Below are 246,352 nucleotides of genomic sequence, written 5' to 3'. Positions count from 1 at the left end.
GCCCAGAGGAAATGAAGGTGAACAGAGGCCAGGGGCCTCCATGATCATCCACATCAGGATTTGAAGAGATCGAGTTAAATATTTTAACTGGCTCGATCAGCATAAGCATTTGTCATCCTAGACGTTAAAGTGATTTTTTAAAATCACATATTAAGATCATAATTAATCATCTTATAATGGGACAGGCCTTAGTGAAGCCTCAACCATTGTAAAGAAATGATGTCCTGTTAAATGTCCCCACATGTCACATACACAATGTCCCATTCTTGTTCTGTTCCACTATTTTCACAGTCAAGGCAGAGCGGGAGACCTAACTAGTTCAATAACATTTATTGTAACTCATAATTTTCTGATTAAAAAAAGTTCCGTTAATGTTAAAAACGACAACTTTTCACCTAAAGTTGTTTGACTAGAAAGTATAACATTAATTCAGTTAAAAAATAATGAGGCCTCTAGCCGAGGGACATTATTATTACTTTAACATCTCATCTAATTTAAACATGTAGAGTATCGCTTTAAGGATGTGGATCACCACAAGCTTTTGGTGAGGCTGAGAAGAGTGTCCAGAGTGCCTTCTCCAAAATGGGTTTGTAGCTCATATGGATGGTCTGAGTCATTTCCGTGTTGGAGATTCCAATAACAAGTTAGTTTTTGTGGCTCACGGTTCCCAATTAGTTTGGTTTAGGTGCATGGTTTTCAAGTTGATTTTATCTATTCAAATCTTTCCTCGACACAGAGCATTTAATTAAATGTTGGGAAGTCTTCTTTGGGACCTGCTGTGCCATGCCGAGCCATGGAATTCATAAAAATCCACACTTTTCCTCGATATTCGGGATGATGCAGAGGGTTGCGTTTTCACATGAAGATGTTGCCGTGACGTTTATCCTCCACCTCGCTGTGCTGTGTCATCTCCACTTAACATTTGTATTAGATATGTTTTCTGAGAACTGCTTCTGCAAAGGGTGCACGTTAAAGGTAAAGGATACAGGATAAATGCAATGGTAAAGGATAAATGTTACCACCACAGGTGTGGCCCCTGCTCCACTTCTTCCCATCCCTTCCCCAACACACAGAAGGACCTCAATACACAGCTATTGAATAAATGAACAGAAGCATGTTCAGGGCAGCATTAGTTCTCACATAAAGAATTGGAAACAATACAACCACCAACAACATGGAAAAGTAAAATAAATTATGGTCTATCTACAAAATAGATTATGCTATAATATACAACCATTAAAAGTCCTGATTTCAACTACTAACTATCCTTTTCCAATTACTTTACATCAGATATAGTAAGTGAAGAAGAGATCTATATACATAGTATGGCTGCAATTTTATAACACAATTTAAAATTAAAAGTTAGATCAAAATTAAGTTAGTCTTGGCAATAATGTTGTGGGCGATTTTATTTTTTACTTTATGCTTTTCCATGTACTATAAATAAATGGTATATATATTTGTAAAGACCACTCAGCTCGAGCATCAGCTCCTCTCATAGTCTCTCTGATTCTCCTCCAGGAAAAATTAATCCCGAGCACTCCCCACCACCTCCTCTCACAAGCCTTTTTTATTATTTTTTAATTAATTTATTTCTTTAAATTTTATTATTTTTCCTTTTTCTCCCCAAAGCCCCCCGGTACATAGTTGTGTATTCTTCGTTGTGGGTCCTTCTAGTTGTGGCATGTGGGACGCTGCCTCAGCGTGGTCTGACGAGCAGTGCCATGTCCGCGCCCAGGATTCGAACCGACGAAACACTGGGCCGCCTGCAGCGGAGCGCGCGAACTTAACCGCTCGGCCACGGGGCCCGCCCCCTTTTTTATTCTTTAACAGCTTTATTGACATGCAATTCACATACCATGCAGTTCATCCATTTAAAGCGTACAATTCAGCGATTTTTAGAAAATTCACAGATTGGCGCAACCATCGTCATAATCCATTTTAGAACATTCTCACCACCTCAAACAGCAACCCTGTACTTGGTAGATATTGCCTCCTAATCCCCTCATTTCCTGCACTCCCAGCCGAAAGCAACCGCTAAGGTGTTTTCTTTCTCTATAGGTTTGCCCATTGTAGACAGTTCATATAAATGTGATGACGATACAATATGTGGTCTCCGCAGTCTTTTCAAACATTATTGTTGTCAGCACCTGCGAGGTGGAGTGGCAACTGTCCTGCTCAAAGGGCGTTATTATTGGAACTTCCTGAGGGCCTGGACGGGGCAAATTATTTTTTTTTTAAAAGAATTTTTTTAGAGTACTTTAGGTTCACAGCAAAATTAAGAGAAAGGTACAGAGATTTCCCATATGTCCCCTATGGATTGGTGATTTTCATCTCTGTGACCAGTGCTCCCTGTTCAGTGGCGTCCAATGAACGTCTGTTAAATGAATGGCCCCCCATTTGTCATGAGACAAGGAGTTTTGTGACTTGCCCAAGATCATCACAGCAACAGGTGAACGGACCACTCAAGTTTCCTTTCTGATATTTACATGCTTGGACCAGGCATAACTTCCGTGATTTTGTTTCCTCCTTGTAAAATGGTGCTCTTACCTACCTGACACAGTCGTGGAAAGGTTAACTATTCCTGTACCCTACGATGTCATCCCCTGACAGACCATCCTACAATGCATGTAGGCCATCACCCCACAATGAAAAATACAGACAATAGTATAACATTAAGAACGTGATCGCTGGAGTCAGGCAACCTCCCAGCTCTGCCAATAAACCAACTGACCTCTGCACCCAGTTTCCCCAAGGTTGAAAATCAGGATAATACTCATTGCATTTTTAGGATTCAATGAGTGTCTTTCCAGCAGCTAGGAGAGTTTAGCGGATGGAAAACCATTGTTTATAATTTTGACTGGTTTTATTCCCACTTTACTTGGGAATTATAATACTGATAAATTAGAAACAAAGTATCGTTATCTCCTTTTAACTGATGAGGCAGCTAAGGTTCACAGAGGTGAAGTACATTGCCTAAGGCTACAAAGTCAGCGTTTGAACTCAAGGCCCACACTCTTCTCTTAGGCCACCTCCAGCCCAGACAATCCCATCCTAGTATCTAAGGCCAGGGTGGTATCAGCATCCTAGGCCTAGGAATGCTGCACCGTCTCAAGGCCGCGCCTGAGCCCCACCCTCCTCTGATTTTTATCGCTAGCCAAACTTAAGCAGGGATGAGAGAGCTAGAGAGCCTGCGCTTGACGTTCAGGCGACTCGGATGAGCAGCACCGCGTCCCGCAGGCCCCCGCCCTCCCACGTCACGGCCACTAGGTGCAGTGCCCCCTAGGGGCCCCTGCTCGGGCTGAGGAGGAAGAGCCACTGGCCCGTTATTAGCCAAGCCCGGTTCTCCTGCCCGGCGCCCGCCCCGCCGCGCCCGCGAGGAGGTGGACGCCGCCGCGTCTCTGTGCCCCGCAGCCGCATCTTCTTGTCGCCCGAGGACCTGCCGCCCCTCGCTCCGGCCGCCTCGCCGCGTCCCCGCCGCCTCGCCATGAGCGCGCGCCTGCCGCTCCTCGTGCGCGGGCTCCGCCGCCCGCCGCAGCCCCCGGGCCCGCCGCGCCGCCTCCGGGTGCCCTGTCGCGCCAGCAGCGGCGGCGGCGGCGGCTGTGGCGGCGGGGAGGGCCTGCTCGGGCAGCAGCGGCTGCGGGACACCCAGGCCGGGAGCAGCCGCGGCCAGGGCAGCCAGGCGCCCCCGGCGCGGGACTCGATCGTCAGGTGAGCGGCCGGCGCTCTCCGCCGCCCAGATGCCCAGCGGCGGCGCCAGGGGACCCTGGAGGAGGGGCGGCCGGAGTGATCAGATCTCCGTGGGAGGTTCGCAAGGCGCAGGGCCGCGAGTGCTTGGTGCCAACATGTTTGGGGCGCCGGCGGCTTGCGGGGAGAGCGCGCCCCCGGGCCGACTCTGGGCGGGGGATCGGGCGGGCGCGGGCATCCCCGGACGCCGCGCAGCCCAGATCGCGCGCTCCGCTCCACGTGCGCCAGCCGCCGGCTCTGATGCAACGGCGCCGGGCGCGCAGGGCAGGAAAGGGGCGGTGCGACCGAGGGCGGGAGCCGGGAGGAGGGGCGCCCGCCCGCCCGCGCGCGCAGTGGGGCCCGGGCTGGGGCGGGACGCGGCGGGCCTCCCGGGCCCCCTCCGGGGGCCGCCGGCGCAGGGGCTCCGCGTCCGCCTCGCTGGCTCGGGCGGCTGGCGGCGGGGCGGTTTGCCCTGTCCCGAAACGCCGCCGCCTCTGGCGAGGGAGGAGCGCGCCTTGTGAGTTACCTGATCTTTTCTGGACAAGTAGAGGCGGAGCCGGTACCCGGCAAGGAGCAGAACGCGACCTGGGAAGTCGGGGCTGGCTGCTTCCCAGCATCACTGCACTGGGGGCGCGGAATCGCGGGCCTAGCTGTATTTCCGACGTCCTCTCCGGACGCAGAGGCCAACGGTGGGAGCCCGGGGCCTGCCTTCCTCGGCACCCCCACCGGAGACGCCACATGCAGGCCCCCCTCCAGTCATCAGCCCTCATAGCCCCTCAGTGGGAGAGAGGCCTGGTCAGGGCCCTCCTGGAGGAGTGTGTTACCTGGGGACCCGGGTGGTGTAAAGCGAAGCGCTCAGGATGTACCTGGAGGTGGCGGGACGGCCTCCCCCTCGCCCCCGGCTCCCCTACCCCCCGCAGCTGGGATTCCTCCTTCCAGGATGCCATGTCACCGGAGGCTGTTCCACCTCCATCCACTCACGTCCTCCCCTTCTTGCCTTCTGTCCTTCATTCTGAAAGTGGTTGCCTTTCCCCCCTCTGTTTCCAAGCCTCTTTATGATGTGGCCGATGACTCTAAAGGAGCCTTTTGTTTAGTTTACCTTGGCTTCTCTCTGAGTGTTGTAGTGACTTTAGGCTTCTCCGGGTCATTCGATTTCAACGAGTGTACAGCTGAGCTCTTCTTAATGGGCGAGGGTCTGAAGACAGTGTAGGACACAGAGACCACCCCTCCATCTCCCTCTTATTTTCTGGATGGCTCTTGCCTCCACTTGAAACTTTCTTGTTCGTTGATTGTCTGTCTCCCTGCCTGGAGTGAAAGCTCTGCGGGGTCAGGGGCCTCGTCTGTCCTGTTCACGGCTAGACCCTTCCTGCTGGGAACGGGGCCTGGTACAGCGCAGGCATTTGTGGCAGGGTGGCTGAAGGAATGACGCAAGATTCGAGGTCATTTGGGGATTTTATTCATGCATATTCTTTCATTTAAAGCCAGGACGACGGAGATGAGTAGAATGGACAGTAGGGGATGTGGGTTAGGATCCTGCTGGGCTGGGCTGGCCAGTCTCAATTCTCCCACTGCGGGGGGCGGGGCAGGAGTCGGGGAGGCTGGAGGGGGGTGGCTAGTGATGGGCTGTCCTACAGAGTTGTGCAAAGGATGAGATGAGAGGTGGTCTACAAAATGCATAGTCCAGGGACTGTCACATGCTAAGCCCTCTACGAATCTTGGCTATTATTATTGTATATTTTTACAGCTCTCTAAGCCAGAGGTTGGCAAAGGACTAGATAGTAAATACTTTAGGTTTTGCAGACCAAGAGGTAAAATAGAAGATATTATGTAGGTACTTTTATAAGAGAAAAAACAAATTTTCACAGTTTTTTGATTGATGAAACTCCAAATTTTGTTTATGGACACTGACATTTGAATTTTATATAATATTCACATGCCACAATATATTATTATTATTTCAGTGGTTTTTTAACCAGTTAAAATATAAAACCCATTGTTAGGAGGTGAGCCAACGTTTGTCAGCTCCTCGTCTAAACTAGAAGAAGGAAGCGTTGGGCAGTGAATTATTGCTTCATGGGATGTGTGGTGAAGAGACAGGCGCCCGTGACTCCACCACTTATTAGCTGTGAGAGCTCAGACAAGCTCTTTGACCTCGGTCCTTCCTCTGCAAAGTGGAAACCAGGACATCACCTGCTCTAGAAGGTTGTTGTGACTATTTCTGTGCTGTTAGGAAGCACATTAAAAATTTTTTTTTCTGACACTTTTTTAATTGAATTGTAATTGACATACCATACTATATTAGCTTCAGGTGTACAACATAGTGACTTGATATTTTTGTACATTATGAAATGATCACCATGGTAAGTCCAGCCGCCATCTGTCACCACACCAGGTGATTGCAGCGTTGTTGACTATATTCCCCGTGCTGGACTGAAGCGCATTCTTAGGATCTACAACACTGGTATTTATCTTTCAGTTGGGTGTATTTTTTAATCACAGTTGGCCAGGTGGCTGTCACAGCGTATTTGCCATTGCCTGTACCTCTGGGAGCTTGGTCAGAACCATATACATCGTTGTCCCTGTTTGACGTATATGCCTCATCTAACAAAACCATCCTCCGAGGAATTCCCCCAGGACTTGGAGGAAAGGGGGCACGTGGGCCTAGCTAGATGTCACCTAGAACCAATAAGTCTTAGTTCTCAATTCACTTCATGGACGTGTATCAGAAAGGTTAAAGAATAAGGTCCCTCAAAAGCATAGTGACCTGTTGTTTCGACTAGATAACCATAATGTCCAATGTTTTTGTCAACAAGTCATGGCAGTTTTAGGAAGTAATATGCTTTCTGGTTGTTGTCTGACAAGTCTCCATTGGCGTTTGGTAGAATCAAGAAAGCTCCATTGTCAAAATGTGTCAAAATGGGTGTCAGCAACTTGATGAAAACCCCAGGGACAAATAGGATGTTGTCTTTTAAGGAATGCTGCATTGGGCCCGGCCCGGTGGCCTAGTGGTTAAGCAGTGCACTCTGCTTCACGGGCCCGGATTTTCATAGGTACATAAAGTGGACTTAGCCCAGGGGCATACACCACTGTTGGGAAGTGGGCAAGTTTGTCTTTCGGCACCCAAAAACCTCAGCATGCTGGGCCCGTCTCCTCCACCTGCCCTGACTTCAGCCCCGCCGCTGCAGGCTGGGCTGCTCTCTGCTCTCCTCACATCATGGAAACCAGGCATGGGGAAGGCTTCGGTCTAAACGGAATTTCAGAGGAGGGTGTGACAGTCCGACTCTCACATGACCACGTAGATTCTTAGCGTACGAAGTCACTGGAACTCTCACTCGGAGTAAATTTCTCTGGAACACCCACAGCCAAGAGACGGAAAAGGGGCATAGGGTCTCGACCCTGACCGGCTGCACAGGAACTCTGAAACTGTGCAGTCGGTGACGCTGGATTCCTGAGGGCGGGTGCTTGAAGTTTAGAAACGACTTAGTCACTGTTGTTCTTAATTTCTGTCCTTTGTCTCTCAATGTGCTTTTCTCATGCTTTGGGCTCAAACCAGTTTTTGACTCTGTTCAATTATCAAATATTCATGAAACGCCTACAAATTGCCAGGCGCTGTGCAAAGCTGGTAAAAACATTTCTACCTCAAGGGGTCGAATGCGACAGGTGCTATATGTTAGAATCTTCTTCCCAAAAGGAACTTTTCACCTCCTATAAAAGGGTTTTCAAATATACCATAAACCAAACATCCCAAATTTTATTAATTTACAGTAATATAAGTTGATTGTGCAATATTTTGCAGTCATTAACCTTTTTTTTAAAGATTGGCACCTGTGCTAACATTTGTTGCCAATCTTCTTTTTTTTTATTTTTTTCCTTTTTCTCTCCAAAGCCCTCCAGTACATAGTTGTATATTCTAGTTGTAGGTCCTTCTGCTTGTGTTATGTGGGAGGCCACCTCAGTGTGTCCTGATGAGCGGTGCCATGTCCGTGCCCAGGATCTGAACCGGCGAAACCCTGGGCTGCTGAAGCAGAGCACGCAGACTCAACCACTCGGCCATGGGACTGGCCCCTTGTTAACCTTTTTAATGCAGCATAATTCCACATTATCTTGGTGTTCCATGCTCTAAACTACTTATAAGGAAAGAAAAATGTGAGAAGCTAAACGTGAGCATGCTCATGTCTTCATAGATTTTTTTAAAACAAAAAAACATCGAAAAGGCGTGCATCAGGAAGCTCCAGGTGTTATCCATAGGACAAGGTTTAAGTTAAAATAAAGACATGTAGGGCCAGCCTCCGTGGCCTAGTGGTTAAGTTCGGTGTACTCTGCTTTGGCAGCCCAGGCCTGGTTCTTGAGCATGGACCTACCCCGCTCTGTTAGTGGCCATGCTGTGCTGGTGGCCCACATACTAAAAAATAGAGGAAGACTGGCCTGGATGTTGCCTTAGGGCGAATCTTCCTCAGCCAAATGAAAAAAAAGAAGAAATGATATACCGCCAACACCCTTGATGGCCTTGAGGATGATATTGTGTAAAAGAAAAAAGAAAGTGACACTAAGGACCTTGAGTCGAAAAAGTCACTCAAAAAGTCAGATCCTGAATGTAAAGAAGTTTTGGGAATACTTCAGTCATTTGTTTGATATGTTTTCCTTTTTATGTCTTTATATGAATGGTTTATGGCAAATAAAAAAAATCTATGTCTAAATAAGTCTAAAAAATTCTCTTAATACTTACAGGATACAGTCATGCGCCGCATAACCACGTTTCAGTCAACGACGGACCACATATACAATGGTGGTCCCCTAAGATTAGTAGCTTGCAGCCTAGGTGTACCGTAGGCTCTACCATCCTGGTTTGTGTGAGTGCACTCTGTGATGTTTACACAACGACAGAATCCTCAAAATGCATCCCCGTCATTAAGCGACGCATGTCTGTAAACACTGTGTTAACATAGTTCTGTGGTTTAACTGGGGGCATTTTTTGTTTTTTCTTAGTGGTTCATAAAACAAGGGTGTATCTTTCATTCTCTATCTTAAATTGGATGTAGCACAGGAAAGAAGATTAGCACTCCCAGACCCAACCTGTGCATATGTAAGACGCAGGCCAGTCTGCTTTAATAAAGATACCCCAAGTAACTGTGCACTTCCTGTCAAGAGGGAAGCCGTCCAGGGAAGGTGGGATGGCCCTCTGATGTCTCCTCACTGCTCTGGCCCTGGGTAAAAGGCAGCTACTCGAATTTCCTGGCCGGCAAGAGGAAAGGGGCCAAGTTGCTGGTGCACCAGTCTCGTACCCGCATGTTCCTGGCCTCTTTCTGGTCGGCCGTCACAACCTGTTGGCCAGAAGTTAGTCACATGACCCCATCAAAGTGCAGACAAGACTGGGAAATGTGCTCTCTAGCTAGGCGGCCATGTGCAGCCAAAACTCAGAATTCTATTATTAAAGAAGAGAAAATGGCGTGGAAGTATTATTCATAGGAAGTACCTAATAATTTAAACCATCGTTATCAGCTTTATTATCACTACTGTTACAATATATGGAACATATATGCCTTTGATTGCCAGTGCAGTGGTTTATTAAGCTGCTCCATGGTGCTTATTTTGTTTTTTTCTGGTGAGGAAGATTGGCCCTGAGCTAACATCCATTGGCAATCTTCCTCTTTTTCCTGAGGAAAAGTGGCCCTAAGCTAACGTCTGTGCCAATCTTCCTCTATTTTGTATGTGGGATGCTGCCACAGCATAGCTTGATGAGCAGTACATGAGTCCACACCCAGGATCCAAACCTGTGAACCCTGGGCTGCCAAAGCAGAGTGCACAAACTTAACCACTATGCCATGGGGCTGACCCCATTAAACTGGTCCATGGTGGTTTTCACCTGGACTGTTTCTCGGAATACTGAGGCTGTCTTTGGAAGAGACTGTTTTGGAAGTCTTCACTGTATTTGGAGACAAGCACCTCTTTTGCCTTTGAAAAAGTTGAAGTGTAGCCTATTATCAATAAATAGGCTCAACATTTGGGAACATACTTAAATTGGTAGTTTTAATAACATTATCAGCAGCTGCCTCCCAGACTCTTTGGCGTGATCACAGCTAGCTGCAAGGGAGGCTGAGAAACCTGGTCATTGTTCCGGCAGCCTTGTGCGCAGCTCATGTGCATTATTTCACAGACTGCCAGAGGGATAGCAGTGAGCCTCAGTGGAGGCAGTGTAGGAGATGCCTCAGTGTGACAGTAGCAGTAAGTATTAATAACAAAGCTGATGGAGGCCAGACCAGTGGCGTAGTGCTTAAGTTCTCACGCTCTGCTTTAGCAACCCGGGGTTCGCAGATTTGGATCTCGGGTGTGGACCTCGGGTGGAGGACCTCCTCCAGCAAAAAGAGGAAGATTGGCAATGAATGTTAGCTCAGGGCCAATCTTCCTCACACACACACACACGATAATAATAAAGCTGGGGCTGGCCCAGTGGCACAGCAGTTAAGTGCGCACGTTCTGCTTCTGAGTGGCCTGGGGTTCGCCGGTTTGGATCCCGGGTGCGGACGTGGCACTGCTTGGCACGCCATGCTGTGGTAGGCGTCCCATGTATAAAGTAGAGGAAGATGGGCACAGATGTTAGCTCAGGGCCAGTCTTCCTCAGCAAAAAGAGGAGGATTGGCAGTAGTTAGCTCAGGGCTAATCTTCCTCAAAAAAAAAATAATAATAATAAAGTTGCTGATGGTGGCTTAAGTTATTATTAAATTGTTATCTTTGCTAATACAGTTCTGAGTTTTAGCTACACATGGCAGCCCAGCTAGAGACACACATTTCTTCCAACTGGATCTTGACAAGGCAAGTTTCTCCCCAGAGGGCAGATCTCTGATGAGAAACATTTATGCTACTTTTTAGATTCATTGAGCCTTGTGACTCCTTTCTTGCTGGCTTTGCTTGTCACTATCAGAATACTGAGTAACCCAGAGGATGAAACATTCCCCACAGAACAAGTTGTGTTGGAACTAGCCACCTTTGTTGCATTAGCTTGGCAGCAGGTTTGCGCTTCTATACAAGTGTTCCCTTCATATTACTGAGGGGCAGGCAAGATTACGAATGTTTCCGGGAAAATTATTGCTGTAGGAAGGAGTGTTTTTTGTGTTCAAGGGTAGCTTGGAGGCCAGGGGAAAAAAACCCTGCAATTCTAAGAACAAAGGTAAAGAGCCACTGTGGTACCCATCTTGCAGATGAGGAAACCGGGGTTCATGAGAGACTCAGCAGATTGCCCAAGCTAGTCAGTGGAAGGCCCGCGGGCTGGTCCAGCGCGGTGTTTTCACTCTATTGGTGCTTCAGAGCTGCCTGGACCCCAGGTTGAAATTGCACATTCCACCCAGACCTATTGAATTAGCCTTTCTGGGGTGAGGCACAGAAACCTTTCTTTTTACCACGCTCCCCAGATGACCCTCATGCACATTGCCAAGAACCACTTGGGACCCACACTCCAGTGCCTTCTCAGACTAGACAGAAATAAGGACCCAACGTGGCCCAAATTTGCGGTCCCAGAAGGCAGAGGAGCAGGAGCAGCGCCTGGCCTCAGCCACATGTTCTTGGACGGAGGACTGTAGAGCTCATTTAGAAGGTGCTTTGTAAGCTTTCACGTACAGTCTCATTTAGTCAACACAACAGCATGATTATTTCACTGGGAATCCAGTTGCTTTATTCCCAAGCGTTTAGAAACAAAACAAACTGAAACCTTGTAGGTCGTGCACAGTTGCGTGGCCACCTATTCCGTTTATTCTAGCCCAGCTGGCAGCAGGAAGCCTCATCCTGGGTGAGAGTTTCGAAGCCTTTTAGTGTTTTCTGAGCAGCCTCCCCTCGTCCACCTACAGGAGAACAGTGCCCCCCACTTAATGTTCAGCTTCCTCTCTCAAAACTTGGGGCAGCCCCCGGGTGCCTTTTTGCCCTTGGCGATTTGCTGCTGATGCTATGTGGCTGGACCTTGGCCTTGCCTTTTGTGAAAGCTGTTGTGTGCGTGCAAGACCCTGTCAGAGACAGAAAGCCAAACTTAAAGACGCTCTTAACCCTGAGGCTCGGGACCGGCCTCGGCTGAGCCTTTTGTCTGTTATTGTGAGAGGAAGAAACGAGGCCAACTTCCTATGCAAGGGAGGAACATTTCGTAGTGATGGCGGGGAAGGATTTCTCTGAAACTGCTCCTCCCAGAAGACTGCAGAAAGACAGCCTGACTTGTGCCATGTTGTCTAGGTCTGCCCCGCCCTGCGCTGGCACCCGTTTCCTCTTCCCAGTGGTGCTAGGAGGAGGCAGCCCCTGCTGGGACATTTAGGAGGTCCAGATGCAGACTCTGGGCGCTCAGAGGAGTGAAAGGAGAGGCTCACTCCTAGGAGGCCTTGGGAGGGTATCAAATTCTGATGCCGCCCCAGTGTTCTTGCAACAATTCCTTCCCTTCCCACCTCTCCCTTCCCATTCCTTCTTTAAACTCTGGGACCTGGAATTTGTCCTGACCCACCACTTCTTACCCAACAGCAGACCCCCTCCCCAGTCCCCTATTATTGCGACCCTCCCCGCCCCCCCCCCCCCAATGTGTATGGGAGGAATATAGAGCAGGAGGGGATTATTTTAAAAAGAACCCCATGGGCCGGCCCAGTGGCACAGTAGTTAAGTTTGCGTGTTCTGCTTCTCGGCAGCCCAGGGTTCACCAGTTCGGATCCCGGGTGCAGACATGGCACCGCTTGGCAAAAGCCATGTTGTGGCAGGCATCCCACGTATAAAGTAGAGGAAGATGGGCATGGATGTTAGCTCAGGGCCAGTCTTCCTCAGCAAAAAGAGGAGGATTGGCAGCAGATGTTAGCTCAGGGCTAATCTTCCTAAAAAAAAAAGAACCCCAAAGTTTTTATTACAGTAAGCTTGGAAAATACAAGAGAAAAATGCGGCCCTGGAAAATTTCTGTTAACATCTAATTTGTCCACCTCTGCTTATTTTTAAAATTAGATTGTCCATTTCACGCGGCTTGAGTATTTCATGGTTGTTTCCTGCTCCCCTCCCCCCACACTTTCCACGCTTGGAGCGCATCCTTATGTTGTCTATTTTCACTTATAGTAACAGACTTTTGAGGGAAATGTGTTGTCTCCACCCTTTCTGGTCATTAACAAAGACGTGACTGTATGTTGTTTTTCTTTCTCAACATAGAGAAGTCATTCAGAATTCAAAAGAAGTTCTGAGTTTATTGCAAGAAAAAAACCCTGCCTTTAAGCCAGTTCTTGCTATTATTCAGGTAAGCCGAGAGCGTGGTTCAGTCCTGCTATTTTAGAATGCCCTTCCATTTAGAAGATAATTGTTTAGAAGACCAGCTGCATTTCTTGTCACAGAAGTCCCCTCTGGGCTTAATGGAGGGCAGAGATGGCGTGGCTGGAAGTGCTGTTGTTTCCCCGTCCTTTGCTCATGTTGCCTCCACAGGGTTACAGGTTAGGTACTGCCCTGCTGGAGCCTGTCTTCTTTTGTGAGTGTTTCTGCTTTTGGTGTGGGCAGCTTTAAGAGGTCAGGAGGTAAGACACCCGTGTAAATTACATTACACAGGGTGTGTTGTGGTCCCTGGCTGCTTATAAATGCTTCTGTGGAAGACAGAAGCTTGCTGAGACGTGGTATTTGGTAATCTTACTACTAAATCTTTTAAAGCCTGCCATGAGTTTAAAGGGCCAAAAGTCATTACATGTCAGGAGGACTTTGCATTCCATGTGCATCTGTTGGCGCCGCCCCTTCGTTCCTCACCGCTCGTGGCACTGTTTGCCGTCCTCATTGGCGCCCCCGTGTGATAACAGGTGCAGAGAAATGATGAGGCGAGCCAAGCCCGTAACCTAACACAGCTCCCCAGTCGGACTGCTGCTGTCGTTTTTGGCGTGCACTCCATGTGTCAAGATCGCAGCCTCTAGATCCATCAGTGCTGTGGTTTTCAAGACTGTAGAGCTAGGCTCAAGTCCCTGGCGTCCTTTGGGGTCTTTTCCACATCCCCTACAAAGATAGGGGAAAGAGAAGGGTAGAAAAAGGAGTGGATCTGAGCCTGGGTCTCTGGGGTCTGCTTCCTCAGTCGCTTTCCACCTAAGGGCACAAAACCTAAACCCTGGTCTTCGGTGTCCTCATTTAAAAGGGATGCTGGCCCTGTGGCTGTATATGCCTGACCAGGGCTGTTATAAAAAAAAAACTGACATAATTTGGAGCCAGCCTAGTGGTGCAGTGGTTGAGTTCACACGTTCCGCTCCAGCAGCCTCGGGTTTGCTGGTTCAGATCCCAAGTGCGGACCTATGCACCGCTTATCAAGCCATGCTGTGGCAGGCGTCCCCCATATAAGGGAGAGGAAGATGGGCACAGATGTTAGCTCAGGGCCAGTCTTCCTCAGCAAAAAAGAGGAGGATTGGCAGATGTTAGCTCAGGGCCAATCTTCCTCAAAAAAAAAGTGGACATAATCTGAAAGCCTGAGAAACTGATAGGTTAATAAATACCAGCCGTTAGTCCCCTTTTGTGAGCAATAAGATCCTTTTTCTGCATTTTCCCTGTCATCTTTCTGATTAGATAATTTATAATCACAAAGTTAGTCTCTGTATTATATTTTGTGCCTTTTCAAGATTTTTATGCTGTTACATTCTTCTTACTCTCCTCTCCTAAGGCAGGTGATGATAACTTGATGCAAGAAATAAACCAGAATTTGGCCGAAGAGGTGAGGATGGTTGATTCTCAAACATTCGTGATAATTTGTTGACGATGCCTTCTCTTCCAGTGATCCAGTACCTCGTGTTCTCTTTTCAGGCTGGTCTGAACATCACTCACATTTGCCTTCCTCCAGACAGCGGTGAAGATGAGGTAACCACAGCACTGCCCCTGAATCCTTACTTGGCTTTCCTCTTTAGACCTAATATGCCTGGTAGCATCTCTTACTTGTGGTCGGAACAGATCAGCCTTTTCTTGTGACTGAACTTTGAGAGGAAAGAGTTCACTTTTCCCTCTAGTGGAAATGCTCCTTGATCTGTTCGTCCCCTACTGTGTGTTTCTCTTGAAGACATGTGCTGTGATGTAGTGACTTTGATTGTGTTTCTTCAGCTGTAGGAGCAGCATCGTCTAGTGGACGTTGTCCGGCTGGCAGTGTCGGGAGGACTAGTTCTGGTTTGCTCTGTCCTGACAGGTTATTTGACCTTGGTCATTCTTTGGTTTCTCTGGGTCACAGTTGCCCTATCGATAAAATAAAGGAAGAGGACAAGATCATTTTCAGGGTCTTTTCCAGGCTAACGTTCTGTGAATCCTTGAGTAATGTTTTGGGGCAGCTGATAAGAAGCAACCCTGGGATTCTTTTGCTGCTGTTGCATGTGATTCGGTTGTTTTTGCCAGCAGGGAGTAACAGGCTTCACCAGCAGCATCTCAAGCCTGGAAGAAGCAGCCACCCCCATAGGTGGTGAGGACACTGGACCACGGGCCATGCCAGGGTCTAGTCCTCCTGTGGCTGTAAAGATTGAGTGTAGAAAAACCTCAAATAACAGAATCTGGAATAACACAGAAGTTTATTCTTTTTGTACTTGAATAAAGTGTAGAAGTAGACAGCCCCTGGCTGGTGTGGTGGCATCACAGAGTCATTAGAAACTCGCTCTTTCCATCTGGCTGCTCCACCATCTTTGTTGTGCTGCCTCATATCCAAGATGGCGGACTCAACTCTACGTATCACATCTACGTTCTAGCCGGAGTCAGTTAAAAAATAAATCCAGACTTAGTCAGGAGAGAGAATGCAAAAGGATTATTGCAAGGTGGGAAGAGGGAATATTGAAATAGCGAATGCTCTCTCACCATGAGATCTGCAGGCCCCTGAGGGTTAGGCAGAAGGGTTTTTCTTTTATAAGGAAGCATAGAGAAGGCTCGAAAGAATCAGTGTGAGAAAGTGGGATGAAAGGTTGGCTTGATGGGCTAGTAGACAGAGAATGTTTTGCCCTGAGGCCGGCCTGTCCTCAGAAGGGGTTATCTGCTAACCAAGGGAGGGTAGACCAAAGTTTAGCAACCTGGGGGAAGGAGCAGCGCTTACCCAAAGTTTGATTGACAAGCCTTTTCTGACTGATCAGTCGGGGCAAGTAGTTCAGCTAATCACTTATGAGACAAAGAATGTATTTGAAGGAGTGTGTCTGGCCTTGCCCTAGGTAGACCCTGGAGCATCAGTGAGTCTTGTCTAAGTCCAATGAGGAAGGTGGTTCTTTGCTCCACCTTCGTACACAGAGGGTGGGGGTCATTTCTTAACCTTCCCTGTTTTCCAGGATCATGGGGCTCAGTTCAACAAGTTCTTGTCACCAGCAAGAAAAAGGAAGGACAGAGACCAAAGACAGGCCCCCAATCTCTTCAGGGATGGTTCCTGAAAGTCACAAATATTACAAATATTGACACCTGTCATCCCAGAGTTAACAAAATGTGGAGAAATGTGTTGTCCGTTTGCAGGACACCCATTGTCAGCGGTAGAATTTGCGTTTCTTTAGGTTGTTTTGCCACTCGTATTGATAGCCCTTGACTTTTTTTCCCCTCAATTTATATTTTAACAAGGAGTCATTTATTCCCTATTTTTCTTTGAAATTCTGATAAATGTGAATTTGTATGGTAGCATTATTATTAGGTTGGAAAAGCGTAAGGATCTTGATTTATCAGTTGAGATTTTGTGGTTGTGACTGCATCTACCAAATCCTGGTTACAGGTGACAGCACTTCCCCTGCTTCATTCCATTTAGGTGTCACCCCCTCTGACCACCCCCCCCACCCCCCCCCCGCCATCACTGTTAGTTTTCTACTCTGCTTAACTTGCTTTATTTTTCTTTACATCATTTACCACTTCTAGGGCTTAGTCTGTTGTTATGATTATTATTTTTGGTCTTGTCTTCCCCACTAGAATATATGCTCCCTGAGGGCAGGCATTTTGTTTACAACTGTGCTTCCTCTACTTAGAACTGGTACAAAGTAGGGGCTCCAAGCCTTCAACGTTTGTTGAATGAATGAAAGAATGATGAATAAATGAAATAAAAATTTTCTTTCTGGGTTTTGTTTATCAGATAGCTTTTTCGTCTCTTACCAGGTAGAAACACCATAGTGATTTTTGCTAGACAGTGAAACAAAAATGGTAAACCAGCGCTTCCTCACAGTGAGATCCATATCCGGGGGCTAATCGCCCTCTTACTTAGAAATAAATACTATTGATAAGTGATATGAATCAGTATGTTATCTCCTGGCATAAAATAGAGATAGACAGAGGGCAGAGCATTGCTCATTTAAAGACATACCGAGCCATTCATTAGCTCTTACATTAGCTTCCCAAACTGTACTTTGGTCTTTTTCATAAATAGTGAATTATTTTAGTGTTTCCAACAAAAAGGAGATATCTGTGCTGAGAGTTTGTCTTTCATGAGCCTTTGGAAATGCTTTCTCCATGCCATTCAGGTCCAGAGAACATGAGGGCCTGAGTGACGACTTCACGGATGTCATGATTTGTGAGCTTTTGTTGGACACATTGTGTTTGACACACAGGCTTGTCTGGGCTGGCTTGCAATGCTCGAGATTCATGCTTCGTGGCCTCCCCAGAAGTTGGCAGTGTGTTTGGCTTCACTATGACTGTTGACAAGGAATTGTCTTTTGCTATCTAAACTTGATTAGCTGTTGAGCTTGGGTTTGGTTTTGTTCTGTTCTGGCAGAGAGTAGAGCGATAAGAAAGACCGAAAGTCACTAAAAACTTCAGCCAAGCTTTTTCTGAGCTTTTATAAACATGGTACAAAGAGAAAATAGACCTCTTCATTGTTTTATACCAAGTCTTTAACGGGGAGTGGAAAAGAAACTAGAGCACATGCATTTTTATGAATCTGTTTTTATATAAAACTCCTTTTCTTGGGGCTAATGTTCGCAAAACTGACTTTCGTTTTTTCTCTCTTTAGATTATAGATGAAATCTTGAAGATTAATGAAGACACCAGAGTACATGGCCTTGCCCTTCAGATCTCCGAGAGCTCGTTTAGCAACAAAGTCCTCAATGCCTTGAAACCAGAAAAAGATGTGGATGGGTAAGAAAGTATAAAAGAAAATCAACTCTTAGTGGTAAACGAGTTTTTCTACTGTGATATTTTTTTATTCCACTGTTTCAACTGTATCAGTAATTAAGATGAGAAAGAAATCATTGAAAATACTCCAGAGTTTGAGGGTTTGTTAAATTCTGTACAAAAAAGTTGCATATTTGGGAAACTACACTAGCCTTTTTTGTAGTGCTTGTGTGCCCTTTGGAAGTAATCTCCTTCCACCATCATATTCATTTGATAAGTGTCTGTCTGACGTACAGAGTCCTTGGCCAGCTCTCCTCTTCTAATCGCTTTTCCTTGATAATTCTATCAGACCAGAGAAAAAGCCCAGAGACCCGATTCCCCAGCAGTACCATATTCTGCCTTAGTCCCAGGCCCGTTAAGAAAGACAAAACAAGCACTTTTATTCATAACACAAGGTTTTATTTGCAATTTGAGGGAAAAACTATAAATATCAGGTGTTCTCATATTGGTCTTGGACTCACATCATGGTGTGAAATAAACTTTATGGGACAAGGAATGCCCATCCATCCGGGAAATCGGGACATTGCCTACGGATTAAAAGCCTCGTCTTCCTACGTGAAAATAGGAAGTCTTTCGTACTGTGGCCCAAAAGAACATAGCATATTTAGCATTATAAGGTTGTAAGCAAATTTATAAAGTTCGTCTTGCAGGGCTGGATGGAGAGGCCACAGCCTCAGCGAGACACCCAGGCTTCTTCCTTATTCTAGCCTTCTGTCGTAACTCAGACTTAGGGGAGACCCCAACACAGGTTGAAAAGTCGTCATGAAAATCTGATTGTGTAGTAGACTAACTCTAAAGGGAGAAGAAGCCCTGATCAATTAGAAAACATCTACAACCTGAAGGTATCAAGGCATAGTTTCAAACCTTTCATAAAAGGGAGAATTATAAAAACTTTTTTAAGTGTCTCCATTTTGTTATTCACCTGTATTGAGATCATCAGTTTAAGCTAGATAGTTATGGACTGTTTTATCCTAGATTTGAACAAGGAAGGGCACAGAAGCCATTGGAAAGTACATACCACTCATTTTTTCACTTGATTTCCCGAGGAGATAAGTCCTCACCTCGAGAGGGGATCAGACCTGTGAATCCAAGTCCTGCTGGGTCACCCCAGATTTCTAGGGTTGATTCTGGATTTTGATATTAATTGAGAGATCAATTTCCTCAAGGGGAAAGTGGGCTCTGCTGCTGGACCGTGGCATCGCACACTTCCAGGGGCACCATTCCATGTGGTCCATTGGACGGAGCTCCCTGGAGGTGTACAGTGCAGCCCCACACGGCCTCAAGCTGTGGTCCTGCTGGACAGGCAGAACCAGGACGCCAGGGTCGTCCCGACTCACAGGGACCACGTTGAATTTTCCCGAGGGGCTGCTCTAAGAAGCTAATGGCCTTTATTCCTGCCCACTCTTTAATTTATATTTAATTTTCTAATATGTCCTATATATCAAACGTTGACTTGGATGTTATTTGCAGTTAATCCATGGGAATTACAGATGAGTGAGTTTTGATTTACCAGTTCCCTTATTTTCGGATGCAGAGTGACAGATATAAACCTGGGGAAGCTGGTACGCGGGGATGCCCATGAATGCTTTGTTTCACCTGTGGCCAGAGCTGTAATTGAACTTCTTGAAAAGTCAGGTATGATGTCCTTCAGAAATGCTGCTATTTTCTATTTATTGGTATTTATGTGATTTTTTTAATAAGGGTTTATTTCTGGAAGATTCTAATTGAAACATGGAAATAATACTCAGTGTGGGCTTTCTTTATTTTCTCACCTTTTGGGAGATATGAATGACTATGGCAAATTTTTCTAATAAGATTAACTGTATTACAATTTTGAAGAGAAATTGATAAAGATGAAACTGTTTTAAAGATTAAACTGTTTTAAACAAATTCTCAGTTTTTCTCATGAAACAGTCAAAATAACTGCATTGAAAAATGTTTCAAGTTTCAACTTCTCAAATCTGTCAATATTTAGACCCAGATAAGGCTTATATTTAAGGCTTAAATGAGGAAGATATTAGATATAGTTTAAGGTGTAGAAACATAGATTGGGATTTATCAATGAGCGCTGTCTCTTTCAGAAATCAATATTTAATTTCCACCAGTCTCCCCTTGACCTTGCACTTTTATGTCAGTGACATAGAAATGAATAATTTCTTTTTCTTGGTTATCAAATTTAAAGAGTAAATTGTTACTGAATGTTTCATATGTTTAAAGACTTTCTAGCTGAGTATATAAAAACGCAACTAACTAAATTTTTCTCTATTCCAGCTTGAGTAAAAACGGGGCAGATGCCCCTATCTCACACCTGAACTTGCAACAATCAAAGAAAATTCCAAAATATATACCAGAGTACTGTTAGAAGATTAACTTCCAAGATATACCTTTAGGTCATTAGCCATTAAGCTCAAATATCTGAGATGATCCATATGGACTGTTTTTCCATCATGTGGATTATCAGGATGATGATTCTTAGTCATTCTACCATAAAATTCTCAAAGAAAGAGTAAATCATGGCTAGTGAAATACAGCAATGCATTTTAGGAAGAAATTCAGCAGTAAGAATCAACACTAAAAGGGTCTGACTAGAGGATTTGGGTTAATTACAGAATGACTCCTAGCTCATACAGTCCTACATCGCTTAACAATCGGGATACTTCCTGAGAAATGCATTGTTAGACGATTTCATTGTTGGGTAAACATCAGAGAGTGTACTTACACAAACCTAGATGGTGCAGCCCACTACACACCTAGGCTGTGTGCTGCTAATCTTATGGGACCACTGTGGTATATGTGGTCCATCCTTGACCGAAACATCGTTACACGGCTCATGACTGTAGTCATATAGGTTGGTGCTCACAGGGCCGAGTTCTAAATGATTATTTTTCCTGAAGTTAAAGCTGTATGGGAGGAAGGGTCTGAAGTTTTGATCATAATACTGAATTTCCATTTGGTGGTTAGGTGTCAACTTAGATGGGAAGAAGATCTTGGTAATAGGAGCCCATGGGTCTTTGGAAGCCGCCCTACAATGCCTGTTCCAGAGGAAAGGGTCCATGACGATGAGCTCCCAGTGGAAGACACCTCAGCTTCAAAGCAAGGTAAGCATCTTTCGTGTTGGAAACATAAAACCTTAAGTGCTTGTATGAGAGAAGAAAGACAAGAAATGTGTAGACCAGGCATTTAATCTAAGAAGTTAGAGAAAGAACAGCAGAAAATCTCAAAGGATGAAAACAATAAAGAGCAGAGATTAAAGAAATAGAAAACAAGTATGTATGAGAGATTCTCAACAAAGCCGAAGTTGGTTCTTGGGAAAGTCTAGCAAAATAGACATTCCACTAGCCAAAATAATCAAGACAAGAAGTGAGAACACCAGCAATGTTGGGAATGAGCAAGGGGACGTACCCACAGAAACAGGAATTATTTTTTAAAAAGGGGAATATGAACTGTTTGCTGGTAATTTGAAAATTTGTGTGAAATGAAGACTTTTCTAGAAAATGTAACTTACCACATGGACTTAAGTAAAATTGAATAGCCTTATATACATTAAAGACATTGACTCATTCTACGCACCAAACAAGCAAACAAAAAGGCAGTAGCTGGTTTTATAAAGTGAGTTCTGCCAGTCGAAGAACAGATCATAATCTTTTCTCCAGAGACTAGGAAAAGACAGAACACTTCCTAAATCATTTTCTGAGTGCCCAAACCAGACAAGGACAGGATGCTAAAGGACAATTACGGGCCATTTCCACCTAGGAACATAGATGAGCAAAATATTAAGAAATATTAGCTTTTTCTGAGTGCCCAAACCAGACAAGGACAGGATGCTAAAGGACAATTACGGGCCAATTTCGCCTATGAACATAGATGAGCAAAATATTAGAAAATATTAGCAAAATATTAGAAAACCAGATCCAACACCAGGGTGGGGTTTTCATAGGATTGCAAGGGTGGTTTAACATCAAAAAATTCTATTAAAGGGGCCAGCTCCGTGGCCGAGTGGTTAAGTTCGCGCGCTCCGCTGTGGCAGCCCAGGGTTTCCTGGGCGTGGACATGGCACCGCTCGTCAGGCCACGTTGAGGCGGCATCCCACATCCCACAACTAGAAGGACCTGCAACTAGGATATACAACTGTGTACGGGGCAGGGTTGGGGAGATAAAGCAGAAAAAAAAAAAGGTTGGCAATAGTTGTTAGCCCAGGTGCCAATCCTTAAAAAAAAAAAAGGAAGAAGATTGGCAACAGTTGTTAGCCCAGGTGCCAATCTTTAAAAAAAAAAATCTATTAAAATCTATTAGTGTAATTCACACATTATCAGATTAGAAACTATACTCTCACCAAAGTAGATTCACAAGAGTCCTTTGATAAAATCTAGTACCCATTATGATTTTTTCTAAAAAATCTTTTAGATTAGGAATTTAAAGGAATTCCTTAACCTGATAAAACGTCTATAAAATGTTACAGCAAGTATCTCATTTAGTAGTGAAATATTAGAAACAATTTCTTTTAAAATTAGGAAACACCAGGGTGCCTGTTATCAGTACTCTTAATCAGCACTGTATGGGAATTCCTAGACAATGCAGTAATATAAAGAAAGAAGGGAGGAAGATATATAATGGTTGGAGAGGAAGACACAAACTGTCATCAGTCCTAGGTGACATGATTTTCTACATAAAAAACCCCAAAGAATCTATTAAAAAATCTAAGAAGTAATAAGAGTTCAGCTGGGTTCTTGGATATAAGAGCAACATACAAAACCCAATTGCATTTCTAAACACCATACCCACAGTTTGAAAATTAATTTTTTAAAAAATACGATTTCTAATAGCAATAAAAATATAGGTACCTAGGAATGTATTTAACAACAGTTATTTCTGACCTTTTGAAAGAAATTATATAATGTTGATGAAAGTCATTAAGAAGACCCAAATAAAAGCAGAGAAACCATGGTCATGGATAAGAAGACTCAATATCTTAAAGATATTAATTTTCCCCAAATTAATCTATAAGTTTGAATCAAAATCCTGACATACTCTTGTTTTGTAGAATTTGACAACCTAATTCGAAAATTTATTTGGAGGCACGGGGACAAAAACAAGACAATTTTGAAGAAAGCTAGAGCTGTAAAGATTAGCATGGAAGAATTTTGTAAAACAGCATTCACTGAAAAAAAGCAAGTTGCAGAAGGATGTATTTCATATAACTCAGTTTATATTAGGTCTAAAAGCAATAATGTGGGCTGTATACATAAAAAGTAAAAGTATAAAGAAACAAATGGGAACTAGGAACCATATCAGGAAAACCATTTACAGGGACAAAGCAGATGTGGATGTAGAGAGAAAGGAAATTCACTTATGCTGGTCGTGCCTTTTTTCTTAAACTGGGCGAAGGTGGGGTGTCTAGATGTGTTATGTTATTCTTTTACATTTTCACATTTGAAATAGGTAATAAGTTTGTAAGTTAAAAAAATGAGTGCATTTCACAGATTTTGAGCAAATTAAAGTTAAACAGAAAGCACAATAAATTACTGCAGAACAAAATCTAAAAATACACTTTCCTCGTGTTGCAGCGTGAGAATGGAAATGAGCAAGTTGTGGCTCTGCCCAGGGAGGGCAGGTATCCACTGAGGCTGGCGATGCCTGAGTGCAGGCGCGTCTAACACGTGCAATTCTTTCTTGTTGTAAGACAGCTCTCAACCGTGGTCTTGCAATTCAACTCAAGCCTGTGTCCTTTTTTAGTGGCCACCACATGGTGGCAGCCTATTCAAGAAAATTCAAGGACAGTGTTTTGTGATTTAGAGCCCAGAACTTTTGATTTGGAAACTTAGTGGAAGAGGAAAATAAACCTTGCCTTGAACTGAACAGCTGCAGTGAAAAAGAGAAAAAACCTTCATTGGCGATTGAATGTTTTCACAGCTGTCACAGATACTTTTGCTAGTTGTGTCTGTATTTTTGAAAAACAAAGGCATGTTTCAAAGTACTTTTTTATTATGCACATAAATCACCTGGGCTCTTCTTTGGGATAAATCTCATCCTAACTTTGAGAACAGTTAAGTGGCTTTACTCTCCAGAGACCTAGAAATTGGGTAACATTCCTGTTTTCCTACAGCCAAGAGGGTTGTCTTTCATGGTTGATGGTGCACACACCGTTTGCTAAGTTCTGGCTACTTGTAACGGTACCACTGTGAATCTGAGAGGCTTTCAACTTACACTCTTTTTATGGCTTCCTCTTTTTAGCCAAAAATACGGAAAGAAAGGTTCAGGGCTTCCCATACTTGTCCTGAAGTTATTTGGTCTCTGGTATTTGGTCCTCTCTACCTGGCCTACTTACATACGACAGACTCCCATCCCACCACAAGATAAAGGCTCTTTTTCCAGTTTTCATGCCAGCCTCCAGCACTTCACTAGCCACTCTCCTCCCCGGGAATGTGCCTCATGCTCTTCCCTGACATTTGACTTTCACTATTCACTTTTCACCATTGCTGCGTTTTGTTCCAGAGGGTCAGGGGAGACCACAGGGCTGGCAGTTCATTGGTACAGAGAGCACCTAAGCAAGAGTTAACATCCTGGGGCACCCGACTGGGACAGGCTGTGTCCCGCCTTGCCGCCCCCTTGAGAAAGTCTCTGTGAAAAACACTGAAAGTATAAATTTAACAACAGATTGGGGTTTTTGTCTCATTTCACCGTCAGTGAATAAAACGTGCCTTCTAGGGTTATAGTCCATTTAGCTTCTCATTATCAGCCACGATAAATGTTAGAGAAAGAAAAGGGCAAGTAAAGGATTATGGGTGTCAGGTCGAAGGAAATCATCTTTGAAAAGCATTTCTTACGTGCTTTTTTGTACCTGACATGGAACAAGACTGCTGTTGGCTGTCCAGTTGGAGATCTCCGAAGCCAAGGGCGTGAGGGGTCTGGGGATCGGGGTGACTGTGTAACTCCAGAGTCCTGTTTACCACCTCCTAGACTATACATAGCCTTTCAAGTCTGGGATGACCCGAAAACGGTCACTGCCTGCTGCAACCAGTAGGAACTGCCTTCGAAGGTTTGGAGTCAGACACAACATTTGTGTTCTTGTCAAGCATTAGAACATTGGCTTTGGTGACAAACAGCATTAGCTGTTGCTTCACTTTTCTGAGTTCGTCTGCTCGTGCATAGAGTGGGGGTCATAACACTCCCTACCTCATGTAAGTTGGCTCAGCACAGGACTTGGCACCTCTAAACATCCACGTTAATATCTTGGCTGCTGTAAATGGTGAGTCAGGAAAGACTGGCAAGTTTCACCATGCAGTTGTGTAATGATCCATAATGTGGAAGGGCAAGTGGATCAATGAAATCGTAAGGAGATAAACTGATAAAATAGCCTGATATACATATTTCCAATGTATGGCCCGGGGAAGGAGGGAGTCACTCTATCTGTGAGGTCTCCCACTGATATGTGGAGGCCGAGGGAACCAAACCAAAGCAAAACTAAGAGAGAATGTCCCAGCGAGAGTGGGTGCCCAGCTTCACTCAGCAGAAAGGTTATCAGCTTTAAGGAATGGAAGGGAGAGCCCTGTGCTCGCCACCTGTGGGCCTCTTCCTTGCTGGGACTCCTGTGCCACTCAGAAGCTCTCCACTGCTAATCTTGTCTGCTGGGGATTCCTGGTTTGCTAGTTATTCCTTCCAGGCCCTATAATTTTGAGGAATAGTTCCATCGAGTTAGCTAAATAGAGATGGATCCTTTCTCTCTCCGCCTGCCTGAATCTAAAGATATTCTTTGCATACCGATTATGCGTAAAATCTCTGCAGAGCCTCAGCGTGAAGAATCCGAGATTTGCCTTTTTAGAGTTTGACGGAAAACGGAGTAGACTTCTGTATTTGGCAGCTTCATAGCTTATGCCGTCTGAGTGTATCACTGAAAATGAAGAATAAGTTCCTGCTTTGTGTCAGAGCATCCCTTCTGGGCTTTGAGATGCGGTGTGCATTTCCATGTCAGGGAGGGGAAGAATGTCTGGGCGTTTGTCTAAATTAGCCTCGTGTGGTGGAGCATCAGATGTCAGGAAGCCAGAACACTGGGTGTGATGTTTTCGGGTAGGGCTTAGGAATCGCCCTTTTTCCTCCCCCCAAATGTAGGCCCCACACTCAGCTTCCTCGGCCCCTGGAGTGGAAGGGACCCCTATCTGGGGACCCAGATAGAGCCATCCGCCCAGTGAGAACTGGCTTGGATTTGGAGATATCCTCTTCCTCACCCTAATGAGTTCACCCTGATGCCAAAAGCAATCTGAGGTGAGAGAATGCTCTGCGTTTAGTGTTTATGAGGCAGAGTGGTACCCCTCTCGAGGGGAGAGAGGGTGACAGGCACCCAGGGCTCTGCATGCACACCCCTGCCTCGCTCCCCTAGCTGGGGAACCACTTCTGACTGTGCAGTTACACACAGCTGGAAGATGATGGTCAAACAGCCCCCAGCTGTGACGAATCGGGTCCATCCCAGCTGCGTGTGTAAGAAATAACCTAGAAATAAGAGAACTGTTTTATTTCGTTTTTCTCAGAGGATCTCATTTCTCCTCCTTCTGAGCAAAGAGACCCTCAAATCCAGCACTAACGAAATAAGGAAAAAATATGGGTCTTTCACATTTGAAGGATCAAAGGGTGTAGGTTTTTGAGCAAAGCTAAATGATCACAAAGTCATTTCCAGTTTAAATTTAGTGCATAGCATGGCTTATAAAGGGCTTTTAGAAGTGAACTGGAAAATTCTAAATATATTTGTATTATACATATGAAATCTTGAAAAAAGAATAATCTCTTTTCCAAAGATTGAGAAAGAAAAACCTCTAGATTTTAAACTGGGCTAGATGAGTGAGTTACATGATAATTTTTTAAAATTAATTTTTAATGCATTATCTTTTAAATCCTATAGGAAATAAAAAGTGGAGTTACAAACCAGAAACACAATGATACTGGCTTTTCTGGAGAGCTTTATTTCTTCATACATCTTGCAGTTACTGTCCAGCATCCTTTCATTTCAACCCAAAGGATTCTCTTTTGTGTTTCTCGTAGGGCAGGTCTGGTGATAACGAACTCCCTTGGCTTTTGTTAATATGCAAATACATTAATTTCTCGCTCATCTTTGCAGTACAGTTTTGCTGGATATAGAATTCTCAGTTGACAGGTTGTTTTCTTCTGGCATTTTAAATATGTCATCCCACTGTCTTCTGGCTTCCATGGTTTTTGATAAGCATGATAATTCTTTTTAATAGGAGAGGCTACACTTAAAACAGTAACATATTGTAACGGCAATAATAGCTAACATTAATTGAGTTGATGGTTTCTGTGAACCAGACACTCTCCTGTCCTCATGTTACCTCGTCGATGCTGCACGGTCATCCTATGAGGCAGGGCTGTCCTCTCATGTTACAGATGAGGAAACCAAGGCTCAGAGAAGTCGAGACTTTCCAAATATCTATAATTTAAAAATGATGGGTGGCAGTACAGCCTGTGTTTTTAGCCACTGTCCCATGTGATCTGTTATTCCAGATAATCACATAAAGTCTAATCTCTGATCTTTAAAACTCCAAAATTTTGGGTTTTAAAACAGCTTGGATGTGGAACATCAGAGGGACCAAGACCCAAGACACTGGACTTGTGTTGAGTTCACTGTTGTTTTATTCCAACAGTTAATAGTCCCACAGACATCCTTTTAAGAGAAGGAAGCTGAAATAGACTGGCTGTTGTTCCCTCCCTGAGGCCTGGGCTCACGACCCCTCTTCAGAAGGGATAGTGTCCATCCTATTGAGAGGGCTGGACGAGGGCTCCCTGCTCAGATATGTGGACACGCAGGACAGCCTCACGAAGAGGAGTCCCTCTCCTGTCGCACCTGTTGTGGGTGGATGGAAGGATAGCCCCCAACCCCGGGCACTGCAGGTCTCATGCTGAGCAAATACCAGGGTTACTCTGTAATGTGTGACTAAGTGACCTGAGCTTTCTTTGACAGGTCTTTCAGTATTCATGAACTGCAGGTGCCTTTGGCTATCAGCTCCCATTCTTTTCTCTCTTGCTTCTGCCTGATCCTTGCATTATGTATTCACACCAGAGAAGGAGACAAATAGAACTCTTTTAAAAGCCTCCAAATCAAGCCATTTATCTTTAGCAGTGTTGAGAGAAGGATTTGTGAGAGAATCTGTTGAAACTCATGGGCACGCGATCAAGAGGGGGCCATGTAAAGTGACAATCTTAGTCATCTTAGATGGGTCAAAGTGTATATTGCACAGAAGCAGAAAGGCCCCAGGCTCTCCTGCAGAGCACAGGCCAGTAATGTCACCTCCAGCCCACCGACGTGTCATGCCACCATCAGCAGAGCCTGTCTCCATCTTCCACCCCTTCTTCTCCAGGGTAAACGCTTTTTAAGGACGTAGAATTAGAATACTTTAATCAGAAGGTCTTGAACATAATCTCTAACAGTAAAGCACCTTACATTTGTGTAGAAGTTTAGTTTTCAAAGCTTTTTCCTATATTATCTCATAAAGTTACACTCTGAAAACGAGTTGTTATCCAGGGTGCCCTGTCCCTGGTCATTGACCAGAAGGAGCGGAGTCTGGGCCCAGCCCCGTGGCTGAGTGGTTAAGTTTGCACGTTCCACTTCGGCAGCCCAGGGTTTCGCCGGTTCGAATCCTGAGCGTGGACGTGGCACCGCTCATCAGGCCATGCTGGGGTGGCATCCCGCATGCCACAACTAGAAGGACCCACAACTAGAGATGCACAACTATGTACTGGGGAGCTTTGGGGAGAAAAAGGAAAAATAAAATCTTTAAAAAAAGGAGCGGAGTCTGGGTTTGAATCCACGTCTTATGACTCCACCTGCAGCCCTCTTGCCACTGCACCTCCATTCCTTACTCTCCTCACTTTTCAGACGAGGCAACTGAGACCTGGAGACTTACTCAAAAGATGTGGAATGCAGAAATCTGTTGATGTGCAATCCAAGGTTCAGAATTGGAAAGCACAAACGTGTCAGGAAATGCAAAGCTACATTTCCCACAGCCACATCAATCTGAGTTAACTTGAACCCGCGGCAGGCACTTACATATGTGAACCGTGCGGGCCGTCGTGCCTCTGTGACACACGGCGTGGGTGGTGTCACTCTGGGAACAGCCGCTTGGGCATTTCCTCATTTTTGTGCCACGTGGTTCTGAGTCTTTGTCATAGAAAATTCCCTCTCACCACACACACACACGCACCCACAGACTTTCTCTCTCTGCCTTTTAATTTTTTTCCTAGGGTGTGAAGAAGGGAATTATTTTTCATGAATCATTCCAAGTATGTCCATTATTATCTTTGGACTTGCATTTTCCTGATTTTATCATCTGTCACTCATTACTTACATGAGTATCAAGCTCGCTTGAAGAGGGATTAGCTGTCTTTTCTATCATTCTGGACACACCTGAATGTCTTTGGTATTCTCTTGTCATATGCTGAACAAATACGTTGAATGATGAAGGAGGTGAACTCAGGAACATTTTGAAAAAGGAAGGTCATTTATTATCCTCTGGGGGAAAAATGTGGTATATAGTGCTGTAATTATAATTCCTAATTGTCCATTTGGCTTGTAGTCATTCTGATTTATGAAATAACCATAAGAAAGCTCTTTTGATTTTAAAAGCCAGTGATCTGTTCTACGGATCACAGATGAGAGTGGAGACAAGAAATATACTCAATTCCTGAAAGGAAAAGAATGCTCCCGGGATGCAGTCACCTGGTGCGTGTGAAGCAGGGCGAGGACCTTTTGCTGAAATTGTCATTCTCTTATCTTGCCAAAATATTGCAACATCTGAATGGAAATGATTTGACACTCTTATTTTAGAGTATTACACAGTTATTTTAACGTTTCTATTTGAGAGTGTGCTTAATATTTCAAGAAAATGTGGATATCGATCCATAGATACAAGCCAATAATCCTCTGGTAGATGTTAAATTAATTCAAAGAAAAGGACATTCTAAGTTAAAATAACAAGTTATGAATAAACAGGGCCTCTGCTCATGAAAAACTCTGCATGAATGAAATCTCCAGATGCTGGGAATACAGTCGACTCAAATGGCAAGGATTTAACAGGCGTGGTTGCGAATGCCCATTCTATGGTAAAGTCACTGATGACTTCCTAATTGCCGAAAATGGATCTTTTTTTGCTTTTAGCTTGCTTGGCCACTGCGCGTCATTCAGACCTGTGGACCACACCCTTTCTCCTTAGCCTGCATGAAGACACCTTCCGGTTCCTCTTTTCCTGCCTCCTGGCCATACCAGAGTCTTGTCATTTCTCCCCTTTTCTTACCATTTAAGATGCAGCCACCCCAGGGATGCACTTTCACCCCTTTTTCTGTCCATTCTGTCTGTGTCCCTCGGGGAATCTTGTCCATACTTCTGGTTTTAACTACATTTATCTGCTGATGCATGCCAGGCCACAACCTCATCTTCCCAGACCGTCCTCTGTTCCAAGCCCGTGGAGTGCATCCAGCTTCCTACCAGCCGCCTCCTCTTGTGTGTTTCAGTATCATGCTCTCACCTCTTCCAACTCGTTCTCAGTCCAGCTTCCAGAGTAATCTTCCTGCTCTGGAAGGTGTGATGGTGTGGCAACCATCTGATGCTGTGGGCAACCAGACAAGGTAGCCCCATCTGACAGCTACTTGCCTGTCATCAAGAAAACGTCAGCAAATTAATTTAGCATTTATGGGAAAAAAAGTGACATTTCACAGAAAAGGAAAATACCTAATTCTTTTTATGACTTTGCCGTGAGACAGTCAAGGAGCCTCCATGCTATGTAAGATTTCACAGATGCCCCCCTGTCATCCGTGAAGAATCTTCTGTGGAACATGGTAATGGCATCTGTGAGGCCACTTAACCTGCTCGCAAACCACCGTGTGTCCCAGTTCATGGAAAGTGAAAGAAAAAGTCCGAGGCTACCTCTGTCCCTCGGGACCCCTCCCTGTGCGTGTTGTGTGTGACAGCTGCTCTGGCGACACACAGGGACTGATAAGAATGCGGATGTCGATCCAGATGCTAGATACTAGTAAAGTGTACTTTCCGAACCATGTGGGCAAAATAAGTAGAAATCAAATGTTTAATCCATTCTTTTCATGTCACAGTGGTTTGCCCCATTCCCCCCCCCCATCTTGAAGATCCCAGCTCTAAAATCTTGTGGGCAGGGATTTTTATTTTCTGGCTCTCACCAACCTCAGTGTCTGCCTCAAGTGGCACTTTAGAGATGGCAGGTGAATGAGTACATCCACTAAGGATCCTGGATCTCTTTAGTTCTCTCTACTGTCATTTTAGAAGTGCGTCTTTGCTGGAGAAACTGCCTCTTGCTTATTGTTAAAGTAAATCTCTTCGTGTTGAACTTTGTTTTCTGAACTGTGCTGAAAACTTTTGAAAGATAGAGAAACAGGTCACAGGTAATATAAACCACAATTCTTCAAAAAATATTTTTCAACCTCTTTTTTTTACCCATCCCAGCTTTCAGTATATATACAAATCTCATACCTGAGACTCTCATATGTACCCTTTCGAGAAATATTCATAGCAGAAGATAAATTCTGTCTTCTAGCCAAGAGTTTGGGGCTGTACTTTTGATAGTTGAAATTTAAAAATTTTAAATTTAGCATTCAGTTTGCTAAATACAAAATTATGATGTTCCTTATAACTTTGCAAATCACATTTTCCCTCCCTCTCCCCTCTTCATATTCTGACTCTTGCCTCCCCTTAAAAATCAGTGAGTTAGAGAAAAATATTTTTCATGTTCTCCAAACTGTATGGTACTCCCACATGCTCCACGTTAACTGTCTGCGTCTCTGTGTCTTACTATCGTTTTAACATTTGGTCTTCTGCCTGGGGAGTGGGCGGTTCTCTTGAAGCTGCTTCTACTCAAGTCTCAGCAGAGAAAGCGATATTTTGTTATGAGGTAAAGTTTCAAGCCAGGCTTTGGCCAGGGTCTTTCCCATTTGGGAGGAGGCACGGAGAAACAGCCAGTGAGACGATAATTCTCCTTGAATTTTAGCTCATTAAAATCTTCCCTGGTCCTCAGTGGATTATTTATTGATTTAAGCATCCAGCACTTTCGCTTTCCAGAAAGCATTAGCATCTCCGATGTGATCATTGCAAAGGGAGGAGATTTTTGTCTTTTCTCTGGGATCAGCCATCCCCCCATTGCTTATTAGCACAGTCCACTTTAGAGCTGTATTTAGGTACGGAGTTGAGGGGTCAGAATAAGATTTCTGAGATTTATAGGTAATGAAAAGAACAGGTTGCATCAAAGACACCACGTGGAGGAAACTAAATGTTCTTACGGGACTTCTGTGAACTGTGATCCTTGGTTTTTTTCCAAAATGAACATTTCAGTGTTGTTCATGCTGACTTCTTTTTTAAAGATGTTTTCACATGTTCTGGTTTTGATGCGATTGTGCGTGAAAATAAAGCAAAATTTGGTTTCTTATTTCCCGATCATTTGCCATGGTCTCAAACACTTGTGTTTCTCGGTGACAGTTAATGTGGTTGAGTATCTGCAGTGGTGTAGGTCAATGAAGAAATACGTTTTCTTAGATGTTTAAAATCCTCTTTCTCTAAGAACCCTTTTTCCCCCCTAAATATAATGTCACCCAGAAGTCTAGCTGTTTTCAGATCTATGCATAGAGAACATGTGTGGCAATAACATGCTAGATTGCTGGTAGTATTGGCTGTCAACTTCTGAATTCAGGTTCATGCTGTTGCCCTGTAGCATGTGTTCAGGCAAACATTTCAGTGGGGATTTCTCTTCTTTTTAGTGGGATTAATACAGTCAATGCACTGTTTCAAGGCAACAGCATTTCACTGTGACCTTGGTCGCGTTCTTCCTGTGCCTGGATAAAGTGCGGTACTGAAAAGCAGCGAGCACGGTTTGGCTCCTTCATGGGTTCTCGGTGAATCTTAATTCACTTTTCCCTGTTTGTGTGCTCAAATCCATCAAATCTCTGGGATGTTGACTTTGAAAAGCCGGCCCTGGTGGTCTAGTGGTTAAGATCTGGCGTGCAGCCCTGCCACAGCACCTGTTCCTTTCCCGGTCAGGGACCCACACCACCCGGCTGTCGGTTGTCCTACTGTGGCAGCTGCGTGTTGCTGTGATACTGAAAGCTATGCCACCGGGATTTCAAATACCAGCAGGGTCACCCATGGTGGGCAGGTTTCAGCGGAGCTTCCAGACTAAGACAGATTAGGATGCAGGGCCTGGCCACCCTCTTCCAAAAAATTGGCCATGAAAACCCTGCAAACAGCAGCAGAGCAGTGTCTGCTACAGCGCTGGAAGGGGAGAGGATGGCGCAGAAAGACCAGGCAGGGGTCTGCTCTGCTGGCCACAGGGTCACTAGGAGTGGACTCTACGGCACTAACGACAACTTTTAAAAGTTGCTTTTGCCCACCCTTTGAAAAGCCGTGCATTTAAATTGGTACCGTGTTCCTCCTCTCTCAGGGGAACTTGGAGCTGCCCTTGATCTTGGCTGGTCTATTCATAAACCAGGTAGCTCTGGCATGGGCTTGCTTCCTCTCCCTGCCATCTCTTGTCCCAAGCTTCCTAAGGGACTTTAGCTGATGCCACCTCCTGCCCAAACAGTGTTACGGACTCTCAGGCAGAAGCCGACCTGGTTCTCCCCTGAGAGCTTCAGCCGGCAGCCTGTCTGAGCTGGGAGTGGACGAGGACGCGTGAGGCACGTCCGTGTACGGGGCGGGGGGGGGGGGGGGGGGGGGCGGTGGTCGAGTGGTGGTAATGGCAGTGGGGCTACTTTTGTGTTTTGTCTTCTGCTCTGATTCTAGAGAGTCTGCAGGCAGTTGCAGGTCATTGAAGTCGGCAGAAAAAGCCTGGGGGGTGGGGACCATAGGTGTTGGAGATGGGAGGGTGGGCAGCTTCCCTCTCTTTCTACCTCATAGAGTATTTCCAAGACTGAGTCTGCTAGGGGAAACAGGACATACCATAAGTACCACAGAGGTACTTAGACCAGCTGAGCCTCAGTTTCCTGGTCTGTTAAATGGGTATAGTAACACCGACCTCACATATTTGGGATATTCAGCGAGAGGGTGTTGACAGCACTGGGCTGACGCATGTGGTTGTAGCCATTCTCCCCCCGGGGTCTGAGATTCCTTCCTCACGTCTCTCCCTCCACATGGAGATCCAGTTCGAGATCATCGGTTGTTTAGTTGGTACCGGGACAGAGGTCACAGCCAAGCTCTTACCCTACCCCAGATGTAACCTGCCTACCAGAATGTTCCTCCAGTGCTCTTTTATCAAAATACAACCAGGACGGACATGATGAATGTGTTTTGTAGTCGTGGTTGCATTCTTTCCTTTTTCTCCGAAAAAAAACTAGCAGTTTGACGAGACTAACCAGGGCCTAGGGAAAATGAGATTTTTTTCTCAAGCTCTTGAAAATTCTTTCATGAATCGAGTAAAATTCCATATGGGTCTCATTTGGATGGTGCAATTGTACAGGCTGCCAGGCCCCCTACCCTGGTCAGAACTTCAAGGGGCTTCGCTCTGACAACCCGTTTTCCTCCTGAGCTGCTGTGTGAATCAGGATGCCCCCCCCCCCCCCATCTGCGCCCCTCTCAGGCCCTCCTTCCATCAGGATGGTTTTCTTTGTCCCATCTTTTTTCTTGATATCGCAGTTGGTGGTGAAAACGTGAATGATGGTACTCCACATCGTGTACATGCGGAAGTAGTACTTTGAAGAAATCTTAAGGTCTCCTTTTCTTTACAGGATATGGTAATCACCTTCTATTTGTCCTAAAATGTGCTACGTTAGTAAATTAGTAAGCGATTCTGGCCACGTCATCGGTGTGGAACTAAACTCTGTTAGTTAGATGCAGTTGTCATCTATCACCTTGAAGTCATTTGACGTCGATCGTTAGGCAGATCTTTATGCTACGGGTTAAAACGTGTGTGCTGTTTTCCTTTTTCTTTCTAGCTTCAGGAGGCTGACATCGTGGTCTTAGGCTCGCCCAAGCCAGAGGAGATTCCCCTTTCTTGGATCCAACCAGGAACGACTGTTCTCAACTGTTCCCATGACTTCCTATCAGGTAAATGTTTTAAAATAGGTGCCAGGCCACTGATAAAAGTAGGCAAGATTGTTATGAGAAATGTCAGCCTTATTCAGAAGAGAGTATGTTCCTGAAATGTTAGTCATTGTCAACATACATACACAAGATAAGAAACTTAGAAGGTTGGTTGCCTACTTTTGGGATCACCTGATATTGGAACCATATTGTCAGGCAAAGAGAAGCCAAGATGCCATTTGCAGTGGCTGCCTTCTCCTCCTCCCATATTGAAATGTTCCCCTGCTGGCCTCCAGCATCCAGCAGTGGAGCAGGCTGTGACCTAAAGTATGTAATTTGTACGTGTGTAAGGTGAACTAGAAATAGTGGTCGTCGCCATCTCTTAGAAAGCAGCAAAATCCTTTCTCTCAAAGAAATCTTAGCTGAATCTCAACAGGTGAAAGCAGAGGAAAGAGGGAATGGAGACCAGGCCTCGTGTCTCCCTGGTTCTCCTGCAGTGACCCCTCAGGCACTTCCTGGAGGCCCAGAGTCACCTCAGAGCAGTGTGAGAGTCACCATTAGAAACAGAAGTGGGCTTAGGCTTGGTGTTGATATTTGATGGTATTTCTCCAAAGGATCAAGGAAATGACCCGGACCCCACCAGGCCCACCTTTAGGACACCTGGAGCTGTGCCAGCACCAGGACACCCAACCAAGGGGGCAGTAGGAGCCGGCCCAGACGGGAGACCTTTTCTCATTCACAGAAAGACGTTCTGAGGCTAAGAAAGCTTTGGACCACACTCAGCCGACCTCCTCAAGTCCCTGAGTAACGTGTGTGCAAGAGACAGTGCCAGAGGGAGGCGAGGAAACTCTCCTTCCTTGTTGCTTTGGCCTCCAAATTTCAGCATGGAGAGGCCTGTACTCCAGGCCAGCGTTTTTCCCCCCAAAGCTGGTCAGAACTCGGGCCAGTGTGAGTGGGGGCCTCGGCCCTCTTTCCCCTCTGCCAGTACCACACTGGAATTCTAGATCCTGAAACCTTCTAGGCAGCCCCACAAAAGAGTGAAATAGAGAATAGGATCCAGGAGAAAATAAATATAACTTCTGACCCAGACACCTTGAGATAACTCTTTTACATTTTTCCATAAAAAGGCAATAAACAGTTTTATTGGAATATAATGGAAGGAGAAGAAAAAAATATGATACTAAAAGTATTACTGAAATTCAGATAGCTGTTTCTTCAAAAAGGAGAATATTGGACCCTGCTCTCTGGGAATGTAGCTCCTCCCCGAAATGACGAATCAGAGTGAAAACCGCTCGGGGCTGAAGTGGGTGGGGTGGATTGGAGAGTGCAAGGCAAGATGCTCAGGAATTTCCCAGAATGCTCGTGTACTCAGCTCTTGGATGGAGAGCACAGGGATGAATGAAGCAATCAGAAGTGCAATGTAACATGAATGTGGGATTGATGGCTCTTTTTAGCAAATAGAAGGCACGCGCTAAATAACTTCTTGAACGTGTATGTATGTAGTTTCTGAGTGTAAATTTTTTTTTCCTGAAAAAACCAATGCTTCACCCATCAACAGTGGACACGGTAGATTTCTCCTCTACTCAGAATCCTAGTTGGATTAGGAGAGTCGGTTACGACATTAGTTTTTTTTTAGTTCATGCTTCTTTACTATAATATTTACTGGCTTTTTTTTTATTAGAGTTTATATATTTAGGACAATTTTGGCACAGTCCTGTCTGGAGATAGGAGAGTCAACTTCACTGTTCTTTTGGAATCCCCATGATTATGTAAAAGTGATGTGTTTTTTATTAATAAATCTGTGCCTTACTTTTAATGTTTCTTTTTAGGACATTTACTAAAGGCATTCTTAAAATCCTTAGATTTCAATATAACGATTCTCTTGGGTGAAAAAAGATGAAGGCATTATGTTTTGAGTTAACGATTCTGTATGTAGACTGATGGCAGTTAGTTTATTTTAAATTGATCTGGTCCAGCAGTGGTGGTTCTCTTCAATTTCTAGAATTTCTTTGAGTACCTCGTGCCCAGCATAGCACCTGATGCATAGTAAGCGCTCAGTAAACACCGTGTTGAATGAGTGAATAAACGAGCTCTCAGAATTGGAGTCAGATTCGTTGCATTGCAAGTTGGTTGTAGATTTAGACATTTCCTTCAACTCGTCTCCCACTTGAAAACAGGGCGGGCAGAGCAAAGACAAAAATGGAAAATGCTATGCTGCTAAAATGGATAAACATTTTCCAGTTGGTACTGTTTAGAAGAGCATTAGATTTCTCAATCATCAAAGTTTTAATTTTAGCAGCTTTGATTAGTATGAAAATTTAATCTATGAGTAAATTGAAGAAAGACTTTTTTGCCCTCTTTTATACATAATCTTGCCACTTTAAACACATGAATAGACTTTTTCAAACATTATTCAAAGGAAGGGTGCTTTTATTTAAGCTTAAGAGCAAAAGAATTTTTAATATACTTTGATTGGGCGAAGGCAGCGTTGTATAATGAGATTTTCATACTCATCTTAATGGTACAGGGTTCCACCCCCCTTGTAAAAATAGGTGGGATATGGTGATTTACGATGAGGTAATTCTGTAGAGGCATTTTATTGAATATATAATCCCAGGAGAGATTTTCCCCATGGCTGGTATCCCAGAAGCCGAGCTTGGAAAACAATTACAATTAACCTGCTGGATCTGTTCACTACTCTATGGCTTGACTCTAATGTTTAGATTGAAAGCTGGGTCATATCAGTGTTCAGGTTTCTAGCTATAAAAATTACTAAATTTTTTTTATTAAAAAAATTATTTTGAGGGGCTGGCCCTGTGGCCGAGTGGTTAAGTTCGTGTGCTCCGCTGCAGGCGGCCCAGTGTTTCGTTGGTTCGGATCCTGGGCGCGGACATAGCACTGCTCATCAAACCACGCTGAGGCGGCATCCCACATGCCACAACTAGAAGGACCCACAACGAAGAATATACAACTATGTACCAGGGGGCTTTGGGGAGAAAAAAAAAAAGGAAAAAAATAAAATCTTTAAAAAAAAAAAAATTATTTTGAATGAAAGAAGTGGGCTGCAATTGTGTCATGCTCTGTCTGCTAAAGAGCGGAATTCACTCCAGCAAGGCCAGTTTATAGCCCTCCACCAGGGCTTATTTCACATGTACCAAACTGCACGAAGGAGACGCTGGTCTGTCGTCTTGGGCCCAGAGAGCAGCATCAACACAGCAACTTCGTGGATCAGAGTGGTTTACAGCGTCATTTTAAGTGAACATAATTCTATTCAGTGCAGAGCGAGAGCAGAACCTGGACTGCATCCCAGGGCTCATGCTGATGAGCTGGCAGATCCTGAGGGACCAAGAGCCTCCCCTTTCAGGGCCCTGTAGTGAAAAGAACATGCAATTTGGAGTCAGGATTGATCTGACTCAAAAAGAAGAGGGTTTTGTTTTGTTTTTTAACTCTTAATTGCATTGTACTAATAGGCTGTGTGACTTTGAGCAAATAACTTAAGCTCTCTGATCCTCAGTTTCCTTGTGGGTAAGATGGAAGCAAGCCTGTTGGAAGGACTAAATGAGATACCACCTCAGGTGCAGCACCTCTTTCATAGTAGCTGCCAATGTCGGTTCACTCCCTCCACACGCTCGCTCCACTTCATTGTTGCCACACCGCCAGCACACGAAATAATTTTCAGACATCATGTTAGTGGAACATAAGTCAGTGTTTGAAAAATCAAGCCCAAGGAAGGAAGAGGTTCCAGGATGTTCTAAGAATGTAAGCTAGGCAGCTTTAGAGAAATTAGCTGCGCATGTAACTTAATCATTATCCTAATATACTTAGAATAAAAGAAGGATATTTGCTTATGACTTTTGAACTTTAATTATTCTAAAATTCATTGTTTCTATTACCTGTTTTCCTTAAATTTTTTTCCAGGAAATTCTGGATGTTTTGGACCCATCCCTGAGATATATTATTGCTAGTGTTTCATTTCAAATTTTAATTAGTTTTCAGTACAATGTATTTAACATTTTTAAAAGGCTCAAGCCATTTAGAATATGCAACACTATTAATTCCTTCTTGATTTGGTTTCCGTCATTTCAAAAAAGCTACTCATATAAGTTGAGACTAATATTTTAATTATATTCCTTTCTTTGAAGATTCTTGTATTGTATTCCTTTAAAAAAATAGTAATACATTGTCATTTGATAGTGGAATTCAGATATTTTAAGCTCCGAGTGACACTCTTGAGAGCATTGTCACAACAATTCTACTAAAATTTCATTTATTGCGTTTTACTGTTTATCCTAAAAGGTTAATAGATTTAGCTTAAAAACTTAAAAATCACCAGTGTCTTTTGAAATTTTTGTCTGTACTAATTTGTAATTTTTAGCTCTTCCTGTGTTCAAAACTTCATGTAAATTTTTTTGGAGTGGCTCGTTCTCCTAGAGGAGGAGAAGATATTTAGAAGTCGGCCTATGGGTTCAGACAGTGCTTTTGTGATGAGAGGGGTGCCCTGGGCCAGACTGCGGAAAGGCTGAAACGTTTCCAACGGAGCAGAGATGGCAGGAAGACAGAAGAATGTGCCCTGGTCCCTCCCGTTTCATTTGTTCTGGCAGAATTCCCAGGGTCATCTCAAAACAGCTCCCATCAGCGAGAGGGCTGCTCTGATTTGCAGAGAAAGCATTCTAACACTTTAGCCTTAGATTTTCCTGTTGTAGAAAGTTCTGTTGTGATAGAGAAACTATGAAGGAAAGGCTATCTTTTAAAATGATTCATTGATTCGTTCCTGAAGCAACCGTGAGTTACTGGGGAGTGATAGTGGGAAGTGAAAAGACCCATTTGGTTTGGGATGGGCCCCCTGCTGGACTCGCAGGCCAGTGTAAACAGCCCTTCTGGTGGAGGCCTACATCTACACAGGTAGGGCAGTGAGGTAATGATTTCCTTTCTCGATTCTCTTTAGCCATGAAATTTATTAAGAACATATTCCTGAGTCACTGAGTTACCATCTTAATTGCTTCACATCCCCTGGATTCAGAACGTTTAATTTGGTTTTAAGATACATTGATTCCTAGTAAAAATCTAATAACAATGTTCGTGATAGAAAATTTGTGAAGTATAGAATAGTACACAGAAGAAAATAACAGTAACTTCTGATCCAGTCATCTTAGGATAAGCGTTGTACGTTTTTTGATTAAAAAGGCATTTCAGGGGCCGACCTGGTGGTGCAGCCGTTAAGTGTGCACCTTCCGCTTTGGGGGCCCGGGGTTCACCGGTTCAGATCCCTGGTGCGGACCTGGCACCGCTCATCAAGCCACGCTGTGGCAGGCATCCCACATATAAAAGTAGAGGAAGATGGGCATGGATGTTAGCTCAGGGCTAGTCTTCCTCAGCAAAAAAAAAAAAAAAAGAGGAGGATTGGCAGCAGTTAGCTCAGGGCTAATCTTCCTCAAAAAAAAAAAAAAAGCATTTCATTTAATTTTATTGGATGGAATAGAATGGAAAGAGAAGAAAATAATACACTAAAAGCATTACTGAAATTCAGATAACTGTTTCTTCAAAAAGAGAAAGATTGGTTCCTACAGGATTCTTCTAAAGTTTAAAATATATGTGTATGTTCACTTTACGTTGTGTTTAAAAATCTTTGTTGATTTTAGGCACATTCTATTTTCTGCAAGGCGGTGGCTGAGCTTATGGGAGGAATTAATCACTATGTAATTCTGTGGGTGAAATTTTCTTCATTCATCTGGTTATTTGTGGTTATATTCTAGGAACATGCATTTATAAATTGATACTAGCTCCTAAAATGTACGTTTTTCTTATTTCTCCATCATTTAAAGATAGAGATAAGAAAGAGAGAAGCGTATGTATTCTCCGTAGTGGTTGGACGGGATCTTGAGATCAGATCTCTGGTAGTTCAAACAAAACAAAACAAACCTCTCTCCTCCCCTGGACTCTTGGCTTTTGCCTAAATATGATTTATAAAACTGTAGTGTTGCTGATCTTTAAACAGTACCCGGGGGATATGATTTTTCCAACACCCTTAATACATTTGACAACAGAACATCACAAAACACGTACTCTGAAGTGTTTTGTGCTCTTTCTTGCAAAGGACTGTCAAAAAAATGGATAATTTAAAAGTAGAGTGGTCCCCAAAAAAAGAAGATAATTTCTTAGTTCAAAAAAGTTGCCGTTAGAAATGTTTCTTTTCTCTGCGGGAGGATGTAGACGTCTTATGTGTGTGTTTGCTGTTCATAAACTTCATAAGTGCAACTAAAGGAGGGGAAAGTAGTTCTTATAAATGCCTATTTGGAAATCCAGGTAATCCCTAAAATTAATATCCTAAAATGTAATTTCTCAGTTTTGATGGAAAATTGGTCACATTACTTTTCTAGCAGGGATTTCTTGAATTAGCAAAGAAAGCCTGACCTTTCACGTGACACTTTGGCTGGGCTCGTCCTACGGAAGTTTCAGTCCCCCTTCTTCTTTTTTTTTTGAAGATTGGCCGTGAGCTAACATCTGCTGCCAATCTTTTCTTCCTCTCCTCTTCTCCCCAAAGCCCCGCAGGACACAGTTGTATATTCTAGTTGTCGGTCCTTCTGGTTGTGCTGTGTGGGACACCGCCTCAGCATGGCTTGATAAGCAGTGCCAGGTCCACACCCAGGATCTGAACCCCTGAAACCCTGGGCTTTGGAACTAGAGTGCACGGACTTAACCGCTCTGCCACTGGGCTGGCCCCTAGTCCTCCTTATACTTTATATTCATAAGTGAAATTGCTTTTATTTCATATGTATTGTTTAAACATACACACTACATGCCAAGCACTTTACAGACCCTATCACATTCAATTCTCACGAAATTTTATGAGCTTGATTAACATTAACTAACCGGCCCAAAGTCACAATTGCTAGTAAGAGGGAGAGGCGACATTTTAATCCAGTCTAACTCTGAAGTCTGTGGGCCAGTGAGGAGCCCCAAGGTGGGTCAGGGACTGGTGGCCTACCTATCGCTGTGCCGTGACATCCTAACATCCTTGGCTGAAAATGAGAACAAGATTCAACGTGCTGGCTTTTTACAACACGCAATTAGTTATAAATGATAATATGCTGCAAATGTTTCTTTCCTCACTTTTTAACAGGGAAACTTGGATGTGGTTCTCCCGTGGTACATTTTAGCGGCCTCATCGCGGACAACGATGTGTCTCTTCTCGCGGCAGCTCTGCGGATTCAGGTATGTTTGACGCAGCTGTTTGAGAATTTTTGAGTTTAGAGCTTTGATTGACAGTTGCTAACGGTTTGCGAGTGTTTTCTGTTTAGCAGACACGGTGTTAAACACCTTACCCACATAATGTCATTTAATTCTCACAACATCCCTATGAAATGTTACTCCCATTTGATAGATGAGGAAATGGAGACAGAAAAATTAAGTTACTTGCCTTTTATCACATGAGGCATGAGGGAGGGACCCAAAGCAGGGTTCCTTATTAGTTGTCTGTTGCTATGTAATAAATTACCCCCTACATTTAGCAACTTAAAACAAGAAGCATTTATTACCTCACAGTTTCTTGGGGTCAGAGATTCGGGAGCAGTTTAGCTGGATGGTCCTGCTTTAGAGTCTCTCATGCAGTTGAAATCAAGAGATAAGTCGGGGCTGCAGTCGCCTGAAAGCTTGACAGTGTCCAGAGGATCCGTTTCCAAGATGGCGCACTCACATGGCTGTTGGCCTGTGGTGTTTAAGTCCTCATTGGCTGTTGGCAGGATGCCTTAGTTCCTCCTCATCTGGACGTCTCCATAGGACTGCTCACCTACCCCAGAATGAGTGATCCAAAGGAGAGAGCAAGGAGGAAGCCGCAGTAGGTTTTATGACCTAATCTTCAAAGTCACAGGCTGGCACTTCCTTTCTTCCTCTTTGCTATAAATGAGCCACCAAGGCTCACCTTCTGAGGACAGGAGTCTTAAAGAATTTGTGGACATCTTTTCGAGCCACCACCATCTGTGTGACCCAGAGCCCAAGATCTGCAGCTCTCGTGTCCTGGTGATGCTGGAGCCTGCCGTGGTCATGGCTGCTGGCAGTGGCACTGAGCAGCAGTAGAGAAAGCTGGGCCTCAGTTCCTGCCGCAGTAGAATTAAACAGAAGCAAGTTGTAGTTCATTTCTTTCCTACACTCGTAGTAGTACACAGTTACAACTTATTACTTCAAAGTGGGATATAATATGTTTCTGTAAGGATTATGTGCTACATCTCAATGAAAGCCAAATTTTATTTCTGTGTGTGTGTGTTTCACTATTTAATGATTCGATTTGCTTGTTCTATTATATCAACTGTAGGAGGGTTGTACTCGAAATGGGGTTGCAAATTTTGGAAGCTGGATCTGGAAGCTGATCGTTCATGCATTCTCATATTTTCCTCATTTTTTTCCTAATGAAGATGGAGAACCCACTCAGTATAATTTTACCATATACTTCATGTCTAGTGAGCTCTTAAACTATTTTAATGTGCAATAGCTCACATTTTCCTTTCTAAGAAAAACCTACGATTTAATTATGTGAAAAAAATTATTCTTGATACTCACTTGGGTTATAGTGCAACTTTATCATCTTTTTCATGACATAACATCCCTGAACGGTATTTTCATGGTTTGGACACATCACTGTCAGCTTGTACGTTTGTAACATGCTTTCCTTTTTCTGTCCCTGCTGAAGAACGTGGTCAGTAGTGGCAGGAGATGGCTCCGGGAGCAGCAGTACTCCAGGTGGAGACTTCACTGCTTGAAGCTTCAGCCTCTCTCCCCCGTGCCAAGGTATCTGGGTGATTCGTCTACACTGATGTCAGCTTGCCAAAGGGCCTTAGATATTGAGGTTATCCATTGGGTGGGGGTACAACTCATGGTATTACGGCTTTGTGGGTAGATAATTTTCTCTAATCAAATTACTGTACAATTTTTTCTCTGAAGCCCTCCAAAATTAAGTCATAATGGGCATTTTTTTACCATATTCTATAAATTCTACGACGCGTACTTTTTCATTTCTCAGATCAGGAGGCACATGACCATTGATGGTCTATCTTGTGTTCAATGCCAATGTTTTCTCTTCTTAGTGGTCCATAAAATAATGATGTCTTTGATTTGACAAAATGTAGTAATGTAATATTTGGAAGACCTTTTCAGTGTTGGAAATGCCCAACACACATGTCAGCTTGGTCCTAAGGGCCAGGTCGGTTTCTCCTCTGGGGGTAAATGACCAGCCAAACCAGACTCCGTTCCATGTGGGAAGTGAGCTCAGCTTTCATAAGAACGTGGTGCTGTCTTCTGTCTGACAGGATGCTCTGTGAGAGTCCAGATGGGTATTTTCTTCAGTGGTATTTAATGAAGTGTAAGCTACATATTCTCTCTGTGTAAATCTGGAAATACAGACTGCAGGCCATAGTCTCAGCATGTGACTTAGAATAATTAGTTAGATATGATATCTGAGCCAGAGAAATGTATTTTCCAGCCTCATAATGAATCCTCGCTGACTGCCTCCGCTCCGGTGAGTCAGGCCCAGCCCCTTCATCCAGGGTGTGCATCCTGCCAGCCCATCTCTGCATGGGCCAGTCCACCAGCATTGGAATACACAGCGTGTCGGTAGATAAAACCTCCAGTAATTGACTCATTTTTCAGTTGATAACCAGTTGCTTTTTAGAATTGACCTCTGTTTCCTTGGGCAGTCAGCTGAACACTGTGGTGTGATTATAAGGCCCCAGGCTGGTGAAACCCTCCAGGCTATGTTTTTGCCCCAGAAATAGACTAAACATCATAGTCATCTTCTGTGTTCATTAATACATGGATTCCGAGGCCTGTTGTTCTTTGTAATATCACCCCTGTAGTTTTACAATCTGTTTCATCAAATATCTTATTTTTGCAGTTCCTTATGTTGTTATAGGACCTTAATTTTTAAAAGCAAATGAGTAAACTCTCCTTACAGAAAGCTAAAAAAAATTGAGATGGACCCCCCCCCAAATCGTATACCAAAATCTTTGTATAAATCAAAATAAATTCTGCTTGGGGAAAAAGTGCTTTAATTGCTTCACCAAATTTGAATTCTAGAGCCCCTGGGGAAAGAGAGACAGGCTGAGGAGTTTATAAATCAGCCAAAAAATCAAGATGATGTCACTAGCACTCTTTAGCTAGGGAAGAGAAAACCGTGGAGGTTTTCCAAGAGTGGGCTGTTCAGTTTAGGAGACTGTGGCAGGAGAGGAAGAGAAAAAAGATAGAGCCAGGGAAGCAAAAGTGGAGTAGGAGTGTGGACGGTGGTGAGTGGCGGGCTGGAGGGAGGACTGGGAGGGGAAGACGCAGGCGAGCCTGGGGAGGGGACTGCTGCTGCTGCCGCCGCACAGAGCTCAGCCCACGTCTGGCCCCAGGCGTGCTCTCCCCTCTCCGAGCTGCTCTAGCGCCCTTCAGAAAAGTCAGGACTGGAGTCAGGTTTACTGTGATCTCTTGCCCCAAGGTCAGACCGCTGTGGAGAATAGTATGGGGGCTGAGAGTAAGTTGTCAGCTGCAGCAACAGGAAAAAACCAGAGCAGAGGCTGCCTGCCAGTGGAGAGGGCGATTGGCCTCCACTGGGGGATGCTGCTGTGCCCCCACATAAGGGCTCCAGGATGGTCGGGGCACACGGTCGGGGCACTGCGCTCTTCTCAGATGTCAGCCCTTAAGACAAAGTCTCTGATGCCTGGTCTCCTAAGGTCTGGCTTGGGCCTGCCAGGTCGCACTCTCAAACAGATGTTCAGACAGACAGATGGATGAAGAGAAATGGCTGAGCTCAGGAGCCCCGAAAGGCTGTCTCTGAGAATCTCAGCACATGCTGACGTTCGCAGCACTCCTGTAAGATGAGCAGTGGGGTTCTCATCTTGCCAGTGAAAGAGAACAGTTAAATCATTTGCCCAGTAACACTCTGGAGTTCCTAAAATTTCCTGCATCTGAGGTTGAGCTTCGGCCACTAGGTCCATTTACCGACAGTTATGCAATTAATTAAACATTTTGAAATATGATTTCAGACTTGAAATAGGAAGGAGAGAGGGAAAGTATGGACACAGATAAAACACAATAGCATTTCCACATTTTTGAATAGGCAAGGGACACATGATCCTAGCCCAGTAAGAGCATTATGCAATAACCCATGTATTTGTGGTTTTCGAGTGCACTGATGACCCACAGAAAGCATCGTACTCCACAATGGATTTATACTTACAGGAGGCCGAAGGACACATTGTAATAGACAATTCTCATCTCCTTGGGTGTAGGTGTCATCTTTGTACCTGGGCAGCATTCTAGGATCTTTATGAGTTTTTAGGAGTTGCTTCTCTAAAGAAATGTACCATTCTCATGCACATTAATTGTTAGCAGTTGTGCTTAATACTGCTTGGACAAAGGACCACAAAGCCATTGCGTTGATTTAATTGTTGGCGTGGTGTCTGGCTGTTTTTCGCTCAATCAGCGACCACCTAAGCTGAGAAGACTCTTGCCCCTTCTGTGTTTTCCCCCCAGTGATATTGAGATTTCAAGAGCGCAGACTCCAAAAGCCGTGGATGTCCTCGCCAAGGAGATAGGATTGCTTCCAGATGAAATTGAGATCTATGGCAAAAGCAAAGCCAAAGTACGTTTGTCCTTGCTGGAGAGGTTAAAGGACCAAGCAGATGGAAAATACGTCTTAGTGGCTGGGTAAGACCACTTTCAAATCTATTTTACTAAAAAGGGCCTGTTTACAAAACTCTCTTCTATCTTTATATCTGTCGTCACACCCATCAAATCCATCCTATTCTCAAATGTGGCGTTATTTTGTCCATTTCACTTGGCATCCCTTTGTTGGACATGAGGTAAGTTTTTATTTTCGGCGCAAAACAAATTAACCTCCTCCACAAAAGATAAAGCAAAGGGAGTTCCTAATCCAGCCCTTTATTTTCTCTTTCTCTTAAGATGTCTTGATCACCCTTGTTCCACTTTGGATTTTTCATTTAGCTTTTCATGATAAAAATCAAAATAAGAATTTAAAGTGAAATATTTTGAACAGAGTAGAGATTTTCTGTGTGTGTTCTCAGAAAAAAACATTTTAATGGAAAATGTACAAATCATTGTGTGAAACTCATGTTTTTCTATTAATATCCTTAATATTTCTCATTTTTGTATTTACAAAAACTCATTGTTTCTCTTTTCTTGCATTTCAGACTTAATGTTGGCCCATTTTCATTTGCATTGGTCATTTTACAAAAGGCAAATGTGCAGTTTTTGTGAAAAGGAGGGTTTGCTTTAATTTCTCTCTTTTTAAAAAGAAATACATTCACTAGCTGAAGGATGATAGAAAGCAAGGGATTTCAAATATTCATTCAATGTGACCTGAGGGAGCATCATGAGACCATATAAATTCCTCTGTTGTCTTGAAATTTCATTGCATAGACATGCAAATGATATGTAAGCCAAGGCTTGAGGTACAAAAACTTATTTGTTAACAGGCAGAGACATTTCTAATAACTGGACTTGACTCATCGTTAACTTCCTTTTTACATATCTAATGATTATTATAAGTACTTTATTTCTTTTTCTAGTTAGAAAATTATGCATGCTCATTGTACAAATATTCCAAAAATACAGAAGTATGAATGAGAAAGTAAACCTTCCTGAATCCTACCACCCAGACTGTTAACATTTGAGACCATCAAATGAGACCATCCCATACATGCTGTTCTGTCTGTGACTTGATTAGTCAACAAAGTGCTGTGTACCCAGCTCTATGGGAGTTCATATGGAGCTGTGTTGTCCTTTTTCATGACTACGTAATATTCCACCGCTCGCATCCAACATTCTTAAAGTGCTAGGGAAGGGAGTCCTGGGGGGGGGGGATAAAAATGCCTGAGATGAAGGTGGATTCCATTTTACACATCTTCCTAGCCCTGAGAGGCACTGCCTTGGCTCAGTTGCTGATAAGATAGTACTGCATGTTTCTAATTCTTCAACTATATGGAGGCAGAAAAACGGCTTGAAAATATCATAGGGATGCCTCGTAATTCATTGGACCAATTCTCTGTTGATGGACGCTTAAATTGTTTCCCCTTTTCGGCCATTATAAACAGTGCTGAAATTAACGACTTGGGCATGTGTCTTGTTACATTTGTCCATTGTCTCCCTAGGAAAAATGCCTAGAGGTGAATTCAACTTTTTAAAACTACAAATAGGGGCCAGCCCGCTGGCATAGTGGTTAAATTTGCGCACTCCACTTCGGCAGCCTGGGGTTTGCAGGTTCAGATTCTGGGTGCAGACCTACACACCACTCATCAAGCCATGCTGTGGCGGTGTCCCACATGCAAAATAGAGGAAGATTGGCACAGATGTTAGCTCAGGGCCAATCTTCCTCAAGCAGTAAGAGGAAGAGTGGCAACAGATGTTGGGTCAGGGCCAATCTTCCTCACCGAAAAACAAACAAACAAAGCTACAGATAAAGCAAGATAGCATCCATAGTCTCACCTCTTTAATGGTTTAATAATTCCTTCATGTCTCCTCTCCCTCTCTCTTCTCCCTTCCCACCCACTCCCCGTCCTCCTCCTCTTTCTCCACCTCCTCCTGTTACTGTTTTGAGGAGAGGTGGACAGCCACAGTCTTTCAGAGTCGCTCGGCAGCCGTAGTTTTAAGGAATTCCTCCCTTGCCGTAGCATCTCAGTTCCCTGTGGCTTAAACCTTCTCCTTCAGGCTTCCCGCTCCCTTCCAGTTGAACTCCTGACCCTAATGGGGTCCTTTCCAATTTAGGACCCCAACCCTAATGTCCCCATAACAGAGCTGCAGCAAAGCTCCTTCCCGAGGGGAGATGTTGGTCCCACCTGTAGGCCCCCTCTGGGCCAGATCCGTGAAGGGAGCCAGCTGCCTCCTCGGGGGACTCCTGGGGCCCAGCACACATCTAGTCAGTGTCTCTTTCCTGGGAGTATACTTCATGCAAGTTCGTTTGCAGTGAATAAACAAACTCTTGGACGTTAAGAACGTCTAAAGCAAGTTCAGCATCTTGTCTGCGGATTTGTCCCCTTCTTCCAGGCTGATGTGCATTGGTGGGTGTGCTGGTGTCCTCACCCCGTTTCGGGTAAGAAGACTTAAGAAAAACTCAAGAGGGTGTGTTCTCAGTTTGCAAAGGGAGACTCATGCCAGAGTTTTTCATATGGAGCGGCTGTGATTTACTGAGGTTTGGACTTGTCAGTATTAGAAATAAAAACACAAATCCGGACATGCCCCTGGCCTTAGCTGGGATCTCAGAATTGATACTTCTAAACAAAAGCTCTGAGGGTATCATTAGCAGATTTCAACCTTGATGTCACATCGTCAAGGCCTGGCCTCCAGCCACGGGCTGGAGAGTGACCACCAGCCTGGCTACCTAGGATTACGGCCCCGTGTTGGTCCTCACCCAGTAGAATGTTCCTCCACATTGTCTCTCTGCTAGCATGGATGTGTGTAACTGAGCTCAAGAAGCTGGGCTGCCATGTTGTAGATGAAATTAAACCTGAATTCTCAAGTACAAATTTAACCCCTGGAGATCAACAGTTCTTTTTCTGACGTTGTGGTATCAGTTCCCTTACTTAACAAAGACCGATGAAGGAACAGAAGTTAAATTGCATTCTGTTCAACTGTATTGAAAAACAAAGCTGTGAGGGTAGGATTCTGAGATACGCATGCATCTCCAGCAGAACTTGATGGTTCCTGGAAAAGATATACCACACTCTCTTCCATGAGGGAGGAATAAACTCTCCCCACCAGCACAGCAAATCATATTTTTGTAAGTGTGTAAATTACCTTCATTTTCTAATCTTTTAATAGCTGGATGCTTGAGATCAGCCTAGAACACAGACCATCATTTTGCTTATAATCTAAAATGAATGGGGCCAGCCCCGTGGCCGAGTGGTTAAGTTCGTGCAATCTGCTTCAGCGGCCCAGGGTTTCGCTGGTTCAGATCCTGGGCGTGGACATGGCACCGCTCATCAGGCCATGTTGAGGCGGCGTCCCACATGCCACAACTAGGAGGACCCACAACTAGAATATACAATTATGTACCGGGGGGATTTGGCGAGAAAGAGGAGAAAAAATAATTAAAATGAAAAATTCACTTGAAATAAAAATCACCTCCATAGTTTTACTTTTGGTCAGGTCAATTATGGAAAAATGACATCAGCAAGCTGTTAGACACACTGTTGCAACTTCTACAGAAATATAAATGACCACTCTGTGAAATGGAAAATCACTCCTTTTTCTGAAAGCTTTTTTATTCTGAAAATATTGGCCTATTGTATAAAAACTTAACATAAAGGAAAGTAAAAAGGAGACTAAACCTCTTTAGTGAAAAGTATTAAAATTTTTTATATTTTCTTCAGGATTTTATCTGTGCATTAAGATCATTCCATAAATACCATTTTGTGTCCTGCCTTTTTTCTGAATACTATAACATAAATCTTTTCTCATGCTTTAGAGTTCAGATACCCAAGTAATTTTTCCGTAAACCTAAATAACAATCTATTTGTTCTTGTACATTTGAATTTATGTATAAATGTGATTTAAATATATCGAGAATGGGATTAAAATATAAAACGGGCTTTTTAAGAAAATCTTTTACTATTAATAACCCAAATGCAGAACAGATTAATTCGTTTTAAAAAGCTGTTCTTCAAACTTTAGAATTTCTTACTCCATCAGCATCATCTGTGTTTCATCAGCTACACATCGCTTGGTATTTACACCTACACATCACTGTATTTGCTTTGCCTGACAAAACGAGAAGCATTGGGAATTATTCAGGGAAATATGCCAAAAGAATCTTAGGGGCTCTTGGGTTCTACATATTTTCCCAGTTACACTAATGAAAAGGAATTTGTTTGAGAACTTGACTCAGACTGCAGCTGTGGGGCGTTGAATATGTGTGCAGGATCCGTCTCCATCGGCCCTTTACCGATTTCTGTGCAGAAGTTTCTAGAACTTCTCTGAATTGCTTGGACAGAGCCGTTAAAAAAAAAACTCAAACTGGTCTGTGAGTCGACTGAATTTCACATTAAAGAAAAATGAAAATCATTCATGGCGCTTCATTTTTTTCTATAGAATGCCAAATACCTGATTTGAGTTTTTTCTTTTTTTAAATGTTTCAACTCATTTTGGTCGATGTAGAAACCTTTACTAACTTTTCTAAGGTTCTGCTTTTCTGCCTTGGGTAACTATTTAACTGTCTGTGAGTTTTTCTTTTATTTGCACTTCTTGCAGAATTTAGAAGAAACCACTACTGACAGGGCCTTTGAACTATTGACCTCAGTCAAGTGTGATGGGAAACAACCAAATGGAACATAGAGTTTATCGCTAGATAATACAAGGCTTGTTAAAAACCCTCAAATCGTGAAGGTGCCTGGGATGAGTGATATACATTCATACAGTGTTTGAGCGTATAGTTTTGGAATTCATGGTTAGACTCCAGGCTGATGGCAATAATATATGCGTTTAACAAGATTCTAGATTTTGAGAGCGGTTCTGAGTTTTACGACTTCTCTCTGCCTAAGCGATCTCTTTGACTTTTGAGTACACGGTCAAGTTCTTTCAGATCGTGTCCAAATTGTCACAGAGGACTTCAATACATTTTTACTGTAGTTGACAATAAATATTTGTCTTAGCAACAGTCTCATTCTTTTGTTTTTTTGAGGAAGATTAGCCCTGAGCTAACATCTGCTGCCAATCCTCCTCTTTTTGCTGAGGAAGACTGGCCTTGAGCTAACATCCATGCCCATCTTCCTCCACTTTATATGTGCGACGCCTCCCACAGCATGGCTTGCCACGCAGTGCCATGTCCACACCCAGGATCCGAACTGGCAAACCCCAGGCCGCTGAAGCAGAACGTGCGCACTTAACCGCTGTGCCACCGGGCCAGCCCCATGTCATTTGTTTGTCAACTGTTTCTTACTCATCTGTACCCTAGACAAGTGACAGAAATCAAGGAGAGTGGGCATAGTCCTTCACCTCAGTAAGCTAGTGGCCTGGTAGGTGAGCCAGACATGTCAGGAAGCTTAGCATAATGCCCTCGCAAAAATTACACCATAAACACACGATAATGCTGTGGGATATCAGAGGGGGCACATAAATCTGCTGGGTCAAGTTGAGGGAGGGGTGAATAGCAATTACAATTCCATCTCCAGAAACTATAAGCTCTCACGGAATTAGGTTAACATGGCTCTTGGTCTTTTCTAAGTCAACTTGATAATTTGGAAAACGAGATCAAGATACTGGCACAACAATTAAACCGAATTTTGATACCAAATGTAGGAATGACGTGCAACAGATTTTCTCAGAGCTCTCCTTTTATTGCTCCGAATAAATACTTCCTCCTTTCTGAGTTTCCTGAATCGTTTAGTTGGCAGAAGGCTAAGCAGCCCTGTGTTTCTAATTAAGAATTGGACGTTAGCTGAAGTTGTGCGGAGGTCATCTCTGGGCGTGCCGGCTCTGGGCTGTCTCCAGCAGCTGATTTAGCATCTCCTTGGGAATGATCCTTTAATCCTTCATGTGACACGCTGAAGTCAACCACCTCGTCCTTTGCAGACAGTCAGTGCTCACTATGGTATTTCCACTACCCTGTGGTTGACACTGCATTTTCTTCACAGGCTGTGGTGACATTGGGATGCCTGTGGCTTTTTCACTGCTTTTCTTCATGTTGTACCTAAGGAACTAGAAAGTTGGCTCAACCCATAAACACCTTCCTCTAACTCTGAGTGTTCATGTTGACCCAGTGTCGTGTGGCTGGAGGAGTCTGAGGTTGACCTCACCGAGCTGTGTTCGGGTTGGCTCACCAGCTCCCCCTGCACAGAGGTCACCAGCATTTTCGTTGCTAAATCGAGTGACGGCTTCTCAGACCTCACCCGGCTTCAGACCCCACGCATTTGACTCTGGACCACCCTTGGTGTCCTGCCGAGGCTCCCCTGACAAGCCCCTGCCTCCTCCTGAGGGTTTTTCCAACTTTCTGCTGCTTTTCCCTAGTTTCCTTCGGTCTCTCTGCTTCTGACTACTCCTCAGGAGGAAATGTTCCTAGCAATTCTGTCTTTGTCTTTTTTCACGCTCTCATTGAGTAATCTCACTCATTCCCATGCTTTAAATTGCTAATTATAGTTAATGTTTTCCATCCATAGAAATAACCTAGTGATGTCGGGGGACTTTCCTGGGTTTGATTCCCAGCTCTTCTGCTTACTAATTGTGTGACCTTGGGCAAGTGACCTAAACTCCCTCTGCCTCAGTTTCCTCATCTATCAAGTGGGGATAAAAATAATTAACCTGATAAATATAAAGCACAGAGCCTAGCACGTTAATTACTCCAAACTCAGCCTCAGTTTTATCCAGTTAATATTTATGCATTTGTCAGATCTCAGCTTAGATGTTACTTCCTCCAGGAAGCCTTCCCTGGTGTTCCAAATCTAATTAGAGTCTCCTTCCAGGTGCTCTCATAATACAGTCTAATTGTCCTATCCATCCGTCTTAGTATTTATCACGTTCATTGTAATTGCTAGTTTGTCTGGGCACATCCTCTGGCAGCCATAAGCTCTGTGAGGACAGCAGTGGAATCCAACGTGGTCATCATTGTGTCCCCATAGTCAGTAGCCTGGCCCATAGTAGTACTTAATACATATTTGGATTGCTGTGGTGGCCTGAGATGGTTGGGGATGATGAAGTAAGGGCATTACTTCTTTGTGGTCACATAATTAGGTTTTGTGGGTCAGAAAACTCTATCACCGGTTTTGTTGTGGTTGAATATCCTAGGCAACCTGATTTGCACCATCTGACTCATGGAGGACCAAATTGCAAGCCCAAATGACAGTTTTTAAAACTTGTTACAATGGTTAGAGTAGCTCAGGACCTATTTTATGAGGCCTTACTTGGGAGTGGAGTACACACCTGTCCTATAACTTGATTCTGTGATGTTGTCCTGAACCTGTGATGCTGGGTTTTGTAGGGGGTTGTAGTCAACAGTGAGCTCCTCAGAGCCTTAGTGTAGTGTCCTCAGAATCTCTGGACTTAGTCTTTCCAAATATTTGAGAGGCTGTAGTATGGGAAGGGGTGGGGCTTTGTGTGTCTGATTCCAAGAGATAGGAGGCTACAGGAATGCAGACATTTCCTCTTTAGGAAAAAGAACTTTCTAACTGTAAAAGCTCACTGGAAGGGGCAGACCCCCTGGCCGAGTGGTTAAATTCACGCGCTCCGCTGCAGCAGCCCAGGGTTTCGCTGGTTTGGATTCTGAGCACCGGCATGGTACTGCTCATCAGGCCACAGTGAGGCGGCGTCCCACATGGCACAACTAGAGGGACCCACAACTAAAATATACAATCATGTACTGGGGGGCTTTGGGGAGAAAAAGCAGAAGAAAAAACAGATTGGCAAATGTTAGCTCAGGTGCCAATCTTTAAAGAAAAAACCTGGCTGGAAATGAATGGTCCATCCGGGAGGTCATGAACTCCATCGCTGCTTGTGTTCAAACATGGCGGCTACAACCCTGGGCACTGATATCTACTGATATCTAGAAGGAGGTGGATGAGTGGGGACGTTAGGATCCCTTCTAATCCTGAGTGCCTGTCCAAGCCTCGCTCACTCATGGACCGTTGAGTTAGGCCCTGTGCCCACGTTATGCCCCCGTAAATGACCCTGGAAGAACAAACACCAAATTACCCATCAGCAAGCAATGACATCAGCTTAATTATTTAAACCATTTTGATGGATGATTCTATGCCGTTTCTTGACGTTGATAATGTTATTAGTACCCCTGCCGAATAACTTCTTTTGGTCTCTTGGCAAAGATGTGTGTATCCAGACTTTAAGCATGGCCTCTGTGATATGGGTAGACCATCATGGTCCAAGAAATTTGGATTATTAAGTGTATTTTGGATTGGTATATTCTCTTACCAATATCCTCTGATTTAGTTGATTTTGCATAAGTTGATTTTAGTTGATTTTTCATAGGTTGATTTTTTTGTAGCTTCTCTAGAAAATATTATTAAATTCACCATTTTTTCCCCCCAAATCAGGATCACACCCACCCCTCTTGGAGAAGGGAAAAGTACAGTGACGATCGGGCTTGTCCAGGCACTGACTGCTCACCTGAACGTCAACTCATTTGCCTGTCTGAGGCAGCCTTCTCAAGGACCGACTTTTGGAGTTAAAGGTACTTTATTTAGTCACTAGTGTATTTCTCAGAGCAAAATTTTAGGGGAAGAAAAGTTTAAAAAGAACGTCATTAACAGACATGGAGTTGAAACTTATCAGGAACTGGTGCATTTCATCCCTACACGCGCCCCCTCCTGCACAATCAGTATGTGGAGGTCACCCCAACTTGCTCCTCCCGCAGAGGGAGCTGTAGGGGGGTGTGAGTGGAGCCCTTGGTGCCCCCAAACAATGGCGGGGCTCCTGCTCAGGACTCTGACTTCACACAGAAGCTTCCTGTTTCATCGGTACCTTCTGTGCCAGTGATGCTGAAAGTGCCATTTGTAGTGATGTTTGATCATCCTAGCCTCACTGCCTGCATGGAGAAAGGCTCCCCACGCAGGCAGTGAGAGGCCCTTTGGTTGGGCTCTGAGCCTCGTCTCATCAGAGTTGCTGGGTGGGGCCTGAGGGGCACTGGAAACTGACCGGCTGTGGACAGAGAGAGGGGATGGAATTCCTCTTGGGCCGTGGCTCGGCTCACATCTGGCCCCTTCCCATCCACCCCTCTTTCTTCATTGATTTATCATGAATCATTCTTCAACTCACTTTACAATCGCATTTATTGCTGCAATTACTTTTTGTTCTTGGCACTTTGTGGGTTTTAGCAGGATTGTGTTTATATTACTGTTACAAGTATTAATAACTCCTAACTCATTAAGTATTGATAACTCGTAGAATGTCATACGTTATGTAGTGGAGCAAACACTAGACTTGGAGCGAGAAGGCCGAGGTTTTATTCGTGGCTGTATCTCTAACCGCTGTGTGACCTTTAGCCACTCATGATTTCTCTGAACCGCGTCTGCAAAAGTGTAGAAATCTTATAGCACTAAGCTCACAGGTTGTTGTGAAGACCAAATGAGATGGCATGTAAAAAACAGGATATGCACGCGGAAGGTCTCACTGTTGTTTTAGGGAAGAGAAGTCTTTTTAATGTAATAGCATTACTATTTCGAGGGATGAACAGCCTGATAAATCTTACATACTATTATCTAAACTAGATTGAAGTATATTGTGGGTTAGTCTGAGTTTATCGGGTGGATTTTTTTTTAACAAAGTTTTTGATACTTACATACATGTGCGAATTAGCTGAAGCATAGCCACATAGATCTAATAATAATTAAAAAAATAATCTCATATCCTGATGGATATTTTGCTGTAATGACATTTGCTGTATTACCATTACTCCTTTTTTTTTTTTTGAGGAAGATTAGCCCTGAGCTAACATCTGCTGCCAATTCTCCTCTTTTTGCTGAGGAAGACTGGCCCTGAGCTAACATCCATGCCCATCTTCCTCTACTGTATATGTGGGACACCTACCACAGCATGGCTTGCCAAACGGTGCCATGTCCGCACCCGGGATCTGAACCGGTGAACCCCGGGCCGCCGAAGCGGAATGTGCGAACTTAACCGCTGCACCACCGGGCTGGCCCCTACTTTTACTCTTTTTTTGAACAAAAAGACCACCGTCCTTAATTCGCACGCTTGGACGTAGCGTGAACTTTTTCCTCTTCTGTTGTGCTTTGATTGACAGTTAATGTTTCTCATTGCCCGTTATTATTTTATCTTGGGGTACAAGCCTCCCTGTTGAGTTTGGGGAGCTGTGTCCCTGGGGCTCTGTCTGTCCTGTGTAGCTGTACCTGGTGACTCATCAACTGATGCCTGATCTGTTTAGGAGGCGCTGCGGGCGGCGGATATGCCCAGGTCATCCCCATGGAGGAGGTAAGACTGCAAAGAGACGTGTGTCGTGTGCCACCGTTTTTCCCTCCTGACACCTTTTTTCTGTGCTCCCATCAGCACAGGCCCACAGTCCTATATCCTTCACCCCCTAAAGTCCTAAAGACTCAGAAAACCAAAAATGTTTTCATGGCTCATTTGGTGGCAAAACCTGACATACAGCGTTGTGAGCTATTTAAGGCTTTTGTTGATGCCACTTGGTGTGACTTTTCATGTTTTGCTGCAGAAATATTATTTTTGATTAATGGATACTGAGCTAGACCCTGCTTGGGGTGTTTTATAAATAAATTGTATGTCCATCACAGTGCCTTTCTTAAATTCCAAAATATTCTGAATCCCGAAGTTTGTCTGGCCTCAGCGTTTCTGGAGAACAGGATGTGGGCCCTGAGCTCCGTCGTTCATCCCGAGCTCGGGAACACTTGGACTCTTCACTTCTGTAAACTGAGACTCCAAAATCAAATAAAGCCAAAGAAAAACGGGGAAAAGGGTCATGGTGTCGATTCCTATTTCGCCAAGATCTCCTTCCACACCCTCAGAGCCACTCCCTCATCTCCTGTGTCTGACCAGTGACCAGGTCCCATCACTTCTGTCCTCTGCGTTGGCCTCCGAGTTCGGGTCCTGAGAAAGCCTCCGAAAACCTAAGTCTGAGCGGGTTACTTTCCTGTTTAGTGTGTTTCAGTAGTTACTCCATGACTCTCCATCCGGCACAGCATGGCAGGTCCCGGGGCGCTGCTGCCACCTTCTCCCCCGCCTCACTGTCTCAGGTTCCCATGTGCGCCCCTCCTTCTCTCCACCCCGTCAACTCCTTGCAGATTCCTGCCCTGTTGTCTCTGGATTCCAAGCTTCTTCCTAAGCCTGGGATGTTCTCCCCTTCCTTTTCTGCTCTCCTTGCCCAGCTTGGACTTCCCTAGGTTCTGTTCCACCCCACAGATTGTGTGTTTGCTCCATCGGGTGTGGTCGGCCGTGGGGAGTCAGAGGCTGTAGGCCCCAGCACTTAGCAGAGTGCCCAGCACGTGGCAGCTCCTCGCTAGGAAATATTTGTTGTCTTTGCTGAAGGAAGAGGAGAAGTGTTTCCCCATGGAGGCCTAGGTGTCAGGGACACTACAGGGAAAATTTGGATAAAGAATAGTCCGAGGCATTGCTGAGAAAAATAGCCCTGAGCCTCACGTCTGATGGAGACTGAGTGACATTGATGAGCCCGGAGGATCCAGAGCCAGGAGGCCAGGTTGGGGATGGAGTACAAGGGACATGCCCAGAACGGCTCAGGATTTAGCTGAGGAATACAACTACACTTCACTTAACAGTGGGGACACACTCTGAGAAATGCATTGTTAGGCGATTTCGTTGTTGTGTGAACATCACAGGGTGTACTTACACAAACCTAGATGGTGTCGCCCACCACACACCTAGGCTCTGTGGTACTCGTCTTATGGGACCACATTGTATATGCTGTCTGTCGTTGACCGAAGCGTCCTTGTGCAGCACATGACGGCACTGAAAGGGCATTGGCCTCCTGCTGTCATGTGGCATTAGCTGCATAGCTCAGAGTTGGGCCGAATTTAAGGAACAACCTTGTGATGAGTAGGCCAAACTCAGTCAGGCAGTTTGTTCCTTTAATTCGGGGATCTCTGGTACCTTCTTCATGCCTCGCTCCCCAGCTCTGAGCACAGTGCCTGACGCTCAGTAGATGTTTGATGACTGAGCACCATGAACAGACAATACATACTGGAAGATACTTAATTAAGAAATAATCGCGGAAAATGGTTGAATAAATTCCAGATGAAGAATCGAAAGAGAAAATAGTAAGCCTTGAAGGGCAAGAAGGAGCCAGACTCGTGAAGAATGAGGGAAGGCATCGCAGGTGGTGCGAACAGCCTGAAGCAGGAAAGGGCTTGGCCTGTTCAGGGAACCAGAGGACACCAGCGTGGCTGGAGCCCGTGGGCCAGCGAGCAGTGAGGGGGTGAAGGACAGCGATGGGCCAGCTCTTTCAGGCTGCTGCAGTTCATACCCAAGACGCTAGACTTTATTGGGAGAATCATGCATGGTTAGCCATTGAAGGAATCTTGACAGGTAACATGGCGCAAATTGAGCTTTATAAAGATCACTCTGGCTTTTGTGCAGAGAATAGATTGATGGGGGCTCAGAGTGGACACTAGGTGTCCGGTGAGGAGACTATGCAAGTAGCCCAGGGGGGAGAGGATGGTGACATGGCCCAGGATGGTGGCAGTAACGATGGAAAAAGGGATGTCAATGATTTTAGACATGTTTGCAGAATTAGATGTGGGGGTGAGCAAAGGGGAGAATTCAAGGCTGATATCCAGGATACTAAATTGAGCAACTCTGTAGAATTATTTATTAAAATGGAGGACTGGGGAAATAATGGGGGTGAGGTTTGAGCTGTGGTGGCAAAGGGGGACAGTGGTCAGAAGAAGAGAGTCCCGTCTGGGACCTGTGGACGTCCAAGTGAACATCAGATAGACAGTTGGAAAGGAAAGCTTATATCCCAATTGTAAAATAGGCAAGGGATTCAAAAGAAACATCAGAAAAGAAATATTAACTAACCAATGAATGTTTATCTTCACTAATAAGCAAATTAATCTACTTTAAAACCACTATCAGTTATCATTTTGCTTGTCAAATTGACAGAATTGGATTTTTTAAAATAGTAATAATACCAAGTTTTGCCAGAGATTGAAATCCACTCAGGCACTGCTGGGAAGTGTATGTTCGTAAAACTTTTCTGGAAGGGAGTTAGAAATATGTATCAAGTACCTTAAAAATATTCATGTCCTTTGGCCCAAATAAGTTCATGTTTAGGTTATCTTAAGGAAAAATCGAATGTGTATGCAAAAATTTAATATTAAAACCATTTATCATCACATAATTTGTAGCATTAAAAAATTAGAGGGGCTGGCCCCGTTCCCGAGTGGTTAAGTTCTCGTGCTCCGCTGCAGGCGGCCCAGTGTTTCGTTGGTTCGAATCCTGGGTGCGGACATGGCACTGCTCATCAAACCACGCTGAGGCGGCATCCCACAGGCCACAACTAGAAGGACTCACAACGGAAGAATATACAACTATGTACCGGGGGGCTTTGGGGAGAAAAAGGAAAAAATAAAATCTTAAAAAAAAAAAATTAGAAAAATCTTAAATGTTTAATAATAGGATATCAAGTAAACTATTTTTTGAAGACTATTTAGTGATGTAAAAATGCTAGTAATATTAACACTAGGTGTAAAAGCTAAGGTCAAAGGTATTATGGTATTATGGTCTCACTATTTAAAATTACAAGTATATGTTATAAAATATATATTCGTATGTAATTTTTCATCTTTTCTAGTGATCATGTATTTTATAAGTTATAAAATAAAATTTTAACAAGAAAATATAAATGTTTAACCTTCCAAGAAATTAAAGAAATGCATCTTAAAACAGAACACCACTTTTTCAACTATTCGATTAACTTCTATTTTAGTCCAGAGTTTACTTTGTTTCTGAAGTAACTGATCTCCTGTTTTGCAGATGGCACTTCAACCCATTCAGAAAGCAATTTGGTGATATTATCAAGCGCCTTAATCCAGTAACCACACTGCTGGAAATATATTGCTTTTTAGCAACTAATTTTTTAAAAAAGCTATTTGCATCTATTCTTTATAATTATAACCTTTTTTGCAAAAATGAAAATGTGAAAGCAGTCCAGGCGTGGGAGACTGAAAAATTTTGGTCTATCTACTCAATTATACAGTTCCGATAAACTGTAATATCCATAAGCAAGATTATTACATAAGAATGAGTTCTTTAAAAAAGAAAGTACCAAATTATAAGTATGGCTGATTCTACAAATAATAATGTGCGCACATAAGACTAGAAGGAAAATAGCAGAATTAATAGAGTTATGAGGGTGATATATTTTTTGTATTTCTCAGACTTTCTGTCATATATTATTCTATTACTGTTTATGTTATTCCCTGCCTCATTCCAAAGTATATTTGACACAATATTATTTTCTAAATCATATAAGAATACATAAAAGTCAATGAAATAAGAAAACCAATATTAAGTCCATCAGATTATTTTACCCTTAACTTGAGAATGGAAGAATTTCTGATGACAGATTTGCTCGAGTGCTCTGCTGTCAAGTGGGAGACCTTGACATTGATGTGCTAATTTAGGCTGTTTTATGGACTCAGCTTATTATAAGGATATATAGTTAGCATATTTTATTTATTCAGAAAGTCCTTGAATACTGCCATGGTTGTTTGAAACAAGTAGAAACATATTTTCATGTCCTTTCTAGTTCAACCTTCACTTGACTGGGGACATCCATGCCATCACCGCTGCCAATAACTTGCTAGCCGCTGCTATCGACACAAGGATTTTGCATGAAAACACTCAAACAGATAAGGTGAGAAAGGCTCCTTGTTGGCCATTTTGGCCATCTTATCCTGGGATTCCTGGATTCTTAAGGAGTTCATGGAGAAACTTCTGGAGTCTGTAAACTCTCTGAAATTTTATTCAAAATGTTGTGAATTTTGTACATGTCCGTATTTCTTGGGGAGAGGATCCATACTTCGGTCAGATTCTCAAATGAGTGTATGACCACCGCCAGGCTATTAGGTGAATTACGTTAGCTGTACTTTTCAAGCCAAATATTCTTTGAGATGAGTCTTTAGGTTTGAAGGTGGTGGTAGACCAGTGCCCTTGGTTCTGCCCATAGGTCCAATATCTGTCTGTACTAAGGGGATTGGAGAGGTGTCTGTTTAGACTGTGGTGTTAACCTGCAGCTCTCCGAGATGGGTTGTTAAAGAGGTCAGACCCCCTTGTTGGGCTTCAGGTGCAAACAGTCTGAGATGTAAATCGCACACCTGAAGGGGACAGTACCGGGTGCTAATTCCTCATAGACATAGGACATGGATAAAAGTGAGACTTTCTGGCACGTTTTACAGGGGTCCTGACTACCTCCAATTAAAGTAACTGAAGTAAGTAATTAAAGTAACTCCCTCCTGAGTTTTTGAAGCCAAATACAGATTAATATTAATTTGAAAGTTATAAGGCTGTAGCTCAAGAAATATATATGTATGCACACTCTTTGCAATGTGCATTATGTCAGATTTGGTCAGATTTATTAAAACGACAGAACTTAAGTCTGCGTTGTTCATATAAGCCAAGAATTTTAATAGGGTCTGTTAGCTAAACAGTTTCGTCATAAATGTAATGAACTTTGTCATATCCTATGAATTGTCCGAGTTCATGGTTGGCCCTTAAACTTGTGTGGGGTTTTATTTTTGTTTTGTGTTTTTAGGCCCTGTATAATCGACTGGTTCCTTCAGTGAATGGTGTCCGAGAATTTTCAAAAATTCAACTTGCTCGGCTGAAGGTAAGTTTCCAGTCAGTGTTTCTTTAAAAAGAACATGTCCCAGAAACAAATCAGAAAAATCGTCAGAGCTGGAGATTTTGAACTTGATTTGATTTGGGTTTTCAGACACTCTTTTGGGTCTTAAGCTCTAAAGAAACGGAACAAGATAGCCAAGAAAGCGCAGAACTAGAAGCCTGACACCAGATCCTGCACCAAAGAGCTCTGGAACACATCAGTTCACCTTTTTAGGTGTCTGTTCTCCATCCATAAAATGAGAGGGCTCCTTTGCTCATCTAGAGGCCCTAACACACAGCTAACAAATGAGAATTTCAAAGAGTGCTCTTTCGTGAAATTTCTTATCTAGGAAATAAGATATAGCCTATGAAAATTCGTCTACTCAGCTTTTGCTGCAGCAAGATACTAAGATACCCGTGGAAGTGATCTTCATTCTTGTGCATATTATTTCTTAGTGCCAGTTGCTGCTTGTCCTACTAGTCACATTGATTTCCCCTGGCTCTTTTCCAGAGACTAAAACACAACTGTACTGGTATAATGTACAGCCACTGGTTGGTAATGATTGGTTTTAAAAATTCACCCCCTTGCTTCTTAGAAGTTGAGTTTCTTGAAAATAATGCACAGTAGACTATCTTCAGCAACAACATGTATAGTTTCTGTTTCCCAGATTCTTTTCTTATACTTCTTTACTAAAAGCCACTTTTTTAGAATGTTTCCTTTATAGAAATAGATGCATTACAAGTTTTAATGTTTTTTTCCTCAGTGAATTACAAATAACTTATTTTGAAAACACAGACATAAACTTTCCTTGAATGACTGGTATTTGTATTTGAAAAGAAGAACTAACGAGCTGGAGCATCCTTTATATGGACAGCAATGTCCCTTCTGAGCACAGCGCATGGCGACCACGGAGAGCGGCTCCCAGGGCCTCAGGCCGACACAGACAACAGCAAACAGTGTTTTTTGTGTACTGTCAACCACACTACATCTTCAGATCTGTCATTTTAAGGGTATATTACAAATATCATGTCTTCCACTTAGGAGATATTTGGACTCGCATTTATGAGTTGGCCTAACCAACAACTTACTCAAAGTTCAGTTTGTAAGAAGGCTTTACTAGTCATGGACAAAATAAGAGAAGAGAAATCATTTTAGTTCCATTTTGCTTTCTCTTCCTCCCAAAACCGATCGCGTTTTTTCTTCTGCATCCTTAGAGACTGGGAATAAATAAGACAGATCCCAACACGCTGACAGAAGAGGAAATGAGGAAGTTCGCCCGGCTTGACATCGACCCCTCCACTGTCACGTGGCAGAGAGGTAGGTGCTGACGGCCAGCTCGGGAGCGTGATGATTTCCAGCTGAAGCTCTCGAATCAATTTCACAAAGGCACGATTTTACCTCTTCCCATTCTCTTCCCAGCTTGTGTTTCATAATCCCTCCATTTATTTCAGTCACTATCATTTTACCTCCTCTTCTCTCATCCTGGCCTCCTTTTGGGGAGAAAAGGCTGCACCCTTCTCAAACCGACTGCTCTCTCTGGGCTCGGTCGCATCCACTCCCACTCATTTAGATTGGCAAGGAAAATTACTTCTCTCCTCTGTCTCTTTCTTCTCTGGCCTCTTGTCTTTGTTTTAAAAAGAAGAAATTTAAATGTCTGTCTCTCCCCTTGTTTGTCCCACTGCCCTCTCTACCCACCCTCCTAATTTCTTCCTTTATTTCTTTACCGTTAACTTTAAGCAGCTCTTACATTTCTATTTTCTGTGCTGAATTTTTTCTCCGAGTCTAGGACATGCTTCCAGCCGCTACTAGAATATCCTCTAACGCTTCGAATGCAGCATGGAGGGACTCCCACTATCTCCATCCTCACCTCCCTGCGCCCCTCTTATCAGTGTCTCCCCTCCTTCTCCCACACTGCTCTCGCCAAGGGCGGGACAGTGGGAAAAGCACTAAACGTGGAATCAGGAGCCTTGTTGTGTGTCTCTGCCCTGCCACTGACTTACTGCGTGACCCCGAGTGAGTCACATACATGTTTTGGGCCTTGGTCTCTTGGAGAAGGAAATGGAGATGATAACGAATCTTACGGGGATGTGGTAATAGCCCTTGAACTTGATAAAACCTAAGGTGCTACAGAGGGTTAGTGATGCGTATCCCTGATTCTCTCTATATTGTTCTCAGACTTACCCACCACGTTCCCCATTTCTGCCTACTTCCAGAACATTCTGATCAGATGCCTGATTTATTGCAATTGCCTTTGAATAGGTTTCCATTTCCATCCCCCAGTTCAGTAGACTCAGATTGTAGGGATGTTGTCCTCTCACTTTCTGGTTCAGAAGCTTCCACGCTGTGTGGGAAAACCCTCCCATACCGTGTGGGAAAATCGCCATGACATGGCCTGCCTGCAGGACCCCCGTCTTGCTGCATATCCCTGTGCTCTCTGTCTCCTTTCCGGTCAGACAGGCCCACCTTTGTCCTTCTCCCCGCCCTTGTTCAGCCGTCCCCACCCCGTCTCCCTGGCTTGGCCCTCCCAGACACAGCTCAGGTCCAACCTTTCCTGAAGCCTCCTTCCTGGGCATCCATTCAGCCAGTTCATTAAGAATTCAGTGAGGTGGAGAGACCAAGGCTGGAGGCCCAATCCTGCCTCTACCATTGTGAACTGTGCAGCTTTGGCTGAACAACTTACTCGGTTTCCCTCCTCTTTAAGATGGACTAATGACAGCAGCCTCCCCCTTGGGTGGCCCTCCTAAAACACGAGAGTCCTTTCCAGACGCTAAAGCAGCCCCTAAATGATCGTAGACGCCATTGTGGTAAAGTTGTGTGATGTGGTTTTTCTGTGTGTGTCTGTCTCCCAAACTCCTAAAGGAAAGGAAAATCTCTTTGGAATCTTCTAAAGATTTTTTTTTTTAATTATGAAAGCAATAACACTGTAAAGGCTTTGGAAATGTCTAAAAGAATACTATATTTACTATACTAATAAAACTACTATTCATAGTTTTTGTGTGCATCTGTGTTTTGTGTGTAATTACAATTATAATTATATCCTCCTAGTTTCACTTACATCATAATATGCGTGTTCCACTTTGTTAGCTCTTTGTTGTGATAGTAATTTTAAATGGCTCTAGAATGTTCCTTTGTGGATGAACTACAACTAACTTAAGCACGCCTCTGTTACTGAACAAACTAACGTCATTTTTTATTTTTTTATTTTTTGGGGTGAGGAAGATTGGCCCTGAGCTAACATCCATTGCCAATCTGAGCTAACCCATCTTGTACCAGTCTTCCTCTTCTGTGAGGGACATCACCACAGCATGGCTTTACGAGCAGTGTGTACTTCCGTGCCCAGGATCCAAACCTGCAAACCCTGTGTCACCAGAGTGAAGCGTGCAAACTTAACCGCTACACCACTGGGCCAGCCCCCATGTTTTGGTTTTTTTTTTAATAACTGGAGGATTTATTATAACATGATTATTTCCAAAATGCATAGTCAACTTTTCCAAGGCATTTGTGAGTTTGTATTAACTCTTTTAAACTTTTTTGGAGGTTTACTTATGAAAGAAAAATCATGCCGGTGGAAATTAGTGTATCTAAACCTGGTGTGTGAATATGCTAAAAGAGAAATTTTGACCCACATGGGGCTTCTTCCACGTCTGCATTGTGGCTCCAGCCAAGGCAGCCATCAGAAATGGGCCATGGCTCTTGCAGTGGGTCTTGGAAGAGAGACTATGTGATCCCTTACACCTGGGGGTAAAGTGCAGAAGGAAGGGACTGAAGCGTACTGTGGTTGTGCATCAATTTTAATGGAAGTGACAATTTAAAAATTATTCCAGATAAACACTAGAATCATATTATTGTTTAGGGCATGAAAGTGAAGAAAATATTATTGCTCCAGACAAGCCACCTGGGTCAGAGGAGTTTGGAATGATGTTTCATAAGCAGTTTGGCTCTTATTCCCATGAATTAATATAAGAAATAAGACTCCATCAAATGAATTGAGGTCATTTCATAGTAGAGGTTTTTTTTTAAGGCAATATAAGCTAGAAATATATAAGCCTATGATGAGATCAGATACTTAGATGATTTGATAACTAAAGAGGGACACTGAGGGACCTTGTGGGGCTGGGAACTCTTCTCAGACCATAAGGATGTCCCATATTTATTCGTTTCAGCCTGTGTGAGAAATCTGATGGTTGTTCCATTCTATGCCTCATCTCAGAAGCTTAAAGGCTTTGGTGACAGAGTGGAACTGGGAGCCTGGAGACTGTTCCAGAAATACTTAACATAAGCAGAAGCAACAGCAGACAGCCATCCTTTTTGTTGTTCCCAGAGGAGCGTGAGCTCCTCCCTCCCTGAGCATCAGAACCCCCGGGGCTCACAGGCCATTAGACTGAGGGCCCCAAGCCTCAGTCACCCGCAGTGAACTGACATCAGGTTCTCGGTTCCGAAAATGGCAGCCTCGCAGGGAATCAGTGCAGTTCTTCTGCTGAAGCCAGCATAGTGGGCCTGCCGCCACTGGAGCACCTTGTGCTGCCCAGACCCTGAGCCGGTGATGGTGTTGGAATAAGCCGTTAGGCACCCTCTGCATGGTCCTCAAGACGTAGTCCACACTGCAGTACTCAAGGGACCGTCTAGAGCAAAGAATGAAAAATCAGACATCTCCCCCCAAACACTTGCTGTGCTCTCCGTACCTGCCCTTGGCCAGTGAGCACCTTACATCAGAGACTCCTGTCTTGTTCTCTTTGGATCCCTGTACAGCTAGCATGGGCCCTGGCACAAGGTGGGCCCTCAATAAGCGTTCCCGGAATGAATAAATATGTTTCTCGTTCCATTTTGGTTCTGGCACTGAGAGGCTGCGAATGATGTATCACTCACGAAGGGTAACTTCCTGGGATCTTTGTTCCGTGTGTGTCCGAATTCAGTCGGCATGGTTCTTCTCTTCCGTATCGCTGACATTGGCTCGTCTCTCTCTCCGTGCATCAGAAGCGCGTGTGTGAGAGACGCCTGCTCCGCCGGGGCTGGGGTGAATGCACAGCTGTGCTCTTGATGCTGCTGTTGGAGTTGATTTTGCCAACTTTTTTTTTTTGCCTTGTTTGTGTTCTCTTTGCTAAATAGAAAACAGCTGAATTTCCAGTAAGACGATCCCATCGATCTTGTACCAACATTGTGTATCCTACACATGAGAATAGGAAATATTTTTACTTTATATGACTCTGCACCGTAGGTCTTGGGACTAAGTACTAGCTAGTGATAACGCTGAGAAGATTCCTTTCTCTGTATGTACTGTCCTTGTATCTTAAGATCATAAAGAAGGTTTGTATGTGTTTGATGAGTGTTGCTTGAGTGTCTGCGTGAGTATTAGCGTGTCTGAGTGTGTGTGTGAGAGAGGACATATCGTCTGTAGAGGAAATGACCAGCAGCCGCTGAGTCAGGGAACAACAGAGGTGGCCAGCGAGGCAGGTCTGTGGGTGCTTTGTGTGTGAAAGAAAAGGTTAACATTTTTCATCCTGCAGATGCTTTTAGTCCCCAAATACATGATGTAGTCCTCAAATACATAATTTGTCAGTGCCCTGTTAAATGTTTAGTAAATTGGATCTAAGTCGTCAGTGTGGGCAGCTTGTTATTTGAAGCCGTATAAATTATTAATGAACTCTCTGTCCTTCTGGCTTTGTTTCCTGGAGTTGTAAATTTAGTTTTCACTAAGCCAAATCTAGTTTTCACAAACAAAATGCAAATCAGGGCAATTCAAACAAACCAACAAAAAAGTAAAGATAATTGATGCCTGCTCGAATCATGATTGCCTTCTTCGCCCCTCCCCATACTGCTTGATTTATTTTGTTTTTTATTGTGGTAGGATATACATAACATCATTTTAACCATTTGTAAGTGTGTAATCCGCGGCATTAAATACATTCACAGGACTTAACGGCACTTATACCATCCTCACTGTCTATACCCAAAACCTTTTCCTCATCCCCAGCAAAAACTTTGCACTCATGAAACAGTAACTCGCTGTCTTCTCTCAGCCCCTAGTAACCACTGTTCTACTTGTCTCTATGAATTTTCCTATTCTAGGAACCTCAGACAAGTGGGATCATATAGTATTTGTCCTTCTGTATCTGGCTTATTTTACTATGCATCATATTTTCTTTTTTTGTATTTTTTTTCTTAAGATTGGCACCTGAGCTAAGATCTGTTGTCAATCTCTTTTCCTTCTTCTCCCCAAAGCCTCCCAGTACATACTTGTATATTCTAGGTGTAGGTCCCTCTGGTTCTTCTGTGTGGGGCACCTCCCCAGCATGGCCTGATGAGCGGCGCCATGTCCACACCCAGGATCTGAACCTGGTGAAACCCTGGGCCGTCAAAGTGGAGCACACAAACTTACCCACTCAGCCACGGGGCTGGCCCCTATGCATGATATTTTCAACATCCATTCATGTTGTAGCATTTCTCAAAAATTCACTCTCTTTTTTGGCTGTATAATATTACATTGTACAGATATACCACATTTTGTTGAGCCATTCATCTGTTGATGGACAATTGGTTGTGTCCCCTTGTGGCTCTTGTGAATAATGCTTCTTCAAACATGGTGTGCAAGTATCTGTTTGAGTCCCTGCTTTGACTTCTATCCAATGTATACCTAGGAGTGGAATTCCTGGATCATCTGATCGTTCAATGTTTAACCTTTTGAGAAACTCACTTGGCTTCTTCTCTTTTGTTGTGAGGAATTGGCCCTGAGCTAACATCTGTGTCAATCCTTTTCTATTTTATATGGGGTGCTGCCACAGCATGGCTTGATGAGCTGTGCTAGGTCCATTCCCGGGATCCGAACCTGCAAACCCCGGGCCACTGAAGTGGAATGCACGAACTTCACCACCACACCACTGGGCCGGCTCCAGTTGGCTTCTTCCTGTGACTCAGGTTTCAGTGTAAAAACTCACCACTTCGGAAGTGCTTTTCCTTACTGCCTAGTCAAAAATGGCACTCCACCCCCACCCTGACATGCTCTATCATATCACCTCCCTTTTTTTTTTTTCAGGCTTTTATCAATGGCTGATATTTTCTCGTTTTTTTGATCCCTCCTTGTGTCCACCCTCTGGACTGTCAGCTCCAGGCAAGCCAGACCTTGTCTCGGGCTCTCCACTGCTTCCCTGGCACAGACACACACTGGGCCACTAGTGTGTGTTCATTGATTGAATAATCTCTTCTCTTCTCTTTCAGTATTGGATACAAATGACCGATTTCTACGAAAAATAACCATCGGGCAGGCAAACACAGAGAAGGGCTATTCCCGGCAGGTAGGTGGCATTCTCTTCGCAGGAGTGGCTCTGTCCTAACTCTCCTGGATTTACACCGGCCCAGAAGCTGGCTCTCTGCTTCTCTCTTCTCATTCCTTCACCTGCAGTGGCCAGTGGGTCTCCCACCATTTCAGGGTGTTTCCAGTCCTTCGGCAGGACTGGGAGAGGGTCAGGAGGCAGAAAGGCTCCCGTATTATATTACGATCCTTTTCCTGTGTCATTTGAGTCGTGTTCCTGGGAAGAACCACTCAGCATGTCTCTTGAATATAAATTCTTACATATTTTATTGCACACCCACCATTTAGTACTATATCCTCATAACAGCTGAAAAATGAAAATCTCAGACACATTACTCAAATTCCTTAAACCAAAGAACAAACACCTAGTTATTTGGCTTAATAGCCTGAGGAGCTTTTAAGGATAATGTCTTATTACTGAAATGCAGAAAATGTGGAAGATAAATTATGCTGTTTGCCTTCATTTCAATAGGTCTCCCGTGTGGGGCAGTGGCGCTTCGGCAATATAAATTCGATGATTTTTCTGCCAGGTACAGCAAGCCTCTAAATCATTTTTTTTATAATAAACTTTAGGTTTTCAGACAGTTTTAGATTATGGGCTTTACATTGTGAAGTTTTTATTAGTGAAGAAAGAATCACTTTTACTCTGATATTCAGTCCTCGTACCAAATAGACTTTTGGACCTTTTGAAATATTTTTAATTAAAAAGTGAGTATGAGGATTGAATTGAGAGGACAGGCTAAGCCCGTGCGCCCTTCCTCCTCCTCCAAATCCTGGAACTTGTGCATATAAATGGATTTCAAACAATTAATCCATATCTGTGCTAGAAAACCAGACTCATCACCATGTAATTTTGGGAAGGTTCCGAAAGATAGGAGGATGGAGTTGGATCACTGGAGAAAAGCACAGCCCAGAATGTAGTGGGAATGTTTTAGGGGTTCTGTAAATTCAGAGTGATAGATATCTTACTCAGAAACAGGAGAGGGTTGGCACACCCTCAGGGGGAGTGACTGGGGACAGCTCTCAAGAAGCAGATGGACGGGCTTCCTGTGACACGGGTGCTGAGCTGGCAGCTTGGGGCCTCAGTGTGGTCCTGAGGCCAGTGCCTAGCATATGCCGCCCAGCCCTGGGGACGCCCCTCACATCACAGACACAGATTTCCTTGTGTACTCTGTTTCCTGTCTGGTAGTGAGAAGCGTCTGGTACAAAGAGAAGCAGAATATTGTGATGCTTTATTAAGGAAAGGGCAGCCTTTTCTCACTTGCACAGAGAGCGCCCTCAGGACCCCGGTGGCCCTGTGAGTGGCTACAGGACTGGAGGCCAGGCAGCGGCATGTCCTGTGTGCTATCCTACCTCATCTCTGGAGAGAGGCCCGGGTCATCGGAAATCGGGTCCACAGACAGGTATAAAGGATATAAAGTAGAGGAAGATGGGCACGGATGTTAGCTCAGGGCCAGCCTTCCTCAGCAAAACGTGGAGGGTTGGCAGCAGATGTTAGCTGAGGGCTAATCTTCCTCAAAAAAAAAAAAAAAAACAAAAAACTGCCATCAGTATTCTCGGAGGATTAAGAGAGCCATCATACAAGGAGTGGGAACTGGCTGTTGCAAAAAAGAAATCGCTTAAAATTTTGGAAATAAAGCAATGATGTCAAAATAAAAATCCAGCTAGTGGACTGAATAAGAAAGTAGGCCGAAGTGATTTAGAGAGGGAAGTCCAGGCCCAGAGTTCTCCAGCACACACCACCAAAAGGAAAGCCGTAGAAAGTACAAAAAGTGAGGAGATACAGGGCACGCGTCAAGAAGTTCCCATATGCTTATAATAGTTACAGATGGAAGTGACAGAGGATGAGGGAAGAATGTTTTCAAGGAAATAATAAAAAGAGAATTTGTTTATTTGACGGAAAAGATGAATTCTCATATTAGAGACTCTTAATAAGTGGTGAGCAGGATGAATGAAGAAAGACATAGACCCAGACACATCATGTTGAAAGTTTGGAAAACTAAGGGAAAAAAGAAAAAAATTCCAAAAAGCTGCCAGAGAGAGAACAGTCCTGATTAGTGACAAAGGAGGAAGATGCAGGTTGGCGTCGGGTTTCTCACTGATGGCACCAAATGCGAGGTGACACAGGGACAATTGGTTTGGAGTTCTGAAGGAAAAGGATTGTCAACACGGAATCCTTAAGCAGAAAGCGTAAAATGGCAGCGGCAACAATAAAACATGCTGAATAGAAAAAAATAAGCAGGAATAAGTCAAACTCGGTAGTAGTTGCTGTAGATATGAACTGGCACTGACATAAAATACAGAAACTGTAAAGATCAGATAGTAAAAATTTAAATCTTCAGTATGAAAAATTGACACATACAAAAATGTGAAAAGACTAGTAACAGACTGAGAGGGGATATTTGCTATCTATATAAAAAAGGCTTAAGGTGCCAAACACAAAAGGAACTTCCACAAATTAATACTCAGATATTGCTCTCAGTACGCCTTCACTGGTCACCTTTAAAACTGCATCTGTCCCCAAACTCCTTTTTTCCCTGCTGTCCTTGCTCCCCTCGTTGATTCTCTGCCTCCCACACTAAAATGTGTTTTATGGGGGCAGAGGTTTTTGTTTTGTTCACTGCTGGATTTTCAGTCCTGAGAACTTTGTTACATGCTAAGTAGTAGGTGTTCAAGAAATATTTGCTAAATAAATAAAGAGAATAAGTAAAAGACAATTTAAAAAAGCAAAAATAGAATGCCAACAAGTAATCATAAAAGTGCAAATTAAAACCACAGTGAAGTCTTATTTACCTGTGAGCTTATCAGAACATGAATAAATTAATGTTAAATGTTAGGGTCCAAGGAAATAGAGAGTTTTTACAGTGTTAGTGGGCATATAAGTTAGTAAATCCTTTTGGATGACAGATTGTTAGAATTAAAATTTGAAATGAGGGGCCGGCCCGGTGGCGCAGCGGTTAAGTTCGCACGTTCTGCTTTGGCAGCCTGGGGTTTACTGGTTCGGATCCCGGGTGCAGACATAGCGCCGCTTGGCACACCATGGTGTGGTCGGTGTCTCTCATATAAAGTGGAGGAAGATGGGCATGGATGTTAGCTCAGGGCTAATCTTCCTAAAAAAAAATAAAAAAATTAAAATGACCCAACAGTTCCAACCTCAGGACTAAAGATGTTAAAAAAAGAAGGAAGAGGAGGAATATTTGCTTATATGGGAAAAAAAAATGTCTATGTATGTGGCAGTTGAAAATAATAAAGTTTATATAGAAGGAGTGATGACAAATAGCGCTCTTATACCGATAGTGAAATGGAAAGGTAAAAAAAACTCCTATGCATTAAAAAAAATTGAAGTAAAATACATATAGTATAAATCAGTTTATGTTAAGGAAAATGCCAGCATATGTATTCGTATATGTATATAAACACATACAATGGAAGCTAGAAAGATGCACGCCAGCTTCTGACATTAGTTACCGCTGGAAAGAGGACTGGGAAAGAAAGAGAGTGGTCAGGAAGGCCTTTCACATTTCCTCTGCGTGTTTTTGTGCTGTAACTAGGCACCAGAGAGACGGAAGACTAATGATGGCTGAGGTTTGAACACCCACTCCATGCTGTGTATTGGCAGGCCCATTACATACATTAGCACATTTACTTTGTAAATCCGGTTTACAGATGAGAAAAGTGGGCATGTTATGAAGTAGCTTGCCCAAGGTTATATCTTGTATTGCTTTATGCATACATACTTTTAAATAAAAAAGGATTATGTTATACGTGAGAGCTTTCACAGCTTTTTGAAACCAGAAGACTCTATTAAGGACATCTTTTTATGTCAATAAAGGTAGATCCGTATCATCATTGCTTAATGCTATGTAATATCTCATTTTGTAGAGGTACCGTAATCTATTGAACCAGTTCCGTTAATGGAAATTCGGGATGTTTGCAGTGTTGAGTGATCATATAAGCTATAGGAAACATACACACAGATTTGTGTGTGTTCTTGCCTGATATCCTTAGGACAAGGCCCCAGATCTGCAATTGCAGAGTCAAAGAGGTTACAGATTTCAAATGTGGATGTTTATTTCCATATTACCTTGCAGAAAAGCCACGTCGATTCACGTCCTTGCCAACATTGCATATTGTCCTGTGTTAAGTTTGTGATAAATAACAACACTAATCTCATTTACACCTGTAGATGACTTGAAATATTTTATTTTCAAAACAAAAATGAGCAGCCCTCTAGTAGGTACATCACTGAGTCAATAAAATGAGTAAGAATGATATTTAAATTGACCCAGTTGGTATCATTTTTTATGTTCAGATGCACAATTTTGAAATCGTAACAATTACAAATGAAGAACTTGTCTGTGTATTATAAATTCCACTTATTAGTTACACAGTTTAAGAATGTTTCTAGTCTCATGTTTTGTATAGAAAGTCTCAATATTTTTAGTCATTTTTTTATATGCATTGTTTATAATGGGATGATGATCCAGAGAATCCTAAATGTCATACAATGAAAAAATCACTTATGTTTGGAAAGGGTTATGTTAAGAATATAATAATTGAATTGAGTTGTATTTGACTTTCAGGTAATATTTTTTCACCAAATCAATGACTAATGAAATCTCAACCAGGAAGTAGCCAGAAAGCTCCTTATTTCCTTCATTTCCTTTCTTGTCAGTGACGGAAATGGACAATAAAATGTCTCATAAGGTGATCCCACCAGGGCACAGCCACTTTCTCTCTGTGTAAGCTTGAACTTGTCTGGCGCACACACCCCTTGGGGAGAAGAGAATTCAGCCAGAGCATAATGAAGTGGTTTTGTCCAGTGGCTGAATTACAAGGAGGGGGAGGCACACGTTTCTTGCGTCTCTTTGAGTTCCTCTTGGACTGTGTACAGCTTGGAGTCAGAGCCAGCAGAGGGACTAGGAAGACCAGGAACGTTCCACAGAAAGTAGCTGCTCTCCAGCATTCATTGCTGGGCACTTCAAGATCGGATGTGGCCAAGCCCTCAGGGATAGCTGAAAATTGATTCCGTGTCACCTTTTGGTGGATTACATAAGTCAGCGTGTCCTCCCTACTGTGTTGAGCTCTAACTCTTGGGAAACCGGCCTCAGACTGTCTTCTTTCACTGTCTGCTCCCCATCTCTTTGCTGGACAGACGTATGCACCCCCCTGACACACTGATGAGTAACAGTGGAGGTGGTCAGTAGGCCATTCATTTATCCAGTCGATACGTATTGAGTGCCTACTGGGTTTTACACTCAGTCCTCTAAGTTGGGGATTCAAGAGTGAACCCTCCCCAAAATGGTCCCTGGCTTCATGCCATTTAGTGGTGGAGACATGTGTGACACAGATAATCACATTAATCATTAACTGCAAGACTGAGATACCAAAGCAGACCACATAGTGCCATGAGTGGGTGTAATGGAGGCCTAGTCAGGCCAAGTCCTGCTCGGCAGAGCAAATCAAAGAAGAGTGTGGCCACCTAGGGAGGCCACCATCAAGAGCCCCAAGCCCAGGACCGCGCATGCTCTAGACACTCAGAAAACCTGTCCATTCAAGAATGGCCCACCGAGGATAGACCCTTGGGCCTGTGAGAACATAAATGCTGCAATACAGCTCCTTGTGGAAATGGCCATCCAGATGGTGACATCATTGACCAATCCCTGTGCTTTTGCCATTGCAGGCGCAGTTTGATATCGCGGTGGCCAGTGAGATTATGGCGGTGCTGGCCCTGACCGACAGCCTCACGGACATGAAGGAGCGGCTGGGAAGAATGGTGGTGGCCAGTGACAAAAGTGGGCAGCCCGTGACAGCAGAAGATTTGGTGAGCATGTTCATCTCAGAAGCTCCAGAGAGCTCGCTGTCCCTGTTCTTGTGTAATCAGGAGAATGGAAGTTTTCTTCCTCTTATCACTGTGTATCATGGGAATTCAGAGAATTTCTGCACGCACATTTTTCCCTCACAAGCCTGTTGGTCTTGTAGCTTCAGAATGTTGTCACGGACATTTGTAATGTGTTTGCACCTGGCTGCAACCCTAGCACATGAAATTTATTTCATAAGCTTTTCCTGGTTCTTGCCAGTCCTGATTTCTGCTCTACCTGGGGCGGGGTGCCATCTGTGACTGCTTTAAATTGAGGGCCAATCGCCTTTCCAAGAAATAAATATTAAAGTGGCTCCACCTTCATGAAAGAGAAGATAAAGTGAAAATTGGCACAGTTAGGGCACCGGCCCGCTCCCTGGGCACCCTGGCTGGTTTAATGTTGTGACTTAGGTTGAGGTTTCACGTTACAAGAGCAGATCTCCACCATGATCAGTCTTACTCACCTAGCTCCCTTTTTTTTCTTTTCTTTCTTTCTTTTTTTTTTTTGAGGAAAGTTAGCCCTGAGCTAACATCTGCCGCCAATCCTCCTCTTCTTTGCTGAGGAAGACTGGCCCTGAGCTAACATCCGTGCCCATCTTCCTCTACTTTATATGTGGGACGCCTGCCACAGCATGGCTTGCCAAGCAGTGCCATGTCTGCACCTGGGATCCGAACCGGTGAACCCCAGGCCACCAAAGCAGAACATATGAACTTAACCACTGCACTACCGGGCCAGCCCCTCCTAGCTCCCTTTTGAGTGGAATGATGCTTTCTGTAAAGCTTTTGTGATATCCTGGCACACTACCACCTTTTTCCGTTTTTATTCTAATTTGGCACACTAATTTTTTTCCTCCTTTTTAATAACCACCTTTACTGTCAACCCCACGATGGTGTAGCTATTTCATGTACTTGTACATGCTTATAAGTGCTTAGATAGGACATAGACCTCTTCGACTGCCATTACTCTATTTTAAGCTTGCTTTCCCACACACGGAGTCACATACATAATGGAATCTAAAATGCACGCTGACAATTGAAAAGCAGCTGTGAGAGGAGAAAGGCAGATTAATATTTTATTATTTCCAAGGGCTTAGGACGTAATTTGAATCCTTGGCCAACATGTCTTGATTACTTTTTGGCTACTTTTGAAGACAGAATTCTACCTGACTCATCTCATAGGTCTTGTCAAGTAAATTGAATAGATATGTCTCTATCAGCAGCCCTACGGAATGCTTAGTATAAAGCTTGGAGAGAAAACCCCAATTCAGCTTGCTATGAAAGTATTGCTTTTTAGAAATTATTGACATCTCAACATTTCTATCTAAACTAACATATTACAGCTTCTGTTTAAGTATATTTCTCTGTAGCCGTAGATTTGTGTCAGAAGAAGTTTGAAACTTAATCCTCAAATATTATTTCCCTAAATTTGTTTGTGTATGTGATAAAAATCTCAAGTCTGGAAGAAACCCAAAGTTTACTCTTTTTAGTTATCTTTTATGTTTCTTGTTTGCAAAAAAATACCTAATTTCTTCAGATGCGTTTTATCCAGCTGGAGCTGTCACTGGTTGGTTGGTCCTCTGTAGAAAATTGAGGGAGGAGCTTAGGATCTTCTGTCCTTTCATTTTACTGCTTTATAGCTTGTTTTTGATTTAGTCAAAAGAATTTATGTGTTGTGTAAGAATTGAAATGGATGGTCCCTGAAAATTTCGTATAAGGTGATTGATTCTGATATCCCCCAGAAGAATGTGTCCAAGCTCTCCCCACTGTGGACTTGGGCTATGGAACAGGTGGCATAGTGAACGTTACAGTCACCGAGCTTCTCACATCGGTGGAGATCTCTTTGCCTGGGTTTGATAACAGTCAATGTGTAAGGAGCAACAAAAGACGAAATGTGTCACGGAAAAATAAGCCAGTGGTAGGCAACCTGCCTGAGACACTCCAACAGAAATGTCCACCTTCCCTCCTCCTTTAGTTTCTTGTGCTGGATTTATTTGACTGGGAAATGTAAGCAAGGATGGTGTGCAGAAAAGTAGGCCAACCACTGCTTTCTCTTCCACCTGCTCTGTGTTAGGAAAAAAGAACTCATTTCTTTGAGCTCTTCCTGGCCAGCACCTTTCACAATAAAACATGTTAATATATTTATAATAGATAGATTACATTTCTTGCAATGTATATTTTGTGCAATAAAGTAGAAAATAAATTGGAGTTTCTTGTAAATCTTACATGATTAAATATTATAAAAATAGAAATTGATCACATAAGAGGCACAGTTAATATCGTTGGTAATAGAATTCGAGGGAGAAAGTAATAAACGAATGTGCTTTGGAGAGATGACGATGCTCTACACTGTGCCATCTGATCTGTTAAGATCTGTTGCATGCCACTTTTATTTTTTCACTTTATTGCTCACTTTATAGCCTTCCAATAACTGACCAGTTTGTTGAAAGACACTTGCCCAGTGTCTTTAGAAAAATTGGAAAGGATTTTGGTAAAAACTTAACTTGGTGGCCTTCTCTGGCACACTTTTTCCAGTGGTCCTTAGACTTCATCCCTGTTGCCTCTTCCTTCTTTCTTCTTTTCCTTGAATGAGGAAAGGGGACTTAGAGGGAACCCAACCCAGAGAGTCATAGGGCTGGAAGGAGGCAGCCACATTTTATGTACAAGTAGCATCGACTTTATTCTAGGCAGATAGCATGAGAGACAGAAAATGAGAAGCCCGTCCAATGCAGCCATTTTTGGAGCACCTTCTCTCTGTGAGAGGTGGGACAGCAGAATGGATGCTTTAAACATTTCCCTTCATTCCTGCTCTGTAAATACTCTTGTTTTCATTCTTTGTCTAATTTCTTCATGCAATAATATAATCTCTGGTAATAAAAAAATCGTGCATAATTGCCAAAAAACACTTTTAGGTGGACTGAAATATCTGCTGTATGGCAAGTCTCTTAAACACCATCAAGGAAGGTTTTGAAAAAAATGCAATGACTGCTACTTCCCCAAGAAGAAATTGTCTAATTCCTTCCTTCTCACGTCTAAGAATGGTTGACATCCATTCAAGTGGGGAGAGATGGATGGAGGCAACAGCGCTGTGTCACCTGTAGCCCAGAGGTGACAGCAGCCTGTGGGAATGTCCACCTAGGAGGCAGGCTGGCGAGAAACAGCCAAGGGATTCACCCTTGCATGGATCGTCTTTTGTCAATAATCTAAATCAGTGTTTTGTTTTGTTTTCCTCTCCTTTAGGGGGTGACAGGTGCTTTGACGGTTTTGATGAAAGATGCAATAAAACCAAATCTGATGCAGACCCTGGAAGTAAGTGGTTTTCTTTTCATAGAAATTGTTGACAGAGTTTGCCTTAATTGGGTTGCTTGTGTGTCTCCACGCAATGTGAGCGTTTCCAGTCAATGTGAGTCTGCAAGGAACATCAGAGTAACTCTGTGGACATCCAAAAGAAGATAAAGAGTATACTTATTGATTCTTTGCTATGATTCCTATCTCAGCTCATGAAATACTAATTGACCAGAGTAGAAACTTAGGAAGTCAGTGTCTAATATCTCAGTAAGTTGTGTAGCTACGGTTGTGTGATGTTTTCTATTTTGCCCTTTTTTTGACTTAACCTCTCACAATCCTTAGGTTTTGGGTTTTTTGGTTTGTTTTTCCCAAGCAAAACACCTAGTAAGTGCTGAGAAATCTTTTCCAGGAAAGTGTGCTGTGCTCCACTTTTACAAGGATTTTGTTTTTATATATGACGTGCCCTGCTCTTATCTTCATTGAACTTAAATATTCTCATCAAAATATCTTTATTTTAATTCAGTTTCCTAGTCACTTGTCTTGCTCCTTTGATGTGGTCATTGTCCAGTTCCTTCCTCCTAGCTAATGAGACCTCGAGATTTGGGGAGCATCGACAAACAAGGAGGCAGCATCTGGGTCAGGTTGCCAGGGAGACAAGTGGGAGGGTTGGGAGTGGGAAGGTTGGAGAGACAGCGAGGTCCTGCTAAGTGTTTTAACAGCCAGCTGTCTTTGGGGGGGAACTCCCTGGTTTGTAGCATTTGTGAGTTTCCGTGGTGTAAATATTCCCACTGTGGCCAGTTTCTTGCTCCCTTCCAGATGTCACCGAACAGTGGAGTTGGGAGGAAATGCACACCCTCAGTGGTACAGATGGGCTATTTGTCCTCAAACTGTATGAGAAATAGGAAGGTGGAAGTGACCAGAGGGCAAGTACATTGGGGGAAGACACAGCAGAAAGACAAGCAGAATATCCATCCATTTATCCGTTCATTCAGCTGATACAAAGTTTAGTTTGAGTGTATGCCCCTCCACTTACTAACTCTGACCTTGGGCAAGTTTTTTAATATGTCTCAGCCTCCATTTTCTCCCATGTAAAATGGTGAGAGTAACAACGACAAACCTAACAGGTTATTGTGAAGATTTAATGTTTGGTGAACACATAACACGGGCTGGCCTTGTAGTAGCTGCTTAGGACACAGCCAGGAAAAAGACAGCCCCTGTCCTCTTGGAGCTTGCATTTTAGTGGGGAAGACAGGCAATGGAGAAATAAACCAATGCATAGCGTGTCAGCTGGTGGCAAGGACTGAAGAAGAAAAAGAAGAGGGCACGAGGGCACAGAGAGTGATGTGGGTGTCTGATGAGGTGATATGTGAACACAGATGTGAATAAACCAGGAGAGAGAGCCATAGATGTGTCTTAAGGAAGAGCTTTCCAGGCAGAGGGGAACATTTGCGCAAAGGCCCCTGGGTAGGAATGTGCTTCTCACATGGAAGGCCTCTGGCAGAAGTGAGAGTCCAGATGCAAGACAACATGACAGGAATGGTGGAACCAGTCAGAGCTAGAAGGTCCAAAGAGAGTCGGGTGGGAAGACGTCCCCTGAGCTGGCCTTGCCCTCCTGCAGCTTGAGTTCCTTCCTCTCTCTAGATCGTCCCATCAGCCTGTAAACATGCTCTGATATAAGCTACCTTAAAACAAAAAAGTTCCAGGTGGCGTAGTGGTTGAATTTGCATGCTCTGCCCTGGCAGCCTGGGATTCACAGGTTCAGATCCTGGGCGTGGACCTACACACCGCTTATCAAGCCATGCTGTGGCAGGGTCCCACATACAAAATAGAGGAAGATTGGCACAGATGTTAGCTCAGGGCCAATCTTCCTCACCCCCCTAAAGAAAAACCAGTTCCAAAAACCTATGACCCCGTGTCCCCATCCACCTAGTGCTCTATCTCTCTGCTCCTCTTCACAGTTGGACCATATTGTTTGCAACCTCACTCTCTCCTCAGTAGCTTCAGCCTGACCTCAGGTTCCATCTCTGCTAACTGCTCTTGTCAAGGTCACCTGTCTCTGTGTGTGACCAAATCTTCGTTTCTCTGTCCTTGTCTCCGTGACCTCTCAGCGGTGTCTGACACAGCTGATGCTCCTTCTGGAGCACTGGCTTCCTCTGCCCTTGGTGACACCTCACGCTCCTGCGCCTTCTCGGTGGCCTCTCCTTCATCTTCTTTGCTGGCTTCTTCCTCAGCCCCTAAATGTTGAAGGCCTGAGCCCTCGCTCATTCAGCCACACGTTCCCCCATTATCAGCCAGGTGATGGCCCCAAACTCCAGTTCTGAATCTCCTGACCTCAGAATTTCAGACCTGTGGGTGTAGTTACCAAGAGCCACTTGGGTGGGTAAAAGGCATTTCAAATTTATGCATAAAAAAAGGGTCTTTGATTCCATCTCCACTTCCTTCCAACTCATTCTTTCCCCAAACCTGGTCAGTGATTCAAGCCAAAAACCCAAGAATCATCTGAGTTCCCCTTCCTGTTTCATCCCTGCAGAGACTTCCTCCATGGTGTGTCTCGGATCTGTCCACTTCTCTCCTTGGCTCCTCCTCACTCAGCCACCAGTGTGTCCACTGCAGCAGCCTCGCAACTGGTCTCTCTGTTCCACCCTTTCTTCCATGATCCTTTCTCTGCTCAGCAGCCAGAGAGCTCTAAAACCCAAATCAGGTCCTGTTGCCTTCCTGCTTAGAGTCTTGGGCAGTTTATCCTGGTCCCCACTCTGGCCTGGAAATCCCACAGGATCTGGCCCCCCACTTCCGCCTCTCATCCCTCCTTCTCGTCTCTGGCCCTGCCCAGGCCTGCTCCACGCAGACACTGCCTGGGGGGCTCCTCATCCTCAAGTATCTGGCTCCTTCCCATCCCTCAGGTCTCATGTCCTTTAAATATCAGCTCCTGAGAGAGGCCTTCGGGAGCAACTCAGTCCAATGCAGCCCCAGTCACTGTCCTGTCACTGTGTTGTCATTCTCTGCCTGGTGCAGAATATTATGAGTGTTCCTGTTTCCTTGCTTACTGTTTTTCTCCTCCCACCAGGATGAGAGGAGGACTTTTTCCATCTTGCCCGCCACTGTATCCCCAGCTCCTAGAAAGTACCTCCGCATATTAGGTATTCTGTAAACATTTGTGGAATAATTAAATAGATACTTATTTTTACTACATTGCTCCTAAAAATATATATTTGTTAAATAAATAACTGAATGAGTGAGAAAAATATATATAAAGAGGTCATACTACTTCCTCATACCATTTACTCCTCAAAAAATGAGCACATTATTCTTATTGGGGGTATTGTTTTAAACAATTATCTTTCCTAAATTAGAAATTACTTCCACCTTTAAGATCTTTCCCACTCTAAAAGCCTAGCTTCCATTTAGCGAATGAGTTAGTGGGTTGGACTGCCCCTAAGCAGTCCTTATTGTACTCACGTTTGTGTCTATATTTCTATTTAAGACACAGGCCATTTCGACATTACTCTAACCGACAATGGGCGTTGTTGGAAAAATGAACACAGCATTCAGCTAAAATATCTGCGTGTTTTAACTCTGCCACCTGAGTCCCAAATAGTTGTTCCACATTAATCTGGCTGATCAGTGGCACTAGGAATCTAAATCAGCAAATATGATCTAAAATCGTTGGTTAATGTACAGATGGTGCTTACGTGCTTGTGTGTGAGCACAGGTGATGGTTAATCCCATAGTAGCTTTAGAAAGGATGCATCGCTGCAGGTTTCCAGGAGGTCAGTAGTTCCCAACACTGGCTGCACCTTAGAATCTACTGGAAGGATTTAAAGATCCTAATGCCATGCTTCACCCGAGACCAAGTGAACCAGAATGTGAGGGGGTAAGGCCTGGGTACCCCAGTGATTCTCGTTGAGAACTTCCCTGTGGAAGACGCCATCAAGAAGAGAAAGAAATAGACAGGTCTTAACATTTTACCCTGGGTTAGCCGTATGTGGCTTTGAGGGGACACCCAGTTGCGAGACAACGCTGTCCAATATGGTAGCCACTGGTCACCCGTGGTTGTTTCAATCTCAATTAGTTTAAATTAAATAAAATCTAAAATTCAGTTCTGCAGTCAGACTCGCTGTATTTCTATTGTATATTTATTTATGAAAAAGATCTTTTCTTTACTAGCTACATTTTAAGCGCTCAGTAGCCAGTAACAGTGGCTGTTATATTGGATGGTACAGATAGAGAATATTTCTGGCATTGCAGAAAGTTCTTTGGACAAAGCTCTTTTAGAGCTCTGGCAAGCAGACACGTCTTTGAAGTGTTAATCTTATGAAATGTTTGAAAAGTCCATTATGGAGAATATCCATAACTTTGTGAGAAACCAAAGCTATGGATTTGTGAGTCCTTGCATTACTTTCCTAAATGTTCTGCATATAAAATAAAATACTGAACTCTTGATAGATATTTTTATGTCTTTGGATCAGTCATAGAGTTTTTCAGACAAAGTATTTCGCTCAGTGTACGGTATCATATAGCTACAAACACCAGTTGAGTGTGTGTGCGCGTGTGTCTCTCTGTGTTTGAGTGTCTAACAATGATCTGTAAATTTTTCCATTCAGACTCCACACTGGGTGCAAAACCAAGGTTCTAATACTGCGTTAGTGATTATCCCCCTGTGTGGCCTTTCATTTTAAATTAAAATTAAAATGCCGTTGATCTAGCCCTTAGAGAGCTTCTCTCAGGAACAGCGATGTGTCCAGGCTGATCCAGCCACACCCTGTCACCTGCCCCCGCTGGAGACCAGCGCCCAGTGCATCTCAGACACTTGGCCACAGTGAGGGTTGCAGTGTGTAGAGATGTGAAGCCGGCTGCCACCCAGGGACGGAGCCTGTGACCTTGTCCTCACTACTCTCTTCCCAATTCCGGTAGCTTACTACAGGCAGCCACGTCCTAGGATTGGCAAGGTTAGGAGGTGATGAAGACTTTATTTTTTTTAAACGATATTTTCTTTAGAGCACTTAAAAGGTTTATCTGGATACGAGTGAGAAATTATAGATGGGTGGACAGAGATCTAGACACTAAACATACATGCATACATATCCATAAACACGTAGATTTGAGTTTCAGAGTACCAACTTTATTTCCACGTACATTTGTGTGACCTCTTCAGGACCCTGTCATTGTCCCTCCTGAGGACCTGGGGAGGAGAAGTAAACAGAGGACTCACAGAGTGGCTTTGATAAACTCTGTCTTTTTCATTCTCGGAGATGATTTTTCTTTCCCTTCCCTTCCTGCTTTTGTGCAGCTTTCTCATCTTTGAAACATGTTCAGCTAACAGCCCATCGTGGTTCCTGGGAATTTTCCATGGCTCCCGGCCCCCACCCCCTGCCTCACTTGGTGTCATGTCACTGAAAGGGCAGCCTGTATTTTCACAGGTGGAGCCAACGTTCCCATACGCAGACCCCAGTGGCCCTGGCTGGGCTCTGAATAAAGCCTCAACATTTTAGTGCATGTGGATAAATTCTTTTACATAGAGCTACAGTCTGTTTTCATTGATAAAGGAAAGGAAAAGTATAGAAATGGCACTAAAAATAAATATATATACACAGATTTTGTTTAAAGACGTTAAATCTAAAGTTTTTGATAATTCCTTATATTGGTTTCTTTTGCCTTTTTAGTAAGACTTAATCTAACATTTTACTATGAGTGATGTTTTTCTTTGCTTTTGTTGTCTTAATAGTTATCAGATTTTTAGCACATAAGACAATTAAACAATGAGAAAGACTTAAAAGATTTTTTTTTGTTTGTTTTTGTTTTTGTTAAGGAAGATTCACCCAGAGCTAAAATGCATGCCGGTCTTCCTCTATTTTTCAGTATGTGGGCCACTAGCACAGCATGGCTGCTAACAGAGCAGTGTAGGTCCACACCCCAGAACCCAACCCGGGCTACCAAAGTGGAACACACTGAACTAACCACTAGGCCACCAGGGCTAGCCCTGAAACAGAATTTTTAAAAATCAGAATAACAAGTTTATTATTGTAAATATAAAAACGGCCTGTAATAAACTTATATGTAGTTGCCCTGCCTTGACTTTCACAGTTTGTTAATTGTATTGATTTTTTTTGCTTACTTTAGGTTTTTCTTGAGGTTATTAACTTCTTGATGGAAAAGAAAACATTGAAATAAGTCTCTTAGACTATCAGTTTCTAATTCCATTCTTTTTAAAAATAGAATACAGAATAATCTGAAATAAGGTCAATAGTTAATTTCATAGTCGCTGAGGCAGCTAACACAGTAGCTTATCGAAATTACAGTAGGAAATAACTGATTCTTAGAGCTTTTTCTCCCTGGTTCAACATTAAGTGTAGAGGAACACTGTTCTAGAATACACAGGGATTTTGGTCCTTTGAGAGAGTTATGGTGTTTAACTTTCTTTGAGAGAATTTGTGCATTAAATATGCTACGTTAATAAAAGCGGAATGGTTTAGATGAGTGTTTTGCTTCCCAACAGGGTGTCCCACCTCGCTCGCCCCACCTGATCTTGGTTTACATTCTTTCATTTGTCTTTTAGGGTTTTAATCTTTTTTCAACTTCCACAGGGGACACCTGTATTTGTGCACGCGGGCCCCTTTGCTAACATCGCGCATGGCAACTCTTCAGTGTTGGCTGATAAAATTGCCCTGAAACTGGTTGGTGAAGAAGGATTTGTAGGTAAGTCATTTCCTTTAAATTAAGTCATTGTGGAATAGGCAAGATATCGAAAAGATGATGACTGGAATAGAGTGATATCCATACTGGGTTGAAATATATTCTTTTAGGCCCACCTTCCCTAGAAGGTCTCAATATTGGCAAAGCCCTAAGGTCTGGTCCACAGGCGTGAAATGATGTTGCAGTTGACCCATAGATTCTGATGTCAGGTACTTAGGAGTTTGAATATAAGCTCTGACACTTGCTGGCTGAATGACCTTGGACACATTTTAATGACCTCTCAGCCTCAATTTCTCATCTGCAAAATGGTGATTACAATATTTTATGAAACCTTATAGGGTTATTGTGAAAACTAAATGAGATTGTTTATTCATTCAGCAAATATTTATTGAGAATGTACCATATACAAGGCATGTTACTCAGAGGTGGGGATACGTGGTGAGCAAAACAGACTTAGCCGCCAGCTTCACGGAGCATACTGTCTCATGGTGTATATAATTTAATAGGAGAAAGTGCCCATTAAATGTTAGCCATTAGGAGCAGTAATTGTACTACAATAACTTGAAGTCCGTGTGCTCTTCCTCGAATTGGAGTGTGCTTTTGTGGCTGGATGGAAGGGAGATTCCCGACCATTAAACTTGGAAATTTTAATTGGCAGACTTGAGACTTTCTGCTGTTGTCAAGCTCTCCTTTGTGGTGTGGACTTCTCTTTGGCTTTTGTTGGATATTCCAGCCAGAAAGAGGGGACAACTCTGCCACAGAGTTTGTTCAGTCATTGCCAGCGCCAGTCTCACCCTTGGTATTAAGGCTGTGAGAAAACAAAAGACAAACAAACAAGGATTCTTGGAGTAACACCTTAATTTGACATCTGAGGGACTACAGTGGCAGATTTTCACATGCCAACAGATAATTTCTGTTTACCACGTTAGTATCTATAATCATGAAATCTAGCAGTTGCTTCTTTCACATTAATCATCAGCCTTGTATCAAACTCAGAAGATTCTGCTGGACAAAAGAACTTGGCTCTGAGCTTGAACTTAGCCATCATAGTTTTCATTCAGGGTTATTGAGACGGTTTTAAGAATTCCTTCTAGACACGCAGTCAGGGTCAAACGAGGATTTATGTACTTTGTTCCTCAAAGGTCTGGATTGTACAGCTCTTGTGTACTTTGCTGCTTCGATACCAACTCCACTATGAGAGTGGCTAGACGGGCCATCTAAACAGATTTGCTCGATTGATCACAGCATAATTATAGAGCTAATGGAAAAGGAGGCAGGCACTGAAAAGTTGGGTGCTTGTGTGAAATGGTTCTAATGCATCAATTCCACAAATCAAAGAGCTTCCAGAAGAAAGCACTCTGTTTTATGCTGACAGAGCGCTCTGCCTCTATTCCAATCCTTACTTTGTCAACATGTATTTATAGAATATGGGGTATTGTAGCAAAGCATCTTTAAAGGTATATGCTGATGATGTTTGCAAAACATACCAGCTCTCCATGTGACCTTGGACAAGCTATTAGCCTCTCTTGGCATGTCCCTTGTAGACATTCTCATGTGAGAAATGAGAGTTTGGACCAGACGAGGAATTCAATATAGATGGGTAGCCGTGGACTGTTAGAAATTGTGGGATCAGAATCCTAACTGGTAGTCTGACCTGAGGCAAGTTACTTAACTTCTCTGGGGCTCAATTTCTTCTTCTGATAAAAGGAGAACACCCATGTTGCAGTATTTTAAAGAGTAGTATCGAATGGGAGATTACTTTGTGAGTCATAGAGAACTGTGCAAATGTCAGCGATTATGCTAATGATCTCTGTAGTCTAAGAGGCTGGAAGTGGAGGAGAATTCAGCGAAATCTGTCCGTTGCCAAATGGATTACAGGGCTAGCTCTAGAGTCAAGACTATCTGGCTCAACTCTTTTCAAGTTGTGGAACTTTAGGCAAGTTAGCCCTTCTGTGCCTCAGTTTGCGTATCTGTAAAATAGGGCTCATAATAGATCTGGCTTCATAGGTTCGAAATGAGGATCAAATGAGACCATGCATGTTAAGTCCTGGCAGAGTGCCTGACCCATCGTAAGACTGGATAATTCTTGGCCACCACTCATTATTATTCTCCCTATTACTGATACATGGCTAATGAAAGTCAAATTTCCTTTTTTTATTGGTTTATTATTTTTTTTGGATAATAATTTTAACTGTGGTAAAATATATATAACATAAAATTTATCATCTTAATCATTTTTAAATGTACCACTCAGTTGTCAGATACTTTCACCATGTTGTGCATCCGTCACCCATCCATCTCCAGGACTCTTTTCATCCTGCAAAACTGAAATTGTACCCATTAGACAACAATTTCCCGTTTCCTAGCCCCCCAGCCCCTGACAGCCACCCTTCTCCTTTCTGTCTCTGAGTTTGACTATTCTAGATACCTCATATCAGTATACGCTCTGTTGTGACTGGCTTATTTCACTTAGCATAATGTCCTCAAGGTCCACCCATGTTGTAGCATGTGTTCAAATTTCCTTACTTTTTAAGGCTGAGTAATATTCCAGTGGATGTGTGCCACATCTTGTTTATCCATTCATCTGTCCATGGACACATGGGTTGCTTCCACCTTTTGGCTGTTGTGAATAATGCTGCTATGAACATGGTGTGCAAACAACTCTGTTATGTTACTTTTGAGGTGTCGTGATCCCATTACATATAACTGTGTGACAGCAGTGACTTACATAAATTTATATAGACTGCAAGACTCGAGACCTGTAGTGTTGAACTCTCACGAAGGTAGTAAATGCTGCAGCTCCAGAGGAATGTTGGAAGCAAAGCCAGTGTGTTGAACAGCAGAAACAGGGTTTGATCAAGAAACAGTATTTTTTTTTTTGAGGAAGATTAGCCCTCAGCTGACATCTGCCACCAATCCTCTTTTTGCTGAGGAAGACTGGCCCTGAGCTAACAGCTGTGTGCATCTTCCTCTACTTTATATGTGGGATGCTGCCACAGCATGGCTTGATAAGCAGTGAGTAGGTCTGCACCTGAGATCTGAACTGGCGAAACCCAAGCCACCGAAGCGGAGTGTGTCAACTTAACCATTATGCCACCGTGTGGACCCTGGAAACAGTACTTTGTCCCCCATTGCTTGGTCACACCTGCTCTTCGGGCTTGTTCATTCCCTGCACTTGGATGAAATTTAGGTAGATTCCTCGCTCTCGATTAAGGTATCAGGTGCCTCTAAAGTATTTTTTTAAAAATTCATCTGGTCACTTTCAGTCATAAAAAGAGTCTCATTTTAGTAAAAAAAAAAAGTGTGTCCAGTCTTATATAAAAATCAAAATCTCCAGATTTCATTCAGAGTCGAGCTTCTCCTCCCCCCGTTTGGGCTGGCCTCTAGCCGACTGTGGGAGGGAAGGTGGCTGCTTCCCTGTCTCCCGACTTCCTGCATTTAGGCTTCCTCTGGCCTCCCTGGGTTGAAGCTTTTGCGTTCAATGGTCTACACCCGCCTCTTCCAGCTGAGGTCCCACACGCGTGGCAGAAGCCCTCTGGGGGCAGCATTCCTTTTAGAAAATCCTGCTGTGGGTTCCACGTCTGGTCTCCGGGTATCCTAGACTTTTGACCTCTGACCTGCTGTTGGTGGGGGTGCAATTCCATCTCTCACACTGCCCTCTGGTCCACTGCCATGGGTGATTTCTTTTCAGCCTATAGACTTGTTTCATACCCCAACCCCCCACACTGCCCCCACACTTAATAATGGTTAAGTTGACACACTCCGCTTCGGTGGCTTGGGTTTCGCCAGTTCAGATCTCAGGTGCAGACCTACTCACTGCTTATCAAGCCATGCTGTGGCAGCATCCCACATATAAAGTAGAGGAAGATGCACACAGCTGTTAGCTCAGGGCCAGTCTTCCTCAGCAAAAAGAGGATTGGTGGCAGATGTCAGCTGAGGGCTAATCTTCCTCAAAAAAAAAAAATACTGTTTCTTGATCAAACCCTGTTTCTGCTGTTCAACACACTGGCTTTGCTTCCAACATTCCTCTGGAGCTGCAGCATTTACTACCTTCGTGAGAGTTCAACACTACAGGTCTCGAGTCTTACAGTCTATATAAGGCAGGCAGGCACAGGTAGTGAGCATTTCCTGTCACTCTTCTAAAGCCTTGCTCACTAGCTTGAGAAAAGGGGAGCAGCTCCTCATCCTTCCTGATGGGAGGTGGGGAGTTGGGTTCAGCACAATGATGACTTTCTTTGAGGAAATCCTTTCCTGGCTTCTAACCTTGCCAACCCTTTTGACACCTCGAGGTTGAGCTAAGCGATGCAAAATCCATGTTGAAACAATTTTTCTGCAAATGCTGCTTGGTCTAGCATCATCCTTTTTTGCACGTGAGCAGCTGACACCATGTTGGGGCCTCAAACAAAAGTGAAACCAAAACAGCCCCATTGTAACATCCTTCTACAGAAGTTAAATGCAGTAGGTGTAGGTTTATCTGATTCCTGAGGAGGAATTTATGTCCTTAGAAAAGCATTGTTTATCGGACATGGTCTCTGTTAAGATATAAAAAAGCTCAAACCCAAAAGAAAAAGATTAATAATTTGGGTAACATTTAAAAATCAGTTGTGAGCCAGTCCTGATGGCCTAGTGGTTAAATTTCGGCATGCTCCACTTCGGTGGCCCAGGTTCGGTTCCCAGGCACGGAAGCACACCACTTGTCTGTCGGTAGCCATGCTACAGATTGATAAAAAATATATATATGACTAATCCAATAATAAAATGGGCAAAGGACTTGAAAAGGTAATTCACCGAAAAAGAGCAATCTGACAGAATTTCTGGGTCAAACTGAAAATAAGCCAATGTTCTAACAATTTTGGTTCTAGCTATGCCTTAGAAAAAAAGTAACTAAAAATGTATTTAAGTCCTTGGAAATAATTTACTTTGGTACACATTTATTGCTTCTGCTATATGTCAAGTAATATATGGTAGGATCTGGGAATCAAAGATGACTAAGACAGGTTTCTTACCCTCCAGTAATTTATAATATGGTGTGGGAGACAAGCCCAGAAACAGAACATCAGTAATGAGTACAATGCACTTACGAGATTAAGTATCATATTAATTAACAAGGAACCTTAAGACATGAGGGACATTTCTTAGAATTTTCTCCATACTATTGATTTTGCTGAGGTACATTCAGTCTAATTTTTTGTTCTATCCCAACACACACAAGGAAGGAATTATTTTGGCTGCTCTGCAATAATTATTCCAGGATACTGGAATCAATATTCCATTTAGACTTAAAACACAGTGAAGTTTATTTAATTAATTGCATCAACTTGTCAGGCTAGAGCAAAACTCTTCATGAGGATTTGGGAAAAAATGCTGTGGTCACGTGATTTCAATTTCTCTGTCTCTTAGTCAACGGTCCTCATGAGAGTCCACTTAACTTCCATTTGGTGCTGTAAAGGCCCACATTTCTTTGACATCAAACCCTAATCACGTGTTATTTTTTCAAAAGCAAAAAGAAGGGAAAGAAAGAAAAGGAAAACAACAGTGAGTTCTTAGGTTTTTAAAAATTATCTCATATTTCAACCATTTGTGGGGATTTCAAATTTACACATGAACCTTGGGGTTTTTTTAATTTTTATTTAATTTTTTTTTTTTTTGAGGGACTAGCCCTGAGCTATCTGCCGCCAATCCTCCTCTTTTTTGCTGAGGAAGACTGGCCCTGAGCTAACATCCGTGCCCATCTTCCTCTACTTTATGTGTGGGACGCCTGCTACAGCATGGCTTGACAGGCAGTGGGTAGGTCCGCACCTGGGATCCGGCCTCGAATCCCCGGCTGCCGAAGCAGAACATGCATATTTAACCACTGTGCCGCCAGGCCCGCCCCCCTGAAGCTTGGTTTTTTTAATTTGCTTTCGGCTCTCTTAATTTGCTTTTGATTCCAGTTTCGAATGAACACCTTTCCTTTACTCCAGAATGCAGCGTGCGCTCGGTCGTCTTTATAGCCAGGCGTTCTCAGCTGACCGTCACCAGCCACCCCTCCATCGTTAAATACAAACTTATGTATGTGAATATATGTACTTTTTCTTTTTTCAACCAGAGAAGGGCTCCACAATTCTCATTAGATTCTCAAAGGGAACCATGACTCAAAAACGATACAGAGCCATGGTCTGCGTCTCACAGCCTAAGGGCTGTTGTGAGCTGATTAACCTTACCTTCCAGGGATCTCTGAAGCTTTGGTGAATTTGATGTTCCATCCGCATTTGACACGTACACCCTCGTCCTAAGCACTCGTCTAGAAGTTACCTAACTGATTGCGAGTCTTCTCCTTGCTGGCTGTACAAAATCATGCAGCCCCAGGCTGGCTTCTCTGCGTGCTGCCTGGGTACGTGAGCACAAACAGACCGTGCGGCAGAAGAGAAAGATTAGACAAGGCCCCATGAAACCGTGCACTGAGCGTGCCTGGAACATTTCAGGATTAGGATTTCGGGATCAGAATAGCCATAGCCTTTCCGAGACTAACTGAGTAGGATGGGGAAACGGCCTTGTTAATATTTTCGTTATAAATGCTTCATTCTCTGAGCAGTTGGTGAGCTCCAGACCTGTGCTAAAGCCATCACATACATTCTCACTTGATCCTGAAACGGTTCTGCGGGCTGGGTGTGATTGTCCCCATCTTACGGATGATGCAACTGAAGTTTAGCGAGATTATGGTACATGTCCGCCATCGCTCAGCCAGCAAGGGGCGGACGAGGCGCCCCCAGGGCTCCTCGCTCCAACACCTGCGCAGGTGGTCAGTCGGCTCTTCTGCCTACAGTGATTCCCATCCACTCCCATTAATAAATAATTAGTTTCATATGACCTGTCTATAACAGAGGGTCATATTTAAAAATAGTACCACTATAATTATACTGTGCCGATTTTTAGGAATGTCTGCCAACAGTAGTGGAATGCTTTTGGTTCCTTTTTTTTCTGTTTCTTTTCTCTTTACTGCTTTAAAAGATCTTTCTCCCTAATATATTGCTAATTAAAGGTTTTCTTACTGAGTCTTCTCCCTACGACTCCCCTCACCTGTCCTTTGGCAAACAGCTTAAATCTCGCCACATAGTAGGGCTCCAGGAGACTCTGCTGGCAGCCACACCCACTTACTGGCTTGTTCTCTGTTTCCGTGTTTATTGCCGTGAAATTTTAAATATTCCTTTGTTTTGGTGGAAGAGAAGCAGACTAAACCAAACGTTCCTATAATTTCATCCACCCTTAAAAACATGCTGACGTCAGGTGACCTTCCAGCTTTCTAAACTTTCATTCTCCCATACCTCGCTCTGTTGACATTATTGAGAAACACTGATGTCAGCCTACGCTCCGGTTGTGTTATGATCCTTCCAGTTTTTTCCTGTAGTGATCGTACTCATAATGAAATCAAGGCTGGGAAGTGCTGGATTATTGGAGACCGTGGCTGAGTCTTATGTGCTAACCTTCCAGAAACTGCTAATCACCAGCAGTGTTTTTGAACCCCTATATTCAGGAAAGCCTAGTAAGAGAAGGATGTTTTTTATTATTCCAGGAGTTCTGACCTTTTGTGGAGCTTGGGGCCTGAGCTCTTTTCTCCCCTGACTCTCTGGACTGGCCTTTATTCTACCTTGCCTGTCTCTTCTCATGCTTCTGTTTAAAGGCGCTCTCTCTTCTTTCATCTCTAGTCTTCTGCCCTTAAAAAACAGTAAGTGAAATATTCTGAGTAGACATCATTCAGGAAAGTACGCAGATTAATGTAATAAACGCCTGGGTTCCCACCACTCAGCTGTGTCAAAATGGTAACGTATTGCTGCGTGTGCTTTAGTTGTCTGTTTGTTTTGATTCTGGACCCTGGTAACCATGTTTCTGCTTTCTGTCTCTGTGAATTTGGCTACTCTTGACACCTCATGAAAGTGGAATCATACGGTGTTTGTCTTTTTGTGACTGGCTTTTTCATTTAGTGTAATGTCCTCAAGGTTCATCCATGTTGTAACGTGTGTCAGAATTTCCTTACTTTTTAAGGCTGAGTAATATTCCGTTGTATGGATAGACCACATTTTATCTATTCATTCATCCATCTGTGGACACTTAGGTTGTTTCCACCTTTTGACTATTGTGAATAATGGCTGCTATGAACATGGGTGTACAACGTGTGGGTGTTGTGAGCAATGGCCGCTGTGGACATGGGTGTGCAATGTGTGGGTGTTGTGAGCAATGGCCACTGTGGACGTGGGTGTACAATGTGTGGGTGTTGTGAGCAATGGCCGCTATGGACGTGGGTGTACAGTGTGTGGGTGTTGTGAGCAATGGCCGCTGTGGACGTGGGTGTACAATGTGTGGGTGTTGTGAGCAATGGCCGCTGTGGACGTGGGTGTACAATGTGTGGGTGTTGTGAGCAATGGCCGCTGTGGACATGGGTGTACAATGTGTGGGTGTTGTGAGCAATGGCCGCTGTGGACGTGGGTGTACAATGTGTGGGTGTTGTGAGCAATGGCCGCTATGGACGTGGGTGTACAATATGTGGGTGTTGTGAGCAATGGCCGCTGTGGACATGGGTGTACAATGTGTGGGTGTTGTGATATGGCTGCTGTGGACATGGGTGTACGCTGTGTGGGTATTGTGAGTAATGACTGCCATGGGTATGGGTGTCTCTTCAAGGCAGTTCTTTCTGTTCTTTTCAGAAGTGGAATTGCTGGATCATATGGTAATTATATTTTTAATTTTTTGAGGAACCACTATACTGTTTTCCATTTAGGTTTTTTTACTGAAATATTTGAGAGTTCCGCGTGAATCCCACCCTGATCCCATTTCCTTTTCTGCTTCTCCAGAGGAAGCTGCTATCCTGGTTTGGGGGGGTTATCATTTCCTGACATGCTTTTATGCTTTTATCACATACATATTTATCTACAAAGGATTTACAACAGAGATTCTCCAACCTTCCCTATTCAGGACACACCTAGTGTCTCAGCAATTTTTTTCATGGCAGCCCAGGCCAAAAGAAATACCTAAGACTTCCATTTATTAGGTACTTAGGTCCAGAGAACTTAGTGGGTATTTGTGTTCTAATAACTTAGTAGCTGTCTGAAAAAAGAATACACATGAACGGAAAGAAACAATAATATTATTGCATTCTTAAATAGCCAACATAACTTATTAATGAGATGTGTGTCCTTCTTGGGCACTCAACAACTTTTCAATCCTTGGACTCAGTCAACAATTCAAACCTCATTTCCTGATCCACCTTGGTTTTCACACAGTTCTTGCATTTTCCTGCAGCAACTGCCAAAAATTTAGCTTTGCAAATATGTGATGTCACTGAAAGGAATGCACAGCGATAATGTTGAAACAGTGAACTACTTCAAACCAGTGGAACTTGCAGTGTCCAACGGATGTCGCGTATTGCCGAGTTTCCCTCCAAAATGTAAAATATCCCATGGCTCCTCTGAGCTCACCGCAGTGCCCTGGGGCTCCTGAGCCCATCAATTTGGGAACCACAGATATGTTTTTATAGTATTTTTATATGTTTTAAATCTTTTTTTCCTAAGATTGGCCCAGAGCTAACATCTGTTGCCAATCTTCCTCTTTTGTTTCCCCCTTCTCTTTTCTCTGCAAAGCCCCAGTACATAGGTGTATAGCCTAGTTATAAGTCCTTCCAGTTCCTCTATGTGGGACGCCACCACAGCATGGCTTGATGAGCGGTGCTAGGTCCGTGCCCAGGATCCGCAGCAGCGAACCCCAGGCCACCGAAGCAGAGCACGCAAACTTAACCACTATGCCACCCAGCCAGCCCTTGCTTTAAAATTTTGTATGTTAATAAATGTTACCGTCTGCATTGTGCTATAACAGGGATCAGCAGACTCCTTCCGTAAAAGGCTAGGTAGTAAATATTTTAGGCTTTGTGAGTTGTAGCATCTTGGTGCCAGTACTCCACTGCAAAGCAGCCATAAATAAAACATAAATGAGTGAGAGAGGCTGTGTTCCAGTAGATTTTATTCATAGACTGACATTCGAATTTCATATAATTTTCATGTGTGATGAAATATTATTCCTCTTCTGATTTTTTTTCAAACATTAAAAAATGCAAAATCAGTTTAAAAAGTCAAAACAAATTACAGGCCACACAGAACCAGGAAGGATGCAGGCCATAGTTTGCCAATTCTGCTCTATAACTTGCTATTTTTGTTCAATGTTACATTTCTGCATTTATCCAAGTGGCTGTGATCAAAGCAGCCTCATTTTACTTGCAGTGTGGTCTTCTGGGGCATGAATACAGCACATGTATTTGTGCATTCTTCATGGAGGGGCATTTAGATTCCGTTCAGTGTACTGTTACAAATAATGCTACTAGGAACATTCTTGTTTATGTCTCTAAGAATGTGTGTGAAAGGTTTTCTGGGGTCTATACCTAGGAGTGAGACTTGGGGTGTTACAGGTATGCTCAGCATCAACTAATAGATGAAGCCAAATTGTTCCTCCAAGTCATACCCATTTATATTACCACCAGTCATTTATGAGATTTCTGATTTCTCCACGTTCTTCCCAGTGTTTGTATTGTTTGTTTGTTTGTTTGGTGAGGAAGATTGGCCCTGAGCTAACATCTGTGCCAATCTTCCTCTGTTTTGTATGTGGGACGCCGCCACAGCATGGCTTGATGAGCAGTGTCTAGGTCTGCACCCAGGAGCTGAACCCACGAACCCTGGGCCGCTGAAGCAGAGCGCACGAACCCAACCCCTCCACCACTGGGCCATCCTCTGTGTTGTTAAGTTTTTAAGTCTTGCCAATCTGGTGGTAGTAAAATGCTATTTCATTATAGTTGTGAATATAAGCATATTTATGGACATTTCAGAGCATTTGTGAATTGCCTATTTTCTTTTGGGTTATCTTTTTTGTATTAATTTATAACATCCTTTTTATATTCTGAATATGAATCCTTTGCCATTATGTGTTGCAAATATTTTCTCCCATGTGTGGCTTATCTTTTAAATGTATTCATTGTACCTTTTCTTTTTCGTCCTTTTTCTTCCTGGTTTCTTGCTTTTGGAGTCATAAAGATAATCGACATTGGCTTATAAAATGTTGCCTCTTACACGTGCCTTTACTCGTCTCAGAATTTATGTCAGTTTATGGTATCCCTTTTCCTTAAGTCATACAATTTGTCAAACTTTTCTTGCTCAGTGATTCTTTCACAGGTAGCTTTCAGCCCCAGCCCTAAAAAACAGGGCCAAGAAGGCTCAATAGCTGTAAATTGATGGGGATTTCTGCTCCCCTCATCCTGTGCCCCAAGGTATTCAAGGCCAGTGCAGCTGTTGGCTGTTGGGACCTGCCTCTGGAGCTCCTTTTAGATCCACTCACCCAGGAAATGCCAGGGCCGCCTTCTACTCTGCCCGCCCAAGGAGGAGGAGCCTGGGGGATGCTTCTCCAGCCTGCTTGTCAGCCGTGGAGACTAGGGCTTTCTTCTAGAAGGGGTTCCTGGTATCTTCTCTTCGTGACTCTTCAGTGTTGATGCTGAACGTCACCTGGCAGTGGTACCTGGTCTTTCTGGAAAAGAGAAAATCTCCGTTCTTACGCCTGTGTTGATCCTATGTGGTCCAGCTCTGGACATTTATCATAAAAGGTCCCTTTAGAGCTTTGAAAAGAAAGGGTTTAATTTTATGGTCAAATTCTACATTGTCTATTTACTTTTCTATTTTTAGAAGATGCTTTGAATAAAATTCCTCTACCTTTACGTGGAACACTTTCAGTTTATCTATTTGATTTTTTTTTGCTAAAATGCTCATTAAATATGAATTAATCCAGAAGCACTTTGAGATAAGGAAGAAAGAACCTTCACTAGTCAAGATAACAGAAATTGAAGGCCTTTATGATCTGGCTCAGCGGGAATAGGGGTACACCATGAGTGCAGTCCTCCAGAATTTATTTTCAGAAGAAAAATACACAACAAATGAATATGAAGTGATTATAAACTTTTTCCCTTTTATTATAGTAAAGCAACTGCAGACTTTGTAATCAGAAGCCTCGTCTCTGTTTGTTTTTCTCTGTGGTGTATTTGGGGTAGGAAATCGTTAGATGTCATGGTCCCTCGTTGACCCCATTTCTCTGCCTCCCCACTAGAAGGCCCACCATCCTGAATTTTGTGCATTGATGGTGTTCAGGTTTTTTAGTTATTGCTACTAACTTACACATATTCTTTTGTATATATCAAATATTTCATTAAAAATTTTAAAAACTTAGGGACAGGATTTCTTAATTAAAGGCACCAGAGTTTACAACCTGGTCTTTCAGAGGTTCAGTGGAATGAACTTAGGGTAATATTAAGTTAGACTAATATTTTTTGGTTCATCTGGCTATCAGTATAGAGTGTTGGTCATTTTCTGCTGTAATGCACTGAAAATCAAGGTCTTCAGAGCAGCCAAGTGTATTGAGTAGCAGGCTCCAGCCGCCTGTGCTTGAGTTGCCCTCTGCCCTGTGCTGGCTGTGACCTTGGGTAGGTCGCTTAACCTCCCCAGATCTTGGGTTCCCCTTCCTCCCTCAAGGCTTGTTCTGGGGACGAAGTGCAGTACTGGTGCAAAAAGCACAGATTCTGCCACAAACAGTGGATGCCGGCTGCTATTACTCCCTTAAGATGCTAAGGATCTTTCCTTTCGAGATAAGCCTTCACAAATACTAATTCATTCTTTCCCGTGAAGAATACCTGCGTGAGTCCATTTGTTAAAGTGAAACTCAGAGCAATTAGAGTTTGGACGATGGAAAACACTGCTGCTTGTATCCTTTCTCATCCAAAGGCATTTAGGACCATTGTCCTAGAGGGGATCGGAGGGGATCCGATTACTTCAAAACCCTTCTTTGGGTTAGGGGAAGCCTTCTATAAGCCTTGTTTAAAATGCTTCGTAGTTACCAGGGGAAAAAGCAAGATGCGCTGGAGCCCAGCAGATTCACAGGCGCATGATATTATTCCAATATATTGCCCTCTCTCCCCTAAGCCTCGCTCTCCTCTGGAATGCAAAAAAGTAGGAGAAACTTAAACGTGGAAATTTTTGAGAAACAATGCAGAGAATCTTTGCAGTGGCATGAAACATTGAAATTAAGAACATATGTTCTTAAATTCAACTGGCGTATTGAACATCTCAAATATACTCTTGGTGCCAAAAAGGATGCGAATCAAAACGTGGGGGATTCAGCTCCTTATGTGGGAAAGAGCATCACTGCCGAGGGGAGGGAGACGGGAGACAAACCTTTTTATGATTTGAAAAAATGGAGGAGCCAAGGCATTGAGCGTATGTTACTTTCCACCGACCTTGCAGAGTCTATGGGTCCATATAATGTGACGTCTGATTATACTCTAAATTTATTTACTTTAATGAAAGTGCTAGTAAATGATGCAAAACTTAATTGGGCAGCTTTTAGAAATGTGTTTGCTTTGGTTAAATTTAGAACCTGGCTTCTTAAGTCAGAGTATCTTCTAAGGGCTCAAATCGAGGACTTTTGTTAAAAACAGCAATTAAGGTAAATTAACTTGCCGTTATCATGTAACCCTTAAATTCCAACCAATTGTCACAAGAATCCCAAGACCTAAAGCTGACCTGTGTATGCTGTGTTCTGATACAGTTACCATGCCAAATGCATTATGTGGATAAACTAACAGAAACAAAGCTTTTAATTTAAAAGTCTTATTTTCTCACTACTGAAATAACAGGAAAAGAGTTTAGAATTTACAAAAACAACGTGGTATTGTATTGTGTCTTCTCTAACCTGCTCTTTTCATTTAATATCACGTTTCTAAGACTCATCCAAGTCGTTGCATCTGATACCTATGAATACACCACCATCTATTGATCCGTTCTCTCGTCAACAGATATTTAGGTTGTTTCCAGTCGTTGTGCTATTATAAAGGATAAATGCTGCGATGAGTGAGCATCTTGCTCTTATCTCCTGGTGCACTTGTGCAAGAATTTTATCTACAAGAAATTTAAATATGTTGATAACATCCTACATATGCGTAATATAAAACAATCTCAAAAATAACTTTCCTTTGTTAAAGTAATACGCTAATCATTCTAGAAGAATCAGAAAATCTCCATAAGTAAAGAAGAGAGTTCAAATCATCTCTAATATCTCCATTCAAAGATAATTCAAATTTTGTTCTAATACTTCCATACTGCTGTGTGGGTTTCATCTTTTTCTTTTCTTTTTTTTTTTCTTTTTTTTTTTGCTGAGGAAGATTGTCCTGAGCTAACATCCATTGCTAATCCTCCTCTTTTTTTTGCTTGAGCAAGGTTAGCCCTGAGCTAACATCTGTACCAATCCTCCTATTTTTTTTTGTATGTGAGACACCTCCACAGTGTGGCTGGTGAGTGGAATAGATCTGTGCCCAGGATCTGAACCTGAAAACCCAGGCCACTGAAGTGGAGCATGCAGAACTTTAACCACGGGGCCATGGGGCCGGGCCCTATGCTGCTGTGTGGGTTTCTTTTTAAAGGACTGTTATCATCCTATTGAAATGAGTTACTCCGTTTGATCCTTTAGCCCTTTTGTGTGTAGAACAGTGTACTGAACCTCGGTTATCTGAAGAATCGGTCTTCAAAACTGTGTCTCCCCGTCTGCCCTCCGCATCCCCACCATCACCCCCACCCTGTCCTTGCAGTGCTGTTCACCGTGGCTGATTTAGGGCTTAGCTGTCTTCCACCTGTGTCCCTGTCCAGAGTGCTTCATACAGACCTCTCCTCCTTCCACTTTTTTGTTTGAGGATCTGTTGTCTCTGATGCTCCGACAGTCAGTTCTGACTCTTCCATCTGACAGGACTTCTTTGTCCCTCTCCTTGAAGCCCCCTCCTAAACGTCTGCCTCCCTGGCTTGCCTCTGGCTGCTCCTCCCCGTGCAGCCTCTCTTATTGGAGCATCATCTCCCCGGGCTCTGAACCTTGGGGTGCACAGGCTCATCCTTGGTCCCTTCTCTAGCCTGTCCACACGCTCGCCCCGTAACATGAGCACCCATCTGTGCACTTCTGGACCTCTGACCAGGACTTTCCCAGGCTCGTGGGTCCAGATGCCTCCTCAGACTTAAAATCCCTAAACCGTATTTTGATTCCCTTTCCTAAGGTCCCAAGCCTGCCTCCCCATCTCAGTTAATGACAATTTCACTCTTCTCGATGCTTTTGCCAAAAGCCTTGAAATCATCCTTGCCTCCTTTTTCTCCTCCACACCCCACACCCAGTCCATCAGAATGGGGTGACCCAACCACGCCTGTCACATGGCTGCCCCACCTGGCCCAGGTCACCACCCTCTCTCACCAGGGCATTGTAACAGCCGTCTGCCCCCAGCACCACCCCGACCACAGCGTCTGTTTCCACAACGCCACCAGCGTGGTCCTTTGGAAGCCTGAGTCAGATCCCACCCCACCTCTGCTCATACCCTCCAGTGTTTTGTATCTCTCAGAATAAGCCCAGTCCTAGTCTTTCCCCCACCTAACCCTCGAATCTCATCTCCTCCTGCCCTGCCTTTCCCTCCTCCTGCCTAGCACCTGGTTTGGATACACCAGGCCTCCTTCCACCCCAGGGCCTTTGCACATGCTGTTTTCACTCTCAAAGCTCTCTCATAACTACATGGGTTTGTTCCTTGGCTTCATTCAAGTCTCTGTTGGATTGTTGAGAGGCCTTCTGTGTGCATTCTGGCAAAGAGCACCCACCTTCTCCCCAGCACCCCTACTTTTCATCTCATAAGTATAAAAATTATAAACATGGCTTCCAGGGACAGTCGGGTTCAAATCCTGGCTCTTTTGCTTATCAGCTCTGTGACTTGGAGCGAGTTATACAGCCCAGTGTGGTCTCAAACTTAACATGCCCACTCCCTCTTTTTATAACAAACACCTGACTGGCCTGAAGTAAAACTCGGGTATTGTAAGTTTCTTCACATTATTTCAAAACACAACATAATGTGTTAGTTGTGATATAAAAGTATTTTGTGATACAATATGTATTTCAATATGTATTAATTAGAAGTGTTTCGACTTCAGTAGAAGACATTCTGAGTGGCCAAGTGCTTGCACACATGCAGGAACAAGGACACGGGACGGCCACAGATGCGGAAGGATGAGGTGTGTGGGTGGCGGCTCGGACGTCCCAAGCGGTTATTGGCATCATTGAAGTGATTTTCTGAAAAAGTGAGCAGCTCGTGGCAAAGTTCCAAAGGAAACAGCATCAGCGTTCCCCCAACGTTCACCCTTGCTGGCATTCCTTAAAAATTCCGTACATCGTGATAGCTTGAAGAACTAGTGTGCGTTTTTACGTAAAACAGAATAGAGGGCGGGGTCTAGATTCTTAGAATCATAAACAGGCTTTTCAGCTACGAGCGCGTCTGCAGGGAAATTCGTGTGTGGCAAAGGCAAGTCCCTGTGGGGCTTCCTGCACGTTGCGAGGCGGCCAGTTTCCCGGCCCCCCCCGCCCCCCCCGCCCCCCCCCGCCCCCGCCAAACGCCGGCAGTTCCTCCCTGTCGCTGAGATGACCGGCTATAACCCTGGGGCGGTACCCCCTCCACTGGGAGCTGACAGCCCTTCTGCGCCCCAGTTCTGTCGTCTGTAAAGCGAGGGAAAATAACATGATCGAAGACATACAGCAACTTTACGGAAATGATGCATGTGAAGCACCTGGGGCACTTCCTGGCATGGATGAGTCTTTGCTAGTGGTAACCGGGTTTACCTTCCTTGCGGACTTGCTGGGTGCTGGACACCCTGCTGGGCGCTTTGTATGTGTTATAACACCCCTGGGACGTAGTTACTGGAACGACCCCCATTTTACAGCTGAGGAAACCGAGCCTCATTGTGAGTCAGCAGCTGCCCAACGGCCAGCAGCTGGTGCAGGGGAGAGCAGAGCCTGAAGCCCAGAGCCTGTGCTTCCCACGCTGCCTCATGGCTTCCTCAGTGCTCACTTTCATCCCTTATCATCACGTAGCCCTGGGAATATATCTGTTCAGACCTCTCCCTATTTTTAAATTGGGTTATTTGGTTTTTTTTGTTGAGTTGTATGAGTTCTTTATATATATTTTGGATATTAGCCCCTTATTGGATATATGATTTGCAAATCCCCTCTCCCAGTTGGTGGGTTGTCTTTTCATTTTGTTGATGGTTTCCTCTGCTGTGCAGAAGCTCTTTAGTTTGATGTAGTCCCACTTGTTTATTTTTTCCCTTGTTTCCCTTGCCTGAGGAGACATGGTATTCAGAAAGATGCTGCTAAGACAGATGTCAAACAGCGTACTTGCCTATGTTTTCTTCTAGGAGTTTAATGGTTTCAGGTCTTACCTTCAAGTCTTTAGTCCATTTTGAGTTAATTTTTATGTATGACGGAAGATAATGATCTACTTTCAGTTTTTTGCATGTGACTGTCCAGTTTGCCCAACATGATTTACTGAAGAGACTTTCTTTTCTCATTTTATGTTCTTGGCTCCTTTGTCAAAAATTAGCTGTCTGTAGATGTGTGAGGAGTTTTTTAAAAATATCAACTGTGCAACGAGTTTTAATTTTACACTGTATGACTGCTCTCTTACCCCGTCTTAGCTGAGAACTTTCAGCCTGAAAAGATTCAAATTACTCTTACCTAATATATTAACTGTAGTTTGGAAAATTTAAATTATTTGAGGTTGTTTTTAAGCTTTTAGCAGTGTTTGGTATAATTAGAGTATTGTGCTGTTCTTATACAAAGAAAATATAATAGAATTTTGAGCAGGGAATATTAAGAAACTGGCCATTGCTAAAGGAGTAATGGATCCTTTTGTGGACTTCTTTGCATCTTTTTTGGGACAGGGAAAAACACATTGATTATTGGTGCCTTCTAAAAGTGTCAACCTCTTACCAGCTTCAGCCATAAATATCGTTTTCAGCATTAATGCTTTGATAAGTAACATCAATCCAAAAGGCTATCTAAGGTTTAAAAGAACTCTGTAAATTACAAAGTGCTTGTGTGTCCAATTCCAAATAAAGGAGAGTGAGGAAGTAACTTCAGAGCCAGCCCTGATGGCCTAGTGGTTAAACTTCTGTGCCCTCCACTTCAGAGGCCTGGATTTGGTTCCTGGGCACGGAACCACAGCACTTGTCTGTCAGTAGCCATGCTGTGCCAGCATCCCACATAGAAGAACTAGAAGGATGTACAACTAGGACATACAACTATGTGCTGGGGCTTTGGGGAGAAAAAAAAAAGAGGAAGATTGACAACAGATGTTAGCTCAGGGCCAATCTTTCCCAGCAAAAAAAAAAAAAAAAGGTAACTTTAGGGATGAAAGAGGTATCTCAATGGAAAAATAAAGAACGACCTCATGCAATAGACAAATGTAAATAGAATTGTAAAACAGACGCTGACAGTGAGCCTCATATTAAATAGTGCAGACTGAAAGGCACAGCTAATGTATTCAGGAACGTGACAAGAATGCTTATGATCACCACCCTTCTCATCGTTATTCTAGATGTCCCAGCCAATGTAATAAAACATGAACAATAACAGAGTACAACTATTGGAAAGGAAGAGACAAATCTGTTATTTATATACAGTATGACTATATAACTAGATAATCAGTCCAAGAAATGTATTTTAGATAATGAAAGTTTTGGTTGACTAGTCAGATGCAATGTAAATATGTGAAAGTCAATAGTTTTCCTTTATGTCAGCAATAAAAAGTTAGATACTGTAATGGGGAAAATATCCTATTTGTATGTGTCCCCAAAACTATAAAATTGCTAGGAATAAATGTAACAAGAAATGAGCACATAGAAGAAAAAGCTATAAAATTTTATTGAAAGACACAGAGCAAGAATCAATAATGAGACATACAGCGTGTTCTTGGATGGGAATAATCTGTAATAAACAATCACCCTTCCTCTGTCCAGCTAATGTATAAATTACCATAAAATTACTATGCTATACCGTGCCATAATAGACTTTACTATTCAATATTACACTATTTTGTATAGTTACCATAAAAGCTGTGGGCGAAGATGAACTTCATCATTAAATTAATAACATGTGTCTAGAGTCTAGAAGAATAAAATTCATGAGGATAGACCAGAAAAATTTAAAAGAATAAGATGGATGATCTACCTGACTCTAGACATGAAAACAAGGTAATCCTGCCACAATTATAAAGAGGGCTAGACAAAGAGAACTCGTTTCAAAAGAACACCTAGTGTGTACCTAAATAGACTTACTCCATTATATGTAGAAATTAATAATTTGATAAAATGATGTTTCAAATCACTGGCAAATGGATGGATTAATGATTAAATGATGTGAGGACATTTGGCCATTAATTTTAAAGTATAAACTTTAGAATCCTGTATCACAATATATTCAGGAGAAAGATAGATTAAATTTTTAACGTGAAAATTAAAACTTAAAGCTTCAAGAAAAAAGCAAAAAAGTTTAGTATTATTGGCATAAGAGCAAGGCTATTACAAAGAATAGATTATATGGAATGTGGAAAGATGTTCATGATATATATAAAGTAAAAGAAATCAAGTTGCAAAACAATATTTATCATATATTTCTCATTTTAAAACATTATGAAATAAATATCTGTCCATGCAGTGAAAGGGTATCAGAGAAGTGCATCAGATGATTACTTTTATTTATCTGTGGGAAATGAAGTCATGGTGACCTTCACTTTATACTTTATGCCTTTTTGGTATTCTTGAAATTTTTACAATTAGTATGTGGTACTTTTGTAATTTTTTTTAAAGGAAAAACTAACTTGAAAAGATGTAAGTAATTTGACATGCAGTGAGGGAGAAATGCGCACGATCGGATGAGGTCATTTTGGAGGTCATGTTACCAGGCCTCCAATTGAAGACAGTGTTTTTTTCCAAGCTCCCTTCCCCACCAGCGAAGTCATTCCACCTTCCTGAAGGACAATAGGTGAGAGGCCAAAGTCTTACCTCTTGGGGCTCCCTCCCTGGGAAGGGACGCCATCAGTAGTCAAAGATGGAGGCGCTGTGCAACCAGCGACCACTTCTGGGTATTTCCACAAGACGAGATCTCAGGGAAACCTCACTGCGTGAAAAAGCAGGTTGTGGAATTACAAATACAGTCTAACACATTTTTCAAACAGAAACAATACTGTATTTTGGTTATGCCTTTGTCCATATGTACAAGTGTGAAAACATGACCTGGACACGCTCCAAGTTCCTCCGAGTTGCTGGCTGTGGGACCGAGAGAGGGAGCTGAACTGGGTGGGGCCTGTGCGTGGGCGACTTCCATGCTCTCTGTGCCGTTTGACTTCTTTGTAAAAGGAAAATAAACAATTGCGGCCAAATGTTAATGTTTGTGAGTTATGCATGGGGGAAAAAAGAAGGAAATATGATCTATCATTTAGGAGAGCAGCTGAGGCTAGAGTCGTAGCTTGGCAGTTGTCATTAGTATGTGGTCCAGTCTTTACTTTTTTAGAGCTAAATCTGGATGTTAATAGTCGTGTTTAGTGGGTCAGAGGCTGTAAGTTGGTTACTTTCTAGAAGGAGTGATGGTTTGCATAGAGCTGCCCACACTCTTCCATTTTGCGGGGATGAGTGGTAGAGATGTGGACCACAGCTGACCGGGGGAGTCAGGCCGACTGAGCCCAGGGCAAGACTTGCTGCAAACTGAGCTGGGAGAAACGGACAAGGCTGTGTATTTCTCTGTGGCTTCCCGTGTAGCCTGCTGTCCACGGGCAATGAGATCGCTTATTCATTCACTAAACACTCCGTATTCTGTACCGAGATGTTCAGTCATGTTCTACTAAATGAGGGCTTTTCTTTTTAATTTTTCATGGGTTCAGGTGTCCATGCACACACACATTCTGAATGTCACACACCAGCCATCTGAGGCCCTTCTTTTGATTTTTGCCCCCCGTCTTGTTTAGTCCTTTTGTTTGTTTTATAAAGTTGCGTGAATGTTTTGTTTGACCGTGGATCATTTGGACTTTTTAGGCTCAGGCAATAGTTTAATGATGGAAGTTCTAAAAATATTTAAAACAACTATAAAAATAGTTTTTTGCCTCCAAAAAGCATTTCTTTGCTTAGCGCATACACGTACAAAGGAGATAGACTTTAGAGTGAAAACAGCTCTTGAGGTCGATGAACAGGAAGCCCTCTGGAGTCCTACATGTGTATCCTTGGCTACTGCAGACCGACATGCGTATTGGCTTCTGCTGTCTCAGTTTATTCTGTGTCTGGAGCTTGGGAGCAGGCCCTCTCTCAGTTCCTTTCAGTGATGTAGCTTTGGGGCATCTATCAAAGAGTTAGGGCCACATCTCAGCCTCCGAAAGTTCAGCTCTTTCTTTCATCAGCAAAACTTTGAGCAAATCTCACATCTTTTCTAAATTAGGAATGCACCCTGACTTCAGTTGCAGAGTTGCTATTGTGCAGAGAAAGAAAACCCTGCATGATGTTCAAATAATGTGCAAACTGAAATGATAGAAATGAAAAATGCTATAATGTTTCTAAGCAGGCTCTATTTTCATGAACGAATCCGTTAGGATTAGGGTCACCCATGAATAGTAGCAACAGTGAAAACGAGTGGCCCAAAGCAAAGAGAAGTTTATTTCTCTGTCACATAAAAGAAATCCAGGATAGGCAGTCTGGGCTGGTAGGGCAACTCCTTGATCATCATAGGTTCTGTGCTACCTAGTAGTCCAGGATGGTTGCACAAGTCCCAGCCATCACACCTCTATCCCAGGCAGCAGGAAGAAAAAAAGGCATACCCCCTTTTCAGGAGCCATTCTGGAAGTTGCATACAACACCTCTCTTTACATCTCACTAACAACCTTGGTCCCACAACCGCACCCAGCTACGGGAGAAATGAAGACGTTTTCTGATTCTACACGCTCTCCTTCAAATAGAAAGGTGAGTTGCTAATCCGCTGTCATCGTGACGTAGTTCAAAAAGTGTTCCCAGGGACAGACTTGAGCTAATGCCAAGTCATCCACGTCGTCATCCCCGTTTCCTTTTTGACAGCATCTGCCAGGTGGCCAGGCAGGGTTTAGGGGAGCAAACCTTTGAGTTCTCTGCACAAACGTGCCCGGGATGGTCTTCTAAGTCAGCCCAAGTGACTGGCCCACTTTCGTTCCTAAGTAGATCAAAGATCGTTTCCGAAGAAGAGCTTAACACGTGTCCAAAAGTAGGGCTCCTTCTTAGAGCAGAATGTTATGCAATAAAATATGATTTTGAAAAATGTTACCGTTTGGGAGGAATGCTCCCCGTTGGGTTAATTGAGAAGATCAGGGTGTTAAAGTGTGTGTAGAGCGTGACACCCATGCCGTTGACGATAAAAACACGTAGGTAGAGGTCGCTGTGGGGACAGTCCCCGCCTGTCCTTCAGGAACCCATCTCAGAAACTTGCAAGCCAGATGGGCCTAATGAAACCTTGTTTGAATGCATATCCTTTGCCAGTGTAATAAACATAATAATAAGATTTTATATAGATTTAGCATTTTCCTGTAAAATACAAGTAACCATATTTTTATCAGCTGCTTTACCCAGGTCAGACCCGCTTCTTGATATAAGGCCAACCTGGGGACATGCCGTGAGGAGGCAAGGAGAGAGAGGTGGTAAATTGAGGGTTTGCCCTTTTTTTATACAAAACAAGAATTATTCTAAACTTTAGTTTCAGCTCCTCCCGGGCTCAGGGATGGGGGTAGAAGCCGGGAGTCGGGGACTGAGAATTATTCCTGACCTTTTGTTACCTTTTCCCTATAAAAAATGTCTACCTGGGCATCTCAGGGGCCTTGTTCTTCTGTCAACAGTAGAGAGAGAGCCAGAAACAGATTACTGTGAAAATGGTTCAAAATGCCTGTTTGTTTTCTTCTGCACATCAGATTTATATATTTCTAAAAATACGTTCATTTTATAAACAGGAAAAAGGTTATTTTGAAAATATACCAAAGGAAAAAAGTATGCTCACTCCTCCTTTTCAGGTTGTTATCTTTAGTTTGAGTTTTTTTATGGATTTAAATATGAATTATTGGCCTTTTCGGTATCATGTCCTCATTTGTTCTGTTAAATCGAATCATTTCGAGATGCAGTCCCACTGGCCAGCCCGTGGGCCTTGCATCACGCCAGTGCCCACGTCAGACATACTGAAGGAGACATGGAAGGCAGAACACTGTGGATTGTTCTTGCCTCCACGCCCAAGAATAGAGCCACAGGAGGAAGTTGCATCTGTGACCCTAACGATGAATATAATGGCTGATAACACAGAGATCGTGGTAGTTATTTCCCGGGAGCTAGCAGTGCTGTTTGTACCAGCGCTGAGCGGAATGGAGCCAGGCCTGAATAATCATTAAATTGATCTCCTTCTGAGAAACCAGGAGGGCTAGACATGACCCGTAAAAGCAGCAGGTCCGTCTCTTTCCTCCTAGATAAGAAATCTACAAAGGCAGAGTCTGGGCCAGTGGCTCTTGGATGTTTTGACTGGAACCCAGAGCGTGAAGTACATTTTGTGTCACAAATGCCTGTGCACACCTGTGTGCGTGTGTGCAAAAGCTGAGTCAAACGTCTTAGGAAGCAATTCTACTTTCTCTCATTGTGGGCGATGTGTCCTAATATTTCCTATCCTGTTTCCTTTTCTTTTTTAAATTCCAGTCTCAACCCAGTAAATTGATTTTTGTGACATGCTAGCAGGTCTCTGCCTTCAGTTCAAAGATCCCTGCTCTGCCTGCTTGTATTTAGTGAATATTGGGAAGATTAGTAGAATCAAGTTTAAAATGGTTTCCTTCTAATTTCTTTTTCTATAAAAAAGTTGCCATAGTAGGAATGTTAGTGTATTTAATTGTTTTCAAACTCAGCTAATCACAGTTTCACTTGCTGGGTTTCTTGCACTTGCAGAAAAAAACTATCACAGGTTTCTTGATGTTGTTTTTTCCTGGGAACCTTTAAGATAAAATATTTGGGGCCCAGTCCTGTGATCTAGTGGCTAAGTTCAGCACGCTCCTCTTCAGCAGCCTGGGTTGGGGTCCCGGGCACGGACCTACACCACTTGTTGGTGGCCATGCTCTGGCAGCAACCCATGCACAAAACGGAGGAAGATGGGCACAGATGTTAGCTCAGGGTGAATCTTCCTCAGCAAAAAAAATAAAAATAAAAAATAAATAAGATATATTTTACCTTTTGATGTTTATAATTTTTTCCTCCTTGGGTTTGTTTTCATAAACTGCTCAATGGAAAATGTTCTGTTTCATCTTTCCATCATTTTAGGTTAAGGCATGTTCATAGCAAATCATTTCAGAATTTATTTACGTTTTCACTGTCCAGTTCTCAAGAGCTGCAGGAGAACAGTTCTGCCCTCATGCAGTCGTCCAAAATTCCAGGCCTCCAGCCAGAAGTTGGGGATACCACTGTTGGCTAAAAACGGAAGGGTTAAACCCTGGTCGTAGCAATGACATTGTACAAATGCTCATGATCCCTACAAGAAGATGGGAGCTGTTTGCGTAATGGATTTGTGAATTTAATTCATTTGGATTTTTATAAGGGAGGTAAAAAAATAACATGTATCATTTAATTTTCATCTAAACATTGTTTTTCCAAAATTAAATTTCGCTTGGGTCAAAATCATTTTACAAAACAAGATGATTAACGGTGGTTCCAAATAATGAGAACCAGTGTCTGTAACTAATTAATTCTCTAGAGGAAGGAAATTCTGGGTCTTGATACCAGACCGCATCTAAGTGGCATTTCTGGATTTTCAAAGATTTTATTACTACCAAAAACATGTGGTTCAGGTGGACCTATGTCCTTTTTACACTTTATCTTCTCTTTCCCTTTCCCCAAATAAATCCCCAATAACTTTCTCATGCGTTCTGTACTACTACCAAATTTCCCCTAATGTGTGTATACAATGCCTTCACCACAAAAGGTAAGAGGGTCATAGATTAAATAGACAAATCCAAAACAGCAGAAAGGATTTCATTTTTTGTAAAATTTCATAGAGTTAAGATGAGTTGGATCCTCAAAATTAATATGTTCTGAATCAAGATTCATTTATTTTTCAGCTGTTGTAAGAATGCTGCGCTTCCCTTGTAATTAATTTAATGATTCATCCTGGTTTACTTAATTCTCCTTCTAGTCACTGGAAAAAATAATTAAAATTCCCCAAGGCCTGCTCACCTTGAGCTCAAGTGCAGAATTCGTATGCTTCTGTGACTGAACTCAGCTTTCCTGAGTTCATCTGCAGACAGCTGCAGCTGAATAGACGTGTTTACATAAGGCAGAAAAGGGCAGTTTGAAGAGTCTAGTTTCCATTTCCCTTAGTATTGTTCAGGAATTATAGCTCACTGTGCTTCAGAACGAAGTCTCGTCCAGCATATACCTTGGTTCTTCCTGTGCAAAGGTTATATTTTTATTTCTGATTTGTCATGAGAAAGTAAAGTGCTGACAGTGAAAGCCACAGTTTTATTTCTCCCTCTGTTTACCAGAAATTCTCTTAAGAATTAAGTTAGCAAAATCTGCCCTGGGCAGACATATTTTTTATCTCAACCCCTTTTGAGCCAAGCTGATTGTAAGGACTCGTTCTTCTGTGAGACCTCTAATGGGCCATAAATTCAAGTTCATGTCCAAAGTAATGGGAAACTCAATATGTTGTGTATTTGATATGTATGTTTGTTGCATGTATCATGGAGAGGAAAATTATTACCATTATAAAGCTATGAAACCTGAAAGTTCTAATCCTCTGAGTATCCATGGAATAAAGGACTCCTTCGTGACATCGAAAGGTGGAAATTCAATTTGCAGTTCTGGTGACAACATTCAGGCGTATCAAGTAGCCAGAAACTCAAGGGAATATTCTCTTGGTGCCTCAGTTGAACTCTGTCTCAGGGTCCAAGAAGGGTTTTCCCCAAGGTAAAAACAAAATGAGAATTTCAGATCTAAGGTCTCTGCCGCCTTTTTTCCCAGAGTGTGCTCGTGGTGATAATTATAGGACGCGCGGTTTGGGAAAGAAAACCCAAGCTGGAGAGTTGGAGTGGCTCGTTTCCCAACCAGTGATGGGCGGGCGGATGCCTGGCTGGAGGAGGCTGGGAAGTCAACTCTTGGGATCTTGGGACCAGTGAAAGGTGATGAAATACCTTCTGGCCCCCAGGAGATCATTTGGTTGTCAAGAGGCAGATTGCAGAGCGAGTGTTCTCTGCCTGTGGCCTCTTCCTCTGGCGTTGGGTACCAAGCCCAGATGTACTGATCCTCGGAGCCTCCTCTCCGGGATGTCTTTCTTTGTTCACCAGAATACGCCCTGCCACTGCGAGGGCTCAGCACTGTTGACACGTAGTCTAAGATCTAGGCGAGGACGTGATTTGTTATCCCTAAATGAGTTGCTCTAAGAGTGAAAGTAAGTTTCTGAATTGAGTAAACAAAAAAAGAAAGAAAGGCACATCGTAACAGAGAAAAGTCCAGATTATGTGCTTTCTGTTATCACAGCAGGGCCATATTGCAATTAGAAAATGAGTCTGGACACACTTACCTATCAGAGTTCAGGAAAAGAATTTAGAGCTCCATGTTATGTAACAAAATATTCTAGAAGCACTAGGTGTTAAGATTTTCATCGTGGTGAGCACAGCTGACCAGCGGTTGAGCTAGAGAAATGCTGTGTGATGGGTTGTTTATTGACAAGGCCGTGTCGGGTAGGGACTCTGGCATAGACTGCCATCACAGGGGCTATGGTGTCAACCCAAGCTCTATCGCCTTGTAGCTGTGTGACCTTGGGAAAAATTACTTAAACTTTCTAATCTTTAGCTCCATAAGCTGTAAGCAGAAGACTGAGATACCTCCCAGGTGATGAAGAGGGAAATGAGCTTGAGGAGGCTAGTACAGTACCTGGCACATAGACAGTGTTAGGAAATGTGAGTTCTCTGCCTTTCCCTGTACTAATCAGAATAGCTTTGTCACTAATTACAATAGCTTTTCCCCATCATAGCTGTTTGTTCTTGGCAGTAAGACTGACCTTGCTCTCCCCTGTGCTGTCTCATATTGATTTTCTCTGTCCATCCCTCCCTCCTTCCTCATGAAATTAGTGCCCCAGTCACCCAGTGAGACACTGCTTTTCATCACCAGGAGCTGCCATGTCGTAGGGAAGGCACCACGAATGCAGCACATCAGCTGTGCTGGGCAGAATTTTTACTGGGATTATTCCTATTTCAGATCCTATGGGGTAAAAGGTTATCATTCACATCATAATCTTGCACAATTTTTTATTCTAGCATCTGATGCATTTATAACATTCTTAGGAAGAGTATCTAGAAAGTGCAAAGCTACAGCAGAGAGTCTCAACCTCTGTTGGCATTTTGGGTAGATAATTCTGGTTTTAGTGGGTTTTTTTGTGGGGTGGTGACTGTCCAGTGCAATAGAGGTTGTTTAGCAGCATCCCTGGCCTCAGCCTGCTTGGTGCCAGTTATGTCAACCAACAGTGACTCGACATTGCCAGATGCCCGCTGGGGAGCAGATCACTGCCAGCTGAGAACCACTGATTACAGTTATGGTTTGTGATCCCATAGAAATGGGTTCCGTAAATGTAGTACAGCATGAGACCGTTGAGAAGTAGACGTGAAACAAAACCGAATTCAAACTCACCTGCCTACTGGCAAATAAATAAACATGTTAAAATATCAAAGGGAATTCAAGCAAAAAAAAAAAAAAAAAACTGAAAAAGGCAAGCTCAGAAAGATATGCCTTTTCATCAGGTAATTAATTAATCTCTCATCTTTGTCGTGTTAAAAATGTACTGTTTCCTCTCTAACTGAAATCATGAGTACGTAGGTAATTGCTTAAATGCCAGGGAAAATAACAGAAGTTCGGTAATTGTTGAATGAGAAGAAGTGAAAGTTTTTCTTAAATTTTGGGATGCATGTGTTTAATTGAAACTGCTTTTGAGGGGCCAGCCCCGTGGCCGAGTGGTTAAGTTTGCGCGCTCTGCTTCGCGGGCCCAGGGTCTCACCAATTCAGATCCTGGACGTGGACATGGCATGGCTCATCAGGCCATGCTGAGGCGGCGTCCCACGTAGCACAACCAGAAGGACCCACAACTAGAATATACAACTATGTACTGGGGGGGGGGGGAGAAGAAGAAGAAGAAGAAAAGATGTTAGCTCTAAAAAAAGAAAATGCTTTTGAATAAGATGCCAAGTGGCAGAAAATGTGTCATACAGAAAGGAGAGCTCTGGGCTGGGCATCAGAGGGACCCGGGACACTGCAGTGGGCTCTTATCTCAAGAAGGTAACTTCCCCAGCACATAGGAACCCCGGGGCGGTTAGTTCCCTCACAGCTGTAGAATTTTATGAACCCATAATTTATAGGGCCCGCCTGTGTAGTGATGACGTTAATGCTTTTTTGTAAGTTAGCAGCTGGGTGATTACTTATCCAAGTCCTAACTGACATCGAAACTTTCTTCTGCAAGTTATATGATAGAACAATTTGAGATATAAAAATCATCTCTCTGCCTCATTGAGGAATTTCATAGATGTCATGTGTGCCTGCCAGTACTGTTTTGTCATTGTCATTGTGGATGCTGTTCAGTTTGTGCAGCATGACTCAGGGTGCCCTAGCCGATCAGCATGGAAAGCCAGCTGCCTGGCTGTCCAGTATTGGTTTTTATTCTCCACCTGAAGCCAGAGCTCTGCTTCCTGTGCAGGTTCCTAACAGGATTTGTCCAAATGGTCAGTCCCTTCCCAACCCGGACACTTCCTTTCTGAACAGATTGTGGGTTTTGAGGTTTGAATCAAGCCATGTGAAAAATTGCTATCGAATAGCCCCGGTGCCTCCACAATAAACATCAGCCAGCGTTTCCTGTTTTCATTCATGTTCTAAGTTGAATAACTGTGTCCCCACCCCCACCCCTGCAAAGAGATTGCCAAGACAAATAATTGTCGTGGCATGTGCAAGCATTTTCTTGCAAGCCTTTTTAAATATGCAGCTTTCAGAAGTCTGCATTACCTGCTTTTCAGGAATGTTAAATCAGAGTAAGAGCACTTGCTTCAAGAACACGTCTCTATTAAAGTCGCCATTAAGTAGTTCTTTAGTTCTTATCTCTTTTAAAATTTATTAAGAGCAGCAAATATGAGAAGGGAATAAATTGCTTACTTCAGATCACTAGGAAAACTTAACTTACAGGCTTTCTATGTTGACAGTTCCCAGGGAGTGCCTGAGAAATGGAACTTGCCAGTAAGGGTGGCTTGTCCCCTTCTCATATCAAAGCCTCTGAGGTACTAAGACACAGATACACAGCCCTCGAAGGGTCCATTTCCAAGATAATGCTCGTTGATGACACATCACGTGGTCCTTACTTTTGTATTACTAATGTACCTCAGCATACCTTTTCCATGCTCTCTGTTTTCCCTAGCAGCTGATATTTGAAAACAAATAACATAAAAGTGATTCCATGCAGTATTTCAGAACAGTTTTCAAAGTGTGAGAATTTGGCACTTTCTTCTGTTTTCCTCACATCATTTGCCTCCATATTTCCTTTGCCTTTGGAAGCCACAGCTTGTGGACCTTTATAACTGCATCCTGTTTTCTTCCTAACTGAAGTTTTCTGTTACTACTATTTTTTTTCCAATTTATCTCTCAAAATATGAAATGAAGCTTAGCTAGCCTATGTAGACACTTGAGATGGCCGTATCTTTATCAGATATGATATTTATACCTTGTATTAAAAGTGTTTTGGTGTTGTTAGGAAAAAGGTCTGATAGGGAGGAATAAGAACATATTTTTAATTCTGTTTAATTCTATTTTTTGTGTCTATCTACCTATCTCCATTGAATGGTAGACTTGACTTTATATCGTCATTGGCTCCAATTCTGACAGTTTCTTCATATCTTTGTCAGTTCATTCATTTATTCGCGCCAGGTACTGTGTTAGGTACTGGAGATGCAAAGATGAGTGAGATAGGGTCCCTGAGCTCCACGTGCAAGATGACACCTGAGTGTAAATTAGGATGCTAGGTGCAGAGGTAGATGTGGGCCCCACGAGGGAGCACCCGGGATGGGCGAGGGGCAGTAGCTCTCTCTGCCTGAGGGGATCAGGGCAAGCTTCCAGGAAATGCGACCTCTGAACTGAGGCTTGGACAACGAGTTAAAGAAGGGAGAGGGCAGAGCAGAATGTTCCAGGTGGGAGAAGAGGGGTGGAGACGACAAGTAACATAGTGTGTGTGAGCTCTGCAGAAAGCTGGATATTCCCGAAGCGTGAAATTTGAGGCAGAGCGTGAGGAAGATGAAGGCTGAGGTGTGTGCTTGAGGTTACATTAGGGTGGCCTCAGGTTTGATGTTAAGGAACTTGGATTTTTTCCTTTAAGCAAAGTGAGCTGATGAAGGAAGGCGAACGCGGTAACTAGGTTGTGATTTGTTTGTTCAGTGCCTACTCCATGCGTTGCAGGGTTGATCTCTAACAGACATGGTCTCTGTCCTCACGGAGCCTACAGTCTACCAGGGGAGCTTCAAGTGGAAACGTGCTTCCGGTTGGAAAGACCTTAGAGATCACGTAATCAAACCCCGTTATGTAAAATGTACGCAATGCTCTACTTCTGGCCATCGGGCAACATTGAACAGTTTTTCAAATAGCACAGCTTTGTAAAAAAACGTATGAAACTTTGGTTCCTTGAGTCTCTCCTCCTCAGAACTGATCAGACCAGAGAACGGGTCTTGGTAGTTGAAATAATGACTTCTCCAGTCATCACAGATCATTTCTCTTCTTGACAAATTGGCTTCTACTCTTTCTCTGTCCTTTATCTGTGAATCCCTTTGTTCCTTTTCCCCTCTCCTCCCCCAACTCTCTGAAACTCTGGAGGAAACCTCTTTGTCCCTCAGGGCCTGACTCTATCATCACCTTCCCCAAACCTCCTGGGCAAAATCCATCCCTGGTGGCTTGCTGAGCTCCAATTCTCTGGAGTCCAGTAGCAGACGGTCTCTCTCACTACGTCCCTGGAGTGCTTAAGGTTAGGGACCCTAAGACTGGGCTTCTGCCACTGGGAAAAATGCCAAGACATAGTAGGAATTCAACAAATGCTGAAGAATTGAATATGATTTCTACCAAGTGGGAGAATTGTTCTTTTGGCAGTAATGATGCCAACCATTTTTGTGAGCTCCCACTAGGCACCAAAAACCCAGTAACTCAGTATTTTATGTGTGTTCTCTAACTTCATCCTCCCGGCAAGTCAAATGAGGATGTTGAGACTGAAATAGATCAAGTAACTCACCAGGGTTCAATTGATAATTATCACTGTTCAATTGTCAGCTCATATGCACAGCTGGGGGGGATTCTGGATCCTGTCTGTCTGCTTATCTCTCTGTGATACTAACCAGCAGGGCGGTCAACTGTAGTCCAGTACTCATGGCCTTGCTCCCCATCTTTTCCCCCACCGGGAGGCCACTCTATAAGGACTTTGGACAAAGTCATCTGAATATTCCTTTTCTGGGGTCCACCATCAGGCTAAAGTGAGCGTTGGTTTTACAGGAGTACCACTGAGGTAGACATTGTTATTGTCAATGGTTTTCTCCAGTTTTGACTACGGCTAATAAAATCACTAGACTTGCCCCAAATACTATATAAAAAGGAGTGTCTTTTACGTCTTTAAATTACTCTGCTAAATCGCTTGTTCAAAGAAAACATAATGAAGGAAAAAATGACTTTGTAGCTATCTCCATTCCAAATTGAATATTTTTAAAGGAATATTTTTCAATTTGTCAAAAGCATATCAACAGTCATAAAAATTTTTTATATCCTCTGGCACCATACTCTCACCCGTGGGAATTTATTCCGAAATATAATTTGAAAAAGGTTCGAGCTCATATGCACAGATATTTTGCAGCATTGTTTATGTTGGAAACAACCCAAACATCTAATAACAAGGGGAACAATTTTGTAAATCTTGGTACATCAACTCAACAAAATTATAAGCTGCCACATATAATCATAAATTTTGAATGTTTGTAGTACAGCAAGAAAACTCTGTGATAATTTTAAAGTAAAGGGGCAGACTATGAAATTCTACCTATTCTGTGAAAGTTATATAGGCATATGAAGGACTTAAAGGAAACTGTAAAGAATTAGAACAACTGTTGATGTATTTAGAGTTTGAAATTATGTGTGACATTTAATCATTTATTTCCTTAATTCTTTGTTTTTGAGGAAGATTAGCCCTGAGCTAACATCTGCTGCCAATCCTCCTCTTTTTGCTGAGGAAGACTGGCCCTGAGCTAACATCCGTGCCCATCTTCCTCTACTTTATATGTGGGACGCCTGCCACAGCACGGCTTTTGCCAAGCATTGCCATGTCTGCACCCAGGATCCGAACCGGTGAACCACAGGCCGCCAAAGCAGAACATGTGCACTTAACCACTGCGCCACCCGGCCGGCCCCCTGTTTCCTTACTTCTTGTTAAAATGTGTGTATTCAGTGAATGCTGGAGACAAATATCTTCCTTCGTTCACATTTTAAGTGTTTTTTATTTTATCTTAGTAGGTTTTTTTACTGCCAATTCCTATCTCTGGCTTAAATTATGGCCTTAGTAGTACTGTCAATAGATAGTTCATATTTCATAAATATTTACTTTCTATTACATTAATAGTATTCCTTTCTAGAGCAATGTGCTTTTTTTAATGGGCATTCATCTCACCTGGGGATCTTGTTAAAATGCTGATTCTCATTCAGTAGGTCTGGGGTACCTAGATTCTGCATTTCTAATAAGCCCCCAGGGGCTGCTGGTACTGCTGGTCCTAGAGCTCTTGTTTATGTGTGAAGATGCTGTTGCTGACCCAGTGTCACTACTATTATCTTGGAAGACAATGTTAGATGTTCTTTCTGCTGTGTCCATGTTTGCCACAGTAACATTTCCAGCACTATAGGGGTGGGGGAGGGGATGGCTAAAGATGCTCGTCTTCTGTGGTTATGGAATAAAGATGCTATCTTATGCCAAACTTGATGATCCACCTCCTTAAACCACTGAACTACCTGGAATTTTGTCAATCAACAGAAACGACCAGGTGGCCCTAAAATAACTAGTCCTCTATGCATGTTATAAAGACTGAGAAAGGATCTTCCATGGTAATCATGCTTTCAATGTCCTTTGATACAATTTGGCAACTGATTAAAAAATTGAAAATCCCATCTGTGTTGAGAAAAGCTTTGTTTTGAGTTATTTACCAGCGGGAAAATCTTGGCCTTGGCAATGAGTCGTTACACACGGTCGTGTGAAGCAGAGTGGAGAGCTATCTTTTTACGGAATGTGAGCAAGTAGAACATTTTCGAAAATCGCCTTACCTTTGCATATGAACAAGATGTAACCCAGAAGTAGAGGGGAATTTCAGCTGTCCTTGCAACATGAGTCAGACCCATGATTGCCGAAACCTACTCTCGTTTTCAAAAGGTAATAGCAAGTGTCCGATCTGATTCTCCACAGTAACCGAAGCTGGCTTTGGCGCCGATATTGGAATGGAGAAGTTCTTCAACATCAAGTGCCGGGCCTCCGGCTTGGTGCCCAACGTTGTCGTGCTGGTGGCAACGGTGCGAGCTCTGAAGATGCACGGAGGCGGGCCGAGCGTAAGTCCCACCCTTCCTAATAAAACAGATTTTAAAATTAAGATAAAGCAGAATTCAGCATTTGAAACGTTCAGACCTGCTTGATCACTCCAGTTTCCTAAAGCAGCTCCTTTCTAACAAATCATCATTATGGGGCCCCTACAGTTTAGCAAGTTGAAGCAAATAGCAGCACCCCCCAAGTTATTTCTAAGCAGTGTTTTGGAAAGGAGCATCATGGAACCGCTTTTTAGTCCTAAGATTTATATCTGAAACTCGTGTCAACCTTTGATAACCCCGCATTAATGAGAGGAGTGAGGCTCTGGTTCCTGAGCAGAGAGCGTAAGGGTTAGAGTGATGGCTTTTGTGGGTGAGGTTTTTCACTGTTTGTACAGAGAGTTTTTTGGTTCACTGATGCTGCATTGCATCAGATTTCATCTAAAACTATTTTCTTTCTGTTTCTGTTTATTATGGTTTCACTTCATAACTCTGGGATAGCACTGGATTGCTTAGTTCTAAGACAGCTTTGCTTGGAAAACACAAATTTTAATGTTTTTAAAGACTTTTGATATTAACCTATCTTATATAGAGAATTTACACACATCTGAAAAGAAATTCCTTCCACAGAAGGTTTAGTCTTTTTCTCTTTCATTTTTAGGTATTTCCAGAGGGAGAAGAAAAAAATGTTATACTGGTTAATCATTTTGGAAATAAAATAATTCGAAGTTTCTTTGTCACTTATATTATTAAGGTATTAGACAAACTGGCACATCTGATTTCTTCGTTGGTATACTTTGTACACGAAAGTCATATCATCAATGACTAACTACATAGCAAAAATAAATAACAGATTTGCCATCATGAAACACCATATTGTGCATCATTTAATCATCTAAGCAATTCTTTGTCCTGGAGAAGCAGACATTATTTTGTACCATTTTACAGATGAGGAAGCTGAGGTTGGATGGGTTTAAGGAATGTGGGCAGTGTCACCAGGCCAGCAGAGAGCCAAACTGGGACTTGGCTCCAAACCCCCTTCTCTATCCACTGTGAAGACCTGAATGTTAATGATGGGTAAACATTTTCTGAATCCCAATCCATTCATAATACCAGACACTTAAGCACCTCATTTTAGCCTAAAGCTTCATCGTTATTTCAAATGGAAAGTTGACACAACACATGTTATAAGACAGTGAATCCTAAAGAATTTTGATTTTGCCCAAAACACCACTTGTTGCTACAATCACTCTTTGACGTCAGACTTTGAATCTGTATACCAGCTTCGAGTTTCAGAAAACTATTTCTGCCGATATAAGATGCATTTGAAATTCTCCCTCTCTGTTTTGCACCCTGAAAATTGTAAAATCAAAGAGCTTCAACACTGGAAAGGGCTTCGAAATTGTCTAGTCTGGTTCCGTCTTTATACAGATGAAATGGCTGAGGTGCAGAATGATTCAGACGCTTGGTTAGTGTCACAGGTCCATTTAGGGGACTAATCAGATGTGAAATCAAGGTCTCTTGACTTCTAGTCCAGATTTTTTCCAGGCGCTGGTCTCTGTCCTGTAAAAATCCTCGACGCGATTTATAATCCTATTTCCGTTCATCTTAATGTATGTGCTGTTTCACAGTGATTGCGTTTTTTCCTCCTTAATTCTTTGTGCCTCTTCCACTTCCACTTAAAGTCATGGTTCCACGCCAGCGATGATGGTGACAGGGCTCAAGCTTTGCAGGCACAGATATGGAAGAGGAATCAGGAAGCTAGACGAAGCTTAGCATCCTTCTGCATCCTGTTGTTTTGTGAATGTATGTGTGTCTCCAACTCAACTCTGAACCCCTTGAGATTAAGGACTGTGTCTTATTAATTGTGTATCCCTAGTGCCTGGCAGAGTCGGTATCAAGGAAATGTTTTCAGTGATTGAATAATAAATGAACTTTCTCTTCTTAATCCTATATGTCATGTTACCCATTGCAGTGTCATTCCTTCATACTTGAAACAACTCTGTGGTAATGTTTTTGATCCATTATAATTTCTATTTCCTTTTGATATCATTACACAAATAACCATGGCTGCCTTTTATGTTTATTCAGCTTGTTTCTTTCCATAGTGTGTGCAGTGGAAAGTCCTGGGACCCTTGAACTTGCCCATTTTAGCCCCAATCATTTTAAATTCGTATTCTGTCTTCCAAAGTACCGACTATTCCTGGTGCAATATAAGAACTAATACTGTTATAATATGAAATATATATAATAATCTCATAATTTTGGATCCAAATATTCCTTTTCAATTAGTTTTTTAAACCCAATGTATTACGGAGGATTCTCCAGAAGCAATAGGATGTGTGTGTGTGTGTATATATATATTTTTTTTTTTTTTGAGGAAGATTAGCCCTGAGCTAACGTCTGCTGCCAACCCTCCTCTTTTTGCTGAGGAAGACTGGCCCTGAGCTAACATTTGTGCCCATCTTCCTCTACTTTATACGTGGGACACCTACCACAGCATGGCGTGCCAAGCAGTGCCGTGTCTGCACCCGGGATCCAGACTGGTGAACCCTGGGCCACCAAAATGGAACATGCACACTTAACCGCTGTGCCACTGGGCCAGCCCCAAGGATGTATATTTATATAAAAAGAGATGTATTATAAGGAATTGGCTCATCTAATCGTGGAGGCTGGCAAGTCCGAAATCTACAGAGTGGCCAGCAGGCTGGAGACTCTGGAAAGCCTAAGTTCCAGTTCAGTCCCAGTCTGAATTTTCTCTTGCAGTCTTTTTGTTCTATTTAGGCCTTCAACTGATTGCATGCGGCCCACACACATCCTGGGGGGCAATTTGCTTTACTCAGAGTCCACTGACTTAAATGTTATTCTCATTTGAAAATACCCTCACAGAAACACTCAAAATAATATTTGACCAAATATCTGGGCACCCCATGGCCCAAGTTGACACAAATTTAACCATTACACCCATTATTGCTGATTTTTGTGTGTGGTGCAGAGACCAGATCTAATTTCATTTTTTCTATATAGTCATGTGCTGCATAATGACATATCGGTCAAGGACAGACCACATAGACAAAGATGGTCCCATAGGATTAGTACCATACAGCCTAGGTTTGTGTAAGTTCACTATGTGATGTTCACACGATGATGAAGTCGCCTAACGACGCATTTCTCAGAAGGTGTCTCTGTCGTTAAGTGACCCATGACTGTGTTAATATCCAATAGGCCTGGCACTGTTTACTTACACAGTCCCTCCTCCTTCCTTGTCTTCAAGGCTACTTTGTGATAAATCAATTCTCCTCATGCTTGTAGGTCTTTTTCTGGGATCTCCCTTGCTCTAGTCTATCTAAATAGAATTGTGTCTATGCCACGCTGGCACCCTGTAGGGCAAGCTCATCAGGTCCTTCACGTGTGCCTGGCCTGTTACTGGCTTTTTTCATTTCCCTGTGTATCTTAGGATTGGCTCAGGAAGTTTCACAAAGAATCTTAGGATTTTGATCGAATGGCATTAAATCCATAGATAAAGTTGGGGAGGTTAGACAGCTTTCCATCTAAGAGCATGGGATATTTCTTCCTTGATTTAGATCTTTTAAAATGTATATACAACGCATATACGATGGTGGTCCCATAAGATTAGTACCATACAGCCTGGGTGTGTAGTAGGCTATACCATGTAGGTTTGTGTAAGTCCACTCTATGATGTTTGCACAACGACAAAAATCACCTAACAACGCCTTTATCAGACCGTATCCCTGTCGTTAAGTGACACGGGCTGTATATTGCTTTTATATCCCATGACCTCTCTAAATTCTCTTATTAATTGTTCTAATTTAGCTAGAGATACCTTAGGGAGTTCTTTGTGGCGATCATCCCTAAAAATAATGACAGCTGTTTCTTCTTTTCCCATCTTTATCCTTTTTCTTCTTGTTACTGACCAGTCTTCGTAGTTGCAATGCTGTATTAAATAGTAGTGACAGGTGCCATCCTTTTCTCATTCCCTATCACAAAGGGAATGCTTTTAAGAGGTCATCACTAAGTATGATGTTTTCTATAGATTTTTAGTATACGTTTTTTATCGGGTTAGGGAAATTGCCTTCTGGTCTTAGTTCGCCAAGTCTTTATACTAAATAGATATTGAATAATTGTCTTCATCTATTAGATGATATGGTTTTTCTCTTTAACCTACTATTGTTACAAATTATATTACTTATCTTTCAAGTATTAAATGAACCTTAGGTTCCTAGAATAAATCCAACTTGAGGATATATTATCTTTTTTGATGAATAATTACATTTTGCATATTGCTTTCCTAATGTTTTAAGTAGGATCTTTGTATCTATATTTATCAGTTAGCCACATAAATTGGGAAGGATTCCTTCTTTTTTATATACTCTATAAGGATTTTGTAACATTAGAATAATCGGTTTATTCAAAAATGGGAAGAATACACCTTTAACACTGTCTGGGTCTGTTGCTTAGGGATGATGGATAAATTAATTTTTTTAATGAATATAGAACTGTTTAGGTTTTCTGTTTCTTCTTAAATGAGTTTTAATAAAAGGTATACCCCTATGCATTTCTCTGTGTTTTTAAATGTATTGGTAGAAAGTAGATGATAGTATCCTATTAATTCTGTCTACAGCACATTCAGTTATAGCATTTTTTCATTCTTTTTTTTAAAAATCTTACCAGAGTGTTGTCGATTTTGTTAGTCTTTTTAGGAACCAATTTTCAGTTTTATTGATCCTCTCTACTTTTTGGCATTTGTATACAATCCATTCTTCCTGCTTTTGCTTAATTTTTGATTCTGTGGAACTTTGCATGTGTGCAAGCTCAGCAATGCTTTACGTTCTTTTTTTAATCTAGCATTTTAGTTGTTCCAATTTTGTCTACGCCACTGCTGGAAAACCCTTCTGAAAATACTTCATTATGTTCCCACAAGTTATCGAAAAACAATTTGTCACAGAGGCAACTTCTTTCCAAAGGCTTTCTGATATTCTCAAGGTCTCTCCTACTGAGAGGAGAGTAAGTCACCACGTGCTCAGAGAATCCAAATGCCCCGTCGTGTTTCCCACCAAAACCAGCAGCGGGCTCCACACAATAACAGCGTGGGATTGTGGAAAGGTACTAGATTGGGGTTTCAGAACCCCATGATGTTCAGGTCCCCGTCTGCCTCTCATTTGCTGTGTAACCTTGGGCAAGACTCCTGCCTTCTCCCAGCTTTTTCAATTTCCCCATCTTTAAACTGCCAACCCCACAGGTTATTGTGAGTAACTAGGCCAAATAAAAGCAAAAGTAACAGCAATCAGGCACTCTGTTGAAGCTGCAGCCCCCAGCCTCCTGCCACCCACCAGCATGGAGTACCTCATCGGCATCCAGGGCCCCGACTATGTCCTTGTTGCCTCCATCCCGGTGGCCGCTTGCAATATTGTCCAGATGAAGGACGATCATGACAAGATGTTTAAGATGAGTGAAAAAATCTTACTCCTATGTGTTGGAGAGGCTGGAGACACTGCACAGTTTGCAGAATATATTCAGAAAAATGTGCAACTTTACAAGATGCGAAATGGTTATGAATTGTCTCCCACAGCAGCAGCTAATTTCACACGCCGAAACCTGGCTGACTGTCTCCGGAGTCGGACTCCATATCATGTCAACCTCCTCCTGGCTGGCTACAATGAGCATGAGGCTCCAGCTCTCTACTACATGGACTACCTGGCCGCCTTGGCCAAGGCCCCTTTCGCAGCCCACGGCTATGGTGCCTTTCTGACTCTCAGTATCCTGGACCGATACTACACACCAACTCTCTCACGTGAGAGGGCAGTGGAGCTTCTTAGGAAATGTCTAGAGGAGCTCCAGAAACACTTCATCCTGAATCTGCCAGCCTTCAGTGTTCGAATCATTGACAAAAATGGCATTCACAAGCTGGACAACATTTCTTTTCCTAAACATGGCTCCTAACGTCATGCCCTCCTTCACACTTGCCAGGGAACTTTTTTGGATGGGCTCCTTTATTTTTTTCTACTCTTTGGACCTGCACTCTTGACAGGTGGTTAATTCAGAATAAAGCTGCATATGGACAAATTGAAAAAAAAAAAAAAAGTAATGGCAATCACTTCACAGTGGTTTAGAATTTATTTAGAATGATGATGCACTTTGTGTAAATTGGGTATTTAATCATTTACAGATTACACTTTATGCTGAGATAATGGGCAACAGTATGAAAGGTCATAATATTGGGTCAAATTAGAGTCACCTGAGGAGTTTTTAAATCTTACTGGTCCTGGGTCCCCCTCCCAGAAGCCCCAGTGTAATTGGTCTGGGTGGGGCCCAGGCCCCAGTGTTTGGTGAAATCTTCCCACAAGACTTTATGTTCGGCCGGGGCTGCCAGTTCCGTTTAGAGGAAACAAAGTGTGCTTTTAAATGTACCTTCCCCCAAAGCGACCATGATTTGTTTGTCCTTCAGATCTGTATCAATTAGAGTAAGCATTTTAATCCGATTATTCTTAATTTTGTCTCTTGTCTCAGGTAACTGCTGGCATCCCTCTGAAGAGAGAATATACAGAGGAGGTAAGAGTGGCTGTTTAAAAGGCTAATGTGAAGAATCATTCCGTTCCGGTTAACCACTGGCTTGCAGTTGATTCTCAATCAGTGAATGCGTCCTAGACCCGTGGCCTCTTAGTGCTTTTCCAAAAACCCAAGAGGGAACGGGTCGGGGGAAGAGATGAGATCCGTTCCGTGAACTCTTCGATCTTGAGAAATGGTGGATGCAGGCTTTCTGTGCGGTCCCCACGCCCTGGGCAGCCATCAGAGCGGGAGCTCAAAGTGTCCAGCACAGAAACAAACATGAGGCTTATTCCCACGTGTTCTTTTGATATGGAAAAAGCTGACCTTGGAGGATACACAATTGGCTTTATGACTTGCTGAGGCTACCCGACTGCTTTCTGTAAACAGACTTCGATTTACTGGCAGCAGTACCTCTTGCCTCCTACAGGTGGCACCAGGGACTGGAGCAGAGCGTAGCTGGACAGCGCTGCTCGCCCTCCCTGGGCCTCGTGCCTTCCTGTCCATCAGCCTTCAGAGCGTGGGCACCTCGCTTATGTGCTGGCCGACAGTCAGCAGCAGAAATAGCTGCCTGGCTCAAAACCCAAATATGCCAAGGGACCCAGAATAATCTTAGAAATGATTTCGAAAATGAGCCTCCTCCCTCTGCAGCCATCTTTCTTGGAGGAGAAAGTGATTTATAGTCTTCTTTCATAGCTCCTAGGACAGTAAAGTGAGCAAAGACGGAAGCAATACCCGCCCGAGTGGGCCTGCCAGTTTCCTTTGGCCGGTTTGGTGGGAGGAGATCCATGGGGTCTGGTTTTCTTGCAGAACATCCCGCTGGTGGCAGACGGCTGCTGTAACCTTCAGAAGCAGATTCAGATCACTCAGCTCTTTGGGGTTCCAGTTGTTGTGGCCCTCAATGTCTTTAAGTAAGTTAAGCCCCCTGCTTTAAATGCGGCCATTTCACTGGGCCACCCTGTGAACTGTATTTGTGTCTCGTGGCTGTTTGGTCTTTCTCTGCTTCATCTCAAAGTATACAGAAATACTCAGCTCTTTCTGTTTGTTTGGTTGGTTTGATTTAGATTGGTTTCATTGTAGCTAAAGTGTTCTCAAATGTTATTAGGGAGATGAAATCTATATAGTCAGTTACCATTTCTTTGGCTTTTTTTTTTTTTAATCCCACCCAGCATTTCTGTCTGAAAGACTGGATGATCAAAGAGAAACCTTATGGAATTTTCTCGATAAAACCCTTAACAACTTGAAATATTTGCGTCCTGTGAGAGGATTTTTTTCCCATGCTTTTCTTTAAGTCTGATTTATTTAAACACAATGTAACCACTTTTGATGTTTAGAATATATTCAGTGTTAAGGAGCAAAGTTCTGGAGAAGCAGCTAGTCTTTCTTGAAAAACATCACTAAATGAATACAGATGCAAAACCACAAACGCTTTCATCACTAGGACCGACACCCGTGCTGAGATAGACTTGGTGTGTGAGCTCGCGAAGCGGGCTGGTGCCTTTGATGCGGTCCCCTGCTATCACTGGTCGGTTGGCGGAAAAGGGTCGGTGGACCTGGCTCGGGCTGTGAGAGAAGCCGCAAGTGAAGGAAGTCGTTTCCAGTTCCTTTATGATGTTCAGGTAAGATCCAACAACAAGGATAATGGTGGCTAATATGTCTTGCACCTTAACTGTGCGCCAGGCCAGTGCTGAGAGCTTTGCATAGACTGTTCCATTTTGTCATCACAGCAACCATGCAGATAAGAAACCTACAGGTAGGGCCGGCCCAGTGGGGCAGCGGTTAAGTTTGCATGTTCCGCTTGAGTGGCCCAGGGTTCGTCGGTTCGGATCCCGGGTGCAGACATGGCACCAGTTGGCAAGCCATGCTGTGGTAGGCATCCCACACATAAAGTAGAGGAAGATGGGCACGGATGTTAGCTCAGGGCCAGTCTTCCTCAGCAAAAAGAGGAGGATTGGCAGCAGATGTTATCTCAGGGTTAATCTTCCTCAAAAAAAGAAAGAAAACTAAAGGTGAAAGAGGTTATAAGTCATCTGACAGGGTCGCCCTGCCAAGGGCAGACCCCCCCAAATCCTTGTCCAAAAGCCTGTGCTCTTGAAGGCTATATGCTCTACTTCCAGATAGCAGGCCTCAGGGAGAGAGGTTTTGGAAAACAGAATTCAACAGCTAACATGCAGGATTTGCACAAGAACAAGACTTTTGAGCAATTTCGTAAGGCTTGTGAAATCATGGGCAGTATTTTCCTTGTCCATTTCTGCTATAGCTCTTTTTGTTGTTGTTGTTGTTGTTGAGGAAGATCAGCCCTGAGCTAACATCTGCTGCCAATCCTCCTCTTTTTGCTGAGGAAGACTGGCCCTGAGCTAACATCCGTGCCCATCTTCCTCTACTTTATATGTGAGACGCCTACCACAGCATGGCTTGCCAAGAGGTGCCATGTCCACACCCGGGATCCAAACTGGCGAACCCCGGGCCGCTGAAGCAGAATGTGGGAACTTAACCACTGTGCCACTGGGCCAGCCGCTGCTATAGCTCTTTTCTCTCATTGTGCTTTAATTTTTAATTGTGATACAATACACATAACAGAAAATGTACCGTCTTAACCATTTTAAGTGCGCGGTTCAGTGGTGCTAACCGCATTCACGCTGTTGTGCAATCTCCGTAGCGCTTTTCACCGTGCAAAATTAAAACTCTGTACCCATTAAACAACGGCTCCCCATTCTCCTCTTCTCAGCCCCTGGCCACCCCATTCTACTTTCTGTCTCTGTCAGTCTACTTGAAATATCTCATATACGTGAAACCATACCCTATGTGTCTTTTTGTGACCGGCTGATTCACTGTCTCAGTCTTTTCAGGCTGCCGTAACAATACCATAGGCCAGGTGGCTTATAAACGACAGAAATTTATTTCTCACAGTTTTGGTGGCTGGGAAGTCCAAGATCAAGGCACCGGCAGATTCGGTGTCGGGTGAGGAACCACTTCCTGGTTCGTAGACGGCTGTCTTCTCACTGTGTCCTCACAAGGTGGAAGAGGAAGGGGTCTCTGTAGGGTCTTTTATACGAACACTAATCGCATTCCTGAGGGCTCTGCCCTCATGACCTTCTCCCCGCCCCCAGAGGCCCCACCTCCTAGTACCGTCCCTTGGGGATCAGGCTCGACATAGGAATTTGGGGGGACACAAACGTTCAGTCTGTAGCTTTCACTTAGCATGATGTCCTCAAGATTCATCCGTGTTATTGCATATGTCAGAACTCCCTTCCTTTTTAAGGCTGAATCATAGTGCATTGTATGTATAGACCACATTTTGTTTATCCATTCACCTGTGGATGTCCACTTGGGTTACTTCCACCTTTTAGCTATTGTAAATAATGCTGCTGTGAACACGTGTGTAAAAATACCTCTTTGAGACCCTGCTTTCAGTTATTTGGGGTATATACCCAGAGATGGAGTTGCTGGGTTGTCTAGTATATTTTTACGCGTATCTGGATAATGAGTCTTCAGTCAGAAAATCTGAACTTCCCAGGACCTCACTCTTCCTCGCCGTTTATCCTGGCAGCCGCCTGACCGTCTCTGTTCTGAATTTTGTGGTCCAGCTCTAGCTGTCGGATCGTCCTCATAGGGAGCATGCTCAGCCTTCAAGCCGATAGCTGGTCTCCCATTCCTCCTCCCTCGCAGATTCTCTTGGTCTGTGTCTCAGATGTCACAGACAGCAACATCCCTCCTCTTTTCTGTCCCGATGCAAAACCCGGCCGCATCAGTGAAGAGAGGGGCTTAGCAGCAGCATCTCTAAGTCGACAGTTGCTTCCGCAGGAGCGTGATGATGCTAACTTATTGCTAGGACTCCCGCTTAAGGAGGGCTTTTTGCGCCAGCCACATGGGCACTTTGCACACGTTAACTTCTTCCTAACATGCTTGCAGGAACTGGTGATACCCACCCATTTTTACAGATAAGAAAAGTAAAGCACAAAGAGATTAAGTAAGCTGCCCACACAGTGTCCCGTAGCCAGAAAGAGTCAGAGCTGGGAGAGTATCTAGAATGATGGAGGTCACCGTCCTGCTCTGTTCTTCAGAATTCAGTACTGTGTTCAAAAGCAGGGGTGGGGGTGGGGATACCCCTTAAAGGGGCAGTAACTGCTGACCTGCTTGAAGAGGAAGGACGACAGTGGAATGAATGCGTGCCAAATGGTTGTGGAAGGAAGGACTTCAGGAATGAATTGGGATGGTTTGCCCAGAACAGGCTGGTCTTATTGAAAGGCCATTTTATGAATGAGAGACTAGAATGTTCTGGGTTACAGAGGTGGTGGAGATCCATGGGAGAGGCGACTTGGTTTCAACGTAAAGAAAAACGTTCTAATCAGAGCTGTGAGTTCTCTGATCCTGGAGATGTTAAGCATAGGATCGATGTCACCTGCAGTGGGCACATCAGGGCAAGTGAAGCCAACTCCAATGGCAGTTGGCCCAGGCGATCCTGGATTCCTGGCTGGGCCTGGTTGCCCGGGAGAGCCTTGCCGGGGTGTCTACAGCACCTAGCATGGCCCATGGCCGATTTACACAAGCCACTGTCAGGAGACTCCCTCTCTCCCGCCTGCTCTGAGTGCCTCTGACCACCGCCATCTGATCGCGGACCTCCCACTCTGAGTGGCAAAGGCAGTCTTTTTAATGAATGATTCACAAAGTGCGGCTGTCTTCAAGGAAACCATCCCAGGTGAAGAGAAGGTCAGTAAACAGCAGAAACGTTTCTGAGTTACGCTGTCTCAGACACGCACTAACCCTAAGATGAACCCCTTTCCTTTCCACCGATATTTTAAATTTTTTTTTTTTTTTCAGAATTCCCATTCTTCATGCAGATAATGCTGTTAAAACGTTTGCTCTCTTGTGAAAGGGGAAAATGTTATAATAATGTGGTCTAACATCCTACATCTGATAGCTGGCCTCAAGGCCAGGATTCTTGCCTCCTTTGCCAACATTCTCCTCTCCCTTTTTTCAAAACACAGAAATTAGGTTGGAGCTGCGTAATTGTTTATTAGATAATCAGCGTGTCAGCCTTTTGCTGCGTGACGGTTTATGCAAAGAGCTCTTGTTGCTTCTTGCTCGCTAGTGCTGCCTCCATAATGGCTGTGTTCCTCACGCTGGCAAGACGATGTTAGATAATATAGGACCGTTTACAGTGTTGTTAACGGTATAGAAATCTGAATTCACTGGTGTAGTCATAACCAAGCTCAAACGTTTTTTCCCTGATTTCTTGCATGTTCAGTGTAGGTGAACCTTTACAAAGTAAGTAATGGTTTTCTTGAAACCCTTTTTATTCCCTTTCTTTTTTTTCCCCCACAACCAAGCCTTTGGTGCTTTGCAGCTGGATGGATGTGGGGTTGCCCTCTAGGAAAAAAGGAGTGATAAAATGGTTTTGGATAAATCGCCCGGCCGCTTTTGCTCCTCACTGCAAACTGGGCTTCTCTGTGCCTTTTGCTGACTCCTCAGCTCTGTTCCACCAAGAATGTGTTTACTCCAGGATCGATGGCGTCTTATTCCCTGCCCCACCCCCGCCCCAGTCTTGTGTTGCAGAAGAAAGACACCTGAGCTCATCTGGGGGAATTTGAATAGGAGCACAGGGCCTGATTGCTTTTGTGTGGGGAGTTGAAATTGTCTCCAAACCACAAAAGGGAAGAGGGACAGCTAGAGAAGATGCTGTGAGGCGACACAGCTCAGAGGGTGCGAGGCTTCATGAAGATGAGCTCGTAGTTAAAGTGAGAAGCAAGCTGCTGTCTTGGCAGCCTGTGCTGAACTTTATAGAAGATTGAGGTAAGCGGCCCCTGTTCTCTAGAGAACAGTTCTGCACCTGTCTTACCAGAACAGCTTCTAATTGAAGAGTAGGCAGCTTTTGATGATGGTACTGGAGGCAGCTCTGATTAACTCAGAATAATAATTCGAAAATTATGGAATAAAATACAGTGGCCTAATTGCTCAAAGGTGGTTTATCATGTGAGAATTAATGTATTTAAACTTGAAATAGTGCATCAATTCCCCTCAGCCCTTTAGGATGATCACAGTCCCTTTAAGAAGTTGTTAAAAGTGCCCCACAAAATCATCTTCTCTTTGACTTTTTCTTTTCTAAATTTTTTCCTTTTTTTTTTTCTTTTTTTTTTTTGCTGAGGAAGATTTGCCCTGAGCTAATATCTATTGCCAGTCTTCCAATTTTTGCTTGAGGAAGATTTGCCCTGAACTATCATCTGTGCTAGTCTTGCTCTGCTTTGTATGTGGGAGGCCACCACAGCATGGCTGATGAGTGGTGTAGGTCCGCACTGGGGATCCAAACCCACAAACCTAGGCCGCCGAAGTGGAGGGTGCTGAACTTAACCACTAGGCCACTGGGCTTGCCTGTCTAATTTTACTTTTGACAATTATATCTTTACGGTTAACTAGTATATCTCCATATTTGCAAGCATGCAGGAAAATGTACAGCTGAAAGAAAAACTAGACTGTTTACACTTGATTAGCTAATAAATCCCTCGCCCATGCATTCTTTCAGGCCTACCTCGCCCTGTCCCATGGGTATGCATGATAGATGCAGAAACAGAAGCTCAGAGAAGGTGAGGGTCCTGCCCCCGAACAAATGGACACTCGATGGAAGAAGTAATATATTGTAGTGAAATGGGTAAAGCTTTGGGGTCATGTGGGATTGAGTTCAAATCTCGACCAGGCCTCCTACTACGGATATAAATTTGGGCAAGTTAGCTAATTTCTCAAAGTCTCAGCTTCTTTATCTATAGAATAGTGTCTGATATTAACACCAACTCCACTTGGTTGCTGTGAGGATCCAGTGAAATGTGTCGGAGTAAAATGCTGGAACATAGGAAGCTGGCGATCAACGTCGGCTCTTCCTCCTGTCACGTTCACTCCAGGAGGAGAAAGGGCTTCCTGAGTCGACCTTCGAGAATTGTGTTGGAGCTCACAGTCGCTGTGTCAGGCTCTGGGGTTGGTTTCCTGTTCAAGTAGATTAAAACCAGGAATGAGAAGCCAAGGCTCCCAGTGCACCAAGAAAGAAGGGCACCAGCAGATTAAACCAAGACGTCTAGCATTCCTTCTCAGTTAGAAGTAGGAGCCATTTGTGATATAAGAAAAAGTTTGTCATGGGGCCGGCCCAGTGGCACAGTGATTAAGTGTGCATGTTCTGCTTCGGTGGCCTGGGGTTTGCTGGTTCGGATCCCAGGTGCGGACATGGCACCGCTTGGCAGGCCATGCTGTGGCAGGCCTCCCACATGTAAAGTAGAGGAAGATGGGCACAGATGTTAGCTCAGGGCCAGTGTTCCTCAGCAAAAAGAGGAACATTGGCAGCAGATGTTAGCTCAAGGCTAATCTTCCTCAAAAAAAAAAACAAAAAGAAAAGAAAAAATCTGTCGCTTTTGTGAAGGATGTGTGGCACTGAGAGTCACCTTGCAAATCGGAGTCTGAATATTGTTTGTTAAATTAGGAGTTAAGGTTGAAAATCATCTGCGTGTCTGTCTGTATCCTTCCTCTCACCCTGCAGTCATTTCGAGGTGTAATTTTGATAGCAAGACAGGAGAGTGTTTGTTTTTATTAAGAGTCTTTCCTGTTCTTTGTGGGGAGCCCTTCTCTTGATCACAGCGGGGCTGGATGGAGAGAGATCAAAACAGAGCAGGAAGACTCAGCCCGGCCACAGCCGGCATGGCCGATTTCTGCACGGCGCACTTTCCCTGCCCAGATGGTTAGCACTGCTGGTCTGTTTAAGTCAGGGCTGGTCTAGGGGCTTTTGTTTTGTGTTTTGGCTGGTCATCGAGAAATTGTGTTATATTTCCCTCGGATTCAAACGTGAACATATGCCGGTTGGTGGTGGGGTTTTTGAGTTATCCCTTAACTGGACTCTGAGCATCTGCAACCACAGCCTCAAATTTTAAATAAATCAATAAAGATGCAAAGATGCATACATATAAATACTTGTATATATAAAAATAGTGTTTTTTAAATTGTGGTAAAAAAAAATCTACGTAATATGAAATCTCCCATTTTAGCCATTTTTAAGTGTACGGTTCCATGGCGTTAAGTACATTCACACTGTGTATATAGTTTTCACTGTAGAATTTAAAAACTTACAATGATATTTATGCACATCTCTGTATGTCTTTTATATTCCACAGTGATTGTGAAAAAGTGCTCCAAGGAGAAGGGGCATCCTTTCTTATCCTTGTGTCTTATCCTTGTTGCCCTTGTGTCTGTACTGCTGTCTCCTACTCAGGGCCTTTGGCCTCTTCCAGCTCTTTCCTTCCTGTCTTCAGACTTGCCCTTGGTCTGCCTGTTCCCGCTGACCCTTTCTTCAGCTCACTCGTTTCCCCTTTCCATGCAGTGGAATCTTTGGAGTGTTCCATAGAAAGATGCTCTTTGCATTTTCCAGTCAGTTAAGCATCCATTCAGAAATTCGTTTCTCTTCCCTACGCTCTTTCCTCTTCTGCTTTCTTATTTATGATTGAGCTCTGGTCCTCCAACCTGAACTGCCTCCAGCCCTTCATCAGCCTCTTCACCCCTGGCCTTCTTTCCGTGATTCAGCTCCAGATTCCCACATTGCCTCCCTTGACCATGCCACATCCTTCTACAGACACACCTCAGGTCTCTATGGAAACTAGATTCTTCTCCAACACTGGCTTCTGGGTTTTCTGTCAAGTCTCCTTTGGCCTGCAGAATAACACTTACCTCCTCAGCCTATGGGCTCCCTCACTCATCGGTGTTTCTAAGGTCTCATCAGATCTGAACCTGTTGTTAGAAGCAGCCCAACTTTCTCAACACATCCTTCTCAGCCCTGTGTGACGCTGTCACAGCATGTCCCAGCTTTGTTAGCTTGATGCTAGAAATAGCTCCTGATGAGAAAGATGCCGTGGTCTATATCTGTGTCACTTGTGCATCTCACAAGGATTCCTATCATTTCATTTAAATGCTTTCTTCAAGCATGAAAAATGAAATGTCACTATGATGGAAGTTTCTAAACAGGCGTTATTTTATCTAGAATATGGACCAATCGAGAAAGACTGAAGGATGTAAAATGAACTGTCTGAGTCCTACCACGTGTTGTCCACTCACCTTCTACCACCACTCCATCCATCCCCTCGCCTTTCTGGCCTGAATTCTGGTGACATGAGACCATTGTGTAGGGACGGTATCCATTTTCTCAACCTAAAAAGCAAGCACTTAAGGAACATTATTTAAATATTATCACAGATGCTCTCATTAAAGGTACGGCATATAATAGACCCTTGAAAAGGTAAAACTATAACCTTAGGATTTGGGAGAAAAAAAACACTCAAAACAGCACAGCTTCCAGTCACCCCAGGATCTGAGAGGTTGGGGATTTGTTTTAGTAATAATTTTTATGAGAAAATGATTTCTTTATCCTTTCTTGTAGGTAGTTGACTTCTCTCTTGAGTGAGACTTTTAGTCTTAGCCCTGGATTTTTTTGGAAGCTCATCTTGAGTAGATCGGTGAGGGGGCTGTGACTCATGTTGTACAATCAAGAAAAAGAGCCAGGGGCCAGCCCAGTGGTGCAGGGGTCAAGTTCACACGTTCTGCTTCTTGGTGGCCCAGTGCTCACCAGTTCGGATCCCAGGTGTTGACATGGCACCGCTTGGCAAAAGCCATGCTGTGGTAGGTGTCCCACATATAAAGTGGAGGAAGATGGGCACAGATGTTAGCTCAGGGCCAGTCTTCCTCAGCAAAAAGAGGAGGATTGGCAGATGTTAGCTCAGGGCTAATCTTCCTCAAAAAAAAAAAAAAGAGAAAAAGAGCCACTTATAAAAGAAGTGGGAGGAGGGAAACTCCTTGCATGTGAAAATAGAGCCCAGACTGTGCCTGTGTTCATTCATATTGGACTTTTATAAGTAAGGTTTGTGGAAAGAGGAACAGATATGTTATAAAAATACATGTTATTGGGCTAATTGTTACCTATCAACTAATAGCTATTATCAGGTAGTAGGCCCAGTGGAGTGCTCAGGACACCGTCAGCCCTTTCCCCTCAGCTGGGTGAGAAGAGACCATTACAGTCACCTGCTCCTGGATGTCTCTTTCCTTTGACATCGCTGGGGTGTTCTGTTTGGGAGTGTAAATGAGGTCACCCTTGTGAATTCCTTATCGCCATCACTTCACATGGACAAAGGCACGTTTTCTGGCAGTGAACGTTGTTTCCTTTCCCAGGGCCCAGCTATCTCCACCGCACGTCCCGGTCGCCTTGGGAGGGTGAGAGTCCTCTGAGTCTCCTGGTTAAGCTGTGCTCGGGGCCAGCGAGCCCACGGGGAGAGCCGCTCGGTGAGCCGGCTCAGGGAAGCCGGCACGGACACCTTTGGTGGCTCAGATGTGCTGGTTTCAGCCAAGAACATGCTTTGTGTCAGAGATGCAAGGGTCTGTGTTCTCAGTGACGACACAGAGCCGCTCCCGTGACCCCAGGGTGTGCTGTAATGACTGCTTGCACCTTTCGTGTGCTCGGTATAAACGAACATCGACAGTTTCATGTTATGTTTTTATCTGAAGTGCAGGAAAGGCTATTTACCAAATTGCACTCGATCTCCTAAAATTCATGCTTCATTTAAAATACAAAGTACAAATTGTGATCATTCCTGGGTGGCCAGAGACTGCTATTCAACTTAAAGTTTCTGAATTGATCCTTCTCTTTAAATGTTTTATGGGCATTGGAATACATTTCGCCGATATCCCAACATAGGAACGTTTGACTTGTGTGAATTCCACTCTCTGGCATTGGTGAAACGGAGGACAGTGTAGTTTTCACTCAGGTGGCCGCTGAAGAAACAGCAGCGAGTTCAACACTTCAGCAGCCGTGGGCTCAAGAGACAGCAGAGTGTTGACGGTAGAGCACCGTGTAGTGTGTTCACGCGGCTTCCAAGAGACCCTCACGGGGCTGACCTAGAACCTGCCCTCCATGTGAGATGAGATCCCACTGTGTTCTCGTCTTCATACTTCCTTAGCTTCTTCAGTTGGAACAGCTTCATTTTTAACTTCTGTTCTATTTCCCTTTATTTGTGTCCATTTTCTTCTCAAAAAGTAATTTGAAAATTTAAGTAGCCGCTTTTCTGGAATTTGTAGATCAATTTTATTCCACTAAAAAGCAAATCTTGGAGCAGGCCCCGTGGCATAGTGGTTGACTTCAGCACGCTCTGCTCAGGCCCAGGTTCTCGGGTTCAGGTTGCAGGTGCAGACCTGCTCCACTCATCAACCATGCTGTGGAGGCATATCACATACAAAGTGGAGGAAGATTGGCACAGATGTTAGCTCAGGGCTAATCTTCCTCAGCAAGGGGGAAAAAAAAAGCAAGCAAGACATAAGTAATTTATTTTAATAATTCCAGTGAGCTTTTCAGACCTTTTCAAAAAAGATATGCCATCTAACTTTGAGTAACTCAGCTTCTGTGAGCCTGGATTGGCACATCTACAAAATGAATATAATGAAGCATGAAGGCCACCACATCCTCCAGCTTACCTTTCTGATGTCACCCAGCAAGAGTTTATGGTGTGAGCTCCATGTAAGACTGTACAAAAGTGTAACAATTGGTCATGGTTATTTTCTAGACCTGTGCGGCCCAGTAGGGTAGCCAATGGTCACAGGTGGCTATGTAAATTTAAATTAACTAAAATTAAGAATTCATTTCCTCTGTTGTACTGGTCGCGTTTCAAATACTAACAGCCAAGTGAGGCTAGCGGCTACTGGACTAGAAAGCACAGATAGAGAACATTTCCGTCATCACAGAAAGTTTCTGTTGGACTGCTCTGTTCTAGAATATTTCCGTCTCCTAAGTGTGCATTTAAGAGATCTGGGAGGGAATTGATGTAGAATATGTTCAGTAGTCATTCAAAAATGATCAAAGGTCCTATTGTAGACTCCAGGCTTTGAAAAGGAGCTTTATGAATATGTTAGGTGGTTGTGACCGATACAAAAAGAAGAGCCACTATTCCCAGAATAAGCCTTGCCTTCGCCGCCATTCACACCTCGACTTGTCCCTGTCTCTTTCTGTGGAATAATCTTTCCCTTCATTGCTTGTTAAAATCTTTTGCGTCCTTCAAGCACCTTCAAGGTCCTTTTTACATCTTGCCAGCTTTTGCTGGCTTCTTTGCCTCCCCCTGATCTCTAATCTCCTGACGTTAATAGCAACATCTACGCGGAGCCTTTATCACACAGACTGTTCTGTCGCACTTGGCTCTTGTGTCATTGTCCCCACTCCATCAGGAGTTCTTGGTACACAAAGCCCCTCAAGTTCTTTGCACGCCATGACAACTTGAAAGCACTTGCCGTAGATAGTTATTTATTCATTCAGCAGATGTGTTGGGAATGCCTACTGTGTGCAAGCCACTCTCCTAGACGGAGGGGCTATGAGGATGAAAGATGTGGTGAAGAAATGAATGAGTAAATATTTACAGAGCCTGGGGAAAGCCGGGGATGATTAATGTTTAAACACTCATCATTTATTTTACCATTTTATTTGTTTTATAAAAACTATCGTCTACCACAGAGCAGTGCAAGTGAATAATATCAAGTTCAGGTCAAGATCACTGGGCTAAGACCGGCTTTTCTTTTTGCTTTAAAGATTATACTTCTCTCTGAAATCAAGCAGAGAAACGGCAGGATGTTCCTTGCCTGCTGACACAGCATAAATAGATCATCTGCCGTGGCAGCTACCTTATCAGGGCAGTTGTAGTTTATATTAAACCCAAGAGATATGTTTACTGAGATATTCTTTTTCTTTATTTGCTTGTACGTTTGAGTGAGAAAAAAAAGTTGTACTAGGAGTCTCGAGAGAACTCTGGTCTTGGGATTTTTTGCTATGTGAGCTGAATCACTTTATTTATTCAGCCTGGGCTCCAGGACCGTCACACCCAAGGTGTCGATGGTGCATTCTCTTAGACACATCGGACGGTATCATGCACGTCGGAGCCGTTGGGGAACGCCTTCATCTTCTCCAGGCATGGCGAGGCTGGGCCTGGGGCATCAGAGTGCAGAATTCTGGGGAAGCACGCAGCTCAGGCACTGAGGATGAGGAGGAGAAGCAAGGCGTCCCAGCTGGGACTCACTCACACTGCTGGCCCCTTCCTGCTTTCCTCCCCTGCCGTCAGTTTGGGTCATCTGCCATGCGAGTAGTTGTAGTTTTCCTACAGGAAATAAAACCACAACTACACAGCTTACAAAGTCAGCCTGGCACATGCTTGACATTCCCCAAACACTTTCAAATAAACCTTCGAACGGAAGGCAGTTTAGCTGTTGACAAAAAATATGTATTTCCTTAGGCCCAAAAGAATTGAAAGCTGGGTCTCGAAGAGCTGTTTGTCCCCCTCTGCACACAGCAGCATTATTCTCAACAGCCAAAAGGGGGAAACAAGCCAAGTGTCCATTGACGGAGGAATGGATAACAAAGAAGTTGATAAAAAATGAGATATTAGCCTTAAAAAGAAAGGAAATTCAGACACCTGCTACAACACGGAGGAACCTTGAGGTTTGTGCTGAATGAAATAAACCAAATGCAGAAGGACAAATACCGTATGATTCCACTTACCTGAGGTAGCTGGAGTAGTCAAATTCAGAGACAGAAAGTGGAAGGGTGGGTGCCAGGGCTGAGGGGAGGCGGGCGGGGGCGTTAGTGTTTAATGGGGACACAGTTTCAGTTTTGAAAAATGAAGAGACTTCTGGAGATTAGTTTCACAACAACGTGAAGGTACTTAACAATACAGAACTGTCGACTTCAAAATGGTTAAGATGGTAAATTTTGGGCGATGTGTGTTTTACCACAATTAAAAATTAAATATATATTTCTTGAAATGAAATATTTTCGTGTTTAAAAACTAATAATAAATCAGGTAAATACCCACTCACACTAATTCCTTCACTAGTCATCCATTTACTATTAGCTTGTTCACATGTGAGTTTTTCTTCAATTATTATCTTTTTTAAAGCTTTTTTCCCCCTTTTTTTGGTGAGGAGGATTGGCCCTGAGCTAACCTCTCTTGCCAATGTCCCTCTTTATTTTTTTTTCCTCCCCAGAGCCCCAGTACACAGTTATATGTCCTAGTTGTAAATCGTTCTAGTTCTTGCATGTAGGATGCTGCCGCAAGATGGCTTGACGAACACTGGGTTCGCTCCCAGGATCCGAACCGGTGAACCCCCAGCCGCCAAAGTGGAGCACATGAACTTAACCACTCGGCCATGGGGCCGGCCCCTAATTATTATCTTAAGACAAGAGTCACACTCACTGACTTTATTTCCAAATCATAATCTAGAGTTCAGTGAATAGTGCGTTTTGTTCATTAAATATGTTATGAATAGTAATATCTGTTTTGTTGTCGTTTTGTTTCCCTTCCAGAGAAAGCATAATTCTTTTAGTCAACCCCATTGCCCTCACTCCGTAATAATAACATCACTTTAGTTTTGTGTAGCGTGACCTTTTCAACACGCTTTCTCTGCATCTCCTCGGTGCTTGCAGTAAAATGACGTGCAGTAGAATATTCGCATCCCCGTCTTAGGGATGAGGAAACAAATTGAGAGAGGATACATGACTTAACCAGCTCTTAGAAGGGGCCGTGGTCTTTCCTGGCCCTCCTGCCCCACAGCAGCCACCCAGCTTGCTGTAGTGCCCGTGAAGGGCTGGAATGGCTACAGTGGGGGAGGCACAGGCGGAGACTGGATGCGATGGGGACGCTGCCTCTTTCCCAGGACCTGCTGTTACACTGCCTGGGGAACATAGTACCCTGAGACAAAGCACAGTTCCCCTGACAGAGTGTGGTCATTGGGCTTGCTGTGTGGGTGCTAGAAATATCTTCCAGCGTCCTATTAACTTTTATTTCTTAAAAAGGGTTGCTGTTTGCGAGACATTTATTGACCAACGGAGGAGATCACATTACTTAAGTGCAGTGTCGACAGCAAGCACTTCGGTGCCCATCACCGTATTATGCTGACGAGTGACATCTAAGATTCCCGTAGGAAGGCCCCTCTCGCTGATGTCTTCGGCACGTCACTTCCTGAACTCTCTTACACTCTTTTGTCACTGTTGCACCACGTGGAATCCTTGTTTAGTCAACAGGAAATTCAGAAATGCTCGTTCATTTGTTGAACTGTATGTTGGGGGGTCTACTCTGTACCCCCAGGGGCCGTGTTGTATCACACCTCGGGGTGAACGAGAGGAGGGCCTTGACCTCTGAGGGTTTACAGGCCGGTCTTTGTTCTTCAGCTGATAGCACTGTGGGATCTTTTACATTGGAAGTTCCCCTCGAGGTTGTCTCGCTGGCTGGCCCGGCACTCAGGCACTGCACTCAGGCAGCAATTCTTTCTACGGTGTTCCCAGCATCCTCCTTGGCGTATACTGAACTCTACTGGAATGGACAAGGCACTATTTAGTGGGGCAACTCTGGTTATTATAGCTTTTCCTTGACTATTAGGCTGAAAATTACTTCCTTCTCATTCTGTCCTTGCTTCACATTCCGCCTCCCGGGAAAGCAACGATCATCTCTTTCTAGAGCTGTTCCTTCCAGAGATGGAGGTTCTTCTCCAATTTCTCCTATGGCACAGTTTACAAAAGGCCTCTTGCCGTTCTGTAGGTTTCAGTGTCAGAGTTTGACCCTGGACTGTTACCATTTGAGGGCCATCCGTGCACCCCAAGATAGCATGAGCTTTGCCGGCCACCACCCACTGCAGGCCCAGTTGAACCTCTGCTCCTCTGTCACACCTGGGTAAGAGCATCACAGGAGCATCTGGACAGCAAAGAAGGGAGGGATGCCTCCACGTGCTCGAGGAGGATGGGCGAAGGCTTCCTGGGGAAGCTGGCCTGTGAGGTCCATCATAGAGAGCTCGGGGAGCATTAGCAGACGTTGATCTTTGAAGATTACAGGGAGAGAGGCTCTATGTGCAGGGCCCAGAAGAAAGAAGACAGAAGAAAACATTAAGATGCAGGACTCATCCAGTGATGCTTCAGAGCACATGCTGTGCAGATGCTTCGGTGTCAGAACCAGATTTTGTTCTCAGTAGGCCCTGGGAAGCTGAAGGTTTTTGAGTTTGTCTTACTTGGGTCCGTTTTAGGAAGGTTAGACCTGCAGTAGAGTGGAGGGTGTATTCAAAGTGAAGAGACCAGTTAGGAAGCTCTCACAGCAGGCCAGACCATTAGCATCTCAACCAAGAGCACTTAGAAGGACTTAGAAGCATGTTTTTCCCTACATCCTCACCTACACTTGATATTCTCATACTTTTTAGTTTTGCAATCTAATGGATGTGGATTGGTTTTGCATCATTTTAATTTGCCTTTCCTTGATTACTAATGAGATGGAACCTTTCTCTTTCTTTCTTTTTTTTTTCTTTTGGTGAGGAAGATTGTCCCTGAGCTAACATCTGTTGCCAATCTTCCACTTTTTGCTTGAGGAAGATTCCACTTTTTGTCCACAAGCAAAAAGTGGAAGATTGGCCCTGGGCTAACATCCATGCCAGTCTTCCTCTATTTTGTACGTGGGACGCCACCACAGCATGGCTTGATGAGCAGTGTGTAAGTCTATGCCCGGGATCTGAACCTATGAACCCCAGGCTGCCAAAGGGCAGCATACAAACTTAACCACTACGCCACTGGGCTGAGATGGGGCCTTTTTTGATATGGTTAGTAGTCACTCCTTTTGCCCAGTATTAAATATCGGTTTGTCTTTTTCTTGATTTGCAGGAGGTTTTTTACTCCTTCTAGTAACGAATCTTTTGACGTTTAAATATTTGTATGTATCTTCTCCCAGATTGTTCTAATGTTTGACCTCTTTATACAAGAAGCTTTAAATTTTGATGTCGTTGAATCTATAAGTCATTTCCTTCCGGGTGTATCCTGTTGTTACCTTGTTCAAGAAATCCTTCTGTACCTCAAGATCATAAAGAGACTTCCCAATGTCTTCTTCCAGTATTTGGAGAGTTAACTTTGAAGGTGGTGCCTTTGTCCCGTGTTGGCTTTACTGGGGACCTGGTGTGAGGAAGGAATCTCATTTTACTTCTCTCCAGCCGAAAGTCACTGGATAGTCTGCCTTTCCTCATTTTGTGCCCTTTTTACTATGTGCTGTCCCACACCTGCTGAGATATCCTCCTGGCTTCTTTCTTATCTGTTATTGATTAATTTGCCTAGTCCTGGGCCAATACCACATGGAATTAATTAGCATAATTTTGTAGAGTGATTGATACCTGGTAAGGCAAGTCCTGTGTCTTTGTTCTTTTGGTCTCGCTTATTTTTAAAGTTATCGCACCTATTTATGCCATTCCTCTTCGTTAGGAATTTTGGAATTGGTTAGCCAAGTAACGAAAGTGCTCTTGGGATTTTTATTGGAATAGCGTTGGACTAACAGAGGGAACTGACATCTGTACGATATTGATTCTCCTCATCCATGAACAAAGTATCTCTCTCCGTGGAGTCAGACCCTCTTTTATGTCCTTCAATGAAAGGTTATAATGACTTGCACGTTCATTTCTTTTTTATTTGTTGAAACATCCGATATTTAAATTCCAGACCACAGAACAACTCTACAGTAGTAAAAACCAGTAATGAAAAACACATTTTAAAGCAGTTTGGGATTCTGTCAGATTGGGAGGATGGGGCTAGTTTTTATTTTCTCCTGTTGGATAACGCTCTTTCCTGTATGTATCAACAGTCATTCATACAAATGTACCATCTGCCATTGCCCCCAAAGTCTGTGAGGCACCACGAGAGACTTCTGCCCCTTGGTCGATGTCCATTCCATCACTGGGCACTTGGTCCAGCAGCTGTTCACCCAACAGTAAATCCACTAATGCATTACACCTATGTATTTTCTACCCACAGTAAAATTATAAACAATTTTGTCAAATGCTTTGCTTACATTAAGAATCACTTTATCTATGGCATATTCCTTTCCCAATGAACCATTCTTGTTTTTTAAGATCACTCTTGGGGCTGGCCCCCTGGCCGAGTGATTAAGTTCGCACGCTCCGCTGCAGGTGGCCCAGTGTTTCGTTGGTTCGAATCCTGGGCGCGGACATGGTGCTGCTCATCAAACCACGCTGAGGCAGCATCCCACATGCCACAACTAGAAGGACCCACAACCAAGAATATACAACTTTGGGGAGAAAAAGAAAAAAATAAAATCTTTAAAAAAAAAAAAAAGATCATTCTTAGTATTTTACCAGCGATGTGCGTTAGGTTTTCCATCTAGCATTATGGAAGATTTTTCATCTCCCCGCACACACTTATTTGCCCGTATCTAATCTTCTTGGATTTTTCCCATTCTCCATGATTCCGCAGAATCTGCTAAAGTGACACTAGATTCAACCTCTGATTTTCTAATAAAGCGATTGATCACATCATTTATATTAAAATCTCAACCCATTCCTGCTCACAGAAAGTATACCTGTTCTTTAGTATTGTTGCGTTCTCTGTCATGTCACCTGAATTGAGACTCACTTTAAAATCAGCTCTAAGTATTTAGTTAGGCGACTCTTGTTCTGACTTATCAGACCATTAAAAAGCATAGTACATACTACATCCTTTAAAACAATGCAGTGGATAAAAATGATTAACTAAATAAGCTGATGCTGAAATGGCTGAACATGTAAGGCTTCTTACATGCCAGTTCATCTCTGATCTGAACATTTCATACTCAAAGGGTGACAGAAGGAGAAAAGACTGTTGGCTTCAAATGCCACGGTTGCTGTAGAAGGAATCTGGTAGAGAATTTTAAGCATTTACAGAAAGTCCCACTGAGCTTTTTCTTAATTCTTTCACCAGAATAAAGTTAACGATTCTGTTGTCATTTGTGTTTCTCCAGCTTCCAATTGTAGAAAAGATAAGAACCATCGCCCAGGCTGTGTACGGAGCCAAAGATATTGAACTCTCTCCTGAGGCACAAGCCAAAATAGAGCGTTACACGCTACAGGTAAAAGTTCTACTTTTATGAAAAAATCCACCTTAGACTCTTGCAGTGCTCACCTTGGCTTGAGGATGGGCATATGTCTCACCCACTGAACTTGGCTTAATCCACGTTACAGTCTACAGAGATGGAACTAATATCCTTGGGTGGAGCGTTATGGTGAGGGTGGATACCCTCTGATATATACGTCATTGACTTCTGTGGTTATAAATGTGTCTAACGGGGGTAGTATCCGTGTTTTCTGTGGTGTGCGATCTTCAGTTCCTCCTGCTCAGCCAGAAACATTGAAATGTCGTTGGATGTGTGGCTGTGGGGTCAGATTTGGATGATCTGTAGTGTTTCCCCTTCATTGCAGGCTCTTACTGCCTTAAAAATGTCAGGATGGTGCCAGGTTAGGGGTGCTGCAAATAGGGGTGTGGCATACAAAGGTGGGGACATTTGGTGTTCTTTTTCATCGGCTTGGGGCTGAGGTTGACCACTAAGGCCAAAGGCTCCATCATCTTCTGCCACTAGAGCATGACAAAGGCAAGTTGGCACCAGCTGTGAGTCAGCACCTTGAGTCTAGTCCTATAATGGTCACGTCTAGTGGACTCCATGGCAGCCTGTTCAGCCACCCGTACGTCTCCAGTGACGCATCCACTTTGCTGTGATAAGATAGAGGGATCGGTAGATAGATCAAAGCACTTCAAGAGCTTGCTGGCAGAAGCGCTTCATGATGAGTATCATTGATCTATATCTTTTTTAATTCCCCAACTCCTAAATCCTGTTTATAAATCATAGTTAATATATACTTTTTAAATATAGCCAGTGTCAACCAGTGTATTCTCCCAGGCTTAGTAAGATAGCAACTCATTTTTTCTTCGAATTTTCCAGGTATGCTCTTGGCTTGTGCTTTAAAAAAAACATAAATGCTTCCCAAACATTGCTGTGTACACTGGCACTTGTCTGCAGTGAAATTTTCACTCATGTGCAATGAAATGAGTAAAATAAGGTCACTGTCATGGGTTTTTTTTCCCCAGGAAAAGTTCTTTCTTTTGTGAAGGAATATAGTGATGGTATATGGCATATTGGGTTATTTTTTTAAATATCTGACAAAATATTAAATTGGCAAACTGACATCAGTTCATAGGTATTATTTTGATATTTGACAGATCTCCGAAACCCAGAATTTGGGGCACCGCTTCTGCAGAGCAATTGTGATTGTCCCCCAGCAGAGTTCTGATCAGTATATATAAGCATTTCAAACAGAAAAGTGCCCCACCCCCCAGCTGATAAGACTCTAAAATCTTCCAGATAGTTGTAAGTTGAGTCATAAGAAATTCTGCATGGGTTACCTCTGAAGATCGAATTCCTCTTCTCTGTCTGCGAAGAGAATGTTCCTTTAAAGTTACATGTCAAGTATGTGGTCGCCATTAATTAGCAAAGTTTCTAAAGGGGTACTGTGGAGCCTTTAATCGGAACCAGGCTGTGAGGACACTGTCCTTTTTGTGGGACACTGCATGTGACTTCCTGCCCTTTCACCTTTGGAACTCTGGGTCAGGCATCGCCTTTGGTCCTCAAAAATAAGAGGCTTAAATAGTGACCTCATCTTAGTTCATAGAATGTAATCACAGATCAAATAGCCATGATTCATAAACCAACACAAAGGGACCCTTTGCTTCCTGCCGGCCTTCCCGAATGAGCCAACAACGTGACTAAAAGCCTCATTCCGGAGCCTTTCTCCAGATTACCTTTCTGAGTCCCGGATATTAATATCCTTGGAAAGTGGTTTCTACAGCTGCTGCTGCTGCTGCTTTGCCTGAAAATAGCTCACTTTCCCCCCAAACACGCCTTCCCTTAAAGAGACTTCTCCAAAATAAATAATAGACCCGCTCGACCTGCCAAGTGGTGATCACATGGAGATGAGGTTTTGTCCCATCTTCTTGCTTGGTGAACAGGTTGTAACAAGCACCTACTGTGTGCCTGGGTCTGCGCCTCGGGGATTGTATGATGTGCAAGTTAAACAAATCCAGGAGACTCGCATTTATGCTCAACGAACACGTTTCCTTTGCTTTCTTACAGGGGTTTGGAAATTTGCCCATCTGCATGGCGAAGACCCACCTTTCTCTGTCTCACCAGCCTGACAAGAAAGGTGTACCCAAGGATTTCATTCTACCCATTAGTGACGTCCGGGCCAGCATCGGCGCTGGGTTCATTTACCCTTTGGTTGGAACGGTGAGTGAGTAACATTCTCCAGGTCCTCCCCCGGTCTGTGTTGTCATGATGCCTAAAATCCTTACGCTCTGCCAACGCTTTGCAAATCAGATATTGGGAAGGTAATGGACGATATTTGCTATTTTTCTAAACACTCTCTTCCTCTGTGAAAGGCATATCTGCCATTGTGGTTTGGATTTTTCTCTTTTTTTAGATCGTGTGTTCAGGATCCGTCGAGTCATAAAACTGATTCCCCTTGTAGCACACGGAAGAGAATAACTTGGGAGAAGTCAGGCTGCTATTTCAATGGTTGGATGGCTTAGTATAGAGCTTCTGGACCTTTTTCTCATCGGTGCACGCAAAACGATGAGATTTTATGGCAGCGGGATAAATGGAGGGGACTACTCAGATCAGACAGGACAAGCCCAGACCCTCAAGGGCCGGAGAAATCAGTGTCTCACTCTCTGCCCCCTCTCTCAGCACATCAAGTGGGAAGCTCTGCCTTAGAAAATGAGTGAATCCCATGAGTTCTCGTTTTCGACGACACGGCAGTGGGACTCCATTGCTATGGGATGATTATGATCTTATTTCAGGTTCTCTATGGGTGGAGGGGAGATAGCAAAGAAATGAAATTGATCAAAGCACTTAAAATCCACGGTGATGGGCTTCGTACATAAAGTGCTTCATTACAGCCACGCGATGCTGGGGTAGCTTTTCCCTGGTAACCATCAGGGGCCGAAATTGGACTTCTCATCATGGGAATGCTCCGTGGATTAGATTTAGAGCAAAGACGTTCTCCGTCATCATTGATTTCAAATCGATCCACACCCAAACAGGAAACATTATGACAATTTTTAATAAACCATGTGGGCTCTATTGTTATGTAAGCAAGCGATGAATAGGCCAAAAGTCATAACAAGTACAGAATTCTTGCCTTGATATTTACACGTAATATTGGGCAAAACATTTTCAATAAGCATTTTTTGAATTCTTGCTGCAAGTGAGGCCCAGGGATACGAAGAGGAGAAAGTGTGAGGAGTATAGGTTTGAATAGCACAGAAGCATCTAGGACATGAGGTGTTGGCATTCGGAATGCCCTCAGAGCACAGGGGAGGCAACAGCTGGTTCTGCCCAGGGTGGGAGGAGCAGGAGGTGTGTGTAGAAGAGGAGAATCAAGAATGTTTCACAGGGACTGGCCTGGTGGCACAGCAGTTAAGTTCACGCATTCCACTTCAGCAGCCCTGGGTTTGCTGGTTCAGACATGGTACCGCTTGTCACGCCATGCTGTGGTAGGCATCCCACATACAAAGTAGAGGAAGATGGGCACAGATGTTAGCTCAGGGCCAGTCTTCCTCAGCGAAAAGAGAAGGATTGGCAGATGTTAGCTCAGGGCTAATCTTCCTAAAAAAAAAAAAGAATGCTTCATAAAGGGGTCAGCTTTTGACTAGGGAAGTAGAGTGAGTTATGACTCGAAGGCACAGAAGTACATGACGAACCCTGCCCAGGGTGGTCCAGTGTGCCCGGAGTGGGACAGGGGTGAGAAGTGGGATTGGGAAAGCAAGACAAGGCCAAGCTTTAAGAATCTCGGCTGCCATCCTAAGGATCTTGGATTTTATCCCATAGGCACTGGGGAGTCACTCTAGGGTGCTTTTTGTGTTCGTTTGGATTTTTTAAGTTTTTATAATAATAAGAATGTGATGTGATTTGTATTTTTAAAAAATGGCTCTGCAGCAATGTGGAGAATGTTTAGAGGGAAGGGAAGCAGAGCCAGGGAGCCAGCAGCTGAGGCCAGAGGTAGTAAAGGTCGGCTCTGTGGCTGTAGCAGTAAATATGGAGAGAGAGACGAATTTACGCTGTTTTAAAGGTAGCCGTCTACATGTGGAGTTGGTGGGGAGAGAGGCATCTAGCTTGATGCCTCTGCGTGGTGATGCTCTCGGTCGTGGAAGAAACACAGGAGGCAGACTGGCAGAGCCAGAATGAGTCTGGCTTGGGCATAGACAACCAGAAGGGTTAACAGGATATATAAGATAGCCTGTGGCTCTGTTAGAAATACAGACACAGCACTCAGAAGCAAGGAACAGGAAGGGAGAAGACTTTGAGAGTTTGAAGAATACAGTTGAAGGCAGACTTTGGACAAGGGAGGAAACCGGGGTAAGCACAAGGGGAATGAGAAGACAGTAAAGAACGATACTCTCATAACATTGACATTTACGAGTCCCAACCGAGCACCAGGAGCCCTCCTAGGGTCTGGAAGGAGCCATCAGAGGCATGACAGGAGACCTGGGGGTTCCACAGGAGCCGGGCGAGTTCCCGCTTTGGGGAGGGGTGGCAACAATGTTGGTATAAGGAGAGGGGTTCAAGTAAAACAGGTGACGAATGACATTTTGAAAAAGGCACAGCTGAAGGTCAAAAATTCAGATCAGTGGGGGGACTGACTGCCAAGGGGGCACAAGAGAACTTTTGGGGTGATGGAAATACTCTATATTTTGATTGTGGTGGTGGTTCCATGTCTGTATACATTTGTCAAAACTTATAGACGTGCACCCCTAAAGGGAGGGTGAGTTTTATTGAGTGTGATTTGATTATACCTCTGTTAACAAAAACGTGTGCTGAGAAGAGCTTGCTTTCTGTTCCTTAGAATGGCCTCAGCGATGGCAGCCCCGTAGTACTAAGGTCTCCTGGGCTTTAGTGGATGAAGGCCTCTGCTTAGGAGTAAGAGCATGGTCAGGTAGTGCAGACCCAGAGAGCCTGGACCACCGAGAGGGGTGAGGGCCATAAGGGTTCCCAAATGAGCAGGCAACGGTGGGTGTAACTGAGGAGAAAACTAGCCTGCTTCATAATCTCTCCTGTCTTGTGATGGACAGATTCTAAATCCTGCAGTAGTTCACCCAACGAATTCATTCATTCATTCATTCATTCATGCAGCCTGTGTGCATAAGGCACTGTACTCAGTGCTAGGGGAACCCCAAAAGAAAGAAGCTTTCTCCACTTTAGGCAGCTGACAGCTAGTAGAAGTAGATAGAAGTGAATTAACAAAGGAAATGGTTGGGTGTAAAAATTATGGATCAATAAGTGATGCCTTAACTAGTCGCTGAGCATTTAATAGTCATTAAATTAAAAACATAATTTAAAATCTTTGAAGGGGGTCACTAAGCAAATATAGGCTATGATGAATCTTCCTGCTTCCCAATGAACACCACCATATCCACAGCCAAGTAATCCAGCTCTGGAAAATCAGAATTCTATCAGCCGCGGCTCGAGTGTGAACACTAGTCCATCCATCCTTGCCTCTGCGCCTCTTTGACGTGTGACTAGTTAGGAGATGAAGGTGTGGACCAGTCCTGCATGGGGGGCCACAGGCTTTCTGGGTTTCCTGAAGAGAGCCCTCTGTGGCAGTTACGGTGTCTCCACACCGTGGCACAGCAGTGGGCGACAGTACACGGTGGTGAAATCTTCCTGGAACAGTCAGGTGTAAGGAGCGAGGAAGGAAGTGGTGCCTGACTAAAGAGGTTCCTGGAGGTCAGGAAACCGTCCTCGTGGAGGCGGTGGCCTCCGAGCTCTGCTTTCTATGACAGAGCAGGAAGCTGCGCGTGTCCGGCAAACACACGGCTGGAGGCTGGGATCGCCTAATAAGGGCTGGTATTTACTTTTACTTGACCCCATTCTGGGCCCTGCCACAGTCTGCTAAAATGCTTCTAACATTCGTCACCCGAGTGGGAGACAGAGTGTAGCAATTTCCTGCTCAGATGACCGAGGGAAGAGGGAATGGGGCCGCTGGAGGCACGAGCTCCTGCAGGCGGGAAAATTCTGGGGTAGTGAGTCACTCTTACTCATAGTCACTCGCCGTGTGCTTATTTGAGTGCCTTTGAACTTCATATTCGTGTAACCACTCCAGAAAGAAAGCCCAAACTGAGCCCCAAAATCAGAAAGCTGTTTGTCTGCAGTGTTCATTCATTCATTCATTCGTTCGTTCGTTCATACCACAGCGTGCGTGAGGTGTTGTAAACCACATGGCCATGAGCAACATCCAGTCCTTCTCTCACAGCTTGCATGATAGACTCTAGTAAATAAAACCGTGCAAGTCCGAATGCTGTGGGCTTTCTCACAAGGAGAAATCCTGTCTTGCTGTGTCCTCAAGGGAGGCCCACCCCTCCAGTTCCCTCGTAGGTCTAAGAGTGGAGAATCTCAGCACAAAGTCCCTCCTCGAACCATAGACATCTGCAGCCTTGCTAGCTGTGGGGAAACCATTTCCTTTGTTCGTTCACTTCTATCCACTTCTACTAGCTGTCAGCTGCCTAAAGTGGAGAAAGCTGCTTTCTTTGGGGGCTCCCCCAGCACTGAGCACGTGGTGAAATGCTGGGGAGTTCAGGCTTTTTCCCCTCCAGATTTGCTTTCTAAATATTTACTTTTATCCTCCATCTTTCCTTATAGGCCGAGGTTTTCTTTCTTTTCATTATTTCATCATGTTCTGTTTAGTCACTGCTTTTAATTGGCATTGATCACCACGATAAAATGATAATGATAATAAATACCATTAACTGGTGTAGACCCTTCACTCGTACATTGCAGTTCCCCATGCTGTTTTTATAGAAGCTCCCAGGATAGGGATTACTCAGTTTACGCACATCAAGACCTCTGCTGCTATTTTTACATTCACTGGCAGTGTTTTCCATCTTGCTGTAGCTAATTTTTTCTTCCTAAAATGCCTGTCTTCCTTCCTACCAAGCTCCATATTACTTTATATGACATTATAGTATATCTTTCCGTCATATTAACTAAATACTAACTAAATACTTAGTGCTGATTTTTCAATGAGTCTCAACTCAGGTTGTACAACAGAGAACGTAACAATGCTAAAGAACAGGTATACTTTCTGTAAGCAGGAATGGGTTGAGATTTTAATATAAATGCTGATGTGATCAATCACTTTATTAGAAAATCAGAGGTTGAATCTGGTGTCCCTTTAGCAGATTCTGCGGAATCATGGAGAATGGGGGAAATCCAGGAAGACTAGAGACAGGCAAACAAGTGTGTGCAGGGAGATGAAAAATCTTCCATAATGCTAGATGGAAAACCTGAATGCGCATCGCTGGTAAAATACTAAGAGTGATCTTAAGAAACAAGAATGGTTCCTTGGGAAAGGAATATGCCATAGATAAAGTGATTCTTACTGTAAGCAAAGCATTTGACAAAATCGTTTATAATTTTACTGTGGGTAGAAAATACATAGGTGTAATGCATTAGTGGATTTACTGTTGGGTGAACAGCTGCGAGACCAAGTGCCCATTGATGGAATAGACGTCAACCAAGGGGCAGAAGTCTCTCGTGGTGCCTCATAGGTTTTGGGGCAATGGCAAATGATACATGTGTACAAATTACTGTTTCTTTCCTTTTTTTTTTTTTTTGGAGGAAGATTTGCCCTGAGCTAACATCTGCTGCCAATCCCTCTCTTTTTTGCTGAGGAAGACTGGCCCTGAGCTAACATCCGTGCCCATCTTCCTCTACTTTATATGTGGGACGCCTGCCACAGCATGGCTTGCCAAGCGGTGCCATGTCTGCGCCCGGGATCCAAACTGGTGAACCCAGGGCTGCCAAAGCGGAACATGCAAACTTAACCACTGCACCACTAGGCCGGCCCCAAATTACTGTTGAAAGCTACAAAATAGCCCAAGATCCTTGACCAGCACCTCACCACTTAGTACATCTCCTTGTAAGAAACAGTTTAGCAAATACAGATCTTTGATGTGGGGAGAAAAGAGCAAGTTGTTTTTAAGATTTTCCAGCCCTGTATTCTACGGATCACCCTTTTATGTTATGTTTCCAAAATTCTTTCAAAGCTTACGGTTTATAGTGTTCAATAAACCCAATAGCTTCTAAAACGTCTCCCAAACAGTCTCGTGCCAAAAACAAAATTTAGTAGGTGGTCTTGTCTTATGGTCACGTTGTGTTGATATTATCTTTAAGTTTCTGTAATTTACAAGGGCCATTGAATCATTTGGCATAAATTTCGTGACATGAAAATATTAATATGTAAGCAAAGTATATGAAATGATATTACTGAGAAGTAAATTACATTCCATATAGAAAAAGACGCCAAAATGTTAACATCAGGCTGTGATATTATGAATAGTTTTTTTCCTTGACTTTTCTGCTTACTTCAAATTACTGTGTTGAGCACATGTCACTTTTATAACGTGAAAATGCAATAAACAGGGAGATGATGAACTAAGAGTAGTTGGAAAGAAATGTTTCACTAGGGCCAGTCAGTTGCAAGGGAGTCAGAACAGTTGTACGGCAGGTGGAATTAGGCAGATGGACTCTCCTTGCCCATCCTGGCTGGCTGGCAGTGTTTTAACGCCTGAAGAGCTGGGCCACCAAAGAAAGGACACAAGATCTAGAACGTTCCGACAAGAAATGCGCTCTGGAGTATGATTTGTCTAGTTCTGTCTGATGTTCGCTGGCCCCAGACTGCTGAGGAAGTGCAAGATCGTGTTTTCTGTGTTAATTTGCCGCAGGGCTCTTCTTGTTTCCTGTCATCAGGTGGAAGGAGAATGAGGACCTCCTTCCTGCTCACAGGGTTTTCTTCCACAATGAGGCATTGTCAAAGCAGTCGGGATGGCAAGGTGTCCGACAGTGTGAATTCCAGCAGAAGTCCGTTTGGACTGAGCTTTTGGAGTGTCCAACTGTTTTCCTTTGGTATCACCTTGAGGCAGTGAGAGGCTCCTGAAGAATTTAGCAGTCTTCTTGTGGACATGAAATCTTCTGGAATATGAAGTCTTCTTTATTGACAAACATAGGCCATAAAATTAGGACATGATGGCTATCAAGGACAAGAATCTGGGCTAGCAGCCTAGGGTTAAGCTGTGTCTCAGTTCACCCAGCAGGAATTAAGACATCTTATAGTGTTTACAGGGTGGTCGATGCCAGTCGGAGCATTTCAGGGGGACGGAGTGGCTGCTTGAAACTGTAGAGAAACAGACTCAGAGTGCCTTTGTCTCACAGGGATGAGGAGAGAAAGGCGTCTTGACTAGGGGACTGGAGGAGGCAGCGGCTCAGAGCTCCCAGCCTGTCGGCCTCAGTGGTTCTCGCCGGGCTGTTCCCGCCTCCCTTCCTACACCCTTCACTTGGTCCCTGCGGTCTTTCTTGAGCAGAGGATGCAATTGTGGGCAGTACAGATGGGTACATGGCCTTTTTTTCCCTGCCTTGATTGGTCAGGGCTGGACCCATCACAGCGTGGAAGTCTGTCCAAGGAAAAAGGACTAAAAGATTAGCCAAATTAGCAAGCAGTTTATTTAACAAACAAACCCTGGTGTGGCCTCCGTTTCCACTCTGCGTGACCTGACCCGGCCACATCTCTGCCCAGGTGCACCCCTGACGGCATCGCTGGCTTGACTCTGGAAAGCAGGAAACTGCCTGCGTCTTTGGGAAATTGGTGATGTCATCCACAACCAATGCTGGGTGGAGCCTCACTGGACTGGGGGGGGGGGGGGGCGCTGATGAAAGGGAGCTGCGGCCCCACCCAGCAGAGTCCCTGCCGCTTTGTTCTTTCTCACGTTTCGGTTAAGCTCACTTTGTTTTCCATTCTACTCCCTCTCCTGTAAAAGTATGTCCTGAATGTTTAGTTTCCGCTGGATCCGATTCAGGTCAGTGATGGAGTTATTCCCAAGCCTGGTGGGGATATGTTTTCTCCTCTGTGGACCGGCCCTGCTTAGGGATGCGTGGGTATAAACTGGCTTCACTCAATCAGGCATGAAGGTGAATTATTTCAGACCTTGTAGGTTTAAATCAAATGCATTACTCCTCACATTTGCCAGAGATTTATGGCCAGTTACATAGTGAAAAAAATTAAACATTCGCTCCCGAAGCTGCACTTGAAATGAAATGGATGAGCGGTCGTGGAGTAAAGAGTTCACCTTGGTGTCAGACCATGCGGAACTGTTAGCCCAGAGCATCCCTCACAAGCTCAGCATCGGACCTGTTTCCTACAAAATCACCCACTCCTCTTTTCTCCCTTCCCTCACTCTCTGCTTCCCGTACCTTCTCCCCTCTGCCGCCACAAATAAATAAAGAAACTCTTAGGTTATTTGTTTAAAGTTTCTGCAAACGGCCTTCCTGTTTCCAGAGCTTGGCGCCAGTTAACCTGACACCTGAAATAAACCAGAGTGGACTCTGTACCTGCCCACGAGCTGCCCCTCCCCTTCTGGCATCACTTTCTTGTGTGTGTCCCTGTGTCCTTTTGCTCCATTCCCGAGGATCTGGTCAGTTTCCTCCTCCCCACCCAGCTCGGCTCTCTTTCCCACTCTCTTCCTTATCGCCACATCAGAATTTCCTGCTTTCTTCCAAACACGCCGTTTCCCTGGCCAGGCATCCACTCACTTCCTCTTATCCTGACGTCCTTGCAGCAGGTTGCCCAATTGCTTTGTGACCATGCCTTTTTCCCCACTGTCCAGAGGAAAGCCCCGTGCGTGTCCGTCCAGTGGGAGAGAAGTCGTCCTGTCTTTTCAGTATGGCATGCTTAGGGGAAAGGAAGGTGACCAGCAGCAGTGTCAATTTCCAGAAACTTTTATCATTGATGAGACAGAGGAACTCTATGACTCATGAAAATGTTTGCCTCTGTCACATAAGGTTATCTCGGTCCAGTCTGTGGATTTCAAGGTTCTTTTCTCCTCTGGTTTGATGCTCATTTGTTTGTAACATAAATATAAAATTACTGTAAATGAAATCAGCCTCCACTGGGGGAACATGCTAGATAATAACATCATCAGATATTTCTATTATTGAGTTAAATATTTTTTAATTGAGTTAAATTTTTAACCCACTGCTATTAATACCCGCATGTTGACTCTGCCTAATGTCCAGCCCTATGCTCAGCATATTGATCTTTGTCTTCGCTAGAGATTGGTGAAATATCGCTCCATCCCTCTTCCACTTCCATCTACATCCTGCTTGTTTTCTCCCACATTTAGTTTGGACCACATTGAGTCTTTGGGTAGGCTAAGAAGACTCTTTAAAGAGATCGGGGCTTTGAATGACATACTGGGGCTTACTAGGGCTTTTGAGATTTTGGGGGCAGAGGACCACCTGGCAGCAGTCTCCTGAAGGAGGGAGAACTGAAATCAGGGGACCTAGAGGGGCCTGTGCCAAGGCCTGGGTGAACGTCATGGGCCCAGGACAGGGGTAGTAGCAGAAGCAGAGAGGAGACTAGTAGGAGTCCCAGGAACTGTGGCCTTCTGTGGAAGGAGCACAAGGTGACTCTGGAAGACCTCGAAGGATAGACCCGGAAAGAGCAAAGGTAGCAAACTGGTGTTGCAAAGGGTGTGATGGACTGGCGAGCGCCATGTTGTTTGAGGTGCCTGTTGGACTTCCTGTCAAGTTGTTCTTCAAACAGTTAGGAGTTAGTTTCCAGAGTTCAGGAGAGAGGCCAGGGTTAAAACTTGGGGAGTTTTTTACACTGGGGTGATATACAATCTCTAAATGTTCTTCAAGTTGAGAACATTCTTGCATGTCTAATATGCACTGTCCACTGAGGTTACTAAGACAGGAAACACGCAGTCCCTGCCCTGGATGCTTCGTGCTGGGAGGAGGCAGACAAAACAATACATGCAAGCAATGTGCTGAAGGCACCCGGATGCAAAGGGACACTAAGGAAGGGGTGCTCACTTCTCCCGTGGGAAAGGGCGGTAGTGCAGAGAACTTCCCGGAAGTGCCCTTGAGTGTCCTAAAAAAGGGCGGTGTTCACTGGGGTGGAGACAGGGGTGAAGCATTCCAGATGGAGCAGTGGGCAGGAGCTTGACCACAGAGAGCCTTAGACACTACAGTTGGGAGTTGAGCTTGACCTTGAGGACAGTGGGAGGGAGCCCTTGGAAGCCCTTAACCAATGGAATGATGGGCCATTCCAAGACCTCTGCCTTACACAGCTCCAGGGCCCCCTTCGTGGCAGTCTCTGTGAATGGTGGTCCCTGGGGGTGTGCAGGGCCACCTTCTGCCTGCCCACAATGCAAAGTCTCAGGGTCATTCTTTACTGCCTTTAATGCAGAAAAGCAAAACTTCCAGCAGTTTCCCTCGCCCAGGCTGTATGAGCCCTGTTACGGGATGGATCTTGTGCGAGGTAATCAGGAAGGCCCGAAGTCTCAAAATGGGCGCTCCACGCTGAGTCAGGGGACCAATGAGTTGTTTCTCTACTCCAGGAGCGCCTGTGGAGAGGATGATGAAATACTGTTTCTATATCCATTTAGTCATTAGGCCTCAATAAGTTGATTTCCGAAAGGGCTGTTATTTGCTACACATCAAAAGCTTTTAAAGTTGTTTCAAACTACATTACACAAAAACAGAGAATTGTCTTACAAATGAAGGGAGTAACCTCTTCTCTGTTTGAGGCACCATGCATTATTTGTCTGACTTGCACAAATATTTCCGATCCATTAGAATCCTCTACTTTCAACTTACTTGCTGTCTATCACAATTATTAGAAGTCCGCTGGGACCAGAAGCCTGGGTTTCCATTATCTTTGCTCTTTCTTTTTTATGGCACGATTGAAGCTACTTCCAAGTGGCAAAGAGTTAGCTTGTCATCAAAGCTATAAAATCACAGTGACATGTGAAAAGTTCTCGTTGGGGACTATTGCTCAGATTGACACAGCTTTTAGTTTGGTCCCAAAAATACTTATAAGGCCTTGTCTGCAAAAGGTCAGTTCTCCAAGCTGAGGGTGGTGAGTTCAGCTCCCGGGTCCATGATGTTGTTGGCGTTCCCTCCCAGGTTTCTACCTGATGAATTTGACAGATGACTCCATGTAGTCTTTTATGCCCTTTAAAAACAATTGACTTAAAAATACTTTTTCTGTGGGTCACGATCATTGCATTGGTAGCTGTAAGTTCTTTAGTATTTATGATGACCATAACTGACTTCTTCTCTTGAAACTATTTTGACAGCTGGAGGCCGTTATTTTAATTTTGATAAGTTGGTCATAAAGAATGGAATGCGCTCCTTTTTGGGGATGGAAGGGTTTTGGCATGGAGAGAGAAGAGAGACACCCCCTAACAATGGGACTCCAATAGGAGATGTATTCGGCGCCTTTGAAGTGCTTTCAGTTTTCATTCGAGGCATAAATTGGAACCTTATATCTTTCTTTGGCGTAGGAAGTGTTTCAGACAGAAAATAAAAAAAGATTGGTGCAACCGCGTTGTTGGAAAAAGAACAGAAGTTTTCAGGAAGAACAATAATATTAAGTTCACGGATTAGAACTTCAGACAGATTCTTGTTTGATTTGGACAGTAAACAGTTAATGGTACATGGATACCATGATGCAGAGTCTCTGCAGCTCTGAGAAACATCTGCCCGTAAATCCTTCTCTAGCACGTCTTTGTGATCACAGATTCAAGCTGAGGACAGTGATGGAGTGTTCCAGTTCATCTCAAGTGCACCCGTCTCCTTTGCATCTTACCTTGACATCTTGCTCCCTCCTATGTTATCAACATGCAGACACTGCTTTCTATGTATTATTACTTTCAAAACAAAAACGCTGCCTGCGGTAGTTCAGTACATTTTCACAGATCTTCAATTATAATTTCCTCTTTATGTTTTTCTGTATCTTCTCTACTGAGCACGTGAGCTCACATCTTTCCAGCCCCAAAATAATCAGTTCCTTTCCCCTACATGTACTGTGTAGTCCAAAAAAGATTCATTGAAAGGCGGGTTAAATATACTGATGTCTGGATAGTTTCAGAACCAGAATGATGTCTGTAAATAGATACAGTGATTCTCTGTTTATAATGGGTAATGACTTGGAGAAATAACTGATTTGTTTAGTGGGAAAATAAATGAGATTCCTCATGCATAGTGTCAACAATGTACAAGTGCAGAGAAAAGCAAGTAGAAATAAAGGAATGTTTACATAAATTGTAATGATAGTAATTAAAACCGTAATCAGAGCTAACATTTATCAAGCACGCGCTAGGTGCCCGGCAGTGTTCTGAGCAGTTCGTACGTGTTACCTCATTTGGTGCTCACAGCACCCGTTCTAGGTAGGAAATATCGTGTCCTCGTTTATATACACGCGGAAACCAAGGCACAGAGAGGTTAACTCGCCGTGATCATAGAGCTGGTAAGTGGCAGAAGCAGGATTCCACGCCAGCACTGCCTCCACGGAAGTATTACGCCATCTTTGTGCTGAAAGGGACCCTTGATTCTGGTAACCATCCAGTTAGAAAGAGTGGCTTCAAGTGATCTAGTCTAAAACTAATATCATTATGGGAGCAGATGGTGTCTGAAACCTTATTGCCTAATACCCATTAATTCCGTATAGCCTTTAAAATTTTGGTAACTTAGGATAAACTTTCTAACTATTTTTTCTGGTTGGTTAGCAGAAAGCTATGTTGCTCAAAAGGTAAGTGTTTTTTTTTTAAAGATTGGCACCTGAGCAAACATCTGTTGCCAGATTTCTTTTCTCCTCCCCCTCCTCTGCCTCTCTTTCCCCCTCCCCACTCCTCCTCTCCCTCCTCCCCCCTAACCCCCCTCCTCCTCTTTCCCTTCCCCCCCCTTTCTCTCTGCCTCCCCCTCCCCACCAAATCCCCCCAGTACATAGTTGTATATTATAGTTGTAGGTCCTTCTGGTTGTACAAGGTAAATTTTTAATTGTGATGTGTTGAGATTCTTCTGTGGTTGAAACTCTTGCTTTGAGTATCTTCTAAGCCAGAATCACGTCAGCCACTATTTCTGGCGTGGACTTTGGCGTTTGTGTCACCCACAGTTGATGTACTTGAATCTGTTCCAGAACTGTGATCTAAGAGAAATCCCGGCCTCTCTCTCCATTTGGGATGATTTGGTCATCTCTTTAGTGAGGCTTGATTTGGTTCCTCGATTTCACCAAAATATTGTCCACCGTACGCGCCTGCCAAGTGTTGGATCGGCTAGGCTTAGAAACATAGACAGCATGATCGAATAGAATCAGGCCAGGCCGTTGCAGAGATTATAACCTGGAACTGCCGGCTGCCTGACTGGTTGTCAAAAGCCTGCTTGAGAAATGGTATTTTTGGAGGATTATCTGAAGACTCCACAGTCTTTTCCTCTGGAGCACTGTCCTCTTTTCAGGGACACTGGTGCTGTGAGGAACAACTTTACCGATGTGCTACTGCAGGACACTGCCCTCTTACCTGGGGTCCCTGCTGGAAGCCTCACGGAAAAGGGTGCTCTGGGTTCAGCTTCTGTGCGCTCCTTGTGCTCTGGGACTCCTGTTGGAGCATCTGCAGCTCCGAGTTATGAGGCCTCTGTGCATGTCTGCTTCCCCATAAAGTGTTCGGTCCTGGAGGGCGGGGACCACGTCCGATTTGTCTCTGAGTCCCAAATGCCAGGCCCAGCCCTTGGCACATGGTAGGTTCCAGCAATTGAATGAATTTCCTCCAGTACTCAGTAACAGTAATGTTTTGGGTTTTTTTTTTTAACTTTTTCTTTGCTTCTTTCCCCTGGGAAGGAAAATGCCTTTTTCATATGAATAAGGCACATTCTAGGGCTGAATATTTTCCCCTTTTTGCTTTGGTTGCCAAGAAGCTCTAAAACTAATCGACAGCTTGACTCTAATAATTGTAGGAAGCCCAGAGCACGTGCCTACTTTCCTACCAGGTCTTGGCTTTTATTCAGTATGTATTTCCCATGCTCCTGATTTCTATCAATCTAATTCTTAAGTTTTATTATAAGGTAAATCTCCTCAAGTTCTTTGCTGAAAACCACCACCTTCTGGAACAGACTTACAGAAGATTAGGGGGCAAAATATAAATAATGACGCCACCCCAGCATGCTCCAAGACCAAGGAGATCTAAACTTTCCAAAAAGAAAAATACACATAGACATACGCAATAAGATGGTATTCCTACCTTATCTTTGTCAATTAAAACCCTCCAGGGAATAATCTTACCTTTGAGGAAAGCTGTACACAAAATCCTTATTTTCGTTGCCATCCAGGGACAACCTATGGCTTATTTATTGAAGGGTTGGTTTTAACTTCTTTTCTTGTTTCATTTCCGTACCTAGTAAGGGCTTAAGCTAATTTACCACATTGATGTTTTAATGAAATATAAATACCTTCACGAAGAGAGATAAGAAGGATGTGTATCTGTTGCAGCTTGACACTCTGGGAGGCTCAGGGCCGTGGTGGGGTTCGTGGAGGAGCAGGAAGTGTGAGGACACTGACTTTCAGGGTCAGTCACATCCATTTTTGGCCTTTGTCCTGGGGGTGGAGGCTGCACTTCTGATCTTAGGGAAAGCTTGTCAGTACACTTTGCAGAAATGTGTTTTGTTTGCCTGCTTTTAACGATGCCCTATAGGCTGACGGCCAGCCAGAATCATTAATTCCGTCATACCTTTGCAAATTTTTTAGTATGATAGATGGTAATTGGCCTACAGAAGCCCATTTAACTCCTAAGATAGAGCTGTATCATGAAAATTATCGTTTATGTGAGTCCCTGTAACTTGCCCAAGTGAGAAGGGAGAGCCGTGGTTCATGCACACAGCCGACCCCGTGCCTGCAGCAAAACCCTGGTCTCCTCCTTTCCCGGGGGTCCTGCCCCTCCTGCATGGCTGGGTGTAGCCAGGCCGAGCAATTGTGTGGGAAGGCATCTGCAGGTGTGGACCAAGGGTTATTTTTTACTGTCTTAATTTATTTGATAGGACTTCACCAAAATTAAGCATTTCACAAAGCTTCTAAAGGAAATTTTTCTTTCTTTTTTTTTACCAAAAGTGAGACAGCATCTCAATGAAGGGCAGGGTGGCACAGGAGTGAGCACACTGAACAAGGACTTGGGGCATATGGACTCTGTCCCTGACACAGAGAAGGTCCCTTGAGCTCTTTGTGGGATGATGTCCTCTGGTCCCATTTAACGCCAAGCATCTACAGTTCTAAACTGGATGCTGATTGGTTTTTATAAAATCAGAATATAAAATTTGAGAATCTTCTTCTTTATAAGAAATGACAACTCCCAAAGGATTCACATGCTGTCAGAGCTATCAGATACTTCCCAAGGATTAAGGCTATTCTTGTACCAGTTTGTTAACTAATTGTTACTTTTGAAAACTGTTAGAGAGATTAAATATTCTTGCTAATCAGACTACACGGACATTGGCATTTTCCAGAGCAGTTTCTCAAGTACTCAGTACCCAGCAATGCGTTTAAACCCCTCAGCCTGGGGTTGGCCGTGCTCTCTGTCCGTGGGCATGTATAGATGAGCGCCACGAGAGAGAAAGGAAGGGCTCCTCCTCAGTGTATGACATAATGCACCCGGGAGTCATTAATTTTATTTATGAGTAAGTCAATGCTTCCAGTGGATTTTGGCTTTGCTTGGTTCCAGATGCAAATCCTTCATGTAATGTAGGGTGGGAACAGTAGAGACTTGGAGAAGGACATTAGGATTTAAGGGAAAGGCAAAGCAGGCCAAGGTCAGCAAGCAGACATCTCTAAGACAAACAGCACTGAATTTGTGGGAAGCAATTCAGAAAAATCTGCTGAAGACAACTCAGTTAATATTTGCATAATAAACAATCAAGTGCATTGCCCTGGGGTGGGGAAGGACAGCAGAAGGTAGAGGACCACATGGGATTTAGAAAAGGGAGCCTGGAGAATAGGGTTTTATTGTCTCACCAAGAAGAGTCCAGATGAGAGTTCTCATTGGAATGACCAATCCTCTTGCCTTAGATGTTCTTCAGATACGCAGGCAAGTGGTGGTGATTCATTAGGCCTTTCTAGCTTAATGAATGCATCACTGTGGGACCACCCAAATGCCTTATTTCTGATTCATTCATTCAGTACTTATTGAATAGTGCTGTCCATTAGGCCATGAGAAAAAACAGACAAACAAAATAACACCAAAGGCCTGGACCTTGCCCTTGAGGAGTTCACAGGCTAGTGAGGGACACCAGGTAAATATGTAGGCACCTGAGGGACCAGAGGGATGCCAAGGTGCTCCAGAGCCCATAACGAGCAGATGGCCTGGAGGAGTGGCAAGCTTGGGGAGGTCAAATTGGGCATCAGGTTGCCTAAGCCCAATTGTGATGGATGAGAACAGGTTGGCCAGGTGATGTGGGAGAGGAAAGCAGCAAATATAAAGCATCAAGGCAAGAGGGAGCGTTGCTAAAATCCTGTAACATGGTGGCCATGTGTGTAGGCAACAGGACATTTGGAATGAGTGTCAGCGGTGACACTGGACAGGAAGGCAAGGCCCGGGTCATGGGAGGCCTTGAGGGTCAAGCTTAGGAGTCCAGCTTTATTCTGCAGGGCCTGGGATTTTAAGCAGAGCAGTATCATCCTTGTGTTCACATTTTGGAAAGCCCATCAGGCAGCACCTGGAGGGTGGACAGAGAGAGGAGATTAGAGGCCTGAAGACCTAGTTAGGAGGTGGTAGGGGTTATGAAGGCAAGAAGTACACAGGCCTAGACTGAGGTGGAGGCAGGGAGATGAGAGGAGGCGGGTACAAGAGATATCATGGGGGAGAATGAAATGGACTCGATGAACAGGAGAGGAGGAGAGAATTCCAGAATGGCTCAAATTTCTGGCTTGTTCCCCTGGTGGGTTGGGTTGTCATTAACTTAGAGAAGCAATAAAAGAGGAAAACCCAATTTTCAGAGGAAAATAATTGTGTTCGGGGTACCCAAGACCACCCCCAGCTTCCGTGATTCACCGGAGGGACTCAAGACTCAGCAGATAGTCATACTCACAGCTGGGAGTTATTGCAGCGAGGGATACAGAACAGAGTCGGCCAAGGGAAAAGGCCCTGCAGTGAAGTCCAGAGGCAGCCAGGCGCAAGCTCCCAAGAGTCCTCTTCTAGTGGGGTCACACAGGACTCGCTTAGTTCCTCGGGCATCAAATTGTGACAGCACATATGAAACGTTGTCTACTAGAGAAGCTCCTTAGAGACTCGGTGCCTAGGGTTTTGTTGGGGCCTGGTCACATGGGCACCCTCTACCTGGCACATACCAAATTCCAGGCTCCCAGAAGGAAAGCAGATGTTCAGTATACACCATGTTGTTAGCCATCCTTACGAGTTAGAGGATGGTGGGAACCCTCCAAAATCCAGGTTCCCAGACACCAATCTTGCAAGCAGGTCTAAGGATAGCATTCTCAGGCCTGCTGTGTAAACTCTTTTCTGCACCACAGTGAATTCAGTTTTGAACATGTTGAGTCGGAAGCATTTGTTCTAAGTTCAAGTGAAGGTGTCCACTGGACAACTGCTTACTGGATCTAGAGTTTGGTGTAGAGATGTGTACTATAAATTAAAGATTCTGGAGTCATTAACGCTTCACATGGGTATGAAAAGCAAGGTCTCAGAGAGAGAAAACCCAACCCTGTATTTCTCCAAACCACCATGCTAGTAATCATCTAGGTCAACTTTCTCATTATGTAAATGAGAAAACTAAGGGCACCATGCTGTGGCTCGGCGGCACAATGTTCTGTTCCGAGTCTGTTGATGCTTCCATCATTCCACACTGCCTTCTCAGAACGGCGAAGTCGTCTGATGTCCATAGTGAATAAAATGGTATTTAGATTATGAAACAAACTCTTGTGAGTTTGCTTAATACAACTTATTTCACAATGCGTTTGATCCTTGGACCCTGAAAAGTGGGATTGATACCATCAAGGCTCCACCTGGAAGGGATTTCTAAGCAGCCTCTAAGTCAGTCAACATGGATTATCAAAGGGCAGTAAGTTAAGGCCTTTCTCTCCTCTTTATTCTTTTGTCTGTTCAACAAATGTTTATGTTTCTGGGCAGTCAGTTCACTGCTAAGAATAAAGAGATAAATGTGGCAAAGTCTTTGCCCTCAAGTTGCTTATTTTCTAGGGCCAGGAAAGAAACAGCTTTTATACCAGGAGTGTGTTGGGGGCGAGAGTAGGCAGGGTGAGCCCTTGGATATGGGAAATGAAAATAAGCCAAACTCAAAACATGTTAATTATTTGCCTGAAGCTCTGATAAAGGATAAAGTGGAACTTGAAAACCGTAAGATGAGGTCGCTGCCTATTTATTCAGTTTTGGATTTCATTCTTGGGTGGCCTGACACTCGGATAGAAAAGTACTAGAAAGTAGTTTGACTGTTGTTCTGTAAGACATCCATTTAGCTCAACACTTGTAATTCAGCCTTGGTTTTAGGAGCTAACTTTGGCCCCTAAAGAAATAACCTCTGATGTCCACTCTAGCCCTTTTTATGGCTAGCTTGCATGCATTTATATGTGTTTGCTACTTTTTGGTGAGTATAAATAGAGAATTTTGCATTATTCTGAATTGTCTCGGGATATCATGAAAGACGTGCAGAGTCGAACTTAGTAGTAGAGTGTAGATTTTCAAACAAGTTGCAGGTCATTTGCATGATCTCAAAATGCATATTAAAAAAGAAACAGAATATTTCCCTCTTGAATCTTTATTCCTATCTCAGCTTCATTTACTGCCTCATTTGTCATCCAAACAGTCTTTGTTCTTCCAGCTTTCAAACATGATTAATTGAAACTGTGCAGCATAGCATAGGAACAAGGCTGAATATTTTGTAAGATGAGTAATCTAGTTAAACGCCCATCTTTCTTTTCTTTTATACTTTACCAACAAATATGTCTTATGCAGATGGAAGGGCAGTTTGCATATTTCTCTGTTCAAAATTTTGTGCTTTTGCAGAGCGTGTTTCCTTTCCATTAAGCTAGCCAAAAATAATATTGACAAATCCATGAAGCCTTCCATCTGATACTATTGCAAACTTATGCAAATGTATTTAGACAGTTAACTGAATAGAATAATTAAACATCCAAATGTCAACAATGGGAAGAAGAAAGTAACACCAGCTGTCATGTTACATTATCTGGCCTCAAGTTGGAAGTTAACGAGTGTTGGAAAATATACCTTTAAAACTAACGATCTGAATCGTGTTCCATTTTTTTTTCAACAGGGCGATAACTCGAATAAAGTACAGGGTCATATTATATAGTTGCCCCAGGGCGTTAGGAGTATTTCTGGGAGTGTTCACTTTCAGCACATGCTGCTTAGAATTTTAAAAGATACTCAGTGTATTTTTGTCATGAATCTTTCCACTGGGACCAGGCCACTCCTGGATGAACTCACAGATTGCGAGTTTCTCAAAATACATAATCAAATTGTTTGTCTTAAAAATAAACTATTTTAAAGTCCTAAAAGAATCAAAGAATGAAAATAAGGTTAATATTTGGCAAAAGTAATCAATTCGAGGAGTGGTCTCTTAAAAAACTCTGATTTCCCTTACAGAGTTTGTTTCCAAAGAAATTCACTTTGTATGTCATAAGTCTAAAATTTTTCTCTTCATGCCATTTCTTAAATTCCTGGTAAATTCCTTGAAGTGTTAATTTTTTTTTTTTAGCTTGTTGGAAATAGGGTGTTTCTTTCCAATTTAGTGAAGATTGGTTTAATACTCACCATTGTTCAAAAAAAAAAAATCTCTTAAAATATTAAACCCACTCATAGCTTATAACTTTTCAAGGTGGCAGATGTTTGCTAATCTTGACAAATGTGTCAATGTTCTTAGATGACCTCCTGCACATTTCCTCACAGTTTTGTGCCGATGTGGTGTGATTTAATTTAGGAGTATCTGAAATGCCGCTGCAGTCTAACAGCCGAGGACACGTTAGCACAGAAGGAGCTCTTTAGGCAAGCAGATGACCTCCTTTTCTGTGGGAGGGAAGGCCTGCTGGGGCGTCAGGCCGTGGTGGCTCCACCTCCCCTGGCCGTCCTTGCTACTGTCCCCACTCCCTCCATCACTTCCCCCTCTGAGGGCCCTGGGCAGGGGGCTGTGGCGGAGTCCTTCCTAGCCAGTGAGGCCTGACACTCATTGTGTTTGTCAGAACTGTCTTTTGGTTGCAAGTAAGAGAAACTCAACTCAAACTTCTGTAAAAGGAGGGAATGAAATGACCCAGATAACCAAAAAGTTCCAGGGGTCTGGCTTTAGCCACGGCTGGGGTCAGGATTCTGGCTCTTGCTCTGCATTTCTCAGCCCTGCCTCCCTCAGAGCGATGCCCTCCACTCCCTGAGTGGCCTACTTCAAACTTCAAGCTCACTCTCCCAGAGGAAGAGGAAACTTCTCTCTCACCACCTGCATGTCAGCATTCAGGAGTCCCCTGACAAGCCCCGTTAGCTTCCTGTCCCAGTCCTGACCCATCCGTGTGGCCAGCCAGGGGGTGACTGTCATGTTCATCCTGTGAGGGAAGGAGGGACAGACCCCACGCACTGCTTGCAAGTGGCCTCCACACTTACGAGAAGACCAGGACGAGAGCGCTGATGAGGCAGGACCCCAAAGGCTGCTGCTCAGACTGCGCCTGGTCTGTAGAGTGAATGAATGTGAATAAGTCTGGTGTCTCCCATAAGCAAAAACTACTATTAGTTATACATAGATGTTTGCGTATATGAAATACAAAGTCATTTAAAAGCATAACACTCAATTTCTAGGAGCTCCTTCTCATTACACATTTTCACGTGGAATGGGTTTTACTGCATAGGAATTAATTTTCTTCAAAAAGAGGTCACCATACTCATAAAGGTTGGATAGCATTCAGTTTTTTTTAAATAATGTTTTGGGGCCCTCCCGGTGGCATAGTGGTTAAGTTCGCGCACTCGCTTTGGCGACTTGGGGTTGGCCAGTTCGGATCCTGGGCATGACACACACACTGCTCATCAGGCCATGCTGTGGCGGCTTCCCACATAGAAGAACTAGAAGGACTTACAACTAGGATATACAACTACGTACTGAGGCTTTGGGGAGAAAAAAAATAAAGTTTTAAATCTAGATCTCTCTAATCCCAAATTCATGTGCTCTCCATTGTACTTCCTGTGCCTTAGGGAAAATGACAAGTAAAAGGGAAACCAGATAATGGGAAACACTTTTTAAAAAATAAATAAATAAATCAAATAAGATAATGTTTTGGCTTAAAAAGAACCACAGGAAAAGTGGGTTGCTCCTTAGTCTATTCCTGGCCCTTCCGAAGAGTCAGTGGCCAGAGGGCATCCTTTCTGCAATGCATGAACCTCCCTCCAGCCCCTACCTGTGTCCTCCCAGACTTGAGGTTTCTCATCTCATTCTCACAAAATTCCTACGGTTACTTATCTTATTCCTTATTCATAGTCAACATCAAAGCAGCTTATGTAGATCTTTGTAGTCCATATTAGTGTTAAAAACATATCAATTTAATTATTATAAAATCAAATTATGTTAGTTTAACCACTTACAAGTATCACAAATTATTTAATCATTTTTTTTAAATCGCAGTTTTTGTTAGGTTCATAAGTAATCCAATACCAGCTTATTGCCTGATAACCCTGGAAATAAGATTGTGTTAACTTAAATACAGGTAGACAACTATGTATATATAAACACATATCTCCATGTACTCGTACAGTGAAATCTTTCAAACCCACTGACCGAGGCTTACCATGTGGTCGCTTCTTCTCCGGGAATTGGAACGTGGTGGCCACCTGCCAGCTTGGCATCACCATTCATTCCTTTCCTTTCTGCTGACGTCGTGCGGACACCAGCCAGACGACCTCCGACGTGTCCCGTGTATTGCATGTGGACCTCTGGTGCATGTAAACAGTGGATGGCTATTCTTGGTTGCATGTTAGTAACTTTTAGTCAGGCCCTAAGAGATATCCAGGAGGACTTGAAAGTAGTGTTTGAATAAAAAGTTTGTTCTCAGGCATGGCTACATAAAAGAGGTGAGTGATGCTAAACAGATAACAAAATTCTGATTAATTCCGTTGGCAACAGAGGAGACTTCTGGGTAAACAAAGCCCAACGACAGCTAGAATACAGATCTGATAACGGCACTGTGCTTTGATTAAATCAAAAGATGACAGAGGAAAGTTTGTGCTAGTCCTCCTGTCTGTAGCAACAGAGGCGTGCTTGCCTGACCACACTGAAGTAGAAAAGCCACATTGTGATTTTGTGGGGGGCTGTTGCCTTTTGCCCAGGGAGCCATTAAGAGGAACTTGAGCCAAGATCTTATCGATGATGGAGATGGAGACACCTCAGGACTTTCCAGTATCGTTTTTCACTTTTTGTTCTTGGACATGGTTAATAACGCTGCCAGATCTTTCAAATCCTGAGGCATTTCCCCGTGGCTCCAAGTAGCTGCTGCGGGTCGGGTTCTTCTTGAACTGAAGGTTCCGTTACAACATCCATATGCTTTCCAGCCCGCTCCCTGCCCTTCACTCTTTCAGCATTTTTTCAGACTTTGAATGTTTCCATCCACTGATCCCAGGAGACTCTCTCAGTATTCTGAGTACACAGCCCGATTATTTTTTTCAAAGGTTAAATAGAAATTTCTTAAGCTTAATATGAATTGCATAAATTTTTTAACTTAAAAATCATTCCCTTACAACCTAAGAGAGTTATACTTGACAGTATATAAAAGCTAAGGACTTAAGAACTTAAGTAGGCGAGAACGTTACTGTTCTCTCCACACTTGGCATTGTCGACAAGGACCCATTTGTGGAAGGGGTCATCAATATCCTTAAGAGTGGTATCACTGCTTGTCCGCAGTCTTCCTTCTTTTGAACTCAGCTTGGTTTCTTTGAAGCACTGATCTTGGTATTCAGCTTTGATTCCTTCCCTGTGGACTTGTGCCAGTGTGCCTGATTTCATTAAATTTTTGGAAAGGACTAAAACTATGGTATGGTTTTATTGCAATCCTTACATCAATCATAATTTGGGGACAGTCTTGGCGAAAGATGAGGAATTCAGCCTGGGAGGCTGGGGAAGGCGGGGCCAGTGGCAAGGGGGGTGGGGTGCAGCAAGTCCTGATTTCATGTTTTCAGTGCAGCCGCCTCTACCCAATGGTTTTTCAGCTGTGGCTTGGTTCCAAAGTGACTGCAGACATAAGGCCCGAACCCAGGTACATGAGACCACACGATTACACAATGTTCAATTAGGTGCTTTTCTTTTTCTTGATAGGGACCTCTGGCCCTCCAGGTTATACAGCCAGGAAGGGTAAGGCATGGTCAAGAACAAACAAGTTGTTCCCTTGCTGGCTCAGTAGGGCAGAAGACTTTCAGATGCTGGCTCGTCATGACAAAAGCTAAATACAGAATCCATACAGTAGATTCTAGCCTACTCTGTGCTTTTTCCCTTTCCTACTCCTCACCTTGGCCAAATTCCCTATGATGCTGTTTTCCTATTGCATTCATCTCCCCTGGATCTATAACTTTGGTTTTTCATCTTCGGAAAGCGCCCCCTCCCATTATTAGCTAAACCCCTTTGCTTTGGCGACTTTTCTTCTTCGATAGGCCTGTGTTTCTTCAGTGAGCATCGTGTGTCCTTGGTTCTAGTTAACTGCCTATCCAAGGATCACCTCCCTGTTAAGGGCCCTCTGGTGACCCTCTCATCTCAGAGCCAGTTGGGGCCTTTGGGGCCATTTGCCAGACAATCCCATGTGACAACGGGCCAGGTCTAAAAGGAAATTAGCAAGTACTAGATCACCCCAGTGCCATTTCAGAGCTCTCATAGATCCCACAACGAATCCCATTGATACACCGAACACGCCACAGAAGCTGTGTTTTCTACTTCAGTGCACAAAACACCGCCTCTTAAACATCGACGAGTGGGTGCCGCTCTTACATTGACACAGAGTACCTGGTTCTGTCCTACTCTGAGTGAGCAAGAGTGAGTGTCATTCTTTCAGCCTTCAGATGACACACACATAGGCTTCCACCTCTAGCCCAAGTGGAACAGAAGGTTTTGCTTTTTGGTGCAAGAAGATGTCACATCTCCAAGAACTCAGGTGTTTTCCCAATGGAAGAAAATTAGATTCCAAGTAAAAGTTGTAGCTAGAATCTACAAAGTAGGTTTTATGAATTAGAATCAATGAATTGCATGCTGCAAATTAGAACTCCATGAATTAAAATCTATGAAGTGGACTCTAAGCAAACAACACTATGATTAACGTACCACCACTCATATCTTGTAAACTGAGAATGACTCTCCTATAGAATTGAGAATATACCGGACTAATGCCCTTGACCTTTCATTTTTGGAAAATGTGTGTATTGTCGAACCAGTAATCTAGATTCGAAACACCGTCACCAGGTTGACATCTGCAGTTTACTGGTTATAAAATGGTTTTGGTGTCTTTAAGTTACAGAAGACCCACATTCCTCTGAAATTCATCTCTCTTGGCTTTTATTAAACCCTTTTGTCTGTAACATTGTCTGTTAGAACACAGGTCAGCAGATACTTTCTGTGAAGGCCCAGATAGTAAATATTTTTGGCCTTGCAGGCCGTAAGGTCTCTGTCCTCACTACTCAACTCTGCTGTCTTGGCACAAATGCTATTATAGTGCAAAAGCAGCCACAGACAATGTACAAACGAATGAGTGCTGCTGTGCTCCAATAAATCTTTATTTATAAAACCAGGCGGCTGGCCCAATTTGGCTGGTGGGCCATAGTTTTCTAACCTGTGATTTAGAAGAAAAGAGAGGTCCGTACAATTTTATGTTTGGATAATAAGCACGCAAAACTGTCTCAAGACTCCTGTTAACTTCTTTCCCTTTAGGAACTGGTTTTGCTTTCCCAGTGTCCCCAAGTACTGGTAGGAATGAAGTGAAAAGGGCGGAGATGCCACTCCCTGAGGCAGATGGCCAGCCCTGTTCTTACCCTCTCGGAAATCCCCATTGACTGCAGGGAGGGGAAGCAGCTGGGCTGGAAGCCCCCAGCCATTTCCCGTTTGTTTAGGGAATTCAAAGCCCTGCTGCAGGTCACTCTGCCTCAACTCTGAAATATAACAGCATACGAAATAAGTGTTATTTCTAGTCTTGCCACATCTAGCGGATATATGTGCTCGAAATTAAATTTTCACATAAGCGCCCAGTTTCCTTTGGCTTATAGAGGATTCCATTGCAATAGGAAGAATGGTTGTGGGACATGGAGATAGAAGGAGGAGAAAGTGAAAGGGAGATTTTGGTCAAAATGGAACAGCATCCTAAGCTAGGAGACAGGTGACGCTGATGGAACTGCGTGCTGTGGTAAAGTACATCGACATTAATGCTTTGTGTTATTTACATATGCGTGTATGAAAACTTCAGGCTTTATTGGCTGGGTTTCTGTGGGAAAATAGCTAGTGGGCTGATGGTGTGGCTGTCCTTCAGCATGCTGGAGAATTACTCAGACGCTTGTCAGATGCTGGAGCCACATACTTATTTGAGAATGTGCCATCATAGGAAGCTTTCATTCACCAAGGTCACGGAGAGGGCAGCAGAGGGAGGCACACTGAGCTTCAAACGGTTCTTGCTGCTCGTGTCGGAGGCGGAGCAGTGAAGTAAGGAGCTGGCCTGCCAAAAAAAGACAAGTTCAGAGAAAACCGACTTGTTTTGATAGAGAGAAGAGATAACTGAGCAGTAACTAAAGAATCGTCTTTTTTATTTTTGTTTTTCAATTTATAAATTTAAAGCTAAAATGTCTGTTGCCTAATTCCTGGTCATTTCTACAATTTTCTTCTTAAAAATTGTACACAATATTAATCTACATTAAGTACAGAATTTCTCATGCCTCCTTTTAAAGATCGCAAACAAACAAAAAGATTTCTGTGTTTATTTCATGTGTTAATAAATGAATGGAATTTTGGCTCTGGATTTAAGAAAGTGATTTAGTTTTTAGCTCATTGAATTGTGTGCCATTGGACTTCTATTATTAATATAATTCTATTATTGGACCGCTTATCTTAAAATCAAATTCTGTCATTATATATAATAGTACATTTTTTCCACTAACCTTATTCTTTAATTAGATGGAATGAGTGGCATAATAAGCTTTAAAACCTCCATCAGCCTATAAAATTCATACTCAGATTTATAAGCCAATGATATCTCACCCCTTGAGATATAATATTCTTAAAAGTCAAGTGCATTCTAGTGAAGGTAGGGTAAGAGGGACCAGATTTACCCTCCCGTTTGAAGCAACTAAACTCCTGGACAAAGTATATGAAAAAACATCACATAAGATGTGGGACATCAGGCAGCAAAGGACACTGATTCCTGAGAAACTGGAAACAAACAAGCTGAGCCCTCCAGTTGCCCCAGCCTACTGCCTGGAAATGTTCTAGGCTGCTGTGTTGGGAGAAGGAACCCAGGCAGAGCTCCACAAACTTCCTGAGTTGGAGACATGGAGCTGGGGTCCAGGAAAACCAAGGCAGCTAGAGTTTGCAGAGTACCTGAGAGGAAAGAGCTGCACAGGGAGAGATTCTCAAGCTCTACAGAGGGTCCTCCTTGAGTATCGGAGTGAGTCCTGATCAGTGTATGCATGTGAAGAAACTCCCCGAAGCCAGGGAAATAATCACCCAAAAGAATTCCAAGGAATCGTCTATGGCTCCTGCAGAGGACCAGGAAGGGGGGCCTGCTTCTTAGGCTTTAGCTTCATAATCTGAGCACACGGGTTAGAATACTGAGAATGGTCTTGCCTCAGTAGTAGGGAACAAATTAATCCTAGACCAAACACAGCTCTGGTCCCACCCAACAAACCTTTAAAAGCAAAACCCAAAAAGATCAAATTGGGTCCAAGTAACTCAACTGTGTCCCAGAACAAAGTATAAAAATATTTATAAAAATACAAAACTATCCAGTGCCCAAGAAGATGAAATGTCTGACATCCAACCCAGAATCATCAGGCATGCAAACAAGTGGGAAAATACCACCTATAATGAAAAAAATCAATCAAAATTAACCCTTAAATGACACAGATGATAGACTTCGTTGACAGAGACATTAAAACAATTATTATGAAAGTAAGCTGTATGTTCAAGAAACTAGAGGAAAGATTTCACATGTTACGTAGAGACAAAAAAGATATAAAAAAGACAAATCAAACTTTTAGAGATGAAGACTACAATGTCTGAGATGAAAAAATACTGTGATTAATGGCAGATTAGGTGTTACCGAGAAAAGATTAGTCACTTGAAGACAGAGCAATAGAAGCTATCCAAAATGAAACAGAAAAGGGCTGAAAAAAATGAAGAGAGCATCAGTAAGCCTTGGGACAATTTCAGGTCTTGAAAAATACATATAATTAGAGTCCCACAGGAGAGAAAGGAGAAGACTGAAAATATTTTGAGAAATAATGGCCAAAATTGTTTCTAACTTGACAGAAACTATAAACCTACAGATTCAAGAAGCTCAACAAACCCAAAGTACAAGAAATGTGAAGAAAATTACAGCAAGGCACATCTTAAATTGCTTAAATGGGTGAAAGGGTCAAAAGGTACAAATTGCTAGTTATAAAAATAAATAAGTCCTGGGGATGTAAGTACAACATGGTGACTATAGTTAATAATATTGTATTGTGTATTTGAAAGTTGCTGAGAGAATAGATCTTAAAATTTCTCATTACGAGAAAAAGATTCTTGTAATTATGTATGGTGACAGATGTTAACTAGAGTTAGTGTGGTGATCATTTTGCAATATATACAAATATCAAACCATTATGTTGTATGTCTGAAACTAATATAATATTATATGTCAATTATAACTTGTTAAAAAAATTTTTTTAATTGCTTATAACTGACAAGAAAGAATCTTAAAAATAAGCAGAGGATAAAAGGCACTTTGTGTACAGAAGAACAAAGATAAATTGACACCTGGAGGCCTGGCCCAGTGATGCAGCGGTTAAGTTCACACGTTCCACTTCGGTGGCCTGGGGTTCGCCGGTTCGGATCCCCGGTGCTGACATGGCACTGCTTGGCAAGCCATGCTGTGGTAGGCATCCCACATATAAAGCAGGAGAAGATGGGCACGGATGTTGGCTCAGGGCCAGTCTTCCTCAGCAAAAAGAGGAAGATTGGCAGCAGATGTTAGCTCAGGGCTAATCTTCCTCAAAAAAAAAAAAATTGACAGCTGATTTCTTATCGGAAACAATGCAGACTGGAAGACAGTAGGGCAACATCTTTCTCAAAATGAAAATTCTCAAATTAGAATTCTCTACCTGGTTAAAATATCTTTCAAAAACTAAGGCGAAATAAAGACTTTTTTAGACAAGCAAAACCTGAAAAGAGCCATCACTAGCCAACCTGAAGTACAAGAAATATTAAAAGAAGTCCTTCAGGCAGAATGGAAATTACACCAGACAGAAACCTGGGTTTACTCAAAGAAATGAAGAGCCCCAGAAATAGTAACCACATGGGTAAACATCAAGACTTTTGTTCTTATTTAAGTCTCTTTGAAAGATAAATGACTATATGAAGCAAAAATAATAGAAAGGTAGTGTGGGGTTTATAAAATATGTGAAGGAAAATATAGGACAAATAGCACAAAGTCCAGGAAGAAAGAAATGGAAATATACTTTGTTAGACTCATACTATGTATGAAGTGATTTAATATCACTTGAAGGTAGACTGTGAAAAGTTGTGTATGTCATAAACACTAAGGAAACCACCGAAATAACACAACAAAGAGTTATAGTTAATAAACCAGCAAAGAAATAAAATGAAATCATTAAAAATAATCCAAAGAAGGCAGAAAAGGAACAAAGAACAAATCTGACAAAGAGAAAAAAGACTAGCAAGACAGTAGATTTAAACCCAACTCTATCAATAATTACATTAAACATAAATGATCTAAATGCCCTAATTAAAAGACGGAGGTTGTCAGATTGGCTTAAAATGCAAGACCCAACTGTATGCTGCCAATGAGAAAGCCATTTTAAAGACATAGGTAAGTTAAAGGAAAAAGGCTGGGAAAATGCTCGTACTAATGAAAAACAAAGCTAGAGTGGTTATCAAAATAGAAGTAGAGGCAGGAATATTATCAAGGAAAAGGGGCTTGTTTCATAATTGTAAATGGGCCGTTTCATCAACAGGAATAATAATCCTACGTGTTTATGTATCTAGTAACAAAGCTTCAACATATATGAAGCAAAGCTGTGAGAGAAAACAGAGAAAACCACAAATGTAGTCATATTTTAAAACCCCTCTCAGAACAAGTAAACAGAAAGTGAATGAGGAGATAGAAGACTAGAACAATACTACGACCCCGCTTGACCTAATGGCATTAATTGAACGCTCCACCTAACAACAGCAGAATACACATTCTTTTCAAATGTACACAGAGTGTTTGCCAAGACAGACCATATTCTGGGCCACAAATTAAGTCTCAATAAATTTTAAAGGATTCATATCATACAAAATATGTTCTCTAACCACAATGGAATTAAATTAGGAATCAACACTGAAAGACATCTGGAAAAACCCCAAATATCTGGAAACTAAATAGGCCACAGAGAGGGAGAATACATTTGCAAATCATCAAACAACTCTTTTAAAAAAGGAGTAAAAGATTTGAATGGACACTTCACCCAGGAAAATAATACGGGTAATAAGCACATGAAAATATTAGGGAAACTCAAATTAAAGCCACAACAAGATACTACTACATAGCCATTAGAATATCTGAAGTTAAAAAGACTGATCATATGAAATGATAGTGAGGATGTGAACAACTGGAACTGACATAGACAGCTGGTAGGAATATATAATAGTACAACCCCTTTAGAAAACAGTTTGATAATTTCTTTAAAAGTTACACACGCACCTACCATATGATCGAGTCACTCCATCCCTAAGTATTTACTCAAGAGAAACAAAACATACGTCCATATAAAGATCCATACACACATGTTCGTAGCAGCTTGTTTTGTGTTAGCAGACAATAAACTTTGCACTTAAATATGGGCAGCTTATTGTGTACTAAATAATGCGATGTTTTTAAAATAAAGTTCCAGAAAGTAGGAAACTAAGAGAAAAAAATTTAAAAGAGAAAGATAAGTGTGTTAATTTTCTATGCTGTATAACAAATTGCCGCAGATTAGCAGCCTAAAACGATACGTGCTTGTTGTCTCACAGTTGCTGTGGATCAGGAGTCCAAGCGCAGCCTACTGAAGTTCTCTGCTTCCGGCTGCAGTAACGGCATCAGCTGGGGCTGTGGTCTCATCTGAGGATGGAGTCCTCTTCCAAGCTCACGGGTTGTTGGCAGTTTCCGGGTCCTCACGGTTGTGGGACTGAGGGCCCAGCCTTTTGCTGGCTTCCGTGGGAGGCCACACTCAAGTCTGGCAGGCCACGTGTGGTTTTTGCCACGTGGCCTTCTTAGGCTCTCTCATACCATAGTAGCTGGTTGAGAGCCAACGTGGGGGGAAGTTTTGCCCTTGAATCTGCGGAGACCAAGGGACATCCTATCAATGTGCCGTGTTCTCTTGGTTAGAAGCAAGTCGCAGTCTCACCTGCACTCGAGGAGAGGGAGTTATTGGGAGTCACCCCAATCTGGGTACAGCAAATGGAAAATGAGACAATAGAAAAGACTAGAGGAGAATCCTTAGGCTCATGGCAAAGGGAGAGATCCCAGTAGGTCTACAGGATGATGCAAGGGAAACTAATCTCATGCTCGGACGTACAAAGGGATGACCTAAGCTGTCAGGGTGCATTGGTGCATGAATGACGGGGATGTAGAAACCTAAGCTAACAAAGATACAAGACAGTTATTAACTCTAGGAGAAACAGGGGTCAGACAGCTATGTAGATGTGTGATGTATGTATGAATATGTATGGGGGCCTCACTGTGAATGATATTTACATAGTCCTCATAAATCTTGATAGAACCAAAAGGAATGATAGTTCTGTATTTGAGAGATGGAAAGAGGATGGGGGATCACGGGTAGTAGGCTGTAAGAGAGCTAAATCCTCTTCTTCTGTATTAGAAAGCCAAGAGATAGTATCTGAAGTTGCACATCAAGAAGGAGCAGTGAAAGGTTAAAAGAAGAAGCTGAGAGATGATGGTGGTTGCCTCCGAGGAGAAGGAATGCAGCTGGGACAGCAGTGGACAGGGAACTGTCGTTTTTTATAGTATGCCTTAAGGAACAGCGTGACCTTTCAAGCCAGGTGCATGACTTACTTTGATAAAAAATAACTTTAAAAAAAGAGAATCTGTCATCTTTGCTCTCTTAGTGTTTCTCCTTATTTTTAATATCTTCTCTGTATTTGTGAGAAACAGAGGGAGAGGTGCATGATTTGCGAATGATCTAAAGATATTTGGTCCACAGTTTTCTTTCTCTTCCACTGCATTAACCCAGAGGAAGCAGGTCTGGGCGGCTGCTGTGACCCCGCAGTGTTGGAGGCCCCAGGAGGGGCAGCTGGGTGCGCACTTCCCAGTTAGTAGCTGCACCCACGTAGAACTTTATTGTCTTTAATTATTGTCTCCTTGCCGTGAGAAAGAGCGTTCTACTTAGAGAAGCCTCTGCAAGTACCATAATTAGGACTCTCAGTCCGGGAACTGGGGAAAGTTAAAGTAGGGGGAAAACGTATTTTGTTGATGTTCATTGATAAAGTGGATAGAGGGAAGGAAGTACTCATATAAGTTTGATGTACGGTCCTGTGTCTGTTAACAATGGGGATATGTTCTGAGAAGTGCATCGTCAGGCAATTTTGTCGTTGTGCAAACATCACAGAGTGTGTTTACACAAAACTAGATGGTAGAGCCTACTACACACTTAGGCTGTAGGGTACTGATCTTACGGGACCCCCGTCACACACACGGTCTGTCGACTGAAATGTTATGCGGCACGTGACTGTATTAGTTTGCTGGGGCTGCCATAGCAAATTACCACGGACTGGGGGCTTAAACACAGAAGCTTATTTTCTCCCCATTCTGGAGGCCAGAAGTCCAAGACCAATGTGTCAGCCGGTTGGTTTCTCCCGAGGCCTCTCTCCTTGGCTTGCAGGTGGCCTTGTCCTCATACGGCCCATCTTGTATGTGCATGCGTCCCTGACGTCTCCTTCTCTTCTTATGAGGACACCAGTCCTGTTAGATTAGGGCCCCGCCTTTACGACCCTATTTAATGTAAATTTCCTCTGTGAGGCCCTGTCTTCCAACACAGTCATGTGGGAGGCTAGGGCTTCACCATAGGAGCTTGAGGGAGACACAATTCAGTCCCTTACATACCGCAGATCACGTCTAGACCCAGTCTGCGGCTGAGCATTCAATCGGCATCTGATCTGAACCCACCTGTAAGAAAAAGTTGCAGAACAACCTAGGCCTCTAGTAGTTAAAGTAGTTACATTAGGTGGCAGGGCAGTCACAAATTCTTTCCTGATCAGTTTCCTCATCCAGCCTTGGCCAAGAGCCCGGTTAGCGAACATTCGAGGAGGCAACTCCCACCCCTCCCCATCCGCCCCCCTCCCACCTTCCCCCAGACCACTCCTTTGCCCCTGTCCCAGGAGAAGCATAAAGGGGACGTTTAAATAGTGGATATAGTTTCCCTCTGTCTTGTTTTCCTGCTTACCAGCTCATTATCTCTGGGGAGGAGCTGGGGGTGGGGGCACGGTGAAAACAAAAGGGAAATGCTAAATTACATGGACAGCTGTCTTTGATAACAAGCTCCTTGCAGAAAAAGACCAGATCGGCTAAGTAAAAGCCATTTTAGTCATCCCTCGTGCCTGCCTTCTCTTCCCTTCCCCTCCATCTTCTCTCTGCTTAAAGGGCTTACAGAATAGTGATTTAATTGCCAGTAGGACCTTGAAAACCCATGCCCAGAACATCACAGTTCATTTGCAGAAAATGAGCTTCTCAGAAACTAGAATTTGATTACTTAATATTGAGTTTCCAGACAGTGAAACATTATTAAATTGGTTTGTTTTGCCAAAGCTAGTGGAGATGCTCATGGCATGCCACCTGTCAGTCAAATGGCTGCTGAATGAACACGCTGCAGAAATTCTAGGAGAAAGCAGCAGCCTGTGGCAATCGAATTCCTGCTCGGCCTGCACAAAGAGAGTAGTCTTCTTTTCATTTCCTGAAAAAGCTCAGTTTAGAATCATACCTGTTTTTAGTTTCGTCACACTTCTGAAGGTTTCTCTTTTAAAACAATCCTTGTCCTTGATCAGAGCGGTCCCTGTTTGCTTGAAGACTTTAGGTTCCTGGCTATTGGGTTTAGGTTCAGATGTGATTGCCGTAATTATGAATAACAGCAAGTGTGGCTTTTAAAATTGTACAGCCAGCCCTGATGGCCTAGTGGTTAAAGTTCAGCGCTGACCGCTTTGGCAGCCCAGGTTCATTTCCCGGTCATGGAACCTCACTACCCATCTGTCAGTTGCCATGCTGTGGCCACATGGAAAAACTAGAAGGACTTACAATTAGGATATACAACCATGCAGTGGGGCTTGGGGGAAGAAAAAAGAAATTGTAGAGCCGGAAAAATTAGGGGAAAATCTCATAAAACTTCTTTCTCATTAAAAAAAACATGTAATTAGTCATTGATCAGATTTGTTTTCAAATTTTCTTTTTCTGTTTCTTTCATAACTTACAACACATTCACTTCAACTAGACAATTATGTTGTCGATTCTTTAATAAAATGACAATAGTATCTATTATGTATTAAACACTAAATTAGGATCTTTTCTTTATCTGGTTTCAGTTTTGAAATAGACTGGGTCATGTAGATATTTTTATACTCCGACCATCTTTCTAGATAAGGAGCCAAGGCTCAGTGAAATAACTCCCCAAGAACCTGCAAGTGTGCAGGAGTGGCTCTCTTCCCACCACCCATTCAGAGTCCTGATTGGGTTATTGCTACCCCCCCGACTTTGACTACCTCTTGGAATCTTTACTCTTCCACATCTCGTTCCTAATTGGCCTAGAGGACGCCACACAACCTGTAAGTGGCAATCTGAAACCTCTCCTCCCTGCTCTGTCTCAGGGAGCTGTTGACAGGCTCAGCCATGGCCGTGATGGCGAAGTGAGGAAGGGCAGGGCCACGTTGCCACAGCTCTCCTGTGGAAATATGGAGAATGGAATGTAAGCAATTTAATACCTGTGTAAGGGGGCTTTGATGTATCTTTTTGCTAATGAATACAAACAAGGCATGTAAGTGATTGACAGCCCAACTGGTTGATCAACAGTAGCATTGTTTTAAAACTCTCTTGGATTTTGCCAACCCACTAAAGTCAGTTACCGGAGCAAATTCCAAACATAGTTATGCAACATTTTCCCTGAAATTTTTAAGTAAAAATTGATACGGCTGTTAGGTTATTTCAGCAGATAATGGTATTTACACTTTTCAGATGGAGTAAATAATCCGTGTCCCACAGCTGGTCCCTAAAGAGTAGCAAGCCTGTTATTTTTAAGGAAAAACTCTTGCTGTTACTGGATGTGTATCATTTTGGAGATTTTTTTTTTTGACAGTTGTAAGGTGTGATTTACTCATGGCTAACTGCCATGACAAGTTTTTTAAGATGTCATTAGGAAAGATACTACCTCGAGTGTAAGCTGTGTGACATATTCTTAAGTGTTACAGTTTAAAAGGAATCAAGACTAAAATTGTAAAGAAAGTGAATTTACTTTACCAATTCGTGTACAATTATTTACATGATATTGTAGCTGAAATAGCAGCAGCTTGACAGGATGTGTGGGCTCCCATCGCAGAGACAGCTCAGAACATTTCGGTGTGCAGTTCCAGCCCTGGTGAGTTCGTCCTTCCCCTCTGCAGTTTAAGCACACACGCTGCCACCAAGGGGCAGTGACACTCAATGCCATGATGCAAGGGAGGCATCAGGGCTCAGTGGTTAGGGTCGGGACCTTGGAGTCATACTGTCTGTGTTTGAATTGCGGCTCCATCAGGTATAAGCCTTGTGATTTGGGACCCATGATTGCACTTCTCCATGCCTCATTTTCCTATCTACAAAATGAGGATAATGCAAATATAGTAACACTGACCTTGTGGGGTTGTAGGAATTAAATGAGATAGAGTGCACGTAAAGTGCTTAGCATAGTACCAGAGGTGTTAATACCATTGGAGTTGCCAGGGCACCAAATTATTGCTTTGGAAATTGATAAATAAAAGAAAGGAATCAAGAAAAGGAGCCACTAAAAAGGACATTCTTTCTTGCACTGGATATGACGGGGTGGCTCTTTGGCCTGGAGCTGCCCACATAGAGCAGGAGGCCTGAACATGAAACCAGCACCCAGAGGACAAGAGAGAGAAACCAGGGGCTGCAGGACACAGCCAAGCCTGCAGTGTGCCACCTCTGGTCTTCCGGGCATGGGGACTGGAAGGACATTATCTACTGAGCAAACCAGCATGGAGGCGTTCCTGGTAGCCACAGATGAAATCAGAGTAAGGGGTACCGTCCTTACAATCAGAACAAATAAAGGGGAAATAATTATTTGGGGTGCGGGGGAAGTCTTGTCAAATGCGTAGTGGTCTTTTCGTTAGTCCTTTGTAATATCTGATTCTTTGGCTTGTGCTTCAGGCACGCAAGAAAGGAGGAGAACATCGTCGTTTCCTTTCTGGTCTGTCTGACCCTTCTGCCTCACATTTATTTTTCTTTCCATCTAAAAGAATTCCCTCTGATCTCTCATTTTCCCAAAGCCAGGCCCATTGACTTTACGCATAGAACGTATCAGTGACAACTCTTGTTGACTCTGCCCACTCCAGCGGCATTCCTTGGTTTAGAAATTATCCCAATTACCTATTTTAAGTTTTAATCTCCCTGATAATCAAACTTCAGAATCATACATGTGGAATCACCCAATTTCTGTACGTAACTATACAAATATACGTTATATAGGCACATTGCTTATATAGGAATAGAAAACGACCTGGGCGTTTGCACAAGAAACTGTTGACAGGGGTTACCTCTGGGAAGCGGTATGAGGGGAGGGGGGCTTGACCTTTTGCTTCTACTGTTTTTTACTTTTATGTTGAAAATATTTTTCAAGTAAATTTTTAAAAACTGATAGAAAAGTTAGTGAGGGAGAGGCTTTCTACCACTGAAAGAAAATTATAGTTTCCTTTACAAAAGAAGAGAAAAAGAACTGTACTTGCTCAGCCTTTCATTCAAGGCTGTTGAAGTAAATTGGAATAACCTGAGCCGTGTGATACGGGCACAATGTGGTAGTTTTTATGTAATTGAACAGGACTTCCATCTTAGAAAACCATAAGTTAAGAATTTATGTTCATTCCTTTTTATATAAAAAGCAAAGAATGAAAAGAGGTGTTTTTTTTAAATAAAAAGTAGAGTGACTTGACCCAAATGTCCCAGTGATCTGCTTTATTGATCTGTCCTTCTGGAAGCAGACCAGGTCCTGGTCACCTGGGTGTCCTCATAGGGAGCATTCAGCAAAGGTTGGTGGGTTGAATGAAACATCGCCGTGTCCTTTCACATGGTGACAGGCACGCATTGGCCACCAGGAAAGATAAGTGCACTCTGACAGCACACACCCCCCCCGGCTCCCAGAATTTCCCTGGCTGCTAAACAGAGGCCACCTTTGGAATGTGGTCATACAAATACAGTCGTGAGTCGCTTAACGACCGGGATACGTTCTGAGAAATGTCATTAAGCTATTGCATCGTTATGTGAACATCATAGAGGGCACTTACACAAACCTGGATGGTACAGCCTACCACACACCTAGGCTGTATGGTACTGATCTTTTGGGACCACTGTCGTATGTGCGGCCCGTTGTCGACCGACATGTGTTACACAGCACACGACTGTAGATGTTACCTAACTGCCCTGAAAAATGTTCCAGAACATCCATCTCCACTAAGTCAAGAAAATGGCAGTCCCAGTGGGAGCAGCACCATCTGTTTTCATTATAAAGATTTTTAATCTCTCTTCTTTCCTTTCAGTCCCTGGACATTTATATGGGCCATGTTTCCTCATGCATCATGTTAGAGTAGCTCGTTTAATTATCTGAATGACCAATAGATATAAATGGTTCTGTCCTCACATGCAAAGAAGGAGAAGGGAAGAAATGGGAAGAGAAAGTCCAATCCCTGAGAAGTTTGCCTTTTCTTAGTTTGTTTCCTAATTCTCCATTTTTACGCATTTTTCCAGTTTTACGCATCTATTTTAAAAAGTTTATGAAGCGCCTAATATTATCAGGCACTATATGCACACTTGATCTTAGCCAAAAGGCCAAGAAGTGATGGGCACTGTGTTTACTAGTCAGAAAATACTTTTGCTTAATGAAGACTTTAAATTTTTAAGTTATTATTTCATCAAAAAAACCCTTTTTATTTAAATTACACCATAATGAAGTTAACCATTATAGTCTTTTGGGTTGTTGTCAAATTTTTGAAACGAGATGCTATGTATCAGCTGTGTTCAGTTGCCTATTAGAGGAGGAAGGAAGTGGGTAGAAGGAATTTCACTTCAGATCCCGAATGGTGGGAACAAAAAAGATGTGAGCAAAAATGCTGCTTTCTTTCCTGAACCAAAATAAAACGGGGTGATTTATTCAGTAGGAAAACATAGTAGATTGGAGGAGAAGTCAGAATATAAATTATTTCACAAACACAACAGAATTAACTACAAGGATATTTTGCTTAAAGTAGAAATTATGATTCCATCACTTTATGAAACAGAATTAGTAATAATTTTTCTACTCATGCCAAGACTATTCTTTTATTTTTTAATGACTAATTTTATTTTTTAATGACTAATTAACTATATGACTATTTTCTCTTTCCTAAATTTAATGTATGTTTATAAAGGCTATTCATAGAACTCATCATTTCTCCAAAATGAGCTTAACCTGAAATCAGGATAGATTTGGAAGATTCATTGTAGTTAGAATTAGGGTCATGAAGGGCAAAAGCCGTATTTTTCAGCTTTTGTAAAAGAATTTATTAATGCAGCATGACAAGTAAGTACAATTTAGTGGCTCCTTCGTTATTTTAAGCAGGAGGCCTCCTTCAAGGCCACAGAAATAAAGTCAACATAGATCACCACTGACCCCAGGCGTGGGGTCAGAGGTCACCTCCCGAGGGCTGTCCGAATTCTTCCTTCCTGTGGTGCTGCTCTGACTTGTCAGGGGGCTGCGGTCCTTTGATGACCGAGTTTTTTATTGGGAGAGAATTTGATGCGAATGTATAAGGTCTTGTTAACATAATTCCATATTATGGCTGCCCAGCGGGAGTTTTATTTTAAAAGCAGATTTATTGGACATGGCTCTTTGTCCACCAGGCAGGGAGTCTCGGCTCTGCAGGCTCCATGTGCTTTCTTATCTGTTATTGCTTATGCTAAATAAGTCGCCCTGATTCTCGGAAGTGACGATTGCATCACTGGAAAGGAGCGTGGGAGTCTTCTGATTGAACTCATTTTTCCCTCATTTGAGAGAAATAAGTTGAAAATAGAGGCAAGATATTTCACACTTCCTGGCATTTAATATTTTGGCCAGTTTTAGCTCCCTGTTTTGTGACAATCAGAATGATCAGAGAGGCATACTCTGATTCACTGGCCAATGCTCAACTCCAGGAACCGCACGAATCACACTCTACTTTTGTCAGCCTTAGTCTTGGAGCAGCTAAAAGTGAATGATGGAGAGTTGAATTTTCATGTCTGTGAAAATAGCATGTAAACAAGCAGAGAGTGCAACTGTGTGTTATCCACAATGGAAGCATCCATCGTATCGTTGGTCTGATGGGCCCAAATACACAGCCTTCGGGGTTCTTCCTGGATGTTCTCACCTCACCTGGATGTGGACCTGCCTCATACTGGCTTCTGACCTTGAATGAACAGTGTTGCAGCCTCAGAAGCAGCAGCCATAAAGTCTGGGTAACATCCTTGCTCGGAAATGTGCCTTCGACCTAGAGAGTTAACTTAAGCGATGGGGCAGCATCATTGTGGCTGAATAGATCATTCCTTTTTTTCTCTTAAACTATAAAATTCTGGTTGCTTTATCCAAATCCATAGACCACACGGATTATCGAGGCATCTTAAAATGCTCATGTCAGAATGCAGCTAGGCAGGAAAATTGAATGTGGAGTACTGGTGTGAGTGGTACCCAGGCAACTGGGAAAAAATGAGCCATTCCCACTGACGTCCCTTGTTTTTGATGTCCCAGTGCTAAACCAGTAAGCATGGGTTTCTTTCTGGGGTCTCCCCGGATGTGTGCAGCCACTGTAGTAACCAGAGAAAAATGTTATCTCTCGTCTAGGAACAGAAACTTCAGGAAGATAAGTAGCCATCCACAGACCTACAGTGTTAAGACACAAGAAGTCCCCACCACCTACAAGCAGGTTATTTGTAGTTAATTGTTTGAAATCCAGAGCACATTTTCCCAATGTTGTGTTATAAATGGACCTGTATTCCGGGCAGGCCTCAGAAGCCTTTTTAGCCCATAATATACCTAAAGGACAGTTCTCTGCAATCAGCAAAGCAGGAGCTAGCCACCACAGAGCGGAGTGTTTTATACATTCAGCCACATGGAGACCACATCCCATTGCCCCTTCACTCACAGTCTCCCGGGCCAGGTGGTTAATGAGGCCTGCAGGTGCACAGACTTCTTCCCCGACTTGCTGCTCGGGCCGGGAAGAAGTAGCAGCATCAGCAATGAAACGGGCTTTTCTCTCCCCTTCCTCCTCATCGCCTCTCCCCCTCTGCCACGGAGCTCCCCTGCCTGGTGCTAAAGCAAGGGGGGTGAGGCAGGAGTAGTGGCAAGAGGCATCCTAGGCCACACTGTCTAAGCCAGCCCTTCTCTTGTTTTTTCTGAGGAAGATTAGCCCTGAGCTAACGTCTGCCACAAATCCTCCTCTTTTTGCTGAGGAAGACTGGCCCTGAGCTAACATCCGTGCCCATCTTCCTCTGTTTTATATGTGGGACGCCCACCACAGCATGGCTTGCCAAGCGGTGCCATGTCCGCACCCGGGATCTGGACCAGTGAACCCCCGACCGCCAAAGTGCAATGTGCGAACTTAACCGCTGCGCCACTGGGCAGGCCCCTGAGCCAGCCCCTTCTCGTACTGTAATGTGCACACGATTAACCTGGGGACCTGCTGGAATTGCAGACTCTGACTCAGCAGGCCTGGGGTGGGCTCTGAGATCCTGAATTTCCAGTGAGCTCCCAGTGATGCCAACGCTATTGGTCCACAAAGCCCAGTATGAGTAGCCAGAGTCTGTCAGCATCATGGGGGGGTGGGGGGCGGTGGCAGAGAGGGAAATCCTGAGTCATTACAGAAAGGAAGTAGAGAGTGAGAGAGCCGAGCTCCATTATACAGGGCTTATCTAGGGTCTTTTTTTGCCAAGAACTCTCTGCCAGGTGGGAAGAAGCAGGCAAACCCTGGATGACCTTGAGGGCCAGCTGTGTCACGGCGTCATCTCATTAGAGCGTTCTTGGCCAGGGCAGGCAGGAGTTTTGCGAGACACAGCACTTAGCCCTCAGGTGAGCCAGGCTAAGCAGAATCCCAGGTGTCCTTCCTCTGAACGATGGATACAGCATTGCTTTACAGGCATCCTTTGTATGAAAGGTGCACTATGGAAGCACAGGAGGAGATCTGAGAGTCGGTAAGGAGTTGATCATCCAGGAGCCTCGCAATCTAGATCCTAGACTCTGTTTTAGTGGGTGAGAATCACCAATTTGTTGTTCATGCCATGGAGTCGATTCTGACTCCTAGGGACGCTGTGGACAGCAGAGTGGACCCCTGCCCGGTCTTTCTATGCCATCCTTTCACCGTCCAGCGCTGTATCAGACAATGCTCCACCACTATTCATAAGATTTTCATGGCCAATATTTCAGAAGTGGGTGGGCGGGACCTGCGTCCTAGTCTGTTTTAGTCTGGAAGCTCCGCTGAAACCTGTCCGCCATGAGTGACCCTCCTGGTATTTGAAATCCTGTTGGCACAGCTTTCAGCATCACAGCAACACTCAGCTGCCACAGTATGACAACCAACAGACAGGTGGGTCCCTGACTGGGAAACAGACCCGGGTGGAGGCAGAGAGAGCGCTAAATCTTAACCACAAGACCCCCAGGGCTGGCTGAGAATCACCAGTGGGAATTGGCAGTCTTCCCCAGGTCTCCCAGGGTTGCTGATGCACGTGGGCAGACAGCGCACTTTGGGAAACTGATCTGGACGCAGTGCAGCGAAGCAGTGAGGAGCGTGGGCCTGGTTCAGTCCTGCCTCCACCACTAACTAGCTGTATGTCCTTAAGCACATGCCTTTGTCCCTAAATAGCCTCTCTCCTCATCAGTGAAGTAGGACTAAAATTGGTACCTACCTCTGAGGCAGGTAGGGAACTTAAGTTACCCACGTGAGACTCACAGAGTGCCCCAGCGGTGGTGGCCGTGGCAGTGGTGGTGGTTGAAGGAGTAATTTGAGATGACAGACATGATGCAACATTTCCCATTTACTGCTTATTAGCTGGGTGACCTTGGGCAAGTGGTTTAACCTCTCTAAACCTGAGTTTCCTTCCTCGTCACATGGAAATAATAAAAGTACCCAGCTCATAGCATAGTCGAAAGGATAAGTGACATGCTCAGCCTCATGCCCAGCGAGTTCTCAATAAACGTCAGTTACTGTTATTCAGGAGCCGGAGAAATCTCTGTCTGGAGAATAGGCATTTGTAAACTGCTCCAAGAGTGGTAGATTTTACAAAAATGTGCCTTGGGCGCCGTAATTGGGGGTGAGGTGGAGGCCATCGCTCACTCCACTCACGGCCACTGTCCCTTCAACCAGAGGGCCTCATCTTTGTTGGGGTTCAGCGTTAAGATTTGACTTAGGGAAAAAAAGATTTAAAAATCACTCTTTTGCAGCTATGGTGTGCTGTGGGACCGTGGGGAGAGTAAATGGTCTGGATTTTCAGGAAGTTGACATTTGCCTTTTCTATTTCATTTCCTAAACAAAAGTGGAAACAGCAGACAGTGGATTTAAAGAGAGACGTGGATATCTGACCTAAAGTTCTACGAGGCTGAATGGAATCATCTAATTAATTTATGCCATTAGAGGTACAGTGTTTGGCGTGATCACGCCCTGGCATCTGCTAACACCGGACTTTTTTCTCCCCTAGATGAGCACCATGCCAGGGCTGCCCACGCGGCCCTGCTTTTACGACATCGATCTCGATACGGAAACAGAGCAAGTTAAAGGCTTGTTCTAGACTTTCACAGGACCCGGTTCAGGTAGGCTGTTGTGCTTTTACTTTTTTTTTCTTTTTCTTTTCCCCTGTCTTTTTTAGTTTTGTTTTGTTTTGTTTTTCTGATATTTATTACGAAAGTGGTCTGATAAGTTAATTTCCTGACGTGGTTACTAGAAATTTCTACCTAATGCCAGTGCGTGGCTTGGATCACTCCTGGCCGTGGATATGCAGTTCGATGGTCAGGACACAAGCTCTTGACGTCCCTGGACTCAAGTCCAGTGAAATCATGTTTTCTCCAAATATAGATTTATCTAAGGCATCTCGTGCCATAACAAGGGAACCCTGTAAACTCATTATTCCTTTTCTAGAATTAAAACTAATATCTACCATCATTTTAAAAGAATAACGATACCTTCCTGCCACTTCTCTCTTGGTGCAGACTTAGAGTCATGTGATAAAGGAACTCGGGGTGCGTGTTTCCTAGGGCTGCCATCACAGAATATCACAGCTGGGTAGCTTACAGCAGAAATTTATTCTCCCCAGTTCCAGAGGCTGCAAGTCCAAAGTCAAGGTGTCAGCCAGGCCATGGACCCTCTGGCACAATCCTTCCGGGCCTCTTCCCAGCTGCTGGTGGTTGTCATCAGTCCGTGACATTCCTCAGCTTGCAGACGCATCGCTCCAGGCTGGGCCTCCAGGGTCCTGTAGCATTCTCCCTGCGCGTCTCTGCCTTCACATGGTGTTCTCTTATAAGGACACCAGTCATACTGAATTAGAGCCCACCTTGCTGACCTCATCTTAACCTGATGACATCTGCAAAGACCCTATTTCCAAATGAGGTCTCTCTTATAGGTCCTGGGGGTCAGGACTTCAGCATGTCTTTTGGGGGACACCATTCAACCCGTAACACTCGACTGTGGCACAAGAGGTGGGTTAGGCTCTCATGCCACCGGAAAGACACATAAAGATGGGACAGATCTTCTAACTCCGGGGGCCCTGTGTGTCACAGGAAGGACAGGGCAACAGAAAGAGCCCTGAATGGCTCACGGCCCGCCCAGTTTGAGGGACTTGATCTTGACTTGGAGCTGGCTGAGGCAGCCCCCAGCTGGGGCCCCTTGTCTTATTCCTGTCTACCCCTCAGAACTACAGCCACACCCGCTGGCTTCTGTCCTAGCTTCCCATCATGAAGAAAAATGACCACCCGCCCTGGAAAACGCCCAATCAGAAGTTTTAAAGCCATCGAGCTGCCTTTCCCCAACCCATCTATCAAACGTGTCCTCACCGTATTCTCCAGGCACATTCCTTCCCCCAAAACACCCCCAATTCATTCTCCCTGCTCACTCCTGCTCCTGTCCCTTAGCCCAGCACCCCTCCCTCTTGCCAACATACTCTGGGCCTTCCAGATGAGCTTTCTTGACCTAAAGACCTTTCTTTCCAAATTGTCCCTGAGTTATGGCCCCAAGCCAGGCAGACAGAATCCTTGCTTTCGTCTGTTTCGCTGCTAGCAGTCAACATGGGGAGATTTTTATATAGATATATATATATATATGTCTTTGTTACGAAAACACTACAGACCTAGGCTGTGCTGAGGAAGCTGAGGGATCACACCTATCAGATTATACTGATACCCGGCATGGAATTTTTGGTTTTCGTTGTGTGTGTGGTGTTTGGTGGTGTTTGTATGTGTTTTTTTGCGGGGGAGTAGGAGCTCTATTTAGTTTTAACCACCACCACTTTTCAGATCTTTGTCATTTCTGAAAGAGAAAACTCCAGAAAATGAACTAAGGGAGACGAATTTCACAAAGAAGCCCATAAACTTGAGCTTGGATAACAGGGTTATTTTGGTCTTAGTGTGACTGTGTGTGTGCGAATGTCTTGGGTTTCCCAGCTGGGCCTTGGGAAAATCACAATATCATTCCTCTTAAACTGAAAATTGACCCCTATCTTGCCTAATCTCCCTTTTCATGTCAAGAACCCAGTATGCTACATTTCTGCCATTTTTCCTTTTTCTCCAGAACAAGTCTGTGCAATCCTTTTAGTCTCTTGGACAGTATTTTTCCAGCCTTTGGGTCCATTTTCATTTGCTCTCCCTTGTTTTGAAGCTGCAAGAACTCTGGCCTAGAGAGGTCAACAACTTGCTCGAGTTGCACAGCTAATAGGTACAAAAGCCAAGATTCAACCAAGATCTGCTTACTGTCAGTCTCCCCCATCCTTCATGCCTCCAACCAAAGGATGCTCTTTCATTTCAGTCACGGGATAAATGAACTGTGGCCCTTCTGAAAGACCATAACCAGCTATTTGAACAGACCTGTAATTTGGGGATAACCGGGTGATCTTTTAAAAATAGCAACAGCTAATTATTTGAATATTAAAAGCTATGACTGTCAAAATTCTTTTTCGTCAAAGTATAACAGGGCTATCTCTTAGTTCCCACCCCCACCGAATGGCATTTTCCCTCTCACTTATCCAAGGCTTCTTTCTTCTTTGTGAACTGCCAGATCCCGTTCTAGGCTTGGTGGGCAGTGGCTCAGAGCCCATCGCTTGACCCCGCTTGAATTAAAAGTGGATCTGGTGTCGTAAGAGAAAACCACTGTACGTGGCACACATTCCTTCGCAGGGACCCCTTACTATAATGATCCCACAAACATTCTTTCTGTTTCCTGTCCTCTCACACACGGCAGGCAGGCACCTCCCCTCACAGTCAGAGGTCTGTGGCTATTAAAAATGCATAAAAGAAAAATGTTGAAAGCTTGGATGACAGCCAACTTGGACCACTTTGGGCATCAGAAGAGGAAACGTCTGGTTGGTTGCTTTGCTCACATCGTGGTCAGATCGTTCTGTGCACTCAGCGGCCGCGCAGCACACGCATTCTTCCTTGCAGAGCGTGTTGCAGACGCGCACCACGTGGAAGAAGCCTGCGCTGGGCCAATGGTTTTCTTTCCTTCTGCTTCCTCTCCTTTCCTGCTTCCCTCACCCTCGAGGAAATTGTGGGAGACTTCATATGAGCGTGAGATGCCACGAAAGCACTAGAATTTGAGCTCCTGCTCCTCCTTTCCAAGATGTTGCTGTGTGCTCTCGCTATTGTTAGAATGGGGCGTGATTCATTCTTTTGGAAGTCACCAAAGAGAACTAATTAAAATAAGTTGTTTGTCCCCGGGAAACGGATCCTGCGACATCACCGTCCAGTCTCTTGTTTGAAGACGGTTCGATTTGGGGGTTTGATCTCCACCCTCACCCCACTTTTGGTTTCTCGTTCTGAACCTTTGTCATATTTTGGAGCCTTGGCAGGGTTCGAATGAGCGCAGTCAATTCTGGCAGGTTTCCTGAAGGACGCAGAGACTCCCTGCTTCGTGCTGGTGTGCAAGTTATGTTCAGTACAGAATCAGACTGACTCTGGTCCTGCTGTAAGTGTTAGTTACTTCCCAAAGACTTGTTTTTCTTGAATTGCACACCCAGAAAGGGGTATAATACCAGCTCCTTTCTTCTCAAAACTGCCTTCTGAGCAGAAATTTTCAGTGATGTGTAATAATCCCAAGTTGCTCTTGGGTATCACTGCCGCCTGCAGCCCTTCTGTTGTCAGGGCTGTCATCCCAAGTTGCAAACCACAGGGTTTTGTGGTTCCCTTGGGACCAAAGTCTTGAAACTCGATCTTTTCAAGGAGCAGCTCAAAAATTGCTCAGCACCATTGTGCTTCAAGAATAGCTCCTCTGTTCATCACCCTGAGCCATCCTTGGAGTAAAACAAGCCCCTCTTCTTTTCCCTCCTCCAGGCAAGAGCCAAAATAAGCTGGAAGCCCAAGCCACTTAAATAAAAGATTGTGATCATTAAATCTTCTTCTTCTTTTCTTTTTTTTTTTTTTTTTGGCTGAGGAAGATTGGCCCTGAGCTAACATCCACTGCCAATCTTCCTCTATTTTGTCTGTGAGCCACCACCACGGCATGGCCACTGACAGCTGAGTGGTGTAGGTCTGCACCCAGGAACCAAACCCCGGCCGCCACAGCACAGCATGCCAAACTTAACCACTAGGCCACCAGGGCTGGCTCTGTGATTGTTAAATCTAAAGATGACATATTTAGCATCTTGTTGACATCTAAAAGATGGTGATAATTAAATCTCCTCTCTCTAAAATGGAATGTTTTGAAGCTTAACAGTTGGCAAATGTTTAATTCTCTCTTAAAGAAACTTTTTCTGGGCACTCTGACTTATTATTATTCCCAAACCGAGATAGAATGTTTTATATGGTCTATCTTCATAGACTTCTTTCCACTGAATAAACAATAAACAACTGATTTATTTTTATGTTCTCACCTTAGCTATTGCTTTTCTGACTTTTTTAATCTATAATCAGACTTTGTACACTTTTGCCAACCCAGCGAATTTTCTTAAAATATGGAACCACAAGATTCTAAACCCCTTTAAACACAAAACATTAGATAAAAGGTAACATGGTGAATCAGCTGGTCTTCCCCCACCCACCGCTGGAGCTTTGAAGGCCTTGTTCCAGCTGTGCCTCAGGTTGCCTCCACCCTCTTCCCCCCCAGCCCCCCATCCCTCCCCAGGACTCACCGAGCCTCATGTCTAGGGTCACCAGAGCCACTGAAGTGAGGCTGGCCGTGTCTCTGAGTGCAGGGGCACCAGGCAAACCTTCCTTCCTAACATCTAAAATATTTCCTCTGTGTTGATGTTTATTTTGCTTGCCATGCTTCTGTTTTCTGTTTACTTCCCTGACTTGAATCAGACTCCAGGGAGGAAGTCATAGTCTCCTGGGCCCCTGTCTTCAGCCCTGTCTTCTGTTCTGAAGCTAATCAAGCATCCTTTCTGGCTCCAGACCCCTAACCCATCTGTGGGAGGCCGACTTGCTGTATTGCAGCCAGGTGTGAACTCTTGGCCCAGTAGATAAATTCCTCCGTGTATAAATTCATATTAGAGGCCAAATACTTGCATTTACATTTCTTCTGGAGCAGTGAACACATTTTTTCTGGAGGTTCTGAAAGACACGTTGTTTGTGTCTTCTTTTTATTTTATTTTTATTTTTATTTTTATTTGGTGAGGAAGATTGGCCCTGAGCTAACATCTGTTGCCAATCTCCCTCTTTTTGCTTGAGGAAGCTTGTCACTGTGCTAACATCTGTGCCAGTCTTCCTCTATTTTGTGTATGGGATGCTACCACAGCATGACCTGATGAGCGGTGTGTTGGTCTGTGCCTGGGATCCAAACCAGCAAACCCTGGGCTGTCAGAGGGGAGCATGCAAATTTAACCACTACGCCACTGGGCTGGCTCATTTCTCCTTCTTAAAATGTAGTTTGATCACTTTTCTTTCTAAAAGATTGCAAGATTCAACAGCGGCAGAGTCAACTTTCTTTGAGCGATGGCAACAAAGCTTTAACAATAATGCGAAGTTCCAGGCCTACTGACTCATTTGTTCTAAATGCGTTTTTCAGACCTCATTTTCTGTGCCCACCTTAAAAGAGAAACTGAAATTCAAGGCGATAGGATTCCTAACCTAAAGTCCTGAGCGCTCTCAGTCGACGGGATCCTGGAGACTGTCGATCCCAGATTGGGAAGTCATGGAATTTCTGCTTGATCTTTTAGGAAGTTCAGAGCGCTGCCTGCCGTGTCCGTGCCGACCTGGTCACGGAGTGCGGCAGAGGCGTATTGTCCTCTGCTTCTGCGTAAAAAGCTCCCAGACAGTGACCCCAGCCCTGTGAAGAGCATCTTCATCTGCTCTTGGATTTTCTTTTAGTCTCCAACTTTAGAGCTATAATAAATTGACAGTTTAACACCACAGGCAAAAGCTGTCCTTAAACCAATGAATCCTTTTTTTCTGTTTTCAGGCTCCTGAAAGGCAAACTGCTCCTTCCCTTTGGCTGCAGCTGGAGAAGAAAGTGAATTTGAAATATGCTTGTTACGCAATGCTGGAGAAATGGTGAAACAGGCCAAAGATTTATTCTTCCTTCAAGACGAATCCTGTTCACAGCAGAGTCTAGTATTCAGTAAAAGGACCTCCACCAAGTTTGGAGGAGACTAATTTATTTTCTGTTTCTGCAGAGTTTACATTATTTCCCCCTGCTTACACTTTAGAATGTTTATTTTATGGGGGCTGCGGGATTAAAAGAGTGTGAACGAAAAGGTAACATTTTCCACTCTGGAGTTTTCTATTTTGACTTTGAACTGAAAATAAACATGTATCTAGAAAACCAACCGGCAAGTTTTCAGCGCCAGATAAAACTCTGCTCTCTGGAGCTAACCGTTCATGTCAGGGCTGTTACCCAACACCGATTTCCTGGAAAATTGTGAATGCGACCAGAGCTTTATAAACATAGCACGAAAAGAATCACACACACACAGAAATATCTGGTCAATTGTGAAATCAGGGTAATCATTATACCTACCTCACAGCGTTGTTTTGTGGCTCAGATATGCCAGAACCACGTGTTGGACACACGGGAACCATCTTCTGATTGTCGAAGATTTGTAATATCCTTTGGAACAAAGTGCATTTTATATCCAGAACTATCTTTCAGTGCCAGCAAAGTTGACATCACTTACCTAAAAACTAATGGGTTTGTGTTAGGTTCTTCCACGGAAGAATGAATCTCAGTGGCCATTAAGCTTTCGAAGACCCAGAGGCAAAGAAAAGTGACTCTTAAAGGTCAGGTGTTTGGCACATGTTTTTCCATTTGTCCAACCCTTAATGTGTAGTAAAGAATGTTCTAAGGCCTGTTCCCCCCTCTTGGGAGTTCCTGACCCTTTTCTGTCTCCATTTTTTTTCCTACAATAATATAAAATTATATAAAAGTTAAGACAAAACCAAGGATTCAGGAACAAACAAGAAGGGATTGTCCTTTAAGCAGTGTAAGTAAAATAGTCACCATAAATATCTGAAATGGCCCCCAGGCACATCCTGCAGGAGTCCTGGCCATCGGATCTTTCCTGCATACCCTGTCCTGCATCCTTCAGTAAGCCTGCTCATTAGTTACTCTGCCCATAATGTATCTTTATGCACAGTTTAATTTGTTCCAAAACACTGTTTAATAACTAAAGACCTCCCCACGCAAAGACTGCCAGTCCCAAGAATAATCTCACTTGGTGTTTCTGAAGTCCCCGTCCTCCCCCGTGCCTGCCCTTCATTTGGGAGTAAACCTCTCCAAATACACAATGAGCCTAGTATCTTCGATACATAAATCTAGTTGAAGATTATAAGGGTTCACAGTAAATCTGTTCTCTCTGTAATGCACTCAGTCAGCAGTCTTTCTGGTGAATTGATTTTTAAGCAGTTGCCTTTTGCTATTTGAGTTTTCTTTTCCTCTGCCATTTAAAGTTTTGTTGTCTGTATGTATTTATTTATTTGGTGGAGAAGATTGTCACTGAGCTAACATCCATGCCAGTCTTCCTCTATTTTGTGTGTGGGACGCCACCACAGCATGGCTTGGTGAGCAGTGTGTAGGTCTGCATCCGGGATCCGAACCTGAGAACCCCAGGCCGCCGAAGCAGAGCGCATGAACCTAACCCCCGCACCACCAGGCTGGCTCCAAATGTTTCATTGTCTGTTTTTGAAAAGGTCTTAGAAAAAAAAATATTTTAGAAACCTGTATTCCAAGGGCTTTAGGCCAGGAATTTCCTTCCTTACCTGCTTTCATCAGGCAACTCAACAATTCAGCAAAAAGAAAAAAAAAAGCATCCTAAACACAGATGTGGGAGAGCTTTCCAACGCTCACGCTGAAGGACCTGTAATCCAGGTGTTGCTGGGAGCTCTAAACTTTCCCATCGTGTGGGCTCATCTTAACTCCTCTGAGGTCGTGACTCGTGCTCTGATGGATTCCTAACCCTGCCAGAACACACTCCTTCTGAGTGACAGTGGTCTCCGCTGACAGGAGGGGTCTTTGGCACGTGAATTAATGGACTTATCAACTCATGACACTCAAGGCGTTCAGAGAGAGGAGAAGGTGTAATTTTAGGGAGGAGCTAGTTAGCTACCGTCCCTTCTGAGGCCAAGGCATGAGAAAAAAATTCACATAACCTTTGGCATGGGGGGTTTAAGTCAGAATCTTCCCGAGAAGCATGGATTCTGATTTCTCTCTGCCTCTGTAATTGAAGGGTAAGAAACCACTAACAGACCAGACTTGGTGAGGGCCCCAGTGACCCATTGCAGCACACAGACGCCATCTTGTTCCCTCTCTGCTGGCAGTCCTGTGGTCGCAACACCTGCAAAGGTTAGGACCCGGACCAGAAGAGTCTCTGAAAGCTCCCACAGGAACACACTCTAGGGACTGACTGATAACAGGGGAGCGATGTATGGGGTCCCAGGAACGTTGCAGCAGAGCAGCTAGCCAATCCGTTCATGACTGTCCCTTTTCCTCCTCTATTTCATGGTTAGTTTGTTTAACTAGAATGTGTGGACTCCATTAAAGCAATACATGAGTCTTCTTCCAAATAGACATTTAAGAGAGTCCTCTGCTCTGACATTAGCCGGGGTTTGCTTTTTATCATAATTTACATGTGCCCATAAATAAGATGGTGTATGAAGCTGATTTATTCCAGAAAAATCTACATATTTGTCCATCGCTTTTGTATAGACGTATGTGTACAAGGGAGTAAAAATAAGTTCATTTTTATAGCATGTGGTACACACCTGCAGTGCATACCCACTGGAAGTGTTGGGCGTGGTGGCAGAGCAGTTGGTTAGTAAACAGATCTTCATGGTTTCTCAAACGCTAATGCAGCTGCAGACAGAGACCTCAAAAAGGCTCTTTACAGCTCCACTGTAAACAAGGACGAATGGACTAGAATTCAGGAGTCCATGAGCTTGGATGGGAAAAAATTACTTCTTTGTTTTCACTAACCTCTAACTGTGATGTAGCATTTCCTTCAATTATGAACATCGGCAACAAACCACAGCAGTATTAACAGAACCTGTGTCTGTCGCCAAGAGAAGTCACTGATATTTTAATATTACATTACAGTTTCTGCAGATATTTGCAGTGGCATTTATGCTTATCACTACCTCAAAATTATGATAGTTATTAGATCTGCCACTATCCTTGTTATTTCATGAGTAAATAGAGAGGCACATAAATTGCTGTAACCAAATATGATTACCTTTTCAATATTTTAATTGCATTTCACGTCATTGGCTGCTTTATAATCATACATGGTTTAGCTTACGCATTTAAAAACATTATTCTGAGAAGGATTGCACAGACTTCACCAGACTGTTAAAGATTATACAAAAACCTTCTGACCCCTGGACCAGATAAAATTCTAACGACCTACGTCCCAGGTCTGTGGCAGCACCCTGCTGCTCTGGGATGCCAATGCCATCCACATCTCGGCTCCAGGCCATCCCAGAGGGTCCCTGCCCCAGGGTCCTGGTCTGTATCTGAGACTTGTTCTGGGACCAGCACTGGCAGCTCCTGTCACTGGAGCCCTCCCGAGCCCAACTCAGACAATATAAAAGCTCTGGAAACTGTAGAGTGCTGTGTCAATGTACAGCTTGGTGAGCAGCCCCACCCCCTAAGCCAGCTCCTGAGCTCCCCACTCGTGCCCTAATCTGGGGCCAGACTTCCCCACGTAGCTTTAGATGTTGCCTCTGGCAACCAAGTCCCCACCTGACCTTGTCCCCCCCAACGAGGGCCTCAGCTTGCATCCTAGTTCTGGGCCTATAGGCTCAGGGTAACCAGTAATGCCATTTCTGCAAAATTTCAGGTGTTACTATATGATTTTCCTGGCAAGGGATCTTACCACTGTTGAATAAACTTATTTTTTAATTCATTAATTTGTTCATTCGTTCATTCTACAAATGTATTGGGCCACTACCAGGTGTAAAGCAGAATGTTTTAAGAAGAAACGGTCAAGTTCCATGACCTAAGGGAACATGTTGGGGTGTTCACTGTATCCCCAACCCACAGACTAGTGGACTGGAAGGGAGTTGATCCCTAGGTATTTTCTGAGTGAATGCATTCATCCATTCATCCAGCACTTGGCAGCCCGCTTGCAGCTGGCGTTAGAAGTGGGGGCAGTCTAACTGGGGACCTGGCCCTTTAAGGGGTGGAGTCTGCACTAACTCCACGTAGTGATGTCAGAACTGAATTGAACAGCTGTAGGTCACCCAGTTGGTGTCAGAGAATTAGTCTCAGAGCATAAACCAACGGAGAATTTCATAAGCAAAACGTTTTATTTCATGTCATGAGAAAATATTGAGATACAGAAGTACCAAAAGTTTCAAATTCATGGGGCAGATTTCATGGCCTACGTCATGTCCCGGTGGATGCCCCGCAGACCCCAGGTCACACTTTGAGAACCACTCTTCAAGGGAAGCCATCATTTTCAGATTTAGCTGTTGGTCAATTAGGAGATTTGGTTTGCTTTCAAGCCTTTATCCATTCAAGAGATAGGCAACATGTCTGCTAGAGCCCATACATTTCCTACGAGCAAGCCAGTGTCCACACTCTGGGCAGACACCATTGGTCATTGGAGGTGGGACAGAGCTGAATAGCCAGCAACCCTTCATGAAAGGCCAGAGTCCCCCTACTTGGCAGCTGTTTGTGGGATGTTACCTGCCGATGCCTCATGTTCTGAACGTGCATTAAAATAACTGTAGATGCAGGGGATTGGCCAAAGAGCCGTTCTTACAGATGACGACTGACCTGCCTTCAGGTCTCGGTGAGAGGGTTGATTCTAGGACAGAAGGTGGATGTCATGAAGCAAAAAGGATGGGGAAAGTACTTCACAAAAATGGAGGAGGGCCATGTAGTTGAAGCTTCAACATGAGACAAAAAAGAGTGGAATTCCTCACTGTCCACCCTCCTTGATCTCAGCCTCATCAGTGTGAGTCACCTTCCTGCGTCATCTAGTGCTCATGCCTTTGTGCCGCTTAAGCTCTGGGCTTGGGGATTCTCCCCGGCCCCAAAGTGTGGCCACCTAACCCAGCATTTCTTTCCTGAGTCCGAGGCCCTGGGTGTGCTGTTTCAGCTACAATGGACGCTTTTCATGACTGGCCGCGTCAGTGTATTCAAGGTAAGCTAAATCCACATGAGCTGGGTGAACACAGCAGTCGTCTCTGGGCAATTAATAGCAGACTCCCAAGCATTTAAGCTAGTTTTACTCACAAGCTTTTTGTTTTTAACTGATCCTAGGACCATCTGCACTGGAATTACCTGAGATGCTTGTTAGAAATGCAGTTTCCGTCTCCATTTAGACCTAATAAAACGGACTCTGTGCAGTCGACCCTGGGCATCAGCATTTTAACAAGTTCACTAAATTATTCTCCTGCAGGGCCGGCCCGGTGGCGCAGCAGTTAAGTGCGCATGTTCCACTTCTCGGCGGCCAGGGGTTCGCAGGCCCGGATCCCGGGTGCGGACATGGCACCACTTGGCACACCAGGCTGTGGTAGGCGTCCCACGTATAAAGTGGAGGAGGATGGGCACGGATGTTAGCTCAGGGCCAGGCTTCCTCGGAAACAAAAGAGGAGGATTGGCAACAGTTAGCTCAGGGCTAATCTTACTCAAAAGAATAAATAAAAATTTAAAAAATTAAATAAATAAATAAATAATTCTCCTGCATACTAAAGTTTTGTTAGTTAAAATTAATATGTAAGAATTAATCGAAACTCCATTTTTGTATCACCATTGTGCCTAGAAAAATGCTTAACACATAGAAGATGCTAAATAAATACCTCTTAAAAGAATGAGTAGGGGCTGGCCTGGTGGCATAGTGGTTAAGTTCTCGAGCTCTGCTTTGGCGGCCCGAGGTTCACCACTTCAGGTCCTCGGTGTGGACCTACACACTGCTCACCAAACCGTGCTATGGTGGCATCCCACACAGAAGAACTAGAAGGAGTTACAACTAGGATATACAACTATGTACTGGGGCTTTGGGGCAAAAAAGGAAAATCAGCCACAGATGTTAGCTCAGGGCCAATCTTCCTCACCAAAAAAGCATAACTCTAAAAGAAGAAGAATGAGTAAACATTTGTGGAAGTCAATCTCTGGCCCATTGTGGCTCCACCTGCAAGTTATGCATCACCAGTACAGCCCTGTCAATACCTGATACCTCTTCAGAGCCAAAGGAATTACATGTTTTCTCATGGGTATCTCCCCTGCCTTCCTCCACTATGGCTTCTCTATGGCCCCAGGCCTCCTGAGTTAGTCCTATGCATCTCAGCAACCACAGACCTCTTAGGAAAGCGCAAGGGACAATGAATGTATGGGGTCAATCAAGTTCAGGATCTTCCACCCCACAATCTTGTCTAACCATCCAGGATGGGTTGACTGCTGAGCCAGGCAAGACCTCACGCTAGGCTCGGTGGATTAAAGAAGGTGAGGAAGACTAGGGCAGGGCCGGTGAAATGATCCCAGAAGCCACTGCGAGCATCCTGGAGGGCGGGGCCGGGGCTGACAGGAGGCCTGCAAATAGCATGAGGCCGGCCCACACGGGTTATAGCCGTGCTTTGAGTTCATTTTTATAAAATCACACTCAGCAGCAAGCCTTCCTGTCTCTTTAGCATCCTGGGTTTGTAGTTTAGTCACCAGAAATGCTTTAAAAATACCAATTTTCAGATACGCTGTCAATCATATCTCATCCCACAGTTAGGATGAGACTAAAGGCAGATTTGTTCTGAAAACAGCCCGCGCCCTGTCCATGTCGGGAGGGCAGAGCTCAGAGGACAGCCATGTGATTGCTCAGACTGAGTCTGAGGTTGGTGTTTCTGTAACAAATCAGCTAAACTTAAATATTTCTCGTGGTGTGGCCAAAGCCGCAAACCTTTGCCCAGCGCAGCACTGTGAATGTCATCTGTTTACCCAACCCTGTGTGGGCATCTCTATTTATGTGAAAGGACCCTGCTAGTTTAAACCCAGTTAATACTCTCCGTCATACATCATGTTGCTTACATAGTTTACAATAAGGATTGCGAAGGCAATTTTTCAAAACAATCAGACCCGTTACATTTGTGTGTGCGCTGACGAGAAGACCAACTTAATACACGTTCGTTTGGCAAAGTCTTACAATTAAGGAATTCTTTCTCAGATAATTACATGAGCCCTGATCATTTTTCTCCAGGTCAGCCCCCCGTTTCATGAGACAATGTGTACCAGACAAGCAGCTGAGACAGACACCCTGAAGGGAACTGGGGAGGCTCTCCTGGGTTCAGAACAAGCCAACTACATGAGGAGTGATGTTTTCCAACTTCATCATGGAGTTGGGAGCCAAAGGATGTTTCAGGGGCCAGGGGAAAAATTGCTGAATAACTCCCCCGCTCCTCCCAAGGCATTTTATCCTGTGGCTTCACCATTGAGTTTGAAATATGAATTCCCAGAATATGAGACACCCTTAAACTCAACTGTGAGTACCGAAATGCTTTCCAAAGCCAAATGTAAATTATTTTTAAGTTATGGATGCCACCTAGATCGCAATTAAAACAGGCAATTGAACTAACTGTAAATATGTATAAACAAAAGTGACAGAAACAGAAACATCCACAACAAACTACAGACGAACAGAAAAATCCACTGAAGTGCTAAATAATTGGGGAGGAGAGAAGCCAAGGAAGGTGGGAGGCCGTCGTTCTCGAGTGATGGGCTAGCTGGGACTAAAGTGGAAGCAGCCAGCGAGACGGAAGCCGGCTGGAAGAGGAGGGCTGGGATTCAGCCGAGAGAAAGGGGGAGTGGTGAGGAGCTGAGCTTGTGCAGAAAAAGACAAATATGTGGTGGGCTCTGGTTTCTGACAAATCTGAGCTCAGTGAGGGGAAAGTGACAGATGGAGCTCTGGCCAACGTGAAAAGAAGAAAATACGCAATATATGAGATGTTCGAGGTCCTCCTGGAACCAAGAGACACAGCAAGGAAATAACACTCCATCTGCAGCGTTCCACCCCAGGACAGCCCCGCCTCTCTGCACAGGGAGCTGGGGCAAAAATTTTCTTAAAAGCACCACTTTCCTATAGTGAGTGGCAATTTGGGAGCAAGAATATGCTAACTGGTAAGTAGTTTGGGATTCCTCTATTTTAAAAAATTTGGAGGGTTCAAAGCAGCTAGTTAGAACACAGCAGGTTTTAAGGTAAAAGAATATTGATGTTGTCCCCCAAAACGGGCCCCCATTCGCCACCACAGGTGTTCCGGGTCAAACACGCGAAGGTAATGGAAAAAAAGAAACTCCGTTCAAACTTTAATGAAATTGGCAGGTAACCTGAGAATTAAGGCCCCAAATTAGCTGGCAACATTGGTCATTGCTAAAGGAGAAATTAAGCATGGAAAGTTCAGTTCTTAGCAGATTTGGAAGTGGAAGCAGAGATTTGAACAGATGTCCCTCATCCGTGCAGACACCCGACTGTGGCTGGCAGTTCGAAGACTAAGCCCGGTCAACTGCCCGTGAGGACGGGGAGAGGAGGAGACCAGCCCTGCAGGGAAGATAAGGAACAGTCTGAAGGCTCACAGCCACCCAGATAACAGGAACAGGAAATGAGTGAGTAAAGTGAGATCTATTTATTTAACTGCCAGAGAGACTGTGTAAGAAGAAAGGACCTTTAACATGGAGCTTGTGCCCTCTCTTATGTGGCCACCAATCTCTGCTCACTGGGGCAAGTATCCCGGGAGGCAAAGCTTTCTCCCCACCAAGTGGCCTACATTCCCACATCAAGGATGGAAGTGCGGTTTGCTGTCGCTGTGCAAATCTGCCAGTTCCACACCGACTCCACATAGACATCACCGGCCCTGCCACAGGTCCTAGACCTGAATTGGGATCAAAATGGAGAAATTAACATTAAAATTGGTAAGATTTCCACCCAGATATTTCTAGGATAATCTTGCTTAAAATTCTGTGGTCTTACGGAATCATCTCTGAATCCTTGTGTCTGAGGGATAAACAGCAACTTTTATGGGGTATTTGATCCAAATTTAGAAACATGTTTCAGTGTTAAGTACTTATCCTATGCATGGTACTGAGCCTCAGCTGGAGGCAGACATAGCCAGGATGAGCAAGGACTCAGTGCAGGCAGGCAAGTACCCAACTGTAATGTGAAGCACAACAAACAGGTGATTCCTTACTATTACTACTAATTATTATTATTACTAATAACAGTATTATTTCTATTCATACCATAAAAAATCCAGGAATAGCAAAATTAAGACCATCCAGTCAATAAAATACTAATTAGTAGGAGTTTATTGTGCCCATAATAATAGTTCACGAACTGGGAGCTTTCAAACAAGCAGTGGAATGAAGCTCAGAGCTGTGTGTTATGGGGCAGCTTATACAGTGAAAATGTGGAGGCTGTTTCTTCTTTACAATAATTGATTATAGGATAGATGTTTTTCCTAATTACATGGGATTGGTCAAACGTGGTTATTTTATGCCAATTTTGGGAAACGGTTTAAGTTTCATTTATGATTTTCAGAGGCATTTATAAGAAGCAACCCAAGTTCATGTCACCAGAGTTGTAGGATTAACTAAATTAAGTCTCGCTTACATGGCTCAAGTGGTTTTGTCTGTTCAGAGAATGTTCAAGGCTGGCCTCCATTTTGTATTTTATTCTAACTCTGCTGTGTAGCCAATGTTAATAGCTGCTTGATAATTTTTTCATTGAATGAATGAATTAACCAACTCATTATCAACGTGGACATTACAATGGCCCAAGATGACAGCAGGAAATAGGACAGAGAGAGAACCCCTTGGTCAGGTGCCGTTGGGAAGAGTGTAGACTTTCCCTGGAGGTGGGTAGAAAATGACAGTGAAGGATGGACACGCCCACCTCACCTTGACTGACGCATGTCCAGGGGTCAACAGGAATGCAGAGCAAATAATTTATAAAGTTAAGGAATAGGACTTTTTCCTTAAAGGCTTCTTCCATCTGCTTAAACACTGTAACCAGGTTGAGACTTGCAAACCTGAGGGGCAGAATGCTGTAACATGTTGGTGTCTGAGTGATGAGAAAAGGGAGTTAGAGTAGCCAGGGCCCAGAAAGCCCTGGAAAGTACCTGCCTGCGCTGGGGTCCCCCCACCGAGGTTGCCAGGAGCTGTGAGTGCAGATGCTGGCCAAGGCCTCGGTGGGCAGGGAACCACCCACACCTGGAGCAGACCCCTGAGGAAAGTTCCAGCTGCCCCCACAGAGGCCTCACCGTTTAGATGTGATGCCCACCACGGAGGACCAAGGTGAGGGCCAGGCCTGGAGAATTGATGACACGGCCCCCTTCCCCTTAAAGAGCCACTCTCGAACAATCTCTTCCTCCTCCTCCTCTCAGGGCAGCCCTAGTAAAGGACTGGAGAGAAAACGCACTTACTGGGGTGCTTTATGAGTGAATTTAATCCAGCGTCACTTTCTTACCCGCTTGCTAAGGTGTTTCCGTTTTAACGTGACCTGGTTACAGCGATTCAGGACAGATTAAGGCATCAGAACGGCCAGGAGGGCATCTCCAAAGTTACAGCTGTGTCCCCTGGCCCACCCCCGGCCTGCCTCCCCAGAGACTGGACCCGCCACCCACACATGGAGTCCTCACAGGCAGAAAAAGTGCTTTGAACTAAGCAACAGCAACAAAGCTGCCACCTGATGTTCCCGAGGAAGCAGAGGGATTTAAGGAGCCGTCGGCCATCCTGGTTTCACCAAGACACCTCTTCGATGCCTTCAGCGGTGGAACCCAGAGTTTTCGTAACAACTCTGCTTTCACAAACTGCAGATCACCTGCGGCTCCAAACTGTGTCTCCTCTGATTCACTTGTGACCTTTTGGTGGCCAAAGAGTAACTTCAGACAGAAACCGCTTTTCCTGCTCCTCACCCTCCACCCCAGTCACTGCCTTAGAAATGCCCTCCTTCCTTCCGGCTCCACCTGCCCGGGACTGTCTGAATTTTTAACACAGTTTTCATAACAATCCAGTTACTTCTTATCTTTGTGTGATCAAACTAAAAATACGTCGTCAAGAATAGCCTTGCCATTCTAAACCACAAATGGGATTGTTTGATTTGGTTTTTAAGCAAAGCAATGAAATTTACTCCATGAAATTGCTCTGTATCTCCTTTTTTAAACCTGTTTATTTCCATAGCAAAAAAGAATTCCTCTTAAAGTTAAATATAGAATTACCATATGACTCAGCAGTTCCACTCCTAGGTATACGCCCGAAGAATTGAAAACAGGGACTCAAACACATACGCACACTGTGTTTGTAGAAGCATTGTTCACAAAAGCCACAAGGTGGAAACAACTCGTGTCCATCAACAGAAGAATGGATAAACAAATTGTGGTATATACATACAATGGATGAAATTCTGACAAATGCTCCGACATGGATGGACGTTGAAAACATTATGCTGAGTGAAATAAGCCAGACACAACAGGACAAACATTGTATGATTGCACTTGTATGAAATATCTAGAATAGGCAAATTCATAGAGATAAAAAATAGATTGCAAGTTAACAGGGGCTGGGGGTTGTTGCTTAACGGGTACAGAGTTTCTGTTTTGGGGTGAAGAAAAAGCTTGAAATTAGTGCTGATGTTTACACAACATTGTCAATGTAGTTAATGCCATTGAACTGAGCTTAAAATGGTTAGAATAGTAAATCTTAAGTTATATGTATTTTAGCACAAAAAAATGAAAAAATCAAGATGTTTATTAGTGTGACAATCTTTGACTACTAGAGTCATTATTTTTATTGGCTTGTATTTAAAGTCATTGTAATGACATTTATTTCCAACATACAGCTCCAATTTTGAAAGTCTTTAGAACTCAGCTGACATGACAGTGTAACCACAGACTGCCTGGAAATGGCCAGACGGGCCCAGAACCAGAGGCAGAGCCAGAGCCCGCGTCACTCCAGCAAGTCACGTGTGCTCAAAATGCCTCAGTTTCCACATGGTATGACAATCACAATAAATGTCTCGAGATAAAATGTGTTGTAAGTGTAATGTGCTTAATACACTGCTAACACACAGTGCGTGCTCTCAGTTAAGCTATTATTCCTATTACTATTATCATGACAGAATGCAGAATTGGTTTTTTTCCTGCTTTTTCCCCCCACATCCCCCCTGTACCTAGTTGTGTATTTTAGTTGTGGGTCTTTCTAGTCGTAGCATGTGGGATGCCATCTCAGCATGGCCTGATGAGCGGTGCCATGTCCGCGCCCAGGATCCGAACCCGCGAGACCCTGGGCTGCCAAAGCAGAGAGTGCAAACTTAACCCCTCCGCCTCGGGGCCGGCCCCTGAATTCAGGTTTTTGTAATGAGTGATTGAGATTTAAGGGGAAAAATGATGAAGAAGTACTAACAAACTCAAAGAGAGGAGCCACAGAGAATGGCTCAAAGGCTTATGATGAAACTCAGTCCTAAGAGTTGAGAAAGGACATGAAGCTCTCCAGAACATTCCCCAATGGTGAGGCTGAGCCTGCTGGTGTCTCCTTGGGGAAGCAGGACGAGCCCAGGCTGAGTCATTCTCGGGGGTGCCTCAGCCTGATCACACGGGAGCCTCTGGTCCCCAACAGCTGCGAATCACAGCTGTGGGCAAATGGACCTCAGAGTCCCTTTCATTATTATAATTCAGTTTGCTCTTATTATTGGCACTTTATCTGTTAACACTCCTGGGATGCATCACCCTAACCTTCTGTTTCCCTTAGCTCTCCGACCTGTTAACAACCACTCCAGACCCGGTCACATACAGGGAAGTGTGTGAAATGGCCACTGGCTCGATCTGGACTGGCATCCGGCTTTGAAGGTGTCAGGCCCGATGGGAAATCATTCCAGGGAGAGAAGCGAGTGCACGGGTGGAGGGACAGGATCTCCATCATCCACAGTCCTCTCAGCCTCCGCAGCTTCAGTTTCACGGGAGCTCAGCCAGTGGCAGGAGTTTTCAGGTTTTGAGATGTAAAGATTTAGCTTTACAAAGTTTGGCTGTCATTGAGTACTTGGGCATCAGTGCCCAACACTCTGTAGGAGGGACCCCAGTGACTGAAGAATCCTGGAAAGATGGGAGAGCTGTGGCTGGAAGCAAGAATACATACTGTGAAGATTCAAGTCAGCTGAGGGCAGAGAAAGTGCACACCCAGGGATGGAGAGCTGAAAACAGAGAGCGCCCACAGCCTGAGAATGCACAAAATGTTCCTAAGTAAAAGCGACCGAGAGTAACGCGATGCTCCACTCATGGTTGAAGGTGAAGGGGAGAATTTGTAGGATTTTAGGTCATGATTGTATGCTAGGATACCCTGGAAATTTATTTTCAATATAAATTTTTTTTTTCTGATTCAAAAGTACATTAATGATTGTTTACCGGGTACAGAGTTTCAGTTTGGGAAGAAGGAAGTAATTCTGGAGATGAGTGGTGGTGGTGGTTGCATACTGAACGTACTTAATGCCGCAGAACTGTGTACTTAAAAATGGTTAAAATGGTAAATTTCATGATATGTATATTTTGCCACATTGAAAACAATTTTTTTAAGTATACTAAGTATCAGAAATCTACGACCTTTTGACTCATTCAATACAAATTTTGTCTCCTCATTCTTATCCATTTTATCTCTGGGGTTTAAGTACGCTCTGATTCTGACTCTAACGAGTTGTGTGACTTTAAATAAAAGTCACCTCACTTTTCTGGTCTTCAGTTGCCTGACTTGTAAAATGAGAAGTTTGAAAAGGATTGTCTGTTACAGTGTCTTATAGCTCTGTAGTTGAGGATTTAATAACAGCTTCCATTTATTGAAGCGTGGCATGTACCATGCTGCCTGCTACACGTTTCATCAGCATGACCTCATTTAAACCGCACAAGGATCCCAGGAGGCTGGTATGACTGTCCTCATCGGAAAGAGAGGAAACTGAAGCTTAGAAGGTTCGGTGACATCTTTGTACAGCGAGCGTGTGGGAGGGGCGGGATTTGGACTGAGGTCCACGGGACCCCTGAGCCCAGCTCTCGGCTGCTGCTGAGTCCTGCAGTAGGAAGAATGTCAGAGCCAAACCCCCAAGGAGCTTTCTTCCTGGAAAATCTATTAGCCTGGAAAATAAGACCCATGTCCAGCCAGGAGCCGTGTCTGCTCTGCTTTCTTATTCTGCTCGGTGACAATGCTGCAGCCTTATCAAGTATGGAGGGCTGAAGGGCATGGGCAGGAAGCAAGACAGGCAAACTGGTCAGCCTGCTGGCTCTTACAAAGTCAGATCTTCATAGTAGGTTTCATTATTTCACCCTAAGCTAATTGAAATCCCCCCAAATTAGATACATCCTTATTTCAGTGTAATTAAAATATGTATGAGAAAGCAGGCATTATTTTTACATTGTGTTTACTCCTATTCCCCACCATTAATATAATCAAGAGTTGGTTTCCTGGGCATGCAGGCTCTGAAGGAGACATCAGCTACCTCTCAGCTATGCAATCAAGATTCACTGACCTTCAGATATCCTCTAAGTCTGTTTTAACCACGATGTTTTCTGTCACCCTTAATCACAGCAATAATTAGAGCTCTTAGCAAGAAGCACAATGGCATGTTCATGTGTTGGCCAGTGACCCTCAGCCAGAGAAGCAGGAAGAAAAGCAAGAAAAAGCAGCAACACTACAACTGAGCCTTGGCTGCCCAGGGTTATGGCAAAACCATGGAGTATCGACATTTGTTGATTAAAATCATTTGACAATCAACCTGGGAATTAGATAACAGAAAAAAAATCATTGTAACATCTATACAATGATCCTGTGTCAGCATTAAGAATGTCAGATCTCTAAGGGAGCAAATCAACATCCAAATTAATGGACAAAGCTTTAGAGCTTGAAGCCAAGTTGAGCAATCATCCTTGCAGACATGGAGACAGAGCTAAAAACAGTGCCGAGATCCTTCAACAAGAAGCAACCAATGCCACAACAAACAGCCTGGAAGAAGAATCGCGTGGGATGCAATGGAGGAGCAGCTCAGGGGCGAATAACGGGAATCTAAATTCAAGCGTTTGAACTGGTATTGACCTTAGGCTCCCAATACAATGACTAAAGCTCCTCACCAGGACTGAGTGAAGAGGAGCTGATGCTGTAATCAGAGCTCCACTTACTAGAATTGGGACTCTGTTATATTTGTTTATGCTTAAGATACTAAACATATATACACACCCTTCATTTCTTAGTCAGTATCCAAATATTCTTTTTTTTTCTTATAAAGTCCATCAATTAAAAGGTCTTTGGTGATACCTTTATGTAGAGATTTCTGCATTGCATACTAACTACAAATAACCAAGATCTGTTACCTGGAGTGAGTAAAACCAGGTAGGTAGCAATGTATTAGTTAGCTATGGCTGCATAACAAATTACCCCAAACCTTAGTGACTTAAAGCTACGATTATCATTTATTATCTCTCAAGGTTTCTGTGGGTAGAAATGTGGGTCACAGCGGGAGCACAGTTTTGTCTCTGTTCTACAAGGACTGGGGTCTCAGTAGGAAGGCTTGCAACATAGGAGCTGGAATCATCTGACGACTGTCAGCTGATGGCCTAAGTAGGACTGTTGGTTGGAAATCCCACACATGGCCTCTCCACGTGGCCTGGGCTTCCTCGCAATATGGTGGCTAGGATCCAAAGGAAAGCATTCCAAAAGAGAGAGCGCCAGACAGAAGCTGTGTGCTTGTTATGACTTAGCCTGGAACTCACACAGCTTAGCTTCCACCATACTCCATCCATCAAGGCGATCACAAGACTCCACCCAGATTCAAGGAGTTTTTTCTATGGAAAAACTATAAGCCTGGAAAATAAGACCTATGTCCAGCCAGGAGCTATTTCTTCTATGCAATCTCATTCCACTCAGTGACGATGCTCTAGCCTCATCAGGGATGGAGGGCCGAAGGGCGTGGGCAGGAACCAGATTCAAGGGGAAAGAACATAGACTCACATCTCAAAGGATGAATGTCAGTTGCGCTATCAAAGAGCTCATAGAGTGAGGTCCATCGGTAGGTGTGCCCACCTTTGGAAAATACAACTTGCCCTTAGAAAATTCTGCTTTAAAGCTGATTTCTGCAGGGATGTGCTCCATGGTACGAAGAGAGTCTTAGGTGGGTGCTCACAGATAAAGGGGGACTATTTGGTGTCTGGTGACATGGTGGGAGATAGGATTAGAAAGATACGTTAAGGCCAGATTTCAGAGAGTCCTAAATGACATATGAAAAGTGTGAACTTTATTCCAGGGACACTGAGGAGCCATTGAAGTATTTTCAGCAAAGATTGCCCTCATGGCTCTGGAGAGGATGGATTAGAGAGAGGAGAGGCAAGAGGCAAGGAGACCAACTGGGAGCTAATTAAAGTGGTCCGGGTGAGATACGTCAGGAGTCTGGACAATGACATTTATCTACGTCTCTGAGCCACGAGTCTACACCGTCTGTCCATTTTTGCTCCTGTCTGATTTAAATTCAGCAAGGACCCCAAATAGTTCTAGCATCTAATATTAATAGATTTTAGGTCTTAAAGATATACACTTGATATAGTTTTGTATTTGCAATCATACACATACTGCATAAGGCAGTTTGCTTTAAAATTACATTTACTTAACAAATGGCTAGGAAATTTTATCAAGCATTGATTTTCTCATAAACTCCACAAACCTCCTCATATAGCTTCTTGTTGGACCGGTTTTTAGTGTATTACTTGCATATGTTAAGTTCGTCCCTCTGTCTTCCTTTTCTGACTTTACTTAATCCTTAACATAAGCCAAAATTACTGAGCAAATTATGTCCCTGCTTCTCTAGAAATGGTTGGGCTGTGATTCAGGAGTTCTGGATATTCGTAGAGTGAGGGGGGAGAGGGGGCATGTCACAGACATCTCTAAGAATCTGATGGAAATTCACAGCACACATGGGCCCCCCAGGTGAGCTTGTGTCTCCTGAGATGGGAAGTATCTTTAGGGTCCTGGCCCGAGTCAACAGGGTCATATGAATCAGCTGTAAATTGTCACCTGGATTAGGTCAGCGTGGTCACAGGTATTCCTGGCCTCTGAAATGAGGGCTCTGTCTGACTTGAGGCAGCTGCTCATCTCTTTGAACTTCATTTTCTCAAGATCAGAATGATAACGATGACTCTTACCCCCTGGAAGCAATTTCCTGGGGTGCCGGCCATCTGCTTGGAAACCTGTATTCGCTTGTGTGCACCATGCAGGCGAGTGTAAGAACCTGTCCTTTCAGCTGACCTGCTGAAGCTGTTTTTACAACGATGACTTGCAGTCTCGTTTACTCTTAGATGGCTTTATTTAAACTCTAATGTAGTTGTATAAACACACCTCGGCACAATTTATAGGCTTGCGATTCTTTCTATCACAGCTGGCTTGTTTTTCTTCTTGAAACAAACTCTTGAGTCTAGACTTTGTCAGGTTGATCCATGAGTTTGGGGACTGTTTATACCAAAGCCATATACACATCCCAGAAAGGTGCCTTGGTACTGATCTGAAATAGAGATGATGAGCCTTTGACTCATAAAGAGACACCCAAGAAATCGTTTGAAGTGCAAAGTCTGATCTATTACTAAAAAGAGGCACAAAGAGGTCCTCAAAATTTGCTTTGTTGCTTTAAGAAGAGGTGGGTGTTAGGGAGAGCCCAACTTTAGATCACTATGGGAGAGAACTTTCTCATGATACAAACTGTTTCAAAATGAAAGAAGCTGGAGGATCTCTAAGTAGTGACTTTCCTCTCAGGGGAAATGCGCAAACAGAACTGGTTGACCATCTTCAAGAAATGGTAGGCAACCAATGAGAAAGAAGATGGATTTGGAGGTGCATTTGGATCCAAATATCCTATCTTAGTTTTCTCCAATAAGCCTAGGGATGCAGACAGGATTGTGTTAATGACTCAGTCCTAAAGAACAGACCTTTGTAACCAGTGAATGTGGCCATCCTACCATGGATGGTATGTGGGGGTGAGGGGTGGGGTGCGTGTGTGGTGGGACACTGTTTTAGGCCAAGTGTGTTGTCCAGAGAACACATTTCTAAGCTTTCAAAGCACAAACTGTACTCAGTAAGTCCGTGTTCTGTGGCTTCTCCTTTCTAGGGCTGAGAAAACAAACCTAGAAGTGGCAGAGTTTACTTTGCCGACCTGTCTTAGATTCAGACTATTGGGAGGGGGATTCTAGTGAAGTCAGGCCTAAAGCAGTGAGGAAGGAAGGGCGCTGGTCCTTCAGAAGTGACTGACCTGCACAGCATGCTCACAATCAGACTTGTGCTAACATACGTGAGAAGAAGAGCGGTTCCTGAGGCCCAGTGGGACATCCAGCCAGCCCTCTGCATCTGCCAGTTCCACATCCATGGCTTCAGCCAACCACAGATTGAACCGCCTAAGATGGTTGCGTCTATACTGCACATGTACAGACTTTTTCATTGTCATTATTCCCTGAACAATACAACAGTTATATACAAAGCATTTACATTATATTAAGTATCCTAAGTAATCTAGAAATGATTTAAAGCATACAGGAGGATGTGCGTAGGTGATATGCAAATACTACACCATTTTATGTAGGGACTGGAGCATCTGTGGATTTTGGTATTCACAGAAGTCTTGGAACCAATCCCACGCAGATACCGCGAGACTATATTGGACACAAAAAAGCCTGAATGTCGTTACCTGGTCCCTTCAGAGCCTCATGTGGCTCAGCATATGAAAAGTGATAAAATTCGGAAGCTGTAACTTCTAATAAAAAGGGCAACAGATACATGTATATAGGTACACACGAATGAATTCCTTCTCTGTGTGCTGTCAGAGAGGAAAAATACGGAGCGGCAAGTAGGTTCTCATTACTTTCATCTAGGCACTGCCAGCTCACATCTTGGTATGTGGTGGACAGATTTTGCTTTTGCCTGCCAGTGTCCAAACCCCTATTTCTAGAAACAGCACCTGCTTTTCCTTTGAGAAAACGCATCTCTCTACTCTTGAGTGATTCTGATGGGACAAACCTCATCCCTGGCTCCAGGTATGAGCTAGTGACTCAGGTCTGCCAGCCACTAGGATGGCAAATATGACCGAAATTAGGCTTGTGAAAGCCAAGGCCAGGACTCTGGGGGGAGAGGAAGAGGAACAAAGTCCTAGTTTTTCCACTGAGGTTGCTGAGTTGGTGGGAAGTAAGCCTGGAGCTGCCAAGGTACCACCTAGAGACCGGCATCTGGAGAATGAAGCCAACAGAAAGGAAAGTGAAAGATGGAGAAGGGGACCACGTCCTGATGACATTTGTGTAAGCCCTTGGATTCGATCATGACTAAAGCTGAACCATTCCTTAAGCTTTTCAGTCACTGAGCCAACAAAAACATTCTTTCGCATTACACCCATTTCAGCTAAATTTCTACCACTTGCCATCACAAGAGACTTAATAATCAGAGCCAAAACCAAGCTATAATGATGCACTATGCAGTGCTCAATCCTATCCCCCAGAAAGGCACATGCCAGGGGTCAGGCTGGGCCACCTTGAACAGGCCCAGTGAGAAAGCTTCAATTGGGTGATAGCTTTGAGACTTCCCGACTCAAGTCTTAAACACTTATTGTCTGGGCTTTGGAGATGATACAATTATATTTTTTAAAAATATGATTTGCTTTCCAATAGGAAAGGCTCATGAGTCATCGGGAGTTTGGTCTGTACAGTGATCTTGGAAATATAAGTGGTCCAGCAGGTAACGCCCAGCGCATCCTTGCGGATTAGCATTTTATAAGGAGCACTGAGATAGAGTTATCTTTAAAAGATGTTGCTCATTTTAACCTGGATTTTTGCGTTTGCTGAAGTAAGGCAGGTTTGCCTGGTCTCAGGGAATTGGGTTTGGGGCTGCTCTATCCATTTCTTCATCCCGTGCGAGCTCACGTACGTGGGGAGTTCTGTATTCTCAATTTATGATGAAGTGTGGAAAACTTAAGAAAATTATCTCATGCTGGCGTCCAAGAGAACTGGTTGGCCACATTGAACATTTGGAAGTTCGTTTCCTCTGAGGGATGATGGAGTTTCCAAATTCACTTTATTAAGTATACATATGTGATTTGCATCCAGTTAGATAAAGCAGCTGGGGAGAACCTGGAGCTCCTGATATTAATTCCTTAGCTCGGGTGTCAGAGTCGGGGGTTAGGCACAGCCATCACCCAGATGCACGTGTTTGAATTGCTCTAATCTACAAATTGGAGCAAATTCTCTGTAGTTTAAAAGCTTGGAAATGTTTTCTTTACAACATATTTTCCACAACACTCAGAATTATGGTGCTGCTGTAGTCCCATTTTTTAGAAACAAGCTTTTCAAGCAAGGGAGAGACGTGATCACTTTTAGATTTTAGAAAAATCATTTTGTTGCTGCCCAGAGGATGGCCTGGAGGAGAGTAGAGGGGGCAAGAAGGCGAGTTTTATGATAGTCCCGTCAAGAAATGACAGGAGGTGACCCGGGGTCGTGGGAGAGGGTATGTAAGAGAGGTGTGTCTAGCACGGTGCTGGTAGGGGGCTGAACAGTGGCACCTCCTAAAAAGATATGTCTACCCAGAACCTGGGAATAGGACCTTATTTGGAAAAAGGGTCTTTGTGGATATAAGTGATTTAAGGATCTTGACATGAGCTCATCCCAGATTAACCAGGTATATTTGTCTATTTGGCATCCATTCATTACAGGGCCAATTACATTAACTATATTTTCTGTATTCTTTTTTTTTCTTCCTTTTCTCCCCAAAGCCCCCCAGTACATAGTTGTGTATTTTCAGTTGTGGGTCCTTCTAGTTGTGGCATGTGGGAGGCCTCCTCAGCGTGGCTTGATGAGCAGTGCCATGTCCACGCCCAGGATCCGAACCAGTGAAACCCTGGGGCACTGAAGTAGAGTACGTGAACTTAACCACTTGGCTATAGGGCTGGCCCCTCTGTATTCTTGATGCTCTGGCATTTGGGGGCCCTACATACTGGGGAGAGACCGCCCCTCCTAGGCCAAGCAAATTCCTAAAGATAACAACCACTTGGCCAAGGGCCAGCCCAGTGGCGAGGGGTTGAATTCACATGCTCTGCTTTGGCAGCCTCAAGTTCGCAGGTTCGGATCCTAGGCATGGACCTGCACACTGCTCATCAAGCCATGCTGTGGTAGCATCCCACATACAAAATGGAGGAAGACTGGCACAGATGTTAGCTCAGGGCCAATCTTCCTTGCCAAAAAAAACAAACACATTTAAAAAAAAATTTTTTTTTAAAAACCACTTGGCCAGAAGCACACCTTTCATATGCAAACCAACCAATCCTGAGTCTATGGCCCCACCCACCTCCTTAGCTAACTCTCACACACCAGGCCAATATTTCCTCTGCCCTAAATCATCCCAGAGCCAGGTACCAGGCAACTAGATACCACCCCTCTAGCCCAGAACCTGCTGGAATTATTCAAACTGGCCAATCCTGAGACATTTACCCTGTCTTGCTTTTCCTGCAGAAACTCCAATAAAGGCTGGGGCCTGGGATTTCGTCTCCTGCTTTACCCTCCTGACCAAACCTGGTCTTCCCCATGTGGCCCTGAGTGGCATGGTGATCCCCCTTCTCTTGGGAAATGTGAACAATAAGTTCTCTCATTGGCAGTGACCAATCTGTGTCATCACTCAGTCTCCATAAATAACCCCACAATTACAAAGGAGACAGTTGGCCCTAAATCCAATGATGAGTGTCCTCGTAAGAGGCAGAAGAGGAGAAGACACAGAGACACACACAGAGGACAAGGCCATCTGAGGATGGAGGCAGAGATTGAAGCGATCCTGCCACAGACACGGAATGCCTGGCACCACCAGAAGCAGGAAGAGGCAAGCAAGGGTTCTCCCCTAGAACCTTTGGAAGGACCATGGCCCTGCTGACACCTCGATTTTAGACTTCTAGCCTCCAGAACTAGGAGAGAATAAATTTCTGTGGTTTTAAGCCACGAAATTTGTGGAGATTTGTTGTGAGAGCCACAGGAAACGAATACAACACCTTACCAAGAGGTACTTGTAGAAATTTTTTTTTTCTTAAGAGTATTACCACCAGTTTTCAAGACTAAAAACAACCATGTTAAAGCACATCTGCCTCATTCTACAAAGAATGAATTACTGCAAAGAAAAGTTGCCCCCGCTCACCTAGAAGAAGAATGTAATAAAATTTTTTTGGGCGGGGAAAGAGGAAGAGCTTTGAAAATGCCTCTGTAGGAGTAGAAATGGGTGGGAATGCAGTTACTGAGAAAAATAGGAAGAAAGACAATGTGAGGGTCCAGCTGAGGTTTGAAATTTAAAAAAATAATAATATCTAGGGGCTGGCCCCGTGGCCGAGTGGTTAAGTTCGCGCGCTCCGCTGCAGGCGGCCCAGTGTTTCGTAGGTTCGAATCCTGGGTGCGGACATGGCACTGCTCGTCAGACCACGCTGAGGCAGCGTCCCACATGCCACAACTAGAGGAACCCACAACGAAGAATATACAAGTATGTACCTGGGGGCTTTGGGGAGAAAAAGGAAAAAATAAAAAAAAATCTTAATAAAAAAAATAATAATAATAATATCTAAGATTTATTTAGCTACTATTTGCCAAACATTATGTTAATCACTTTTTGGCATTATCTCATTCAATCCTTCCAATAATCTTGTGAGTATTATTATTATCCCCATTTTTTGGAAGAGGAACATAAGGTGATACCAATATGGAGTGTAGGAACAAAAGCAGATAGATGGTAGGACTGATTCACAGCTGTGCGTCTGTTGGTTGGCATGCAGAGGAAAGAGAAGGAAGTAAAAAACTTAAGGATTTATTCATTTACTCAACAGGATGCTGGTGCGTGAAAAATTAGTTCACGGGACGACTCAGAAGACTCGGGTGGTGTTGTCCATGGAACTTTCTGCTGTAATGGAAATGTTCTACAATTTGTGCTGTTCAACACAGTAGCCATGAACCACATGTGGCGATTGTGCGCCTGAGATGTGGTTAGTATGACGAAGGAACTGAATTTTAAATTTTATTTAAATTTAAATAACCATATATGGCTAGCAGATACTGTATTGGCCAGCAGAGATCTATGGCATGCTGGAAAAGAAATTGCTAGAAGGGAGCTGAGAAGATGCGTGGAGGCAGGGGACCACAAGGGTTCGTCAACTCAAAGAGCAGGTTTGATGGGCATGTGGGAGTGAGGGAGCTGAAAGGACCTAGGAAGGTGGTGTCGGAGAGTGGGATATTGGTCTTCAAGATTTCAGACTCGAGTGGTAGCTTCATGTGTTTGCCAAGGTCCAAATTGCATCCAGGGAGAAGATTAGAGCTGAAAGAAACAAAGGTAAAGATCACCTTGGTGAAGAAGAGGTCAAAGAAGTGACAGGTTTGGGTGTGGAATGGGCTGTCCACACACAGGGGAAGTCATCCAGGATGTGGTAAAAATGCGCATGGAGAGGAAATCCGAGAAGAATTGTCAAAGCCCAGTGCATACAGCATAGTGATCCCTGTAGGTGGAAGGAGGGAGGAAGGCAGAGCTGGTGGCATGGCCATGGGAAAAAGAGGATGTTGGCAGAAGGCTGGAAGAGCAAACAACTGGAGTGGATGGTGGGATGTGGGAGGATGTTTTGGGTAGAATCACGTCCCCCCAACATTCATGTATTCAAGTGCTAACTCCCAGTACCTCAGAATGTGACCTTCTTTGGAGACAAGGCCTTTACAGGGGTAATCAAGTTAAAATGAAGTCATGAGGTTGGGCTGTAACCCAATAGCAACGACGTCCTCATAAAAAGGGGAAACTTGGAGACAGACATGCATAGAGGGAAGAAAACTTGAAGAGACACAGGGAGGAGACAGCCGTCTCCAAGCCAAAGAGAGAGTCCTCAGAAGGAATCAACCCTGCCAGCACCTTGATCTCGGACTTCTCCCCTCCGGAATGTGAGACAATCAAGGTCTGTTGTTTAAGCACCCAGTCTGCAATAATTTGTGAAGGCAGCCCCAGCAAACGAATACAGAGGACCCACAGAGCAGTCTTCCATCTATCCCAGGAATTCTCTCAGAAACGAGGGGACAGGGGACGACTCCTTCAGAGTTCAAAGAATTAGCTTGAGGCCGGTAATTGATCTGGTTCTCACACTTTGACTTTTTCCTCCTTCTTTCCTCCTGGCAAATAAAGACTAGTTTGCAGCCAGCCCACAGTCCCATAATTCAGGAGCTGGGGAAGGAAGACAGCACAGTGGCAAACCACACACTGTCTTTGCTTTTTGAGCAATAAGCCGCATAAGTCACTCTTATCCTCCTGGGCCAGAGGAGTAAATGGCCCAAGGTTGTCTTTGGGGAGGGTTGAATATATAAAGTGGGGAGCATTTATCTGTTTGGCTGATGAGCATCCTGAATAGGGGTGTCTAGGAAAATATCTTTGGTGTTTTTGTTTCTGTAACCTCAGCTGCTTTGCCAAGTTTCAAGTATATTGTTTTTCTCCCCTTTTCTTTCCCCTCCACTTTCTTCCACCCTACCCCTAGAGTAAACCATACTTTGTGTAGGTCTTTGAGACAAGAAAATCCAGAAGGCCCAGATCAGGGACGAGACTCATCTTTCCTCTTTGCCCTCCCTCCCAGCCCTGCCCTTCTCTCTTCCAGTCTTTTGAATCCTCCACTTTAACTGAGGGACCCTGAGAGCTTAAAGACCATTTTCAAATCTAAGAGGAAGACATCATACCAGTGCCGGCTATTAGAACACAATTCAATCACTTCTAGGAGAAAGCAGGAATATTTAAAATCTGTATGAATATAGCACCAGAAAACAAATTTTAGACTGATAGATCACTGCTTAGCATCTACATAGACGATTATTTTTCCTTTGATTTTTCTGTAGTTAGCATAACATAGACCATCAAGGAGTCATTGGAAAACTGATAAAAGGGAATTAAAATATGCTTGAAAATTTGAAGTTTTATACAAATTGTAAATCACCTTTCTTAGCTGAGGTTGCTCTTCCATATTGACTTTCTTCCATCACGCCTCTCAAATTTCTCATTATTTTTCACTGAACACAGCAGACTGTTCAATTATGTGTTCTGTCTGTCAGCTTTTAGGTCATGGATACCACGACAATACAGCTAAGGAGCTTATTTTGCAGAAGACTGAGGACCTTTGGGAGTCCTTCTGCTTTGATAGAACCCTCTGTGGAGTGAGGGAGGAGACGATAGACGATAGATAGATAGATAGATAGATAGATAGATAGATAGATAGATAGATGCTATAATGTCTGGCCCAAATATTTTTTTATTTTTATATGTATATAAAAATATGCATATGTGTAGATGAGGGCTCAGCAAACGTTTTCTGTAAATGTAGGCTTTGAAAGAATCAGTTGTCAAAAGCCACTGCTCCAGGTTGAATACGGTCCCCAAAAATTCATATCCATCTGGAACCTATAAGTGTGACCTTAATTGGAAATAGAGTCTTTGCAGATGTAATCAAGTTAAGATGAGGTCGTGGTGGATTAGGGTGGTCTCTAAGGCAATATGACCGGGTTCCTTATAAGAAGAGGGAAAGTTGGACACACACACACAAGGAGAACACCACGTGACAACGAAGTCAAAGACTGGATTGGAGTAATGCATCTACAAGCCAGGGAATGCCAAGGATTGCCAGCAACCACCAAAGCTGGGAAGAGGTAAAGAAAGATCCTCTTCTAGAATCTTCGGAGAGACCCTGGCCCCACTGACACTAGGCTACAATCAGAAATCAAGGTGTGGCAGGCCATGTGCCCACTGAAGGCTCCAGGGGAGGATCCTTCCTTACTCTTCTAGCTTCTGGTGGTGTCAGCAATCCTCGGCGTTCCTCAACTTCAAGCCACATTAACTCCAGCCTCTGCCTCCATTATCTCATGGTGTTCTTCCTGTGTGTCTGTCTCTGTGTCTCATTTCTCCTTCTTATAAGGACACCACCCTACTCCAGTATGACCTCATCTTAACTCATTACAGCAACAACGACCCTCTTTCCAAGTAAGGTCACATTCTGAGGTTCCAGGAAGGAAGGAATTTGGGGGTGACACTATTCAACCCAGTACAGGTGGCAACTCACGTGGAAGGAGAGATCCCCAAAGTAGAGTGTGTAGAGTGAGAACAAGTGTGAACATAGAACTTAGGGAAACTCTCATGCAAGGGGAGGACGGAGGATGTGGAGCCCGTACGAGCTGAGAAAGGGCAGTCAGAGAGGTGGAAGGGGAAACAGGAGAGATGGTGTTCTGGCGACCAGAGAGATCAAGGAACAGGAAAGAATTGGCTTTAGTGAGAGCAGTGTCTGTGGAGTGAAGGGAGCAGAAACCAGATTACAATGGGTTCAGGAGCAAATACAAGACACAGAAGATGAAGAAGCAGAGACCATGGGTGCAAACCAGTATGATATTGTGATTTATAAAAAAAAAATTTGATTTACAAAAAATGCATATTCAGATGACCAAAATATATTTCTCATATATATTTGGTCTTCGTTCACAGTTCCTGGCTCACAGCTCCTCAAACCCTTGGAATTTCCAAAATGTTGAGAGTGACAAAGCATGTCTCTTGTTATGTCAATGAGGTGACTTTGGGAAAGTACCCAAAGATGGGAACTGGCTGCCAGGAGAACCAGCCCTGTGATCAGAAGATTGGAACTTTAAGTCCCGCTCCCTGATTTCCAGAGAGGGGAGAGGGGGCTGGAGGTTGAATCAATTGCCAATGGCCAGTGATTTAGTCAGTTATGACCACGTAATGAAGCCTCTATAAAAACCCAACTGGTCAGCTCATCAGCCCTTTTCTTGGAGTGCTTCCATGTTGGGGAACCAGAACACTTTCTTGTGCCACTGTGCCAGGCCCCAGGCTTTGCAAGGACAGAGGCTCCTTTGTTCGAGGCCCGTGCCCTATATATCTCTTCATCTGGACATTGATTTGCATCCTTTAATATCCTTTGTAATAAATCAGTAATCTAGTGAGTAAATGGGTTTTCTTGAGTTCTTTGAGCCATTCTAGCAAATTAATCGAGGAGGGATCGTGGGAACCTCTGATTTATAGCCAGTTGCTCAGAAGCACAGGTAACAGCCTGGGCTTGTGACTGGCGTCAGAAGTGGAAGATAGCCTGCAGGACCGAGCCCTTCGCCTGTGGAATCTGATGCTATCTCTGGGTAGATAGTGTCAGAACTGGGTTGAATTCTCAGACAGCCTGTTCGCTTCAAGACTGCTTGTTGGTGTGGGGAAGCTTCCACAGACACACGTTGGAATCAAGTCCAGGAACGCTTTGCAACCACTCTTTCCAAAACCTTGGCTCTCAAGGGAAAGAGGAAAACAGAGCAATAGTTAGAGGGCTGTGTGGTATCCACTTGGTAATCTGAGTAGAAGCATCAAGTAGAGAAGGAGAAATTTAAAATGTAGCAAAAGGTCTATTTCATTGAATGAAATTCTGCAGGAAATAGAATAAGATCCTAAACACAAATGGAGGAATTAGGATTGTACAAGGAAGATAACACACCTTCCCTTGAGAAAGGAGGGCAGGATGACAGTAGAGATCGCTAACTGGATGATGGAGTGGATGATGGGGGACAGGAAGGCATGGAAGCCCCTGCTTTTTGGCCTCTGTTTTCTCTGTGAAGTGGGAGGCAAGCTCGGTCATCTACAGAGAATGGGTTGAGGTGGGGATCAGAAGAGCGCCTGGTGGTTTAGCAGAGAGGGAAAGATTTGGAAAAAAAGGACAGGAGGATGGAAGCAGAATATCATTCCACCATTGATATCAAAGGTCTTCTGGTTGAACATTTGCATGTGCTGTTGAAATCCTGTGATCTGTGTTGATGTCTCTCTTTTCATGAAATCGTTCCTACACTATAGTGTTAAAAGTTCTTGCCAGTGAGGATTTCAGGGCGGTCCAGTAGGGTGTGTTTTCCCACATCTCTGACTCAGAGGTCTAGTCAAGTCAAACATGGTACCTTCTCTTCTCTTCCCCTAGAGCAATCTGGACTCAATGCCTTGAGCATCTCAGACACTAGGCCTATGCGTGACCCAGGCCGAAAACGCTACCGGCCAGAAAAAGTGCACTCAGTCAGGCCCTTGATGTAGCAGCTGGAACTTCTACCCCTGAGCTACCAATTTGACTTAAGAAATTTTTTATAAAGTTCCTTTAACTCTATATTTATATGCAAAAATGTTTTCTTGCAGTTTATAACACACACTGAATTTTTATAGCTATTTTGCACACATGTCATTTGAACTTCAACACACATCTGCTAATTCCTAGTGTTTCCCTCATTTGAAAGCTGAAAAAATGAAGCTCCAGAAATTAGACTAAATCGCCCAAAGTCAAATGGAAAAGCGATGGGGAAGCTGGGATAAGGGCCTCGTTCTTCCAACCCAACATGCCTTCTTTAAATAGCCAGGGTGCTCAACGGGAGCTCAGTGAGCAAGGGTGAGACAAAATGGAGTCCCAGCTTTCTTCAGGCCTCGCCTCTTTGTTCCTCACGATATACTAGCAAGATGCATTCAGCACGGTGTTATTTAAGCGAAAGGAATTAATAGCCACAATGTAACACACGAGGAGAAGTGCCTGAAGACACTTCTTGCAAAGATCTTTTTACTAAGCTACTTGCGAGATGCGTTCAGCACAGTGTTACGTTAGTGAGTGAATGTGACACCCACTCTGTATGCGTGTAGTGAATTGTCTAATTACTGTTCTTATAAAGATGTTTCTAAAAAGACACTTTCCAGATGTGTTCAACACAGTGTTTTTTTAGTAAATGAAAGTAATATCCACTCTGTATTGCATGTGGAGAACTGCTGAAAAGTCCTTCCTAACAGTATGGAGATTTCTCAAAAAATTAAAAATAGAAAAGCCATATGATCGAGCTATCCCACTATTGGGTGTTTATCCAAAGAACGTGAAATCAACAATACAAAGAGATCTATGCACCCTCATGTTCATTGCAGCATTATTCACAATAGCCAAGATGTGGAAGCAATCCAGGTGCCCATCAACAGGTGAATGGATAAAGAAGATGTGGTATATATATACACAATGGAATACTATTCAGCCATAAAAAAGACAAAAATCGTCCCATTTGCAACAACATGGATGGACCTTGAGGGTATTATGTTAAGAGAAATAAATCAGACAGGGAAAGACGAACACCATATGATTTCACTCATATATGGAAGATAAACAAACACATGGACAAAGAGAACAGATTAGTGGTTCCCAGAGGGGAAGAGGTTTGATGAAAGGGGAAAAGGGACATATATGTATGGTGATACATAAAAATTAGACTACTGGTGGTGAGCACAATGCAGTCTATACAGAAACTGATATTTAGTAATGTACACCTCAAATTACACAATATTATAAGCAAATACAAGTTCTATAAAATAAAATAAGAAAGTCCTTTTTTTCCACCTTCTCCCCTTGCTTTCCTTCTTCTTTTCATGGAACTGATGTTTGATGAGTGACTATCATACACCAGGCCTGTGCTAGGCTGGGGATACAGTGGTGAGCATGACAGGCAATATTAATCCTGCTTCATGGATCTCAGGACACCAGGAAATGGGCAGGAAGCTGGCAATTGGAGCACTGTGTGCTGAGGACTGCAACAGGGTGAACACAGGGGACTAAGGGGGCACCAGGCAGTGTGGCCAACCCAGACCTGGATGGGCAGAAAACGCTTCCACCAGAAGTAACATCTGGGCTGAAGGGTAAACAATGATGAGTGTGAACCAGAGGAAGAAAGAGTTTTAGAGAGGCCCAGACACGCACAAACACACACCCCTCAGGGTCCCATGCCCTGTAGGCAGGGGAGGCAAGCAGAATCCCCAGGAGTTTTCTCACCAGCCTGTTCCTCAGACAGCTCCTCTCCTGGGTGCTGGCCCCATGGGCCATCTTTTGGCAATGACACCACCAGGAGAACTAGAAGCCCAGGTCTGCAGTACCCGTGTAGTTGTTATTTAATTCTCAACTCTCCCTTCCTAAAAAAGGGAGAAGCCAGGGGGCTGGGGGAGCCTCCGCCTTGTTCAGAGCTTACCCCCAGTGCCTAGTATGAAGCCTGGCTCAAAATACCTCGGAGGGAGACGAATGACACGGATGTACACTCCCTTAGTCCTGGCCACGCCTCTCGTGGCAAGCAGGGTCAGGGAGAAGCCTGGCGGGAGAGAAGCTGCCACACCAAAAGGATTTCAAAGTCAGAAATATACTCTGAAGACGCTCAGGGTCCCTCGTCTGCCTTTGATCACCAGCCCGCATTGGTGACTGGGCTTCACCAACTGGAGAGCTCCCCCCCAGGGGGAGAGATCCCGGTTGAATTAAACCCACTTGACAGTAAGTGGGGGCATTTGGGCAAATTCAGTTCCAACAGCAGTATTCTCTACTTTGCTCATCCATGAAATGGAGCTTCTACTGTCAAAATTATTCTTGCTCTCCGCATGAAAGGAACATGCACAAAGCCCCGCTGATCAGTAACTATTGATTGACAGTGATTGGCAGGTAACATCAGGGGCCCCCAAATGGAATTTTGAAGCCGGATTCCTTTAATCTTTGAAATATCTCAAATGCAGAGCATCCTCTGCATTCTCTGCATTGCTCTCCGCACAAGGCCCAGCCTCCTGCTGTATTTCTATTTATTTTGTCCCAAGTTGATTGCCAAAATTGCTCTGGTTGGGACAAAACTTGAGAATGGCTGTTATCCAAACCTAAAGCTGCTTCCAGCTGGTCCTAACCCTCCAGATGTTTCTCTACAACAGCAGAAAAGAGATAGGAGGTTGGCCTACATGCTGTGCTGCAGGCGCCCACGCAGCCCGCCTGTCTCCTCCACGTGCGTGTGACTCTGCATGCGGGGCCCCAGTTAGAGACCCAGCCCCTGGACCATGCCATCTATTGGCAGGAATACTTACTGAGTACTTACTGTGCAGAAACGGAAGCACAGAGAGTGTAAGTGACTGGTCCAGAATGTGGCAGGGCCCAGCCGTGACAGCAGTCAGCCGGCAGAGGCACCACGTTCAGTTGCTGTTTAAGTAACTCTTGTCCACATCTTGTCTATTTTGTGGTTGTGGCTCTTTTGTTTTGCCAACATGCAAAAAGTGTTTAACACTTGAAAGGTGTCTAACGTCACTTCCATCTGGAAATTACAGCTGGAGAAAATTCCACTCAAGGCAGACCTTTGGAAACATCCTCTTTTTAAAGGCAGATAGCTTTGAGAGGAATAACTCTGGACTGGAAAGGGAGCTGGTGAGGACGGGGACCTTCTTTATCTGTATATCCAGGCTCAGCAGGATTTCTGGAAGTCCATGCTTGATAAGTATTTGTTGAATGAACTTTTGGGAGTAATTAATGGTATTGTGTACATTATTTTATGAGACAAACTTTTCCTTTTTTTTTTTTTTTTTTTGGTGAGGAAGATTTGCCCTGAGCTAACATCTGTGCCAGTCTTCCTCTATTTTTATGTGGGGTACCACCACAGCATGGCTTGATGAGCAGTGTGTAGGTCCATGCCCAGGATCTGAACCCACGAACCCCAGGCCACCGGAGAGCACAAACTGAACCACTTGGCCATGAGGCCAGCCCTGCAACAAACTTTTGTTGAGTGACTGCCATGGCCTCCTCCTCCTCCTAGATAAGTTAGGCCCTAATACAATGGAGAACAAAATCTAGTCCTTGCCTTAAAGGAGCTTCCAGCCTCCTGGGAGGAGTGATAGACCAGTAAACAGATGATTATGGAAAAATATGGCCACAATGGGGTGTCTGCAGCATCACACTACAGGAGCACATGGTGGGGAATGATCTAAGCTAATCTGGGGTGGGGGCTGTCAGGGAAGACTTCACAAGGAAGTAACATCTAATTTGAGGCCTGATGGAGGGGAATTAACTGTATGAAGATGGCAGAACAGTGGGATCAATGCCCTGGAGTTAAGAGCCAGAGCGAGCGGGGCATGTGAAGGAATTTCAGGTGGTAGAGGGAGCCTGGGGTCTATAGGAGTGGCGGGTGCTGGGGGTCTCAGGAGGAGAGTCTTCAGAAGAAGGTGGAGAGGTAAGGAGGGGCCAGATGACAGAGGGCTCTGTGCAGAGAGGGCATTCATCCAGCTCGGCCAGGTCATGCCTATTTCTCAGCATGAAATTAATGGTGCCCCCATCACTCACTGAAGTCTCTCAATTTGGACCATCAATTATGCAGACATCCTGGTTATATGATAGACTAAGGATTTGGGCTTTGTTTATCGATTGCATTGGAAACGAAGAGAAGGGGACAGAAGTGAGAAGTATTAACAGGACAAATGAATGGGGCTGAGATTAGACCTGGGGGGAGGGGGAGAGCTGAGAGGCCCACTGAGCCTGTGTGTACCGGCCGCCTGCTGGCAGTGGTTCCAGATCACAGCCACTTGGGGTTGTTGTTTTTAACGCAGAGTCACTCTAACCTAGACCCCCTTAATCAGAGTCTCTGGGCGAGGAGCCCGGAAGCTGTAGGGTTAACAGTCTGCCCAGGTGACTGTCCCGCACGCTCAAGTATGGAAACCACAGCAGCAATGGATCTGCTGCTGAGAGCAGAGCCTGAGGCAGGTGGGCAGTGGGAAGGAGGGCACGGCTTTGCCCTGGGGCTGGCGCTGCCCAAGGACAAGCCTGGTGGGCTCCAGGGGCAAAAGTGGCCTTCAGCTCCTGGGGCGCGGGGAGCGAACATAAACTTTGAGCCCTTAAAAAGCTAAACAGCAGCTTCAGAAGAGCACCTGGGCTGCCACTCTCACTAAATATCTTGTCCGGAGAGAAAGGAAGAGGAGAGCAGGGGAAAGATCAACAGGAAGAGGCCAGGGCTCTGCCCGGAGCAGAGGGTGTTTGGTGGCAGGGCAGGAAGTGACAATCCAGGAGTATCCTACCGAGGCAGGATGTCCCCTTGCATTCCTGTCGGTCAGGGGCCTCCTGCATCCTGTGCAGGCCAGGAACCGAGCCCCAGCCCCCACCTGCCCTCTCCCCGCTGCCGGCCTGACACAGAGCTGTGGAGAGAGTCCATCCTCTGAGTTCCCAGAGGCCCATTTTGAGGGAAGAAGAAAAGGATTTAGAAAAAGGACAAAAAGAAAAGTCCAATTTAGTGCTGTAGTCCATTTGGGCAGGACAGGAAAGTCCCCCTGCGTGGAGGCAGCAGTCTGAATGGGCACTCTGGGAACACCGCCTCCTCCAGGCTGAGCGAGCCCTTGCCTCCATTTTCAGGAAAGCCTGGTCCACTGCCCAGCAGGTAGCGCGAGGAAGATGTCTGCGGGCAGGCGTCTTCATGCATGCCGACCCTGGACACAGATCGCGTTCGGCTAACGCCTGTCGATCTTTTCATTCATTTGCCTCTCCCTCTCGTATAATATAAGTGCCTCCTATAACTGTCGATTGCCACGACTCTCAGGACCCTCTCTAAAATTTCTACCTTCCTTCTAAAATGCAGAACCCATATAGCCATGAGGATGGAATCACTCCAGGCCCCTCATTCTTATTTCCCAGACATTTTTTTTTTTTTAGCTTTTCTCCTTTTTTTCTCAGTGGTTTTATTGAGATCATAATGGTTTACAACATTGTGTAATTTCAGGTGTACATTATTATTTGTTTCTCTATAGACTGCATCGTGCTCACCATCAATAGTCTAATTTTTTCTGTCACTGGACATATGTGCCCCTTTACCCCTTTCACCCACGCCCTCCGATTCCATTCCCCTCTGGGAACCACTAATCTGTTCCCTTTGTCCATGTGTTTATCTTTCACATATGAGTGAAATTATACGGTGTTTGTCTTTCTCTGTCTGGCTTATTTCACTTAACATAATACCCTCAAGGTCCATCCATGTTGTTGCGAATGGGACGATTTTGTCTTTTTTATGGCTGAGTAGTATTTCATTGTATATATACCACATCTTTATCCAATCATCCATTGATGGGCACTTGGGTTGCTTCCATGTCTTTTTATTTATCAGACTTTTAGTATTTCTTAGCACACTGTTGTTTGTGCTCAGCTTATAGCTCATGGGGAGCAGCCCATCTTTCTCAGTGACATAGAAACGGAAAACATTCCTCCTCGTTTCGTAGCTGGGAAGTCTTGCTTTTCACTTAATTGAACTGGTTTTTGTCAAATAGTATTCCAAAATTTCCCCAACTGTTTTACCAGAGCAGAGTACTGTCATCTGTTCCTGGCTCAGGGATCAAATAAGGTGGGAGGGAAATTGTGACCCCATCCGTCTCTTGGAGACTTGCAATGGCGTTAGCGTGTAGAAGGCACTGAGAAGTCCTGCAGCTGTCAAATTTAGCATCTCCCTGCTGACTAGCTTACTCCTGACACTCCAACCCCCAGCAACATTCTGGTCTCCCAGGAGTGAGGGCTCTCCTGGTGCTGGATTAACCCCTTTCCAGGCTCATCTCCCTAAATCCTCCATGTGGCAAAATAGTATTCTCCATGGTGTGGCTGATGACAAGTCTCACATTTTTTCTTGCCCCAAATGAAATGTCTTTCATTACTTTTTATTCTTATTATTATTACAAATACTTTTCACTTTTATTATAAATTATGATTAATTACAGACAACGTAGAGACCCAAAGCACCTAAAACAGCCACTTTCTCAAGGAAAACCACTGTTGACATTCTCTTCTTGATTTTTCTATGTGTTTATACATAATATATGTTCCTACATTTTTTTTTCTTTTTTCTCCAAAGATTGGCACCTGAGTTAACAACTGTTGCCAATCTTTTTTTTTTTTTTATTGCTTTTTCTCCCCAAATCCCCCCAGGACCTAGTTGTATATTTTAGTTGTGGGTCCTTCTAGTTGTGGCATGTGGGACGCCACCTCAACGTGGCCTGATGAGCGGTGCCGTGTCCGCACCCAGGATCTGAACCGATGAAACTCTGGGCCACTGAAGCAGAGGGCGTGAACTTAACCACTCTGCCACAGGGCCAGCCCCCTATAAGTTTTTTAAATGAGATCATAAAGGTATTTTTTTTTCTGTGTAGCTTATATCATGTTCAGCACCCAAAAACTAATTACAATCCATCACCACACGAGTGTGCCTAGTCACCCCTTTCACCCTCCTCCCTCAACCTTTCCCCTCTGGTAACCACTAATCCAGTCTCTGTCTCTATGTGATTGTGTGTTGTCGTTTTTATCTTCTACTTATGAGTGAGATCATATGGTATTTGACTTTCTCCCTCTGACTTATTTCGCTGAGCATAATACCCTCAAGGTCCATCCATGTTGTCACAAATGGCCGGATTTCATCATTTCTTATAGCTGAGTAGTATTCCATTGTGTATACATACCACATCTTCTTTATCCATTCATCCCTTGATGGGCACCTAGGTTGCTTCCAAATCTTGGCTATTGTGACTAATGCTGCAATGAGCATAGGGGTGCATGTATCTTTGCACATTCATGTTTTCAAGTTCTTTGGATAAATACCCAGCAGTGGGATAGCTGGATAATATGGTAGTTCTACTTCTCATTCCTTGAGGAACCTCTGCACCGTTTTCCATGGTGGCTGCACCAGCCTGCACTCCCACCAGCAGCGTATGAGAGTTCCCCTCTCTCCAACACCTGCCGCCTCCTGTCTTGTCAATTACAGCCACTCTGACAGGAGTGAGGTGACATCCCACTGTAGACCGTATTTGCATTTCCCAACAGTCAATGAGGCTGAACATCCTTTCATGTGCCTGTTGTCCATCTGTACGTCTTCTCTGGAGAAATGTCTGTTTAGATCCCTTGTCCCGTCCCTTAGTTGGGTTGCTAGCCTCCTTGTTGAGATGGATGAGTTCTTTATATATTTTGGATATCAACCCCTTATCAGATATACGGTCTGTAAACATCTTCTTGAAATTGTTAGGTTGTCCTTTTGCTCCATTGATGGTTTCCTTTGCTGTGCAGAAGCTTTCTAGTTCGATGTAGTCTCATTTTTTCATTTTTTCCATTGTTTCCCTTGCCCGGTCAGACATGATACTTGAAAATACGCTGCCAAGACTGATGTTGAAGAGTGCACTGCCTATGTTTTCCTCTAGAAGTTTCATGGTTTCAGATCTTACATTCGAGTCTTTAATCCATTTTGAGTTAACCCCTGTGTATAGTAGAATATAATGGTCCACCCTCATTCCTTTGCATGTGGCTGCCCAGTTTTCCCAAAACCTCTGGTTGAAAATCAGCCATCCATAGATGGGTAGGCTTATTTCTAAATTCTATTCCATTGATCTGTGTGTCTACTTTTGTGCTAGTACCATGCTGTTTTGGTTACTATAGCTTTGTAGTACATTTTGAAATCAGGAATTGTGATGCCTCCAGCTTTGTTCTTTTTTCTCAGGAATCCTTTGGCTATTTGGGGTCTTTTGTTGTTCCATATAAATTTTAGGATTCTTTGTTCTATTTCTGTGAAAAATGTTGTTGGAACTTTGATAGGGATTGCATTGCATCTGTAGATTGCTTTAGGAAGTATGCAAGTTTTAGCTATGCCAATTCTTCCAATCCAAGAGCATGGAATATCTTTCCATTTCTTTGTGTTTTCTATTTCTTTCAACAATGTCTTATAGTTTTTAGTGTACAGATCTTTCACCTCTTTGGTTAAGTTTATTCCTAGGTATTTCATTCTTTTTGTTGCAATTGTAAATGGGATTGTATTCTTAATTTCTCTTTCTGCTGCTTTGTTGTTAGCATATAGAAATGCAATTGACTTTTGTATGTTGATTTTTTATCCCGCAACTTTACCATATTCATTTCTTATTTCTAAAAGGTTTTTGGCAGATTCTTTAGGGTTTTCTGTCTATAAAATCATGTCATCTGCAAATAGTGACAGTTTCACTTCTTCCTTTCCAATTTGGATCCCTTTTATTTCTTCTGCTTGCCTGATTGCTCGGGCTATGACTTCCAATAGTACGTTAAAAGAGTGGTGAATGTGGGCATCCTTGTCTGGTTCCTGTTCTTAGAGGGATAGCTTTCAGTTTTTCTCCATTTAGAATGATATTAGCTGTGGATTTGTTATATATCGCCTTTATTATGTTGAGGTGCTTTCCTTACGTACCCATTTTATTCAGAGTCTTTATCATAAATGGATACTGTACCTTGTCAAACGCTTTCTCTGCATCTATTGAGATTATCATGTGATTTTTATTCCTTGTTAATGCAGTGTATTACGTTGATTGATTTGCAGATGTTGAACGATGCCTGCATCCCTGGAATGAAACCCACTTGATGATGGTACGTGATCTTTTTAATGTATTGTTGTATTCGATTTGCTAATATTTTGTTGAGGATTTTTGCATTGATGTTCATCAGTGATATTGGCTGGCAATTTTCTCTTTTTGTGTTGTCTGTCTGGTTTTGGTATCAGGATAATGTTGACTTCACAGAATGAGTTAGGAAGCTTCCTCTCCTCTTCGATTTTTTGGAAGAGTTTGAGAAGGATAGGTGTTAAGTCTTTGAATGTTTGGTAGAATTCACCAGGGAAGCCATCTGGTCCTAGACTTTTATTTTGGGGGAGGTTTTTGATTACTTTTTCAATCTTCTTACTGGTGATTGCTCTATTCAAATTCTCTATTTCTTCTTGATTCAGTTTTGGAGGGTTGTATGATTCTAAGAATTTATCCATTTCTTCTAGATTATCCAATTTGTTGGTATATAGCTTTTCACCGTATTCTCTTATAGTCTTTTGTATTTCCAAGGTGTCCATTGTAATTTCTCCTCTTTCATTTCTGAATTTTTTTTATAGATGGTATTTATTTATTTTTGTTCGAGGAAGATTGGCCCTGAGCTAACATCTGTGCCAATCTTCCTCTATTTTGTATGTGGGTTGCTTCCAGAGCACAGCTTGATGGGTGATAAGTAGGTCAGCACGTGGGATTCCAACCCACGCACCACAGGCCCCTGACGCAGAGTACGCGATCTTAGCCACCAGGCCGCCGTGCCGGCCCTCATTTCTGATTTGCCATAATGTTTTTTTACACAAGTAAATTGGTAACACCTTTCCAGACCAATACTTACATTTCTGTAATTTTATTTTTATGGCTGCATAGGCTTCTTTCGTATGGTCCCACCCTAATTTATTTAATTAATCCCTCTGGTGAGACATTCAGATTTTTCCAACGTTCTTTTATTCTAAACAGCACTGCGATGAATATAGAGTTAAATCTTTGCATGTTTTCGTAGTTACTTCCTCAGAAAAGTTTCCCAGAAGTAGAATCATCATGTTTCCTTTAGCAGATGGTTGGTGTCCCTGGAGAATGCACACGTCCAAGGCTGAACCCTCCACTCCCCTCTCCAGGGCACACTCAAATGCCTCGAGATGGCTCTGCTAGTTTCCTGTGTCCCCCTTTGCCCCTTTCACCCTCCTCCAGACCCCTTCCCTCCTGGTAACCACCAATCTGTTCTCTGTGTCTATGATTTTGTCTGTTGTTGTTGCTTTATCTTCCATTTATGAGTGAAATCATACAGTATTTGTCTTTATCCATCTGGTTTATTTTGCTTAGCATAATAGCCTCAAAGTCCATCCACGTTGTTGCAAATGGCACAATTTTGTCTTTTTTATGGCTGAGTAGTATTCCATTGTATACATATACACCGCATCTTCTTTATCCATTCATTCATTGATAGACATTTGAGTTGCTTCCAAGCCTTGGCTATTGCAAATATTTCTGCACTGAACACAGGGCTGCATATATCTTCTTAACTTAGTGTTATCATGTTCCTTTGCATAAATACTCAGAAGTGGAACTGCTGGATCGTATGGTATATTTATATTTTTAATTTTTTGGAGAATCTCCACACTGTTTTCTGTAGTGGCTGCACCAGTTTGCATTCCCGAACCAGCAGTATATGTGCCTTCCCTTTTCTCCACATCCTCACCAGCACTTGTCATTTCTTATCTTTTTTTTGTTTTGTTTTGGCTAAGGAAGACTGGCCCTGAGCTAACATCTGTTGCCAATCTTCCTCTTTTTGCTTGAGGAAGATTGTCCCTGAGTGAACATCTGTGCCAATCTTCCTCTATTTTGTGTGTGGGTCATCACCACAGCATGGCCACCAACAAATGGTGTAGGTCCATGCCTGGGAACTGAACCCAGGCCACCGAAGCAAAGTGCACCAAACTTAACCACTAGGCCATGGGGCCAACCCCATTTCTTGTCTTTTTAGTAATAGCCATTCTGACAGACATGAGGTGATAGCTCATTGTGGTTTAAAACTTAGTTATATCTACCAGGACCGTTTTTCCAAATAAGGTCACATTTCAGGTTTCAAGGGTAAAGGTGAGGGCATGACCTTTGGCGGACCACCGTTCAACTCACTGCCATGTTCTTCAAGACCACGAAGAGCGTTTTCAAATTGGCACACACACACATTACATATGATGGCAGCGGATTTGCTTTTAAAATGCAGTCTTATGTGGAACCCCAATATATAAAGCAATAAAGTTGGGCTGTGGGGCTGAGGGGGGGCAGGGAGACCAGCACGCTGGAGAGCACACTAGATCAAGGACACAGCGGATGGTGGGGATTCAAGGACTCGAGTCCTGGCTGTCTGTTTCAGGAGGTCAGAGGGAGGACCAACTTGTACTTGCTGTCCTGGAGGGAAACTTCTCTGTGCCTCCCTTTCTGGATCTGGGTCTCAGCCTACGCAGGCCCTGTCGGCCTCACCACGAGGAGAATGAGGCCCCCCGAGGTGCCGTGCACGTGACCAGCAGGACTTCTGCGAGAATCACACGGCGGTCCTGATTTAGTTTTTTAAAAGCAAATCGTTCACATATCTCAGCAAAAGTCCTCAAATGACATTCCTGCATCTCCGTGGGAGGAAAAATGAGTTGCTTGATGAGCTCTTTCGGCGTGTTTCTGAACGGTTGAGCGTTACAACATGCTGCAATGTTACCACCTTATCTATAAACTGAGCGTGAGTGTCAAACACGGGCTGTCCCTGAACTCACAAATGACCGTGTTCCAAAAGTTCATCTGGAGACGAGTTATTTGCAACTCAGGATGCTTTTCCCATCGATTCTGGCCTAGAGCTCCCAAAGTCTGCTGATTCCCACTGTCAGCCGGAGAGAGCTGTGGTAGCCCCCTGGTCTTGACCTCGGGTCTCACAGAGCTCCCAGTCCACCGGGCCTGACAGCAGGGCCGGAAGGGAAAGCAGAAACGTGGCCTAGGGTCTCCCAGGGGTACATCAGCCATGGGCATTGCTGGGGGAGGCACCAAGGATGAGAGGGTCTGGGCTGAGACTGTCCCCATAAGGGTGGCTGCGGAGGGACACAGACATCCGTATGTCCAGGCATAGGGCCTGTAAGGCAAGCCTGCCTGTGCTGTTGCTATCCGACTGGAAGGATTCAGAGGCTGAGGATGGGGATGGATTTTGGAAGGTGTAAACTACCCAGGGCTGCTGTGAGAAGTACTAGAAATTGGGTGGCTTAAAGCAACAGGATTTTATTCTCTTACAGTTCTGAAAGGCTGGAAGTTCGAGGTCAAGGTGTCATCAGATCACGCTCTCTCTCCCAGCTTCTGGTTGTTGCCTGCCAACCTCGGGGTTCCCTGGCTCGCAGCTCTACCCCAGTCTCTGCCCCCGCTGCCACATGGCCTTCTTCCCTCTATGCATCTGTGTCTTCACATGGCCTTCTCTCTGTCTGCCTCTGTATGTCTTATAAGGACCTCGGTCACTGGAACCATTGGACTGCGGTTCACCCTAACGACCTCAGCTTAATTTGATTACGTCTGCAAAGGCCTTATTTCCAAATAAAGCCGCATTCACAAGTGCCAGGAGTTAGGACTCCAATAAATCTTTTAGGGGACACAATTCAGCCCATAACAGAAGGCATGTAATCTATCATCCCACCCAAAATAAAAGTACAATTTACAGTGGCCACGATGCATACCATAGAGCCTCTGCTTTGATACTGCCAGTGATGGACAGGCAATCCATTCCATTTTCAGGATGTCCCAGTCATGGCCTACCTCATTCTTTAATGTGATCCGAAATCTACCGCTCTAGACTTTCACCTATTGATGCCAGTTTTGCCTTATGCAACTACATAGAGTAAATCTAGTCACTCTTGACAACATCCTCTCCCCTATAGGAAGTCCTCCCAGTCAGCCTCCATATATTCCCTGAAGGCTAAATTCTCCAGATCTTCATATGATGTCGTTTTAGGCCTCTCTTGGGACCCTAGCCACTGAACCCCGTAGCTCGTCACTGGTCTGGGCCCATCTTGAGAAGAGGCTTCCATGGCGGAAAGCACGCAGCACGGGTGTGCTCTGACAGCTGCAGGGATCAGTGGCTTCCTTCACCTCCTGGGATCTGAGTATTACACCTCTACTGAAGCCTAAAATGGTGTTGAGATTTCCATTTTCTTTTGGTTTTGTTTGCTTGTCTGTTTTGTAGAGGGCCGTAGAGCACGGTGGCCAAGCCAGACTGTTGACTCAGATCAAGTTTGCGGTTAGCTGAAATCTCTGAGCTTCTTCAAAACAATTCCTCTTAAAGCACTCTCCTACTCATTATTACGCTGTTTCATTTTGAACCTGCTGCGTATTGATTCCTATTAAACTTCCTCTTATTGCTCTCAGTCCTTCAATACAGCACATTTGCACTCTTTCTTAACCTGTTATCCCTGCATTAGCCATCCAACCCAGCTCTGAGTCATCTGCCTTCCAGCAAGAAAAGAGAAGGAAAGACAATCAATATTTATAATGTTTATTAAGATCCTACTAAGCTGGACTAGATAATTGTTTCTAACTTTTTCATTGACGTCAACACAAACACAGAAAAGTACACAAACGTAAATATAGAGTTCAATGAATGATCACAGCAAATGCCTGTGTAACCAGCCATGTCAAGAAAGAGAACACGAGGCTGGGAATGTTTTAATAAGCATTTTTCCCTTTAGATGCACAGACTTATTTGGTAATTATTATTAAACCTGGTTTACAGATGATAAAACAGACTCAGAAAGGTGGAGCAAATTGCCCAGCATCCCACAGCTGGGAAGTCATAAGGCACAGAATGACTCCCCACACTGGGCTCTTCCCACTGCTGACACTGAATTTGATGAATGACAGATGAGGCCACCTATCCAGGGGACGCTGGTTTAAGGGCCTCCTGAGCAGGAGAAACCACGAGAAAAAAGCAAGCAGATGGGAGTCATGAACTGGAGTCAGGTAGCTTGGCATTCCTGGAGCACAGCATCCTGCTAGGACAATAGTGACTGGAAACCAGGCCAGGTTGATAGGCTCACAAATCTGGACATTATTCTGTAGTCAGTTGAAAAACCACCAAAGCTTGAAAACTTTGCCTTAGGATAAAATAACTCATTTTAAAGAACAGTGTCCTACCCGGATGGGCCTACCAGGTTGGCAGGCTGTTCAAACTCCTACTGTTTAATTGGGGTTTCTGGAAGTCTTGAAAGATTAAGATTCGGGACCTCAAGGGATCAGAATTTTTAGGGTTAAAGGGAGCAGAAGACAATGACCAGATAAGCTCTTAGGAGGCTGGCCCAAGAGGTGGCCTAAGAGGCTGGAGAAGGCTGACGCCTGCCAAGAGGAACATCGCTGTTACAAGCTAAAAGTACGATGTTGTCTTAGCCTTTCAGGTAATGAGGTAAGTGGTTCTAGTAAGCAAAATGTCAACTGTGAGTTGAGTAACATCAAATCAATATCAACAGAGTGACCCAGTGAACAGGCAAGATTTATTATAGCAATGTGTGTATAAAACCCAGTAAAATGGGCTAGAAGACTCCCATAGTGACCTGGGGCATCTGACCGTTTGTCTCTAGGCTAGTACGGTGATTAGTCACATTCCATGCAGACTAGGGAACTGATTTAAAAAAGAAAGATGGAAATGGGCATCTCTTTGAATATACGAAAAATGGGGATTGGTGATACCATCATTTTGCCTTTTTTTTTAAACAGTTTTACAAATTGTAGAAATAAAAAAGACCAACGAAATGAGAAAAGCAAGGTCTATTTATTCAGAACTTGCTATGGCAAGCGAGCCAGTCACTGTCACTTGCACTTGGCACAGACTCAGAGGCAGACAGAGAGTGGGAAGTCTTCCGGTGTGTCGGTCGGAGGCTGTTGACACAGGAAGCTGTAGGTGGCTTACTAGAAGCGGGGCGTCCATGTGATCAGCTAGGGGTGCATTTTTGGCTTTCTCTGGTTGGTCCTAAGTTGGAAGAGGGACAAAAATTAAGAAAGCTGCCAGTTCTTAATCAAGTCCTGCTCTTTTGGGGCCTATTGTTACAAAAGTTACTGTTTCGCTTCCTGGATTGTTACTAGAGATAGCAGTTTGATTTCCTACAAGTCCGACTTACAGCAGGCTGGCTCCCGGGCTGTTCACGGAAGATAAACGGGTTGCTACAGGTTGAAGGTCAGAGTTCTAGTTTTATGTATAGTCTGGCCATCATCTATTTGTATATTCAGTCTCTTGAAATGAACAAGGTAAAGAAATGAATTTTTAAAAATCAGAGTGGGCAAGATAGTAAAGGCAGACGAGTGAGACAGGAGAGAAATTGGTCACGGAGGGCCTTGACCTCAAGACCAAGGAGTTAGGAGTTGATGCTGTAGACAGTGGGGACCCCCGAAGAACTTTCAAACAGAGTTAACCAAGGTTCCGAAGGCTAATTCTAAAAGGTAAGTCTGGGGAGAAATCCAAAACACCAATCTAATACTATTCCTTTGCTTAAAACTGTCTAGAATGTTCTCTCCCTCTTCCCTTCTCTGTCTGATAAATTCGTCTTCATCCTAAGTTCAGCAACCCTTCTGTGAAGCTCTCTGAGACCTTCCTAGGTTGAGTTCATCAGTGTCTCGTTTAGGACCCTAGGTTATACCTGTTCTCCTAGTTACCACACCTCTGTCACAAATAGAGTTGTTTCCTGGATTAGCTCCTTCACTAAAGAGTTGTCCTCAGAGGAGGCCTACGCTCTAGTTATCTTTGTACTTCCACTGATTAGCAAAGTGCCTGGAAAAAATAGGCCTTCGCATGCATGTGTGGTTGTACTTGTTGACTTGGTTAGCGATGAGGATGAATGGAGATGCTGGGGGGGTGGGGGGCGGGGACTAGAGGCAGCGGGAGCTGAAAGAGAGTGGGAGCAGTGGCAATTGCAATAGTTAGGACAGTGGCTCCTAAATCCTGGTAGTCATCAAATCACTTGGGAGAGGACTTTAAATGCAGATACTCGGGCCACTTCTAGACCTATGGACTGAGAATGCCCAGGAAAGGGCCTCCAATATGAATTCATTTAAAATTCCCTCAGGTGATTCTGACACTCAGCCAAGTTTGGGAACCACTGACATAGGCAGTACCGTCGGTAATATTCGGATGACTCACAGAAGGCAGGGATAAAGGGAAAAAGAAAGAGTTGTCTAGGCCCTAGACTTGATCATTGAGGACGATGGTAACACCATTGACAGAGGGAGGGAGTTCCGGGGAAGGCAGGGGGTTAAGGGGCTTTTGCACAAGTTGGATGTGAGGTGACCACTTGTATCCAGATAGAAATGTCCCAGTAGCTGGGAATCCAGCCTGCTGCTCAGTAGAGCCCTTATCACTTATGACCTTGAGAATTTGACATTTTGCTAAGACAAAGGTCATGGTCCCATAATCACTCTAGTTTAGAGAAAGGACATAATAATTGCTTTTACTTTCTATAATTAATTTAGCCAAACAATCAGCAGCGATAGCCTAGAAATATGTAAGTACAGTTAATGAGCTCACTGTAGGCCTGGAGTGAATTAGCGTTTGCAGAGTTGCTTATTTCTCATGGTTAAACATATGCTTTAAAAGAAATTAAAGGAAAGATATCTTTGCTAAAATACAGACTTTAAAATTGATCGCTTTTAAGCTCCAGTGAATGTTACTAATCGACTTGAAAGTCTGTTTTTAACAAATAAATCCTGGATCCATAAATGTACATTAGAGGTTTTAGACTCCCCTCTACCCTAAAAGGATAAAAACCATGTATGCAAAAATATCTGACCTAATCAATTTTCAAATGAATCTGAAATTGCTATTTGAATTCAGATTTGGTAAATGTCGTGGGTCATTGCCCGGGGGCACAGATATAAACCTGATCTACTGAATGACTCAAAATAGAGAGCAAGGTAATTTCTCTGGTGAATACGAACAAATGTTGGAGCCCATCTGGATAGTTTACATAAAAATTGGATTTTCCTCTCTTGAATTATCTTTTTATAGAGGACATCTGTAATATTGTCTGTTCAGTTCCCTGCTCCATTTGTCCTCATCTCTGTGTCTGCTGCAGCAACTACCTTGTTTTTTGGGGACTCCATCCAACTGGCCAAAGTTCATTGGTCCATGGCTAGGCGTCCCTATTCCCAAGGACTGAAGGCGTCTGCCCCTGGGATCCAGCGTTGAAGGCAGTCCTTTTCTAATGCTAGAAAGCTTAAGGGTAAAACTTGGAAACTGACAACAGCCATGTGACCCATGATTTGGAGAAATCCTTTCAACAGAGAGAATGAAGCCCAAAGAAGAGAGTGAGAAAAATCCTGACCCATTCTAGTGCCTTATTCTAGTAGCTTCTGAGACCGAGCTGGAACATTGACCTCTCACAGCCTGATTGGTTCGCTCTTCTTTCGACTCTATGATCCAAGAACTCCTTTGAGCCTAATCCAAAGGAAGAAGGGTTTCTAGTTTCTTGAAACCAAGAGCACCAAGAGTAACAATGCACATTTCATCTAAATTGACTCTCCCACTCAGCCTCTGAGATCCTGACTTTGCTTGGAAACAAGGAGTCAATGAGATGGGATGATCTCTGTTATGGATTGAACTCCGTCTCCCAAAAAGCTGTGTTGCAGCCCTAACTCCCAGTGCCTCAGAATGTGACCTTCTTTGGAAATAGAATCGTTGCAGATGTAATGAGTGAAGATGCCATCATACTGCAATAAGACAGTACCCTGAATCCAATATAACTGGTGTTTTTATAAGAAGAGGAAAGAGACACAGAGACACACAAGGAGGAGACAGAACCATGTGATGACAGAAGCAGAGAGCCGGGCGAGGCATCCACAAGCCAAGGATGTCTGGTTGTCCCCAGGAGGTAGTGGAGAGGCAAGGAAAGATACACCCCTACAAGATTCAGAAGGACCATACTGAATCTGTGATTTTGGATTTCTAGCCTCCAGAACTGTAAGACAATAAACCTCTGTCATTTTAAGCTCAGTTTGTTTGGCAGCTCTAGGAAACTAATCATCTCTAAAGTACTTTCTAGAAATTGCACTGCTTCTGAGTTCTTGTGAGGTTGAGAAGGGTCAAAAATACTAAGCTCGTTTCCTTTCTGTGTTCAGGAATTGGTGCTGAAATCAGGGGGGCTGGAGGGGTCAGCAAGGGGAAGCAAGACTATGGGATTATCAGCTTTCTGTACAATGCTTTATATCCAGCAGAGGTCAAATAGAGAGTGACTCTTGTCCTGGGGAGGACTTCAGACAGTACCTGACACACAGCAGACCCTCAGAAAAGGTTCCTCTGCTAGAGATTACACAAGGGACAGAAAAAACATATTCAAAAAAGGTTTCCTATGAGCTTTACTGCTGTGACCTTTACCCCTGACCCCATGACCCAGCCCAGCTCAATGGTGCTTGCTTCCACACCTTTTTTGGATTTTTGCCAAAGTGCCAGGATATTAAGGTCTCCTCTTTAAGAAAGATTTATTCAGAATGTCTCACTTTACCCAACAACAGAAATCTCTCTCGGTTTGTGCTGTATTGTGTTAATCAGAGGAAAACCTAGTTGGCAAAAAAAAAAATTGATGTTGGCCTCCAAAGCTGCCACCCCTCACCCCACAGGGGTAATTTCTCACACATTTTCTAACATTTGGAGGCTGTGTGAGTGTGATCACAAGTAGGTTTTCACACAAATGTTAAGGTGAGAGTAAGTGACTTATTGCCCTGTGAGCGAATCTTGGAATCCACGCCTATTCATTCACTCTAATATAACAAGTTAACCGTGTTTATTCAAGATAACTCTGGATGTTTCAGTAAACTTTAAATTGGTCATGCTAATCAGAAGTGGCCATGTCAGGAATACAGATCTCCAAAAAATTGGGGAGACAGATTGAGGAAGGTGTTTAAAGTCTTTAAAAAAATAATTACTTTTATGTATTTCTAAAGTAACTAGGAAACCAGTATGTCAATGGATTTATTTGAGCTTCCTCTAGAGACTGTATCAGTCTGCTAGGACTGCCATAACAAAGTACCACATAGGGCTGGCCCAGTGGCATAGTGATTAAGTTCGCACGCTCTGCTTTGGCGGCCCAGGGTTCACAGGTTCAGATCCCGGGTGCAGACCTACACACCAGTCCTCAAGCCATGCTGTGGTGGCATCCCACACACAAAATAGAGGAAGATTGGCACAGATGTTAGCTCAGGGCCAATCTCCCACACCAAAAAAAAAAAAGAAGAAGAAGAAGAAAAGTACCATAGAGTGGAGGTCTTAAACAACAGAAATTTATTTCCTCACAGTTCTGGAGGCTGGAAGTGCAAGATCAAGGTGTCAGCAGGATTAGTTTCTTCTGAGGCCTCTCTCGTTGGCTTGCCATTCCAGTCTTCTTCTTGTGTCTTCACATGGTCTTCTTTCCGCGTTTGTCTGTATCCTAATCTCTTCTTAGAAAGACATCAGTCCTATCGGGTTAGGGCCCACCCTAATGGCCTCATTTTAATTTAATCACCTCTTTGAAGACCATCTCTTCAAACACAGTCACATTCTGCGGTACTGGGGGTTAGCACTTCATTATGAATTTCGGTGGGACATAATTCAGAGATCTTGCGCAGTTAGAACTTCATTGAACAACGGCAAAACTAAAATAAAAATAACAGTAGTTTAAACAAATAGGACTCTTTGTCTCCCTCATGGAAGACGAGGCAGGCATTTGAGAGCCAGTGTGGCAGCTCCATTCTCATCAAAGGCCCAGCATCCTGCTGGCCCTCCACAGCCGTCCCACCTTGAGGGCCACTTCATGGTCCAAGAGGGATTTCTAAGCTTCAGCATTTGCATCTTTGGTTGCATTCCAGCCTGCAGGAAGGAAGAAGGGAAGAAGGAGGGTGCCCCTCCCTTTAGAGGGTGACTTCTTAGAAATACTGCACCATACTTCTGCTTTTATCTCATTGACCAGCCATCCTACCTGCAAGGGAGGTTAGGAAATGCAGCTTTTTTGCTAAGCAGCACTGTGTCCAGTTGAAAAATCGGGTGCGGACATGGCACAGCTTGGCAAAAGCCATGCAGCAGCAGGTGTTCCACGTGTAAAGCAGAGGAAGATGGGCACAGATGTTAGCTCAGAGCCAGTCTTCCTCAGCAAAAAGAGGAGGATTGGCGGCAGAAGTTAGCTCAGGGCTAATCTTCCTCCAAAAAATAAAAAAATAAATAATAAATAGTAAAAAAAGAATATATTTATATAATTATATATGTCAAAATTATACTAAAAATTATACATAATTATATATTTGTATTATGTTTAATTTAATACTTATATATTTTATGCAAGAGAAAATAAGGACATGAATATCTTCTATTTTTATAGTGGTAGGAATTATTTGGGGCCTATCCAACCACATTGGTCAGTTGGACCACATTGGTCAGTTGGGCCCCAGAGTCCAGGGGTCTCCATTTGGTGAACTGGCCAAGGTCAGACCCGTCCCTGGAACAGAACCATGTGGAGGTGGACCCTGGCCTCACTGGTCTGTGCTCTGAACCGACCCCACTCACAGAGATCTAGGGTCTTCCAGCCCTGGCTCACCCCACCACGGTGACCCTACCGGAGTTCATTGGTTTCACATCTCCGTGCCTTTGCTCAATTCACTCACTCCATGGGGAGCACCGTTGTCTTCACCCACACCTGACTGGTAAACTCCTGTTCAAGTTTCAAGCCTCAGTCGATCCCCAGCTCTAGTCTTTTCTTTTTTTTTTTTTCAATGAAGATTAGCCCTGAGCTAACTACCGCCAGTCCTCCTCTTTTTTGCTGAGGAAGCCCGGCCCTGAGCTAACATCTGTGCCCATCTTCCTCTACTTTATATGTGGGACGCCTACCACAGCATGGTGTGCCAAGTGGTGCCATGTACGCACCTGGGATCGAACCCCAGGCCGCCAAGAAGAGGAACGTGCGCACTTAACCGCTGCGCCACCGGCCGGCCCCAAGTCTTTTCTGACTTCTGCCTCCACCACAAGCTCCTTTGAAATACTCTCGTTGCTCCCTCTATATTTCACGCACTTCCCAACTTAACAGTATATGCTTTTGCTTTTCCCGTATGTAACTGTTTCCCACCCAGACTGTGAACTTCTTGAGATCAGGGACCACATCTTACTCATCTTTATATCCAGCCGTGTAACATGTGATGAATGAGTGACTCTCAGAATTAGAAGGGATCTAGACATAAATCTACTCTACCACATTCCTCACCAACACTCACCCAGTGCTTCTTGAACGCCAGCAATGATGAGGAGCTCGTTATGTCATAGGCACTGTATTGATTAGGCTAGTGAATGCTAATGACTGAGGAAACCAATTACGGGCATCTGGCCGAGGATTCCATTTGTGTTCAGTGATGAAGTTTTACTTACACCAGAAAACTAACGAATGCTTTCGCTGTATTTTCATAGGATCAAAACAAACAAGCAAACAAATACGTTTCTGGTTCTGTGCTTGCCATTTGCTCCTTCATTCGTTTAATAAGTATATAAAGAATATGTACAACGTATAAAACACTGTGTTGTTGTAATAGATGTAAATTTATGGTTCTTGCTCTCAAAGTGCTTATAATCTAATTGAAAAATCAAGATAAGACGAGCAGTTAGAGACAATATGTGACTAAGTGCCAATGAGATGGAGAGCGTATCCGCCCCAGAGAGGCGGGGAGAGGAGAGAAGAGAGGAAGGGAGGCTTGAGTTGTTTTGGAGAGAATGGCTGCGGTCAGATGTGGAGTGGGAGCTCACTTCTGGTAGGAGGAACAGCACTAACGAAGGCGGAGGCAAGAAAGCACCAAGAGTTTAGGAGATAATAGAATCAAGACTGTTGAAGGTGGGCGCCAGCCCAGTGGTACAGTAGTTAAGTTCAAGCGCTCTGGTTTGGTGGCCCAGGGTTTGTGGGTTCAGATCTCTGCTGTGGACCTATGCACCACTCATTAAGCCATGCTGTAGCAGCATCCCACATACAAAATAGAGGAAGATTGGCACAGATGTTGGCTCAGGGTGAATCTTCCTCAAGCAAAAAGAGGAAGATTGGTAATGAATGTTAGCTCAGGGCCAATCTTCCTCACCAAAACAAAACAAAAACAAAAACAAAAAAAACTTCCAGGGGTGGAAGGGAATGTTAACAGATTGATTAGTCCAGTGATTTTTCAAATCATGTTAAACCACAAAACCCTTTATTTAACTGAAAGATTACTTAGAGATAACAAAACAGAAAAGAGCAGAGCTAATCTGGCTAGATTAGTGTGGATCTAGCCGAATCCAGTCTTGAAAGATAAGAAACCCAAGTAGAACCTTCATAAGAGAAACATAAAGTGAAGTACATATAAAATTTTATTAACACATGTAGGAGCAGAATTGGATAAATGGAGAAATTCCACGCCTCTGGGCAGAGCAATGTCCATTATTATCAAATTAATATATAGCTTTAGTGCTGTTCTAACTCAAATCCCAATGGAAATTTTGTAGAGCTTAATCTTTTTTTTTTTTTTTCAGAAAGAAGAGTCTAGAGTTAGGGGAATAATTCTAACGTTTAAAAATATATTGTAAAGCTGTAACAATTTGCATTCTATAGACTTTATAACATAAAAGTATAATACTTTACAGTACAATGCTATTAGATGTTATAATGTAGAACAGTGTAATAATGGTATTCAACTAAACAGACAGATCAAAGGAATATTATATAAAGTCCAGAGATAACCTTTATTACAAAGAAAATTCAATATATGATAAAAAAAAAAAGTCATCACAAAACTCAATGGGAAAGATAAAGAAAAATGGAGTTTTCTTTGGGAATAATTGGTGGGTCGTTTGGAAAGTCAGCCTTATTAGCTGTTCACTACAAGTCAACACCAAAGTAAATTCCAGATGATTTAAGATTTTAATATATTTTAAAATATAAAAGGAATATGATAGAATTAAATAGGTAGTAAACATCTGGATAGAAAAATGACACTCTATCCTGAGAAGCAGTTGAAGAAATCAAAAGATGAGCAGATTTTACTAGGTACAGTGTCAAATTGCTCTAGGTCAAAAATAAAAATAAGGGGCCAGCCTGGTGGTCCAGCAGTTAAATTCACACGTTCCCCTGTGGTGGCCCCAGATTTGCCCGTTCGGATCCCGGGTGCAGAAGTGGCACCGCTTATCAAGCCATGCTGTGGTAGGCGTCCTACATATAAAGTGGAGGAAGATGGGTACGGATGTGAGCCCAGGATCAATCTTCCTCAGCAAAAAGAGGAGGATTGGCAGCAGATATTAGCTCAGGACTAATCTTCCTCAATAAATAAATAAACAAAAATAAAACCAATAACCAAAAATAAACACCAACAGACTGAAAAATGTAAATAACAAATATGATACAAAGTAAACAGCCTTTTTATGAGTTCATAAAGTAGAAAGAAAAATCACTATGACCTTACCCCTGAAAATAAATAGACAATCTAGTAAATAGAGTTAGTGATCACATATACGGAAAGAAAATCAAATATAGTAATCGAAGAAATAACAGACTTCAACTCTTTAAGTCATTCTAGCCAACCAACATTTTTACCAAATTAATGTGAAATTCCATCTATCCTAAAAATAAAATAATGCTAAAACACGAAAAAATCTTGATGCACACAGACATTCAAGTCAGTATTATTTATGATAGCAAAAAGCCAACATGTAAATGATTGAGTAAATTAACCCACAATGGAAGATCGGTTAAGTTAAATGGAATATGCCAACTTGATGGCGGATAATGCACTCATTTAAATTGTTTTATGCAAAAACCATGTAATAAAAAAATAATGTGAAAGTCAACAGTATGTTACCCCTAGGGTATTGCCAACGCTTAGCACAGTGCCTGATTTACAGTAGGGATTCAAGACAAATTTGGTAAAAGAATAAAATCAGGGGTCAGCCCCGTGGCAGACTGGTTAAGTTCGTGCGCTCCGCTTCGGCAGCCCAGGGTTTCGCCAGTTTGGATCCTGGGCACAGACATAGCACCGCTCATCAGGCCACGCTGAGGCGGCGTCCCACATGCCACAACTGAAAATATACAACTATGTACCAGGGGGCT

The 246,352-nt window shown here is 43.7% G+C and overlaps 1 protein-coding gene, 2 long non-coding RNA genes and 1 pseudogene across 5 annotated transcripts; 3 read left to right on the top strand and 1 right to left on the bottom strand.

The window, feature by feature from the left end:
* Positions 1-3,338: 3,338 nt before the first annotated feature.
* Positions 3,339-194,472, top strand: MTHFD1L (methylenetetrahydrofolate dehydrogenase (NADP+ dependent) 1 like). 3 transcript variants are annotated; one of them, XM_070603316.1, is made up of 28 exons: positions 3,339-3,711; positions 12,880-12,964; positions 14,351-14,401; positions 14,491-14,544; positions 17,627-17,751; positions 19,322-19,422; positions 20,749-20,885; positions 34,732-34,843; positions 41,940-42,031; positions 43,503-43,600; positions 46,322-46,495; positions 54,841-54,977; positions 56,688-56,734; positions 61,044-61,151; positions 62,049-62,123; positions 63,332-63,434; positions 69,330-69,406; positions 75,107-75,247; positions 78,521-78,589; positions 85,150-85,261; positions 118,637-118,776; positions 125,278-125,319; positions 126,124-126,224; positions 126,755-126,932; positions 144,117-144,224; positions 146,280-146,432; positions 188,206-188,317; positions 194,106-194,472. In XM_070603316.1, the coding sequence occupies exons 1-27, from the start codon at positions 3,488-3,490 to the stop codon at positions 188,293-188,295; spliced, it is 2,934 nt and encodes a 977-aa protein (XP_070459417.1). In that variant the 5' UTR covers positions 3,339-3,487; the 3' UTR covers positions 188,296-188,317; positions 194,106-194,472. The 3 variants fall into 3 exon arrangements, with proteins under 3 accessions (XP_070459417.1, XP_070459419.1, XP_070459418.1); XM_070603318.1 differs by lacking the exon at positions 3,339-3,711 and adding an exon at positions 4,082-4,243; XM_070603317.1 differs by lacking the exon at positions 3,339-3,711 and adding an exon at positions 4,089-4,415.
* LOC139080837 (proteasome subunit beta type-2 pseudogene) lies at positions 118,822-124,845 on the top strand (annotated as a pseudogene).
* LOC139080838 (uncharacterized) lies at positions 165,751-179,404 on the bottom strand. Its single transcript, XR_011535661.1, has 3 exons — positions 179,237-179,404; positions 167,827-171,717; positions 165,751-166,721 (listed from the first exon to the last, which is right to left on the bottom strand). It is a non-coding gene; the product is annotated as an uncharacterized lncRNA (long non-coding RNA).
* Positions 194,473-201,899: 7,427 nt separating the features above from the next.
* On the top strand, positions 201,900-206,147 carry LOC139080794 (uncharacterized). Its single transcript, XR_011535579.1, has 3 exons — positions 201,900-202,247; positions 202,588-202,730; positions 205,960-206,147. It is a non-coding gene; the product is annotated as an uncharacterized lncRNA (long non-coding RNA).
* The last annotated feature ends 40,205 nt before the right edge of the window (positions 206,148-246,352 follow it).

The sequence above is a fragment of the Equus przewalskii genome, chromosome 32 (assembly GCF_037783145.1).
Source record: "Equus przewalskii isolate Varuska chromosome 32, EquPr2, whole genome shotgun sequence".
NCBI classification, from domain to species: domain Eukaryota; kingdom Metazoa; phylum Chordata; class Mammalia; order Perissodactyla; family Equidae; genus Equus; species Equus przewalskii.
The sequence above is the reverse complement of the archived record's forward strand: the minus strand, read 5'-3'. Positions and strand labels throughout refer to the sequence as shown.

Excerpts from the sequence above, each read along its gene's own strand:
- MTHFD1L (XM_070603316.1), top strand. The coding sequence starts at position 3,488 with ATGAGCGCGCGCCTGCCGCTCCTCGTGCGCGGGCTCCGCCGCCCGCCG. Across the intron at positions 14,545-17,626 it reads CAGACAGCGGTGAAGATGAG|ATTATAGATGAAATCTTGAA; the intron begins GTAACCACAGCA and ends TTCTCTCTTTAG. Across the intron at positions 61,152-62,048 it reads AAAACACTCAAACAGATAAG|GCCCTGTATAATCGACTGGT; the intron begins GTGAGAAAGGCT and ends TTGTGTTTTTAG.